The following is a 288,358-nucleotide window of genomic DNA, read 5'->3' as shown; positions in this document are numbered from 1 at the left end:
AAAAACCAAAAAACCCAAAAAACAACGTTGTTTAGGCGGATGGAGTCCCCCCTCTGCATGCTGGAGTGGAGGTTCAATCCAAATGGAAGAGGTTCCCCCAATGTCCACACCCCATGGCCAAGTTTCTCTTGTCTCTTCCAGAAAGCTGGAAGCTTTGCAGAATTCTGAAGGAAGAACTGTTTGAAATAGTTTTAAATCATTCCTTATTTTAATCAGGCTAAAAATACTCAAACACAGCCTTTCTGTATTCTGCCATTGGTCTCTGTCTCTTCTTGTCAGCACAAACACATCAACAATAAGGAAGAATTAATATTCCTCTAAATATCTGGCCTCTTACATATATATCATGGCTTGGATTTGGGCTCATTCCAGTTTTGGAAAAAGACCCAGATTAATGATTTAGTTACTTTGATCCAAACCAGATTTCTTTAGTTGAGATTTGATTCTTTTTTTTTTTTTTTTTTAAGATTTATATTTTGCCAGGGAGAACCCAGAGGCATTTTGTTTTTTATTCAAAGTTAAGAATTGAGGAACACAGTTCAGGAGATTATATAGCAGTAAAAAGAAATAAATAAAAGACTGTTATCAAATGTAATGATGTGATCTCAACCTAGTGTTGACTACCTGACTACTGTCAGATTCCTAAAGTACTCGGAAGCCCTTTGCTCACCAACTTTGGCATCTAAGTTAATCTGTACATTAGTAAAATAAGCAAGGTGTTAATGAAACCCAATTTATATTTTAAATCAGTGGGTGATTACCCTGAGGGTTTGTTTTGTTTAAGCAAGGCAGTTATTCTCAAGCCTAGGTACACATTAGAATTAGCTAGGTTTCTTTTTAAACGATACATGAGCTCCTCCCAATATATTTCCATATAATTAGTCTAGTGCAGTTGCTGATGTAGTGGACTGAGAAAGGGCTTAAGAGTTTGAGCTGGGTTCGAATGACAAATCTGCCTCTTACCAGATACTTCCTTAAGCAAGGTTTCCGACTCTTTTAGCACCATTTTCTTATGCAAACTGTACAATGACAACTTAATAATCCTTACTTTATAAGATTGCCATGGAAATATGTATGCCAAGATCTGAGAACAGTGTCAGGAACATCCAGGTCTCAATAACTATTTGTGAATGAATAAACATAAAATCTCAAAGCGCCTGACTATTCTTTGTGTTTATTTACTAAATCAGATACCGCTCAAATCCCACATCAGATCTCACCCTTGCCTGTTTCTTCTTCCAGCCATCAACAGAGCATCTTCCTTTTGGACACAGTTTTGAATCCACTTTGCACAACCTGATCTCACCCTCCTTGTTTCCTGCTGTGTGCCTGTCACCTTTCAGCCCAGGGCATCCCTGTCAAGAAACAGGAACACCTGCACAGAGGCCACACACATGTTCTCTAAAGAGTAGAAGGGCTAATATACTCCGAGGCAAAGCTCTGACTTTGGGGGGAGGTGGAGATGGTAGATAAATATTCTCCCCAGTGGACTGTCCTGAGGCAGCTGCTTGAATGATGACCCCCAGCATTGGTCATATTTGATACAGATCAACTTTAAGATGCATCATGTGCCCCCCCCCTCTGCCTCTCTTCCTCTATTCCTCCCACTCATGCAGCCAGGGATTGCACCTTTTAATGAAGTAAAAGCAAGTAACTTTGTTTCTAGTTCTGAGTTCTGATGAATTCAACTAAACAGTTGTCTTCTTGATAGAATTGCACGCCTCTGTCACATGAGGCTGAGCACTGATACATTTATTATCTGGCTGCCCCAGTGCTCATTTTTAAAACACTGCTTGAAGTTATAGTTAGTTATAGATATTGAAGCTGACAGTCACCTCCAAGGTGATCTGGTCCTACTCAGTCTGCTCATCTGCCTGTGAGATTGGTTGTTCAGAGGAAACTCCCAGGTGCTTTTCTCTTCTAACTCTGCTCATTAATCCACAGCACTCTCCTCTGCTCCTGAATTTACCCAGGTGTTGATGACTTTGTCTCCAGATTGGCTACGAGAGTCTTTATTTTATACAGATGACTCCAAGCCCCCAAAACAGTCAACACATTTTTTGACTTCTCACTGTTAAACTTACCTTCATGTCGGTTTGTCTGAACTCTCTTAAATTAATTATGACAATTTTCTTCCCAGTCTTGCTAGCCTTTGAGTTGTCCACACTGTTGTCAGGGTGTTCTGAAACTGAAAACTGATAAGATTAGTTCCCTAATTAGAGTCCCTGGGGGTTCTCGTTGCCTGTCTATAGGATAGAATCCAACTTTGTGGGTCACGTGAGTCTCTGCATGATCTAGCCCTTGACAAACTCTTCTACCTGGACTTGTGTGTCCACTAAACCATAGAAGTCATCCTTTATTCCCCTCTCCTTTCTTCATTCCCAACACTCAAGTTAATTTGGTCGACTCCAAGGAAAACAATATTTCATAACCTCCTTCAATTTCTCACCATCTCTACTAGTTTAAGTCACCATCATTTCTTACCTGGACTACTATGATGATATTGTCTTAATTTGTTCTGTTCTTGCCCTCTTCTCACCCAAGCCTTCTGATTTCTAGTTTTTCATTTGCACATGTGATCTTTTAGTCATCAAATCATCATAACTTCTTAATTCTCCATTGACTCTCTATACACTTGAGAATAAAACAAAACTCCTGATCTTGTTTAGAAGACCCTATGTGATATGGCCCCTGAATAACTTTATGGCTTCAGTTCTGTCTAAACATACCCTAGCTCAGTGTGTTCCTGCTACAATGTATCTACACGTGCTGATTTTACTCTGCCTGAAACTCTTCCTGGATCATTCTTGCCTTCTAGATCTTTCTTCAAAAGTTGCACTCTCAGGGCTGGGAATGTGGCTCAGGCCGTAGCGCGCTCGTCTGGCATGCGTGTGGCCCGGGTTCGATCCCCAGCACCACATACCAACAAAGATGTTGTGTCCGCCGAGAACTAAGAAATAAATATTAAAAAAATTTATCTCTCTCTCTCTCTCTCTCTCTCTCTCTCTCTCCCCTCTCTCACTCTCTCTTTAAAAAAAAAAAAAAGTTGCACTCTCATAGAGAGCCTCTAAGAGTACTCAATCTAAAAGAGTTGTCACTTTTATCTGCGTTACATATTATCTCACTTGGCTTTTCTAATAGCATTATTATTTGGAATCTTATATAGCATAAAATGATGCTTTTTAAACTTACTTTATTATCTCTCACTCTCACTAGTTTGTAGACTCTGAGGGCAGAGACATTGTTGTGCTTATTGCTGTATTGCAATGTCTAGAACATTATTAATTAATATTAATAATATGTCTAAACTAATAATCAACTCACTAATAACAAACTGTCACTAAGTTTGTTGAATAAATGGCTAAAGACTGAATTTTTTAAGACCTTGATAAGTGCTATTTCCTCTGCCCTATGCCAGAAATATAGCACTTACCTTTCTTGTTTGCCTGAACAATGGCACTCATTGTTCAAAGCCCAGCTCAAGAGCTGATGAATCTGCTCCAACCTCTCAGCCAGGAAGAGTTGATATCCCAGTTTCCTATGTCACCACTCTTCTTGTTCATACCTCTAGACCAATACCCAGTAGCCTACAGGACACTGTCCTTCCTACTGAACAGTAATAATAAAGCATCCTATTCTATACAGGTGGATGTAAAGAGTCAGTAAAATTGGGGGATTTGTTCAAAATTTTAAGACCAAAATTTTAGTGCTCTGTGCATTTTAGTATGTACATCCTGAAGGCAGTGGTATAAAATGACCCTCATCTAAACCTACCTGAGTACTTCTAGAGATTTCTTGGTTTCTGCCCAAATTTTCCTGCTCTGTTAAAGTAGGGATGCTTAGAGACCACCAAAAGTTTTCTCACTGGATCCTTCTGGTAGTATATATAGTGCTTGGTACATTGTGGACACTCCATATGAATAGGTACATTCATGCATTATTGCCTGATCTAATTTTTCTGTTTTCATATTGCTGAAACTTGAGCTCTCCATCATCACCTACTTTTTGTCTTTGAGTTCCATCTACACTTTTTCCTCTTGCATCCCCTTCAAAGAGGAGGGGCTGCTCTGACAGTAATCATTGCCAGGAAAAGCTCTAGACAGGGAGTAGCCATTTTTCAGAATTTGATATGCTAATATGGATGATGTGCTTTAAGATGAGAGATGTCTTATATCCAAAGCTTCCAGATGGCCTGAAAAGTTGAAAAGTTGGAAACCATGCAATAATCTATTCTGGGCATTTAAAAAAAAATGAACAAATAACAGGAAAGGGGGGTCTATATTAGGTAATGGAGTTCGTGAGAAATATACTTATCCAATAGAGCCATTTTAACATCCCATTATGTTCTCCTCATTATCTGCCCTTGTTCTGAGGCACATGGCTGGATGTGCATGGAAATTGACTCCTTCCCCTGCAGAAATCATGGAAAGGGTGTTTTTGCAAAGACAAGAGCAAGCTTTGCCCCATGTGATTCTTGACTGGAATGTTCCATGCCTGATAGCCTTCTGACCCTCTTTCTCTTTGACCTTAGAAGCTGAGGCACCCCTGAGACTTATTTCCTGGGTGTTGAGCTTCTGTCTTATCTCACTCTGATGCCCTCACATTCTGACTGCCGACTTCTGTTAGGGATCCACAGCTATCTAAAGGATCTGCTTCTGCAGATTTCAGGCTCTCACTTCCTGCCTGGTCTGTGGCTCCCTATTATCCAAAGTTCACAATTATATCAACAACAACAATGAAAAGAGAGTTGCATCAAACTACCTGGGAGTAGTCAGAGAGCTCAGAAGTCAGAGACTTCACTGGGAAAGCCTAAGTGGGTGCTTTCTTTTGGAGAGAAGAGAAAACCACCTTTGCTGTTATTTTTATTTGTATGGTACTTTCTCTGAAATGATCATCCTCAGGTGGTTCTCTGCTGAGTTCTCCGTAAATGTTTTCTTTTACCCATTTCCAAGTTATCCAGTCTCTGAGAAAATGATGACCATAAAACAAGACATCAGAAAATTCAAGGGATTTTTTCCAATCCATTCATTTGAACTGCCACTGATTTGAGAGGATTTTTGAGGCCCTCACAGCATTATTGTATACCTAGCGTAAGAATCCCAAAGAGATTAATAAGAATGGATAACACAGTCTCAAAGCAGAGTTAAGGCTATTGAGACTGGAGAACAAGAGACTATTGGCAGGTAGAGCCCTGTTCCTGAAGAAAACAGGAAGGCTTCCCATTTATGGTGCAATCTGCTCCCAGAAATTGCACCACTCCAGACCGAAAAATTACAAACTAAACCTGTCAACCATAACCCTTGAAAATGCTTAACATCTTTAGTAAAAAAAATAATTGAATGAGTAGATTACCACCTTTAGAAACTAAGTATAGATGTTTTTCAGGCTATGTTGATTAAGTCAAGAGGCAGACATTGAAGTGGTAATAAGTTAATAAACAAATAAGGATGGCCATGGTGACCTGGTATCACAGCATATATTTTTTTCTTCTTCTAATAACAGTACAGCTTGCATTCATATCTTGATTATATCACAGTCATAATTTTTGTGCTTGCCCTGATCTCTGTCAAGCTCATCTGGTCTCAGACAAATGATCTGCCTTCTTCAAAGAAAAAAAGTTGACATGGGATATTTCCTGAACAGAAATCCAGAGCAGCATCACAAATATATGTGTGTGTTAAATGTATACATATATAAACAAGCTTGTCATTTTTGAAGAGGAGTAGTTGCTTGGAAGCAGGCAGGTTGGTTCTGAATTTTGCCGTTTTGCTTCCAGGACCTGATGAGTCATTTCTAAAGCACTCAAATACTCTGTGGACTGAACTTGAATTCCCCAGATCACATTATAAAAACACATGTTCTAAGGTGCAGGGCTAGAATGTTCTATGCTGTACAGTATCCAGGATGCAGTTAGCACCTATCCCAAAGAGTCTGTGTAAATGCATCCAGGAGGCTTCTTTGGGGAACAGGGTCTTGCAAATCCCAGGTTTTTGGTTTTTTTTTTTCACAATTTGTGTTCTTTTGACCCTGTGAACTAAAAGCTCAGCAGCTATGCATGCCCCTTGCTGGCACTGGTCCATTCCTCACTTGGGAAGAACTCTATGTCAATCACATCAATTGCTTGTAGAAGAATTGCATGCTCTTTTTAAAAACGAAAATGAGGCCACTGTTTTCCTTGAGCTTGTGTCCTTCCAGGGAGTCTGAGGAACACAGATGCCCTGACACCAGCCTAAGGATGATACAGATGTTACCACCTCTCCCTCTCCCTCGTGTCATGTCTGCTTGATTCTAAGGTAGAGTGCTGTGATCTAAACGGAAAGTGCATCCATTGGAGATCATTCACTATGGTCCCTCTCCAAATCCTGCAGCCACCAGGCTTCAATAAACATGTCTAGAGAATCATTTTCTAATAGAGAATCTTCAGCTTGCATGCAGCAGCAGCTAATTCTCATTCAAATTGAACAATGAGAATGAGTCTGTTGGCAGCTTTGTTAGAAGTAGAATCACTCAGGCATAGTATTCAGCTCAGATCCAAAATGAGCTGTCTCAAACCGAGTGGCTCACTTTAGCACGATAAACAATGACTACCTGCTATTCTCTCAAATGCATCCAGAGGATAAGGAGTACTTTATTATTTTAACTAGAATGCAACCTCTGGAGGCTACCTCCTAGACATCAATCACCAAATTTACAGCTCGTAATGATATCTGAGAGGATATGAGAATGCAATATCTTTAAGAGTCCCTTTCACAAAATATGAAATCAAATTGAACTTTAATCTTTAGAGCAAAGAAAATACATCCTTTTCCCTGGGGAATTAAAAAATGTGAGCAAATCGTAAGTGACTTTTAAAGTATACAATAAGACTGCCAGCCCTATTCATGGGGAAAAATAATTGGCACTTTATGTCAGTATTTTCCATGAATTATTTGAAAAACAGATAAAATGTGTCATTTATATGGAACCACATCCCACTGTTCTTCAAAGCTCCTTTCTACTGAATAAGTAATCACCTTTTACTGGTGATTGGCACATGTATATAACTCCAGCTTGGGCAAAATATGTCAGAAAAGCCATGGATTGGTTTTATGTGTAATATATCCAGAGTCCTTTGGGGGGAATAAAGGAATTGGAAAAAGAAAAGAAGATGCTAAATGCTGTCACCCTAGGGTGACACATGGAGGTGTCTATTCTTCCTCTGGGCACTAAATCCCAGGGCCTGGAAGAGAATTCTGTGCAAATAAAGACCCCATGCCCGCAGGAGTTACAAACTGCATTTCTTGTCTATGTTTGGAAGTTCAGCTTCTTAATTCGAATATAGTGAAATACTTCTATGACTTTCACGCTTAAATTCAATGAAAAAAAAAATAGTCTCAGGACAAGCTAATTTGTTGGAAAATGGTGTGTGTTCCTGGTGTTTCTCATCTCTGTGGGAAAAGCTGAAAACCTAAGCAAAAAGATTACCATTCTCCATGGAGAAGAAGGGGGTACTGCCTAACGCTTGCCAAGGCAATGTGTTGTGGATTGTGTATGGAAGAGAGGTTAACTATCTCAGAGACAAATATTTTGTTATTTCTTGGCAGAAGTATCAGAAGTGGGCGTTTGAAGTTAATGCCCTGAGTCCTGCTTCTAAATGTTTCCATGTCCTTCTTCTGGCAGCCACGTGACATTATAATCTTGAGCAAATTAAGCAAATGAGTAAAACATGTACCACAATGAGATGTAGACAGGCTTAATGTATTATTCCTTCTATGCATGAAAATATCACGAGGTGATGTATATGAGCAAGTCTTGAATTTTTTTTCCTGGGATCTTTCTTTAGAAATCTTTATAAACCCTAAGACTACAAACATCAAAAGTCCTAGCTTAGAAGATATTTTCCCATTGTGTTAATTCATTTTCAGGGAACATGCATTTTTCACACATCACTACTTGGATTAGACATTATGTATTACTGGAGCTTAAGAGTTTCCTCTTTTTGTGGACCAACTCCCCCTATTCAAAAGAGCCAAGAGGGATACCTTTGCTAAGTAGGAGACATTGAAACGTCCCTTCCCAGCAAATATCATTCAATGCAAGTGAGATGTTCTAAAGAATCCTTTGATTCTCCTTTGGCAGAGAACACATCCTCAGGACTGTTACTGCAGGCTGCACTAGTGCCCACTCTTAGAAAGCAGTCCTGCCTGAACTGATTGAAAGGTTAGAAATGCCTGCCAGTAACTCGTGGGACCTACTGTCCCTACAGTCCTGCTGCTCCTTTTTGCTGACTCTGGAGCTCCATCAGGTCAAAATCTGGGCTTCTGTTTTGTTCAACCCCTATTTATTTCAAGGCCTATTTCCTGATTTTCAGTTCTTATAAGATTGGGCCCTGTTATCCTCCCACCTACAGGATCTGGAGCTCAGATTCTACCTTAACTGGAAGGTGGGACCCAGGAACCTGCTGCCAAAGTTCTCTGTTCTGATGGCCTTTCCTTCTGCCTGTGTCAGTTCTTGTGGATTTCCAGATGGTAGAATCAGTGCCTTTACTACACTGACTATAAGGAGTCATGGTTCTCAGAACCATGCTCAGATGCCCAGCTTGGTTATTTATATTTTCTACAGCTAAGTTGACCTCCAAGTTTCTGCCTCATCCTCATGTGGCATGTGAATGTCCATTTATAGCACATTATGTTAGTAGTTTTCAGACAGCCAAGTGACCTGATCAGTTCTTTGTCTCTGGGAATTGATAACCAATTATAGACAGCTGTGTGTCTACTCTACAGCCCCAGACCTGTCCCTTCTCCCTACACTAACATCCCTTCCCATTGTAATTGACGGGCTCCACCTGAACTGGACCAAATCTTTCCCCATGGAATTCAAAAGTTGTGTGTGTGTGTGTGTGTGTGTGTGTGTGTGTGTGTTTAGAAAGTGAGTGTGAAACAGAAATTTGCTGACCACCATATCAGTACTACTTTCATTCTTAGACCCAGCCACAGTGCTTCTCCTCTGGGTCTGAGGCAATGTTGCTAACATCATAATCATTATTTTGCTGAATCTCATTCTTGCTCAGATGGAATTTTGCAACCAAAAGAGTTCTAACTCATGTAGTTCTCCAGAGACCTAAGTACCAGATAACTCCCTACAGAGGAACAGTGGATGAGCTGGAAACTAGGGACAGGGGGGATATTCTGTGCCCCCTCTGCTTTCAACCAAATATCTCCATTTTCTCTATGTTTTATAGATTGGTATTTCATACATTATTTTACTCATTATGCATTCTGTTGATTTTTTTATTGCTAGCAAATTAAAACTCTTCCTATGGGCCTGTAGGGCCCCTCATGTAAGTTCCTTATGCATTTCCATGGCTGGGGTAATTGGATTCCTTGGTTTTAAGCTCTACCTCATCTCTGACTAGAAGAACTTGTCTGGTCTAGATAACTCCTAAGGTCATGTCAAATATTAAGATGCTGTATTGACTGCATCCAAATCCAAATGTTCTCATTATTAGTCCACCCCCCTTTTTTTTTTCTGTCTCAGACCTGTAGTAAACCTCTGGCATTTCAAGAGTCCAACTGTTAGGTATTGAATAGCAAATACAATGCTTCTTTCTAATTGCTCATTCTTCCTAAAACAAATATTACATGACTACCATTACCATTTGTTTATAATTCTGTGTGGTTAGACAAGCACAGCAATAAAAGGCACACTTGATAAATTCTCTTATAGTAACCTATAAAGACTCATTAGAATTATTTTTGTAATATTATTTTAGCACATGAGATTAAAGAACAAAGAAACAAACTACTGCCTGTTTTAGAAAGTAATTTTTTATATAAAAAATTCCTTTTATATAAAGATTTAATGGAAGTTGTTGCTCAAATGTTAATGGGCATGTAAGAAATAACCTCAAAATGTTCTGGAAGATGAGAAAGATGTCCTGATTTTGTTTACCTGATATTATCCTTGCAAAGGTCTGGAACTAAATTGACATTCACTGAGTGCTGCCGAAATCTAGCCATCTCATTTTTATGGTATTTGAAGCTTACCCATTAGCCTTGGAATTTGGAAAAAGTTCATTATAATTGGGGTTGGAGGGTTAGTTCATGCACTTCATTAACTCCTGTGCCAAAAATCTCTTCACATTAATGATATCTCCACCCAAGTTATTACATTTTTCTCTGAAAATTATTGGGCAATAAATGTTTGAACATAACTCACGTGATACAATAATGGAATTAATGTAAGTAGAGACACGTAATGGCTGCTTTGATTAATGGATTCTTGGACAACATAGTCGACTGAGAATATAATACCTTTTAATTAGAAGCAAGTATAATTTTTTCTTTCAAATATTGGTACTGCTTACATGGTTTATACCCAATCACAGGTGAGAATTATTTATAGTATAAATCAAAGTCATAATCTACTAAGCTGAAAGCTGCATTTTGATCCATTCCTCTTATCTATGGCTTAATTTATTAGTTTGTTCTTATCTCATTAATAAAAAAAAAACCTTCTTCACCCACCTACCCCCACCTCATCCCCAAGTCCTTGGCTCTTGGTACTAAACAGAACAATCTCTATATCTTACCTCTTAGTTGCCCACCCTCCTCCTTTTAATTTTGTCTTAACATTTTAACCCTCACTAGAATCATAGATTTTATCCTGACAGATTGTATTTATAGAAACTCCTCATGGAATTTGGCTAATTCTTGACTCGCCAATTTCCTTTCCTATATTTAAAAATAGATATTTGTAAATACTTTCAGATTCTTATCTCTTATTTTCCAGACCATTTCATTGAAGGAAATTGGCATTTTGATCTCAGTTTTGTAGGTGAGGAATCAGAGAAACTTGGAAGTAATCATTTTATCCAAGGAACACAGAACTCATTTGCAAAGAATTAATTAAAAGTGTCATGTCCTCTCTTGAGTTAGTCAGCTGTGAACGTGTTTACTGACCTGGTATCTGCCATTGACCACAGTCCTGGAAGTGTTAAGAGAACAGGAATATTCTCACTATGTCAAAGTGTTTAGGGAGACAAGAGCACTGTGCTATGTTGCAATGGATATAATGTGACCAGAATTAGGAACTGTTCAAGTTCCCCTGCATGAGATTTGTTAGTAGGCAAGAAGTGCTTGTGAAGTTCAAAGTCTGACTATGCAGCGCAGTTCATTGAACTCTGCAGGGGAAGAGGACAACACTCCAGTTGTATTCGTGGCTCTTTTCCTTAACCACCAGGACACACCGAGGTAGGGACACAGTGTCAAGACACTGACATCTGCAGGTGGCAGATCTCCGACCTCCAGCAAGCTTTTTTACTCCAGAAGATGTTACAACTGATATAGGGCGTATCCTCCAATCATACATAAGCAAGCAGGTTACCTAACATTTAGAAATATTATCTTATGATCAATGTAACCGCACTATGAGGAAGCTCTAGATACTGCTACTTAGTGGAAGGCCTGCAGAAGGATCATTGTCCCTATGAAAAGGGGGCCTTATGAGTTGGGGGAATCATTCCCTGTGGCCCTTGTCTCTCGGTTCCCTGGCAACACTGACATCAATCACTGAGGAGGTGGTTTTGCTGAAACAGCTCACTAAAGCAGAGTGTCCCATCCTGCGGGTGTGCCTGTCAGGCCTGTATGAGCGTAGGCTGTCCTTGCACTCTGAGCTACTAGCTGCTAGCTGAAAGCCGAAAGTTACTCCCACACCGGGTCACAAACTCAATAGCCAAGGCACACACACTGATGATTGTGGACATTCTGGGCTCATGCTATCCTTCCAGGTATAGTATTGATGTGGTCTGATCACCCCTACGTACTCCCTAGTCCCTTTCCTCTGCTCTAGGACAGAAGACCTGTCATGCTGTACCCAAAAGTATCCAGAATCTCCCACAGGATAGTCTAAATTCTAATGGCTTTGTGGGGTGATCCTATGTTTCCACTAGTTACCCTGGAGTTAAAATTTCATAGCTCTTAGTGATAATCATGGTACTAATCATTGCAGATTCTCCTCTTGCTATAGCCTTTGATAATTTAATTGCCATTGTTGGTGGAGCATCTTAAGAAAGGTACCACACTTCAAGGAAGATGACTTCTTGACATTGAGTCATTTCTAAGGACAGTGGCCTTTGACTATTCCATCTTTTAGGTAAGTTGGGAAAATTTGGTATTCAAATCAAAGCCAACTGAAAATATAAAAGCCATTAAGTCGAGGTGCCTTAATGGACATATGAAAAAATTACAAAAGCAGGAATAGGAAGATAATGAGTATCAAACTTAAATACACTGGAATATGAGAGCTCAGTTTCATTCTGCTTTTCATTTTTCTCTGAACCAGGTCACCTCTTCCTAATTATGACTGAAAACTACTCAAGCATGGAATTATCGGAGCATTTAAAGACTGCTGTGTTCAGGGGCTGCCATTGTCCTATAAAATCTGCATGTAGAATTGATCTCTAAGCCAAGGATATTTGACCTTTGCTGTACCAAGGGCTCCATTTGCAACTTCCCAGAAGCCCAGTGGCTGTGCCTGATTTGCATGAATATTTACATAAATCTACATATGCACAGTTTGCAAGTTTGGACCATGAGTTGATTGTGTTTTCTTGTTTGCTCTGAAAGTTTAGAATTAAAAGTAAGGGTGAAGGTTAGAGACTTTCAAAGGAGAAAACATCTATTTGTCTCAGAAATTTCCTTTAATGACTTTTTTTAAATGAGGATATAATTAAAACAAATCCTTTTGGAACTGAAAAGCCTTTTAACAGTAACTGTGGTCAGTCCTCTGCCTTCTATTTTCATGGGGCCATCATGAAATTTCTCATATGTTTAGATAAGTAGTATTATTATACACTGAGTTCTTATTCTCAAGGTGAGAATGCACAAGTAGACCACATACCACACACTAAAAAATTAGAGAAAAATATAAAAGAAAGCTATTGTTTCTGGGACATCTCAATTACTCAAAATTCAAGGCTAGGTTCCATTCCAATGGAAATCACGCCTCTGAATTATGTATTAACCCCACCTATTGCATCCAAGCTCTGCCATCAGTTTGAAGTCTCCTACCTAAGGGAGACCTAGATGAGATTTGTTTTTGGTTTTTTTGGTTTTTTTTAAATACAAGAGCATTCCTCAACCTTTGTGTCATTTTGGAGAAGAAAGAGTGTACATGATTAAAAATATAAGCTTTGAAATCACAGAAGTGTGGGCTTGAATTCGGACTCTGCCACTCTGCCCTGGGTGATTCTTGCTTGATACATTTTAAATTCTTTATGCCTTGGTTTCCTGCTCTGTAAAATGGATGAATGATATTTCCCTCACATAGTAGTTAGAAGGATGAAATGAGATAAATTAAACATTGCTAATCCATAAACAGAACTCAATTAGTGATGAATATTATATTATTACCTTTATTATTATGACTGTCTTTTAGGCAGTTCAGAAACTTTTGCAAAATTAGGCAATTCTATCCCAATTCTGAGAAGAGCAGTTCCTACTACTCTCTGTATCTCTTAGAAATTTCTATCTTGTCAACAATTGCAACAATTTTCTTGACTAATGAGAAATAATTTTTACTCGTTTTTATGTTAGAAATAGTTGTTAAAGGACTTAGACTAAATTTTCACAGACAAGACTATTGTAATTTCTGACATGATCCTATTTTTCCTGTGCTAACATTCATTGCCATTTTTCCATGATACAAAGTAGAACCTTTTGCCATTGGCTTTCTTGGGATCAGAACTGGGATCCTTCATTCTGTCATTTTGATTGAGTTTTTGGACTCATTGTTGTATACTGACCCTAAGTTTCCCAGAAGCTCTTGTTTTAATTTAATTCATTTCTCATTGGCTCAAGTGATACTACATATAAAAGAAAGAACCAACATCCTGCTATGATAATCCAGAATTCTTAAGGTGTAGCACTCAAATTTGACTCTCTGTGATACAGACTTTCCAGAGATATACACTGATACATTTCAGATTTGAAATTCATGTTTAGAAGTTTCTGTTTTCAAAAAGATTATGTAGACAACAACAAATCTTCATTAATCTAAAGGCGCTTAATAGTGAGTTCATTTCCCTCACTGGTAAATGATTTTCTTCTGTACATCAGGTTTCTAAATCATACCCAAAGAAAGCAAAAAGAATTGGAATCACTTGCAAACACTGGAAAGTAGAGATGGTGTATCTATGAATTCTGAAGTTCCACTTTATGGCAGAGGAGTTCAAAATAGATAAAAAATTTTTGAGTTTCAATAAGATGTGAACTCTGCTTTGAAATAGGGCAGGAAATGACAACAGAAGGAAAAGGAAAAAGTTGAACGGGGCAGTAGAGCCAAGGAGACTGAGAAGAAAATGACTGGGATAGGCAATAGTGCTGAAATAGGTCCCAGAGGGAGTGAGAATTAACTTTTTAAAGCCCTGATTTTGTGTAAGACATTCTACTATTCAACAATTGTTTTACTCCCTACAAGTTTCAGCCATAACAAAACTCATTCTCATAACAAAGTTTAAATTCCCTTCTCTTTTGTGTTCATGCAAGAGCTAATCAGAAAATTCCCCCAGTTAGTGAGAAGACATTCAGCCACGCAACCTGGTTGCAATTGGTCATCGACATCTACATGAAGTGTGTATTTGTTGATGGCCACCTGATGCTCTTTCAATCCCTGTCCTCCAGAATCACCATCTCATTCTCTCTTCATCTTTTTCCTACGTTTTATTTTCTACTTCTTAACTTACTAGATTCCTTACTGAACTGCATGAACAGTACAATTTCAGATGGCTAGAAATAATATGTTAAAAATATACTCCTTCTCAGGGATGAAAGATTTATTTGTGTGTGTGTGTGTGTGTGTGTGTGTGTGTGTGTGTGACATATATGCTGCTTTAAAACATTTTTTTTGGCAAATAAACATTTGTTCCACTTTCCTTGCCAGGAAAATTCATTCCTCTGCTAAGTGGAACAACATGAAAGAAGGAAAGAAGGAAAGGCTACAACAACTTACTGACACTTGTTAGATGACCAGACATTGGAAGCTCAAAGGGTGGAGGATGAGCTGGATCTGGAGGTTCCAGGCTGAACCTGGCAGTTCTAGGATCAAGATCCATTCTCCTCACCATTAAATTGAGATGAAAATTCCCGCTCTCTTTTCACGAAGATCATGTCTGTGTCTGGTGAAATGAAATAGTACAAACTTGTCCACTTATGAGTTCCAGAGAGTTCAGACATTTGCTGCCCATCCCTAATTTTCTTGAATCATCCCAAATTAAACAATATCGTTCCTTTGTCGATGTAAATCCAGGAACATTTCCTGGAAATCCTAACATCTTGATGTTCATGTTATATTCCTATACTGCCAAACATGCACAAAAATCCTTTCTCTGGCTGTACTTTCTAGATTTTTGGTGTCAAAAATATGTTAAATTTGAGTTGGGAATGTGGCTCAGTGGTAGAGTGCTTTTCCAGCATTCCTGGAGCCCTGGATTCAATCCTCAGCATGTCAAAACACACACACACACACACACACACACACACACACACACGTTAAATCTATATACAGTACAATATTGGGAGAGAGCAAGGTAGGTAGCGGTGAAATATTTTATTTCTTGTACATTTTTTCCTCAAACCTCTCTATTCTTTCTTTGCTTGAACAAGTCCCCCCTTCCTACTCTGTCCCTCACCCCTCAAGTGTCTTCATTTCTCTCACATGATTTTCTTCATTTTTCTTTTCAATTCAGGAGCTTACATAACAATCTTATAGTCTAACTAGGCCTGATTTGAGAATAAAGGAACTTCGGTACCTAACTACATGAGATAGGATTACACAATGCTTTTGTCCAGAATTCTTACCTCTGAGACTGAAGAACTGTGTCAGGACAGAGCTGATAAGAGAATATACATGCCAATCAAATGCAGAAGTAGAGATTTCTAATAATATTACTTCTTGGCATTTTGGTATTTTAATCTTTTTTTTTTTTTTTTGCTTGCTTGAACTGCTGAAAAAGCCTTCTGATCATCTCCTATCTTCCTTTCTTTCCCCCATAAAATAAGCACAGTGATCTTTTAAAGTATAAATCAGATTACATCACTCCCTGTCAAAGTCTTCAATGCCTTTACACTTACATAACATTAAAACTTCACCTGGCTTAGAAGGGCCTACATGGGGACCCAGTCCCCTCTCTGCACCCATCTCTGCCACCGCCACCTACCTTGCTCTCTCCCATTCTGGGACTGTTGAGCATCTTCAGGTCTCATGCCACAATAGGGCTTCCATCTCTGATGCTTCTTTTTGTGTCATTCAGGTCTCCACTCAGGTTGACCTCGCCAATAAAGGCACTTTCTTACCCTCTGTTTTACCCTGTTTTTCTTTTGATCAAAACATCACCTAAATCATTGTTAATTTATATATTTTTTGAATGCCTTTATTTTGTGAACAAGGACTCTTTTTGGTCTTGTTCACCACTATATCCTCCACAACTAAAACTGCCTGGCACATAATTACTTCTTAATAAACAGATAAATTAATTCTTACACTCTCAATAGGTTCCTTTGCCATTCATTATCATTCTTCAGAGAGCAAATCATTCCTCAAGAGTAAACATCTTTCTCATTTTTATCAATGAATTCTTTCTGGAAGATAATATAATTATGAGTCACCAATTTATATGACAGTTAATTCACTTTGCAGGAAGACTGTCTATGTGGGGGATTTTTGTAATCCCAAGTGAGGCTGAGGATTTCGAGGCCTGTTTGTAATGTTCATCCACTCATCCAGCAACTCTTTCGTACCATTTGGCACAAGAAAGAAAAATTGAGACTTAGATGAGGAAGACTGAGGTCTTGAGGATGAAGGAACAACGGGGAAAGAACAAGGACAGTAGCAGCAAATAGATAGATCACCTTTGCCCCTCCTCCATCTGACTCTTGAAGAAAGGTCTAGTTGCTGACATCAGGACTAAACATTTAAGCCAGAATTGCCATAGCTATGACTGTTTATTGTAGAGGGGAAAAAGTGGTAGCCTTCCCAGATGCCATGTTTATTTCTTGCATGGTGGATTTGATCCTAATAGCAACTTTCATTCTTGAAGAGTTTATTGGGAGATATTGGGAGAAAAACCCAAACCTGGATGTCCTAAAAAATGATTAGGAGACCAGGGGAGAAGGGAGTGTTCTTCAGCTACAATAAATTATTTTAATAAGAACCAAAGGGGGGCGGAAATGCCATCTTCATTTTCGGTGAACCTAACAGAACAATTGTCTCTAGGCATTGTCTCATAGGCATTTGATGATAATTTCCTATACCAGAAATTCACAAAATTCCAGGCCCAGCTAGACTCATCTGAAGTGGTAAAGAAAGTGTGCAAAGGATGTTCTTGGATTCTTTATGGATTTAAAATTCTTTAGTAGGGTTTTTCTAGGGAGCCAACCTCTGAATGGAACTAACTCAAGTTCAACTCAACATTTTACAAGGAATCAAGATAAATTACTGACATTTCAAGCTTTGTGCATTTACATGTGGCAAGTTGTATGTGTTCCTAAGTCCCTCCGTGGTTGATGGTCACTTGGCTAGCTGTGGTAGGGGGTAGAGATGTGGAATCAGACACAGACTCCGGGAGCTGGTGAGAGAACTGGCTAGAGACCCACCTCAGGTCGTCATCCAGTAGCTCAGTTTATTTTTGGAATGCACACAACTGTTATAGGGTTTGAGTGGGGCGTGCCTGTCAATCATACATAAGCAAGGCAATATCCATAAGCCAATCATCTTCTGCCTAACGTAACTGCACTGTGAGGAACTCTAAATATTGCTGTCGTGGCGGAAAGCAATCTGGAAGGGTCTTTGGCCCTTACTGAGTCAGGGCTTGCATTCCCTGAAGCCCCTGACTCTTGGTTTCCTGGCCTGGTAGTTTGGCAAGGCTAACCACAAGTGCTGAGGATGTGGTTTCACTCCATCCTGCAGGCCCTCCTGTCAGGCCTGAAGGAAGGTGGATATTTCAAGCATTTCCAAGCTGCGCGTAGCTGCTAGCTGCAACTGAAAGTTATTCCAACAACAAGTAACCCAAATTCTTTATTCTCTCTTTAATTCATTAACTCAGTAACCTTATTCAATAAACATTTAGTGAGCATTTACCAGTATCAGGAACCATACCAGGTGCAGAAGATCCAAAGACATTTGCTTTTTCTCATGTGGTTTAGAATCTAGTTTATTTTGACATTTCTTATCCTGTGGCAGAAAATCTATCTTGGGAAAAAATAGGAATTTTCCTCAAGGAGAGAAAACAATACATTTAGAGCTTTTTGTGAAAATCAAGTTGAAAATGGCAAGTAGAAAATGGCAGGAAAGGCACAGACATAATTTTGATCTCAAAGTGCAGTATGGATTTAACAAGGCTAAAACATGAACCCAACCATTAAGTTAATCATTTAGTTTGTCTTCCAAAGTTTTGTACTACATCTCTAAATTCGGGACAGCATTTTTCCAAATGTTTGCACACTTAGGATGTAGGAGATATACAACTAGGAAGAGATCTCAAATATTGCTTTGCTGTTAGAAAATAAGATACACGCACAACACACACACACACAAAAAAAAAAAAAAACACAAGAAACCTAATCTTTAATTAGGCAAATTGTTAATGTCACAAAACCATAAGTGCTTAGCTACACATATGTACACTTCTTGAGTTCCGCCCTTACTTGGGGTAGAAAATTACATTTGCTTCTTTCTATTGCAAGATAAGAAGGTTCCTAGAGTCAGTAGCAGACAGAGTTTGAAGTTGCTACAAGAAATAGCCCAGGCATCCAAAGGTCCAGAATTTATGACTTGTAAACTTCTGAGCATAATTTCTAACTCTCAGAGGTGAATGTTGTGTATGTATGGATTTTTGTCACTTTTTAGAGCAAAGTTGAAGAATCATTGCAATGCACACTGCTTGGATGTTTTTACATAATTACATAATTTATTAGTGTAATTTCCACTAGTGAGTCTATTTCCTATGTAGGCACATTCTTTAATGACTGAGCCTCCAGAGAAAGACTGTCTATGTCATCAGAAGATGTGTATATTGCTTTCTGAAATACACCCATCCACAGTCAGTTTTTCCTTACTAATGGGATTCTATTTTCTCATCCTAGAATCTCTGAACTAGAAGAATCTTTACAAGAAACTATTTCACTGAATGCTCTAAATGTACAAAGCCACACAATGAATTGGCATCAGATCTGAGACAAGTACACAGAGCTATTGGGTTCCAAACCATTGCCTCCCTTGGGATGAGGCCTAGAAAAGATACTCCCTGAGTCTCCCAAACTAGCCATTGAACAGCCAAACACCATGGGACCTAAGGAATTCACATACGGTCTTTATTTTCTGAAGCTCATCTGAGGCCCTGGAGAAAGGTTTTCATTACCTTGAGTTGTGGTGGAATCTAATACTTTAATTTGCTTAAGCCCCATGAAGTTCAAAGGTTATAAGTAGAAGAAGAGAGGAAGGGTTAAGAGGGCTCTTTCCCCAATCCTCTTAAGTAGATAAAGTTTATATAAAGTTTACATAAGAGCAGATACACAGTGATCTGCAATGGTACCAGGCTGCCACTTGCCAGCTCTGACACTTTATTAGGAGTCTTTGTGCTCAGGAAAAACCAAAAAGAAATATTTGGAACCCAGAGTGAATAGACTATTGGGAATTGCTCCCAGTCAAATGAATGAGGAAGAAGCAAGTCTGGAAGCCCCTTTTCTCCCACACTCCTAATCTACCTACTCTTTCACCCATGTTTTTTCACTCCTGCCTCAGGAATTGCTATCTATTCTTTTTTTTTTTTCCAAGGCCAAATCACTATCCTGGAAATCTTGACTTGACCCTTTCTATGAAATCCAGTTCTGTTAATCAATCCTCTTTTCCTATCACTATTTCTCCACAGATCCCTTTCTTCTTCCTACATTCACATTGAAGTTTGATTCGAAAGACGCCAGGGGTTTATAGATCTGGAACTGAGTCCATTCTGTCATTTGACCTCCATGTCCTTGAACAAGTATACTTGTTACTAACCTCTCTGAGTCGTGGTTTCCTTTTGTAAAATGAGAACAATAGTAAGTTCTATGTTTTAATGCTTATATTTTGGTTTTTTTTAATTGTTTGCTTGGATGTGTATGTGTGTGTGTGGGTGCATGTGTGTGTGCATGTGTGGAAATAGAACCTGGAACCCCATACATTCTTTACCACTGAACTCTTTCCTTAATTCCATGGATATTTCTTTAAAAATATGAATAATAGTGGATATGTAGTACCTGAAATATTGTAGGTACTTAATAAATAGCAATCATTGTTGTTGTTACTTTTTGTTCTTATTATATAATATATATTATTATTATTACTACTGTAGTAGCAATTATATATCATCTCCTGCTAGAAACAGGCTTCTATTATGGTTTGAAATGTCCCCCAAGGTATCATATGTTGAAGGCTTTGTCTACAATGCTGGAGTGCTCAGACGTGGGGGAGTAGGGAAGTCCTTGGATTATAAGCGCTCTGATTTGTGGTTTAATTCATTGATGAATTCATAACCTGAATAGATTATTGGGAAGCATTGGAAACTGTAGGAGGTGTAGCCTAGTTGGAAGGAGCAGATTCTTGAAGGCATGCCCTGAGGAATGATATTTTGTCCTGGCCCCTTCTTCTCTCTCAGCTTTCTTCTGCAGTTTGGCCACAAAAGGGCATGCAAAATTGAGGCCGAGGAAGTTGGGGTTGCTGAAGAGAGTAGTACCATTAAAGCAAAAACAAGTGCATTACACAAAGACAATAGGAAAGATATTTTGAAGGCATCTCAGGAGTCAGCAAGACGGTACCATCATAGGCTCAAGAGTGTAAAAGTGAAAATTTGTTTAAAAGACTTTGATTTTGGAAGAGAACATAATATGGAACTGCCTAGGAAGTTGTTTCCCAGTATTTGTTTCACTGTGCTCAGTCACCCTGGTACTCAGGAGCCACTACAGCCACAGTTTAAACAGGCCCAGCTAATGCTTCTGTTCATGGCAGACTTTAGCATCATTCATGTGGGGCTGGTTTTGCAGAATTACAGAATGCAAGTGTTTCAGGATCATGCAGGTTTCCACCAAGATTTCAAAGGATGGCCTGAGATTCCAGACAGTCTGTATAAGGATCAGAATCACTGAAGGAAGCTCCTGGGTGGGAATGTGTGAAATTATAAGAGTGAAGCCAGAGTTGTAGTGGAGACCCCAGGTATGTGGACCATCTTCCAAGGAAACAGCAAGCAACAAGCAGAAGCAGCTCAAGAGAAAGGCAATGCTAGCTGCAAATAGGAAAGCCGTAGAAGTGAGGCTGCCCCAACCCTTTGGAGCTCATGCATTGCTATCACATGCTCTGAATACCAGATGTGGAACTATAGGACTTCATGTTTGCCCTGCTTGGCTTTGTTCCCATCTCTCCTTTCTTTCTTTTTTTTTTTTTAAAAAAAATTTAGTTATTTTTTTTAAAAAAATGTTATATATGACAACAGAACTTAATACAATTCATATTACACATATAGAGCACAATTTTTCATATCTCTGGTTGTACACAATATAGAGTCAGTCACATTCTTCATGTCTTCATACATGTACTTAGGGTAATGATGACCACCGCCCTTCTCAACCCTATGCCTCCTTCCCTCCTCTTCCTCCCCTCTTCCCCTCTGCCCTATCTAGAGTTCATTTCATCCTCCCATTTTCCCCACCCCACAGCATATTATAAATCAGCATCCTTAAATCATAGAAATCATTTGGCATTTGTTTTTTGGGGATTGGCTAATTTTACTTAGCAGTATATTCTCCAGCTCCATCCATTTACCTGCAAATGCCATGATTTTATTCTCTTTTAATGCTGAGTAATATTCCACTGTGTATATACACCATATTTTCTTTATTCATTCATCTACTGAAGGGCATTTAGGTTGGTTCCACAGTTTAGCTACTGTGAGTTATGTTGCCTCTTCCCACCAGCAGACCACAGCAGGAGCTCAAGCCCATCTCTCCTTTCTATGCTCCCATTCCTCTTTTTTAGAATGAGAGGAATGAATGTTTACCCTGTGCCTTTGAATGGGAAGTTTTACCCTATGCCTGTCCTACTATTATATATTGGAAGTATGTAACTTACTTTTTAAAAAATTTTATAGGGACTGTCAACTAAGATCTTCCTTGAGTCTCAAAGGAGACTTTGGTTTTGTACTTTTGAGAAAAGCCAGAACTGTCCGTTGGAAATAGACTAAATGAATTTTGCATTATGAAATGGAGATGAAGCTTTGGGGGCCAAGAGCATCATATTATCATTTAGATCTGGAATATTCCCCCAAAGGATCATATGTTGAAGACTTTTGTCCCCAATGCAGCAAGTTCATAGTTCATAGTTGGTGCTTTGGGGAAGTCCTTGGATCATGAGTTCATTAGCCTTATTCCTGGATTAATTAAATTGATGAATTCATAATCTCAATGGACTATTGGGAAGTGATGGAAACTGTAGGGATTGGAGTCTAGTTGGAGGGAATGGATTCTGGGAGTATACCTGGGAACCTGTATCTTATTCTTGGACCCTTCTTCTTTCTGAAGTGAACATCTTTCTTCTGACACACTCTTCTGCCATTATGTTCTCCCTCACCTCAGACCAACTGACTATGGACTGAAACCTCTGAAAATGTGAACCAAAATAAATCTTTCCTTGACAGGAACATGTTCTCCAAAGGAACGTGAGTTGACGGTTTAGTCCACAATGAAGCAATGTTCAGAAGTAGGGTTGGACTTTTAGGAAGTGATTGGATCATGAGGACCCTAGTCTCATTTCTAACTCATTCATTAATTCATATTCTGAATGGACTGGTGGGAGATGGTCGAAACCATAGAAGTGTCAGGTATTTTGGTCCCAGTGATGAATAGCTGACAAATACAGATTCTTTAATATTTCTTCTTCATTACTTCAGAGTGTATGTCATACTGTTGTGATACAACACATCTACCCATTGTTAAGGAAATGTGCCCACTGATTTGTAACCATTATTTAAGACTTATGAAAGTTTGGTTTGAATATCCAAGTCATTTGTCTTTTTTTGTGCTTTTTGTGATGCTCATAGTAGTAGTTTTGTAGTATCACAGAAGTTTCAGTAACTTCTGATCCTTACTATGTGTATGAAATTATGACTTTTGTTGGTCATGGAAATTAAAAAGGTAGGAATAATAAGATATTATTAGGAAGAATAACCAGAGTTTAATGCATATAGAGGATTCTAATTTTTGTTCTCAAAAGAATGAGATGCAATTTTTCATTGTGTTGCCTTAAGCTATATAAAACAACAAAATGTAGGCTCCATAGTACCCCATAGATCATTTAGCTTCATTTCTCAAAATGTGTGCTGAATCTGTTAATTATTGTCACATAAATAAAACAGAGGAAGAGTTCTGTGGCCAAATCAGTTTGGGAAATTTTGGCATAAACAAAGATAAGCAAGTTCCTTTACTGCAGGATTCTCATTATCAATCTACCAATGAGCATCTTAAATATCCCATAGGGGATGCAATATATAATGACTTCCAAATTCATTTGACTAAGGCACATGTTTTTATGGAGCACGTCTCAGGATAGTTGTCAAGAGTGATCTAATTCTAACCTATTTTACAGATACAGAAATCAAGTCCCTGGAAACTAAAGTCATTTGCTAAAGACTGCATAGTGGTAGATATGCCCTTATCCTTATCTAAAATTGGTCTTTCTGTTTCTTTTTGCTTTCTTGGAGAGAGAATAAAATTCACATAATAATGATATCACTTTTTCTATATTTTCCAAGCAAGCTTACATGAAAAATATCACAACTAACTTCTGAGAATTAAAAACATTAATAATAATGAAATGATTTGCCCATAAAATTGGGATTACAATTATTTCCCAAGTTCTATTAGGAAAAACTGTTATCTCTTTTTTTTCTAACTAAAATTCCCCAAACAAATTTCTTTGATATTTTACTTATTATTTCTATAATTAGACATAAAATGATTCATATTCTATCCATAATTTAATAGATCCTTGTGGTTATTTCCAAATAAGATTAGTATTTCTGCACATTATAGATAAGCAGTCAGTCATATGTGACATAAAGCACTTCTTAAAGATAATTAGGTTTGTAACATGATATACAGAATTTCTTAAACTATTTGATAGAAAAGAATAATAAAAAATTCATAAGAAATTTAAAAATCTGTTTTCAATAGGATGAAACTAAAGAAGTGTGAAAGTGAAATTGTAGTGTCTCAGTCACTGAAAGACTCTGTCTAGCTTGGAGATTTTCAAACTGTCAGACAAGAGTGGTCAATGTCTATCTATTCCTTTCTCATGACGTTAAAAATATTAAAAACAAAACAAAAACAAACATATGGAAAACCAAAAAAACTGTGCTCTGAGTCCAAGATTACCATTTTTCTAAATAACTGTAAGTTATTATTGTAAAGGTTCTAAATGCATTGACCACAGGCTACTAGAGCAGATGTTAAGTACTTTAGATTGTATAGACTTCTCCATGCATAACAAATAGTGACTCAAAAGCTGCATATAAGCTGAATAGTCAAGTGATAAAGGGTACTAGGCCATTTGTTATTGCAACAGGAAGTGCACTGTTTTCTGTTTTTATTATAGGAGACAATTTCTATACATTTGGCATAAAAGCATAATCTGCCTTTCCAAGCAGTTTGATGTCATGACTGTGACAGAGAGGGACAAGGAAATACCCTCTGACAGTGACTAAGAATAGGGAAACTCAGATACTCTTGGAAGTCCTTGAAAATTGTACTATTAATGGATAAATGAAGAATAACTAGCAAAGTAAGCTAAAGATCTCTTAAGATTTAAAACAATCATTTGATAGTAAGGTGCCATTGGATAGGAAAAAGTATTTAGACATTGTTAGGTTACCAAGGGTGTTTGGAACAGATATTTGTTCAGAGACTTTTTAAAGCAAATGTGTCAGCAAATGTCTCTAAAACCAGAACTTTGAAACGTGAGAAGATTATGAGTTTTGTAATTCAACGTACTAGTCACTGACTTCAGCAATTTACTTCATCCATATTTAAGGTCATTTTCCAAAAGTGCAATCCAGTGGACCATTGGAATATTTTCACATAATTTCCTTGTTTGGGTTACTAAATTTCCAAATGAACTGAAAGCAGATGCCCAACCTAGGTCTTACAGCCCTCATCATACTCTGGTATCAGGTGTGGCAATAAATGCTTATGAAATGAGTGAACAATAAGCTTCTGACCTCACACTTCGTCCTCAATAGCTAAGCTCTCTTAATATTCTGAACTCTTTCTAAACTCTTTCATTCTTCATATTTAACAGCCATCTGATGTCCCTACAAGCTACTCTGTTATTTCAGATACTGTCTTAACAAAAATTCTAAGTGCCAAAGAGTCTTTTTTTTTCTTAATAACTTAGAAAGGAGATTGAAAATCATAAGTATGCTGCCAGCCTTGGAACGTCTGACTAGTGACCTAATTTCATGGGAATTTGCCAAGCCTGCATTGTGGAAGAAATCCAGGCCTATTCCTTCAGTCCCCATGGGTTATTTAGCTGATACTATACACAATCAGGTTCCTCACATTGTTGTGACCTTCAGGAAACTCTCTCCTTAATACTACTCTATTCTATCTTTACTATTCAAAATAAATGGTAAGAAATGAAGGTGCAATCATTTACATGGCTATACAAATTCATACAATGCAAAGATCTTATCTCAAATGATATTTCTTACTCTGAATTATGACATGCACACGTTTCTCAGTATTCTAGACTTCTGTCACATGCATTTGGAATGATGTTTAAAAGCTTATGAGAGTGATTTATCTGATATGCTATCAAGACCTGTTTCATGAAAGACAAGTTACTTAGGGTTCAACATGGATCTTCATAGAACTTATTTTCTCTCTTTATTAACTAGCTCTTTCTAATGTCAAATCTACAGTTATTTTAAACGTCATAGTCAATTTGACATGGTGGTGTATTGATCTGACATTCTCTTCAGAAAACCAACACCACAATATCGTGTGTTGGTAGAGTCAGAATTGTACTTTAATTTTTGTTCTGTCTATAAGCTTATAACCTTTTCTGAAGAACATTCTGTACCATTTTACCCCATCTGGAAGTACTACAATGGCTCTTGGCCAAAAGCAATGAAATTGTGACTTTCTAACTCTTACATAGCCTGCTCAGGGACATTGATGAAAGAAAAGGAAACCTATGCTATTATCTCAGATGGCTTTTTAAATAATTAGAGAATTTTAATCATAGTGCCTGGTTGATGCTCTCAGGTTCCTCACAGACATCCCAGAAGTTTCAAGGTGAGGAAAATAGCACTGATAGAGTAGAACCTATTCTTACCACAGATGACCTTTAATTCATGCAAATGCTGAAAATATTACTGGACATGCCATGACTGAAATGGATTGTTTGGCATTGATGCCTAGAGTTTTGGAATTAGAGACCATTGTGTGGAGGCACCATTAAGAACAAAAGTGAATCCAATTTTTAAAGCAGTAGTTTTTGTTTTTGTTTTTTACAAAATTAGATTTTTGAATTTGAAGCTGACTCCAAATTCATGGAGAAACCTCTAGTTTCTCTTCTATATTGAAAGTGTTAAAAAAAAATTTATACCAAGACCCTAGAGTCCTTCAGAGGATTAAAAAGATGATATTAATGTGAAATGAATTTGTATCAAAAGCCTTAAAGTGCAAAAACATATCTCATAAGTCTACTACTACAAATTTATTCTCATTAAATATATTCAATAATGCATACCCATATGTTAGTATAAGGACAATCATCACAATGTTCTTCATAAGGACTGAAATTTGGCAACATATCCAGAAATAGGGAAATGATAAACAATAGAAAAAATACAATGTAAATATAAAAATTTTTTTGAGTATTTTATTAAAATTTTACAATATTTTGCTTGAAATGAAAACAGTTCTATAATACAATTCTATTTTTATAATTTTGTATTAACACATACTAATTATACATATTATTAATGACATACAACATGAGATGTGCATATGGCATGCACTGATCTAATCTAACCTTCCTTTAACCTCTTTCCACCACACACATTCTTCTAATCTTCTATTAATCACCATTCTACACACAGGTAGACTTTTATCTTTTATATATATATTCCACATATGAGAGAGAACATGTAGTACTTGCCTGTGTTTGGCTTATTTCACTTAACACAATGTCCTCCCATTCTATTTATCCGATGCAAATGAGAGGATTTCGTTTTCCTTTATACATTCCATTGTGTATATGCCACATTTTCTTTAACCATTTGTTGATGAACACCTAGGCTGATTCTATATCTCGACTATTGTGATTAGTGACACAAAAAACAGGTATCTTGTTGGTAGGCTGACCTCATTTCCTTAGCATATGTGTACCCATATGTGCATTAGTTGGATTATATATATGGTAGCTCTAGTTTTAGTTCTCTGAGGAACCTCCATGTTGTTCTCCACAATAACTATACTAATTTATATCCCACCAACATTTATAGGAGTTCTTTTTTTTCTCCACATCCTCAGGAGCATATGTTTTGGCTTTGAAAATAGACAATCTGATGGAGTGAAATGATATCTCATTGTAGTTTTGATTTCCATTTTCCTTATGCTAATGATATTCAAAAAAGTGGCATAATTACCATGGTTAATGTAGTGGTATTTTAAAATTTTAATCCATATTTTCTAATGCTTTCATAGGAAGTCTGTAGTATTTTTACAATGAAAATATAAAGGAAAAAAGAAGCCTTAAAATTTGTGTTCAAATATTTTTTTCCTCTTTCAAGAATAGAGTAAATCTATTACAAGGATGAATAAGAATATCCTGATGGGACCCTTTTGTCCCAACATGAGAAGATAGGGAAAGAAGAGCTTCTTTGGGAAGAAGAAAGAGGCAAGTGAACAGTCACCTGAAGTTCACAGGCAGAGGTGCAGTACCTCTGCATGTTTGTTCAATCGGAGCCCTATGGAGGCAGAATGATGTCTACATGGGAAGAAATGGCAAAGAACCAAGAAGTTCTGAATACCATCACTAGAGCCAATTTTCAAGACACTGGATTCCAGAAGGTTTCCAGAAGAAATATCACTGGCTCACAATCTCAAGAAAACACATCCATTCAAACACACACACAGGTGCCCACCTCTGAACTCCTACTCATAGAACAATGAGCTTGATTCTTCACCTATTCTTTTGCTCTTCTGTCCTATACAGAGAGAATTGTCTCCCCTTTTTGAAGTCTAGTCCCTTCCCCTCTACTCTCTCCCTAATTCTCTCTTACCACTCCAGGAACCTTTTTCTTTAGACTATTAAGCAAAAAACAGTGAACTGCCTGGAACTTGTGAACTCTTCAAGGAACTACCAACAGTTTCTCAATCCAGGAAAAAAAAAGGAAAGAAAATTTTTGAATTCCAAATATAAATAATGAAAGTCAAATGTAGTAAATAATAGAACATATATAATGTAATATTATTTCAGCATTGTAAATTTAGCATTCATAAACAATTCAGTACATTTGAAAACAATTTGTGAGTTGGATGTTCTTAATTTCCTCAAATTCCTGAGTATGGACATTGATTGCTGATAAATCATACTAAATTATAAATTAAGTGAGTAACCCACAGCCAACTAATTTTGAAAGAAACTTGTAGAAATCCTCTTTTTTTCCCCCATTGTAAACAATGCAGTTAATGTGAGCTGGGGGTACATTTGAATATGTTTAATCAGAGGTCAGGAGGGACTCTAAATTTAAGCATGCAATCAAGTATTACGAGTCCTGCTTGCTCCATAAACTATGTGCTGCCCATCTGATCTTTTCCTCTCACTCTCTCCGGGTTCCTTCTCTAAGTATTTGAACATGCTCAATTCTTTAAGATTATAAATTTAAGATTATAAATTTGCCATCTATCCCCTCACTGTTTAGCTATTACTCTCTCTCTTCTCAATTTCTCAAAAGTGTTCCATACATGTTTTCTTCACTTTCTACCTCTGTATCTCAGAGATATATGGTTTCTATTATAACTTCTATTATAACCACTCCAATAAAATGGAATGGGCTCATCAAACACATCAACAACCATATTCCTGAATTTAATGTAAATGTTGATTTACTTACTCATTTTCTCTTCTAGAAGTATACTTGTCTTGGCTTCTGTGATTTTTTTCTTTTTTTTTTTTTTTGTGTGTGTAGCTTTCTTTGTACATCTTTTGGTATTCTTCAGTCTGCCTTTAAAAAAATCCTCTTTATCCCTTGGATGATGATGATGTTCTTCAAAGTTTTCTTTGAGGTTTACTCTACACACTCTCCTTGGGCAATTCCCCCTGTTCATCTACCATTTATCTGTTAATGATTTTCAAACCTATATCCCCAGTCTATATTCCTCTCCTAGAGTTCAGACAAATATATCCAGCCTTCTACTGGTCACCTCCAAAAAAAGGCAGTTTAAAATTAAGCTACTAATTTCAAGTTCCATTTCTCATTTTCATTCCTCATTTCTATCTACTCTTCCTTGCATTCCTATTATTAAAGAAAAAAAAATGGCGCCAACATCAACCCAGCTGGCGACTGATACCCAGCTTTGTTTCTTCAACCTCCTTTATATATATTCAACAATTTGGATGTCTTAACTCTTGTTTCTTATATAAATTCATCCCTTTTTCTCCATCCTCACTGCTGCTTCCCAATGTTGGCCACCATCATTATATACCTGGATTACCACAGCAGCCTCCAAAGCAGCCTCTGTTTGGCCCCCATCCATCATTTCTCCACTCTACTTTTCAAGGGATATATTTCTTAAAAATCATAACAAATTATGATATGCCATCTTAAATCCTCTTGTATTTCCCCCATTACTCTCAGGAGTCCTTAACATGGCCTACCCAACCAGCAAAAAAAAAAAAAAAAAAAAAAAAAAACCTGATTTCTGTATATCCACATCCTCATCTCCTGCTTCCTCTTCCTACGTTGGTCCTGTTAGAGTGAAATTCTTTCATATATCGAATCACTCCACATTCTCCCTTGATTCTGGGCTCTCATGCTTGCTGTTCCTTTGGCCTGCAGCACTCTTCTCCCTGCTTCTACATCTGGCTCCCTAGCCCCTATCCACCTTTCCAATGTCAGCTTAGAAGTCAGTTATTATTTCATGCCCTCCTGATGTCTCAAATTGGAATTCAGCAACTTTCCTAAGTATTGTAATGTTCTTGATTCTCCTCAGGTTTTTTATATCATTTGGAATTGCTTGGTTAGTTAGTTATCTCCCATTCTCACTAGGCTGTAAACTCTAGGAAGGCAGGGGTTATGTCTGTTCTGACCTGCATAATAAATATTTGTTGCATATGCAAATGAACAAGTATAAGGCACATACCTGATCAGCTGCTAATTAGTCTGTCCTCAGTAGATTTGCTGAGTCAGTTCTCCCATCTAACAACTTCATTCTTTACCCTCGTGCTGATGACTTTCCATTGAGAAAGTTCTCTAATGTTTACAAAGCACTTTGAATAGTGGGATAAATGCTAGCAGGGAAGGTGGCCTATTTTAAGTAAGAACTGGGTCTGGCTGCACAGCACAAAATGGACTGCCTCACTGCATCAGTGCTATTAAAGGTCATTTGTTACCAGCATTGAAATTTACAGCTAGTGGGAAAGGAAGCCACCAAGTACATTCAAGGCCAAATTCAGATAAATGCTCACTGCTGATTGCATGAATCAGGGGTTGCCTCTGTTCCACAGCCTTTATTCTTAATAACCTTGGGTACAATTGTTGCCACATTTGTAAAAGTAAGCAAATTAATACAAGAGGTTACTGGATTTCCTTCCTAGTTATAATATAAGCTTATGATTGACCTGGTTAGCAAATACTATTTGTTGATAATGAAGAGGTTTTATTTATGAACTTTTACACAGGGGCAGTAGCAATATTAGCTTTTCACTTGTGATTGCCAGGTTAATTCATAAAGGAGGCAGCCAAAGTGAAGAATATTCCAAGTTATTAGAGTGAGTTAATTTGGAGACAGGAAAATATTAAATTCTGGCTTAACAAATAAAGGGACCTTTGGAAGAGTTTAATCAAGTACTCACATAGCCCCTATTTCTCATTGTACAAATTATCTGCGTCTAAAGGGATGAGGAAGGCCTACAACGAGGCATCTGGAAGCACAATTATTTTTATACATCTTTTCCCTGACATACTTATGGCCTGTGCATATGATTCTTGTTTTAGCACAAATATTAGAAGCCTCTTTAAAATATGAGGTTAACACTATCTAAGTATGATTCAAAATCTGGAAGTTAATTTTTTAAACAGAAAGGGATATTCAGGGCAAAGCGCAATAACTTATAAAAAGAAATTCTAGCACTTTAAAGAACCTCATTACTATTGTTCATTCTTTACAAAAGAAAATAAGTTCATGATTCTGGGAAAATCCTCCAGTAGAAGAATGTCACCCAAGCCCATGTGAACATCACAGATTCTGGGTTTGATTCCCACAGTTTCTTGCTTTAATGTAATGAGCTATAAACTTCTCTTTTGTTCTTTGCTCCTCATTTCTAAGATGGGACAGGAATATTTGCTTGAGGTGCCCCAGAGGAGGTTCTGGGGGCTAATTTGTTACTGCAATATTTACCAAGTACTTTGAAGATGAAAGCATCTGTATTAAGTACAAAAGTATGACTGTTATTATCACAAAGCTCGGATGAGCTCAGATATTTAGGGGTGATGTTTCAAAAGCATTATGGTGAAATTACTAATGAAAACAGACAAATCAATTCTTGCAATGATTCAGACTCTAAGGATTTGTGGGATTCAGCATGACTGTATCCCAAGTCATACATGGCAATAGAAATTAGACTGCACTCATACTAATCATTTAGAAAACAATTGATAAAGGAATCCCACGGAGATTTACGCCTATGTTGCCTGAAAGGCCAAATCCCAAGACAGTTGGTCTCTTGAGAGACAACAATCAGTCAGCCTAGTTAAGAAAGGTGACAATAAAAATAAAATGGATGCAGACTGGCAGCAGGAACTGTCAACTACACCAGATAAAGCATTTCACAAATCACTATGTGAGGAACTAAACAGTGTAGCAGAGACGAAACCAAATAAAAAAATGACCTCAGCTCTACTTCCTCAAAGATCCTGGGCACCATTGCTCACATTGATCTTGTTAATATTCTAAACACTTATTGAAAAAAGATATTCCCTACAGGTTTCTAATAAATGCCCTTGATTATGTTGAGGAAATTCCTTCTATTCCTAGAAAGTTTGCTTTTCTTTTAAACAGGGATGGCTGCTGAATTTTTTTCAAGTGTTTTTTTCTGTGCCTGCTGAGATGGTTATATGCCTCATCTTCTGTAGTTTATTAACATGATAAGTCATCTTGATAGATTTATTTAATGTCGAATCAACTAAAACTTCCTGAAAGAAAGTACACTTGTCATAACATATTATACTTTTATATATTGTAATGTTCAATTTGCTAAAAATTCCATTTAGGATTTTGCATGTATGTTCTTTAGAGATATTACATTGTACTAACCTTTTCTTGTAATATTTCCTTTTAGTATTAGAGTAATGCTGTCTTCATAAGGTTAGTTGAGAGGTATTTTCTCCTTTTTCTAAAAGACTCTGTGAAGAATCAGTATTATTTTTTCTTTTAATATTTGATAGAATTCAAAAATGAAATGATCTGAGTCTGGAGCTTCCTTTCTGGTAAAATTTTTAACAATAGTTAATTTACTTACTAGATATCTTTAGTTTCTAATAATATGATTTTTATAAACATCTGTTGTTATTGGTTTCTAATTTTAGTACATTCAGAAAATATTTATTTAATATTACTTGAATTATTTTTGTGTATTGAGACTTTTTATGCCATAGGATATAATTTACTTTGGTAAATGTTTTGTATATGATTGAAAAGATTGTTTAATTTACATAGGTGGCTGGAGTGTTCTACAGACGTCAATTAGACCAGCGCGATTATGATGCTGCTAAAATTTTCTAAATTGTAATTTATATTCTGTCTTTTTCTACCAATAATTCAGAGAGAAGTAGCAAATTTCTGACTATAATTGTACACTTATCTTTTTTTCTTTGCAGCTCTATCAGTTTTTCCTTTGTGTATTGTAAGCTCTTTTATTGCATGCAGAAATGTTTAGGATTATTATATCCTCTATTAATTTGCCTCTTTTTAAAATCCCTGTGAATATCCATTACTAGTTTAATCACTTCAGTTTTTAAAAAAATATCAGTTTTAGCAAAACATATTTTTACCAGTTTTCTTTCAGCTATTTGTGCCCTTGAATTTAAAGTATTTGTTGTATTTGGCATGTGGTTGGATTTTGCTATTTTTTGGTTTTGGTTCAATCTGATGATCTTTGTCATTTAATTGGGATATTTAAACTATTTACATTTAATATAATTATCAACATGGATGAGTACAATCTATTATCTTCCTATATATTTTCTATTGTCCTATGTTCTATAATCCCTTTCCCCTTCTTGTTTTTTTTTGGGAGGGATACTGGGAATTGAACTCAGAGGTACTCGACCACTGAGCCACATCCCCAGCTCTATTTTGTATTTTATTTAGAGACAGAGACTCACTGAGTTGCTTAGTGCCTCATTTTTGCTGAAGCTGGCTTTGAACTCATGATCCTCCTGCCTCAGCCTCCCTAGCCTCAGGGATTATAGGCTTGTGCCACGGCGACCAGTTTATTTCTTATTTTTGATCAACTGAAAAATTTTATAATCTGATTCATAGCTTGTAATCTTTTCTGATGTTTTCTCCTGGTTCCAGGTAGTTTCCACACATGCATGAACTGTATAACTTCAAAGTTTGTTCTCTCCCTCTCTCTCACAGCTCCCTTTTCTCTATTATGTTCTCTTGTAGACTCTAGCTATTTTGGTCTCTGGACACTAAACTCCATCTCTCAACTCAGTGAGATTTCAAGCCTATGCCTTTGTTCCTCTTCCCTGAACACAGATTATAAATAAACTAGGTTTGTAGCTGGAAGAATCAGAAGCCCTCTCTCATTTGTTTACCACCTTTCAGGATCACTGTTCTTCATCATCTGATGTCCAGTTGTTATTTCATGTTTCACCCATTTGTTTTGAGATTTGATTGTGCTGTTATGAGTATGTCCCCTTCCCATTCATATATTGAATCCTAACACCTAAGATGACACTATTAGGAGTAGAGACTTTTAGGAGGTGATTTGGTCATTAGAGAAAAGCCCTCATGGATAAGATTAATGGCCCTTTTAAGAAAGGTCTAGCTGGGTGTGGTGACACATACTTATAATCCCAGAGGCTCAGGAGGCTGAGACAGGAAGATCACAAGTCAGACTCTGCAACTTGGCAAGGCCCTAAGCAACTTCACAAGACAAATAAAAAAATAAAACAAACAATCAAAAAAAAGAGCTGGGGATGTTGCTGAGTGGTTAAGCACCCCTATCTTAAATACCCAATACCACCTAATAATAATAATTATATAGTCATTATAAAAATCATTATAATAATAAATTTTTAAAAGCCTGAAGGTACTTGTTTACCCTTTCTGCCTTATAAGGATACATACAAAATACTAATCTATGAGGTTTTGAGGAATGGACCCTCATCAGACACCAAATCTGCAGGCACCTTGACCTTGGACTAAGCAGCCTCCAAAAATGTGAAAAATAATGTTTAAAAAAATACTCAGTTGGCTACTTTCTTACAGCAGCCTGAGTGGACTAAAGCAGATTGTTTCAGGAAGGAGGGCAAGTCCAACTTCTTTTACTGTTTTAGCCAGGAGTGATTCCAAGTGGAATTATAAGTTATTCTGATGAAAGCTTGACATGTTTTAAAGCATGAATTTGAACATTATCTGAAACTATTCATAGAATGTCCTAAAATATTTAAGGAAACTGGGTTGGAATCTTTTTGTATGTTAATTAACTTCAAAATGTATAATGTCATTAAAATATTAAAGCAAAGTAAACTAGTTGATTCCTGCTCTAGTTTAACAGTCTCTAAATAGTGTCACCTCTTTTTCAAGGGTTTCGTTAAAAGGAATGCGTGTTAGAATTAATTTATTTTCAAGAAAGAAAGGTCGTTGGGTTAACAATTAGTCAACTCTCTCTTTGATTTAATCTTAATCTGTAAACACAGATCTACATTTTGAAGACTATTATGTTGAATAAAGCAAACTTATTATTGATATTAGTGGCTAAATGTTTACCCCAGTGCCTGGAAGATGTAGGTACAAAGCTAACTTGCCTCCAAGCGCTATTATGTGAAAATGTATGTCTTCTATGTAGTGTGGTCTAAAAAATAGTCCCTTATACTCTGAAACTAAGGATTTTTGAAGAAAGCCATGTCAATACTCATACATTTTCTATATGTCATTTTTAAAGGGCAGTTTTTCCTTCTTTATATGTTTCTCTCATTCTGTGAAATATTTATCATGTATCAGCTATTTTACCTTCCTCTATTTCCCAAACCCTTCATTTTTCAAGAGCATCTGGACATAATGCCCGTGCCCCATATTTTTGTGTTAATGGCTTTCTCTGAGAAAATTGTTTAATGACCATCCAGCTCATTTTATTTTCCTGGATAGTTCTTGCTTTTGAATTGTTTCATTTTCCTTTCGAAATTTCTTACAGACACACAAACATATGTACATATGTGTATATTTCTTGATTTTCAGAAGAGAAGAAATAATTTCCTTAAGTTTGGAGGAACAACGAACCTTCCTTACTTCCTAGGAACAAGGGAAACACATAGATTTGTTAGATGTTGGACTTTGTGTGTGTGTGTTTCCTCCCTTGGAAGCCAAAAGAAGCACCTTGGAAATGATGAAGAAGAGGTCTTTCATAAATCACTGTCTCCAGCCTGTTCTTTCTGCAAACCTTAATAGAATATACTCCCTCAAATTAGTCTTTTCTGCTTCAATTTACAATCCCTTCCTGACCCCAGGAATCCCACAGTGCCTCTCTGGTTCTGTTGCATTCTCAGGTCTGGCTATCCTCAGTCTCTGAACTTAGCTCCCCTAGAGATTTGTAGCCCTGTACCCACACTTGGCTTGGCAGGCTCTGTGCTTCGGAGGGCAGACATCAGCTGCTGCCTTGATTTTCACTTTGACCTTTCTCTATGTGTTGACATTGGGAGGGGTAAATCACCATCATGACAATTTGTTCCTCCATTTCCTGAATTCCTCTGCCTAATTTATTTTCAATTTCCCATTTCCTATTCATACTGAGGGGCACTGCTACACAAAGTTATGCCCATTTTTCTTCTACCTATCACCACCACACTTTGGGAATAGCTGAATAAGAAGATGTCATGAAATGGCTGAAGAAGAAAGGAAAAAAAAGAAAAATTGAAACACATTCATAACATTCAAATAGAAGCTGCCTTCTCAGGAGTCTATGTTGTCTTTACTGCAACCTATTGCAAATAAATAGGATGAAAGAGGCATGTGAGAATAGGGAAAACTATGCAATTGAATTAGGGTAGGAATTATGAGAAGTCAAAGAATAGATTATAAACATTTTGCAGAGACATGATAAAAAAAATTGAAAAGTTGAGTCAATTGAAAGAGAGGAGATTGGGGAATTGGTGAAGAATGAAAAAAAAGAGTATAAAGAAAGCTGCCACAGGATTTTTCATATATAAAAATTATATTTTACTGGGACCAGATTTTGTCCATGTTGGGAATATTGTGGCACTGAGTAAAATGTCTGGCAGTACTTTTTTTACATTCTTTTTCCGTACAAGTGTTTCTGTAGACATGTAGGTTTGCAGTCAACAGATTTTACCATGCAAACATTTCCTACATAACTTTCCAAGGTACCCACCACATTTCAAAATTCTGTGTATGGAAAAACAGTAAACATGGGGACATTGTTAGAAGATATTTTAATTGGGCAGAGAAGAGAAAGCAAAGACAGGGGCTGGAAGTCAAGCACAGGCATTGCACCCATTTTATATAAAGCAGAGTCTAAAAGTAATGCCTTTCACAGAGTGCTATGTGCCAACTAAAGGAAGATTCATATGCTGATTATTATAAGAAAACACGCCTTCAAGACTGATCTTGCACTTCATATGTATGCAAAACACCCATCAAAATGATGGGAGTTTTGCTACTGTAGACATGGCAATATTGTGCAAAATTGATATTTATTTGCTTCCATAGCTGCCTCATAAATAGAAGGCATTCTAGAATCAGCCATGGCTTCCTATAGCATTTTTCTGATTCCTATATTAAATCTTCTCTGATTGTCTCCCCTCATCCCTGCTTTGCCAATCCACTTACAAGAAAATGGGTAGGTTATGCTCATGCCACTAACTATACCCTTGTTATTTATTTATATTCTTTATTTTAGGAATCAGCTAAATCACAGTGATATTTATGGCTCACATAATTTGTCAATTTTAATTTCAGCTTGTTTCACGAGGAAAATATACATCCATTATTTAATTATTCCATGACAATAATGGAGCTACTTAGTTTTTTTTTCTCTCAAAAAATAACAAACTAGGAGCTGGGAGTAATGGCACACTTCTGTAAGTCCAGCTGTTAGGAAGATGAGGCAAGAGGACTGAGCATTCAAGAACAGCCTGAGTAACTTAGTAACACTCTATCTCAAAATAAAATTTAAAAGGGCTGGGGATGCAGCTCAGAGGTACAGCACTTGTCTAGCATGTGCAAGACTCTAGGTTCAATTACTAGTATTACAAAAATAAATGAACTGGAGCTCTTCTACCAGGATGAAGATGACATATCAGCAAGAGCAGAACTCAGTGGCCCTTAGCAAGGGCACATGTCAGTTAAGACATTAAAGAAAGTTCCATACCTGTAATTTGACCATCTCTATGTTGCAAGGAAACAAAGTTAAACATAGTTAAAGCCAACTGCATGACTCAGCATCTAAAATATTTCTTTTACTGTCATCCACCATCATTGACAGAGCTGACATCAGGTGCAAAGGAGATTAAGGCTCAGAAGCCAAAGGACAGAATGGGATAGGAATCAGGAAAGTCAACTAAGCCTTTCCGGTTTAGAAGGTCAGGCTGAGGATGAGGAGTGACTATCTTAGCTACACTAGTTGATTGCAGTTTTTAAGCATCCTTTAAGATTTCCAAATCATTCCCTTTACACACACACACACACACACACACACACACACATTTCTCAAGTATTTCAAAGAAAAGATAAATATTTTCTATATCTTTCACAGAATGTCTAAAACTACTTTTTTGGGGGGCAGGGAGGGGTATCAGGGATTGAATATCACCCACTGAGCCACATCCCCAGCCCTATTTTGTGTTTTTTATTTAGAGACAGGGTCTTACTTCGTTGCTTAGTACTTCGCTTTTGTTGAGGCTGGCTTTGAACTCACGATCCTCCTGTCTCAGCTTCCCGAGCCACTGGGATTACAGGCAAGCTGAAACTATTTTTTTAAAAAGTTTGGAATTTTTTTCTTTTTCTAAATCTGGTCCAACTAATTAGAATAGGGTATTAGGAACTTAACTCTTAATCTCATATGTGGTTAAAATTTCTTGGTCACTCTTGATGGAGTGTGTGCTCAGATGCACAGATATACACCTTCCCCACTGGCAGGATGATGAAATAAAATAACATTTGAACGATTGCCCAGAAACATGAACCCAAAGCTTGACTTTGATCAATCAGCAGGTGGTCTTGGCCCACTTCTTCAGACCTTTGTTTCCTGAGCTATTAAATACTGGTAGAGAGAAGGACTGAGGCTGGAAAGGGGCAATTAGTAACTCTGGATCATCTAAGACCCTTCCCTTCAAGGTCCTTTATGGAAAACTTGCTTATAAATCCTGCCTATGTACCCCCCACACACTTGAAGCATTTCATGGGAGAAAGTAACCATCTCAGAAGGAATATTATTTGGTTTTTATTTGTATTGATCATGCCAGGAAATCCCTTGTTCAGGTCCCAAATATAACTTTTTCTAATTGGACTTGAAAAAAGGAATATCCATATATATTTTGCCCTAAAATTTACAATACTATATTTGCTTTCTGGAAAATGAGAACTGGGAACAAAATAGTTAACTTTCAAAACATTCTTTTCTGAGATATTTTTCTCTCAAATGAGAAATACACATTTTCAGAATCTGAAAATCTACAGGAAGAGCTCAAGTATATTTAGTTTTATTTTGTCTTGGTCTTGTTACTTTTGTTTTGAATCTCAATGAAAATTAATTTGCAAAGAAATTTGGAGCATAAAATTGATATATTACTGTCATCACTATTATTATATTGTGGTTCTGGGCATCGAACCCAGGCCCTTGCATATGCTAAGCACATGTTCTACCAATGAGCTAAATCCCCAGCCCCCACACATTTTTTTTAAAACTCTACTCAGGGAATATGGTTTCTTACCTGAAATGTTGTTGCTGATATATTATCTCTCATTTTTCTCCTTCCATAGGAGCAGTATCTTCAGTAGAGTCTGTATTTATCTCTCCATGAAGCTAGATTTCACTTTACTTTCTCTTTATGGTCTTATCACATCGTTTACAAACACTTTATCTCTGTTACGGAAAATAAATGAAATTCCAGGCTTTCGATGAAATGTCATGCTGAAATGGATGGTCCAAAAATCTATATTTAGATGACTGACTCCTGTTTGAGGAAGACATGATAAATGTTTTGTGCATATAAACTGAAGGATGATGGATTTAATGATCATACCCTAACTGGGGAATGCTATTTTGGAATAATTAAATGTTCCATCATTTGCAAGTCTAAATAGTCCATTGTTAGCTCCTGTTTTTGACTGTCAATAGATCCTTCCATTTTCTAAAGGAAATTTATCATTGAAACAATTGAGCTGATAGCAACATACCACTGGAGTTTGTTAGCAATGGCACATTTCATGGAACTCTAATTCGTAGCTACAGTTCAGGAAAACTTAATTTATGTATGAATCTACTTCATAAATGACAAACATGACAAGCATTGTTTAAAAGCTACTGGTAGATATTTATCTTCAGGTATTAAAGAAGTCTGCTTCAAGAAGTGGTTAAGCCTCTTGTCAGAGGAAAAATTTTGTGGGTTGAAAGCATTCAAAAAGTATTTATGATTAAGTAATAATTTCATAATTTATTTTCTTGTTGATCCTTTTATTTTACAGGTTTTTACATACTGAGTTCCTTTTAAAGGCTTTATCACGTTTAAGGTATTATAGTATCCAAATACTTTATATATTTTAATATGTCCTCCTTCTAGGTCTTGGTCTTTAAGATTGTAATACAGTCGTGGTGAGAATGAGTGGAACTGCTTGTGGCTCAGTAATAGAATGCTTGCCTAGCATGTGTGAGGAGGCACTGGGTTCAATTCTCTGCACCACATTAAGTAAATAAATAAAGATATTGTAAATGATGGTGGAATGTGATAAGCATGTGTATGAAGACATGAGTTGGTGTGAATCTACTTTGTATACAACCAGAGATATAAAAATTTTGTGCTCTCTATGTATAATCTGAATTGTAATACATTCTGCTGTCATATATAAATAAAAAATTAATAAAAATATTGTGTCCAACTACAACTAAAAATGTCTTTAAAAAAAGAAAGACACTGTCTCAAAATAAAAATATATTTATATAAAAAAAGAGGACTGGGGATTTAATTCAGTGGTAGAGCACCCCTGATTTCAATTCCCAGTAATGAAAAAGAGAATGAATGGAACTGAGGATTATTCCCTTAATCATATATATATATATATATATATATATATATATATATATACACACACACATATATATATTGGTTTTGAATAGCCTAAAGCAGTTTCCCATATTGAACAAGGTCATTTGAAAATGGTAAATTTCTGCATATAAAATGTAATAAAACATGACAATACAAACCCATAAAATCTGACATATATATATATATATATACACACACACACATATATGCATATATAGATAAGTTTAACCTCTTTCTTATGAAGAAATATGTTCTATAATTTTTCTGATTTATAGAACAAAGATATAGAAAATTTTCCCTAGATATTTGTCCTCATATTAAAGATTTTTATATACCACTCTGTATATTTACATAGATAATGAAAATTCATTGTAAGAATGGCATTATGATCACATATGAGCAAATCATTCATTTGTTGAATTAATGGCTTCTCACCCTATTATTGGCACAGATTATGTTTTTTTTTAATTTGTTTTTTAGTTGTAGATGGACATGATACTCTGTTTTATTTACTTATTTTTATGGGATGCTGAGGATTGAACCCAGCGTCTCACATATGCTAGGCAAGCGCTCTAACACTGAGCTACAACCCCAACCCACAAATTATGTTTTGATGAACCATTCCACATAGTTGTGTTGTGTGACTATTTTTGAAAACTTAAAATTTCACTCTTTCTGTGCCTGGATCCCAGAAATCAAAATATTAGGCCAATTATCAGGAAAACCTGGTCACATTATGGATCAAAAGGAATCATTGAATTACTGATTCAGATGCTACCCAATTAATTAATTATTAAGGAGGCTGAAAATTATCAGCCAGATCATCCCACGACTAACAGATTTTGATTGCCTTGCATGTGCTGTGTGGTCCATATGTGGAACATTTGCTGATAGGGAGGACTGGCTGAGCATGATGAAAATCATGGGAGGCCATTCACAACTTACTGTGTGTCAGCGAAGTGACAGTGACATGTTGGTGAAGCTGTGACTAAATTGCTTCTGACTTGATTCAAGTAGCAGTAACAATGGAACAAGTAATTCATTAGAAGTGAGAGTCTGCTTTTGAGAACTCTGTATCAAAGATTTTCAAACCATTTGGATAGGGCTTTCTTGGACTCCTTGTTGAATGTTTCAATTAACTCAAGTATAACCAATCATCTTATTGGTTTTGAATGGCCTAAAGCAGTTTCCCACTTTAAACAAGGCCATTTGAAAATGGTAAATTTCTGCATATAAAATGTAATAAAACATGGCAATCCAAACCCATAAAATCTGACCTGGTCAATTTGATATTTTCAGACTCTCTAAGGACCAAATGTACTGAAGTTCTCAAATTTATTATTTGGAATCTTAAACTCAATTCACATGTGATTTCTATCATTAAAGATATATTGAAGCTAAATCATCTGCAATTTAGGAGATTTTATGAAGAGAAGTATCAATAATTTAACCATCTGCCTTCAAAAAGAAAAGGTCGTATGCTAAAAATAAGCTTGTATTAGTGGATATAGATGGATTTTTATGAGTTTTGTTGAAAGAGAAAATATATTAAGGACTATTTTAGTAAAAATCTTTAGTAATAATTTCAATTAAGAGAAAAGGAAGTGTTTAGGCATTAGAAATTAGGATAAGGCATCAAACAACTTATCAATTGTTGATTTGCCATGAGCTTATATGTTAAGTATTTTTCAAAATATTTTATCATCCAAAGTGGTAGCATAAACACTAAAAATTGGAGGAGGCATAAATATCTAAAGTATGTCATGACTAAAAATTTTATAAAGAAAAAAAGTCAATCCCATAGTATCATCAGTGACTCACATGGATTTACTGCAGTGCATGTCTGATTAGCCAGAAGTTAGTTATTAAAGAAATAAGGAAAGCAAAATGTACTCTCAAAAGTTTTGATTTAGTGAATCAACATAGACATGACTTTATCAGAGATGAATTGCACTTTAATCATAATCCTAACCATAAATGAGCAATAAACTGTAATTCAAAATTATGGGATGTTCACAGAGAAAGTTGATTTAAGGAGGACTAGAGAGACATGGCTGTCTTCATACAGCAATGCTTTGTTTGGATTGCAGGAAATACTGTGAACACCAATGTAAACTCCTTAGAGGAGAGAGGGCATGTCTCATTTGTTTATTTATTCTTTCACAGTAACTTCTTCTATGCCTTCTAATATAATTAATGATTCTTAGACATTTATTTAACTGTTGAAATGTTACACAGAAAAGAAAGGAAAGGAAAAACCACAAGATGATTATTTTTAAAACTGAGTTTTATTGCTGACTCTCTCTTCCTTGTCTGTTGTTAAATCACTTAACTTCTTAATCCCATATAAAATTAAAACTAGATCTTTCTATCTGCTTCATAAGGTTGTTGAAATGATAAAACAAACAAAATACATATACAAATACTTTGACTATGACAAGATCCTAAAAAATGAACTAATGGTTTTGCTATCTCTATCTGTAATTAGACAAGTTTGATTGGATATCAGAAAGTTTTGTTAATAGATCACATACTCGTGTTATATAAACTAAATATTTTTCTTATCTACCCTGCCCCATGCTTTTACTCTATTGTTCAGAATTTATAACATCATTTGTTTTTGTAGTCATGGAATATTTTTGCTATTAAAAATGGAGAAATTAAAGATAAGAAATGAGGGGAGAAAGAAGAAAAACAATTCCAATCTACCACTCAGAACCAATCTTTTTTTTTTCTTTCTTTCTTTTTTCAGTTGTACATGGACACAATACCTTTATTTTATGTGGTGCTAAGGATCAAATATGGTGCTTTACACATGGTAGGCAAGTGCTCTACTGCTAAGCTGCAACCTCAGCCCCAGAAACAAGCTTTTTATTGCCATTCTAGATGTGCATGCATACAAATAGATGGATGATCAATAGATAAGCTTATATACACATATATACTAAAATAAAAGGGGTAGTTATAAAAACAACTACTAAAGTTGACCAACATTTCATAGAAGAAGAGTGAACTGAAATAAAATGGAAGGAATTGGTGGATTTATGGTCATATTTCTTCATCAAGAGAGTTACTAGTTCTTAAATATTCCACATAGAGTTACATTAAAATAAAAAGATTTTTAAAAGATTAAAAGTCAGGTGTAACACTTACTGTTTGATTTCTTCCTTATAACATTCAGAAACTAACTTATACTCCTCCTTAGTGGCATGCTATCACAACATTTATGTTGTGATCCATCTATATCTATAGCTCTCATAGTAGATCAGATGTAGTTCTATACACATAAATTTTTCTCCATAAATGTCTGTATTTTTGTGAGGACAACTCTACTCATCCTTGCCAGTAAATTAATCTCACATAATGCTATAGTTTTACATTTACCAAATATGCAATTTTCCTTATAATAATTGTTTACTTAATTGATAATAAACACCTAAGGTTATTTGGGGATTTTTTTTGTTTTTATTTAATTTTTCTACTATAGTTTCTTTATTCTCCAATTGCCTATTGGCACATCTCTTTCTTGACTACTGTCCATCTTTCCAGATTTTTCTAGAAGAGCTCCTGCAAGGTGTATTCCATAAATCCTTACATTCTCAAAGATGTATCTTTCTTGCCTTTATGCTAGAAGGACAACTGTTCTGGGTATAAAATTATTTACTCAGAATCATGGGAGACTTCAACACACCTCTCTCACCACTGGACAGATCTTCCAAACAAAAGTTGAATAAGGAAACTATAGAACTCAATAATACAATTAACAACCTAGACTTAATTGACATATATAGAATATACCACCCAACATCAAGCAGCTACACTTTTTTCTCAGCAGCACATGGATCCTTCTCAAAAATAGATCATATATTATGTCACAGGGCAACTCTTAGACAATATAAAGGAGTAGAGATAATACCATGCATCTTATCTGATCATAATGGAATGAAACTGAAAATCAACGATAAAAGAAGGAAGGAAAAATCATGCATCACTTGGAGAATGAACAATAGGTTACTGAATGAGCAATGGGTTTTAGAAGACATCAAGGAGGAAATTAAAAAATTCTTAGAGTTAAATGAAAACACAGACACAACATATCGGAATCTATGGGACACATTGAAAGCAGTTCTAAGAGGAAAATTCATTGCTTGGAGTGCATTCCTTAAAAAAAGAAAAAACCAACAAATAAATGATCTCATACTTCATCTCAAAATCCTAGAAAAAGAAGAGCAAAACAACAGCAAAAGAAGTAGAAGGCAAGAAATAATTAAAATCAGAGCTGAAATTAATGAAATCGAAACAAAAGAAACAATTGAAAAAATTGACAAAACTAAAAGTTGGTTCTTTGAAAAAATAAATAAAATTGACAGACCCTTAGCCATGCTAACGAAGAGAAGAAGAGAGAGAACTCAAATTACTAGCATACGGGATGAAAGAGGCAATATCACAACAGACACTTCAGAAATACAGGAGATAATCAGAAATTATTTTGAATCCTTATACTCCAATAAAATAGAAGATAGTGAAGGCATCGATAAATTTCTTAAGTCATATAATCTGCCCAGATTGAGTCAGGAGGATATAGACAACCTAAACAGACCAATATCAATTGAGGAAATAGAAGAAACCATCAAAAGACTACCAACTAAGAAAAGCCCAGGACAGGATGGGTATACAGCAGAGTTTTACAAAACCTTTAAAGAGGAACTAATACCAATACTTTTCAAGCTATTTCAGGAAATAGAAAAAGAGGGAGAACTACCAAATTCATTCTACGAGGCTAACATCACCCTGATTCCGAAACCAGACAAAGACACGTCAAAGAAAGAAAACTACAGACCAATATCTCTAATGAACCTAGATGCAAAAATCCTCAATAAAATTCTGGCGAATCGGATACAAAAACATATCAAAAAAATTGTGCACCATGATCAAGTAGGATTCATCCCTCGTATGCAAGGCTGGTTCAATATACAGAAATCAATAAATGTTATTCACCACATCAATAGACTTAAAAATAAGAACCATATGATCATCTCGATAGATGCGGAAAAAGCATTTGACAAAGTACAGCATCCCTTTATGTTCAAAACTCTCGAAAAACTAGGGATAACAGGAACATACCTCAACATTGTAAAAGCAATTTATGCTAAGCCTCAGGCTAGCATCATTCTGAATGGAGAAAAATTGAAGGCATTCCCTCTAAGATCTGGAACAAGACAGGGATGCCCTCTTTCACCACTTCTGTTCAACATAGTTCTCGAAACACTGGCCAGAGCAATTAGACAGACGAAAGAAATTAAAGGCATAAAAATAGGAAAAGAAGAACTTAAATTATCACTATTTGCAGATGACATGATTCTATACCTAGCAGACCCAAAAGGGTCTACAAAGAAACTATTAGAGCTAATAAATGAATTCAGCAAAGTGGCAGGTTATAAAATCAACACGCATAAATCAAAGGCATTCCTGTATATCAGCGACAAATCCTCTGAAATGGAAATGAGGACAACCACTCCGTTCACAATATCCTCAAAAAGAATAAAATACTTGGGAATCAACCTAACAAAAGAGGTGAAAGACTTATACAATGAAAACTACAGAACCCTAAAAAGAGAAATTGAAGGAGACCTTAGAAGATGGAAAAATATACCCTGTTCATGGATAGGTAGAACTAACATCATCAAAATGGCGATATTACCAAAAGTTCTCTATAGGTTTAATGCAATGCCAATCAAAATCCCAGCAGCATTTCTTGTAGAAATAGAGAAAGCAATCATGAAATTCATATGGAAGAATAAAAGACCCAGGATAGCAAAAACAATACTAAGCAGGAAGTGTGAATCAGATGGTATAGCGATTCCAGATTTCAAACTATACTACAGAGCAATAGTAACAAAAATAGCATGGTACTGGTACCAAAACAGGCGGGTGGACCAATGGTACAGAATAGAGGACACAGAAACCAACCCACAAAACTACAACTTTCTTATATTTGATAAAGGGGCTAAAAGCATGCAATGGAGGAAGGATAGCATCTTCAACAAATGGTGCTGGGAAAACTGGAAATCCATATGCAACAAAATGAATCTGAATCCCTTTCTCTCGCCAAGCACAAAAGTTAACTCAAAATGGATCAAGGAGCTTGATATCAAATCAGAGACAAGGCATCTGATAGAAGAAAAAGTTGGCTACGACCTACATGCTGTGGGGTCGGGCTCCAAATTCCTCAATAGGACACCCATAGCACAAGAGTTAACATCTAGAATCAACAAATGGGACTTACTCAAACTAAAAAGCTTTTTCTCAGCAAAAGAAACAATAAGAGAGGTAAATAGGGAGCCTACATCATGGGAACAAATCTTTACTCCTCACACTTCAGATAGAGCCCTAATATCCAGAATATATAAAGAGCTCAGAAAATTAGACAATAAGATAACAAATAACCCAATCAACAAATGGGCCAAGGACTTGAATAGACACTTCTCAGAGGAGGACATACAATCAATCAACAAGTACATGAAAAAAATGCTCACCATCTCTAGCAGTCAGAGAAATGCAAATCAAAACCACCCTAAGATACCACCTCACTCCAGTAAGATTGGCAGCCATTATGAAGTCAAACAACAATAAGTGCTGGCAAGGTTGTGGGGAAAAGGGTACACTTGTACATTGTTGGTGGGACTGCAAATTGGTGCAGCCAATTTGGACAGCAGTATGGAGATTTCTTGGAAAGCTGGGAATGGAACCACCATTTGACCCAGCTATTCCCCTTCTCGGTCTATTCCCCAAAGACCTAAAAAGAGCATGCTACAGGGACACTGCTACATGGATGTTCATAGCAGCACAATTCACAATAGCAAGACTGTGGAACCAACCTAGATGCCCTTCAATAGACGAATGGATAAAAAAAAAATGTGGCATTTATACACAATGGAGTATTACTCTGCATTAAAAAATGACAAAATCATAGAATTTGGTGGGAAATGGATGGCATTAGAGCAGATTATGCTAAGCGAAGCTAGCCAAGCCCTAAAAAACAAATGCCAAATGTCTTCTTTGATATAAGGAGAGTAACTAAGAACAGACTAGGGAAGAAGAGCACGAGAAGAAGACCAACATTAAACAAGGATGAGAGGTGGGAGGGAAAGGGAGAGAGAAGGGAAATTGCATGGAAATGGAAGGAGACCCTCAGGGTTATACAAAATTACATACAAGAGGAAGTGAGGGGAAAGGGAAAAATAATACAAGGGGGAGGAATGAATTACAGTAGTGGGGGTAGAGAGAGAGGAGGGGAGGGGAGGGGAGGGGAGGGGGGATAGTAGAGGATAGGAAAGGCAGCAGAATACAACAGACATGAGTATATCAATATGTAAATCAATGGAAGTGTAACTGATGTGTTTCTGCAATCTGTATACGGGGTAAAATGGGAGTTCATAACCCACTTGAATCAAAATGTGAAATATGATATATCAAGAACTATGTAATGTTTTGAACAACCAACAATAAAAAAAAATTATTTACTCAGATCACTTTTTTTTTCAAATATTTCTCTGATATTTTCTCCTTTGTTACCATGGTTAAGTGTAATCCAAATTATTTCCTGCCTTATGTATATAACCTGTTTCTTACTCTGATTCTATGCCTTCCCCCTAAAATGTACTCTACTCAAAGGCTCAAATGATCTTTTGAAGACAGATCAGATCATGTCATTCCCTGCTTAAAATTTCGATACTATTTCCTATCTTATTTAAAATTTCAAATCCCTCCCAGTGGTTTTCAATGCCACTTATGCTTCCATGTGGCCTCCTTGTTTCATCTTACTCACTAATCCCTCAAGACCCATTTTCCAACCACAAGCCACTCAAACTTGCTTTTCTGTCCCTCATGTTTCAGCATACCTAACTGTTCCTGTCCTGGGACCTCAGCCATCTATACAGAATTCATTTCCTCGATATCTTTGCCTGGCTGATGTGAATCCTATCATCATTCACATTTCATGCTTGCCATGTCCTCAGAGAGGTCCTGATCACCTCATCTCTCCTAAACTTCCTGCCCTACACTCATATTGTCTCATCACCCAGTTTCCTTTGCTTTACTCTGCATCCTGCATCCTGTCAATGCCTAACTTGGGACTGAAGATACATACAATTTATCATGAATTAGTGATCATTTACCATCAGTAATTTACACATAGGTTTTCTTTTATTTTATTGTATATTTGTCTCCCTCCTCATCCTTAATTTCTTCATAGAAGATATTGAGATTTTTCTAACTTTACGCTTTTGAAATTTATCCATGGAGATACATGTAGATGTGGTTTATTCCTGTTGACCCTATGTAGGAGTCTATCATTCATAGGTCTCACAGATTTCTCCATTCTCTTATTCATAATAATCAAAATTTTCTTCTAAATCTATTATGTTAAACAATACTGCAATGAACACCTATGTGAATGCTTCTTTGTGAATTTCTCTGAGGTCTTTATGGAGATAGACACATAAGAGTAGAATTTCTTGGTTAGTAACAATTCCCTGATGCTCTTAAATTTATAAAACATTTTGAAATTGCTCTCCAAAGTGATGCACCAGTTTGTATCTTACCCAGCAACTGAGCAAATGCTCATCTCTATCTTATTTATCTTCTCTGTAACACTTTATATTGTCCATCTTATACAATTTTATCAATTTAAGATTTACTGTGTGGATCTTTACTTCATAATAAGGCTGAGTATCTGATTAGCCATTAAGTTTTCTCCTTCTATTTGGTTAAATTATTTTTGTTTTTGACTTAAGAAATTTCATGAATACATTAAATTTTTAGCAATAATCAGCTGGAAACATCTTCTTTCAGTCTGTCTCCTGTTCATTACATTGCTTGAATAGAGGCCTTTTATATTTATTTATGATTTGTGCATGTCATTAAAGAAATTATGCCCAGAACAATGTCCCAAGAATAGTCCCTACATTGTTTTATAACAGATATACATGTTTTGCTTTTCATTATTAAAACTGAACCCATCTGGAATTTATTTTAGTATATGGTGTGAGATAGGGAACAAATTTGACTTAAATACATATGGTGAAATAATTTACCTAGGGAAATTTAATTAAAAAATTGATGTTTCCCACTGTTTATAATCTTTTTACTGTTGTATATCAGTTTTCCACATATATGGATTTGATTCTGACCCATTGTTCACATTGTATGATCATTTCCCAGCACTAAATTAATATTATGGATTTTTAATGTGCCAATATATGACAGAATGTGATCCCCAAGAATACCTCATTTTAAGAGTATTCTTAGTTATTTATGGGCCTTCCTTTGTTTACATAAATTTTAAATATTTGCTTTAATTCTATCAAAACTCTAACTATGGTACTAATGGGAATTATATTGAATACATCCATTAATTTCAAGGAAATTAACATTTTTAAAATGTTAAGTCTTCAAACTTGTTAGATTTATTTATTTATTTAGGTATTATTCAATATCCTTCAAGATCACATAAATTTTTCTCCATAAATGTCTGTATTTTTGTGAGGACAACTCACATCCTTGCCAGTAAATTGATCTCACTTAATGCAAGAGTTTTAAATTTACCAAATATGCAATTTTCTTTATAATAATTGTTTACTTAATCAATAATAAACTTGAAAATCTTGTGCATGCCTAGTTGTCAGCATCTCACTCTCTTCTCCTTGATTCATTTCTCTACTTTCTGGCTTAAGCATTTTTCCTAAGTTCTACCAGAATGGATCTTTATATGAAAAACATTTTGAGTTATAGAATATCTAAATATTTCCTTATGTCATACTTACATTTAAATAAAAGTTCAGCAATCTTATAATATTTTTCAGTTTGAATTATTTTCCTTTACACTCTGAAACATGGCTCTATTTTCCTCTAATATGGCTGTTGAGATTCTGATGTTAATATGATTCTTGCTGATTTCTAGATAATCCTCTATTTATTTTGAAAACTTAGTTGCTTTCTTTGGATTGAGTTTTCTTAAATTATCGTTCATATTTTTTTAAGCTTATAACTTTTCTCTCATTTGTCTTTTTCCTCTCATTTTTTTATTTAATTGATTTTATTTTTTTAAATACATGACAGCGGAATGCATTATAATTCTTATTACACATATACAGTACAATTTTTCATATCTTTGTATATAAAATGTGTTCACACCAATTCATGTCTTTATACATGTACTTTGGGTTTTTTTGCATTACAATTCTTATTACACATATATACCACAATTTTTCATATCTCTGTATATAAAATAGGTTGACACCCAATTTGTGTCTTCATACATGTACTTTGGATAATGATGTCCATCACATTCCACCATCCTTGCTAATTCTCTGCCTCCTCTCTTCCCTCCCACCCCTCTTCCCTATCTATAATTCATCTATTCCTCCCAAGCTCCCCTTACCTACCCCACTATGAGTCAGCCTCCTTATATCAGAGAAAACATTTGGCATTTATATTTTGGGGCTTGGCTAACTTCACTTACCATTATCTTCTCCAATGCCATCCATTTACCTACAAACGACATGATTTTATTCTCTTTTATTGCTGAGTAAAATTCCATTGTGTATATATGCCACATTTTCTTTATGACCTTTTAAAGAGTTTTTATATTTTTCTTTAAATCTGAGAATTCTTAGTAATTATTTATTTAAAAATCACTAAATTTTTAGGGATACCTCACTTGCAGTCCCATGTGGGCATAACCTGAGTCCCCTTGGCTCCAGGTGGATGGTTACCATGAAGTTCAGCCCTGTTTTTACCTTAGTTCACAGCAAACACTTAAATGTCACTTCAAAACCCCCCTCACACATGCAGAGGAAAACCCAGTGGTCCAATTCTCCAGGGAGTTGTGGCAGCAGCACAATGTCTGCTCCATGCCCATCAGCAAGGACCATAAGGACCAGTAGGTTGGAGGACACTATAAAGGTCACCAAATAGGCAAATTCATCCATGTGTACAGAAAGCAATATGTCATCCACATGGTGCAGGTACAGTGCAAGGTAGTTATCACCAGAGTAAAATGGTACAAAGATTAGGAAAAAATTCTTGAAGGCAAAGCCAAAGTTGGAAAAAAGAAAGGCCCATATAAGAAAGAATTTACAAAGAAATTGTAGGAATGAATGTAATCAGTTGCACAAACACATTTAACTGTAGATTTCTAGCCTGGTATGAGCTTCTCTGGAAGTTCTGCAGATGTCTGTAGTACAACCCATTGCCCCCCTCCCTCCTGTTTTGTTATTGATGTATGGCTCTGTAAATCTACTTTTGCAATTTTGATTAATGATTTTCTGAATAGAACTGGAATTGTTTCCCAGATCTGAGTGCTATTTGTAACATTTAATAAATAAAATCCATCTTATCAAATAAATTACCAGACTGTTGATTAATTTCATTTACCATTTTTCAAAAAACTGAACTCCTTACTTATCTTGAAAGTGTTGTGTAACCCCTTTTCTTAACTTGGCACTGAAATCTGCTGCTGTTGGTGATATCTGTCTATGGTATCCTGGGTTTATAATACTCAATTTGAGTTTGAAGAACAACTAGGATATGCCCTCCTCTTCTGCATAATATAAAATGTATCCTATTCATTTATTTGTTTGCTTATTTATTTTATGCTCTCTGTATTAGAATGCAAGCCCCATCAGAAAGAGGACTCTGTCCCCAATTATACGTAATCTTCCAAAAATAAGTTCTGATACATATTACAAGCCCAAGAAACATGCATTTTATGAATGAATATATAAATGACTACCTATACAAGTTTAAGCAATTTAGGTTACAGTGTAGAAATTTAAAAAAAAAATCCCAAAATCTTAGTAGATTATCTATGCACAGGTGAAACATGCCTGTAATTCCAGCGGCTTGGGAGGCTGAGGCAGGAGAATTGCGAGTTCAAAGTAAGCCCCAGCAAAAGCAAGGTACTAAGCAACTCAGTGAGACCCTGTCTCTAAATAAAATACAAAATAGGGCAAGAGATAGAGTGGTAGAGTGCCCCTAATTCAATCCCCAGTATCCACCTACCCCCCTCCTCCCCAAAAAACTTAGTAGGTTAAATTGTGTCCTTCATGGGGCACTTAGGAGATTTGCCCCATTCCATTCTCACTCATAAACATGGACGAATGCAGCCCTTGTCACAGGAGTTGTTTACACAGAGTTAAGTAACGGGGTCCAAGATGAGTTTAGAAAGGTATACCATGAAGAATCAAAAGATCTTCAAAAATCAAGGCAGACTTTGAAACCTATTTTCAATGTGAGAGAATCCAATGGAGAATTTTAGAGAGTCAGACGAATTTTGCTTATGCTGCTTTCGACAAGAAGAGCATCAGGGCAGCCACTAAAATGACTCCAGCAGCATTTCAGGTGAGAGACAATGATGGCTGGAAGACAAATACAATGACAGACAGAAAGAAGGAGACATGATTGGGATATATGCCCAAAGTAGAGCTGACAGAACTTGTGATGGATGGAAAACAGGGGGTGAGGGAATAGAATGAGTCAAGGGTGATTCTTGGGTTTTGGCTTGAGCAACAGGGTAGATTCTAGAATATTTTGCTGACGAGGGGCCAAGTGGGATCAAGTTTATGGGAAGATACCAAGAATTCTGTTTTGAACACCAAGTTCCAAGCCTACGAGTCATTTAAATGTAGAAATCAAACCACTAGTGGAGGTCGGGACAGAAATAATAGATTTGGGATTCATTATTATGTAGATGGTACTTACAGCAAGGGGATTTGATAAGATGACCTGAGGAAGAAGCTAAGGTAGAGCTGGGAAGAAACCTAGGGTTGTGATTTGGATATTGCACAGAGGAAAAGGAGTGAGGAAAAGAGAAAAGGAAGAAGTACCTCTCCAAGTAACAGCACGAGTAAGGAAACTCAGAGCAGACAGTGTTTTACAAAGTAGTGAGTGTTCAAGTGTTTTGAAAATTACCAAGTCAGGAAAGAAAAGGAAAACTAAATGACCACTGGTACTTTGAAAAGAGCAATTTCAGAGGATGATGGGGATAGGAGGTTGATTGGAGAGGGTTGAGTGCTGAAATGAGGTGAGGACAAGAGATCCACTATAGAAAATTCTTTTAAGAAGTGTTACTGTGAAGAGGAGTGGAGAAATTAGGCTGAAATGCTGAATACACTCTGCTTTCTCCTTTTGTGGTGGAGGAAATCAAGAGTTTGGTTCAAGGGAAAGAATGAGAAAGAGAAAAAAGAAATCAATACAAAGTACAATTTTCACAAAATCAGATAAAAGTGACAAAAATAGTTGGTCTTCTTGGAGAGAAATTTTTAGGTATTACTTAATAGTTTATTTGGGGAGCAAATGTTGATCTCTGTTTTCCCTAAGAATTGCATAACCTATAAGGTCTGATCATTCATTTATCATTTTATATCACTACAAGAATGTTATAGGTAATCTCTAATTATGTATGTAACAAAGTACTGAGATGACTATATTCTTGTAACTTGAAAATTATCACATGCCAATAAAACTATTAAATTATAATTTGAGGTCATGAAAATGAATAATTTAAAGCTATGAGGAAAGCTCTCAGTTTAATAAGTTCATAAGGTATCAGACTTTGCAATTTATTACAGATTCTCTACCTAATTTGCTTTAATTAATTTGAATGAAAAATATTTCATTGCCTAAATATCATGTTTATGTATTCCTTCCTAATGATGAAACAAAAGGATTAATTTGTTAAAGATGTTCTTTAATTGATTCCAAAGGGAATACTTAGGATATAATTTGCTGACTGGCTTTGTGCAATTTTTTGATTCCTACCACTCAATGACACCCATAATTTTATAACGACAAAACATTATAATCATAAAGTAATGTGATTCCCAAGCACCCAAGTTTCTAGTTTATTTTCCCTATTAATTGTGTGGCTTAAAAGAAAGAACCCTGAAATTAAGGGATGCATAGTCTAGGCCTTCCTCAGCTTTTACCAAGTTGTGCAAGCCTGATTGTTTTGTATGGCTAAAAACAATTTAAAAAAATATATATTGGGATGAAAACAGGTTTTTCTGGCAAAGTAGAAGCTCCTACCAGGAACAGACCTGGGAGGAAGGAATATATAACAAAGGCTGCCTTTGTTCACCCTTTCTGCATATTTACTGCAAGAGGCGTTGTCATTTACTGCCAAACATTTCACCAGTTGAGAAGAAGGTCACTTGATTAAAGGACTAGTAAGGCTCCCAGTTCTCTTCATGCAGTAGCAAAAATGATTTGTACTACTAAACATTTAGAGGACAGGATTCATCACCTATGGGGCCTCAGAGAATGGTTGGGTTTGTCTGCTCAGGGGAAGACAGCAATTCTGTCAGAAGCCTTCTCTTATGGTAGCCAAGCAGCATTTTGTGTATAGACCATTGCTGGCTGGGATGCACGCATGCACACACACACACACACACACACACACACACACTAACAAATATTTCACAGATTCTCAGTCATACCCTTATATTCAAATATAGCAGCCATAGCTGTATTTAAGCTAATATAGTACAATAAAATTACATTTTTCTGATTAGTTCTTTCAATAACTTAGGGAAGAATTTGGAGTTAAAGCATTTGTTTGAAGAGACAGATCCCATGGGGTTTGTTTAGTTTAGATTAGATTTATAGGAGTTTTTTTTTTCATTTACAATTTACTTTTGTAAATAAATTACCATATCTAAGTCTTAGTTTGCTCAGTGTAAAAGGATAATAGAAGAAGGAACTGCCTGACATTCCCTGGCAGGATGTTTGCAAGACCATCAAAGATAATGCCTATGAAGGTTCTTGGTAAGTTCTTTCTACTTAACCAACAGAAGGCAGCTTTAAGTCTGCTTTGTTTTTTAGCATTTAGAATTTAAATTCTAATCACACTGAATATTTGTTCCAATACAAGCCCTTTGGAGGGTAATAACTCCTAAATTCTGTGATGCAAAGAGAAGTTTAGTGAACTGTTCATAGAACCACGACTTCTTTGTAACTCTGGAAGTCAGGACAGGCAGTATAAATGTGGGCCCAGAACATGATACTTAGCAAACATCATGGGATGTCATGTGCGTGGAATACAAAATGTGAAAGCCAAGTCATTTTTTAACCCTACCTGTCATATGTGAGGCCCTTTATTAATGTGCTCTGCTGAGATGTGGTCTTTACTAGTAAAAATACATAGAAATTTTGGACTAGGTCCAGAGGAGTACATGACAATTATTAATGATTCAGAGAAAGGACTGAGGAAGAAAGTTCAAAGAAATTCAGAATTTTTCAGAGAAGACTTCAGTATTATCATAATTTTAAAGTGGATAATTAATCTAAAATCATGAACACACAATCAAGATGAGAGTACAATGGCTGTTAAAGTTGTCAAATATTAGAAGATTCCAAGGGACAATGTCTTATCTAGACGTGACTAAGAGTCTGATGGTCTTTTGCTTAGATGGTTTCAATCTTATGTTATCTCAAGTTGTGGGATTAACCTTGGAGACTTCTGAAGGTCATTTATAAACAAGGTGGACAGGCTTATCCAAAGGGAGATGTTTATTCTCCATATCAGATTAGCAAAAAAACACAGACTGTGAGATTGTACTTTTTTGTTCTAGGAACCCCTTAATATACTTGATATGAGTTGTTTAAATAAAAATCCACTCAGTACAAATAAAAATAACTTGTATATTCAATCTTGGTCTCAAAAAGAGACCCCATTTGATGCTTAGCACACACTAATGGAACACACCCTGAGTTCACCTCATCTCCTCCCATCAGAACCATTTTTTAAGTCTCCTTTCCTCCTAGAGTGCCTTCCTCATCCTTTCCACTTGTTAAAATACTACTATTTACTATTCCTCAAGGCCAATTCAGTTGGCATTTTCCCCAAGTAAACTTTCTTAATTCTCCCTTTCCACTGTGTTGGAAGTAATATCTTCCCTATGCACACCTTGAAGTACAACTTCTATAGCAGTTTGTACCTTTATTTGGCTTCTACTTTTGAAAATAGATGTTCAATTATTTATTCGCCTTCTTACCTAGGGGATGAAGTTCCTTGAGGACCAGAGAAATTATTCATTTTTCTACTCCCCATAGTGCAATGCACTTAATAAAATCTCAGGAAATATTCTCTGCAATGATTGACATTTATTATAAGCCCTTGCACATCCTTTTCTTTAGAACTGAAATATGGTCTCTCATCCTGAGAAAAGTGATGTTTGTCTTTTGCAAAACTCTTCAGAGGACTTCAAGCCTCAATTATAATTTTCTGGGCTAATCCCATAGACACATTAGTTCACATTGTTGAGGAATATAGACTGAAACCTGTATTAGTTATATATGGCTGTATAACCAACTGACCTCAAAATTTAGTGGTTTAAAATTCTTATTCTCATACAGTTTTGTGGGCAGAAATCAGGCTTGGCCTAGTTGGTCTCTAAAATATTGCAATCAAGTTGTCAACCCAGGGTCCATTGCTTTACCTGAGAATTACCTGGGGACAGATCACCAATGTGATTATTGCCAGAATGCAGTCTTTTTGAGGGCTGTTGGCTTAGATCACAGTGCTTTGCTACAAGGGCTTCTCTAATATGGTAGCTTGCTTCATCAAAGCTGATAAATGGGAATTTCTAGAAACTGGAGGTTTTGCCATTCCATTCTGATCCTATTTAATGGTCCTTAAGCCATCTTGGATTACATAAACTTTCTGAGGCTAAGTAAAACCAATTACTTTTCCTCCAGAATTTCTTATTCTGTAATTTCAGTGCACAATTCATGTTTGACCAAAGATATTGATAAAAAGCAAGTAAGTTTGGGAAATGCATCTAACTATACAATGCTTGAGAAGATTCTCAAAATAAATAAATGTTTTAAATGCTCTTTAATGGTGTTTCCATGACAAGAAAAACTATTTTTCAGGGATTCTCCAATTTATTTGGTAAGAGACTCCTCTGATGGCCTGTGAAATAATGCTGTCCAGAATGCAGAATGCATTTACATAAATGTGTCATTATTAATTAATGTAAAGGTAGTAATGACTTCTAAGAATGTTTCTAAAATGGAGAGAAACTGAAAGTGCCTGAATGCCATCTTAATTCATGGAAGTTACTCAGGTGAATGTGACAGAAGGTTGGTACAGTCTGAAGCAGGCATCACTATGAAAATTCCATGAAGGAGTTGGATATGTAGTGGTTTGTGTGAGTTCAGTCCATAGTATGTATAGGCAGGTGAAATCCAGTCAAAAACAAAAATTATGGGTCTGATTAGTGTTACCTGCTTCAAATAGGTAAATTTATTAACATTCTCTTTCAAACCTGGGATATAATCCCATCTCACTCTTTTCTTTCCTGCCCTTTCTCTGCCATGTTTTCCTCCTTAAGAAGGTGGATGAGTATTTTTACAGGGATAGAAAAGAAGAAAAAGGGGTCAGACTGTAGTTAGAACACTGTTTCTTGATATGCCTCTGTCATATGTAGAGAGTCGAAAATCAGGACTGTGTTTCCTTGGTCTAAACAATATCTAGGTAGAAGGGAATGGGAATGAGGTGGGGGGAAATAGTGCCGTAGAGCATTTCTAGCACAGGATGGAAATGTGTTTCAGAGAGCTATGAAATCTGCTGAGCCATGACCAACTGCCCAACAACTGCTGATTTTATTCTCTAGTGAGACTTCATCCCTTATTCCTCCAAAGTACAGTATTAATAAATTGTTCTGGAAAACATCAAAGTTATTTGAAAAGGTCCATTATGGCATATTATTTCTTTATGCAAAATGGCTGTTTAACAAGATTGCCTCCTTGAACTTTTCACATGAATAAGAAAGCCAATCTCATTTGCTAATGGAGGCTTTACGGCATTTCCTTTCCCTGCCCTTGTCTCCCTTTACCATTATTTTATGGATAATAATTTACAATTTGTGTTAGCTGTGGGAAAAAAAAATACCCTCAGAGCTGCCATATGGTGTGAACATCCCAGAGGTACATTTTAAGGAAGTCAGTTCTGGTCATGTTGGCAACATGAAGGGAAAAAGGGAAGGTACCAGGGACACTCGCCACTGAGATACGACCAGGGCTGACTTCACAAGCTCCCAGCCCTTGCTCAAGAAAATCCCCTTATGAGACAGTTTGCATCAGTTATCCTTAAGAACTCAAGGAGTTCATAAGGAAGGAATTGCATCCCTCTTACCCATGATTTGAGCACAGCGAGGACAACGTGGGTAATTAAGCGGCTGCTGCTGCTATTGATTATTCAAGTGAGCAAGGGATCAGCAAGACAAGAGAATGAACGGCAGGAATATCTTAGCAAGAAAAAAAAAAAAAACCTCCTTGATAAGAGTTTACACAGCACTTAGACTTCACACACCCAAGTTTGGGTGCTGGGCAAGTTTGCTACACTTAGAAAACACTCTGTTGACATCATAGGAAACGTTTTATGTTTTGTGGGTTTCTTTATTTATATATGACAGCAGAATGCATTACAATTCTTATTACACATATAGAGCACAATTTTTCATATATATCTCTAGTTGTATATACAGTATATTCACACCAATTCGCATCTTCATACATGTACTTTGGATAACAATGATCATCACATTCTACTATCATTAATAACCCCATGCCCCCTCCCTTGCCCTCCAATCCCTCTGCCTTATCTAGAATTTGTTTATTCCTCCCATGCTCCCCTTCCCTATCCCATTATGAATCAGCCTCCTTATATCAGAGAAAACATTTGGCATTTGGTTTTTGGGGACTGGCTAACATTAGCAAATCCCAGAAATGTTTTATGTTTTCTATTTGGAGAATTCCTGTGTACTTTTACGTGAAATGGATGAATCCTTCTAGGCTGCAGGCAAAGATGCTTTCAATTGTTTTTCAGAGGGAGAAAGAGAGGAGACTGTTAGGAAGCAGTTCAGGTTCCCTGGATAAGAGAAAGAAAAACAAAAACACTGGCATAATAAAACAAAAAGACAACTAAGAAGAAGAGAGTTAAAATATGGAATTAAATTTTTCCAAAAATGATAATTGTTTAAATTATCTTGGACTTGATCTGGAAGAAGGCATATAACACAAAAACTAATTCATTGAGGTTTTATTTGGTTTGGTTTCTTCTAGGCATATGTACCAAGTAAGAGTATCTGCAAACAACATTTGAGAGGAAGAAAGAGTTGCAAATTTACTAATTTGTCAAGTTTTTAATTAGAGTGAAAAAGAGCAATTACTTCTGCAAAACTCACTTTCATTCATGGATGAGCACAAAGCCATTCAAAAGACAAAGTATGTTGACTCCAACTTTACCTACACTATAGCAATTGTTATTTAACCTTGCCAAAACCTCACCGGATGCCAGTTTCCTCAACTTTGTTGAATAGACAGTACTTTCCAACAGAGGCCACCCTGCAAGGAATTGTGGGATTTCTGAGACTATGAGTCTTTGGAAGGAGCCAAAAAGACAGATGTTTCTTTGCTACAATTTATTTTGGAGAATTTGATACTTCTTCCAGATTAGCATTATGTACAATGCCAAAATACAAAATCCAAAAGTAAAAAGTAAAAAGAGAACTTTCATTCTCAATCAGCCTTTATCCTGGATACAATTCCTTGATTTAGGAACTGAAATTGAAAATGGACAGTCTTGCAGAATCTTCAATGGCATATATGAGCATCTGTGTATAAATATGTGAGCTTAATCAAAAGGAACTTCTTAACTGATAGAAAAAGATGGAATTGGTAAATATACCCTTAGAGAACTTGTGATAAAGGAGACCTCATCCCCAATGGTGATTAAAACTTATAAGAACGCCTGTGTATAGTAGGTACCATCAGATGGGTGGTAAAGGTAATTGTCATCTGCATCAAAAAGGTCAAGCACAATGTGGTTAACCCAGTAGACTAACATTTACTGAGACTTAGCCAACTACAAAATTCCCATCATCACATTACTTTTGTTCATTTTTTTTGCATTAAGCACATCTATTATTATAATTTAAAAAGTACCAAATCACTCATCCCATTGGTTAGTGCAATAGTTCAAATTAACTCAGATATTTATTGAGCAACCACTGTGTTTTCTTAAAAATATAGGTGACTGAGCTCAGTGGCATATGTCCTATAATCCCAGTGGCTCAGGAGGTGGAGGCAGAAGGATTGCAAGTTCAAAGCCACCCTCAGCAACTTAGTGAGGCCCTAAGCAACTTAGTGAGACCTTGTCTCAAAATAAAAAATTTTAAAAAGGGCTGGAGATGTGGCTCAGTATTTAAGTTCCTCTGGGCTCACTCCCCAGTTTATATACATATATGTACATGTTGTAGAGCAGGTTGCTCAGAAAACACACCAAATCCCAGTTTTGTCTAATTAAAGAGTCTTTATTTAGCTGGCCAGCCAGCGACTGGTCCCTGCAGGACCCATAACTGTGTCTGCAAGGAACAGCCCCAAACCTGAGCATTTTAGGTTATTTAAAGGCAAAAACTACATCTGGGTTGACGTAGCTGTAAGCAAGCAGGTCCAGAGCTGGATTGGGCAGTTAGAGAGACAACGCAATGGGTACGTTGTTATTTCCTATAGGACTTTCCAGGTTGGCATAGCAGCAAGCAATCAGAAGGGAAGTGGGTCAAAATGACCCTAGTTGAGTACAAGTTACAGAATGGTTACTAATGTCTAGACAATCAATCTCTGACAAGGTACATTGCTCAGGAAAAATGGAAAGCAAAGACAACAATTTTACATTATATAAGAATTGCTATTTTGTGTTGCCAAGTATGTTATGCTAGGTAACTATTAATGGGTACAGAGGTGGTGCTTTCTCATGGGAGAAGCATTTCTTACATGAAATGGAGTCTCAGGGTAAAATGGAGTCTGTTTGGTCATTGCCCATATAGCCTGGTCCATAACACACACACACACACACACACACACACACACACACTCCCCCCACACACATAAGTACTATTTCTACTGGATAAGAACATCAAAGTCATTTTTTCATGGTGGGAGTACCTTGACTTACACAAGAAGGATAACCCTAAACAGTGTATATGTAAGTGTTCATAAACAGTTATCTTTTGAATGCTCAAAGAAAATTTTGCCTCTTTAAGAAAAATCAAACTGTCTCGTACAAGGCAAAGAAAGGAAGGGCAGAGAATGAAAAATAAGAAAAACTCTTGTTAGTTCTAGCTGTCTATGTGACTTGTAACTTCAATTTTATACGTCTTTAGAAGGCATCTGCTATCATTGAAATATCATTTTTTTAAACAAACAGCATAATATGTCCAACCTTTTTAAAAAAATGTGTAACATAAACATTGTCTTTTCACAAATGGCAAAAAATGTTCCCTTACAGTGTTTACCACAAAGATACCTCATGAAGAGTGAGAAAGTTCCTTTCATATGAAAGATAATTTGTAGTGCACGGTGTTGGAAAGAAAAATTCCACTACCCATTTAAAGAAAATGTCTTTTGTCCATTATGTTGAACACAACTTTTATCCTGTACTGGTTAAAAAAAAATAGGCATCAGAATATATTTACATTCTTATCTTATGAGAGGATATTTGTTTAATTTTTTTCCTTATACAATGAATGCTGAGACATTAAAATGTAATTTAAATTACCTTTCCTTGCAATAATATAATGTATTTCCTTGACATGATGTTAATTTATACCACTACAGGCTTTAAAACACACACACACACACACACACACACACACATAAAGAACATGAAAACATTTACTGGCTGAGGTTAATATATGTGTGTGAGTGTGTGTGTGTGCGTGTGTGTACGGGAGCTATACAGATGCAAAGGCTCTTGTAAAAGTTGTGATGTGAAAAAATATTAGAATGTTTTTCTTTCACTTATTCTGATGGGCTGTGAAGGTCAAATAGAGATCAATCCACAGAGGCCAGTAAAGTTAGGAGTAATTTAATTAGGGTTGTCTAGGTCTGAAATATCATCTAATCCACTTATTGCTGGTGGGGAAATATGTGTATCTGTATCTGTCAGAAGTGATTATGTACTTTTATAACCTGCAAAGAATTATACCACAAATTTTATAAAGAAGTCAGCCCTATAGAAAAAAATTAAACTGGCAATATTTAATGTCATGCTCAACTTTTTTTTTAAAGAATGCTGGTATCTTTTTATTTTTATATGAAAACTATGCATCATAACACTCATGAAAAGACATTTAAGAAGAGTTTATGCACAGTTCCTTGCTATCTTAAAGAAACCAACTTGTCACATTCATCCAGATGTCATGGTATGGTCTTTGGGTCCATATCAGCAGGTTGCACTTCAATAACAGGTTGCTTGATGGTGTCATAGGACTCACTATCTTGGTCACCATGAACCACACAACTGATCACCCTGCTCAAGGCAACTCACAAGACAGGATTTTCATATCAGATGAAATTGACAGGCAGTTAGACTGTATGGTGAACCTGGAGCTCCCAATAAGCTTGGAGCAGTTACATAAAACAAAGCTCTCATTTTCTGTTTCCATAGGACCACATTTGAGTGGCAGCTCTAAAGGACTGTTTAATCCACCTGGGTGTCCCACGCCTGAGGTGCTATACAAATATGGTGGACAAAATGCATCTGCTTTGTCATTCCATCTGAGATTCCCAAATGCTACTGCTATCAGGGCACTGTTAAGTGGCACACCGTCTGCTTCTCAGAGTCCTTATAATTTTTTTTTCCCCAAGTCTTTCTTTGTAGACACCAAATCCACAGAGAAGTAGATAAGAGAAATTATAATTAACAATTAATAAATAAGACTCTCAAGCAAGATAAGCTCCTTATTCCCAAAGGCTTCTAGATGCATTTAGTGACTAATTGCTTAAGCAGTTCTGTCACCTGTGACCTTGCATTGAGACCTCTCATTATAAAGAAAGCTTCACAAAGTTGGTCAATTTGTTCCAGGAAAAAAATGGAGTTTACATAAAATCTCATTTCTGCCTGTAAGAATTTTCAAAATACAGGTACATAGTGCTTGCATTCAGCTGTAATGAGGTTGAAGGTCTTTATTAAATTGTTCCTATTTCATCCAGTATTTTCCTATGTTCTGCAAACTACTAAGTGAATATATCATCAAGCCCCTCCCTGACATTTTTATAAGACAGGCTTGTGTATGGCAGAGAGGGAAAGGGGGGTGGAGGACAAGGTTTGGAATTAGGAATCAATTGTTATGTTTTGGATCTGGATGTCCCCCAAAGCCTCATGTGTTGAAGGCTCAGTCTCCAATGCCTCATGATTGGATCATGAGGGCTCTGAACTGATCTGTGGATTAATCCATTGAGGGATTCACAGCTAAATGGACTTTTAGGAGGTGGTGGAAACTATAGGATATGGGTCCTAGTTGAAGAGAGCATCCTTGGGGGTGTGCCCTTGGGTATTATATCTTGTCCCTGGCCCTCTTCCCTGTGCCACACCTCTCTGTGCTTCACACCTGCCATGAGGTAAGCAGCTTTCCTCTGCCACATCCTTCTGCTATGATCTTCTGCCTCACCTCAGCCCCAAAGCAACAAGGTCAGCCTTGAACTAAAACCATGAGCCAAAATAGATCCTTCCTCCTTAAAGTTGACTTTCTCAGGTATTTTGTCACAGTAACAAAAACAAAAACAAAAAAAAACAGACTAACACAACAACTTTCTGAATGGCTCTTACCATAGAGACTTTTCATCTGTGACAGGGTGGCAGGTGATCTAACTTCTTCAGATCTATATTTTCTTTGCTGTCCGAATACCTACATGACCAAGGTTTGTCAATGTTTAGAAAGTTTGTAAAAGTTTACAACTTTTTTTTTCTTTTAATGAGCCATGAGGCATCATTTAAATGGTGACAAAGAAGGGAAGCTGAAAAACATTTCCCATGATTGGCTTCAAATGGAGAAACCCAGATCTCAGCAGAACTTGGGGCTTTCATATTGAGTTCCAGATTGCCATATGGGTTCAGATGAAAGTTAAAGTCAATGCATTGGCTACTTTTCAAATCAGATACATGACAATTTGGTAGGAACACAGGGGTGGGTTTAAAAAATATACTTTAATTAAAGATCACCGCATGGTTTCCACAGCTTTTCTGTGTTTGGGATTGGCAAGCCTTGGATGAGTCCACACTAATGACCATGGACAGAAAGAAAAATACTTGTTTCTCATGTTTTTATAACACTATTTATAGACTTCTCTTATGGTGCTTATAATTTTATGGTACAAAACAATCTTGATATTTGGCATCAAATAGATCTAGTTTTGAATACCAGGCCTCTGTCAGAGAGTGGCCAAGTTGATCGACATCTAAGTTTCCTTAGTGTTTCAGCTATCTATTGCTGCATAATAAAACAACCCAAAACTTAGAGATACAACTGTCATTTTGTAACACTTATGGATTAAGATTAGGAATTCAGTTAGGCCATGATGGAGATGATTTTATTTTTGCTTCATAATACTGGCAGCCTCAGCTGCGAAGATGGCAACTATAAGCTGTTGCAATCCTCTCACTTGTCTGACACCTGGATTGGGATGCATCCAACTGAAGTGAGCTCTGTCACCTGGAGCACCTCAATGTGCCCTGGGCTTCCTCACAGCAGGCCATCCTCAAATAATCCAACCTCTTCCATGATGGCTCACAGCTCCATCAGCAAAAGTTCCTAGAGCAAATATTCAAGGGAGAGATGCATGGCCTTCTAAGATGCCTGAGAGAGTCATATAGTGACATTTATGCCCTACTCTACTAGTCACAACTGTCACAATCTTACCCAGATTCAGGGAGAGAGGAAATAGGCCTCACCTTTCAAAAGGAGTACCCAAGAATTTGTGATAAGTTTTTAAAGCCACCAATATGTCCATACAGGAACGTTGTAAGGATTAAATGAGAATATATTCAAAAAGCTATCATAGTGCCAAGAAGCATGGGAGACACATTTAGCAGAACATTTACTGGCCCATGATCAGTTCCAGGTCTTGGATGAAAAATTGATGTCATTTTTAGAATTTTGTAGGGGGCAATAATCCCTAAGGTAGTTTATTAGGGAGCAATGTTATGCCCCAAAGCACTTAAAGAGGTATTTTGGAATCATTGACACATTATACTTTGGACATTGATATTGATAAACATGCCAGAGGAATGATTTAATTTCATGAGTATATAACTGCATGATTCTCTTTTTAAACCCTGGGCCCCCTATTGTCACTTAACACTGTCATTTACTTAGAATCTTAGGAGCACAACTTTTCTTTAAGTTTGTTTTTTGGGGTTTTTTTTAATTGTTGTTTTGTTAAACCCACACTGCCCGAGATTGTGCAAACCAATGAAAAGAGAGGTTAGACAGAAGAACTGTGCAGGCCAAAATGAGTTTGCACAGCTGTGAGCAATAAAACACAGCAGCCATGGCAACCCTCTCCAGCGTCCCGATAACACATCTGAAATGAGGTTATTAGAATTATTAATTCACATTAGTGGCTATTAAAATTACTACCTGCAGATTTGCCGCCTGAAAACCTTTTTTGTGTGTGTCAGAGGAAGGCCATGTTTCCAAAGCGATCCGAACACTTAAATGGATGCCATCTATTGTCTGTGAGGCTTTGGAGGAAGACTAGCAGATAATAAAGCTCCCAGTGAGACTGGGATTGTGCCTTGTGAGGCAAGGAGAACAGATGTAATGCTTTGTTCTTCTGATGATGGCAAAGGACCAGCCGGGTTCTGATGGCTGGGATAACTGGACGCTGGGCTCCTGAATTCCCAGGAAAGTGTTACTTAAAATCCAACGCAGTGTGGGCTGTTTCATGAAATTCCAAGTGGTGTATAAAATATTCTACCTTGGTGAGGCATAAACAAAATCAAAAGAAATCAGCTGAAGATGTGAGCTATTTGTAAGGGAGTAAAGGGGGAATTCTCAGAAAGCCCACAGAGACTTGACTAACTCCCTTCCATCCCCCATTAACTCAACTCAAAAAACAGATGCCTGCTGTTTTAAGCAAAAGAAGAAACACCATTCCAGAGAGGCCATGGTAGGAATTAATCAGAGGAAGCAACCATAGAGCTGAGAAAGAACATTTTATTTATGGAAATGAGCCGAAAACACACACACACACACACACACACACACACACAGGAAAGAAAACATACAGGTATAAAAAAAACTGACGATGCTGCAAGACCCAAGCTATTCTAGCTCAGGAGTTGTCCTTTGGTGTGTGAAGAACCTCGGGAGCATCCTCCTGGCGACAATAGTACCCCCATTTGATTTGAGCAGGAAGGAACACTGTGAGTCATACACAGGGTGAGAGAAATGGGAGACACAAATAAGAAAACCTGGCTCCATTTTGGATTTTTTGGAGTGAGAGTGTAAGAGGAGACTACTCTGGTCTATTTGAACCAACTCCTAAGTTCTTTGGCTGCTCAAAGGCAGTCTGACATAGTGATCACCAGCCAGAAGCAGCTACCTTGTTGCATACTACCAAAACAGGGACACTTATAATTTCTGACCGAAGCACCCATGTCAATTGCAAGGGCCCTATCTAACCCTGGTCTGAGTTCAGAGGAAGCCTGTGTGGGAGCTTGGCTGACTAGCCAAGTGTCAATCCAGCCACCACATTCTCCAACCAGAACTTCAAACACCCAATCCCAGAGGACTGGGATGTTGTTTCAAAATTCTCAGAGCAATCTGAGTCACTGTACATAAGTCAAAAATGCTGAACTTGCTGGACATTCCAATGGTTTGTGGGAGGACTGGATATTATATTTGAAATTGAGTGGGATCCAGAAAACCAGAAGGTATGTGCCCAAAGATGTCACACACAGAGACCTTCCTGAACAGGCTTTTGTTGGGGAGATAATCCTCAAATAATGGTTAATTTCTACCCAAAGAAAGGAGCTGCCTTGAGCTTTTTTAGTAGTACCAAATCTTTCTTCTGTGTAGGGGATGTACCTATACAGTATAACTCCATTCACAATCTACTCTACCCAGCCGGTCTCTGCTGAGTATTTTCTTTGTTTCAGAACTATGCTGCCTATGATGGAGGGGAAAATTTAAATGGCAACAATTCTTAGTGTTTTGAAATAACAATGCCTTAAGTTTCTTACCTCCTTGGCAAAAATGCCACATTTCTTATGGAATTACATTTTTTAAAAACAGATTTTTAAAAAAGGATAAGCTGCTTAAATATTTGGACATATTAAGGGAGCTTACCCTTTGTTTGGTTTAACTTTCAAAGTTAGCTGGCTTTCTTAAAGACTTTAAAATGAAAGAGGTTTTTTTTTTCCTAATTACAAAGTCATTAAAATTTTAAATAATGTAAAATCATGAAAGTAGAAAATGAATACTATTTAAGAAATCACCATCTGCAAGTAGCCACCTTCAAGCCTCTCTCTCTCTCTCTCTCTCTCTCTCTCTCTCTCTCTCTCTCACTTTTACTCTCGCTCTCTCTGTGTGTGTGTGTGTGTGTGTGTGTGTGTGTGTGTGTAAGAAAGGGAAGTTGATAGAGGTAAGAAGATTTGTATACCTTGGTGATCTTCAAATCTTGCTTCTCTGTTTCTGGATAAGTATCCACAGCATCTGTTGAGATTCCAGATTCTCCAAGGCCTCACCATGCATGGTTCTCTCCTTGAATCACAAAAATCCTGGATACAGCTTCAACTGTTGCTTTGTATACTTTGACTTCTTAAACGAATATATTGTGTTTACCATTAGATTACTGATCCCTTACTTATCAATTTCCACTTTGTTTGAACCTTTAACCCTAGTATACAAACCAAAGTTGTTTTTTTTTTTAAAAATCCCTTCTTTTGTGGATTTCTTGTCTGCTGATTCTGTTTTTAGCTGTTCAGAGGTATAGGCTGAAGGTTACTATTGGTTCTCTTGGAAACAGACAGGTGGCCCTGGCCTTTTGGATGTCATTTACTCAATACATTTGCTTCATTTTTTAAAAGACATTTCCCCCAATTTCTTCCAGAGCATTTGTCCATCTCTTCTCAGGCTTTTTTTCCTCTGCCACACTGCTCTCCCCACTTCTTCTGTCCTTTCAAAGTCACTCTTTGTGTCTGTCTTGTCAAAATCTCATCTACCCTGCATTCTACTCTTCTACTAGTTAAAGTTTTCTTCAATTTGGTACATGAAAATTCTGACATTTGTTCTTTATTTTGTTCATAATCTCCTTTTTTTCTCCTCATCCTCTTCTTGCCCTAATCACCAAAGATTCATTCTTTTGGTTTACAAAAAAAAAAAAAAAGCAGATTCTACAAGTCTCCTCAGTCGGCCAAATGCATCAAAAGGTACACAGATGTCCATCCACAGAAAATAAAATCTAGATGACTAGATGACGTAGCGTATACTCTCAGGCAAGTGTGTATCCTGTTCTTGGTGTTTTCCCTCCTGTCAAACTTGGCCCTTAAGACATTTACTCTACGTTTGTGGAGTAAACAGAGTCATCCCCTGGGGGTTGCTATCCCCTTTGCTTTCTACTTCCTATACACATCCTCCCTCAAGTCTTCTTTTAAATGTTTCTCCTCGTACATCAAATAACCAACCTAAAAATGAACCCTGTTTGTTTCCTTTTCAGGACACCCTCTGTCCCTTCTTGGCTGTCAATAACACCTCCCGCCTCCCAAACTCAGGAGCTTGCAATCATCTATTATTCCTCCATTTCCTTCTCCAGCCACATTCATTCCCATGGGACCCTCACTCCACTTCCTGAACAGAATTCAGACAAATTGAACGTTTTCTTTCTCACTTCCACTCTTGTCTCTCGTTTAGGCTGAAATAATTTCCTGCTGAACTCACACAGAATCCCACCTTTCTCCTCCTAACTCTCCTGCTTGTCTCTTTTCATTCCTAGGACTCTAAAAATTTACTACCAAAATATTTTATTTTCTCAGTTTCCTCACGATCCCTATCCCCAGATGTAGTCCACATTCATGTTCTTTTATTCTTTCCGATTTCCAGATTGATCTTTGTTTCTCAATATAAAGGTGATCACTTCACAAAATTTGTGTGACTCCCTTTTTATCCAAAATTCAACATTTCATAATATATGTATGACCTTCCTCTTAATCTCATCTTCTGCACTCAGTAGCTCCCAAGCCCACCCTGCCACTGGTATTTGGCTGTTATAGACAGCCAAAATATAGCATTCTTTGAATTTGGAGATTCATTTTCATTCTAACATTTGACTTAAAGTTTAAGCTCCGTGTTATACTTCTCTTATGTATCATGTCCCCTTCCAGAACAGTATGGTTACAAATAAGAAATGAATTTACTACACAGTAAATGATTTCTAAGCACTTTTTATTTTGAGTCATAACAAGCTGTGTCACAAGGCATGATTGTTGCTATTTCTTTAAGAATACTTCCCGAACTTGGACAGGAAATGGGAAGTGGGACTGCCTTAGAATAGCCTTGAGGAAATGTTGTGTTGTAGAAACTGCTAGAGGACATCTCCTAAGACCCAGGTAAAAGCAGAAACAAGAGAAAAAAATCTGTCTCAGCTGCTTCCTGGGGAATTTTCATGCACTGAAAACTGTGAAAGTGTCTCTATGCTCACTTAACAGAGAAGGCATTTGAAACCTTGGCACTGATTTGTTTGAGGTTGACGGAGTTGGGTTGGTGCCCAATATAAGCACAGGAAAGTGGACTTTGTAACCTACTTTCTAAATTTCTTTGCCTGGTCCTGGATATCTCCTCTGTGGTCTTTGCAGTAACATTGCAGCTGGAAGATAGTTTTGGATACTATTGAAACCCATGTTTCTTCCAATGTAACTTAAACCTGCTTGTAAATATGATGCTATTAGTCAACTTTCTGTTTCTGTCACACATACCTGAAATAACCAACTCAAAAATAGAAAAGGTTTATTTGACTCACGGTTTTGTAGGTTTCAGCCCTCTGTAGCTCTATTGCTTTTGGTCTGTAACAAGTCAATATGTCATGGCAGGGGAGGCCTGGTTGAGCAAAGCAGCTCACCCCATGACCAGGAAGTGAGAGAGTGGAGAGAAAAGGACTGAGATCCCATTATTTGTTTCAAGGAGACACCCTCAATAACAGGATGACCTCCCACTAGGCTCCACCTCTTAAAATTTCCACTACCTCCCTATTGCACCAAACTGGAGACTTAGCCTTTAATACATGGGCCTTTGGGGACATCCCAGATCCAAACTATAACAGACGCACTGACTTTCTCTCTAACTCTTAGGCGTCACTCAGAACCCTTCAGTTCAAAGGTGCATTGGAATGGCTGATGCTGTGCACTGGCCCAATTCCACACTTGTTCTAAATGCTACTTGCTAGCATGGTTCTCTATTGTTCTCAGGCTGCCCCAAGCTGGTCTCCCTCAGACCACTCCTGGGAACTCTGTCACAGTTGCTTGCGCTGTTTCACCTCTTAGATTTTAATACATATTAGAAAAAATCTAAATGAGATTTTTCATTGAGGTAATTTCAATTTCTTCTCAAAGTTAGGCAGGGAAAAGCAGCAGGATGCTTTGCCAGCTGCAGCTTTAGCACTTTGATGGAAAGATGCAAGCTTACACTTTATCTCTTTATGGATCACAAAGGCCTGAACTAATTAGTACTTATTAGAAAGCCAATTAGAAATACATTTTATTTCTCCATGTGGTGTAAATGGAGTATACCGAGGTGGATTGTGGACAGAGAGATGCTCTCCAGCACTATTGCAGACACAGGGTCTGGAGAGCACTGAACATAAAGTAGAGAGAACTTTGCCTATAAGTCTGAGAGCATGAAATTCTCTTTCCTGGATGCTAACAGGGCTCAAGGCTCTGAAAACACTGGTATCTATATGCTTAGGGTAATCATTACCCTTTCCTAATTTAGATCTAATTTTCCTAGCATTCCAATGGGTTCCTCTCCAATAACATTTTCTTTTTATTCTCATTTTATTCCTTCTCAAACTTGCATTTTTGAATTTTGATAAATTCGGGTTAGACACCAACATTTTAATCATCTGTTTTTGAGAACTCTCTATCCTCTTCTCGGACTCTCCTCCTATTCAGTGGAACACAATCAAGGTGGATATCTCTCACCCACCCCTCCATACATTATGTACCATATGTACCATTATGTACCATTGTGTTCCTGATTTTTCCCTAAGAGGTCTGTTGCCAATTAACATAACTAGTGAATGCAAAGTATACAATTCCGTATTCTTTGGCAAATTTCCCATTCACTCAGTTGAGATTAGAAGGCTAATGACTATTAAACATAAAATTAATTCTATATTATATAAATAAAGTGAGATAGATATATTTCCATGCATCCATCTGTCCACTGACCCATCCATTCATTCATTCATCCACTATTTTATCTGATGAACAATCTTTAATAACAATCCACATGCTTACATGACTTGGCAGGTTAGAAGGAAGACACCTCTTCCAGTCCTATGCTTTCTTCTGATTCAGGCTCAATAAGTCAGTCATTTCTGGCCCTTCACTCACACCCCAAATCTGCATGCATTTATGTTATGGGTCACCTCGCCTCTCATTTGACTAAATGCTCCTTACTAGCCGGCATTATGTTCATTTTGAAATGAGTATCATAAGCTCTGTAATCTCCATGTGGACAAAAGATATTTGCTAATTATCAGAAGTCCTTACTCAGGAACTCAATTCTGTCCCACTCTTAACTGCTGAGCTGACTAAGCCATCTGCTAGCCTGCTTTCTTATACAGTACAGTTTGGGGCCTCTCGTGTGTCATTCTGAAAGCTGCCATTGCTTCTCCCTGAACTGCTTTCCACAGCTTATATTCTTTATTGCCACTGCTTATTTTTAGAATCTAACATTGTTCTTACCCTTCACTTGCTTCTGAGCTTAGACAAAATTGACCTCATTGTATGGGTCACCCTTTAAGCTTATTCAAAATTAAATGATATATTTAACACAGAAAATTCTAATAAAGACATTTGCTTATTTTATCCTGTAGCATTGCTACTTTTTGTGTTGATATGGTAGGGACACAATTTCAAGGTTTGTGACTCGAAACAAAAATGACCAAGAAGTTCCATTACCCATAAAGTACAAAATAAATAGATGTCCAGAGAAAGGGCACATCCCTGACGCTCCTAATATTGCCTTCAATGCACTGGCTACTTGAATGACATTTACACTGGTATTTTCTTCTAGTTTTTCCACGAGATTTGCTTCATCCCCCCCTCCTTTTTTTAATAAGCATCTTCCCAGTATCAATTTACTATAAGTAAAATTCATCACTTGCTTTTTCTTACATAAGGTGCCAAATAACATCATTTGTCCTTAAAACTAACTCTTCCTTTCTATCCCAGGACATTACAATGTGCTTTAAAAAAAAAATCTTCAAATAGCTAACTTTTGGTCAATCAAGTTAATTGTCCAAATTCTGGGTTGATTTTTATGAAAAAAAAAAATCTGGAACTAGATTTTTGAGTCCTTCCTAACCCAGGGATGCTTCTAGCAGTGTATTCTCAAAACCTTATTGATCATAAAGAAGGTTCCAATAGAATCTGTGTTTGTTTGACACAACTAAAAGTGGGATTCTTTCTGTTTTCAAAGAACTTTAGATCTGTGAGTATTAGGATGCTCAACAATCAGATCTCCAAACTTACAACGTATTTCACATCATGCTTTAGTATTGCTACTAATTCATTCTTCATAAAGATTCTTGGCCAAGTTCTCTGTCATTACACAGTTTGCTGATGCTATGCTTTTCATTTATATTTCTCTATTTTTCCATCATCAACTTTAGTCTGGTAGGTTAAATTCCTGCCTTCCTCCTTGAGTCCCCTTTAGTCGCTTTTGCGCATACACAATTGACCATTTTTCTTGTTCCAGAGGCTTCCAGAAAGATCTTCGAATGCTGGTCCTCTTCCCCACTTTCCTCTATTGGGTGATTGGAAGGGTGTTACAAGATTCTTTTTTTGTTTTTACCAGCTCCCATGAATCCTGCCTGGACCAAAGAGGTTTAAGCTGCTTGTGCTGTTGGGATCAGAGTTAGATCCTGAGATAAACATGGCTCTTGCACAACTTATCTAGAGGCAGGGGGACAGATTGTCAGAGACTTGAACAGCTCTCCTGGGAACTCTAACTTCTGGCCCGCTATCATTGTCTGAGTAACTGATAATGCATTTCTGTTACTTATCGGATAACAGGACATAATTTAAAATCCCTCAGTTATAGTTTTGATACCTAGAAATTCTGAATATATATTAATACATTTTAATAGTCACTCGTGGATACACACTTTTTAGAATTTGATAATCCTGAGGACACACACTCATTTCCCAGAAAGATCCCTTTTAGTTGGTCCTCCTGTCTCCGGTTTCTTCCTCACATTCTTGTCTTCTGACTGTTCAACAGAAGTGAAGACAGCTTTCTGCATGGGCATCACATTGGAAACTTGTGAATCTGAGGAAATTAATAATAAGATGTGACTTAAAATGCTCGTGGCTCTCAATGTGCAGTTAGGCAACCTATCTGCAGATATTTCCCTCAACATCATTTCAGAATAAAGACCTATTCCAGCTTTCCTTTGTCATTCACATTCCCAGTTTCACCCCCCACATCTGTTCAGTAATATACAACAAAACCTTCCTCCTGTCCATCCAACTGTGTCCCCTCCAGCCAAGGTGATTACTCATCGGCAAGCTAACGGCTTTCCTCCTTGGCCTACGTATCAGGAATGTTGCCAAGTCAACCCTCATCTGAGGATCAGAGTAAGCCAGAAACTGCTCCATTTCTAATGCTTACCCTCTACTCTCTCAACTGTGGAATCTGAATCACAACTGAAATGTTTGTGAGTCACAGCCAGAGTTTAAATATCGAAAGTTCCCACAACTGATGTGCCAATGTGGGCAGTCACTGACTTCGTTGAACCTCGTCCTGATGATGAATCAGCCTTCAGCTGCCGCGTGACTTGCCCTCTTCCTTCCTCTTGATCCCTCACAGATCTGTCCTTCCTTCCCTCAGACAGTCAGTTTCTCCTTGGAGGAATTAACTCGTCAATTCTCCTCACACGGGATGCTTCAGACTTTTAACATTTTCTCATCCTTGTTCACTCTTCTTTCTCCATCTTTTAACTTCAAGCAGTAGTTGCCCTTTCTGACACATCTTTTTTTTTTTTTTCCTGGCATTGATGTGCTTTTAGCATCCCCCATTCTGTTAGTTTGTGCACTCCTCTAGAACATTCTTTATAATCCCTGACTTCCTCTGTGACTTTTACAGTCTTCTCTTACCCAGTCCAACATTACTCTGTAATTATTTATTACTATTTCTTATAGAGAGTACCCATCCAGGCTTACCCCTTGCATTTCTCAGGTTTGCAGGTGTTTATCCAGAAGTATAAATCCCAATGTCATGACAACTTTTGGGGAACAATATTCACCTCCCAAACAAAAGCATCACTTTCTAGAATGGGCAGAGAAACTAAAAAGTAGCAAATATGGGTAACAAAAATATTTAGGACAATATACACAAGAAATCCTATAGTTATGACTACAATGTCAGAGAAGAGTATAAGTGCACTGAAAGCTATCAACCATCTCTTCCAGATAGATGGATGTGCAAGGGCTTGAGCTACCCTCTTATCTTCTCCTGCACAGATGCTAGAATGTTCTGAGAAGAAGGCATGAGCCATGGAAATCCTGCTCTTTGTTTCCTGACCAGTTTTTGCACTGCTATTTATTTAAATAAGGGTGGATAAGAATTTCTGCCTCTGTAAAACCCTAGAAGGACACCCTAGAGATAGGAGAAGGACGCAGAGCAACAAATTTCTAAGGTGTGCATCACAGAAACACATCACCATGAACAATAATCTCATGGATATTACCTTTCCCACAACAGATGGATGATAATCTCATGGATATCACCAAAACTCGATAAATCAAAAGCTCAGTGTATTCACTTCCCCTAAAACCAGCTCACACTTTTTAAACATCCTGTCCCCAGAGGTACCACCATCCTTTGGTTTACTGAGAACTTTGAATTGATATGCCTTCTTCTTTATCCATGATATCCAGCCTGTCAATGATTTTTTTATTCCCTCCTCATTTTTTTTAATTATTTTGCCTCTTGCCACCTTAGACTGGGGTCTCATCAACTTACTCCTAAATTGTCATACCTTGTAGAGGTAGTTTTCCCCATGCCTGCCTATATTACCTAGGTCATCATGTTAATTGTCCCTAAAACTTGCTCCTAATACATCCTGTCTTTTCTCTATTATTCTAAAAGTAAACTGCTCTTTCTAAATTCCAAGGTGAACCACTATTTCTTTTGCTTTTCCAGGTTGTTTTGTTAAATGTGTATAGGTGCACTTGGCTCTAACTCTTATTCTTTTTTAGTATTGTGCAAAGTCCTATTTTACACTTATTGTTTCTACCTGAAGTTCTAATTTGTATGATCACATGACCAAACTAAACATTTTTGAGTGACTTGTTTATGATGTATTTTTTTTACTTCTTTTTGTCTTTAATACCTCAGTCTACATTTATATTGCCTCTTTTAAATAACTATACTCAGATTTTTATATTATTTTGCAATTAAATGATCTCTCCCTTTCAATAGATGAGTTTAATTAATTACATTAAGGTTAACGTTATATGGGGACTAATTTCTACCATCTTGGTTATCATTCTCATTGACTTTTGTTATACCTTTGCCTTTTGCTGTAGTGAAATGTTTCTACATTCTTATTCGTGTGTTTGTCTTACTCTGCTGCTTTGGTAATTATAGATTTTTCTTACATTTTAAAAAAGTTTTTAAATATATGCTTTATCTTTTAAATTTATATTAAAATTTTATATTAAATTGTCCTCTTGACCATGACAACCATATCAACATGGTTTAGAAACCCACTGAAGAATGACCCCCCCCCATCAACTTATGACTTTTGTTGAGAGTTTGTTTCATGCTTTTCACTGTAATTTTTTTTTAAGGAGGCGGGGGAAAGAGAGAGAGAATTTTTTAATATTTTATTTTTTAGTTTTCGGTGGACACAACATCTTTATTTTATTTTTATGTGGTGCTGAGGATCGAACCCAGCACCCCACGCATGCCAGGCGAGCGTGCTACTGCTTGAGCCACATCCCGAGCCCCACAGTAAATTTTATCAAGAAGAATCAAATTTACTATCTTTTCATCAAATTCTGTATTATAATGACTTTTAACTTACCTGTTATATTTATCCCTTCCGTACTGGCTTAATCATTTATTGTTTTTCTTAGTTTTTAATGTATTTTTAAATGTCTTTATCTTGCTCTGACTCTTGAATGATAGTTTGGTTGATTTTTAAAAATCACATTGACAACTATTGTCCTTCAGCTATTTGTTTAGCTGCTATTCTATTCCAGATAACCTATCTTTTATGGGTTCTGGGATTTAAAATTGATTCTTTATCTTTGACATTGTGAAGTCAATAGATCTGGCTTTGTTTTTATGTCCTTTCCTAGACATCCAGAATGCAGTCCACCGCAGTACTAATGTAGTTCCTTCTTCTTGCTCCTCTCATGGGACTCTAGTTAGATGTGGGTTGGAACTCTCAAAACTGTCTTCCACATCTCTTAATTGCTCTTACATATATATATTTTTAATCTCTGATATCTCTATTTTAATTGTAAGGTTTATTTTGACAACATCATACAGTTTTTAGTTCTGCACATATATAGCTTTAAGTTTTGAATGTGATGATTGCACTTTTTATTATATTTTACTGAATTTTAAAAAGAAAAATAAATGCATTTCATAAGAAATGAAAATCAGCCTGTCACTGACTTTCAATTTTCAAATTTGGGAGATTTAAGATGATATGGAGATATCATTTTAAAAGATTAAGAATCTAGTTATACATTCAGTACTCATAGCTTAGCTCTTGATTTTACTTAAGAGTTTTATTCATAGTTTTGATCCTTCCAGATGGATTCCTTGGTAGCACTAATGTCCTACAGGGTTGAGAAGACAGAAACCTTGTACAATTCACCCACACAAATCCAGGATCTCAGCAAGGTGTGGCATACAGAAAAAAATAAATGTTTTCTTTGTTTGTGTTGCTCTAGTATTCACGTAATTTATTTTTATTTTCTTCAATCTTATTTATAGCAGATAATGTACAATTGGACAACAAATAACTGTTATCTGAAGATGATTATGTTCAATTGCGTACATAAACTAAAAGCAAGATGATATTGTGAACCACTATTATTTGGATTGCTGCAACGAGCTTTCAGGAACAGAATCTCTACTTATTTTCTGCATCTCACTTAGTGGCTAATACAGTAATACAAAACTACTTAGACATTCGACAAATCCTTGTTGCATGGATGCCTCTTTCAGAGACTCCCATATGGTGAATTTGAGACCTTAAATAACACCCTGAAACGGAATTGGGGGACCTAGCATCAGGAGAAGGCGATACTCCATTATCAGGTATTAGACTTAAGACCTATCACTTTTTGCCAGTTGGATTGGCAGTGTGTCAAGTCCCATTTCCAGTGCTAATATTAAATTTTCTGTGTCTATGTGTCTCTCCTCCCCCAGATCCCCTAGGTCCAAAGCCTTGACAGTTTGGGATAATATAAAACAATGGTGGTGTTGGGTCTTTGTCTGATTTGTGATTAGTTTTTCTTGGTTATTCTTGTACTTTAGCATTTCGTCTGCCTACTGGGACTTTGATACTGGGCACATATTTTATTTATCTGAATTTCAAAATGCTACCATCCTTTGTGAGAACAGATAAGTTAGAGCGCATTTTTTTTTTTGTTTCCTCTGTGGAGCTGTTCTGTGTTTTATCAGTAATCCATGTGCTAAAAAATAACTTTAATGGGGTCTATTGGAGTGACTGAAGGACAAATGTAGATTGGAATTCATTCTTTTAAAGGATTTGCCTGAATCTGGGAAGATTTCACCATGCTAGATACATCCATGCTTTAGCCTTTTTATCAATAGTAGGATGAATCCAAAGTTCCTAGTAAACCTAATGCAAAGACAAAAGTCCTTAAAAGAGGGAGGCAGAGAGAGATTTAATTACAGGAGAGGAAAAGGTGGTGTGATGAAGGATGCAGAGATCAGAGTAATACAGTCTGAAGATGGCATCAGGGATCACAAGACAAGGAATGCAGGTGCCCATGAGAAGGAGGAAGGATGAGGTCACAGTCTTGCATCAGAGCCTCCAGAAGAAGCCAGCTCTGCTGACACCTTGATTTACCCCAGTGAAAGTGGGCCTCTGACTTCCAGAAACGTAAAGAATAAATTGTGTTGTAAGTTACTAGCAATGTGTTATGATCACAACAGGAAACCAAAACGCATGCCATATATTGTAAGAACTCAATTTACTTATAAAATGACATAGATCTTAGAAGTTATCCTTTAAACAGAGCCTTGAAGGCCATGTAATCCTACATCCTAAGTGATATGTGAATTTCATTGCCATCTCCATGGAACTGATCAGCAGATGAAGAGGGAATTACCTACTCAGCATGTGGTCCATTTTACCTCAGATAGCTCTACTGGGGGATGGGAGGTGTTTTACAAAATAGTTCTTCCCCAGATATCCTTGATAAAGTGAATCCAGACAGATTTCAATACTGAATGCACCCGAGGACCCTCATCTACACAATTAAGGTAAAAATATGCACCTTACAGAGCTGTTGAAAGAATTAGAGATCCCAGTATAATACAGTGACATGTATTAGTCACTCACCAAAGGATAGTAGGCCCAATAGTTTTTATGGTGAACCAAGTCAATTTTTCATATAGGTTTTTACAACTGGACAATTTATACTTTATGACCATATAGAAAAAGTAAAATCCCTTCTCTTACATATAAAACCCTTCAAATATTTTAAAACAGCAGTGTCACCTGTGAAACTTTATCCATCCCAGCTAAATCTTCCCAGATTTTTCAGCCTTCATTCATATATCATAGTTTAAAGCTCTTTCATTATTTTCTGCAGTCTCTGTTAGTACAGTGGGGAATATCCCCAACTGTCACTATTTTACAGTCTCAGACTATATCCCACCCTTAGCATAGAAATAAGAGACGTGAATGCAAACAGGATTCATTCAAGGAGTCCACAGCATCTGTGAATGGGAAGGACAAATATCAGCACCCATATTTCTCTATCTAGCAGCCATGCCCCAGGTTTAGGACATGGACCTATAGGAAGTAATGTGCCCAGTGATAACCTCTGTCCAATGACATTTAAAGGACATTCTCTTTATAGCTCTATACTCAAAAAAAAAAAAAAAAGGCTGGGCTCAAGAGAAGCAATACACAAACACACACACACACACACACACACACACACACACACGCATGCACCAATGACCTCCCCTGATTTCGCTTTCTTGGGATTGCAAGTAAATGGTCTCAGCATGCAACAAAACTTCTGTAATTCTGCCTGTATCATCATGTCACTATCCTGCATCAAATCCTTAAATAACTGTCTTTATTTGGCTCTGCCCACCTGTGCAGCCTTCACCTCCTGCCTCTTTCTAGACATCCCCAACTACTTCCTCCACAGCCAACTACTAGCAATCTTCAAAGTGCTGCTTACACACTCACACCTTTACCTGCCTGACACAGCCTGTCCCCTCTATATATCTGCTGAGCAAATTTTTATTTCACCTTCATGATGTATCTAAATATTCACCTAATTCAGGATCTTTTCCTTTACTCCTCCTACCCTATTACCATCATTGCAATGAATCAGACCTCCTCTGCACTTGAGTAATACCATACACTTTCTGCCACAATAATTCTTATTTACATCCATTGTATTCAATGATCTTTTTTTCTCCCATGTGAGTTTGTGAACTATTTGAAAGCAGGTATTTTTCATTTCTGTATTGCAGTACTTGGCACAGAGCTAGACTATGGAAGGAGCTCAATGAGTATATACTATGGAGATCTCTGGTACTGAATGTGCCTTCCCCAGCCTCTCACAGCCTGAGTATCTTCATCATGCCACCAACAAGGCTTGTTACACATGCTCATCAGCATTCAACAATGGCTGTTAGAATACCAACCTGTTCCAGGTGTTTGGATTCATTCCAGGATGACTTTTCCTGTTAGCAAATGATTTACCTAGAAAAAAAAAACAACCAAGAACAATCCTTTGAGCTCTTTAAACCAGTTTGCACCTCACAAGCTAAAAATTCAGTCTCTGATTGATGTTGGGTGATTGAATTACTTAACCCTGTCTGCCCTTTAATCAATTAATCATTTACAAAAAAGGTGAAATAATATAAATGATTATTTATTTATTGCTTTTGTTATTTTCTTGAAGCATTCTCTAAAGTAGTCCATATTTCAGTGCATGTCAGTTCTCCTCAATCATTTGTTCTTGACACAAACGGATTTCTGAATTTGATATTTATTGCCACCTATTTAACGTATTGTTTTATGGGGCCGTTTTTTCTGACAGCATTTAAAAATATGTTTTTATTCTTCCACAATAAGAATACTAGCCTTATGATGTATATTTATTTGATTGTTTAAGTTTCAAAACAGTAAGTTGCAGTCTTACAGAATTTTTTTAAAATATTTATTTTTTAGTTTTAGGTGGACCACAATATCTCTTTTTTATTTTTATGTGGTGCTGAGGATCAAACTCAGTGCCTCATGTGTGCTAAAGGAACACTCTACCACTGAGCCACAACCCCAACCCCTTACAGAATTCTTTTGAAAATATTCTATTCAGGAAAAAAAGAATCCACACAAAAGGATATTATTTTAAGTTGACATAGAGAAAATGGGGAATTTCTAGCATGAGTCTTAGTAATTACCCCTGCTCCCCTAAATTAACTAATTACTAAGGCTTGATTGTGTTGATGTAGGACAGATGAGGTTGGATATCCAGGGAATTCTCAGGAAGCAGGTTTATTTAACCTGCAGCAGTCCAGAGGAGCTAATGCCTAAAAATCTTTGGACCCTGGGTCTGAAAATTCTTTGAGATTTATACCCAGTGTGTGTGGAGGCGGGGAGTTACATAACAGTGGGTGGTAACATGGCAGGTACTCTTTGTCCTACTCTTAGGCTAGACAGAGGTTCCACAAGTTTTTACTGAAGAGTCTGTCATGTCATTGGTTTGCAAACCTGGCATTTACAGGAAAGAGGAAGCTTCAAACCATGTCGAACTCTCTGAGGAAATCCTTTGAAATCCTGATCACACTCTTTGTAAAAATCTTTCTGACAAGAAGAGAAGCTTAATTATGGTAGGGGTTCTTGAAGAAGCATAATTATGGTAGGGTCTCTTTAACTGGGGGAGGGATAGTACCTGGTGGCTGCATCAGTATTGCTCAACACTTTGTATAAATGTTGATTCAGCTGTTATGATTTACTAAGGAGATAAAACTAATGTCTGTTTCTTGAACTCATTAGATAAAAAACACAAGTTATAATTCTAAGACACATTTAACTATAAACACCAGAGGAGATGAAGAGAATCAAAAGCTGAAATTTGCTTTTTTCTAAGTGAGGAGATTTTTCCAGTTACAAATCCAACACAAATAACTGTACCATTATTGTATTTTGGCCCTTACCTGCCTGCCACCTAAGTGCCTGGCCAACAGTTTCCTTTAGAGATGCATGAATAACAAGCTTTAGTTGGGCCTAAGACCAAACTTGTTTGCTTAAGTACAAGTGCAGTTACAAGTGCCAGCTTAAGCAAATAGTTATTCTTCAGCACCTGTATGCTGCACAAGAGACTAGCAACAATCAGTAGCTTTAAGGAAAAAATAATGGGCAGGGCCAGTTCTATTTACTTATATGAAAAAAGATTTTATCATGCATGGTCTGCGTAATTTCTCTGAATAAAATGTATTGGAAATTTAATGACTTCATTCTCTTATGTGGAAAATTCTCTTTAGAGATTTTTATAAGATATTTTATAGATAAGTTTGAAAAAATGCTAGAACATAATCAAATTAGAAAATGGTCAAAAGACATAAGCACACTTTACTGAAGAGGATATACAGATGGCAAATAAGCATGCAAAAAGATATTTCATTTTTTCTAAGCCACTGGGGACATGCAAATTAAAACTATGTTAGACAAACTGCATACTAGTTAGAAGGGCTGAAATAAAAATATTAAATGCTGACAAGAATGCTGAGAAATTGGATTTCTCCTCCAGTGCTGATGGAAATACGAAATGATACAGCTATTCTGAAAAATTGTACCCCTGGACCTTTGTTTCAGGTAAACCAAAAGCTATATTCACACAAAAACTGAACATGGATGTTTGTTGCAGCTTTACTTCTAATCACTAAAACCTGGGAATAGTCACGATGCCCTTCAGTGGAGGAATGTTTAAACAAACTGTGATACATCTATGCTATAGATTACTACTCAGCAATAAAAAGAAATTTTAAGCTATTGACACATATAACAACTTTGATGGAACTCAAGGGAATTATTTAAAATAAAAAAATCTGATATTAACTGGTCACATGCTACATGAATCCATTTAAAAGACATTATTGAAATAACCAGATTATGGAATTAAAGAACATATTGTAAAAATAACAGGGATCCTGGGGATGCAGCTCAGTGGTAGAGAACTTGCTGGTATTCTCAAAGTCCTAGGCTCTATCCCATGCACACACAAAAAAATAAAAATGTCTTATTAATTGCCAGAATCTAGGAAGCAGGAAAAAGAAGGAAGTAGCTGTGACTATAGATTGTAGCCCAACATGTCTTTGCAATAGAACCATTCTATGTCTTGACTATGATGGTGGGCACATAAATACATCCTGAATATACTGGTGAATTTGTAATATTGGTTAGTACTTGTTGGCTTACATGTCAGTTTTCTTTTTTTAGACTATAAACTCCATAGAGAAAGTTTCCATGTCTTTCCACTGCATTTCTCGGGATCACATGCAGTGCTTAGCAAATAGTAGGTACTTAATAACAGTTTGCTGAGTTAAATTAGGAAAAAAAAATTGGAAATCCAATAGTCATTGAATTGGCTGTGGCTATTTGGTGTCAGTAATTTAAATACAGCTACAATTGATTGCACTGATCGTTCTGGTTAAGGACTTCCCTTTACAATATAAATTTGTAGCTCCTCCCATCGAGAGGGGAATCTATTCCCCACCACTTGATTCTGGGATGGCCTGCAATTTGCTTTGGCAAACTGTCAGTGAGTCAGTTCTAAGCCTAAGCCTTGGAGAGGACTCATGTGCTTATTCTTCCTCTCCTGGAACCCTGCCCAGCCACTGTGAGAAAGAGCTAGGCTAGTCTGCTGAAGGACAGAGACCGCATGAAGGAGAGCCCAGTTGTCCTGAGAGGCCATGCCAGATAATCAAATGGTGAGCCAATGCCTAAAAGACACCAACAAAACTGTTTGACACATAGTGGATAGCAGCTACGCATATGATTCAGTCACAACCAGACCTGAAGACCCACGAATAAAACTGGTTATTTTTGCATACCACTGAAGTTTGGTTGTTTTTTATATAACATGATTTTGGTAATAAATAATGATGTGGAAATTGGTACCAGAAGTGGAATGATCATCTAACCCAAATCTAAAATATGCAGCACTGATTTTAGTGTGGAAGATGGAAAACCAAAAGTATACTATTAACAAAGTCTATAGAAATGGTGGGGAAGTTGTACTCAAAACTAGTAAAAAAGGCAACTGTTGTTATGTAACAGCAAAACTCTTAACAAAACTATTGCCTCTGCAGTTTACAACAAATGAAAGAACTCTGTTCCAGAAGGACACATATATGTACAATTATAGCTCCATTTATAAGAAAAGACCAGAATAGGCCAATCCAAAGAAAAAGAAATTAGATTAATGCCTACCAGAAACTGGAAGAAGGGAACAATGTTCATTAACTGATAGTGAGTGCAAGGTATTTGAGGAGACACAAAAATGTTCTAAAATTAGAGAGTGGTAGTTGTTGGACAACCACAAAATTACACAATTTATAAAGAGTGAACTTTATAGTATGTGAATTTTTTCTCAATAGTGTTGTTACGTTTTTAAACTCTCATCTGCAGCAAGATGAATAGGTAGTAGGAAGGTAGGTAGATAAATAGATACATACATACATACATATGTACATAATACATAGAAAAGAAGATTAAAATGTATCTAAAACTGTTTGGATTTGAATCCAACCTCAGTCCAAATAATGAAGGTGTTGGCTAGCTACTTCTATATGACAAGGGACATTAAGAGAGAGATGAGATAAAGAAAGAACTGGCCAGTTTATAAGAAAAATGATTTGCTGGATTATAAAATATAACAATCACTCATTTCCATTCTCTTCTACCAGCAAACAGTTTGCAAAATTAAATGCAGACTGAGGGCATAGATTAAATCAAGGGTGTAGTTGCATGACCTCTTGTCAAACCTCTGAAATGATCACAGTAGACCATTTTTGTCTGGACAAAAGAATTCAGGAATATTGTCTTAATCTCACAGAAACCTATTTCCAAACTAGTAGTAAGTAAATCTGTGTTTAGAAAATAATGGTGATGTTGACATCTATCTAATTAGGTGGATAATATAATCAAATAAGTAAAAACCCACTACATTTTTAAGAGATTACACCGGCAAAGTGTTGACAGCCCAAACTAAAAGAACTGAAAGTATTCAAAATGTGCAAAGGGTTTTGAGTCATTTACTATGTATAAGTAAAAGTAGTCTAAGAAAGTCATTTATACCTTATTATCTTATATTATTTATATTATATTGGCCAATATGAGCTATTTCTTTAAACACTGCCAAAGAGAGTAATATGAAAAGAAATATATCTCAGGGGGTAGAGCACAGACAACCAGAGAATAGAATAAGAACTTCATAGAAAAATGGACCAGGGAACTACACATAAGGACAAAAACCAAGTTCTAATCAGGATCCCACCTCCAGAGTTGGGGGGACATGGCAACATTTAACCAGTAAGCTTTCAGAATTGCTATGGACCAGTTCCCATTAGTATCTCCCCTTCTCTCTTTTTCAATAGGAGTATTTATGGCAGTTGCCATGCCCTTTGCATCATTATTATATATTGATTCTATAGGGATAAGTAACTCAGATGTATTTCATATGCTTCCAGATTAAGAAAAGCTATACCCAAAGAGTTATGTGCAGAACTCAATAATATTGAGTTTGATGCCATGATTATGCACATTATTCCTGAGATCTTGAGAGGTCTTATGAGGATGTGAACATATTTTGCATATAGGAGGTCTATGAGTAAGTGGGACCAGAGGACAGAATGCAACAAATTGATTGCATGGAGAGCTCTAATTAGTGGCTTCCCTCTATCCACAACTTTTCATCGTCATTTTGTTACTCCTATAGAGAAATAGAGGTTGGTTAGCCACCTCTTAGATTTGATTGAACTGATATTTGCTTTGACCAACAGAATATGGTAGAGTGATTCTGTGCTAGCTTAATGCCTAATCCCCAGAAATAGAGCTATCCAATCAACCTGTAACTGCATAAGATGAACCACACAGTAAAGTCCCATCTAAACCCCCAAACTGAAGAATTATGAACTAAGTAAATGTTGGTTGCTTTAATCTGCCAGGTTTGGAGTGGTTCATCATGCGTTGATAGTTAACTGATACAATAGCTAACATAAATTGAACTCAGTTCTCACAGCTCTGTGAAGTATTTTATCCCTACTTATACATGAGCATAGGTACATTATTGTTTAGGATACAAGTGTAGTTAGAGTAACAAAATGAACCGAAATATCAATGACTTAAACAATAAAGAAATTTATTTCTCTTGTATTTTACAATCCAAACCACAAGCTATTTAGGGGAAGTTGGAAGATCAGGAAGTAACAGATTCAGGCAATTTCTGTCTTTTTGCTACATTATCCTCAAACTTCATCTTTTACTTGCTGTGCAGCCCAATGTAGCTGAATCAGTTGCAACCATCACATCTGGATTCCAGCCATTAAGAAGGGGAAAGATAAACGGTAAATAGAACTTGTCCATACACCTTTTTTTTCCTATATCCTGTAAGCCAGAACTTGGTCATATGCCCATGCCTACCAGCAAGGGAGGCAGGGAATTACAATCTTAAGCACAGCAGCTGTGTTCCCAGTTTAAACTTTTTGTGTATATGATGTGGGAGCCATAAAGTAAGTATCAGGGCCCACTTGTAGTCTGTATCACCTGTAGGTCACAGAGAGTGACAGAATGGAGATTTTAATCAGTACTAGCCTGATTGTGATGCTAAGCTTGGTCACTGTGCTATGGGGCTACCCTTTCCTTTCTTGCTCCCTTAACAAGTTGTTTATGCTTCTATCAGAACACTGTACTGTCCTATGTTACAGTCACTCAAGTCTGCATATTTATCACAATCACCAAACTGCAGGGCTTCCTGGGAGCACAAAGATGCTTTACTTACCATTCTTGCTCCCAACCCTCAGTACCCTGTTGAAAACTACAGTATATTCACTCCTTGCATTCACCAAATCCTCACATGGATAATATCTTATTGATATGTTCATTTCAGAAGCCAAGAAACTGGAAGTTAGAGATATCAGGTAACTTTCTTACATAATTAAGGAATTATGTGACGTCCTTAATTATGCAACTAGAAAGTGTCCAAAAGATTTGAATCTTGATTCTTTGCCTCCAAAGCCTCTCATTATGTTGTCCATCCCACACTGACCTCAGCCAAAGTCACAATGTGCATTCAGCCCTCCATTCACTCAGTAAGGCATTTAATCATGCCACTGAAACTAGACCTTTGGAGATTATGATTAGTAATTAGTTTCTTGTACTCATTCTCCAGGATTCTCTGGGTTCTTAGGCTGCATGGACCTGCTAACAGTTCTCTCCTCTCTTAGCCTCAAGCTGGCTCCTCTCTGCTGACCTTGCTCTCTCCCTGGGAACCTCTTTCTTGTTGTCCTTTAAAGGCAGGTACAAGGTGAGCCCATTGTCTGCTCTGGGTCTGCCCCTCACGGTTCTTCTCTCTGAGTTGATTCTGGAGGAGTCTCTATCTCAGCCCTTTTTCTCCCAAGCTGTCTGCTGTGCGTCCCCCTGCCTGTGGGATACCTCCCAGTAGGAATTGTGCTCTCAACCTAAACTTGGCTTGTATAAAATGGAATTACCTTGGCCCCTCCTCCAATTCTACCCCTAAGACCAAAATTAAAACTTACATAAATTGACTGCTGCTTTTCATGTCAGAGCATCATTGTTTGCCCTATGACCCCAGTTCTAAACTCAATTGTTGGCTCCAACTTACCATTGTCCTTAGTTCCCTCCTCTGCCTTATAAGGTTTCCCCTTCTTCTTCACCTTATATGGTTCCTTCCTCTCCCATACTATTGTTAACCCTAAGTAAAACCAGGCCATTGACAAGGCCTTGACCCCTCACAGGACCAACTGGGGTCTCCATGTACAGCCAGTTAAGCCACACATGATGTCAGACAGAAGCATCTGTGTTTAACTCTGTGTGGTACCTATCTGGGAATTCCTAGTCGTGTTACTTCTACCCAGTTTTGTGACTGAAGTCTAATGAGACAGCAAGGCACTGGCTGGAACTTAGAGCCTCAGTTCACATGCAGTCCTTCCTCCCTGCAGCTTTCAGTCTCCCCCATGGTTTCCCAGGCACCCTGTTCCCTGGCTCCCTGGATCCCATTAGCCTCTTTCTCCTTACTCCTGCCCAGGGATTGATGATGCCCTCCACTCCAGGCAGGGGCAAGGTATAACTCTGAGAAGGACAGGTCTATGTACATGCACCCTGTAGAGTCTCAGGCTGAATGGTGACAAGCAGCCTTCCTGACACAGGTTGGCATCCAGCACCATAGTGCATGGGATGGACAGATCAGCAGAGGCAAGCCTCTAACCCGCCCAGATCCAGGTACCTAACTCAACCAGGTGCAATGTTCTTGAGGTCACATCTCTGCTATGGTTGGGGCATTGGGCCGTGAGGAGGGAGGAGGGCTGGCTCAACTTTCCCAATGCCAGTAAGAAAAAGCACATTGGCTTAAAGGCTAGCATTGTGAGCTAGAATCCCCAGGCTCTTGTGGAAGAATGAACTTTCCCTGTAAGTATCCAAACCCAAGGAAGCTGGTATTAGTAGCAACAATGAAACAATAAAAACAACAAAAAGATAGAAGGAGAGAAAGTGAGGGAGAAAGAGAGAGAAAGAGATTACAAATACCAAAAAAAAATAGCTTTCTAATTTTGAAATTTAATGGAATTTTCTTCCCTGCTTTTTGAACAACAGATTCCACTTTCCATTTTGCACTATGCTCTGAGAATCCGATTAGCCTCTTTCTCCTTACTCCTGCCCAGGGATTGATGACACCCCTGCATTCTAATAGCTCCTCTCTAGTGGTCACTCAAAACAGCCCAGCAAAATGTAAAAGTGTTAGTGCTTTGCCCAGAAAAAAGCTGCTCCCTGCTCAGACCATCAGAGCCTCTCTGACATCACCTCTCCCTGGTCTCTTTCCTTGGCTCTACTTGCCTGCCAGTGTCAAGGTATGAAAACAGCACCCACACCACCAACCCATCCTATCCTGCCTACCTGAATCCTGCTTGCCCCTTAGGGCCAACTTAAATCTCACCTCCATGAAGTCTCAGTGGTTTCCAGGGTGATGATCTCCTTCCTCCAAATTCCCAAATCACTATCATGCATTTGGTGATTTTTATTTATCCGTTTTATTTTTATACTATATTTTCTTATAATTTTAAGGAGATTTTAAACTCCTAGAGAGAAGTGCCCGGGTCTTAAAGATCTTTGAATTCTAAATTCAAGCAGTGAGGCTGCAGAGCATCAGAGTGTAGTGCATAGCTGTTAATTGTTGGGGTTATGTGCAAAGGTCTCAGGACAGGTAACCTGGGGGTCCAGGGAGGGGCAAAGACATGGAGGTGGGATTGGGCATGAAGGAGAAAAGGATCACAGAAGCCCAAAGAGGTGACTTCTTGATGACAGTTGAGGTTTCTGAAGTGGCAGCATTAAAAAAAAAAAAAATCACATTTCACTGCTAAAAACCATGTCCAAATGCTTCTTGAATCCTCAGCACAATTTTGCATTCCCACTCCAGGAGACCCAGGTGCTGTTTTCATACATTGATCTCTCTAATTGTATCTTCTTGCTTGTTTGAAAATATGATTTGCAAATCCAGCCCATCGTTTCAGAGCCCTAATCTGGATGACCTCCTGTTAGAAAACCAACCCGCCACCACCACAAGGAGCCACTCCTTCCCCCACCTTGCTGATAGTCGTCAAGAACTGTCCCTTGAAAAGGGTCTTTGTGCCACTGGTTTACAATAATATTTTGCATGTAGTCTTCAGTTTCCTCTTTGTGATTCCAATCAGACAGAGAGGATTGGACCCCCTTGTGTGAGAAAGAGCAGAGTATCTGTAATCTTCCTTAAAACCGTTCTTGGCCAGAACCCTCGTCTAATTTGTATGATGCATTGCTCCACGATGTTACGAAACACTGCGCTGGCCTACAAAGCTAATTTATGGAAATTACAAGCATACGTGGATTGGATTTCTTTTTAACATTATAAAGTGGTTTGATGGTTTGAATTTTTGGTGTCTTTTTAAGTCTCTGAGGGATGAGTGAACCCAGAAACTTCCTCACATTCCTATATGTTAGAATCTTGCTAATCTTTTGGTGGTCTGTGATTCAAAGGCAGCAAAGCCTTTGAAAAATGCCTCCTGCATCCTGTTCCACATGCCATTTCATAGTTGCTTTTTGACAATTTTATGTTGGTGAGAACTTCAGAATAGTTTTTTGGAGTTGACCACTTTGTTCACCTTGCTTGGTATTTCACTAACACCCCAACTGGTAGTACATTCAGTCCAAAGTATACTGATCTTTTACGTCAATGAAATCCTTAATAAAGGTACATTGAAATCAGCCTTTCTGGTCTAACTTAAATCATTTGAAACACATTTACACAGTAACAAAAAATTGATTGAAAGGGTTTTTTTTTTTTTCCAAAAATACATGCTGTCAACTGATCCTGTGGTCTAAATATACTCAACTCTGTTAGACCCAAGGTTATGTTTTTAACAAAGCAAATGTCTACTGATTTTTTTTTTTTAGATTCTATGATAAATTCCATTTTGTCTAGGTGTAACATAAACTACTCAGGATTTGTCTAGAAGAAATAAGGATGCTACAGTGGGTTTGTATTGATTTGATATACAATTGCCATTTGAGATAATCTTTAAATGAGTCTGAGATATTCTTTTATTCCAAGAACAGTAGACTATCATCATTTTTTGTCTAAATCAAGATGATTATTAAATAATATAATTAAAATATAATGTTTTCCTTTTTACTAAATCCTTTTTCCCATATTAGAGACTACACAAAGCAAGAAACAAAAGTACAACTGTTTCCTAAAATTGCCTATTACTCAGTCATCGTCTTCTTAAAAACTTTAATCAATTCCTTTTCTGAAATCTTCCTATAATTAAGGTGTGGAATATCTTCTGTTTATTCATTAATTCACACAACAGTCACTTTCTCTACGAATTTTTATTTCTCCATTCCAATTTGGGCTTTGCAAGCAAGCCTGCTATTTATTTCTGGGACTGATCAATGTCTCTCAGTTTAATCCTCAAATAATTATATTCAAACATCTAAAGAACACAAAATGTAGCAGCCTAACTATTTAACTCAAATTCTAAATCACTAGTTATTCATGCTAATGGTTATAATGAGTTTTTAAAGCATATATTATCATTATTTAACGTGTCAGAAATGGAGTTCAAGCATTGCCTTTCCTTGCTAAATTTCAAAAATAGGATTAAAATCATATCAGACCCTTTTGGTTGGCCTGTAAGTATTACAAAGAAACTGCCCTCTCTTTTTATACCTTTTTGTCTCCTTTCTCCTTTAAAGCAAGACAGGATTGAATGAAAAGTGTCTTCTCCATTTTTTCATCTATTGCTCACATACTTATGTAAGTTTCACTGGCAAGAATAAGGATGGTTGTTTTCTGAGAAAAAAGCGTGTGACAGCATGGATATTTACTCTCTGTGCCTTTTCCGCACACACACACACAGGTACAGTTTCCACTTCCTAGTCTCACACCCTATTTAAGTTGCTCCAGGTGTTTATTCTGGAAAAACTGAGGATACCTATGAGGTTTTGCTATAGCAAAGCAGCTCATTCAGATAACAGACATGTGCCTCCCACAAAAGAATGCAAACAGTAGCCCTGTCACCAGATTTTGCACCCTCCTAATACCTCTCCCACTAATCCTGCCTTATTCAGGTCACTGTCAAACCCAAGAAAGCAGAAAATGAAGTAGAGAAGCCACCAACCCTGGGACATTGGTTCAAACCAAGCAGGACTTGTCTCACCTACTGCTTCCCCAAATTTTGTCAATTCTTTCCCAGAAGGAAATATAATGGGTTATTAGATATAATATAATCTGTTATCTACATCAGCCTCCTGTCCTAGATCGATAGTTTGTAGGGTGGTAACCATACCTGGGATTCTTGAAATAACCTCCTTGTTTGGTGTACCCTCATTAACTCTCAGTGGTAGACAATAGTAGTAGAAGGCTGTTTGATAAAGGAGTCTTTGCAAGGATTATCTGGCTGTGACAACTAGCCACATGGATGTACCCTTCTGTCTGACTCTAGTGAGACTGAGGGACAACCTGAACAAATCCTCTAGCTTCTCTTAGCTTTTAGTTACTTGTTTATAGTTGACTTTAAATATCACTAATTTTGGAGGTCACATAGCTGAGCAAAATATTATTAATCTCTCACTAGCTTTGTTTTGGAAAACACCCCTGATATGTGGGTTATGACAGTCATGTTTTTCTCAGAGACTTGAAGACCATTTTGATTGAAAACACAAACTCTTCACATGGGCCTGATGAGTACATATCTTAAGGGTGACTTTTAGGAAGGCCAAAAACTACCCTGATAGTACGCTGTCACCGCCATTTTCTGAACATGTGCAAGAAGATCCATTACGCATGTGCAGATCACTGATTGCCTCAGGTCCAATCATTTTTACCCCGTGCCTTAAATCACCCCACTTCTTTATCTCATGAATATCCCCAACCCCTAACTTCAGGGAGATAGATGTTGGGTCTACAACCTCCACACTTGGATACCTTGTAAATAAACCTTTTTTCTCTGCAAAATTGATTGTTTTGATGATTGGTGTACTGTACAGAAGACAAAAAAAATAGATTCAGTAACAATAGCACGACATTTAAAGTAAGTCAAAAAGAGCAATCTTTTTAATCAAAACTCTGGCCATATCAGGCTTTTCCTTTGACTTTGGTTGTCTTCTAAAACACATTACCTAAGCTGAACACCATCAATGACATTTTTATTTATTCAGAATAAGGAAGGTGCCCTGCCGGCCTGGTCACCAATGATTCAGTCAGAAGTTTTCTCCATCAATGCCAAAAGGTCTTTGGGTTGTTCTTTGGCTGTTTCCAATGTCACTCCAAAAAGCTTTCCTCCAGCTCTGTAATAGAGGCCAGATTTGGTATTCAACAGTACAGACTTCCCTTCCTTCCTGCCAACTGGAGAAATCTCCAAAGTTGCAAAGGACAAGAAGATTAAGTAACTGCCAAGTTACTTAATCCATCCCCAAAATCTATCATAAAAAAATATGAGGGAAATAGAAGGCCAAGATTAGCCACTGCAAAAACAATGGTCACTTTTTATGTTACAAAAGGAAAAAAAAAAACAAATTTGTAGAGACCTTAGGCCCAAAGAAATTAGTCTGGAATTTAGAATGAAAGTGTGGCAAATATGTTTAAAATTTTTTAAACAAAAATTGGCATTTTCATCTAAAGCACAAGTCTTGAATTTCATAAAACTTCTTTTTAGAAGATCATAAAATACTCCATTATGAATACAGTGGAAACTTGATGAACTATTGTTTTTGGCTTGTTTGCAAGAAAGCAATAATGTTGCCTTTTCTTGGCTGTTATCTAGATTCTTGTCATTATCCATGACATTGCATGCACCTATATTATCTTTAATTTTGTTTTTGCAAAGTGATAGTCCTAAGAAAATCTCTTTTCCACTTAAAGAATTACTTTATTTTCAGTCTCTCCTTTGGTATGATCTCAGCTCCTAGGGAAAGTAAGTTGAAAAACTCATAAATTGACAAGGACAAGTGGTCACAGTCAGCAGAGAGGCACAATAAAGTCTAATAAATCTATAACAGTTATTTTTTTCAAATGTCTTAAGCACTATTATCATTCACAATCTGACCCAAGATAAATGCTAGTAATGAAGGAATTCCAAATTGCTGGACAGTTTTGTGGGAATTCTCCTTCCTCTGGTCACTCAGCCCTGCAGGGCGGCCATGCCTAGGAAGCTGAATTACCCACAAAATAAACTATTGTAGCTGATGGGTGTGTGATGGCTAGTCTGTCATGTGGAAGGAAGGGCTCAGGCCAATGTGGCTATATAGGTTCACATTAATAGAGCACCATTAGGCTAGAGTTGTGGCAAAGAGCTAACCTAGCATGCATAAGGCCCTGGATTCAATCCTGAGCATCATACACACATACAAAAATATAAAATACCAATTATGAAACAAACCCTGGGGTGTTATCACATTTGCCTGGCATTCCTAAGCCCAATCACTCAGAGTCTTGCCACTCAGTGATATACCTGTGAAGGGTATATCATTCACAGAACAAAGTAAAGGTTCAAGATAGCAATAAAAGGAGGGGAAAAAAATTGAGAATTCCAACCCCTTGCAAGCTCAGATGATAGCTGCAGAGCAGGCAAAAGGAGCATGTTTCCATGTCTGTGTGCAAAAGTTTTCTCATGGAGGAGAAACCAGAAATCTTAACAAACTGAGGCAAAAAAAAAAAAAAGACCAGAAATACTGGTGCTGCCAATCAAGAAAAGACACAGAAAAAAAGAATGAGGGGGAGGGGGCTATTGCCAACATGGAGAGAGAGTGGCCTAGGTGTTCAAGGTCCTTCCAGGTTAAAGGATAACTTTCCTCCCATCAGTTGGGAACCTCTTGCTTAAAATTCACTTAGTTAAAACTTAAAAGCATCTAGGATAAAACCCAGAGACCCATCATGAAAACCATCCACATGCAAACAAGATTCAATCCCTTCCTGCCAAGGACATGAGTGATAGGACCTGAGAAAGTAGAACTGCTCTTCTGAGAAGTTGGGGTATCTCAGAAATCATGCAATTTGTTTCTAATTTTACAAATTAGAAATGAAGGAGATTTATTCAAAATGGCACAGTTACCCGTAGACGCCAAGTCTTCTGATTCCTTCCATTATGTAGCCCTACCTCTCCAGGACTCGAATTTCTAAGGAATAATGAGGCTAATGGAATTAGGTAAGTTGTAACCCAATTTCTCATTTCTCAATGAGATCAGGAAAGGAAATATGAAGTCAGGATGTGCGTGACAAAAAGATAGGGCAGCTCAGAGGAGACCAAGTGTAGACAGGGTTTGCACTGATATCCATCAGGGAGGCGACTTTTGTCCCCAGTCTGGGAAGACTGCAGAGGTGCAGAAAAAGCTGAGAATTGGAGGCAGGTGTGCCAGGGACGATACTAAGGTCAATAATAGCAGGTGGGACCAATCTTTTCAGAAATGGTGCTAATGGGTGCATTATTTACTCATCCTAAGGCTCCTCATCACCCCAGTTTCACATTGTTCCTGCTATGAAGAAACTCAAAACTGTTCTAACTTGGAGTTTATCCCAGGGGAAGGCAGTGCCTCACAGGTGCTGATAAATGCTACCCAACAACAATTGGGTATAGGTTTCTATGAATGGGAATTGGAAAAATCTATAGATTTTGTCTAAAAAAAACAATTAAACTATGTTTAATTATTGAGAAGAATATATATTCATATTCACTGGGCCTCTGGACACAAGTAACAAAACTAATTAGAGCTACTTTTCATCCAAAAAAAGGAGGAAAAAGGAAATTTATTATCTGTATACAAGCTGCCCTATGGAATTCAAGGTTAGGAAATCCTCAGAAGAACCAGGAATTGCCACAACTCTCTACTTGCCACATCGCCTCTGCTCTGTAGATGGCTTTGTTCCCCTCCCTCCCTCCCTCCCTCCCTCCCTCCCTCCCTCTCTCTCTCTCTCTCTCTCTCTCTCTCTCTCTCTCTCTCTCTCTCTCTGCATTCTGATGGCCTCTCTCTAGCTGTCCACACTGGGCAGGGGGCAGTCAACCCATGGTTCCCAAGTCCACAGGTTATGATCCAACCATAAGCAGATTATAATTGTCAGGTCCTCAAGCCTAACACCAAATACCTGGAAGAAGCAATGTGCTCATTCCAGCTAGATTCCAGAATCCACCTCTGGCCTAAATGGCTAGGGTACAGGGAAAGTTGCAATGTCAGATGGAATTGAGGGCTGAGCAGACAGTTCCCAGGAAAGAGGTGATGTGAGAGCCCTGGGGCATCTAATATATCTTCGTTTATGGAATTTAAGGCTGAGGACCTTGGACAGCTTCCAGACCAAACCAACCATATTGCAAATAAAGAATTTGAGGCTCCAAGATGAAGAATGCTGGTCCAAGCTTAACAATCTTATAAATTTCGAAAACAGAATTAATTGAAGTCTTCCTGTTTCATCACTTATTTATTAAATTCATGTGAACCTACTATCTCTTAGCTTGCCACTTATCAGGTTCCTGGAAAGAGGCCAAGAATATGGCAGCATTCAGTCCGGACATGAGTTCCACCCTTTGGGAGTGAATAGACGTTTGTCAGAAAAGTGACACAAAGAAGCATAAAGTTTTAACTCTGATCAGAACTAAGAAAGCTAAATGGTGCCGATTCCTTTTGGCCGTTTGGTGTCATTGACCTACTCAAAAGAGTAGTTCCCAGCGTTGGGCACTAAGAACAAAGAGGGATGTTTTGCATCCAAAACATACGTTGACACTTTATAATTCCATTAATAAACATAGCTTGTGTGGACACAGTATGCCCTTTTTAGGGTCCTGAGAAATGGTTTGGAAGCACCCATAACTCTGGCACAGCCCTCAAACTGTGTGAGGTTCACCAACTTACAGCATTTTATTACTCGATCTTTATTGTTTAATTGGCAATGGCTGCACATTTGAAAACAAAGCAGTTACTTTTTCAACTCCAAATACACTGTCTTTTTCAAAGACTCTCACAGTACAACCATCCTAGATATTTCTTTTTCAGACATTTGTGACTCCTCAACTAAGATGCTGTCATCAAAAATGTAAAAGCCTATGAAAAATTAAAATGACTTTGGTTTGGCTGAGGCCCTCAGCTGGAATAATATCATCACATGTCTTCACTTTTCTTGTATGTATGGAATTGTACTTCAGGGATTTTATTCTTTTTCCTTTTCTTTTCTTCTTTTTGCTAAAATCATGTCAATTTCAAAGTATCCAGCTGACTTTCTTCTTAAGGAAGTACTCTTGATTCTCGTGTGTCATTATTCTCTCCTATTATAATGCAGCTCTTTCTCTAAACAAGCAGCATTCCAAATCTTTTCTTATATTCCATGAAACACAAACTGAATTGGAAAAAAAAAAACAACCACCAAAATAGCATCCTTCTATTTTTGCCATTTTGTATGATTATAACATGCTAGAAATGTCACTATAATTATAGCAACAAATTATTTCAACAATCCTCACAAGTGATGCTATTTATAGACCATCGAGAAAGTATAGAAAGAATGAATCTACCCTGGCAGAAAACCTACTAATGCCTGTGCTTGAACCGAGGTCTGGGACTTCCTGGCACTGCATGATTCAATGTGAAGATGAAGGGTACCATGGGTCTTTATTCAAAAACAGAACACGAGAAATGGAATAAGCAAAAGAAAACATTTAAATGATTATAGCTTGGCATTTACTCTGCATTCCCAGTATGTTAGGGACTATATACAAAAAAATTGTGATCACTGTGTACTTCTCCCTTTAAGACTTAACACTGATGGTCCCATCAAAGAGACTTGCAGGTTTGGAAGACATAAGTGACAGGAATGCAATGTTTAGGTCAGGGGGAAAAAATAGCCATTTTCTGTGATCATGTATAGTCTATTGAAGCTGAGAAAATACAGTCAGTTATCATGTGCTGTGCTTACTTCCTTCATTTCATCTTGAGCAGGGGAAGAGAGTTGGCTGCAATTGCTTGTTCGTTATTGGTTTTCCCTCTTTTTATTTTTAGCCTCTTTAGTTTTATGGGTTTTATATCATTTTGCTTAACAAAGTTGTAAATTCAGGGGTGAAATAAATTTCACAGTGGCTCTTTAACCTCCACTGTATAGATGCATTTGTAGAAACTTCAATGGCTCAGAGAATTCTGCTCAGGATGGGGTTCAGAAAGGATTTTAAAAAGCATTTAACCAAAAGAAATCCCTCAGTAAATCATAATTGGCTCAAAATTATCTGTGTCTTTTGCATATTGGTTAATGTAGCTCTTTCCCTGGGTCACTGCGGAGAGCTGATGGTGCTGTCATTCTGAGGGTATGGGTAAGTAGCTTACCATCGCTGCCCAGGAACCTGACCATGACGATCTGGGATGCCTCCCAGGGAAGTATGAACACCAGCTGCAGTTGCTGATAATGACAACCCTGTGCTGACTCTTTTTAGCAAACAAAAAATATGTCCCTAATTTTCCTAACCTCTTCATGGGTTTCTGCCTTTGTGTCATTAAATGTTCACCTGGCATATTTCAGATTCCATCAAAGATTGCTTTATTCCCCATCAGTATTTTTTCTGGTGTGCATTATTGCCTTGAGTCTCTAAGGGTAAATTTGCCATTAGTTGGCTGTCATTATGTACTGGGAGCATACATAACGGAGTGAAGCTTAATGCAGGGCACAAAGCAGAACTTCCAATGACTATCGCCTGGCATCCAGACAGCCATCTGAGAACTCACCTCACGGGTAAATGGCAAGAGCAGAGCAGTGTCTTAAAGACAGAGGACAAAGATCTCAGGAGTTAATTGAGGGTTGCTTTCTCTGATCCATGTGAAGAACCAACCTAGAGAAGAAAAATAATAACAAGGAAACAACCACACTAACATGTGTGCAGCAAGGACTGCAGCCACAGCTCCTTTTGGAATGAATAAACATGTGTTAATCATTAGAGTTTGAAACTGATCCCAGAGAATGTTGCATTAAAACTACAGACGTGAAAAATGAATCATTGCACAGACAATAGCTATGCATGCTTAGATGGCGATAAAGCCACCCCTTGTAGTGCAGAGCTCAGGATGGGCTGGGGAGGACAATGTGATGTCATGGGTCATATTCAAGGAAAAAGGAGATGGATTTTCTTCGGAGGCAGCAAGATGTTCTCTGGCACACAACCTACCAGCTTTGTAAGAGAGCTCCAGATGGATGCTGAGAATAAGATACTAAACACAGCAACAACATGCTAGTTGGACAGCTACCTGACAGCATTGGGTGACGCCTGCAAAAAGGGTCCCTTCATTAAGCTAATAATACACCGGCTTATGTGGTTAACTGAAGCCAAGGGCTGGGGATAATTTCACAAAAAGGAAAAAATTTAGCTGCCATGGTAACCTGGACAACGACAGATCTTCTGGATGTGACAAGATTCCAGGCTGAATTACACAAAGTCACCATAAGCCCAGAAAGCAAAGTGGATTTAATTAGTTGGTTAAGTCTGCAGCACAGGAAGGATGGCAACATTTGTCCTTTATTCTCTTTCCAAACTAACAACGCGTCACTAGCCTGAGCGTTCCTAGAAAAGGAACATTTTTAGCTGAGCACATGATTGCAAAATGATGCTGCACATGGGAAATCCCCAAATTTAAATTCCGTCAAAATTCCACGTCCAAATTAGCCGTGACTACTTGAAGGATGCACCGAGAACAGGCTCCATTATATGTCATTTCTAAACATTGAGTCTTCAAATGTTTCTCCCAATAGTCACAGATGCCAAGATTAGCACCTTCTAATTTTAACAGTCTATTAAGATAACTTTAGCACAGGAACCTTCTTCATCTTATTAATCAAAATATATTTGGTGAGTACATATGGCATTCTATTGAGTATTAAAAAAAGCAAATTTCAACAGAGCAGATTCCCATGGACCAGGATTTTACTATCCAAGATAACATCCATGTTATCCTAGACAGATCTAGGGAGGCATATTAAGGACACGGAAAAATTTTCTAAAATGGAAGGATTGGTAAGACTGTTGCATATGTGTCCTGCCTTTCTGTATGTCTCATTTACATGTTGCCTTGGCTGTATTTTAGACTATTATTAATTTCTTTTTTAAAAAAACTTTTTAGGCTGGGAGTGCAGCTCAATCGTAGGGTGTTTCCTTAGCATGCCCAGTCACTGGTTTGATCCTACTGCAAACAAAAAAAAAGGAAAAAAAAGTAAAAAAAAAAAATTCACCACCTCTGTCTTGGACCACTTATGGTCTCATTCTTGGCTTTTCTTCATTGAATCCTCTCTTTTTTTTCCCTAACATTATTGCAGGCACCTGCGATCATCATTCTGCAACATACCATTTCGTGTTTACATTTCCCAGTCTTCTCACTTATCTTTTCCTCTTTTTTTTTTCATTTTCCTGGTATCATTATTATTTCAGAACTTGCTAGCTTGGAACTCCAGATTTAGTTATTTTTATGTCTCATATCTAATCAGTCACCAACTCTTGTCAATTATTCCTTCAGACTTTTCCTCCACCCTATCCACCTATTTTATACTTATCAATAGCAAATAAATTATAGCTCTGTAAACAGACCAGAGTCTCTCAGGTCTGTATGCCTTGGAATAGATGCTTTATTCAAACATCATTAGGTAATAAGCAGTAGAGACTCAGAGTAGTTCATAATAGAGGGATATTGATTGTCAAGGTTCAGAGAAGCCTCCACACACCTCCAGGTAAGAAGCAAAGTTCAGCTCATAGAATTAAAACCGAGAACAGAAAAGTGGCAAGCAAGGTGGTATCTCTCTCTTTACCCAGAAGAGGCTTTGTTCCTTCACTCTTCTTAAGATCAACTTCTGTATTTATTCATCATTATGCAACTGGTCATCAGGCATCAAGTCCTACCAGATCCACTGTCTGGGACCACCTGGCAACATGCAGGGTCTCTTGGATGAGGCTCTCAAGGGGGACAATAAACTGGCTAACTCACCTGTTTATTTCAGACTGCACATGTGGGTGGTTGCTGGGCCATCGACTGGAGTTTTCTTTGTGTCAGGTAACAGGTGTTCAAACTTACAAAACCATCCATGTCTCAGGAAACAGGTAGGTAAACAATGCTATTGTTTTAAGAGAGTGTAGGTGGAGATGGCCTTCAGCTGTGTCCCTGGGGAGGACAGAGGATGCAACAATTCTTGTCAAAAGTGCTGTTTCCTAGAATACTCTTTCCTCATCCAGCCACTCAAAATATTCCTCCTATTCATTCTTCGAAACCCTGAAAAGGTCATTGTTTTGTTCTACGTTTCACTAATCTTGCTCACCACCGCAGCAGAAACCATCAACCCCTGCTCTATACTGGAACTCTTGCCTAAGCTCGTATCTATTATTGCACATAAATCACTAAATTATAATTATTAATTTGCATGATTGGGTCTACCATTGGTCTGGGAGACTCTTATGGTTGTATTTTGAACCTTACTTAATTCAGTATTCCCAGCATTAAACATGTCTGGTAGTAAGTGCCCAACAAATGTTTTGTTGACTCAGTTGCTTTTAATATGGTAATTGCTTAATTAATATTTATAAATGATGTCTCCCAAGCCTGTCCCTTGCTTTACAGAATTAATTGTATAAAATTGAAAGGGCAGAAGTTGGAGTTAGAAGCAATGAAATTAGAATCATCCACAGAAATATGGATGAGTCTTTAAGAAAATACAGTCTTTAGAGAAAAAAAGTAAGAAGATTCATAATTAATATCTTTTCCATAAATTAAAAATATATGCACACAAAATAACAATAATTTTTCAAAACACATAAAAAATAAATGTACTTCAAACACACTGAAATTGTTGCCTATAGAAAGATGGTAATGGGAACAAGGCATAGAGATTTTTTTAAAGGTATCCTTTAATAAATAAATATAAAATAAGAAAAGGGTTTTGCACAGATTAAAGAGAATAATGTATTTTGAACTGAGGAGAATGATTAACTCAACCATATGCCTTTGGCTTAAAAATAAAGAATTAAAAAAGTGATAAGCTTTAATATTACAAAGATTTAGGTTTATATTCTAGCTATTACTCATGAGTAAATTGATAGTAGGAAATATATTTAAATCTTACTGTACCTTAGTTTCCATGTTTATAAAATTGTGATAGTAGTATCAATTTCATGGAGTTGTCTTAAAAGTAAATTAAAAAATACATAGAGAATACATTTCAAAAAGTAACTAAAGCAATGTCCCAACATAGACTCCTACCCCTACTGCTTGCACTTGTCTGTGGATTATTCTAGATCAAATACATCCGGCAATAATTCTATCTTCGAGGATATCATATTCCTTCTCAAAATCTACCTCCTATATTATCTATTTCTCAGTTTATTGGGAGTAGTATAGACAGTGGTGGCAAGAAACAGGAGTTACAATTGATGTCTTGAGCATTGTTTAATCAGAAAGTTCCATATGGTTGGGGAAGAGATGACTGATGTAGCTGGCATGAGAGGACAGAGAAAGATTGTCCCTGGACCACAACTCTGAATCATGGAGTTGGCTACTAGATCACCTTTCCCTCTTCAATCATATGAGTGGCCTTGACTGTCAACCTGATGATCCATTAGTTCATGCTTACTGATTCAAGGCCTCATGCACTTTCTTTTCATAAACCTTTTGCTCTAGGTAAGCTGATTTTGCTATCATTCATTCTGCAGGATCCATGAGATTTCCTAGGGCTATGGCTTTACAGAAGATATTCCACATTTGGAATATCTTGTTTTCTTGCCTCCTTTTTCAATTTTATCAATTCTTTGGGAACCAGGAAAAAAAAAACTCCAACTTTTGTATAAAACTTTCCTGTATCGCCCCAAACTTTTGAGTAATTTCTGAGTGCAAGATGACCACACTTGTTTGACGTTATCTATGGCCTTCTCATAAATTTGAGTCACTTATTCAATTTGAATTAGGTCTGTATTGAGTAGAGAGAGAGTTTTATCTTGATGGTATCTCTGTGCTCAGATATTGAATTATATGTAGCACATCTTTTAAAATATTCTGTAATAAATAAGCTCCTTCAGTAGTTTACAAAAACGCCATGTTCAGGTAAGTTAACTAAGGATTAAATCTCAATGTATTCAGTCAGGAGAGAGTAGGCAGAGGAAATCTACCATATCTGTGAGTCAATGAACCTGTGAGTCAACTTTTTTTGCTTTGAACTTTTAGTTTCCCTCCCCATGTTTTTTTTCCAACCTGTAAAGGTTTATAGGTTTATTACTTTAGGATAAGTCACACCATGGCCCTCAGTTTTGCCATTTATAAAATGAAAGTGTTCAACTAGATCTTTCTTTGATTGAAATCCTAACATGGAAACCCAACCTATAATACAAAAAAAAAAAAAGAAAGAAAGAAAATGTAGCTCTGGTGATTGAAGTTGAGGGTGGCACTGAAACCCCCATCTTCTTGTCCGGGCTATATTCCCTGATCTCTTTAAAGCTCAGTTTGAAAACCCAGGGTGAAATACTCTGCAAAAGCTCTCAGATACCTCTCAGTTGCTGACTCTGTGAAAGCAGGCAACTGAACACCCTCTTGCTTCTTCTGTATCACCTTTCCATTAGGCTGGCTTTCAGGGTACTACAAATTATAGAGTAGGCTCTCAGAGGTAGGTGCCTCACTATTCTCCCAAGAGTCTCTGAAGATCACTTTGACAGAGGTCAAAGTATTTGCCAACAGTAAATCTTAGCAGAAAGGCATAATGTCATTATTCATATCATTGTTGTGTTTACTCTTTTTATTACTACTTGGCCATACTATATAGAGATAGTTATCCTTGTTTTACTGAAAGATGAGAAAATGAGGGTCTCAAAGAAGCTAAATACGTCAAATCAAGCAAAATAAAAAGTAATAAAGCACTGATTCTAGTTGCAGAATTATTTTTTACTCCCAAGTCCATGATATTTTCAAAACACCATACTGACTCAAGCTGACTTAAGAAAGGATACCAGAAATAAAAGATGACTTTTGAAAACAATATGTTAAAGGAACACAACTTATATGTTCTACCAGATCCCTGACTGATATCTCTGACGAGTTTAGAGAAAGCTCTGTTTGGATCTCAGAACAATGCTGAGACAAAGGCAATGGCATAAGGGCCTCCTATGATCTGGATGAGGGACCCCAAAATGGTCATAAGGGCTGGTCCCCAGAGTGGCGCTATTAAGAGGTGGTGGAACATTTAGGATGTGGGGCCTAGTGAGAGATCCTTACGTCATGAAGGGTGTGCTTTTTAAAATAATTGAGGAACCATACTGGTGATCTCAGTCTCTCTTTGCTTTCTGGCTCATCCTGTAAGCACTTAGTCCTACCATGTGCTCCCACCATGATGTTCTACACTTACCAAAGACCCCAAATCACAGGGCTGCCTGATCTTTGGAAACTCCGGAACCATGGGTCAAAATAAACCTTTTTTATAAGCTAATTATCACAGGTACTTAGTAATAGTAATGTGAAGCTGTGACAGAGTGTCTTCATGAGCTTGGTTACAATAAAATATACTACAGGCCATCAAAGATCTACCTGTAAAATTCAATCAGCATGGGTATATTCTATTACTGGCTCTTTCTCTGGGTCCTGATCTTTATCTCATGTTCTTGTCAACAACTTGACATATTTTCATGTTTGGTTTCTAGTCATTCCTTTCGTTTAAATCTCAGACTAATATCTCTCAGGGTACAGACTTGCACACAGCATACATTTCTGTGTGCTGTATTTTCCACTTTGGGGTATCAACCCTATGCACTTGATTTTATTTTGCCAGCTCAGGGCCCATCAGCAATGACAGGTGGGGCAGAGATGCCACCTCCATTACTGAGATGAAGCAACTCATCCAAGATCATGCAGATATGACAAACTGAGAAGCCAAACCCCAAATCCACTGCAGAGCTTGTGGATGGAACATTAAAAACTGGCCTGTCTGTATAACCATCTGATGCCATTAGGGACATAAGTTATGTGAAATTCAGCATTTTTTTCTCCTCAGGAAGCCATTTAATTCTCACATAATCAAACACTAAAAATGTTATGTTTCATATACTTGGAATCAATATGTACTATGATAGAAATATAGCATGATTTTTTTTTCCTGTTCTAAGAAATGTCTATATGAGGAGTGAGAGGGAGCAGCTGCTAGCTTCTATTCGTTTGCTGGACCCCCTCCCATTTGCTTTCTTTTTAAGTGCTTTTTAAATTATTAATAATGCCCAACAAATGATCCTTTCTTTTCTCTTGATTTATTTTCCCTCTTTCCATTGCCCAAAAGATTTTCATTCAAAGAAGAGAAGCCCAGAGTCATAGAGGGGTATAGGTTTCAGGAAGGCCTTCAGTACATGCATGCCTTCTCATAGGGAACTGAAAAGTTCACTACCCTTGTGCCATAAGTTGGATTTTAAATATCTCCTAAAAACCCACATGTTAAAATCTTGGTCACTAACCTATGGTACTATTGGGAGGTGGTGTAACCTTTAGGAGGTGAGACCTAGTGAAAAAAAAAATTAAATCATTAGGGGTATACCTTGAAGGGGATTTGGGGGTTCCTACCCCTCTCCCTCTCCACCATCACCTCTCTCTCTCTCTCTTTTCTTTCTGGTGCCCTGAGGAGATCAGGCCTGCTCTGCCATTCACTCCTGCCATGATGCATTATGCTGCCACAAACCCAAAGGCACAGGGCCGGGTGACCACTGTCTGAAACCTTTCCTCTTTATAAACTGTTTATCTCAAGTATTGTTTACAATGATGCAAAGTGAAGTGTGATTTCAGGAAATGCTGGGACTGGAATTCAAACCCAGGACAGAAAGCAGAAGCCTCCACTTACCACCTCTGCTCTGCTTCTGGTAAGTCTAGGTCCTCCATCTAAGTTTCATTCTCAGACTTAATACTTACACTTTCAAAGAAGTATGTATCTTAATAGAATTCATAAAAGCCAATTACCTTTGGTAAATTGTTACTAAAACCTAAATAACTAAACTTTGGTTCAACAACATTTGAACCCAATATCACTAAATGCTTTCCATTTAGAATGTATTTTCATTACCCTGATTAAGGATCAAACTAACACCAAATGTAACTACAGCTCATCAAATTAAATCTTGCATTTTAATTTTGTAGGAGAAACGGGGATTAAAGAATGAAATAAAATAATTACAGTTCCAAACCTCTAAAAATATCCAGTCCTAGTTTGTTTTGTTTGAAAAAAAAAATCTTGATTTTTCAGTTCATTCAAATCAGTGTAGGCACTGCAAATAAAATTTTAGAATGTAGACAGAAGGTCTGTGAAGCATAAATTATAGGTGTTTTCCCAAATGGTTTGTATGAAGGACTTGCTAGATCATAAAAGTTTAATTCACTAAGACTCAGTTCTTCTGCACAGTAGAACTTAACTTGAAGAATCATGTTCATTCATTTAAGGAACATATACTGGGTGCCTAGGAGGTGTCAAACATTGTGATTGGCACCATGAAAGACACACAAAACAAACAAAAAATAAACCAAAAAAAAACACAGATCTCTAACATGAGAAGGTATAAGGCTTATAAAGTTGGTTTCAATTATTTGAAGTAAAGGAAAAGGACAGAATGATACCATCCACTACATTCGAAATATTGGAAAATCCAGTTTTTGTAAAGAGTGATTACATGTTGAATTCCCTTGTGCTGTCTTGGTTGTGTGTACTCTATTTACAAAAGAATAGCTCTCCAGTGCTTACGCACAAGTGAAGATAAAATGATGGATAACCCATAATCACTACCCTCAAAGAGTTTACAGTTTTTAATCATGTGATGTCCGTCCAGGAAAAACGAAAGTTCTCCTGTCCTCCCAGTGAAAGAATAGACAGTTCTGCCTACAGGGACTGGGGAGATGAAGGCACAAGACAAAATCTGAGCTGGAGTTTGTAGAAAGGGAGTGATGTTTAAGAGGATGAAAAATGACTTTTGAGAGTGAAACTTAGCACAAAAGAAAAAATAAACTTCAGGAAGCCAATTCAAATTCTTGGGCCAAGAACTGACTGTGGTTTGGAGAGATGATCGAGACCAAAAGGAATCTGTAAGAATGGCCTGTATTGATAACAATGCTGGAATCTTGTCTATACTGTGTACCTGCATGTTCCTATTAACAACGAATTGGTACCTATGTCTAACTATAATAAGAGATGCAAGATTGGGTCTCAGAAGCAAGAACTGCAGGATACACACCCTTTTCACCTGCTTCCCCCCTTGAGCTAAGCAGCATTAGTGCCTCTCTTAGCAGAGAAAGCAGTAAAGCTAGGTCATTGGAAGGACTACATCATTCTCAACAGTAACTGAAACAACCAATTTAGACCCTTATGACTGTCATTCTGCCCTTTTTCACTATGCAGAATATAGATGAAATAACAAGTACATCACAGATGAGGTAAGTGAGAAACTGACATCATAAACTTGGACATTAACATTATATCTTAGTGCAACTTTTAAACTTTAGTATTAGACATTGTCTTTCTATCCATAAGATAACACTAAGTAAGATACAAGGAAATCTTTTTAAGTTTTGGAACGAAAATATTTCATATGAAGTAACATTGACGGAATTGAAATAGAATCTGTGACAAAGTTCGATCCCTAAAACCCTTGAAATACTTAAGAATCCTATACAACTATAGGAACTGAAATTTGAAAGAACTTGGGAAGTAACATCTGTAATTGATTAATGGATTCTCTTGAGAATTCTCTATTTGGAAGTGCCCAGGATATTGGTGATTCTGTACTTGAAGCTAAAGGTTACTCATCCTTTGATATTCTCCCATTATTCTTGATAAATCTGCCGATGTAAAAACTGTACTACTCATATTTTTTAAACTGATTTCCAAAAGGGATTATCTGCTTTCCTCCAAAAGGTAGGACAATGTAACTTTCACAAAACCAAAGTAAAACAAATTTGAATTTGAATGAAGAAACACATGAAGAAATCTTGCTATTCAAAGCCATAAAAGGAATGTTGGAAAAGAAGATTTCTCTTTTCTTCGTTTTTCTCAGAAACTTGAACTTCTGGAATGACTTTGTTCTTTTTTTTCACTTCTCATCCCCCATATTCTGTTTCCAACTATTATCTTTTTCTTAATGTCCTTCTCTCCTTATTTAGATCCAAATATGGAATTATTTATAAGATGTATTTTAACAGAGAAAATTTGGAGGGTATATACAACAATAAATCCAACATATTATAAATTATAAAAGTGGGGCATAAGAAATTTAGTGACTTAATTAAGATCAGATAGTGAATTTATATTTAAAAAATAGGGTTCCAACTTCTAGGGAGATCATGGTCAGATATATGTGGACGCTGGGGACAGAATAATAATGAAGTAATGCTTACAATGCACTTCCTCCAAACACAGCATATAGCAAATGCCTAATAAAGATCATTATCACAAGTTTCTCTCTTCAACAACTTTGAGGGTGCTAAGTGCAATGGGAAAAAGATGGAGGGTGGGGAGAAGGCTGAGCACAGAAGCACTGGTAGTTTCATTTGGGGAATCTCATCCATGTATCCACAATAACCTGTCTCCTGCTACCTTAACAAGGTGCCTTTTTATCATGGCTCTTTGATGTAAGTTCATTTGGGCTCTTATTTCTTTTGCTTTCTCTGAAAGCTCAACTTTGAGTGTCCCTTAACATAAAAATATCAGCTGTGCAGTCAATAACATGGAGTTCAATGATGTCGATACAAAAACTTCTTCGGCAGACTTCCTAGAATAGAAGTTCATTGGATTAGACAAAGGGAAATGGAGGGGGTGGTAATACAAAAGACAGTAGAATAAATCAGACATAACTTTCCTATGTTCATATATGACTACACAAAGAGTGAAACTCCACATTGTGTTCAATCTCAAGAATGGAATCCTAACTGGAATGGGTTGTACTCCTAGAACATATAAAATTTCAAAGTACACTCTACTCTACTGTCATATATATCTAAAAACAACAAATAATATATATATATACATATGTGTGTGTATGTATATATATATATATGCACATATATATATAAATAAATAAATAAGCTTAATTTTTGTCAGTGCAAAGCCATGTTTTCAAGTTTCAAAAAGACAACCAAAATATGCTAAACAGCCTAATTTTGTTGAAGGTTCCATCCCAGATCTTCATTTTATTGGGGGCTGAGTTTCAGAATGACAAAATCCTCTCAAAGACACAGAGGTCCCTACAGCTCTATTTTCACGGAAGCTCTTCCTCCTCCAAGCCCCTATGCCAATTCCTTCCTCTCCTTTCTTGCTTTCTTAAGTGTTTATTGGATATGATCCTCTATAGGCTAAAACAAAAAAGAATTAAAGTCAAAGTATCAAAATAACCTACTAAGAAATCCTTAAGTATATGGCAACTGCTAATTTCCTCTGTAGGATAAAACTAAAGTGATTCATGGGCATCTACTATCTCCAGACCTCTGCTTTCTTTTTGAAATAACAGCTCATTTTTTATAATCTCTCTTTCAAACTACTCTTCTGTGAAAAGAGAATAGATGTACAATACTTTTCAATTCTCAGTCAGGAGAATAATGGTGGAATCAAACCTTTAAAGGGGACTTTAATACCATTCAGGAAGCAATTTCATCAAAATAAAATGGCAGCATGAAGTACTGAGAACATCTTTGCCCTGAGACATTGGAGGAAAAAAAACAAACAAGCCACGGTTTCTAGAACCAAATCTGCTGAAATTTCAATTTCCTGTATGGTCTTTTTTTAAAAAGAAATTCCTTCATGTTTCCAGGTCCCAAGTTACCTCATCAATAAAATGATGAAGTTACATCTGCTGCTTCTAAGTTCAGCTTTAGCATTCTGTGAGACAAGGTGGTTGATTTTATTTCCAAAATATTTTCTCTTCATTGCTTTCTTCCCTAACCCAACCAATGTCATCTATCTCATAATGGAAACATAACTCACTCAGGCAGTCAAACCAATAACCAAGAAGGCATTCATCTTGCCTTTCTTTCTCTCACAACCTACATTCAATCCATTACCAGTCCCCTCCCTGGTTTCAAAATACCCCAAGTTTGACTCTCTCCACCTACACTGTTATTGTATTCCAAACCACCTCACTTTCTCTTTCTTCTTATTTTCTGGCTCCCACTTCTGCTCTTACAAGGTTTACTTTCTACACAGCAGCCAAAATGATCCTTTAAAACATCAATCAAATCCTGTCCCTTCCCAGAACAAAGTCATCTTAGAACACTTGTGAAATCCTCACTGCGGTCTGCAGGGGCCTACATGGTTTATCTCACCAACCACATCAACACGCTTCTATTGTTTATCATCCGCCAGCCACCACACTGACCCCTTTTTCCCACTCAGGACCTTTGCGTGTACTTCTCTCTGGCTGGAACACGCTCTCTGGATACCCACGTGGCCCCTTTCCCTACTTCATAGCTCTCTGTTCCAATATCATCTTTTTTCAGAGAGCCTTGTCCAGACCTCTTTATCTGAAATAACTACCCATTACTGCCCATTATCCACTCCCTCATTCTTCCTTTTTAAAGTACCTCCCACCACCAATATGCTATGTTGTTTCCTTTGATCCCCAATGAATCATGCCTTCTCTCATCCATCCCTGTACAGAGTTCCCTCACTCCTTGTCTCTAGGCATTGTTGTGACTTTGTCTAATCCGTGGGGCATCAGCAAACATGATGCACACAGAAACTCAACAAGAACTTGCTCATTTGTCCTTGTTCCCATGGAACCTTAAGACCACCCAGAGAAAAAGACCATGTGGACACAGGAACCCAGCCCTCCCATCTCTCCCAGCTGAGCCATGCCAACAGGTTGACCTTCTAGTTCAAAGAAACGGCAGGTGTGATCCCTGATGGGGTAGCAGAAAGTCGTTCAACTCATCCACAAAACTGTGAAACTTGTTTTAAGACACTCGGTTTGGAGTGGTTTTTTATCTACCAAAATATGAGCAATTCAGTTCCTGTGGCATATCATTATTTTTTAAAAATCATTTCCTCATTGGAATGTAAACTCCATGAGGATAGGGTTTTTGTCATGCTATAATCCCACCATTTGGATCCTTGCATTGGGTATACACTCAATGGTGTGGAATAGATTCTTAGTGAAAACTTATCAAAGTGAATGACTGTATAAATGAATGAACAATTTCATATTTTGGAGAAATATGCTGCTCAGCCCAAGCAAACTTTGTGGAACATTTTGTTTTAAAAAATACCTTATTACAACAAGAAGAACAAAGATGACGTTTCAGAGAATTTTTTCTCTCATTACTAAACCTTTTTGAAAATGGAAGTTCACTTCTTGGAACCACTTGTAACTGGGGTTTAAAAAATCGGATTTCAGTCAAACATTTTGCACTACGCACTGCTGTCTGTCAGGGACTCCTCCAGTGGATTTACAGCTTCAAAGTGTTAGCTGCCCTTATATGGCTAATACACCACCGCAACAAGCTAGAAAACTCTTCGCCATATTCTGTAAGTGACGGAGTGAGCTACTCTGGACAAGCGCCTGTGGGAGCAGGAAAGGTACCTGCAAAAGTAAACCAGACCAGAATGAGTGCAGGGCATCTGGAAAGTCACACAGTAAGTACCTATCATCCAAACCATTACGGTGTCCATCTGTCTTCCTGGTGAATCCAAATCATTGGGAGCTTGGGACTCATGAGCTGAATGTTTAGCTCACTGCACTATTGATTTCTAACCATACCATCTCTAGACCAGTGTACAAAGAACAAGTAGCAGTTATTTTCTGTAGGGCATAATTGTAGTTGTAGACCTGCCATTGTTCCCACCACATTAGAAAAATGCCTTCCCTCTGCACTAGCAGCCTCGGGCCCTGATGAATGAAGAAGGCTCGATATGCATAAGAGCTCAATAAATTCTATAGATGACAGATTGAGAGGCCAGATCTAACATCCTGTCCCCTTCACAGTAGGCTGGCTCTGCTTCCTCCCAATTAGACCAAGACTGAAGAAACCAAACAGAATATAATGTGAAACTTTAAGTAGAACTTCAGTTGAGCTGAGAAGTGAGTTGAATCTATGTAGACAGTAGATAGAAGAAGTCATGTGTCCTGGTGTTCGGGGGTCATGCCCCTTCAGGACAACCTGGTGTCCTAGAAGGCAGACCTGTGAACTCAGTGCCACCTGCTTATAGGCTGCTCTTGGGGCTGTCCCATTGATTGAGTGGCTTGGATAAAAGTTTATTCAACTCCCGGAGTTGCAGTGATTTTTGCTTATTTGCCTGGTTTGTTTTAGTTTTTTTTTTTTTTTTTTTTTTTTTAGGGGAGGGTATAAGGCATAGTTTTTGTTTTTGTTTGTCTGTTTTTGTTTTGTCTGAAAGAGGAAAAATTTTTACTATATGAGCCTCAGGCTCTTTTAAACTTAGAATCTTATGGGCTTAAATCAGTGAAGCCCAAAACATGCCATCTTATCCCACTGCAAGAGGCAAACGGTAAAAATCAATATTTTTACCAATTGTTAAGCACAAAGGACTAGTTCTATGAAACAACAGAAACTTTTTCAAATGAAACTGCTTCCTAGATGTTGTGTTGTATTTGTCTCTAAAACAAACATCATGCATTGATTTATTCTGCAAATACACCTTGAATACTACTGCTCATAGGAATGTGGACCACACACTGGGACTAGCCTAGATGTCAAAACTCAGGTCCCAGAAGCTCATAGAAGGCTGTGGCCATGTTATAAAGGCTGTTGTATTTCAAGCCAAGGAGTTTGAATTTGAGTTCATAGAGCATAGGCCTCTAAATTCTTTTAAGTAGGAATTCCTTGTCCATGTGGTTCAAAGGATGATCATTTTGGCAACAGGGTCCCTGGACAAGGAAGAAGTAAGTGGCAGTGAGGTCATCAAGAAAGCTGCTACAATAGTGGAAATGGAAAATGGGAAAATCCCTCTGCATTTTCTGCTGCAAGCTAGCTGTTGTTACCAACAGACCAAATATATCAAAACTCAACACAGGGGGTTTTGCTCCAGGTAGGCAGTCAGGACTGTGGGGACCTGTCCTTCAACACAAGCTCTGCCATTAGCTGCTCCATTACTCCACAGGCACCATCACTAGGAACATTCAGCCAGCAGAAGATGTGAGAGCTTGGAAGACAAAGTGGTAGGTTGTTAGGGGCCAGGCATGGACAGGACATATGCCATTCCTACTCTCATTCCATTGACATGGCCAGGTTGATATTGCAAAGCTTGGAAATGATGCAATCCTTGAGATGCCCAGAAAGTCAAGAAAAACAGACTTTGGAGAACTTTTGAAAGTTTCTGCTATGTGACATGAACTAAGAGAAATAGACTAAGAGGATGAAGATGGCAGGGTAGAATTAGGAGACCATTTCTGTGACATAATTACAGAATAAGGTGACAGTTTGAAAGAAAGCTGGGAAACGAAAGGGATAGCTTTGGTGATGACCCATAAGTTTCTAGAAAACTGAAGTGAAAAGTACTGCAAGTATTATAACCTTTTCAAGGGCAAGATGATTTTTTTTCTATCAAAAATTTTAATGGAGCATACCTTTCACACAAACATTCCACTTTAGGAATTTATCTTTTGGAAAAATTGATATAATATGTATGCCAAAACATTACTTGCATTAGCCAAAATAGAAAAACTATATAAGTATCCATAAAGAGGATGAGTTATAATAAATTATAACATGGCCACATAAGTGTGCAGCCATTAAAAATAGCAGGAGTGATCTATATGTATTGACATCAAAAGATATGTGAATTATACTGTCACATTTAAGAAGCAAGTTGCAAAATGATATATATGACTGTGTTTGGGGATAAAAATATATGTATGTATATTCATTTAAGAAAAGCTCTAAAAAAGAGTATACCAAAATCATTAGTGGCTATTTTGAGAGTTATATATTCCTTAAATTTCCTAAAGTTTCTATCTTCACTGGGGTAGCCAGGAAAATGTATAATTTTGCTTTTTGCTTTTTTAAAAAATAAACAAGGTCATGCATGTTTACGCTTAGGAAAAGGAGCAGAATTTGAGTTTCTAATACTATATATGTGTGTTATTTCTGTTGTTCCTCCAAAGCTCTTTGTAATGTCTCAGTTTTCCCATTTTAGAAGAGAGAAAATAGGCTCAGAGAAGCTAATATCTTCCCCAAGATCACAAATATCTAAAGGCTTCATGTACAATATGAATAAGCCTCAATTGGCCTTCTGCTCAGCAGAGGTCCCTTCAAGCAGACAGGCTGGTGGGTGGGGTGGGGGCAGGAGGAGAAAGTCAATGAGCAAAATAAAGAAAGCTGCATGTTCTTCCCAGTGCACACTGGGAATGTCAACTAAAACTACTTCTACTTTCACTTTGCCCAATCCTGTCTTCCTTCTCCTTTGACTTTCCTACTTTTCATTTCTTCTGGCTCCTAACCAAAGAAATAAGAACAAAGACAGATACTGAAGAGAGGAGATGTGAAAAATCAACAGATCTTTCCACTGTTTTCCATATTTTGCAAATATACCCATAGGATTTTGTTGGGTTTTTTTTTTTTTGCATTTGTTTTATTTTTGTCTCTAATCATAATCCCCTTGGGAGACAGAGGCAATGTAATTCAGAGTAGTTAATACTCTGCTTCCGATTGAGACATATTCACGGCTATAAAGTTCTTATTATTAAGCTCTGAATCACAGGTGCCATTTGAGAAATAACTAGCAATTGTTGATTTTTTTAAATTATATATCAATGTTAGCAATGAATCATTTTTTCTTTTTGTTTCAATTCAGTCATCTTTCTCAAATGTGTCTAAATAAAATAAATAACAAGGGTACCTATGGTTTAAAAGTCTTTTTGTCTTGATTTTGACATACAAGTGAATTCATATTAAAGAATATTCTATATGTAAAATATTTCATTAAGAGTAAACCTAAAATGCCATACATATTTGTATGTGCTCACAGAGGCTTATTTCCCTATAAGAAGACATTCTATTAGCTATACATGAAATCTGATTTTTACCTTTATAGTCACGACATACTTACAAAAAGGGGTGGGGAGGAGAAACAAGGAAAGGGAGACACAGAGAAGAACTTGGCTTAGTATATATCACTAACTAACCAGCATCATTACAACTTCATCCCTATTGTTTTATTTGCACAAATAAATTTAACCATATATTTAAGTAAAAATGGATGTTTTTACATTTAATGTAAAAATAAGTTCGTTATAAATATAATCATTAGAATAAAGATGATGATGTTTCATTTTTAAATAAAGTCAGCAATAATTACTGAAAAATGGCTCATTAGGTTCTTTTTTTAATAAATGGAAATAATAACCTTCATCATGCAGGTTTTACTTGAGTATAATAATGGAAGACTACTTCAAAGTTATTGAAGAGCATTTCAGATGAGAAAAAAAATAGGTACATTGTTTTAATTTGTAATAAAAAGCCATGTAATATGCTTTTCAAAAAACATTATTACATGTGAATATTCTTCTTAGACATTGTCTTCAGCTTTCTCTGCCCAAAAGAAAATCAAATAAATTAGACCAGACCAAGCATTAATTGGTTGCCAAGATTCATTTTTGTAAAAATCATTTTGGAGTTGTAGATGTTCACAAAAAGACTAATTGCAAAGTGTTTTAAATTATAATTGTTGTGATTTAATTGTTCAAAACAATTTCCCCTTAGGATTATTTTTTCCAAGTCATTTATTTCACTTTACCAAATGACCTTTTAAGAAATTTCATAATAGGCATACTCTGTCAAGTCAAAATAGAAAATATGCAGATACACAGATATATGGGCACTGTAAGCTCTCCTTCCTCCTCCTTCTCTTCCTTCTCCTCCTCCATCTTCATCCTGATTTTTGTCTTCTTACTCTTCTTTCTCTTCTGCCTCTTCCTCTTCTTCCCTTTCACCTTATTAATCTTTTCTTCCTCTTCCTCTCTTCCTCCTCACTCCCCCGCCACAAAACCATGCAAAACCATGTATCATTTTAAATAATTTTAATAAAAAAGACACATAAAAAGTAAATAGCAGAAGTGCCACCTAAATTCCATCATGTTACCTTAGCTTCATATGAAAAAAAAATAGTGTATCTTAAAATAGTATCCTCAGTATTTAATATGCAAAAAAAAAATTAGTGTATTTTAAAATTGTATCCTCAGTACTTAATATGCAAAAAAGTCAAGGGATTTAAACATATATCATATATAATACTAAAATGTAATTTTAAATGCAATATATATATATATATATATATATATATGAATAATATATCTTTATGTTTCTTTTGCATAAATCTTTATTTTCCATTAGGCAGATCATTTTGTTTTTAAATTTTTAAATTTTTATTTTTTAGGTGTAGATGGACCAACACAATGCCTTTATTTTTATGTGGTGCTGAGGATCAAACCTGGGTCCTGCCCATGCTAGGCGAGCACTCTACAGCTGAGCCACAATCCCATCCCTTTTTTTAAATTTTTATTTTCAGTTAAGGATAGGATTTTGTCTTTAATCTCCCTTATTAGGAATCTTTAAAATCCCTGGAAGTTTTTTCTTTCCTTAAAGTACAACTTGGTAAAGTTCCTTTGTGTACAGACTGGTACCAAAGTCTATCAATAATCAAAATAAATATAGAGAAAAGAGAATTTAATCTAATATATTTACATATGTCTCATGTAAAAAGTTATGTTATTGATGTCTGAGTCCCTAAAATAGAGATGAGACTTGAAGACTTAGACTGGTTTGTTGCTTTATCTCCATATTCCAACAAGGGTCCACAGTTTTAACACAAAAATATGGACTATCTGGCTTTCCAATCTTAAATAAGCATTTTAAAAAAGTAACAATCATCACATTCCCCCATCCTTGCCAATATATGTATGAAGATTTGAATTTAGTGTCAACATACCTTGTGTACAAAACAGAGATATGAAAAACTGTGTATATATGTGTATTAAGAATTGTAATGCAAAAAAATAAAAGGAGTACATGTATAATGGCAAAAAAAAGTAATGATATTATCTGGAAAACAAATAATCTAAAACTGAGCTCATTAAACATTCTTTAATGGCCAGAAACTGGATTATTTAAACATAATTTACTCTCAATAATATTTGTTTTGTCTATATAATAGAAACAAAGTCTTATCTTTTAAATCAAGTCTTGTCTTGCTCTCTGGCCTTCAGGTGGTATAAGAGGGTGGTGACCAATACACAAAAGGACTCTTCTACCGAAGAAATAGAAATAAAGCATAGTAGCTGGTCATGGTGGTACACAACTGTAATTCCAGAAAGTTAGAAGGCTAAGGCAGGAGGACCACAAGTTTCTCGGCAACTTAGCAAGACCCTGTCTCAAAATAAAAAATAAAAAGGCCTGGGGATATAGCTAGGTGGTAAGTACACTGAGTTTATTCCCTGGTACCACAAAAAAAGAAAAGAAGAGATGGTAAACAGGTTAGCATGCTACTGTGGACTGAATGTTTGAACTCAATGCCACAGGCCCCGATGCCACAGTTCATTTGTTAAAGCCGTAGTCCCCAATATGATTTGAGCACTGCCATCATATTATAATGGAAAATTCCAAACCTGACTTCATGTGACAGGTCACAGTCAAAATACAAGTGCGCTAAAAATATGAAATAACCTTTGGAGTATGTGTATAAGATACATATGAAAGAAATGAATTTTGTCTTTAGACTTGAGTCCCATCCCCAAATTGAGTCCCATCCCCAAAATATCTCATTACATATATGCAAATGTTCCTAAATCAGAAAAAATCTGAAATTCAAAACACTTGGCTGGTCTTGAGCATTTCAGAGAAAGGGGATTCAACCTTCTCTGTATTTGGAGATGAAGCCTTTGAGAGGTAATTAAGTCAAGAGAGGGGAGTCCTCTTGATGGAATTCATAACCTCAGACAAAGAGAGAGGAGAGAACTTGCTTCCTCTCTGCCCTCAGTCATGTAAGAATATGAGAAGATGTCTGTTTATAAACCAGAAGGAAGGACTTCAATAAGAACCAATCATTCTGGCACTCTGATCTCAGAACCCCAGCATCCTAAACTATGAAAAATAAATATTTGTTGTTTGAGGTACCCAGTCCATGGCATTTGTTAGAGCAGTCCAAACTACAATGTATGCATTAGCTACTTTTCCAAAATATGTGGCCATTATGAGAATATGGAGGAAAGGTGAAAACACATGAGATGGAAGGGTTTTGTTATGGATTCAATTGTACCTCCCCCATTCATATGTTGAAGTTCTAACCCCTCAATGTGACTGTATTTGGCAATAGGGAGGAAATGACGGTTAAATGAGAACCTAAGAACACATTTCTAGTCTGATAAGGCTGCTTTTTTCATAAGAAGTAGAATAGATACCAGAGATGCCTCATGCTATGCATGGAGGAAAGGCCACAAGAAGACACAGTGAGAAAATGCCAGTCTACAAGCCAGGAGGAGAGTCCCCACCAGAGACCAATTTTGACATACTTTGATCTTGGATTTTTTGCCTGGAGGACTGTGAGAAAATTAATTTCTCTTGTGTGAAGCCACCCAGCCTGTGGTATTTTGTTAAGGCAGCATGAGCAAATAAATCAGGCTTAAAAAGTGTCTTCATCCACATGCTTGTGGAAGGTAAATGGGAAAAAAAAATAGATGAAACACATAGAGGGGAACAATAACTCACGAACAAGGTCCTAGAGGAGATGAGAGGTGATGGAGTCCGTACAAAAGTGGCTTCCACGAAATACACCTATCATTCTCGCATCCTTGAGACAGGGACTCAGAGGGCTTCATGAGCATTCTGACTTTTTGTATGCACAGTGTTTAAAAGACATTCCAAAACTGTACCTTTCCCCTTTTTTCAAAAGAAGAAAAGATTCATCTTCTAAAACTAAGCCTTCCACTTGTGCTCACAGTTTCAAAACTTCCAACAGGTTATACATCAGAACAATCACTATAGAGAGCGTTATGGAGGTTCCTCAAAAACACTAAAAATAGATCCACCATATGATCCAACTATCCCATGTCTGGGTATATATCCAAAGGAGATGAATCAGCATACTGAGGAGATATCTGTTGTCCCATGTTTATTGTGGCACTATTCACAGTTTCTAAGATAGGGGATCAACCTATCATCCATCAGTGGGTGAATGGACAAGAAAACTGTGGTAGATATAAACAGTGGAATATTCTTCAGCCAGGGGGAAAGAAGGACATCTTATCATCTGCAATAAAATGATGGATGCAAAAGATATAATGTTAAGTGGAATAAGTAAGGCACATAGTGGCAAATACCCCATATTCTTTCTCCTATGGGAATATAGCCTGAATGTAGAATAGTGATAACTAAGATTGGGAGGGAGGGTGGATAAAGAAAGGTTGGATCATGTGCCAAAACACAATTAGATAAAAGAAGTAAGTTCTGGTATTCTGGAGCACAGTGGGATGACTGTAGTTCACAATAACTCATTCTATATTTTATGAAGATCTAGAAGAAAGGAGTTTGAAACCCCCAAATATAAATGATAAGAAGATGGAAATACTAACTTTTGGTTCAATCCATGTTGTCCACGTGTTGGAATATTACACTGAACCCCATTGACATGTATGATTAATAAATGTTAATTAAAAGTGTGCTTTAATATACTTTCCATAACCCAAAGATTTCTCGCTCTTATCATTACCTTTCCAATCAGACTCCTCTCTATTTCCCCCCCAGCACCCAGTTCCAAAGACCCTAGTTTCAAGTCCAGCATTTTCCAGCCTCTGGTGACTTTCTATTATCATATCTTGCAAACAATTTCCCCTAGGATTTTTCATGGCATGAAAAAAATTAATTTAAACTAAGAAGGTTTTTTTTAAAAGTTTAGATCAACATATTATGAAAGATCATATTATAAAATTTATTGAATATAATCTTCCATAATATGTATTCTATGTATTAAAAGGTTTAGCTTTTTTCCATTTATTATGTGACACATACTGTTTGATTTACTTTAATTATGTAAGAAAAGGGATGGTTTAGTAATAAATTTCAAAATGATACTGTATGTGATTTGGGAGCTGATGTATATTAAAATGTAGATTAAAATTTAATTGCATGTGACATCATAAAGACTTGGCAACTTGAGTAGCTGATGTTTAGAATTCCTGTGTTTTGAAGTTTTAAAAAAAATCAACTGATTCATTTTTATACTTATTAAGTCTAATGATGATATGAAAGGGTTTTTTAGGCTGTTATTTTGCAAGCACTTTCCAAACAACATATTTTTATTAGATGAAAGCCAAATAAGATAAGATTAGTACTATATTTTTGTTCTTTTTTCCTGCTTATTTTTTAAGCATTTAAGACATCCTGATGAGCTTTATAAGAATTTTGATATCTGAGTTGTGGAGCTGATGAAAATGATCTTGAACTAAATTTCTAGAAATTTAAATACCATTTACTTAATACTTTATAATATCAGTATCCCTTACATTCTGTGTTAAAATAAAGTCCCTCTTTTTAGCCCCAATATGTGGCTGGGGAAAAAAAATTCACTAAAGGCTATATAAAGGTGGCAGCCAGTAACATTTGTCCAAGTAATTCTGATGTCCACAACTGTTGCACCTGCCCATTGGGGATGGGGTGTGAGACTCATGAATTGTTCTATCATTGCTCCCCTGGGACACCTTTTTCAATGATGGGTGTTTACAGATCACTGGTGAGAACACAGTGTCCTGGAGCAATGGACTTAAGCCAGCATTGAAGTCAACTGAAGGGATTGTTGAGACACAAGTCACTGGGCCACACCTCCTGAATTCTCTGATTCAGTGGATCTGGGGAAGGGCCCAACAATTGCATCTCTAATACTTCTCAGGAGCTTCTGATATTCCTGGTCTCAGAACCACACTCAGAGAACAGTACCACTCTCCTAGACTGTATTCCCCATTCATTTTCCAAGCTCCATGACTTCAATTTTTCTTTCTTTTTAGCACTCCTCACTCCATACTCCGAGTTCTACCTATTGAAATCCTACCTGTCCTTTAAGGCAAAATTCAATACCACTTCACCTGCCTAGCTCTTTATTCTCTCTAGAACTCCCCATCCTCTCTGCTGCAAGATGGCTAGTTTGCTGATTGCTTAGTGTGCATACTTGGAACTCAAGCTATAAGATAAACTCCAGGGAAAATGCTCAGAGAACAGAATGTACAAAATGCAGATCTTCTCTTTAAAGAGATTAATTTGCATATTTCACTCTTATTTGCTGACTTGGAAACTCCTTGATTGTAAAAACTATATTTTATTAATTTCTAAATCCCCCCAAAGAGCCCAGAGCATATCTATATATTTAATAGAGTTGCCTCTAGTTTTAATTGACTCACGAAAAATATTATTTACATATTCAACAAATACTTATTGGATGTGCTATGATGAAGGCAGACCTAATCTCAGCCCTCATAACACTACTGACAATCATGATGATTTATTGAGTATTTATTGTGTGCCAGGTGCTATACTAAGTGTTTTATATTGGCTTACTCATTTAAACCTTAAACAATTCTATATGGCAGGTATCATAATTACCATAATTTTGTATTGAGAAAGTCTAAATCATCATTCCAATTCACATACCTAGGGAAGAAAAGAAACCAGGATTTGAAGCCAAGGAAATCTGGTCCCAGAGTCATTTACCATGATGTTATAGCTGCAGAAATACAGTCTAGAAAGGGAGATGGCATTGAAGATAAATGAATTAAACATAATACCAATATGTACTGTGTATGAGAAGCACAGGATGCTGTGAACACTGTGTCATAGAAGGGGCAAATCCAGTTTGGGTGCAAAGTTTGGAAGAGCAGGATAGAGTATCAGAAAAAAATATTTTTAAAAATGATTTCTAAGCTAAAACATAAAGGATAGGCAGGAGTTCAAGTAGAGGAAAGAGTAAATTCAGAAAAAAGCACATTTAGTTGAAAAATGTTGTGAAATGTTTAAGGAATTCAATGATCACTTAAGTGCAGCAAAAGAGAAACACTAGGGCCACATCACTGAGGGACTTGGAGATGCCGTTAACAATTCTGAAATTCATCCTAAAAGCAATGAGAAGCTACTAAAGTTACCGGAGTAAGACAGTTGTTTTATTGGAAGGGTACAGATTAGAAAGAAACAAATATAAATGTGGGAGGTGGCTGATAGGCTACTACTCTAGCCCAAGCAAAAGTGGAAAGTCTCTCCTGTTAGGATTATGGCAGTGTAAACAGAGAGGAAATGAATGGACTTCAGTCAGATTCAAGAAAAAAACAAAACTCACTTTTAACTGCATATGAATGAAGTCTAAGCACCAACAAGGATGTAAATTTCTGTCTCACAGAGGGATGTGATGCAGAATGAATGAAAGAGTGGTTTTTAAATTGAAAACTGAAAGATGAAAAAGAATCAGCCCTGTAGGAATCTAAGAGAGAAATTCATAGGCAAAGTTAAGCAGCACATTCCAAAGCCCTGCTGTGGCAATGAGCTTGAGGAATGTAAAGAAGAGGTATCAGGCAGAATGGCTTGGGGATCGCCAGAGAGAGTGTGGAGGATGGCAGGAATGGGAGTCAGAGAGACAGGGCCTGGATTACCAGAGTCTCCGTAAACCAAGGCAAAGGGCAGAATTATTGTACGTGCAATGGGGATGTGTTCACTGCCCATTGCTGTAACTAAGTGCCTGAGAAAACCAACTTAAAGGAGGATGGATGTATTGGGGCTCATGGTTTCAGTTCATTTCAGCTGGCTCTATTGATTCTGGGTCTACAGTGAGCAAGCACACCACGATGGAGAGGCATGGCAGAGCAAAGCTGCTCACCTTATGGCTATAGATCTTTGGGGATCCAGATAAGAGCAATATCAGTGGTATGGTGGTGACTTCGATGAGGAGAGAATGTGGAGGAAGAGATGTTGACACGTTCTGTCCTAAAATGTGTGTGGTGAAAGCAAAAGAAGGAGCTTGAGAGTTGGAAAGGATATGGGAAATACAATGGCATGTTTTGGTGCCAGAGGAAATGGATGATGTAGGTTGGGCAGAGAGACAGCATAACTATAGGACTGAAGCCCTTGAGAAGGCCAGGAGGGGTGACAGAATTAGAGGGAATGGCTTTAGACAGGAGCAAGGGTAGTCCAACTGAGATTGGAAGTACACCACACATGGTTACAGATGCCATTGGGTTGTTCAGATTTTATGGATGGAAGATGAATTAATCATTTTTACTTCCTATTTTTATTTTTACAGTGAAGTATGAATTGAATAATCTGAGCAAGACGGGTACCTGAATATAGACAAGACAGAGAGTAAGAAGATTCACCATAGTCATATAAATTTGAAAACAACAACAATAACAACAACAGAGAAGTAAAATAGTAAAGCATAACAATGTCCAGTAAAGACTGTGGTTATTAATTTAAGCGAAACCAGCCGGCACAATTATGTGATGTTTCTCAAAACATCTTCAGCAGTTTGGGTGACAGCATGGGATAGACAGAGAATTGGTTGAAATGGGAATGGAGATACGCCAGGCAAGTGAAAAGAAGAGAGGAGGGGCAAAAAAATGATGGAAGTGAAATTGATGATGAGCTATGGAAATTAAGGAGTGTTTTGTTAGCTCTTTCATCACTGTGACCAAAATATCTAACAAGAGTCACAGTAGAGGAAGAAAAGTTTATTTGGGGCTCAATTTCAGAGGTTCAGTTCACAGATGGCTGACTCCAGTGCTTTGAACCCAAGGTGAGGCAGCATCATGGGTGAAGGGCCCAGAACTGCTCAGCTCGTGGGGAGGTCAGGAAGCAGAGATAAAGACAAGGGGCAAGGGGACACAGGGAAGATGCACCTTCAGGGCATGCCCCTAGTGACCCTACCTCCTTCAACCACTTATCTGCAGTTACCACCCAGTTAGTCCACTCAAACTAGGATTGACTAATTTATAGATCTCAGAATCTAACCATTTCACCTCTGAATAGTCCTGCACTAAGAGGAGCTTTTGGGGGACACCTCATATCCAAACCATAGCAGAGATGATGAGGAAAGAAGGAAGGGAATTAATAGATTTAAAATCCTGATAACATTTAAAAATTGCTGGTGTAGGGCCAGGCACAGTAGGTGCATGCCTGTAATCCCAGCGGCTTGCAAGGCTGAGGCAGGAGGATCATGAATTCAAAACCAGCCTCAGCAAAAGCAAAGCGCTAAGCAACTCAGTGAGACCCTGTCTCTTAAATAAAATACAAAAAAAACCCCCAAAAATTGGGCTGGTAATGTGGCTCAGTGGTTGAGTGCCCCTGAGTTCAATCTCTGATACCTGACCCCCATTCTGGCCCCCACTAAAAACAAAGAATTGCTGGCCTGGGATTCTAGAGTTAGATCACTTATCCTGCATTTTAGGACAGAAGCAGTTTTCAAAGTTTATGTGGCCAAATGTATTCACTAGTCAGAATTTTTTACATTTCACAAAATAAATATGGTGCCTATGCCTTTTGTTACATAACACTCTGGTGAGGTTCAGGGTACTTCCTTCTAATCAAATTAGTATTCCTATAGCAACATCATGCATTTGCACACTGAGTAGGATAAATAAAGACTAGTAATAGACTCACAATAAAATCAGGTCAGTTGCTGTGCCAAACATGTTCAGATATGGTCAGGCTTAGCTTCTGAATGACTGGCCCATAAATATATAAACAAATGAATAAATAAATACACGTGTCAGAGAGCTTTGAATGTAGCGAGTGTAGACAGGTCATGAATATGACAACTCTCTTTACCCTGACTCATTTTATTTTCATTTTTAAATTTCCCCTTCTTTTCTCTTTTTCTCCTTCAAGAGATTTCACACACTCCCTAAGGAAGAGACCCATAATGTTCAAACAATAGGCATAATTTTAATGTGCTTTTTCTCTGAATGTCACACGTTTATTGTGGCTCATCCAGAGGAATCAAAACCCACTTCCAAGTTTTACACACAACTTGTGAAAGACTTAACCTTCTGGAAAATATGTGAACAAATGTAGATTCACTGAGGTGGGAAGGAATGGAGGACATTCTCCCAGAGAATGGCAGCACTGGACTGGTCCTGAGGTCAGCCCCAATCCTCTGGTTTATATTTTTAGGGAGCATCCACCCAACAGCTGTGCCTCAATCATCTTAGAGATGCTCTCTCCCACTCACTGCCCTAAGTTAGTGAATCATAATAAAAAATTAGAGTTGAATGTGCTAGGAAATGTACATTATACTCCATTGTGCAGCTCTGTGATTATTGTACTGTGTATGCCGGTCCACAGATTGACTGAAAACTAGGTTAAACAGAGTTGTGGCTAATCCTGGACTCCATCCAGCATGCAGATGAATGGGATGAGCCTGATATTTTGGCAAAACCAGGGCTATCACTAACTACACTGGGCAAGTGAACTGAGGGGTAAGTAGAAGAATCAGTTGAGTGAAACTTTAGCAAGTTAATGAATGTGGCAAGATTGTTTGGAACAGTTGCTTAGGATGGGCTATTTAAAAAGAAAGAAAGAACACCAGAAAACTAACTCTCTACATCCTTAAGTTTTAGCAATGTTTCCAAGGAACTGATGAAAGTGTTATCTTTCTTTTTAATTTACTGAAGTGAATATATTTTTCTTTGAGAATTATTTTAGCTTAAGATTCTGCCATAAAGATGAAGCTCAATGGTACAACATCTGCCTAGTATGTGTGAGTATCTGGTTCAAGTCCCAGCACTGCAAAATAATAATAATAATAATAATAACAATAACAACAACAACAATAACAAAACTCTTGAGCCACCAGAGAACCAGTCTTTGCAATGATGGTCCAGTTAGAGTTTAATTTTTCACAAATATGGCATAATAAATTCCATTATATGTAATTATAATTCACCAATTAAAATAATTCAAAAGAAAGAAAATATAAAACAACAAAAAATTAATTTTCCAGGTTGGGGCATATCTCAGTTGTAGAGTAAATATTTATCATGTGTGAGTTCTTGGGTTAAATCCCCAGCACCAAAACAAAACAAACAACTGTATTTCAAAAATTTTATAATTTACCAGGCACGGTAGTGCAGCAGCTTGGGAGGGTAAGGCAGGAGGATCAAAAATTCAAAGCCAGCCTCAGCAACTTGTGTGAGATCCTCAGCAACATAGTGAGATTATACATCTAAATAAAAAATTAAAAAGGGCTGAGCATGTGGCTCACTGGTGAAGCACCCCTAAGTTCAATCTCTGATACAAAAAATAATAATAATTTTTTGAAAAGCTTAAGGAAACCATACACTTAATTATGATAAGCCTAAGTAGTTAGTTAGCAGTGCAATTATATTCCTGACAAAGTACCTCCCCGATGGGAGAGAGTAAACAAAGATAGAAAGACAGAAGACAGGGACATCCAGAGTGAAGTGCAACTGGACACAACATTTAGGTAGAAGTAATGGGAGGAAAGAACAGAAATGCCTAGCACTGCCCAGTTTTGAGGCTCTTATATGCAAGCCTGAGGAATTAGAATTTAGCTGGTTTGCAAAAGCAATGCTATTGAACAGGTTTTGACTAGGAAAATGGCATTACATATTTACATAGCTTTTCCATAAAACTCAAACCACTTCACATTCTTTTCTCATTAAATATGTCTATGGCTGTAGGGTAACATCAAGTTAATTTGAGTGTTTGTCCTAGTGTTCATTGAATTCCACGACCTGGAATCTATAAATTAGTGTGCCGGTGACTCAAATTCTCTGAACTTCATTTATGAGTAATATGTAAGTGGGGATAATAATGTTAATCTTATAAAGTCCCTGCAAGGATCAAATGAGAGAATATATAAACCACATTTAGTAGTAGATGGCACAAAGTAGATGCTTATTATAAATCAGCTCTCCTCCCAGGCCTTCCATTAATTAGGATGATACTATCAGAAATGAAATATCCTCCTTTTTTATTTCTTTTTTTTTTCTACTGAGGATTGAACACAGGGTCTCACACTTACTAGGCAAGTACTTTAAAAGCACCTTCTTTTATTTTAAGACAGGATCTTGCTAAGTTGCCCAGGCTGAATTCAAATTTGTGATCCTCTGCCCCAATCTCCCAAGTATCTGATATTACAGGCAAGCACCACCATACCCAACCCTTTCCCTTATTTCTTTTATTCAAGGTAACAAATTTATACATAGCACTTGGCTAGGGTCTAGGATGCAGAGACAGGAAGATTAGGCCTATTTTCTAAAAAATTCTGCAATGTCATAAAGGAAGCAGAAATCATATCAATCATCAGAACACCAATTAAGAAGGAGAATTAACAAAATACTGGAGAGCAGAGAGTTGGGGGACTAAGCCCAGCCAGTGGGTCTGGGAAGATTTGGCAGGAGAGCTGATAGTGTAGTTGGTCTTTAAAGAATGAAGAGTCTCAACTTGTGAACACATAACAAAGGCATGTTCCTAAAAGAAGAGGAGGCTCTGGGTGAGCTAGCACTGGATGGTTCTCGAAAGAACAGAAGACCAGGCTGTTCAAGAATGCATTTGTCCCACAGTGGGTGTGAAGTTTATCCTGTACCCAGGGAGAAACCACTAAAGATGTTCCAGGAGATTTGTGAAACAAAAGTAGGAGAAGAGGGGAGACAGTGAAGAAAACAGGGACATCCACAGACATTTCCACATTTTCAGTTTTGATTACAATTTTAATGAAAATTATAATCAACATGAAGATATCAAGGATAAAAGTTAGGACAAGTGGATTGAAGAATGAGGGGAGATTATTTGGATTTGAATAGACTGTGGCCCATTGAAATAAAAATATGAAATGGGAGTTCAGTTGAAAGATCATGATGAATTGAGGAATCAGAGAGAGTAGGTGGGAGTTGAAGCCCAGGAAATGACCAAGTTCAACCAGGAGAGTTTAGAGGGGTAAGAAAAGAGGGCTAAGGGTGGAATTACAGAGATCACTGTGAAACAAAATGAAAATGAGAGATAGAGGGAGAGAGAGAGAGAAATGGAGAGAAAGACATGATATCAATAATACAGTTGGAAAAAGAACTAGGAAAAAGAATGTCTGGGAAGCCAGAAAAGACCAGCTGTGCTTTAAGCAGAAAGAAGGTCAAAACATATTTAGGGGAAAAAATAAAACTCACTATATTCCTTTTATAGTCACTTAAAAAACAAGACAAAATGTCTTTTTGAATTTTTTCTTTATGTCTTATTATGTATTGGTTCCAAATAGAAAAACAATTCCTGAAGAGAATATTAGCCTCCCTCACTCTTAGTTCTAAAGGCACCAGCTAGTCTTTCTGTGTCTCCTGTTTTATAACATAATCAATCTCATTTAATGACATAAGATACATTTTCCTCAAACTCTAAAGAACCCTAGGTTACTCCTTGTTGCTTATAGGACAAAGTATAAACTTTTTTGGCATCAATGATCATTCTTATGCAAGTTACAATCTCATATTCTCTTCTAGAAATATTTCTATTGTCTACTCACTGTCACCAAACAAACCCTAAGCATCTATGCCTAAAATAGTTTACTGACATTTGACATAATTCCCTCTAGCCTACAAATGGAAGCAAACCAACTCTGCCATGTCAATTCCCACACATCCCAGAAGCCTCTTTCCTACTAACAGTATACTCTGCTTTTCTAGGCCCATCCATGGCTTCTAGCCTGATAGTAACTCCTAAATAACCTTTGGAAACATTTCTAGACCTCAGTTTTCTCATCAGCAAGTTGAGATAATTTTTACAGTTCTCAGATGCCAACATCATTTTATCTTATATGCTACAGTACATTCATAGCTGAAGAGATAGGACTTTCTAAAGCAGAACAGAACCATGGTATTGTGTTTCTACATGGATGTGCATGCACACACCCACACTGACACAGCATTCCAGTAAGGAATGAAACTGAATATGTTCCAAAGAACTTGATGTGCTAACACTAGGAATTCACCAATGACCATGGATTTGTGAAAGAGCACACATGCGGGGGCGGAATGATGGTTACAGTTGTGGGTCAACTGAAGAGTTTCACAAAATTAGAAGCCAAATTTCAGAACAAACTTGAACTTTGGAAAAACACTACCAATAAAATGACCACCTATTATCTGACATAGGTGACCTCTTGAGACTCAAGTCATGTTGCTCCCTCTCTTGTGCACTTCCCCATCCTGAGGTACAGTATCTTCTCAAGTGTTTCTGAGTGTGTCCACTACAGTTTCTGTTTCACCCCCTGAATTCTCTCTTTTTCTGGGGGATCATTATCCTTTCTGTTGCTTTTCTTTCAACAGCAGGTTTCTCTCAAATGTGTGGCAATCCACATTTTCCCCTTCACACTTAGTAAATAAGAAAGTTGTTTATGTGTCTGTCTTTCATATAACAAAATCTTTGAGGGGTAGGGCAGTTTTTTATTTGCCTTTTTTTTTTTTTTGACTGAAACATCTCACAAACTTGGGAATATTTAGAACATAATAATCGAGTCACTTTTTCAATTTGGAGTAAAGGTAACATTAAAAAATGAGGAGGACTGAGTCAGTTATGAAATCCTATTTTGTGACCAATAGTTGAACAGTTCTATCATTAATCACGCAAATGGAAAGGTTTCACCTGAAAAAGAGCAAGCAGAAGGAAGGAGGGGAATGGAGACTTTAAATGTAAAAGTCAAATAGTGATTGACTGTTGCAAATACCATTAACATGAGATGTACTTGTTCCATATCAAGCACCATTCTGAAAATTCAACATGTAATTCACCCAACCCAAAAGGTAGATAACAATTTTGTTTTGCCATTTTACACACATGAAATTAAAAGTAAAAAACATTTAAGTAACTTGCTTGAGACCACACTGTTGTAATTGGTAAAGCCAAATGTGTTATCCAGACTACTTCTAAAATAGTCATTTAGCCCCTGCAGACCTAACAATTATGCATTAGAGACTTTAGAATTTAGAACTGGGAGGAATTTATTAGCAATTAGAATTTTCCTATGATGACTTATAAGATTAAATGGCAAGAATGTCAGGAATGCATATTTTCAATGGTCAAGAAGTTACTCCATCAAGATCTCCAAATTCAGGAATGTTTGACAGTGGCTTTGAATTCATTTGTGTATCTGTTCTTTTCAAAAGAAATGTAAAATTCTTGGAGGTATTGAGAAAGCCATAGAGTTTTTCATGTTCTTTCCATATTGTTCCATGTACATAAGTAGGCAAAATATTTGTTGGTTAATTTTGAAATACTTTCCACTGGCAAGCCTTTTAGAACAGGGTCGATTATCTCTCCTCTGTGATGTTGAGCATGAAGGCAACGGAACAGATTGATGACTTCTAAAGCTCCCTTCTAGGGCTGTGATTTGGTAGGGAACAAAAATAGACAGGAAAAAGCACCAACATCCTTATGTCCTTCTGTGGCACAGTTGGAAAGTGCTATGCCAGGATTTCTGATTTTAAAGGTTGTTTAAAAAAAAAAAAGAAAGAGAGAAAGATAAAATGAAGTTCTGAGCAATTCTCAAAATGGCTTATTGATCATGTCATCCAGGTCTTCTAAACTCCATCCTGGACATAAGAAATATCAAGTTGGTGTTTGGCAAAGGAGCTGGCCTTTCTGATGGCCTCAAGGAAGGATATAAAAGTCATAACAGCAAGCTGTCTAAATATTTCTAAACTATAGCATTCAAAGATAAGACAAGAGAAGCAATCATAAAGATTTCACCAAACAGTTGTCAGTAATAACACAACTGAAAAATTAAAGCAGGATTGGGGGTAATAGTTTCCAAATATCTGCTAGAGTGTTGAGAATACTTTGAAATGATGATTTTTGCCTCCAAATAATGGTGATTTGATATTACAAACAGCACAATATAATAATTTTCAAGCAAAAACTATATGGGTCACTTAGCAATTGACTTTATACTTGAATGCATTATTGTTCTATTTTTTAAGGCTAAGTGAAATATTTCTGAGTCATGAAAGGAAGCATATAGGATAATGATAATAGCCCTCCAAATCTATGCTTGACAATTTAAAAAGAGTTTGTTGTACATAACCATTTTCATCCAGAAGCAAAAACACGAAAACATGATTTGAAGAAAAGAGATATATGTGCCCTTATTTTTAGGGGAAAATGATGAGAGTACATCAAGTCTTTGAAAGCATCAAATGATCCAATAATATGAAATGTGGTTGATTTAAAAGTCATAATTTGGACCTCATTGAATAAGACAGGCCCTAACTTCTAAATAAGCCATGTATAAATTAGAATCAATTGCTCCTTAACAACTGCCCTCCCTAGTCCCCAAAACCTTTTCACACCCATCACAGATACCCAGTGCCTATAACCCTCTTCAAATCAATGAGCTCAGTTGTTAGGGCCGCTCCCGTCAGGAGTTATGCACACTGTTGGCCCCCTATCTAGCTATCACTTTATAGACCAACTATTGAGGACATTCCTCCTTGCAATCCCATGAGAGCAAGCCAGTTGACAAAGAAAAAATTTCAAAACCTACCCCCATCAGTACCCAGTTGACTTGCTTCCTTACCCCTCTTTAAAAAAAAAAATAACTAGGGTCAAGGTCATAAGAGATCTGACAGCTCAGAGCTGCCAATAATTAAAGGTCAGCTATGTGTGAGTCTAAAATATCTTAATAAACTGTCCTATTTGGCCTATCCTTTGTGATGTCATTGCTGTGGGAAACCATATACAGTTCTAACCAACTGATTTTGGAACAGATACCTAAATTCCTAGGCCAGGGACCAGGCATAATAATCATCTACCAAAATAAGCAGCAGAAGCTTAAATTATGGAATTGAAAATATTCCACTGGGAAAGAAGAAAAACTAAAATATTGAGAGTGTATATTTAATAGTTGTAGTTATAGAAGGAGAAAACCCATGGGCCAAAGAAAAAAGAAAAAGAAATTAAGAAGGCTTTTAGGTGAAACTAGTAGCAAATAATGATGTCCTGAGAACACCTATAACATAATTATATTTCAGTCAGTTGATCCCAGAATCCTCGAGGCTTCAGAAATCAAGTTATTGAGAGTATAGTATCTTTTGTATTGAGAATGTCCTCTTTGTTTTAGGCTAAAACTATTGTCAACACAGCATGTTGACAACAAACAAAAAGAAAAGAAAAGCAAGCAAGCAAACAAACAAATACCTCTCTTAGTCCATCCTTTAAAAGAAAAATGCTGGGGGTGGGGATTGAGGGGGTGGGGAATAACAAGGCCTAGTCTCAATACTGATCTGGCTGGAATTGAAAAGGACATAATAAAGGTCACAATTGTATAGAACATGTGAACTCAACACTAAAGGATTTGGAAGCTGTGTGACTTTAACTTAATACTGTAAAATGTTTGTGCTTAATTATGAAAGCCTTTGGGGGCTCTTCCTGTTCCCCCTTCAAATGCAGGGAGTCATTGGTAATAAAAATTACCTGGTCGTGATTAAGAAAGACATGCGTTAGAGGCCAACCAAGGTCCAACATGGTTCTAACAAATTACAACTGAGCCTCTATTTTAGGGCAGCAGGATATCACTCTGGGGGATTTTTCCATCAGCCAAAGTACACCTACCTGAACCTTTGTAGATGTGACCTTCAATTAAGGCAACGATTTCCTCATTACCCATTTTCTACAGGTTTATTTTATAGAGATACTCCCAGGGAGCATGAAATGGGAAAACTCAGAAAGAATAAGAAAAGGGATCTTAAACGCAGAATAGTCATTACAGCCTCAGGAGGAAGAGGTGGAATGTTTGAGAGTCTTTATAAAACTTTATTTTATTTATGCTGTTTTCCAAGGACAACTTCTACTAACTGATGTGGTTGTCAAAATTACAGCTAATATATCTTTTGTCAGATAGATGAAGAAGCTCCACTCTGGCTCTCCTCTTGTGTGTTAGAACAGCATGTGGCTGAGGAATATTTTTATGTTAGCAACAAGATCCACCTGCTGGATTTCATAATATTGAGAATGTTTGCTATGGCCACAGCTTAATCAGTATGAGCCCATCCAATATCTGTGTGAAGAATCAAAAATTGCCCCAAAGCCTTCTTTATCAAAAGCAGGGTACTCTCTATGTAGAGCTTCCAACCTCACGAGCAAGTTGGCTATTAAGTCTAAGATTGGTCTGAAAAATACTCTGAAAAAAATAATATACCTCTGCTACCAAAGCTAGAGATAATATAAAATGAGGGCCACCACCAAAACGTGTTATTCTTTGTCTGCTGTTTAATCTAACACCAACAGTGCTTTGTTCCTGGTCTTCTGATCAAACTTGGGAGTGAAGAAGCAGAAACCTAGATCATGGCACATTCTATTTTCATTAACAGTATTCACAGAGGCATGATGCTCCCAGTAACACAACACATGATCAGAGAAACAAAGAGCAATGTCTGTGGTTTGACCCATATCTTTTCAATAAATCTTTTTCTTAAAAGTTTCAATTTAGTTAATTTCCAAAGATTCTTCATGAAATAAATGCTCCTATTTCTCTGTTGAATAGTAATACTTACCGACTTACCTTATACTTAAAAGTACTCAGGCCGGGAAGAGTTCTGGTGAGGGTTTCTGCATGTTCTCTGTAGATTCTTTGTTTCTTTTATGGTCTTGGTCATTTTCTGTCACTCCTCTAATAGTGCTTTATTTTGTTATCATATTTTTTGACATACTGTCAACTCTCAGTATATTGGACACGGTCTCCATGGTTCACTTCAGAACTTCATGGTCTGTGTTAGAAACACATACAATTCAGAAAGAAAATATACTTAGAAGATTTCAAATATCAGAGAGAGTCAGTGTCGGTGAGAGCTACCCCATGTACATCCTGGTATTGTACTCCACATATTCAGGGACTCCACAATATTGGATTTTTTTTAACTGCTCACCAAACAGTGGAATTATTCAATTTTACATCTGAAAAGGTTCTGAAAGATCATTTAATTCAACACCTGTATTTTATAGATGAAAACACTGGAAAAAAAACCACTGGAAGCCCAACAGAATGAAGTAAATTGCAAATCTATAGTTTTATGTTGCTTCAACATCCACTTGGAATGTAAGTTGGATTTCTCATACCAGAAGCAGGGCTTAGTCACTTTGACTTAATTTCCAGCTCTCTGCTTACTCCTTGTTCTTCAAGGTGATTGATCCAGAGATCTACCTTATGCATCCACCTCCTAGTGACCACCTTTCCATAGAATAGTTAAATGCAACCTATGATATTACCCTACAGATTCTCTCATCCCAAATAGACTGCACATATATGCTACAGTGACCTCCTCTCAATCACTGTGGGCCTACACAGAACTCGTGCCTGCCCACTCTACACCTGACAGTTGAAATACCTTGCGGGAAACCTGATGGAGTAATGCCCTGGACTTCAATAAAGGCTGTGGCATGCAGGCCTCTCCTCTTTCTCTTGTTCTCTGCCTACTGGTAGAGCATGCATTTGTATCCTTGACATTTTTCTCCTTCCCAATTGTCTTATGAGTCATGCTGCCCTCTTCCCTCTGGGACCTGTGAGTAATAAAACGCTTCTGTTATTTCATGTGTTTTGTTGAGTCGTCCTCTCTGTGTCTCATCTGACTGTCACTCCTGAACCTAACATTCTCTCTAATCAGGGTCCTTCCAGAAAAATGGTTATTCTTGGAAGGAATAAACTGAACATAGAACAAATAATAGCCATGGGAACATCTACCAGGATAAACCAGTTTTCTATGAGAGAGAAGAATGCTTAAAGGTCAGATATTTAGACATTAGGCTGTCTACCAGATAACGAAATATCTTGTGAAAACCACATATAAATATTCAGAAGCACCACCCCTGGAACCCTACCAAGGGCAGGCCTGCTCCAGGAGATTCTGCAAGACCAAATTAGAGGAAATACAACAAAACAACATGATCAGAATTGCATGGTCAGAGTTGCAGGAGGGCAGGAAGTGGACTCCCAGCACAGTGCTCTGAAAGTAGGTTGTGCTTTCTGCTCTCCACTTTCATAGATGCGATTCCTTGATAATGTTCCCATCCCCATTGAAGCACGAATTTTAAAATTTCAAAAAAGGTCACATTTGCAAAAGAATAAACTACACCACAGATGTGTGTGGGCCTATTTCAAATATATCTCAATATAGTCAAGTAATTCTTTTGTTTCAATAGTTAACATATCTCAAGAAAACATATCTCATTGGCTGAAAAACAGGTCATTCGAAGTCTTTACTTTTACAATTTTATTTCTGCTATTTGGTGAACTTCACTGGGAGTCCACCAATTGTGGTCCATTCAAAACACTTGTTGAAGAAAATTTACCTATTTTATAAATGATTATTAAGCCATAACTGCGTGGAAATCTCCCCAATCTTCATTTTTTCCTTCAAAGATAGTTTAAAATTTCAGAGTTCAATGGTATGCTCCAACATGAGTATTTATAATTGTAATCTAGTATCCTTATAAAAATTTTCTAGAAATCTCCTTGCCTCTAAAAATGGGTTACGTATTGCACTTTCCAGCGATAAATTTCTTCAAAGGCCTTTGTGAGGAGACAGAGAGGAGAATAATAATGAAGACTATACACCAAAAAGAAAATGAAATTTTAAAAATTCACTGCTGTCTGCTTTATAATTTTACTGACAATTGATCCTGAATGAAGTACTAGCTTCAAATATCATAGGTTCATACTATTTGGATTTTTTTTATTTTAAAAAACACTAAAAACAAAGCAAAATCAAACTCAGCCTATGAATGCTAACCATAATAAAAACTAAGAACCAAAAGTTTTATATATTCTCACTTGAAAAAAAAAAACAACTAATGATAATAAAGAGAGCGGCCGATGAATTGTGGACTGTTGTGTCTATTGACAGTCTGGCATCCCTTCCCATTTCTTCTGGTAACAAAATTCAAATTTTAATTTTTTCTTAGATGCCTCTCTGCAGTCTGTCTACCATGCATTCTCATGGCCACATCCAGGTGGGCTGATCAGAGTAACCCCCATCTATCTGAACAACTGACTGGTCCAGGAACAGACACATAATCCATAACTCAAGTGGAGTAAGTCAGAATTTTATTAAAGGTAATTACATATTCTGGGGAAGAAACCATCTTGTCCCCCTAATCCTTTCTTTATGATCATGGCTTTGAAGGACCACTTAAGCATGGAGCTGTCCTTAATCCTTTGACATGGTCCCGGAGAGCACTTCCTTGAGATGGAAACCAACTCAGAAGAAAACACGAATGATGTTGTGCTAACTGGCATCAGTTGAACCTTTGGCTCCAGCTATGCATGAAGCCAGTCTATTCCTTGGTTTCCCAGTCATGACCATCAAACCACTTCACTGTTTAAGCTAATCCAGGTTATGCCTCCTGCTGTGCAGCCAACAAACCCTGACACTACTCAATCATGTATCCTGGAATTTTTAACACACTCCCTCTGAAATGTGAAAGTTGCTCCACATATTTGCATAATAATAGGAATTCACTTGACATAATCAGAACAAATATCAAATACAGAAAATCAGATTTGATGAACCTAAGATGAATAACTGTTTTGAAACTCAAAGTGGATATTCTCAAACGAAGGTCCTAAGAGTCTTAGAAATCAATGAGACAGGAGTTTGTTGTGGCAGACAACATTAAATTGGAGTATGTTTGAGTAAATTTGAGTTTGAGTTAAATTTGAGTATGTTTGGCTACATCTAGTCCATGCCTCAACATAATTACTAAACTTGTGAAATCACAAAGGGGTTTATATTTGCAGGAAAAAAAAAAAGAGCTACATTGGAGAACGTGATTTTGTACAACAGGCTAGACAAAATAGCACCGTATGAATTTAAGGATGCCATCTGACCTCATAAAGTACAAACTAATGGAAATTCCTGTAAATTTTCAAGAAGATAAACCAATTGTGTTATTTAGCTTTATTTTATCATAGTTTTAACGTCACCTACAGACCCAAATTCAAAACATTCATTTCTCATAATTTATTCCATCACAGAATTGCTGCATTGGAACTCTCCATAAGCCTCAGTTCAGTTCTCCCACTTGTGGCATGAGGGGAAGAAACAATGACTTCAGAGGATGGTAAACCCCAGGTCTGTTTCGAACTCTGTGAATGAAAATTAAAATTCAAAAGTCCCAATATGTGCTTGCTTTTTTTTTTTGCTGTGCATTTAAAAATGCAAACTGATATATTTTGCTTTATCACTTGTCACATTACAACTTTACTATCTCAACTTTTACATTTCTGTTCTTTTCAGTAGCTGCAAGTAATATTTATACTGGAAAAATCAAGAAAAAAAATGTTCATGAGTATTTTTTTTTTACCAAACATTTTTCCTTGCTGTCTGCATTACGATGTATCATCCCTGCTGGACTGTTTATATCATCATTTAAGAAAGAGGAAAATGTGCCTGCCAAAAAGTAACCTACTGTATTAACAGGCTGAAGGCTTCTAAAATATAAAAGCTCCAAAAAGAAACTTCTTGAAATATAAAATTCCTGTTCTGTTATGCATGACTTCCTTGGTATAATCTGAATATGAGGTATCCACCCCCAAAGTTCCTGTATTACAGAACTGTTCAGAGGTGAAAAGATTAGATTATGAGAATTTTAACCTAATCAGTGGATTAATCTGTGTGATGGATTAATAATTTGAAAAGTCTACTGTAGTCAGCAGTAACTGTAGGCAGGCGGGTTGTAGCTAGAGGAAGTGGATCACTGGGGGTGTGCCCTGGAGATTATCTTCCTTGTTCCCCTAGTTCCTCTCCTCACCCTCTGCTTCCTGGCCACCATGAACAGAGCACCGTTTCTCTGTCATCTCTTCTGCCACCATGTTCTGCCTTACCTTGGGCCTGCAGCAACCAAGTAGGTGAACTAAGAACTGGATCTCTGAACCTGTTAGCCAAAATACACTTTCCTTCTCTACATTGTTCTTTTCAGGTCTTTTGGTCACAGAGATAAAAAGGCTGATTAAAATAGGGGCTACATAGAAATTAGTACCAAGAAGTGAGATTGTTGCTGTGACTAACCTGACCATGTGTTTCAGAAGCTTTTGGAACTAGTTTGTGGGAGGAGTTTGGAAAAGTTTGGATATATAGGCCTGAGAAGTCTTAGAATGTTGCAAGCAGAGCTTAATAGATAATTCTGGTGGGAGTTCAGAAGACTAAAATGCCAATAGGAATGTAGATAGTAAAGACAGTCCTCATGAAGGTTCAGATGGGAAAGGACTGCATTGGGAATTGGACTAGAGGCCATTTATGTTATATTCTGGCAAAATTTATCTTTTGTGTATAGTAATTAATCTGGCAGAGGAAATTTCAAAGCAGCACAACATTTAGTCAGTGGCATGGATATTGTCATCAACTTTCAGCCAGATTTACTGTGATAACCAGAAGCAAAGAGCAAATGAGAAGGATTTTTAAAACTTGCTGCTTGGCAAAAAAAAAAAAAAGCAAGTAAATTGGGAACAAAGAAGGTATGGTTGTTAAAGTGATCACAGCCACTAAAGAGATGACAAGTACTTTTCACAGAGATAATATGAAAGACTGAAGGGATCTCAAGAACTGGTAAGACCAAAACCTTGCAGTCTCAATGGGTAAAAGTAAAATTTCTTTCAGAAAAGACTATGGGGGCACCCTACTCCCATGGGTGGGAGTGTCCTAGGAAGTTGTTTCACTGTGCTCAGCCACCAAAACATTCAGAGGCCATTGCTACCATACTCCCAGGGAACCCAGCTGCTGCTCAAGCTGGTGACAGAAATTGGCTTCATCCACATGGTACTGGTTCTGCAGGAATGCAAGATGTTGGAACTGGGTCATGGAGCCTTCCACCAAGATTTAAAAGGAAGGTTTGGGAAGCCAGACAAAGAATAACAGGATCAGCATCCCTGCAGACTGCCCCTGAGAGTGTGATGCATGAATTTGTAAAGGTGAAAGAGAAGCTAGAATGGAAGCCCCAAGAATTAAGAGATGCCAGTAATGTGCACTATCTGTTGAGGAAAGCTGTGGGCTCTGAAGAAAGCCCAGCTAAGAGAGAGGCCATGTGTGCTACAATGGCAAGGCTAAAGTATGGACTGACTGTGGAGATGACATCTTACCACTGTGTGTTCCAGGAGCTATAAGATGGATTAATAATTTGAAAGGACAATTATATTAGCTAGTAACTCTAAACCGATGGGTGAGGCTAGAAGAGGTTGGTCACTGGGCACGTTTCCTTGGGGATTTATCTTGTTTGCCCAGCTGGTTTTCAGTCTCGTTTTAGTATCATCCTTTCTTCTATACCCCTGTTTCTCACTTTTGGAATGGAAATGTTTACTCTGTGCTATTTATATTTGGATATATGTAAATAACTTTTGATTTTTACAGAGTCTCATAGCCAAGAGTTTACGTTGAGTCTCACATGAGACTTTGGACCTGGACTTTGGGGCAATGATGGAACAGTTAAGACTATGTGAATTCTTGGAGATGGCCTAAATGCATTTTGCATTGTGAGATTAGACATGAGCTTTTTGAAGCTGGGTGGAATGTTATGTTTTAGATATGAGGTGCCCCTCCTCAAAGCTCCTGTATTAATACAGAAACATTCTGAGGTGAGGTGATTAGATTATAAGATCTGTGACCTAATCAATGGCTTAGTCCATTTGATGGATTAATAATTTGAAAGGACAATTATATTGGGTAGTAACTCTAGGTACATGGGTGAGGCTAGAAGAGGTTGGTCACTGCGGGTATTTCCTTGGGATTTTATCTTGTGTCCCTTGCTGCCCTCTCCCCACCCCACTTCCTGGCCACAATGCGTGCAGCAGCACTCCTCTACCATTCTTCACCATGATTGGACCCAGAGCAATGGAGCAAGGCTGATCATGATGTAATCCCCCAAAACTGTGAGCCAAACTAAACTTCTCCTCCTCTAAGTTGTTCTTGTGAGGTGTTTGGGTTACAGCAAGTCCATTGAAACAATGTATTGTGTGGATGAAAATCAACCAACGTTAATTTATCACCTCTTACATAGGAGGAAAGCACTGTGAAAATCTGATGGTTTAACATAATTAATTGAAGGGAAAAAAGCTTTATTGAAAAGAATGCCCACTGAAAACCTAACCAAATCCTTAGACTGAATCATCAGGGCCAGAAATCATATAACAATTTTTAAAAAGTCATATGTACCCATGAAAATGTGTGCAATAATGATGCTGAATCTACCACTGGAGAAGTACTTTAGTTCTATTTTGCATCAATTGTACAAATAAAATTAATATATGGATGTCTGGTATAGGTTATAGAGAAAAAAAACTTTAATTCTCCCTTGGATATTTCTGGGCAGATAAAGAACAAGGAAAAGAATGGGGAGAGAAAGACATTTTTATTGCAAAGAGTTATTTGGGGGACACGTTCCCTGTACATCAATTGATATGTTCATTAATTTGTTGTAAATAATTGTTAGAGAAATTCCTTGTCTAAAAAATACATTTCCTGAAACTCTAATTTGAAGCCTTAAAGCTGAAATAATACCATTAATATTATTATTCCTGCTTCATTATGAGTTAAGCAGATGTTTGTGAATTGCATGAAAAACTAGTCAACTTTTCTAGGAAGATATGTTCTACCCAAAATGTGCCACAAACTCAACTTTAAACTTAGAAAATTATCAAAACAACATTGACTGGACTGGACAGTTTCTACTCAGTTGGTAGAGTGCTTGCCTCACATGCACAAGGTCTGGGGTTCAATCCCCAGCATCACCAAAAAAAAAAAAAAAAAATTGACAATGGCTTCTGTGGCGAGCTTGGTCTTTCCTGTCAATATTCACTGCCCACTGGAGACCTTCAGCACCTTTCCTCTATCCTTCCTTTCATACATGATGTACTTCACTGGGAAAATGGAAGAGTATAGAGAAATTGCCCTCAACTAAAATAAGAAACCTACTTAGAATTATACCCATCAGTTCTCCTTTCCTATTGCTGCAACAGAGAGATGCTTGTATCTTTTTGCATTCATTCATCTGGGCTTCAGATTGCATACACTCTTGCCTTCTCAGGCTATTTACACCCTGATTATCTTTACTGTGCTTTAATCTCAACATTTCCCTAAACTGGACTCTACCTATCAATGTTTAAGAATGTTCAAAAGGACCCCATCTTAAAAACAAGCAAAAAATTAACCTCCCTTCACATTTATTCTTCCCAAAACTATTGTCTATTTCCTCCGTAGAAACTTCCAGAGCAAATTTTCTCCGTGCATTGTCTTTATTTCTTTGCTTTCCACTGATTCCTTAGTGCGTTCTAATCTGGCCTCTAATCCTGCTCCTCCTTCACTCTGCTGAAATGACTCTTGGTAAAATCAGCTCTCAGTAACCATCACACCATTAAGTACAATTGCATTTTAGTCCTCATCCAGCCAGAACTCTCAATGTTATTTGCTATGATTTAGATCCAAAATATCCTCCACAGGCCCATTTGCTAAAGGCTTGGTCACCAGCTGTGGCACTACTAGCAGGTAGTAGAACCTTGGAGGTGAGGTCCAGTAGGAGGAAGTTAGATGTGCCCTAAAGAAGATATTGGGACTCCAGCCCCTTCCTGTCTCTCTTTTTGCTACCGTGTACCATGAGGTGAAAGGTCTCCTCCCTCATCCACCCATGATATACTGTGCCACCAAAGCAATGCAGCCAAGTGACCATGGACTTAAACTATCAGCTTAAATAAAACTTTACTCCCTTTAAGTTGACTGATTCAGGTATTTTTATCACAAGGATGGAAAGCTGATCAGCACAGTACTCAATTTTTGTCCAGTACTTCCTTTTGGAAATTCCCCTTCCAAAACCTTCTTCCACTGTACCTTGTCTATGTGAAAGTTATCACTACACATCCAGTTACAAAAACTTGAATCTTAAGGGTCATCTTTGACAACCCCCTTTCATTGGCATGTTCACCTTTATCCTATTACTTCTATTTCCTAAATGCACATAGAATGCACCCTTTTCTAATCTGCACTGCCATAGTCCTTGTTCAAGCTCTTATTTAGATTCTACTGTTGCTACTTCATAATTAGTCTCCTCACTTCTTCCCTTGATCCACTCATAACCCATTCTCTACACAATAGCCAGACTCATCTAATAAAAATACAACAAAATTAAATTATTTTAGGATAAATTAAAGAGTTCTTAACTGTGCTTTTGAAGACTTCGTTTGATATATATATTCCTAATTTTCAATTCCCTGGAGCTCCTGGGCTCTGAAACAAGCAAATATATATATATATATATATATATATATATATATATATATATATATATGTGTGTGTGTGTGTGTGTGTGTGTGTGTGTGTGTGTGTGTATTGGTGCTGGGGATTGAACCCAGGGCCTTTTGTATGGGAGGCAAGCACTCTACCAACTTAGCTACATCCCCAGCCCCTTCATTTGATATTTTTAAAATTATTTTATTAACTTCTTTCAAGACTCCTTAAAATCTAGTTCTCAATTTACATAAAACTATGGTTAAATTTTAAGAGAGTAGCCACTTCCCTTTTTTAATTGCTCAGCTTACATTTAAAGATCATTCTACAAAAAGATAATTCTTTAGAAAATCAGAATATGTTGTTTCTAATGATATTTTTAACCTTGCTGTTTCTGTTACTATTATTTTAGCTTTCCTAATTTAAAGGTCAATGAAAGCAGAATAATCTAAGATAATTCTTCCAAATAGTATACTGTTTAAAAACCTAGCCTTAACTTCTGCCACCAACATTTTGAACCCACCAACATGATACAAAATTTAGCATTATCTCCCTTCCTTCCTCTTGTTTGTTATTGAATACACTGTATTACAAAAACTTCACATTTGTTTTAAAATTTTAGATGGTAGTTTTTTGTTCAGTATTTGAAAACTTTTGAAGATAAGTTTTAAAAGTCTAAAAATGAAGAATCAGAAATGAAAGATTCATGTTTATTTTCTTCCTTCTCTGCTAATACAAATTAAGGAGATAGCTGTGAGACCCCAAAAGACACCTTTTGCATTATAAAGGAAGACAGAAGGGCTAGTTTTTTACCTTTTCCTTGTTTCACTTCTCCTATTCCTTCATTTCAAATGTTGGTTAGCTCCTCCTAAAAATATGTTACTGTACTGTTTTTTTGAAATGCCTGAGCTTCGTTTTCAAAGCAGACAAACAAAAAATTTGACTATACTTGATTCACTTTTGAGCTACCAACATGAATCTCCATATTGCATCAATCTAAAGTACTTTGAGGAAGTTAGTGGCTCAAGTGGCCTTCTGGGAGCAATGGATCTCATCTTATTTCTGACAAATCAATGAGAACTTGATGATAGAAAGGGAGCATTTACCATTCAGCCCATTCTTATAAAGGGCCACGGTTCCAGCCCTCCTCAGATCTGCCTTACTTCTGTAGCAGTCCCTGAACTGGAGGCAATAAGGCTGGGTATTCACCACTAAGGACCTCTGCTGGGCACTGTGGGGGAGAGGGGTAGATCAATCTTCCCTTCAGTGAAACTAGGTCCTATCTAATATGAGGAACCGTGATATTAAAAGGAAGTGATGTTTTCCGGAGACCAAAATAAATTCAATTTGGGTGTACTGCCAAATTCTTCCTTTGTCTATCACTTATTCTTATGTAAAGTCGGCCTGTCTCCCTTGCTGGGGAATTGCAGAAATCTAAAACTGACCCTTTTCACCAGTTACTGGAATCCAAAAGCAAAAGAAAGATGTTAGCAAGGACAATTTGCTCTGTACCAACGCAACAAGCCAGCAATTATCAATCAGTGCTGTAGGGTTTCATTACTGTGTGTGGAAACCAAAGCGTCCAGGAAAGCCGCAGATAACTTAAGACCAGACAATCAGAGGAAGAATTTAAATATACCTCTCGGAAAGTACATAGTGTATGTCTTATTAGTTGGTTGCAGAAGGACTGGCGAAAGTGTTCAGCTGGGGAGTCGGAAAGACAGACGTTTTCTGAGAGTTAACCCGCTGGAGCAGCCGGCCCTTCCTTACAGCGAACCGCGGGAGGAAGCCAGAGGGGCGAGGTCAGAGGATGTTGGGGCTGGGGATCTGTCCCTCCCGGGGTGCGCGATCCGTGGATGTATTTGTTGGCCTGGCAGGTCTAGGCTGGGAAATGCACACTCAGCAGGGAAAAGGGAAGAGAGATCGGAGGCAGTTTTCTAAAAACAACGCAGCTCAAGTCTCCCGCTTGTGCCCCCTTGCTCACCCCATGCAGTCACAGACCTGAGGAAACACTCTCCCCGGAGCGAGCGCGCCGGGCGCGAGCGCGTACCAGCGGTAAGATAGAGACTATCTGTGACTCCCAGACGCCCTGGCCGCTGCTCCCGCCCGGCGCCCCTTCACTGTCAACCTGCCAGGTCCAGAGAGGCGCCTGTTCCTCCGAGCCCAGGACTTAGGTCGCTCGGGTCACCCGAAATGTGATGATGCCCCTCGACCCGCACAGCTGGAACTGGCGGGGCTGCGCCAGGTTAAGGAGGACAGCCGGAGGGCTGCTACGCGTGCGGGTCGTAACCAGGCGCCCGGGCTTTACTCCGCCGCGCTGGCTCCCCTGGGTCTGTGCTGGGCGCGGCTGGCGTCCCCGCCTTGCTTCCAATTAGCCCTCCAGCTCCAGCCCAGGACTGCCAGGGACCCCGCTACGATCCCTTCCGCTCGCCCGGGGCATTTGACCCCCAGCCTTTCTGTGAGCCCTTCCCACCCGCGCCTCTCCCGAGTGAAAGCTCTTGAGGAGGAAAGTGCTGAGGGAAAGGAGGCGCTCGGGGACTAGACAGGCTCGTGGCGCCCAGAGGGCTGAGTCTCCAGCTTTGCAGGTTGGCAGCAGGGTATCAGGGACTCAGGCGTTAGAGAAAGAAGGCTCCACCCGCAGCAGAAGAGCAGCGAGTGCGGACGCCAAGAGTGCAACTCGGCACCGCCCGGAACCCTCCTGCACCCTGAAGGGCACGCGTCGCCACGCCCAGCCGCGATAGGACAGTGCCTGGCCAGAGGCCTGCGCGCCTTGGGCGTCCTTTCTCCCTGCATGACCCTAGTTCTTTCCGCCAAAACCTTTGACCAGTCTCCTTGCCAACATTCCTAAATCTCCTTTGCCAGCTCTTTGCACCAGGTAGGATGCAGGGTCTGCTTTAGGGGTGTGTACATAAACGCCATTTCCCAGAAGACGTATGACCTTTTCACCTCCCCAAAACTCCTTCAGAGGGGGGTCCGTGGGCATTTAGCCCTGTTAGTGCCTGATCAGTGCCCACAACCTGTTTGTTCCCTGAATTATCCTTGCTATTCATATCTGCATACACCTCCAGCAGCAGTTCCCGGAAAGCCCTCGGGGATGGAACTGGGGGGCGTCCAGCAGTAACGGAGGACTCACGGCAGTGGGAGGTGGGGGTGGGCCAGGACTTTGAGGCCAGTAATTGCCTGTGGCAGGGAGAAGGCACTGTGAGGACCCTGTAAAGATCACCTCTCTGTGTCACTCTTCTCCCTCCCTTGGGATGCACAGAAAAGCTCCACCGGATTCCTAATTTCCAATTCCCTGGAACTCCTGGGCTCTGAAACAAGCAAGGCTGGACAGTGCCTGGCGGCGGCTGCCCCCTAGTTAAAAAGTCCAACACCTCCCACCCTCTCGAGTTCCCTCTAACACTGAGAGAAGAGCACGAGATCTCGGGGAACAATGAAGTCCGCAGCATGCGGAGGGCACCCGGGCGCTATTGACACCCAGCCGGGAGCTCGTTTTCGGGCAGAGAGGCAGAGGAGGCTGAAGCTGGGCTTCGCCTGGCGGGGCGGTCTGACACGGCTTTACGTGGCAGAGACACTGCCTCCGCTCGTTCAACTCAGTGGTGCGTCTCTCGGTCTAACCAGGTTTCTCCTTTTGGCCCTGTAATCCCGACCTGAGGTGGCCAGGGGCGCGGGCTGCTTTCTACCACAAGTCTCAGGTTGGCACGGTGGGGAGTGACAGGGGTTTGGCACCACTGTCCTCACCGCCCGGCCACCGGCCCGGATTTAGAGTTTCAAGAAGCAGCCGCCACCTCCCGGGCACTCCTCTCTTCACGGCCGCAAGATCCTCGCCTCCCAGAGCTGCCCAGCTCTCCCTCGCGGGTTCCAGAGCAAGTACGCCAAGGTAGGCCAGCCTGAGGCTGGCATCGATCTCGACACCCCTTACTGAAACACACACCTCCTCACGCCCTGGGCGCAGACTCCTAGAGCCTTTCTTCCCGTGGAGATCCCTGCAGGGCCTCCAGAGAGACAGACAGACGGACAGGGAAAGCACACCGAGAGAAACTTGTTCCTCCTAGTCTCCTGTCAGGCAATTACTGGCGAGCCAGTGCGGGGAGAGGGGAGGGAGGAAGCGAGGGAAGGGCTCCAGAAGGGGAGGGGGAGGACGGAGGAGTGGGGGAGGCGGGGGTGCAGTTGGTGAAACTCCTCTGTCTCCCGCTCATCTTTTCATTGCTTGCTCCTCTCCTTCCCGCAGACAACCCGGACCTCCCCTGGGCGCCAGCTCCTCGGCTCCAACCGGTCCAGAAACAAACCGGATTTTTTTTTTCCTTCTGGAAATTGGCTTTGGTGTACGTCGCCCTACCTCCCTCCTTCCTCCCCCTCCCAGCTCCTTTTTTTTTTTTTTTTTTTTTTTTGAGACATGGCCCGGGCAGTGGCTCCTGGAAGAGGAACAAGTGTGGGAAAAGGGAGAGGAAACCGGAGCTAAATGACAGGATGCAGGCGACTTGAGACACAAAAAGAGACGCGTTTCTCTGGAATCAAGGCATTGCCTCGCTGCTTTCCTTTCCCCAGGACGGACTGAGGATTTTACGGCTCTAGGAGGAGTTGGAGCGCTTCGGATTGTTTAGATTCCCCTCTTTGCTGTGTATTTCCCCTGCACGTTCTCGTTCTCCCGCGTTTGCCTGGGGATCCGGCGAAGGGAGGATGGAGAGGGGGCTGCCGCTCCTCTGCGCAGCGCTTGCCCTCGCCCTCGCCCTGACCAGCGCTTTTCGCAACGGTAAGTGACAGGCGGAGGCGCGTGTGACAGCGCGGTGCCCCGGGCTTCCCAGCTGCCCGCGTCCTGCCTGGATTCGGCTTCCCGCCTCAGCTACGCGACTCTCGCAGAGCTGCTGCGAGCGTCCAGGAATAACCACCTCCCGGGCGTAGGAAACTTTTATCTGGGCGGAGAAATAAAGAAATAAGATCAGTCGGTTTAGGGCAGGAGGATTTCAAGTCCTCTGGCTTCCTCCTGAACTTGGTTGTTTGGCTGTGGGGGTTTTCCTGCAGAGCTGGAGGTAGGCAGAGCTGCCTACCTTCCCAGATCAGCACACCAATTATCTTAATAATGTTTCCTCCCAAAGGCAATTAAATGAGACTCCTTTAAAAAATCTGATAGCTGTTGAAAGTTAATGAACACTTTTCCCGGAGAACTTCCTGGTTCTCTTTCAGTTTCCTTATACTGTTTCCTCTGGTGGGCGACTGCAGGAGATAGCGGTTTGTCTTGTCTGTTGCTGGAACTCCCCCGCCTTTGTAAATCGTCCCTGGTCGGTCTGGAGTATGAATGAAAGTTACATAGTGTCAATAAAGGAATCTGATATATACCGTGTAAGTCACCAGCATATCTGAAAATCCCCAACCTAGTTGCAGCTTTCACTTCGCTTTTAAAACCACTCATTGTTAAGTAAATGAAAGACTAGGGTATAAGCAGTACCATGTAACCTAAATAATGTGTTTTAAAATATGATCTGGTTGTAAGCATGTTCGATTTACACTGTAAAGTAGGTGAGAGAGCATGAAATGTCTTTACAGTAAATCTTCAGCAATTATTATTAACTAATGATCAAATATTTACTTTTGTCTGGCTTAGATTTCAATCAAAGTAATTAGAAGCAAAAAACATCCACTACTTACTATGGTATATTGTTTTAATAAGAGACTGCAAGTGGAGAGGCTCATAGCAAGAGGAATTTAAATCACGCCTTTATGATGGAAGTTAATCTCTGTAATGTGCTTTTTCCTTGAGGTTTTGTGATTTAAGCAATAGATTCCCCCCTGCACCCAGAGGTAACAAGCAGTGTTCTGATAGATAAGCAAAAAAAAAAAAAAAAAAAAAATGTGAAAGGGATGGAGCTCAATTTATTAATGAACCTAAGTTGGAGGCATCTTTGTGTAATCTGGCAGGGAAGCAAACACTCAAAAAATTGTGAATGTGGAGTTCAATTTATTAATGAACCTGAGTTTGGCATCTTTGTATAATGTGGAGGGAAGAAAATAACATTCCCTTCCAACTGAACGAACTCAATGGTTAAACTTTTAAAATTATAGCAATCTACCCTATATCCTTCACAATTCCTGATATTACATTTATAGTGGGGGTGGTTCACAAGATGGATTTGAAAGCTTGTTCAAAGAGATTTTACATTCTGAACTCCACAAATATACACACACACACACACACACACACACACACACACACACACATTTCTTAATTTCCTTAGCAGAAATCTGGGGAATGCTGAGAATCTGGGCTTCAGTCAGTAAGCTTGACTAGCTAAAACCATATTGCTCTGCTTGAAGTGACCAGAGCCAGTAAATGCCTCAGTAAGTTAGCAGTCCTCCTAAAGCCATGTCCACCTCCTCCGAGTACCAGTGACTGCTAAATTAATTCATTAACCTTATTTAGGACTAATGGTCTACAGTCATTAGAAATTGCTCTTTCTTAATCAACTGTTAGAGAGATTTAACAGAGCCAGGGAGTCTAGCAGTCCACATTATCTTATTACACTGTCACTTTCTCAGAAGTCACAGATTAAAGAGCTCTGGTGTGGTACCAAGTCCACCTAAATGTCTTCTGAAGTGACTCTGTCGAGTGACTAGAAGCAGTGCTGTTTTATGTCACTCTTCTAACAGATGCCAGACACTGCCATGATGTTTGTACAGAGCTGGAGGAGACTTAATGAGACAGGTTCACTTTCCAAGTTTTCTGCACATTTAAAATAATGCACGAGTCTCAGTAGAATCATGTAACAGAGTCCAGTATGATCATTAGCTGAGATTCTGAATGCCAGTTGCAACATCATTTCTTCTTGGCAAACCTAAAGCTTTTAAAAGCCAATGCAAAGGAAACCAGTATAAGACTATCTCTAATCTAAGAAAGTCAGAAACATCTAGCAAATGAAGAAAACAATATAATTTATATTGTCTTCTTTTTAATTTATGGGAAATGACTTCTGTAATGCATGTAGCTTTATGCATTTTTGATGTGCACTTCATCTTTCATTTCCATTTGACCTGGTTTTCCTGTAATAAAATTCTGTAGATTTATAAATTCATGCTGAGAGCAAAGAATGCCATTCTCTTTCCACAGGGAATCTATTAGATGCAATATTAAAATCTATATATACCATTACTGAATATTTGTGATTGATAGGCTTATATATTTCACTGCTTTCATACCTGTTCCTCTTACATAGTTTATGCACCAAATTTTTATTGCTTAAAATTAAGCATCAATAAATGTGGCAGCATTCCAGGCCGAGGCTCTCCAGTATGAAATTCATCATAAAAAGTGACAATAGGGATCTATGATGAACAATAAACCAACCCAGAGACTGGTTTATTTGACTTTCAGTGAATCACTTCAGCATTTTTTTAAAAATGAGGGCTCAAAACTAGTTAGCTCACCTTTTCCAGAAATGAGAATGTGGCTCACTCTATGTGAGCCACAGACATCAGTGTGGTGGGGATTTTTTTCCCCCTCCAACATTTAGATAATTAGAATTAATGCTTTGTGGCTATTTATTTTTCTTTCTGCCCCATTGCTTTGATCTGGCCTCCAAGCCTGAGCAACTTGGAGAAGTAAAGCAGAATTATTTCTGCTTCACCAACTATACTTTGTTCTCTGTTGATTTGGATCTCAGGAGGAGAGATAACTCAAAATCATTCAGATTTATGGGCAGATAAAACAACAACAAAAAGGGGTTTGGCTTTAAGCCAATCAAAGTCTTGGAGGACAATCCTCACTGATCAATGACATAGACCAGGCTTATCATCAAAAAGCAACACAAGGGGTCGAACAGCTTCTTTTAGTCACCTTCCACTTAGAACTTGCTACTTAATGTGATTACACTTCTTGGGGGATAATTAGGTCTAGCAGAAGCTCCCAGGGGACCATGTTAACATCAATTGAGGGGATTTAATGTTTTTAATGCTAGAAGACCTTTTTCTTGGGCAGAAACTTTGGGGGTGGAGAGAGTCTTCTCAAATCTCAATTTGCTTCTGCCGGAGCCAACCTCCCAGAGATCAAAGAGTGTTCCTTAGTGGAGTGTTGCTCTCAGGGCCACCTGAGGACTTGTGGGGACCTCTTGGAGTTCCCTTGAAAAAGTTATGGAATGTTTATTAACTGTTAATGTATATATAAAACTAAAATACCTAACTGATTGTCAGGGAGAGCTCTACTAAAATGTTATATTTATTACAGATAAATGTGGCGGTACTATAAAAATTGAAAGCCCGGGCTACCTTACATCTCCCGGTTATCCTCATTCTTATCACCCGAGTGAAAAATGTGAATGGCTGATTCAGGCACCGGACCAATACCAGAGAATTATGATCAACTTCAATCCTCACTTCGATTTGGAGGACAGAGACTGCAAGTGAGTGAAACCATATTTGAACAGGGCACCGCAGCACCATCTAGTGGTCATGCATGTCCACGGGGGGAATCCTGTGCAGTAAACTGTAGGATATAAATGGATCCAGAAGGGATTCCAATCTAGGGCAGATCATTTGTCTATGGTATAGAAACTAAATTACATTTCTGAGTTCCGAAAACTAGGAAGATGATGTTTAAACGTCTAATCGCTCATACTATTTCCTGTTAACAGTTTTGTTTTTAGAAATCTTATAAGAAATGTGTATGTGTGGATCTCTTCTTTCTGGAAAGGACTTGGAGAACTAGAAAGCCAAACTTCTGCTCACATTTATATTAAACATCATGGGTCACCAGGACACATTATCCATAGATGGTGGGGTTGCATATTTTTAAAACAAATTTGTGACACTTGATACAATGTAAGAACTGTATTATCTTATTGAATTTGACATGGAAAAAAGCAAATTGTCATTGAATCAAAGTCAAAGTGTATAGGATCAGTAAAATGAGGGTTTTTTTTTTTAAATGGTAGATTAATGACCGAAAGACTTCATGAAATGCTAGAAAATAATTAAGGTACAGTGAATATAATGAGAACCCAAATATACCTATTTTTCATCTATTATCCTCTCTCCTTCTATTGTTAAATTACTAAGCATCACTTTGTCATATTTTGCTATTACAAATACACTTTTCTATAGAGAAGCCCAAATTATATTTTTTCACTTTACTTGAAAATACTAGTGTGTTGATGTTGCTTTCCACAGTATGGAAATTATGTTTTCACATTGCATGTGTAAGTCCACTCAGATCCATTTTTGCCAGTCTCTCTTGTTGTTCAGTACACCAGCTGTCCATCTTGTCCACGTAAATCCATTCTGCTACACTAAACATGGTGTAGTACCCAGAAACTTGAACCTGAAGTTTATATGTGTATATATGAGCAGTATTATCAAAGGAAAATAATTTCTTTAAATCTCAATTCTAAAATATTCCTCAGGGACTTGTTTTTGCAAGTTTTAAAATGGGTCACTTTGGTTTAATCATATAACAGTGTCTATAAGCTACTACTTCCATTGAATACAAACATTATCATGGAGACATATTCATTATTAAAAGTATTCTCTCTGCACATACTTCATTTTAGGAAAGAATAGAATAATGTGAAAATATTCCCACCTGTAGGAAGTATCCAACAACCTGTTGAGTTAGTAGAGTAAACTACCTCTTTATGGTCAAGTAAATTAGATCATCTGGTTAATTCAACATTTTGGTGTCTGGAGAATTAGTATACAAGCATAGACTGATAATCGGTTTCTAAATAATCAGCATATATTACAATGCAATAAAATTATGCTGATTCCAATTTAATCTTTATTTTGTGATTCAAAAATGCTTCAGGGCCTAGTGTTGATTTTTTCATTTTGTGTGGAAATTGCCATTAATAGAGTGTTCCAGTGACTACTAGGAAACAAGGGGTCTGTCATATTTTCTTTTTATTTTCACAAATTCTCTGTTTGTGTGTGTGTGTGTGTATGTGTATTGCTTGAGATTGAACCCAGAGCCTCACACATGTTAGGAAAGCACTCTACTACTGAGTTATACCCCTTTGCCAACCACATATACAACCTGGAGACTTGTCTTCTATTTTAATTAATTAATTTTTGCTTTTTGACTACGCTTTAACTGCTACAGGAGATACTTTTAAGAAACTCTGATAAAACATATTTTTTAGAAGACTTGGGTAAAACCAAAAAAAATGAGGTCCTACTAGATTTCAATAAACTTATGTTTACTAATTCCGGGTCAAGAAATTATGGCCATGTATATGTGTAATATAATAAAGAATTTTAAATAATCACTAGTTATAAGCAGTGGTGTGCTGGTCAATGTTTAGCACCTGGCTGTTGGAAGGAGTTGACTCAAATTCTAAGTTATAACATTTGCTTCTTTCCAAGGTCTAAATTCCCACCATGTGAACTCCCCTTGTATTGTCATCATGCACACACTTGAAAAGAAACATTCACAACTGGTTCTCGTGACCTAGTGCAAACCAGGTCCAGCACATAGAAGGAGAAGCCAGTTGCATGAGTTAATTATGTAAAGTGCTTACAACAGTGTCTGGTGCACAGTAAACCATAAATCATGATTTGTCATAGAATGGTATGGGACAGGGGAGGGTGGGATTGGAGGATCATTGTTTTCATTTTAAAGATAACATAAAGGATGATGGTAATTTATAGAAAGACAATTTTAATGATATCAACAAGGTATTAGAGAATGTAGCATAACTAAGAAGATTGTTTCTATAACAATCGAACGATGGTGAGGTTTGCTTTGTGTGTTTTTTTTTTTGTTTGTTTGTTTGTTTTTCCCGAGGTTTTATTTGTTTGCTTGCTGTGGAGTAAAGTGGTTTCTTAATTGTCCTAACTGAGGCTGTGTTCTCTGTGAAGCTGCCATCTCCTGGCCAGGGGTGAAAGATGGATAACGTTTAGTCTGATGAAGTCAATAGAGATGATGCTCAAGGAAAATGTTTTGTGTCATATTTTGAAGTATAACTACCTGATCTTTTTAATCAAGAAAAATTCCAAGAGGATATAGGAAGACCGACTTTAGGCATTACCTCCACTGTCTTTCCAGGCGGATCCACATGACTCCTGGTCATTGTTGAGGTTGCAGTTGAGATTCTTCAAATGTGGCCCCCTACTTACCTCCTTTTGTAAGGCTGTGAGAGAAGTATCACAGCTTTCAAACCTACAGGTGATTAAAATTCCATAGAAAAATGGAAAAATAACAGAACCTCTTTAAGTGACAAGTTTATAGAGTCCAATGTTTACTTTAGATGCCACAAAACATATTTTTTGTTTTCCCCTACTATTTTATTGGGATGTTTGTTGTTTTTGATTTGGAATTTGTTTGTAGTGTGAATTAGGTGATTTACAAAAATAAATGGCAGTGACACAAAACTTGACTCAGTATATCACATTTAGAGAGCCACATTGAGAGAGCTGGTAAGCGTTTAGTGACCACTCCTATTACGAAGAAGCTGTTTATCTTATTTGAGACATTTTATAGATTTGCCCTGTTGCAGCTACAGTGTATGTCTAACAGTAGCAGAGAGTACTTGCCGTACTGATGTCCCTAGGTTACAGGTAGGATAAAAGGAAGTAACAGATACAAAAGTCCTTTGAAAAGTGAAAATCCGTCCACCAAATAAGTTTTCATCATCACTCTGATGTCTTTAACAACTTGGTTATTGTTAGAACATTTGAAAATGTGAAACTAAGCATATGTCAAGCTGAATATATTGATCCATTAATGGGATGATTGCCATAGAATACACTCTTCATTTTCTCTTGAAATTGTCAGTATTTGTTCAGTCAACTTTCACTGTGAGAAAGCTCAAGAAATCAATTTCTTAGCACATTTGCTTATTGAGAAACATCCTTGAGATACAAATAAGTGATTTTCTTTTCCAGGGTGTAGAATGGCTAACATTATTAATTAGACTAGCTGAATAATTCTGGAAGAAGAATATTTTTATTTAAAATTTTATTGTTTTGGTAATAATTATGAAAAGAAATCTTTTCGTGACTTCAACAGTATAGTGTATAGTTAGAGTTTTTCATGTGAATAGTGTTAAGACCAACCCAGTTCATAGGTAAACTATAAGCCCTACTTTACAAAATGAGTGTTAAATTTTCATGGTTGCTACGAAGGTGGGACATTTCCTCAGGGAAAGTAAATGTGTAAGTTATGTAGGATAGTTTGAAAATACAATAATTGGTGTTGATGTCACCACTTAATCAGGCTCATCCTAAATAAACATCAAAACCATGATAATGTGACCCCTTCAGTTTTTTTTAATTGAACAAGGTGTGCTGTTAGTCAATCAATCAGTAGAACAACAGAGCATCTGTCCTTAAGGCCAAACTAGGGCCGAGGATTTCTATAGATATTGTTTTGTTGACTAGAAGAAAACACTGGGGAATGTTCAGGGAGGACAAGGTGTTGAAGAAATGGATGATTTCTGTTTTTTGTATCAGCAAAATCCTGCATGCTCGTGAAGTACCATGATAAGTCCAAAAGAAAGAAAAATGCGAAACAACTGAGTATTTCTCAGAAAGAAATATCCATTGTACACTGTAGATGGTTTCCAGTATTTACATGGAACTCGTTAGCTCTTACTTCACTAAAGTTTTCTTCAGTGGTGAGGCAGACATCTTGATTCTCATAAAACTTTATATCTGTATAATAAACAAGAATGTCATTGATACAGTAGTTAGAATTTATGAAACTTTTCCGGTTTCCCAGCCATGCAAACTATCAGCATGATAATTTATAATGGTTTGTGACAAATACTGCTGAGCAAAGAGGTGTGTGGTTACATTCAGATCATATGTCGTCATCTGGGGAGCAATAAAAATTTCACAGACATTGGGTTAAAAACATTAAGAAAATAAATGTGAAGCTCCAAAATTTTTTAAAAAAAAAGTCAAAAAAGGTAAGTAAAAAAAAACCTAATAATGTTTTTTTTAAATAATCTAAAAATAACCATTATCAGGGTTTTTTTTTCCTATTGACAAGACTCTGACTTCAATGTGATTTGACAGTGTTAGTTAATAACATAGTGGAGGTGCTTTTCTTTCCATAATTTAAGATTTATAATCTCATCTTTGTGTAGACCAATAATAGGTGTGTTTTTCTTAATTCAGCGTATTCAAAGGAAGATTTCACTCTTGTAACTTCAAATGAAGTCTAATCACAGAGAAATTATAATTAAATAGAGATGATAGTCAAGTTTGGGAATTTTATTGAAATAAATCACACATTGTCTCTTAATGCTATTTTTCAAATTGCCTAAATTATCACAAACATTAAAATACTACTAATCTTCTTCATTTTTGTGGAATAGAAAGTCACTGAATGAAAATTAATCTGCCATTCGTTTCTCAAATCTGATTATTCCTGCAAGTTTCTTTTTATAATGGTCACATAGTTATTTAATTGGTCATTTTGAGGCTCTGCATTCCTTTTTGTTATTGTTTCTTTGAGTAATATTTTCTAATTTGACCCTTTTTCCCCTTCTTTTGTTCAGCATGAAGGTTTTTGTACTACTTATTTTTTAAATGTTGCATTAAAATACTGTTTATCTTGATTTTTGAAGTTTTTGGATTTTGTGTTGAAGGCAAGCGTCTCACTTTAGTCTTATATTTTAGAGCATCACTTAGAATTTTTCTAAAAAAAACTCTTTGTTTCATGGCAAACATTGGGTAGTTTAAGACAAAATATTTCTTCATTTTCTATATAAAATATAGAAGTGCATGTACTTATGATTAAAGTATAATATATTTAGAAAAATATATATAAAAAAATATACAACCTAAATGTACAAGTTGATATAAAGTTGAAAGGTAGCAAATGCACATAACCAATACAGAAACAGACTTTTCCATCTTCCAAAAAACCCCTGGAGTCTACTTTAGTCACTAACCTTTACCCTTCGGGGCAAGCCTAACTTGTGTAATTGCATTTGTATGAATTTCAAAATTGAACAAAACTCAACCATAGTCTTAGGAGTCTGTGTGTGCTATTCTCTGAATAGAGACTGTGACATATTTTTTTGGAGTAGAGAAAGAAAAATATATACTGTTCCCCTTCTGACAAAAGAGCAGAGTCCTACTGACGCATTTTCTAATTCATTTCAGTGGCTTCTGTAGGAATTCCTTGTGTTTGTTTCGTATACCACCGTTATGTTTAAATAGACAAAATGTTTTACCTGCTTTATATGCAAGGCAAATCCAGAAAACTCTTTCCTTATATTTTCCTCATCTTTTCATTCCTAGTTTTGATATTGGAAGACTTTGCTCTGTGGGCAAGCTAGGGGTACTATCACCAAGCTCAATTCAATTGAACAAAGTATTGCGTGGGTAACAATAAACCCTTCTAGAATAACTGCTGGCCAATGTCGTTACCACTTGCAGCATCCTTGGTTATTACTCAAGCAGATTATTATCTACTTTCTTCCTTTGGATTTTTTTTTCATTAACACTGATTTAATTTGAACAGAATCCTATGTGTTTAATAAAATTATTTTTTTATTATTCTTTAGTCCAAGTAGTCACATTTGATCATGATAAATTTTGAGTATGACAAGGTCACTTTGTCTTAGGCACTTCTGTCATTTAAATGAAGCAACCTTTATGAGAAGCTAAAAGGAGAAGGTTATTTGATATTTTATCAAATTGAATCAACATGTGTATGACATTTCAAACCAGACTTCTTTTGGGGGTGCAAGTACTTAAGAATTGATCCAAGTGAGACATATGCCTTCAGCTGACATGCATATTCTCAGCTCCTTTCTTTCCAGCATAAAACTTAATATTCATGTGCATGATAACATGCTTCAGCAAGAAGCACACACACCAACTCATATGTGCATGTAGAGGAGGCTAAAAAATAAACTTAACTAATTGCACTTGTAGTATCCATCAAGCCTGATAAGTAAGCACCCGCACCCCCCAAAAAAAGACAAAATCAGTGTTCAGATCAGGTTCCAAATGTCCCTTAATTGGATGTTTGTAATCAATTCTGATTGTAAGAATCAGTGATTTGGCAGTGTATAGCACTTCAAAGAAAGGTTTGTCCTACTATTCTGTGTTTGATTAGCATGTGTCTAATATCTAGGTCAATAACTATTGTCTTATGATTGAAATAATCCAGAGTCTTTGCAGATAGTTTAAAAAATGGAGTGCATTTGTTCAGAGCTCTACTAAATTCTAGGATGAGCAGATGGAAAAACCAACCAACTTCTGGCTTCTGTCCACTTAGTTGCTTAAAGAGGTTCAAGTTCATTGGGGAGAACTTTTGCCTTACAACATGTTTTTCCTCCTTTTCAAGCCTAAGTCTGTATCGCTGTATCTTATTTGGTCATTGTGGTTTTATTCCCCTTTAATTTAAATAATTATAGAATGTTTGGAAAGGAATGATGTTGAAGGGTTCTTACCACTGGGTCCTCAATATGTCCCCGCCATGGTGCTAAGCACAGGGGCACATGATGTCACTTGACCTTCCTGTCATACCTATTTTAGTGATGACAGCTCTGAGGTTTGAAAAACTTAAATTAAATGCCCAAATTCTCAGCTTCTGAACCTTTCCACCTTTGTGGCCAAAGACATACTTGGAATGTGCCTTTTGAATGAGAGAATTTTCATGAAACATTGCTGGCTTAATTTTTTATTCAAATAGCCATCTTCTTCCATGAACTACCTCACATGAAAATTTAAACACAAACCAGCCACTTCCGAGGCAGAACTTAATTATTCAACTTTTGGTTCAGATTAAGTAAGTACTTGTGTAAACGGTGCACAAAAATTTCCAACCAATTGGTGGTGATTTTCCACTCAATCAAAATTTGCATTAACTTAGAAATGGAAATCCCAGGTGAGAAATATCTAAATTCTGTTCCCTCTGGTTGATGGAGCTTGAAAACACAAAGCACATATAAATACACTATTTATTTAAAACCTGACAACCAAGCAGCACATGGGTTGAATTTATACAATTGGTTAAAAGGACATATGAGATGCCAGCTGCATCCAGCACCTAGTTCCAGACCCAGAAGTAAGGTGTATTCCCTTCCAAGTGCTGCTCATTTTCTTAATCTCAGGAAAGTATGGCTTCCCTATTCCCCAAATTTTGATGCTGGTACTCTCTGCTGTGGTTCTGTAAGGGTTAAGAGGGAATGTTCGCTCAGGCACTGGGTTCCTATGAGAAGCAGAGGAGTGTTTTTTGAGAAAAAACAGATGCTGCGAAGTATTTTGTTTTTATCTGGGTAGATACTTTGTACAAGCAGCCAGGCCAGGTTGGAGGTGATTACTTGTAGCTTCTGTGATGGACTGGCATGTCACCAAGACAGCTTCCAGTCCCGGCCTGAAAGAGGATGCTAAATGTCTCATTATTCAAGTTCTTGAATTTCTTTAGAATAGCCTGTGATGGCAAAGGCCAATCTAGTCACAATTCCAAGTCCTTGTCTGATTCTCCAACCAGTGGATACTATGTGCAAGGCAACTATTATGCAGGATACAAGCTAACTGGGAAATAATGTGGGAAAAAAAAATAAAATGTGAGCAAATATTTTAGTCTGAGGAAAATAAATGTAAACATTTTTAAAGCATGAAACTCCCCCAAATAAAGAAAGAATATACTTTTAATGCTAAGATAAAAGGCCCCCACATCCTCCACAAGCTTGGTAGCATTTAAGCTCACTTTGTCTTGTAAGGAGTTGTGTTGGTTTTAGCTGGATAAATTAGATTGATATTTTACCTTTTTTTTAAAAAAAGATCTTTCAGTACTAGGAATTGAACACAGGATCTCACTCAGTCAAGGCAAGTGCTCTACCATGGAGCTATGTTCCCAGTCATTTTTAAGATTTTATTTTGAGAAAGGGTATAAATTGCCCAGATTTATATCAAACTTACAATCCTCCTGCCTCAGCCTCCTGATAGCTGGGGTTGCAGGAAACTGCTGTTACTCTTTTCTCTTTATTTTACTCTTTTCTCTTTTATTATCTTAGTTCATACTTGTCTATCCATTCTTGAATAAATTAAGAAGTATACACTTAGTTGTTAAATGTTGTTATAGAAAAGATAATTAAAATAAAAGAAAATTAAAATTTCCGGATGATCCACTCTTTTGGAAAAATGGCAGCCAGTAAAAATGACAAATACCAATTAATTTGATAGTCTGACATCCCCCTCCCCCATAGCACTGCATTTGCACATCTGGACTAACACCCATCTCCAGAGGTTCTCCATTCTAACTGTACCCAGTAAGCATTTGTTTCCTCATTGGTAGAACTCCACAAAGATAGTAGCTATGTCTTCCGTATGTTTCCACCCTTCACAATCCCAACAGAATGCTTTGCATACGCTAGGCACCAGTGTAATTCAACCAAACTACTGGCACTTTTACTGACATGGAAACCTGGTATATGAAGAGTAGAAGTGAACAAAAAGACCCCACATATTTCACTGAGAAGAGTCTGTGGTTCACAGTAGGCAATATGGAAAAGAGATCAGCAAAGTTCCACAGAGAGGGTTAAAGGGGAAATTTTGGTAACTGCTCAAGGGTTGAGTGACAATCTTTCAAGTAGGACTAATGGAGGCTACTCCCTGGACCTAAAGGCAGTAGCTGCATTTCTGCATCCAGAAAAATATGGTCACATCCATCCCTAGCAGCTTCTTTCCTTCCAAAGTAGGTAGCTCAGAATTGTATTTTTCACTAAGGGGTTCACTAAGTAGGCTGAGAGAAGGTTGAGGGTTTTGTTGTTTTGTTTTGTTAATCACTGATTAAAATTCCACCCCACCACCCGCAGGAAAAGTTTTGCATTTTCCTTACCCTTTATTCCAATGCCAATTTCTTTGTCCATGAGGCTGGGAACACTGCTGATTAATAATTAGGATGTATTGGTTCAGTCCTCCACGGCACACCTGCCTTTCCTACTGTCCTAGCATCATATCTGATGTGTATGCTAGGTCATTAACACGAGCTGGGAATTCCTGATTATCAGGGGACTGTGTTTCCAGCTCCCTAGGAAAACGTGTTCTGGTGAAAATTAGGGACAAGGGTTATAATTGCACCTCTGCCATTCATTCCCATCTGTGAGACAGGAGATAGGTCATATGGACTAGGTCACAATTATATGAATGGCATAATTATGGCATAGTTAATGCTGCCACTCTGAGAAAGTCAACAAGTGCAGCCTGGCAAGGTGACACAAAGACCAGGCTGCCTACCTCAAAATCTGGCAGAGAAACACTACCTGCATGCAGCTTTTATTTCACCTTTTCTCCTTCTTTGTTTCTGAAGCAGTGCTGCTTTTCTGGTCCTGTCTACCTCAGTAATTCAGTGTTGCTGAGATGCTATAGGTGGAAGTGTCTTATGAATACAAGACAAATATGTGAAACAAAGCCTAGGTATCACAGGAAGTGCATCCGCAGGGTTTGTTCCTTAAAATAAATTTAGACTGTAAACAATAACATCTGCATCCTCAGGAGTAGACACAAATATTTCAAAAGCACCATACATGCCCACAGTAAAGATAGCATCTAATGCTCAGCATGTGTTCAACCAACAAGAATTTCTGAAGGTCCTTGCAATAAGTTGACTGTGTTATAATCACCATCTTCTAAAAATCTGGATGGGTGGAGTTTCTGGGAAATCTCATGGAAGATACTATCTCAGTGTCACAAACTTGATGATAATAGCATGAATGACTTTTTAAAAAATCATTCTTTTCCCATGTACTTGTAAATATGCTCAGCACACGCCGAAAGTGAACCACCCTGTGCTTGAACAGCAAAGCAGTAGCCAATAGCATGGTGGTTACTCCAGAGGAAGATCAGTCTAAGTCGTATAACCAAATAACAGCATTATGTCTGTTTCCAAGAAAGAGGAAACACATGGATTTTTGTAGCATCCATTCATTGGGAAAGGCAACTGGGAAATAAGTATTTTTAAACTGATGGCACATAACATTCTATCCCTTTCCCTCTTCTTTTTGTATCCCCAGGTCTTCTAGCCTTTTTATCTCTTTCTCCCATTTCTGGGTATGACAGACTCGACAACAGTGGTGGGGGGAATTCCCAGTGGTGACGAACACGTTTTCAGGAAGGACCTTGGAATTATAACAGAGAAGAGATTACTATTTTAGTCCCTTCTCCCTGTTTCACCCTCATGAATAACCTTTGATGACATCAATGATATCTGCAGCCCTTCAAAAGTACTCTGAGCTCTGTTTTCATTTGATGGCTACAGGTGTGCCTGGGATATCCAGCAAAAGGGATTTGCTTTCCTTTTGGGGGAACCATTGTGAGCCTCCATGGGTCAAATGGATTCTGTAGGTCTTTCCTGTTCATGAGGAAAAGAATTCCTCCTTTGGCATTGTTAACCCTGCAATAAGTATTTCATCTCTCTCTCTCTCTTTCCTCTCACTGCCAAGAGTAACCTTATGGTGCTCCAAACCATTGGCCATAACTTGGCCCTCATTTCTTCAGCATTTGTGCAACTCTGGGCATAGCTGACTGTTTGCCATGTATCAGAACTGCTGCTCTCCTACATCTCACAGCACTGCACTTTCCCCCATCTCTCTGACTGCTTTTGTTTTGCCTGGGCTTCTCTTCCAACACCAAAATACAGGCTTTTCCCAAGGTTTTGCCTTTGCCCTGAATTTCTCCTCCTTGAATAACCTTTTTGATCTTAGTCTCTTGGCTCAGATAACACCTGAAATTTCTGGCCAGCCCCATATCTGACCTAATGGTTGGACTCAAATTTCCAAATACTTTCTGGATGATGTGGACTACCTAAATGATCGACCCCATCTACAACTGAAAACAGTCACACTTTGCAGCTGCCCTTGCAAATGTTTTCTCTTTTGCTTTTTCTCTTATTGATTCTTTCATTTCCTACTTATCTGAATTTGAGACTCTGGAACGTCTCCTGGTTCCTGTTTGTCCCCACAGTGTAGTCAGTTTAAAGGCCTTTAAATTACATATCGGCAATCTTTCTCCTGCCTATTCTGTTCCATTTCTGCTGTAACCATCTGAATTCGAATGCGTCTTAATCTATCTCTGGTGCTATTGCATCAGCTTCCTCAAAGGGCTTTTTTCTTTCTTGTCCTCTGCTTAGAAACATCCAGGGCCCCACACTTTGTCTTACTTTAGCCTTCGCTTCTCAGTCTTCCCCAATGTAGCTCCCACCTGTCTCTCGGACCTTATTTCCTAGGGTTTCCCTGGGTTCCCTTTACACTCTAGCCCAAACAGTCATCCTGTAGCTTTTCACACTCACCTATGCTTTTCCAAGGCTTAGACTGTTTTCTTCACAGGTATTTAAAGGCTATATGCCCTTTTTCAATAGAATAGAATGGAACTAGGATGGTGCATAGTGTTTTGGCAGGGAGACACAGGTGTGTAGCAACGTTTTGAGGGGGAGACACAGGTGTATAAAGGACCACACACCTTTGTTTCCCTGTCAATGTCGCACAACGTCCTAGTTTCATCTGAAATAATGCTTTCTTCCTAAAGCCATTTTTTTAAAAAATAATGTTGAAACTAGTCTCTAGATCTTTTAAAATATTTATTTAGTTGTAGATGAACACACAGTATCTATATTTATTTTTATGTGATGCTGAGTATTGAACCCAGTGCCTCACACACGAGAGTTAAGGGCTTTACCACTGAGCTACAGCCCAGTCCCTCATAAAGCCATTTTTGATGACCACCTGCAGATTAAATGTTCCATCTCTTTCTCTCTCTTCCTACAACCTTTAAGAATTGCACTTATGTGAGATTTTTCCCTTGATTTTCTGTTTTGTGTTATAATCACTGATATTCTTCTAATGTTCACTCAATTATATTAGATGATACAAACAGGGATGGATATTGCTTTCTACCACTCTCAGGGCATATCATAGTGCTTTACTATAGTAACTGCTCACTTAATATTTGCCGAATTGAATGACCAGCTGATGTTCCCCGAGTCTTTTCCAGCTTGTTCATGTAGCACAGGATGATCAAGTCACACCTCTTTGTACAAGGTTTAACTTAGAATATAAATATGCATAGAATAGTTCTCATTGATATGGTAAGCCCTTAATTTTCTTGGGTAGGAAAGTCAGATTTTTATTTTGTCTTTAAAAACCTCTGTTTCTGAAAGCCTGAATTTCTATCTATGAGTAACTAGTTAAATTTCCAAAATTTTCCCTGCAAAGGTAGTGCTTAACTGAGAGCTTTTCTTTCTCTCACAGTTATCTCCATAATCTGTTTTGGAGTTAGAGAGATAAAATGTATTGACATTGTAAGCACATACCTTGATTGCTGAGTATTTTTTGACATCCCCACAACTCTTAGAACTTTGTGTCACAATCCTATAAACTTAGTCTATTGTATATTCATATCTGGGCTCACATCCAAACCACCTTTACATAAATTTAACACAAATAAAATTGAGAGCCTTCTTCCGTTCCAGCTGGCAACCTCAGTCAATGCACATGTGAACTTTGGAGCAGGCTTGCCAGAGAAGATGTACAAAGTGACCTTCTCTGTTAGAAAAGGTAGCCTGGACTGTATTTCTTGCAAAAAGGTGTAAATATGTCAATTCATACCACCAGGAAAATACCAAGACCCATGTCCCGGGGAAAGATTCTTCCCAGAGAGGTGGTGACTTAGCTTGCCCCGGGTGGCTGCAGTGGGGTGTCTGAAGTGGACAGCAGTGGGGTTCACCTGCCCACCTGGCTCACACCCTTCCCACCACAGCATGTCCTAAGGCCATGAGATCCTACAGGTGATGTCAGCCCAGGAGGAAGATGTGAAGCATTGGCACATGCACCACCACGCCTACAAGAGCGAGTAATCTTGTCACTATAGTATTTTTATCTCTCTCACTGGCTCCCCCAGGTCTTTCTCTCACACGTAGTTTTCTGGAATATTTCCAGATGTTTCTGTTAGACTCAAACAACAACAAAAAGGAAGAGTGCTGCCTCATTCTCTTGGCCCTTGTAGGTCTGCAACCCCAGAACAGAATGACTTAAGGATAAACTTTTCTGTTTCTATGGAGATAAAAGATTAGCCCGGGCAGCAGCAGACACATGGCCTAAACAGACCCTTAGCTTATTCTGCTCTGGACCATTTCTCGGTTGACCATGTTCATAGTTCTCTTGTGCGGTTAATGGTGTAGCCTATGGTGATGCTGCAGATAGTCACTGTGACCCTGAGTTCTGGAACTCGTTCAGCCTCTGTGGGCTGTGTGGCTCGTTCATGTGTTTCCTCTTTTCTGGCCTCTGTATTTTTATCTGTGAAATAAGAGAAATGGGCTCTGTTCTGTTAACTCTTTTTGGCTCTTACGAAGGAGAATCCTGTTGCCATAAAGCAATCTTCCAAAGGTGTCTTCATGGCAGTTAAGCCTGGGTTGTCTTTGGCTTTTGTTAAGCTCTGTCTCACCACCACCACACAACCACGCACACACACACTGAGTTCTCTTTCTTCTTCTCTGGATCTACTACTACTTTATCCCTGCCTTTTCTACCTCATCCTCTACTCTTTCCTATTCTCTTCTGTTTTCTTAAACTCTTTCATTTTAAATTTATACACTAAAAACAAAAGACTTGCACATATTAATGGGGTACCATGTGATGTTTTGATACATGGATATATTGTATAATCTTCAAATCATGGCAAACATATCTTTCTTTTCAAATATTTACCATTTCCTTGTGTGAAAACATTTCAGAATTCTTTCTTCTAGCTTTTTGAAATATAGGATGCCTAATTGTGGAATTGAAGACTTACCCTCCTGTTCAGTAGTGCACCAGGACTTCTTACCCCCCATCTAGCTATAACTTAGTAGCCATCCACCAACTTTTCTCCATTCCTCCCACCCCCTTCCTATTATTTCACCTGGACACTTTTTTCCCCCCACTAGAGATTGAAATCAGAGGTACTTTACCACTGAGCTACATCCCCAGGCCTTAGTTTTTATATTGAGACAGTGTCTTACAAAGTTACATAGGGCCTTGCAAGTTGCTGAGACTGTCGTTGAACTTGCAATCCTCTGGCCTCAGCCTCCTAAGTCCTTGGGATTGCAGATGTGCAATCATTTATGCAATCCGTTTATGTCAGTTTTCTACTCCTGAATTGTATCAGTTATTGTACACTGTATTTTGTCAAGATCTATTTGAAGGCATCATCCACTCTTTCACTTAGAACTTAATCTTATACATGAACAGATACATTGTACCTAATCAGTTATTCAGAAGAACAGAGAATGTGGCTCTTAGACATCCTTGTTCTGCTGTTGTGGAATATGACATTTTCAGTCTGGAGAGTCTATGTAGGAATGAGGGGTTTAGTCTTGAAACATGATAAGCTGCGAGCCAAATTTTAGGTGTAATTTAATACAATATGCAGTTGATAACCTGAGTATTAACCTAAACTCAGATTTGATCACTAACACAAAAGTAGCTTTTACTGTATCTTTTTGTGCAACAAAACATTAAAATTAGATTGTAAAGAACAGAAATTACATTGGAAAAAAATATAAAGGTATGACAACAGGGATTTTGTTAATGAATCCCACCTCACTCTTTATGTCTCCAAGGCAGCGTACACCATGTAATAAGCTGTGAATCTATTTGTAAAACAGCCTCAAATTAAGGAGCTTATTCAGATGCCATTGTAAAAATAATTTTCCGAAATTGTGGTCTATCAACAGGAGATAAGATGGCACTTTGTTGTCGCCTGCCGAGGCCCATTATGAATATTGCATTTCAGAAGCAAATCACACTGTAAATACAATGTTCAGATTCATTTATTCCCACAATAGCATTTTTGCAAAGGTGCAATTTCATAATTTGACTTAGCATTGATAGCACATCATCATTTCAAAGCTCTTTATAACCACTGGTTAATTCACACTTCCTTGGGAAATTGTTTATTTGTTCCAAACCCATTTCTAAGTGAAATATCTAAAATGCATAAAGATAAAGCAACTTTCTAAAGGCTAACCAAGGACAGAGAAGTGTTTAAAACTTGACATCTTTCTAAGCTGATCCTGATCTGACTGGGCACTCCTAAACAATTGAACATAGATGTGTTACCAATCAAGATTAAAAAGGCCTATTAATCATTCAATTACAGATACATGCAGATAGATGCAAAAATAAAAAGACTGTGAAATGAGTAAACATATTAATTGTACTTCCCTCTCTTTGGTTCTCCTGAGCCATGTTTTCATTAAAGCAAATGATCAACCATGGACTAACAGCTAAAGTTATTTGGGTTATTCCCAGCATTAATTGGAAAATGTCTAGTATTTCCAAACACCAGGATAAGAAAAAAAAGAATTTGAACTGTCAACCCACATTATTCTTGTTATTACATCATTCCTGAGACTAACCTTGAGATTTAAACTATTCATGTTTCTTATCAATGTTGTTTTAGGGATTGCTTTATGTACTGAATATTATACAAACCCTGAGATTGATGGATGGTGAACATGAGTTCACTGTTAAACATTCATCACAGAATATACTTAGAAAAAAAAATATATGCAGTAATAAATTCAGAACTCATGAACTTGGAACTTGGAGGAGACTTCAGGAATTCTCCCAAATGTTTTTGCTTGGGTCACCAAAACTTTTTCTCTGAAAATTTCAGCAGCTGCCTCCTATCTCATTCATTCATTCAACAAGTATTTATTGACCACCAACGTTGTACTAATCACTATATTCATGATAGAGCAGTGAACAAAACAGACATTATTCCTTGCCCTCCTGGTCTTTCTGTTCTAGAAAGAGAGTGATAAACAAAATAAATCTATTATTCAGGGTCTCTTCTCTGGGCTTCTCCCATGCCCTTCCAGCTTGCCGATCCTCATTATCTTCACCTGCAGGTGCCGAGTCAGGCCCTCTTGGGACCTGGATCTTGGTCTAAACAAGATGTATAAAGAATGTCTGGCTGAGGCAATTGCAGGCTAGGCATCCAGTTGGCTCCTGGTTGCTGGTGCTCTCTGTGTAATCCTTTACTGGGGTTCTACCCCTTGGCCAGGCTATTTCTGTTTCCCAAGTTCATTTTATCCCCAAACCCTGAATACTGGACTAGCATATGCTTATTCCCCACATCTGACACTCACTGAAGAGGTCTAACCTCAGTTCATGTCTTCTTCGCCTCTAATTGCAAGTCCCAGTTAACTCTCTTTCACCTTCCCACCACTTACTGTGTGCTCAGCCCTCATCTCTCAGTGGGGAACTGAACGGCCAGCTGTCACTTTTCAGCATTGGTTTGTAGTCTTGGCGGCCATGTTATTGACTTTTAAGTGGCATAAATCATACTGAAAGGTTAAAAGGAACCATGGAAATATTTTCTTCCTCATATCCCCAGCCAGGGTCCAAGAATAATAATTATTCAATAAATATTAATAACTAAAGGAAGGAGTAGGATGCTTTATTTTTATCAATCCATCTTCATCTGCTCCCACTGAAGACCCCCAGCCACTCTCTAATGGTTCCTGAATCTACCATGGTGGTTTCACTCAGATCTTGGGGCAATATGTGCTAACATAAAGCAGCAGTAGGACCAAAAAGAAAGAAACATCTCAAGGAGACATGGAAGAACTGACCCAACGATAGCATTTGAGAAGAGACATGGAGACAAGGATGTTAATGACTATATGGTGTCTCATCTTTGAGTCAGAAAGAACAGTTTTACCAGTCACATAGACAGCAAAAAAAGCAAGACAAGCAGGTCTGATTTCAGACATTTTGAGATGCTTTGGGGCATTTTAGAAATGTCCAAAAAGAGCCGGGTGCAGGTGGCACACACCTGTAATCCCAGCAGCTCAGGAAGCTGAGGCAGGAGGATCTCGAGTTCAAAATCAGCTTCAGCAATGGCGAGGTGCTAAGCCACTCAGTGAGACCCTGTCTCTAAATAAAATACAAAATAGGGCTGGGGATGTGGCTCAGTGGTCGAGTGCCCCTGAGTTCAATACCCAGTACCAAAAAAAAAAAAAAAAAGAAAAAAAAAAAGAAGGAAGAAGAAGGAGGAGGAGGAGGAGGAGGAGAATATCCAAAAAGAAACTTGCGCAATGGAAAACTGGACACAGTTGACTGTATAGATTTGGGGCCCGTATATTTAAAAGTTGAAAAAAATGGATAGCATTTCTTAGAATGGCAAGAGCAGAAAAATAAAAGAAATAAGGGCCTTGAGAAAAAGTTACCCTCCTGAGATGGGTGTTCAAAGAAGAATGGTAGGGAGTTAAGAGAAAGGTGTCAGAGTCAGAATAGTGACTGGCTAAAATGAGCATTTCAAAAACGGAGACATACTTTACCATATCAGACTGTAAAAATAAATTGTAGACATGGTAGATTCAGGAACTGGACTCATGGGACTCTTGAGAAGGTGGTTTCACTCAGCTCTTGGGGCAATATTGCTAACACAAAGCATCAGGTATTGAATGCATGTGAAAAAAACACAGACCATGACAGTAAACCCTTCTTTTTTACTTTGTATTTGGAAGAAATACACTTCACAAAACATTTTACTGTTTTCAAAGCAAGCTTATCAAGTTCAAATATGTTTCACAGAGCTGGGCATAGTGGTATACACTTGTAATCCCCGCTACTTAGGAGGCTAAGATAGGAGGATCACAATTTAGAGGTCAGCCTCAGCAATTTAATAAGACCCTGTCTCAAAATAAAAAATAAAAAAGGGCTGAGATGCATGCAGCTCAATGGTAAAATACTTGCCTAGTGTGTGCAAGGCCATAAGTTCAATCTCAGTACCACAAAGAAAAAATACTGTATACGGTTAACCCTTTATTTTTGAGAGAAGGAGGAAAACTAGAATCGATTTACATATCTAGGTTTGGTACCACAAATATGTCTGCTATCACATGGTACCCTTGATTTCTTAGCAGTAGCCATTTGTAGTACCTTTGAGAGAATTGCTCAGAAAGGAGGTTCATAATGGATTGCAATGCCTGCTATGAACCTGAGGGGAAAATCATAGCATAAGCATCTCAAATCTACCATCTCTAATTCATATGCAGAAGTGACCTCTTTTGGAAATAGGCACATCACAGAATGGTAAGGAAGATGTTTATTTGGAATAAATATATTTGTAAATTAAATAAAAACGCATCTCTTTTTTCTAGAGCATGGAGTCATCAGACATAAATTTTAAAATAGATTGTTATCTAAGTCCAATGACAATTGTTTCCTTGTTTTAAAACAAAGTCTGAAGTACATATTCTGTCCCATCACTTTTTAAACATTTAAAAAGTTACTATTTTTTTAAGTTCTAAATAAAAATCTTCCCTGTGCTTTTGCAAATTCCTTAGTTTGCACCATAACCATTTTATAGAGACATATACACACACCAAGATTGCATATGTGCAATGGAACTATGCTGCATTTGTTCCCTTACATAAATATTTGAAAACTATAAGAAAATAAATTACCCACAACCCTACCACTCAAAGACAACTATGTATATTTTGTACAACAGTTTGTTTTCTTTGCATTTGGGAATAAGCATATATTTAAAAGACTGAGATAATTCCCTTACTAGATAGACAGCTTTTACCCTACCATTGTCTCTTAAAATGACATATTAAGCATTATATTAGACTCATAAATATTTTTCAAACTTGTCTTTTATAAATCACAAAACAGTTATTTTTATTCAAGCTTCTTAGGGTCATTAGAATGTTTTCAATTATTTAAAAAGTACAAACATGTCAATGATGGGATGAACATCTGTATGCATCAGTCTTTATGTATTTTGGAATTTCTTCAGAAGAATGTTCTAGAAGAATAGTGAGGGCCAAAGAATAGGACAGATGCAAATCACTCACTTGCTTTAGACGGCAACTCCTGGGGGTAGGAGAGGTTCGTAAAGTATATGTTAAAACTACATTTATGTTTTCAAAATAATCATAAAATTTTAGTGGTATAAACTAATATTTTAAATCAGGAATTAGCACACTTTGTGAAATAAGCTAGGCTCTACATATTTTAGGCTTTGCTGGCAAGACGATCTCTACCTCAGGTGTTCAATGCCACCATTAAAGGATGAGAATACCCATAAACAAGAGGCACATAGATGAACACAGTTATGTTCCAGTAAACCTTTATTTACACATAAAATCAGTCAGGTTTGGTCCTCTGGTTTTCATTTGCTGACCTCTATCTTGATTGAAATTTCTGCTGTTTTGTAAAAACATCTGAATTTGTGGGTGTTGAGAATTGGGAACCAGGTTTACAGTGTTCCCTTTATAAAGATTTGAGCTTGTGGAAGTCTGAATGCCAGTTATAATGTAGGGAAGGGAGGAAACCTGCTTTTGTTACAAAGTGATTTGGAAACTGAGCAAGGAAGCTATGAATCAGCCTGTTGTTTCAACATATGTAGAGTACAGAGAAGTCTATAAAGTCAGGCTTCTGTCTGCCTCTGGCAGGCAGCTGCAGCTCTGCCCCAGTCTTCTTGTGCTTTGAGAAATTCACTCCAACTCCCACAAAATTGGCTGCATCCATGTATGCAAACTAATCTTATCTAATATTGATTCAGTCAAAGCCTCAGTCACTCATTAATCCCAGAATCTCCACACAATTCCTAGGAACACAAAGCTACTCTGAGAAAGAACTTTGTTCTCATGTAACCTTCCCAACAGGAACTATTTTTCCCAGATGTTAAGCATACAATTGCTTTTCCTCAGGTGACCCTTTATAGAACAGCTAAAACTCATCATTGACTACCTTTAGCAAACATGTGAAACACAAAGGAAATAAAAAAAAGTTATACTTTTCTAAACAATGCCCACCAAATTGTCAATAATTGGCAATTATCTCTCAAGGATATGTGTAACCTAACCATGGGCATAAAACATGTTTTACCATATGAATTTAGTGGTTGCTTGCCCCCCCCCCATCCTTGTTCTGTTGTTGCTTCCAAAAGAACATGGAATTCACACTCTTTATATCAAAATAGAGGGTGAGGAAAATTGTTTCCAATGACTACAAGTTGAATGGACACACACACAGGCACACACACAAACACCCTTCTGAACCCAGAATACAAAGGCAGCTGCCTTAGTAAATACTATATTTGAGTTCAGCAGTGATTTTTATGCTTACTGTTCTAGCTTGATTTATTTATGTTGGATAAACAATGTGAACTGGAGGTAGACAGCTCTCTGCCAATAATAGAAGTGTGTTGGTGGACTAGCCCAAGCAAGCAACAAAGAGTTGGGAAAAGATGAATTTAACCTTTGCAAATTAATACAAACAACAATTTTCCTTCACACACACACACACAAACACACACACACACACACTGCTGGAGTTAAAATTTTGGTTAGAAATATGTTGTTACTAAAAGATCTAAAATTATGTTCCCATCATCATAAGCTTTTAGCCATGATGTACATTTTTTAAATGTATAGAATTTTATAAACACACATACTCTTTGGTAGTAGCTAGCAGAGAAAATAGCTCCAGATTTGTACTCTAATCTCTGCATTTGGAGGATCCAGAAGCAAGTTTGGGCAGTGAGGGACTTATCCAGTGAGTGGATCTATAGTGAGAACTTTATTCTCAGGGTTCCCAGGACCCTGATCTCCTCCTCAAATCACACTTCCTCTTCAACCACGCTCCTCTTCCTGCTTGTTTTTTTTCCCCGGTAGTGCATATTCATGATTTGGAATTTTGGGATGCATGCACCTTTTTTGTTAACTAGTCCTCCAGAGGGTTTATAACTTATTCTGTATCATCCTTAGGGTACAGAAAGGGACCAAAGGGTAGAAATTATAGTTCTAATATATCATGACAAACCTTCTAACTTTCATAAAATATTATTTCCCTGGTATGTTCAGGTTCAATGTCAAGGTATTTCCACTTGAGAGGGACCGAAATTTCTTAAAAATGTTTTCAGTAGATGATAAATGTTTGTGCAGATGCAGTTCAGCTCATTATAGTACTTGTTATCCACCTAAAAACATGAGAGCAAACCTTCAAAACTGAGTTACAGCAGATCACCCTGCCTGTGGACTCACACTGCCCTTCCTGCGTGTTATGGATTGGTCCACTGTAACAGCACAGGATGCTCTTATGTAGCCAGAGCACACAGTCACAGAGCACATCATTCTGTAGAAAATCATTCTTCAAAAAGAACTGATTTGACTGTTTATGTTACTTTAGGTCAATCTGGTTGTACACATGCTTTTGCTTTTGGGGTTTCATTGCATACACTTAAGGCATGTGGTTTTCTACTCAATTTCTACCCTGTCAATAGACTGCCTCAAAAAGCATTGCGCTCCCTTCTCTCAGAAGCTTTCAAGCGGTGGCCAGATGCCATCTAAGCAGAGTACCATGCATTGCTGTGAAGACTTAGACCTAGATGGAATTGGATCCATAAATAAATGGGAACAAGTAGATTATTGAGTGCCAACCACATGGCCATTGGTCTAGACGGAATAATTTTCATTACATTCCCCAGGGTACCTAATGAAAGACACAGCTTATCTCAAGGCTAAGTTTGAATTGGGTAATATTATAGGGATAGCTGCGAGGGGACCATCATTGTGCCCTGGGTTTCTGGTACCCCTGGGTACTAAAGACAAAAGGGTCCATGAGGTAATAACTAGTAGCCAATCAAGCAAGTGCACCTCCCAGCCTGTAGGGTCTTGTAGAGCAGGGCACAGATGGCTGACAGAGGACCCATAGAAGGCAAATGTGTCCCAGATTCTCTTCTGGTGTTCGTTTTCTTCCCGGCTGTCTCCTTAGCTTTATCCATTTTTTTTTCTTTTTGCAATGATGATATGTTATTTCTAGGGTTGGGAGTTGCATTCAAAGAAAGAAAAGTAAATCAGAACAAGAAGAGGGAACTGAGACCAAAAATAGGAAGAATTTTAATGAGAACATATCTTGGGTCAACTCCTAAACTAATTACTATAATGTGTTTCAGTTATTTTCAAATGCTTGGCTTTGTTTATGTGTTAATCAAATTACATATAGTTATTTCCCAAGAACAGCTAAGTACCTCACAGGAAATACTTGCTCCCTCATGTGATCCCTCATGAATCCCCCATTTGGATCTTGAAGGAAACACAGACGCTCAAGATTTAGAAAAATTAGAATCTGCATTTTTTTCTTTCTAATCATCATGCCAGTATTATTGAACATTATTCAGAAAACCATTTTTGGATTTATATCATATGCCAGTGCCATGGTGGGTGCTGGGCATAGAAAGAAGGACAATGCCTTGTTTGTTGTCCCCGAGGGGGTTTCAGTCAATGAGGAGACAGACTAGTGAACGGATCCTTCACTGCTTATGGTGGTAATTACTACAATGGAAATATAAATAAAGTGTTTTATAAATGGTACCCAGTTTGGTTGTGTGTGCCAAACACATCTTAACATTTATTTTGTTCTCATTAATCACCAATTTGTGACTTGGAAACACTAAAAGTAAACATCCATTCACACCATCAAGAGTTGACCTCATTATTTCATTTTTCTTTTATGATGAATTAAGACCCCTATCACTGTCAACTGGAAATGAACTAAGGTAGAGTTTAACCATGAAACTCACAGGGATCTGTTAGTACTTATGGAGTGTGGAAGGGAAAAGACAAAGAACTCTACTGTAATTTGTGGAATTTTAAAATATAGTGTTTTTTTAAAAGGTGGAGTTCATTCCAATAATACGCGAGCCAATGAAAAAAGCCAGTCTTTTAAGTGCCTGCTGATTGGTGCCCCAAATCTTGAGTGAGATATGAATTTGGGACTGGGGATAAAGTTCAGTGGTAGAGTGCCTACCTAGTATGCACAATGCTCTGGTTCAATTCCCAGCATTCAATTACAAAGAAAAAAAAATTCAAAGTACCCCTTTTTCTTGTCAGGTAATTAAAAAAAAAAAAAAAAAGGATGAATTCCCAAGGGAAAGATATCTATACAGGAAATTTCCTTTTAAAATTTGTTTGTTTGTTTTGCGGTACTTTGATCTATTTGCATAGTTTAGAAAGAAGATAAAGGATAAGCTTTGATGGCTCTTGCTTGTTTCACTCTTCCAAGCTCAGGTTCTCAGACAGGTGTGACTAATTAGAAAAGAATGACAGATTTTCCCTGAATTTGATAGTGCTAATGAAATCTCATGAAGAATATTAGCTGCCTTGGACAAATAAGCACCCAACTTTAAAAGTATGAGCTATAACTATATCATAAAAAAATCAACCTTGAAACAGACATACCCAGTACTTTTAATGGAATGATGTCTTCAACTAAGGAATCATTGACTATGCTCCCTTTTCTCAAAACAGGCTACTCACTAATCATGGGGAGAAAACCAGTTGAGGGTCATTAATCTTATTTTCAAACCCTGGTGTCCTCCAAGTGGCCAGAGAACCTCATGCAGTTCTCCTATACCCCTCTCAGACTCTGAACTGAAGTCTGATCTACTTACCTTCCCTGACTGTGAACAAGGAGGGGACCTCAGCCTGGGCCATGGCTCAGAGGCAATCTTCAGACCTACCTCCTCATTAACAAAGCTCCAACTTATTCCTACAACTTCTGTGTGGCCCTCAGACTCCTGGCAAGATGTCGAGCACCTCTGCCATAGATACCTGGTGATGTGCCCTCCAAGAGAGAATCTGACCTGGAAAGTCTAGTGGCTGACAACTGGGGGAAGTCCTTATCCGAGAGCCATCTTTTGATCAAGGAGGGGCCCACAACCTCAGAGGAAATCTTTCCTGTTTACAGACTTCTGGCTTTGAAAAGCCCTGGCAGGCTGGGGGCCAGGCTCCTTAGCTTTTATGCAAAGAGGCCAAACAGGATGGAACCAGGATGGAAACTGCATATCATAGGAACCCAGAAGGACAGGAAGTAACCATGTTAGAAGGAATTCTTGATTAAAAGTATAATTGGAAGGTTTGTGTTGGGTGGGGAGAAGAAAATGACATTAAAATATGACTCCTTTTTGTACATGTTGCTATAATAAAGCCGTGAGTCCACCTTTTCTCCTTCAGTTAAGTTCCCCATATCACATTATTCTCCAGTTTGAAAAACCTAGAATATTTTTTTTTCGGTATAGAGATTTGTCCTAGATCTGTTTGGAAGAAAAAAACAATCAAAACTTCCTTCTTCTTCACAGGAAATAAAACCTGGGGAAAAACCTTGTTATCCTTTGTAGAATTAACTGTTCTAGAACTAGTAATTAGAAAATTGAAAATAAGAGAAAGGGGTAAAGAATAAAGTTGCTCTTTAGTATGCCTTTTCTACACTTAGTCCCCAAGAATGACACAGATGTTTGTGAATCTTTTTTTTAAAAAAATGATCAAAAATTAGGCATTGCTATGAAAAGAACAATTTTTCTTACTTCAAAAACTTTTGGATGTGTATGTGCATGTGTGTGTGTGTGTGTGTGTGTGTGTGTGTGTGTGTGTGTGTGTGTTTGTGTGTGGTGCCTGCTTTTCATATCTCACTTGTGGAATGGGGATTTCCATAAAACACCCTCTCTTTTATTTTATTTTTGGTGCTAGGGGTTGAACCCAGAGGGTCATGCTTGCCAAACATGTGTTCTACCACTGAATCACATCCTCAGCGCCATCCTCTTAATCCCTCTCCTGACCTCACCCAGGCTTATGTAAATGGCTGAGCCTCACCCACCAGCTCTACATCCACATTACAGTGTGAGCTCTGCTCATCTGTTTCCAGACAGAAGTCAGTAGTGGCATGCTTTATAATTGTAGCCCTGTGCCAACTAGAGGATAAATTGTCATTACCAGATGGTTCAGTGTTGCAGAAAACCTGTTAGTACAGAATTCCACATCAGCCTCCTTGACTTCCACCCAGCAGGTGATATTTATGGACTGTTTACAAGTTGCTCACATATGGCATTCTAAGAGGTTTGTAACTTTTATATGCAGTCATCCAGTTTATTTATTTTATGAAAATCCCACTTGAAAGGTCAGCCTCATTCTACCTACCTCCTAAACATAAGACCGAAGGGAAAATCCTGAATGAAATCTTAGGTCAGAGGAGCTAAACAAAAATGCTCCAAACTCTCCAAACGTAGTGCTCCCCATGCACATATCCCTGACAACCTTGCTTGTTCCAGCTGCAGGCGTTAACTCAAATAAGAATGGTGTGGAGCCTCTTCTCTATGCCAATAATGCAACATTCATGTTCTTTCTTGTCCAATGCCTCCTGCATTGGACTCTCTGCTCAGCTCACGTAAGGGAGAGAATGACAAGGTGTGTAAGGCCACACAGTTCATACACAAAAGCTGGCTGTCGTATCCTCCTGTTGGATGTGTGCGTTAGCTTTCTATTACTGTAACAAACACCTGAGATAATCAGCTTGTGAAGAGAATGGGTTTTTTTTTTTTTAGGCTCTCAGTTGGTCACGTGACTTTTGCCTGATGAGAGGCAGAGCATCATAGAGGAAGCTGAACTGCTACTCATTTTGTGGCCAGAGAGACAAAAAGAAGGGAAGAGGTTAGGGTCCCCTAATAACCTCCAAGGACACTTCAGTGACCTGAAGACTTCCCACTACTCCAGCTCTTAAAGGTTCCACCATCTCGTTTATTTTCTTCGGATACCTTGGACTAAAATCCTGGGATGGTGCTCAGGCAAGGATCGGAGGCAATTCTGGTGAGCAGAACAGATTGAGACAGGTGTCTGATTCCATTGGCTAGTGTGTTGCACCATGTCTGCAGGGCTGATGGACCTCCGCTTGACAGCTGGGGGTTCTGAAGGGTTGATGGAGACTACTTTGTGGAGGGAGGTGGGACAGGCTTGACATATTCTCTAGAAAAAGAATAATAAGGTTTTCAGAGTCCTAGCTTTGGGGTAGACAAGACCCATGGTCAGCCACTTGTTCTGTGACCTTGGCCAATGTAACTTCATTTCTCTCAACTATAAAGTGGATCTAAAAATAGTGCCCAATTTATGGGGTTATTGAAATGTAAAAATGAGATTTTGCAGCAGAAATGCCTAGTAAACTTTCTGGCACAAATAAGTGCTCAATGAACAGCCGGTAGTAGTAGTACTAGTTGTGGTAGGGGGAGTATTTTGATTAGTGGGAAGAAAATGGAATTTACATTCTGTCAGATTTCCAGCGAAGACCTAGAAAAAATAATAGCTACAATTTGTGTAGTGTGTACAGTGTGTCTAGTGGAATGTTTATAAATATAATCTTTAATACTCATAAGCTCACTGCAAGATTTGATCATCTTATTTTGCAAGAGAGGAAGCAAAGAATGAAAAGATTAAAGATCTGCCTAAGAATGCAGAACTTGATATGGCAGAAAAAGAGCTTGAAAACAGGTCCTTGTGATACCAAAACCATCCTACTTCAGAATGGTGTCCAGCCAGCAAAATGAAAATTATGGCCCCTGTCTACATAACTGAAACTATTGTGATTCTTTTCAGAGAGTAAGTGAACAGCACCTGGAAATCTGGGGAATTCAGGCATTATATACAGTTAGGACATTACACGGGCCTTTCAACTTCAAGGCTGAAAATTCATGAGGCGTTTCTCCTGGCAGAATAACTGTGAAGAATGAAACAGGCTACATGGAGGGGTGGGACCCACATCCATGAGACTTTCTTCAGCCTAGGCACTAAGTCCCTGTGAAGCAGAGACTATATAGGTCCACTTGCGTCTCTGATTGCCCCCAGAGTGTTCAGTCACTGGAGGTGGATATAAGTTTAATGTGACTTTCACACACTGTTCCCGGGACCAGTGCCGAAAAATATCATGCTCTCTTATAAATTCCCTTTTACCAACTGGTAAAATATTCCCAGATCTTGAAAAGCTTCTTGGTTTCATACAAGTGGATGTTCATGCTTGCCAAAATGAGCAAAATTAACAGGATAACTGAATTTCAACTGTGATGTGTAGCTGATAGAGTGTATTATCAACAGAAAACATGGCACTTGTTTTCAAGGGATAACATAATTCCAAGGAATTTTTTTTTCTTAGAATAGCACCTCAGAGTTTGACTTCCTAGGGTTGTGAGGACATATCCCATTTGACTGTGGGATCTCAGCAAATCTCCAAGGTGGGTGGCAGTAATCCTACCTTTTAGCCCCAAAGGGTTTAAAGGAAAAGCAGTTTCCTTGGAAGTAGGTGTGCTGTGACCGCAGAACACATACAGTGGGGACTAAAATTTGCAGAGGCCCCAGCAAGGTTCTGGGATCCTTTATTTGAGCTAAGTCCAAAGAAAGGACTGGGGTTGTAGCTCAGTGGTAGAGTACTTGCCTAGCATGTATGAGGCACTGGTTTGGTTCTCAGCACCGCATGTAAATAAATAAAGTCCATTGACAACTAAAAATAAATAAATAAATCTAAAGAAACTGAGAAATTCCTAGTAAATGACTTCTTGGAACATCCTTGGAGAAAACCACTTGACTCATAGGTTATGAATTAAATATACCCCCTCAGAAATGTGCTGCTGCTTATAGTCAAGCACGTGGTCCGTGGCCTTACTGAATTTGCCATAAATTATTTGGCATCAAGAAGAGAAATGAGTGTTTTGTATTTGGTTTGTTTTAGAGCTTGTGTTGGCTTCCAACTTGTGATTTATAATCAGTTTGTAATTATTAAGTACTAAATGAAATATTTTTTGTTTAAATTGGATTATTAAGATGAAAATGCTAATCCTGTCTGGGTTTGGTGGCCCAGTGAATTCACTGAATCTCTTAAGCCAACCTCTGTGTGAAGCTCTTAGCACATAGCTGTCAATTATCTGTTTCCTTCCCACCCTTCAAATTCACAGTTCTTACTCAGGATCCACCCTTCCAAGTGCTCTGTCTGCACCCAGACCTCCTGTGAGGACCCAGAAACATCTTGTCCTTTTTTTCATCAAAGAACAAGTCTATTCTGAGGATTCTAGATGACTATAGGCTGCCTTGGGTGTAAGGAGCAGGATTAAGATGAAAGGGCCATTTTTCATAAATCCACTTAAAGTAACTCAAAGCAAAGGAGACCAGGGAGTTCCAGAACAATCAAACTTGTTAGCAAGGTCAGTGGACCAGGAGGCAACTCAGCTTCAAACAGACTCTTCCTATCTTGCTGCTGGTTTTTTCCTCACTGATGGGCCTGAGGATAGAACCAAAAGAAAAGAAAATGCTTCTTAGATTTAAGGACTGTACAGTGCTCTTTGAAAGGAAAACATTTCCAAGGATCTGTAATGTTGAAAATCATTTTTTTTTACAATCTTATTTATTACATGTCCACAAAGAAATTCTCAAATTCACTTATGCCTTATTTTAGTATTCCCATAAAACAAATAAAGCAAAGCATATTTGCATGTTGAAACCAACATAAATACCAATCCAAAATAGATAACACCAATTTGATAGGCTGAATGATGGCATTTTGTACACACAAAATTCCTGTTGCTTTATTTCCTTGAGTTTTAGCAGAATTGGCAACCCTTTTAGCAATTATCATTGTCTTTGCTGTTTTTTTAGTTTATTATTGTCATTTTAGCCATTGATGGGTCAATCTAATGGTATATTTCCAAAATATAATATTGGAAAAAAATTATTTTCATGAAAACTTCTTCACTGCCTACTTCTGCCTAAAGTTACTATTAATGAATTGCTGCTTATCAGTTTCCCCAAATACTTGAACATGGTAACAATAGCCAGGATGCTGATTCTTCTGAGTGTAGTTTTCTATTACTCCTGTGTTCCCAGGTGACGACTCATCTTCTCCCACCACTTTTTTTCCATTTCAACAACTGGGAAACCTTTCTTCATCAGATTCATGCATTCCTATAACCTTCACTTGGCACTTATTGAATCCTAAACACAAATCCACTTGTGGCTATAAAAGTCACTGCAGTGTTCTGTGTATCTAGGGAGTCCACAATGTATTTACATTGTTGTGTCTTGAAGAGAATCATCAAGATGAAAAGCTAAAATATTTTAATGCTTTTATCACCACTGATCACTTGAAGAATACCTGGCTTGAGTTCTACTGCCCAAAGTATCAGAGCTTGTCAAAAACTCTGGGCTAGGAGGAGCAGCCATGATGAGATCAAAGCTCAATGTGACTTTTTGAATCATGATGTGTTCTTAATGGAAAGGACCTCAGAGATCTTCTAGGACAATCCTCTCAGGTGGCAGATGAGGAAACAAAGGCCCAGAGAGGTAGGGTGATGCCAGCATTATCCACCTGTTACAGTGGTAGAGTCTGATTTAGATCTCTGCTCTCCTGATTTCTTAGTCACGGTTACATATCATATCACAGTCATATGCTTCCGCTGGGCAGTGAACCCTGCAGCTTTGCAGATTGGTAGCAATGGCTCTAAGGAAATGGTACTTGTTTAATGCTATTGTTGCTGTTCAGATACAAAATGAAGATCATGAAGATCAATTATCTCCCAGGTTCATTTATGCAGGGTGAGCCCTTCAGGATTTCACAAAAATGACATATTCGTTCTTTTCTTCCTCATTAACATTCAAATACTTACTCTTCTGGCCCCTCTGTATCTCTCAGTACAGTGATTAGACATAGGCTTTGCTGAGCATTATTCTGTAAAAATACCAAGTCCCTGATGAGGAACCATGAAAGTTAGTAGGAAGCCAAATGTCACACTAGACTTGCCACATTCTTACATTGTAAAGGCTCATCCCAGCTCCAACACTCTCCAAAGAATTTGAGGTCTATGGAAACTTCCACTGAATAAAACTGTGTGTACACATAAAAATCAATAAGGGATCACTGTTTTAGTTTGAAGAAAATGCATTGATTTTAACTAAGATTGCAAACCCCTACGTTCTACTTAGGTGAATTTGCTCTCACATGGCATTGTTTGGTGGTAACATGAAATCAAGAACATATTTAATTGCTGTCAGTGACTTCCTTGGGTTCTTCTACAGTGAATTTTGAAGGAAGAAGATTATTAAAACTATGATTGACCAAAACAAAGTGGGGAGTGCGGGGCGGGGGAGGGGGGAGGAGAGCATGCACATTAGGAATGGAAAAGTAAAATCCATTTATTCACATGGCCATGCAAAAGTTATAAGTCCACAGTGTGGTAATAGTGCCACATCTTTCATTTGTTTAATTAATTATTAATTAATTCATTTGAATTTATTTTTAACTGATACACAGAAACATAAAATTTTACGTATCAATGGGGTGATGTTATCAAAAGTATGTAATATTTTGATACTCGTATACACTGTGTGGTATTTAAATCAGGTAAAGTATATATCTATGTTCTCAAACATTTAATCATTTCTTTATGGTGAAAACTTTCAAAACTCTTTCTTCCAGTTTTATAAAATGTACAGAAATTATTATCTATAGTCACTCTACTATGCAATAGCACACCAGAACTTCTTACTCCTGTTTAACTATATCTTAGTACCCACTGACCAGCCTCAAATGCAAGTGCTTTACCACTGAGCTACTCCCCCAGCCCCGAGATCAACATTTTTGGATTTCACGTGAGTAAGATCACAAGATACTTGTCTCTCGTGCCAGAATGCCACATCTTTATTATGCAGATAAGCTAAGAGCGTTATGGGTTATGAGCATGTGAGTGTGCCCCTATAGATGCAAGCATTCTTCCCTCAGTGATAACATGTTTTCCGTTTTCTCCTCTTTTTGCTGATTATTGAGTGAACATGTTTTAATTTAAACTCAGGATTCAGAACAGAGATTCCCGAAGTCTGTACTGACTTTGCTGCAGACTGCTGGTTGTCCACAGAACTCACCAGGGGTTCTGCTTCTTTATTGGTAACATTTAAGCATCAGAGAAGATGCCTTTCAAATTCCCCTCCGTAATTCTAGTTCATGATAGTTTTGTTTTTTCTACTACTATGGAATTAATTGTATGCTTTGAATTCTTGAAAAGAAAGCCCTGGACTGTTCCTATTTTAAAGACGTAATAGTGCAAATAGTAGGATCCTCAGGAAGCATCCTGTTTCTGTTTTCCTCTGCCTTGGATGCCAAGATATGTCTTAAAGACATTACCAATTATGTCTGTTGGACCTAAAACATTTCAGGGAAGAAAAGGCCTGGAAAGAGTCCCTGCTGGATTATTGTGTTGAAGTTAATATGCAATAAACATCTCTTACTTTGTCTGAGAGAAATAGGTAATCTAAATATTCTGGGGCAAAAATAGATGATGCTGTGTTAGTATACATGTATACATGCCTTTTGACAAATGGAAAGAAACAGGAAATGGTCTCAAATTGAAACAAGACACAGATTGGAACTGTCTTCTAAAATCTTCTTAAGAGGTAGGGGTTCGGAATATAGGAATGTTACCAAAGAGGCTCTGGAATTTCTTTCTTTGGCAGGTTTTAGAAACAAAACAGACACAGTCTGCTCATCTGCCCGAACTGGATTAGGATGTACAAGTGAACTCTCAAGGACCTTTGGGGCCTGCTGATGCCATGATTCCTCCCCAAATGCTCAGGATCCTCTCTTTTGCCTGTCAGTGTCCAGTGTCAAGGTCAGCTCAAGGGCTCCCACACACACACACACACAAAACTTACTTTCTTCAGTACCTTTACTTGAGCCAAATCCATCAGAACCTCCTGATGAGTGTGTTTATCGAAGATTTTAAAAATCACTTTGTTTAGCGTTCATAATAGATCAGAAAGACAAGAAGACCCAACAATCAAGAGTTTGACATTGTTGAATTCTGATTTTCAATTAAAACTAAAAAGTAAGTAAATTAGCATAGAGGTATTGCATTTTTAACTCATACATATGGGAAAACATGTTTTGGGAAGTCCATGGAAAAGTATTAGGTTAGGGAAGTTAGAAGATCTGGACCTTTTGACATTAAAACTAATTCTTGGGCCACTTGACCTCTCTAAGCCTCAGATTCCATATTTAAAAATAAGCATATTGAACGTTAGTGCATTTCAAGGCACATGCCTCTTCTAAATTTTCCCTCATTTAAATGATTCTCTGCTTCCAGGAAATGCTTAATCTTTGCTTTAAATGTTTATTATAAATAAGTTTACCATCTCTTGAGTTTGTGTGTTTTATTTGTGATAATTGTGTATTTGTATCCACTTTATGGGTGCCTACTTATTTATTAACTGCAGTCTAGATTTCCACAACACATTTCTGGTTCAGTATGGAACTTGGTTACTGTATATGTAGTTGTCTGGAAAAGTCTTGTCTCCAAATATAGTGGCTTTCTTTTTCTTGCCTTAAGGCAACAAATGATGAGAGAAATATGTGTTTGTTTCTATTCTTCAGAGTCAGAGCTGCCTCAGGCATAAAATTCTTGACCCTCTGGATTAATCCAAATGCAGTGAGTCACAAAGTAAATATGAACCATGGCTGAATTGCATGGAGATTGTGCAGGTTAAATTAATTGTTAGGACCAGATTTGTACTAGTTAAACCTGGGATCCTAATTCGTGCTGACAAAAATGTCAAATCAGCCTACCAAGGTGCCTGAGACTTACTGCCCAGATAATAGCAGAAAATTTGAACTTGGTAGTTTTATGGATTGGTTTGCATCTAAAATGCAGGCAGCTTTTAAAAGCCCCAAATAAAGGTTGCTTTCTGTGGATACCTACGGCGGGACAATTTATAAAAGTACCCAGTCATTTTCCCCTCCTACAAGTGCTATTGGCACAATGAGGCTTAGTATTTAATCCATAACCCGCTATGCACTGCACCCTACGGTGGTAAAGAACATACAGAGCCAAAAGAAAGAAATCAAGAAAGCATTAAAAATGTCAGGCCACAAGACCATGTTTAAATTATTAGGTGAGATGCTGTCTTGCATTTAACAATGGCCCAGTACACCTCGAGGCCAACTTCCTCTCCACTTGGATGTTTTGACGGGTTATTGCAATCTGTTCTAAAATTGAATTTCGGTTTGTTTCAATAGCATTTTCCAGTAAATAGGAGTGACTCTGGTATCTTGTTTGTGAATCTTGATGTGATAATCAGAGGTAATTGAAGCATGCACAAGCCACAGAGACTTATGACATGTTTTTAAACAAGTATTGACTGATATGAAACTAATTTAACAAAAACTGGAAATTGGACTCCTCTGAGAAGCTGAGCACAGAATACAGAATCCGTCACAAGTGCACAGAGTTTGGCTTTAAAAATGGTGCATACAAGTTTCTTTACCATTCCTGAAAGCATTTAGGTGCAAGTTACTGACAAGCAGGGTTGTGACCAGATGACTACAGCTAATGATCTGATGGCTGGAATTAATCACTTATCCGTCCTGTGGTTTGGATTAACCAAGGTTGGTCATTGCCTTGTGCCTTGATGGCCTGTAGGGATCAGAAAATCTCTTAGAAATAAAGGCACACAAAATGAACTCCAAATAGCAAAATTTTATGCAAACGAGCACATTTTGGAATTTTTGTATATTGTAAATTAACCTTCTTTTGACAGAAAAGATTGTAATATTCTGCATTAATGTGCAGGTATGCATAAATATTTATAGAGAGAGACATAGCCCCACATAGGTATTATATATCCTCAGGTTGCAATGTTACTGCTGGATTTATATCCCATTTAATGGAAGCTAAATACTAAAAAAAGAGGAATGAAAGAGTGAAACCTGTAATTCACATCTCTAAACTATGCAAAAGACAAAGATTAGTAGAGCAGTATGCACAATTTTCCATAAGCTTTGGATTTTCCAAAGAAGTAAAAATCATTCATGGAAAAGAATTTGAAATTTAAATGATGGAACAAGTAGTCAGTCTAAAATGTTGGCCTCTGTAGATACTGACCTTAAGTACAAATAGTGGTTTATTTTTATTTTCATGCACTCAGGAAAAGAATGAATTGTATGTAGCACGCTCAGAAGATGAGGGATAAAGATAAAGCAAAGGAAACCGTCTGATGCTTTTTGCCTAATTGGAGGAAGTAGAGGAGAGTGATAATGCAGACAGCACACATTAAGGGGAAAATAATTAACAGCTTCATTAGGCAAAATTTACCATTTGTATGTGTTTCTAGCACACACTAATGTCGGTTAGATTGAGACTCCAACATGGACCAAATTTCTATAAGAGATAATGAATTGCAGTTCTTCAACATACAATTATGTATAAATGTCGCCTGTATCTATAATCCTGCCAGAAATGAACAGAAAAGTTGAGATCTAAACATTTTATTTTCTAAGCAGAAATCTTGAGGACATGGACCTCATTAGAACTATCATTCCACCTGTGGAAACTGAAACAGATAGCATTGACATAAGCATCTAGGGATTTATAGACGTAATACTTATTATCACTAATAGGCTTTCAGTACCTAAATCCCAGGACATCTAGCTGAGACTATGCCCCTAAGTATTTGGCGTGCTCTTCTGACGAGATGTTGTTGTCATGATGGCTATTTTAATAAGTTTAATGTAATTGGAACAAAAGCAGCACACACAGTGTGCCTTGAGTTTTCCCAAAAGTGATTTACATGATTTCTAGAAAAAAAAAAATTCTGAAGGTACAAAGGGTTGTCTTCCATAACTACTTACTAAACAATTTAGAAAATTTGGTTTAAATGTTTTTAAAAATATGAATATAAAATAGTTTGACTCCCCAGGTTATGAGATATCTGTTCCAGTTTTTTCTTGTGGATTCATTTTTTTTTCCCATAAGTATAAATGCATCTCCAGGGAAACAGTATTGGTTTTGATTCTCAGAAAAATACAAGGTAAATGTAGAGAGATATATTCTATCAACTAGAAAAATAAATTTTGTCAGGAAAATAAGTAAGTTATGGCAGTACCTAAAAGTTAATTCCAGTGCAATATTTGGCAAACGTAAACAGTCCTGAGCTGCCTAATGCCCACACATGTTCTGCGAAATACATCGTTAGGTGATTTCATCTTGGTGTGAGCACCACAGAGTGTACTCTCACCAAACTAAGGTACTACGGTGTCATCAGGCAGTAGAGTCTTTTGGATCTGCCATCATACATGAATGTTGTTGTCTGAAACATTGCTACGTGGTGCATGACTGTAATTGTTCCATTTGTACTGACTGAGAGCTTCACAAGTTCAAGAGGAGGTGCATTTAGAAGGGATTAAGTACAAGAGAAACTTCACAGAACAAATGAATCTTGAGTTGAGCTTTGAAAGAACAGGATTGGAATCAGCAGGAAAAAAAAAGAAAAGAAAAGAAAGAAACTTCTAGGAAAGAGATGCCAGAAAAAAAAAAAAATCTGTGCAGTTACCCTTAGTTGAGGGACATAAAGACAGTTGCCTCTGTCCCTCAGAAGTACTAATTCTATCCTAAGGATGGTAAGATGCTAACTGGTCAAGGACTTGGCACAAAACACGTGACTTCCCAGAGGATGGCTTCTTATTTGTGCTTTAAAATTAAAATCCGTTAGCTAACACCTAGACATACGTTTGACTCTAAACTGCTCTTTCTAATTTTCTTTACTCTTTCATGTACACACTAGGAACCATATTTTATCTTTTTTTTTTTAACACTGTCCATCAAAGTTCGTTTCAAATTTAAAATTCCATTTTGTTAAAGTCTGAGCTAAAATAAGAAAGAAATTCTCTGTGTTGTAAGCAACCCAGAAAAGCTTAGCTTACACCCACATTGAAACAGTTCTGCAGTTGTGAATGAGCAGAGGATGCTCAGTAGACCACAGGCAGACATGTTGCTAGAGAAATGTCCTAAATTCATCTTCAGATGGCACAACTTCTACTTTTTTTACCTTCTTTGTTGCATCCCTGCTGTTGACTCACTTCCTAGACACTGACAGGGACATCCAGACCCAAAGATGAGGAGTCAGCTCTATTATTGCTCAGGCCATTCATTCCAGTCCAGGCACCTGTAGGAGACTCTGGGTGAGAAATTCAGGAATTAGTTTAGTCCTGTATAGAAGTGCCTGTGGAACCAGTGGTTTTACAAAATTGACTAGCCATTCCAGTAGCAGTGTGGACACAGCTACAATAAAGATATTGTCAATGAAACAGGATACTACCTGTCTGCCCTCTTCAAGCATGAAGCTCTCCCAGCTTTTCAGAAGAGACAGCTGCATAAATATAATTTATTAACTCTTTTTTTTCCACAGAAAAGTATACATATAATCCAACACATGCTAGGAATATTTTCCTTCTTAATTGAAAACCATAATGGGAGCAAAAAAATCAAAGCTTTTGCTAATGATCTTCTTCCATTTGTCCAGAGAATTTCCACAGAAGAGATCAATATTATTACTGTTCCAACATTTGCACTGCCTGTGTTTAACATGTCTGTCACACATTAAGGAGAAAGTAGTTTTTTGAAGATATTGGATGTTAAAGAAGAAAAATTAGAAAAACATCAAGTTGAGGTTATTATTTTTAATGACTGCCAAATCCAACATTACTTCTGCTTCAGTAGTATTTAAACTATTAATCTGTTTCTGAGTGTATATTCATCCATAAATAATTAGGGGGATTCTTTAGCAAGTAATTGATATGAAGGCCATATGACTTCTAAATTTACAAAAGCCTATTTTAAGATTTTAAAAATTATGAAGGTTATGTGTGCATTTAATTAGTGAAAATGGGTATTTTGCCTGTGTCTGGGAAGGAGGATTATTATAATCTGAGTCATTTAAAAAGATATCCTGAGTCAATGACATTTTTACAGTGCAGCAATAATCTTACTATATTACACAGAGAAAGAAATGTTAAAGGGACTATAGGATTTGGCATGAGATTTTATAGTAGCATGAGGAGGGAGACAGCAAGAGAAAATTCAACATACAAATTAAAGTTACAAAAATAAAAATGTTCATCCATATTTTGAAGTTCTTGGCTACCATGCCTATTTTGTAAAAGAAGTCAGCAGAATAAGTTAAATTCTTTCTTTGGCATCAGAAGGACAAACCTCACAATAGACATGGAAAACGTTTATGTTAAAATTGTCACCCAGGCATTTCTTTGGCCCTCTGCCTCCTGGGCCCATCTATGGAAGACATGGACACAAACCTTTGCTTCTACCCTGTGTCTCTCTCCATTTCTTGGGTCCTTGCTCCAAAGAGTGAGGAGAATTGATTGCTTGTATATAGATTTACTAGTTCAAAAATAACAAGAAGGGCAGAGACTGGAGGGTATAGGAATGGAGGGAGAAGGAAGGTCCAGAAGTGTTTAGAACACAAAGCAGAACAGGATTCCAACTATTTAGCTGCTCTTCATGGCAAATTCTCAACACAGATTAAAGAGCATTTAGAAATACTTACACTCTTTTTAAATGTGCCCTCCATCCCTGTCTTGGTAAAATAATGATACCTCAGCAATCTTTGAGCAAACTAGAGGAACAATTCCTTTACTGATCCATGTTTGTGCCTGTTTTTTTAGGTGTCATTCTAATAAATTCACGATTTAGTTTTTTTCTTTTTTCACAATACCAAAAAAGAGACTTACCGGGCTGGGGATGTGGCTCAAGTGGTAAAGTGCTAGTCTGGCAGGCGTGGGGCGCTGGGTTCGATCCTCAGCACCACATACAAATAAAATAACGATGTTGTGTCCACGGAAAACTAAACAATAAATTTTTTTAAAAAAGAGACTTACCAAGGGGAAGTAAAAAATGTAGATGCAGTTAACAGAAGGGCTGTCAGATGGAAGAGGAATTACAAGTGGTCCTAGGATTGATGATTGGAAGTTTCACTAAACACTGAAGAAATATTTACTGAAGGAACAAACTCGAGGCAAATAAAGAAGACTTGGAATTATGACCAGGGCATCAAAGGGAATGATTCCCTGTCTGGATTCAGGACCATTTCCATTTCTTGTAGGTTTCTGAACAAGGCTGAGCAACCCCTTGGTAGTAATCTCAAATTAGAAGTGAATCCCAATGACAACAAAGATTCTCCATACTGTCTTCTAAAAATGAGCTGTAATGGTTGATCTTTCATGTGAGCAGTGGATAGTGCTGGTTTTTCTAGTAACTGGATTTGAAATATTGTTTCAGTCCCTTAAAGTGTTTTAGGCTTCCGTTTTCTCAGCTATAAAACACAATGTGGGTCTATTATATCTTCCCAGTGTGAAATGTTGCTTAGTTCTCTTCACAGTGGTCGCCTTGACTCTAAGTGGTATAACCAAGGCATTCTTTAATTCCTGCCCTGAAAGAGACAAATGAGAGGAAGCTTGCAAACTGCATTTGTCAGCCGTGATTGAACCATTTGACCAAGTATATAGGCAGTCTTAGGTATCAGCATCATGTTTGTTTAGTCAGAAACAGTTGCTTTTTAAAACAGTTTCTAAAAGCACTGATTGAAATTAAATTCCTAACATTTAAGGCCAAATAGGAGAAGAAAGTAGGTTCCTAAATTTATCTCTATTTTCCGAAATTTATGTCATCATTTGCTAAATTGATTCCCTCCTTAAATTATTTTTTAATGCTTCTCATCTTTGCTAGTGAAAAATAAGTGACTTTTCAAAAGAGCACATAGAAAGTCCCCTATGATGCACACTAATTCCATGAGTATTATGTAATAAAATGGCCTTTGATCAATGGGATTGACATATGTTGAGTTAAACCAAGTTGAACAGAGATATCATAGCTGTGAGACTTTTTAGAGTCTTTAATATGCTGATATAAATTGTGATTATTCATGAAAAGAACATTATATGCAGAATTTCTCAAATTATTTTGCAAAATAAATAAATTTTCCTTGAAGCGTTTTATAAGATTGGTATTCTGGGGAACACATTTTAGGAAATCTAGTTCTGCATTATTTCTACTTCCTACTTAAAAAAGAAGGGAGGGGCCGGAGTTGTGGCTCAGGGGTAGACTGCTTGCCTACCATGTATGAGGCATTGGGTTTAATCCCTGGCACCATATAAAAATAAAAATAAAATAAAGGTATTATGTCCATCTACATCTAAAAAAAACTTAAAAAAAAGAAGGGAATAAACTCAACTGATTAGGAAGTGTCTAAAATGATAATAATATGATCTACATTATTTTCCATAACTAGATGAAAAGAGAATCAAAGTTAATGAAAAATCTGAAATAGGGGCCATTTTTAAAATTAATATGACAATTCCAAGAACCTAAATTGTTTTAATAATTTTCCACTGAAGGGATTCCCAAAAGATCTGGTTTCCTGTATAACTGTAAGTGCTCATTTGTCCCTAAATAATTCAAGAACTAAAATGCCAAAAAGCCAGCTTATTCTTATTTCTCCCTGTGATTTTTTATCAACCCTATCAATTTTTTTTATTCAGAGATGAAATACAATCACCTATAGCCCTCCACATTAAAAGAGTTCAAAGAAATCAATTCACTAAGTAGAGGGAAAGGTTAAATCATTTTATATATTCTGTTTTAGTAAAATAAAACAACAACAAAAATAAAAGAAAGTTTCCCCTTTCATTATGGAACAATTGGTCAAAGCACAGTGTTCCCTCTCCTTTTAGCCTGTGTTGCTTTTATAGCGGGGCCTTCAGTATGATGGAGGGAGATTTTTATACTTTCTTCTAACTTACATTGTGCTTCCTAGAAGAGTGCATTTGGAAAAACTCATATTTTAGCTGAATTGACCATATTTTCTTCTCCCTTGTTTATTTATTTGTATTTATTTATTTATTTGAGGCACTGGAGATTGAACCAGGAGTGCACTACTACTGAGCTACCTCCCCAACCCTTTTTGTTTGTTTGTTTTGTTTTGAGACAGGTTCTCACCAAGTTGCCAAAGCTGGCCTCTAACTTGTGATCCTTCTGCCTCAGCGACTATGCCTGGCTTCCTTTTTTTTTTTTTTTTTTTTTTCTAGTAATCTTGCCATAAAGATCTTGGGACTGATGAGTGCTTTAGATAGTAGGATAAGGGGTCTGTGTTCTCATCCTTGAGTTGAATCCATGCTCTGATCACAGAGCTGACCTAGCATGTAGTCATATGGTTAAGCTTAGCTAGGAAGGTGCCCCCATTTGGAGGCTCCCCAGTAAGGTTTATGGCCACTGCTTGCCTTTCTTCTAAACACACAATTACTCCTTAAGTTCCATATAAATCATGAGGCCACCTAGGTCATTAAAATTCTTTCTTCTCTAGCTTGTTCCTTAGACAAGAGAGAGTTAAAGGTTTGCTGTACACCAATGAAGTACTCAGTCTGAAGTCAGTGAAAAGAAAAACATCACATAAACTAGTGGTTAAAGGATAACCCATGATTCTCTATTTTTGTCTTCAACTAGTTTTATTCTATTATATGGGGGAAAAAGACATTTCTGACATTTGAAATATATCTGTCCACAGAGATACTTCTCATATAAATTATTCACCACATTATGAATTGACTTAGAGCATGGATGATCTGGAGCATATGAAAAATGTTTGCCTGGGTGGTAATTAGACTAATAGTGGACCCTTTGTCTATCAGATACACCCACCTTCTGACTACAGAGAATTTCAAATAAGGTTAAAATGAAAAAGAAAAAAGATACTGTAAGCATGAATGCATGAAACTCTAAAGATGATTTACAGCAAACGGTATGCTGCTTTCAATAAACATTAGGGATTAAAGAAAAAGAAAATCTCTCTATGACATGATCTATTTTGCTCATGTGCATTTCATTCTAGCATCATAAATACATTAGGCCCATATCTAAAAGATCCCTGTTCCTTGGCTGTGGTTCGCTCAGTGGCTTTTACTTTAAGTAAACCTGAAGGATCTGCTGAACAGAAAGACACAGTTTTGGCTTGACTCAGTGCTCCCTGCCCACACCTAAAATTCAGCTTAACCTTTTCTATTTATTTGTTTTCTAATCCTGGTGTCACTGAAAGGAAGAGGCCTCTAAGCTATGTCAGTAGACCTATTTTTCTTCAGCAGTTTCTGCCTTCCACTTTTTCAGGAAAGATGGCTGGTATTTCAAGGTAAGGAACTCCTCCCCCCAAATCCCCCCCCAACCCCAGCAGAATGAATAATCTCACCTACTTGGCTCTGAAAAGGTTCTGCGGTAATTACAGGGGGTGGGGGAGGGGAGGGGAAACCCTAAGAAAACAAGTATTTGCCAACTTTAGTTCCTGAAGCTCTGATTAGCAAACTACCTAGATCCCCACTGAATAATTACTAATTAATCAGAAGGATTTTTTTTTAAGCTCTTAAAATTAGCACATTAGCTCCTATAGTCTGGAACAGAATTATAGCTTTATTTCTTCTTTCCAAAGAATTAGAAAGAAAATTTGAGGATTATGATTTCGTGATGCTGTAAGCCAGAGTCCCTGCCTCTCCAGAACTGGAAGTTGCACCCTGGTGTTTCCACCCATACCAATTAAGGGGCTTTGTGAGCAAATTCAGCCCTGCACTCTAATAGCACTAGTGCAACTGCAGATCATTAAATCAGTCGGGTTCATGAATGGAAACACTTAACGGATTTAGTGATTTTTTTTTTAATTTAAAAACCAACATACTGTGGTATACATAAATTGCTTTCTTTAACTCCATTACTGATGATGGCTGTAATTGATTTCTGGCAGTAGTATTGAGGCAAGACCACTATCATATTCCAAGTGATATTTTTCAGAATACCAAGTTAAGGTCATCTTCTAAGAGTTAGTCATCTAGAATTGACAGATGTCCATCCATGGGAGATAACAACAGCTAAATATCCTGGACTAACTAAAGTGTTAGTATAGTACACATTTTGGAAAACAGGGTAGTATAGTACACATTTTGGAAAACAAACATCTGCTCCATTTAGTTTTCTGTGTATTTATCTCTCCTTCTTTCCATATTCCAACCTTACTTGGAAAGGGAATTTCAAATCCCGACAAAGGTTATTGCATATATTATTTGATTTTCCCTATGATTCTGAAAGTTAATTATCATTTTGCCCATTTTACAGATTAGCAACCTAGAGTTAAGTAACTTGGTCAGGGTTCCCTAAGATTCAGTGGCAGAGTGTGAGGAAGAATTGACTCACATCATAGTCGTCCAGTTTCACCTAAATTGACCACCTGATGCCAGGCAAGTGTCATTTTCTTGCCTCATTGTCCCCTTTGACATGTTGTGGGACGTTAGAGATGATGACAGTTAATCAGTTTTCTGTAACTGTAACAAATACCTAAGATAATAAACTTAAAAGAAAAAAAAGGCTTATTTTGTCTCATGGTTGTAAAGATTTTAGTCCATGATCTATTGGGCCTGTTGCTTTGGGCCAATTGAGAGGCAGCGCATCATGGTGAGAAGGTATGATAAAGCAAAACCATTCACCTCATAGTAGGAAATGAAAAAAAAAAAAGTATCCAGGGCTCCACTATGCCCTTCAAGGATATACCACCAATAACCTAAAGACCTCCCACTAGGCCACACCTCTTAAAGGTTCTATCTCCCAATAGCACCAGGCTGGGGACCAAGCTTTTACACATAGTCATCTGGGGGAAATTCCAGATCCAAACTATAGCAGTGACAATTCTTGATAGAGAAAACTCCTTTTTAATCAAAGGTGCAGGAATGGCTCCCAAACTTCAGAAAAGGAAGCAGAATTCAGTTCATACTGCCTCATCTGCCCCTTCAATGGACCATGTTAAAAGCAGCTCAGTTTTCTTAAAAGAAAAATCACTTTGGAAGGCTGCACAGAAAGTAGCAGACAGAAGAGAATATTCTTCATAGAAAAAAAAAAAAGGCAAGACTTAAAGTAAATAAGAAGTAAAAGTGTCCAAAATGCCCCCACTGTCCTTTCTTGATGGCTTTTTAACCAGTATATAAACCCAACTTGAGGCAACCTATGAAAACTTTTTTTCTTTTTTTCCTGGAGAACAGTGGAAAATTGGCAAGAAGTAAAAATTCTCTATGAAACAGGGAGGTGAACAAGTTGTAAATGATGTTAATATCTTCCAGATGGTACAGTTTTCCTTGGGAACTGAATTTATTGTAATTAAAGGCATGTGAATTTTCTATAAATACTGAACCTTGTACAGTGGACACTGGAAGACTCCATCACTTCTAGAGCACAGTTGTTTTAAGGGAAATGTTCTTTCCCTTCCATTTAAAATGTATCTTTGGGTTTTGTAATCTAAATTGGATCAGAGGAATAGTTTCCCATGTGAAGGGCTTTTTTGTTTTGTATTTTAACTTTTAGCTGTGGTTGGACACAATACCTTATTTTATTTATTTTTATGTGGTACTGGGGATGGAACCCAGTACCTCGCCCATGCCAGGCAAGCACTCTACCACTGAGCCCCAGCCCCAGCCCCAATGTGAAGGGGTTTTTTTTGAACCTTTCTTGTCAATAAGATGTAATTATGAATTGAAATTCCTCAGAAACAATAAATCAAAACTCCAAATATTCCCTATTAAAATTATATAGTTTGATTATTATTTTTCACCACGTGCTTTGAATTCTTATGTACCTGTTTTTGAATTGTTATTATTACTTTTTAGTTTCTAGATATGTATCTTGGACAGATTTTGGAATTTCTGCTTTTACTTCAATTCTCAGAAAGTCTGAGTCAACAAGGAATCTGCTTTCCCTTTTACTTTGAGTGACTCCTGTGGGCTCGGAGGTCCCCAAACCCACAGCCTGTATGACACAAGAACATCGAATGGCCTCCACCATCACTCCCCTTCCGACTTCTGCACTTGGCCTTACCCTAGATCCTACTGTCTCTGCTCTGTCAGGATGATCCCTCCTGCCTCGGGCACCAATTGCAATGTCCTATCCTACTAGAGCTTGTCCTATTTGGTAGGCAAAATTCTAAGTAAGATCCACAGCCCCTGATCCCCTTTCCCTGATGTGCACACACCTTCTCCCAGTTACTCAGATTAGTCAGATTCTAATCTCGGTGCACGGCTTTAAAGGGATCTTATAGGTTTAATTAAGGAACCAACTGAGTGGACTTAAAGAGTAGGAAATTGTCCTGGGTGAACAGGACTTAATCAGGTAACCATGAAAAGGGACTAAGCTTTTCCTGAAAATGTTTGAAATGAGATGGGAAGAATTTAACGTGAGTGTCTCTGTCACTGGCTTTGAATATGATGAGCCCACATGTAAGGATCACAGGTGGTTCCTAGGATCAGAGAGCAGTCCCCATTGGCAGCCAGCAAGGAAATGGGGACCGAAGTCCTACAACTGCCAAAAAATGAATTCTGTCCCAACAGGGAGAGTTCTAATAAGGACACCATGCTCCAATGAGATGCAGCCATATGACACCCTGAGCAGAGATAGAGTTGTGCCATACCAGACTTCTGACCCATAGAACTGTGAGCTCATAATTGTGGGTTGCTTCAAGTCACTAAGTTGGTGATAGTTTGTCCCTCCACAGTAGAAAATAATAGTCTATTACCTGCTAGATGTTTATTGTCTCAATTTCTTTCCCTCTTGACAGGTTACGACCCATGGTAGCCCTCGTAGTCCCTCACACAACCAATATTATCTCTTTTAATTTTATTCTAGTCAAACTCTTTTCTTTCACATTTTCTTTCTTCAATTTTGTAAGAGCTTATTTCCTGGGACTGTAAACTCATGTACCTGATGTGTTCCTATCTAAACTATTAATCACCAAAGTCTTCTATAGCTGCAATGAAATTATAGATAGTCATTATGACCCTGAGGCATTACAGAGCTTAAAGATTAAATTTTTAGTGTGTGAAATTACCTTTGTGAGCTTCACTGTGTTTTGATTATTAGAGAACTAGTCATTTGAGTATGAAACATGTGGAAATCTTTCCTAAGCTTCCTCAGAGGGCCTATATTGTAAGAACAACATCAGGTGGACTATATGGTATTAGAATTTCTTGGAGGAAAATTATCTGGAAGCTTTCGGACAAACTCAAGAATAACACTGTGAGGTCTTTTAATAAGGACAATGACATTACAAAATGACATTAAATGTTTCTACAAACTTTTTTTTTTTTAATGTTCCAAGACAAGTGAGGGATTAGCCTCCCTATTACAATCAGTGAAGCTGGTTGGAGGTGAGAAGATTTGGCTTAGGTGTATCTAGCAGCCTCTGATGAATGCAGAGTTCCCTGATCTGTTTAGCACTGTGTGCTTCACAGCTCAGCCAGTCCAGAAGATCATCCCTGAGCTAAGAATTGGTGCTCGTTCTGGAGTTATGCAAATAACACAAACCTTAGACCCTCAGGCTACTCATGGATGGAACCTGAGTTTGGTTGATAAGAGTGCTAGGAGTTTAGTGATAAAGAAGTGAAAAATGCTACTGAAATAACCATTGTCTACTCAAATGAATGAGGTTATCAATGTGTGATAATTAGTTACCCCAACAGAAAAAAAATACATAGACATCAAATTACTTAGTATAAATATGCATAAACACATAACAGGTGTAGAGATAATAATGCAATGGTTGAAAATTTAGATTTGGGGCATGTATTGAAAGTACCACTAGAAAAGAAATAAGAAAAAGTGTCATAAGTAAAAATGATCTGCAAATTAGAGATTAATGTCCCACAATTCAGATTATAACACACAGAGCGTATATAGAAACATACGAGTTTAAGAAATAGAAATGAATAAAACACACGAGGAAACACCCAACTTTAAAGGAGAAAAATGCTTTCTAAATATAGAAACAAGCTATAAAGGGGACTATGACAATATGATAAATGAGACTAGATTCTGTAATTAACATGAAGTTCAAATTTTGTACAGATTTAGAATGGTTTTCATAGAAATGTGGCCACAGGCTAAAAGCTGAGAAAACAGCAGCCAGGTCACACCCCAGCCTCTGTTTTGCTGAAGAAGGTTCAGGAAATTACAGTCAGGGCTCCCAGGTGCCGCTCCCCTTTGTGCTCCAAATCTGGGGCATTGCTACCCTGGCTGGCTTCTGACCTGTTGGTGGGCAGAGGGTCCAGCCTTTCCCACTTAGTTAATTATTGTGGATGGAGCATTGGTCTGTGTGGTCCAGGCTCACCTCTGCTCTGCTTGTGCTGGGGATTAGGCAGCTGGAAGCAGGAAGAAAACTCAATTGTATCTGCCATTCAGTTCTCCTCTGGCACCTACCCTGGTTTCATCTCTATTGCTCAGGTATCATGTGGTCCCTGAATATCCAGCCTGAGCAAGAGGACCAGGACAGCTGGAACCCCATTCAATGACTACCATCAGTTCCACTGAAACTTTCAGTCAGGAGTCTCCCTGAAGGGCAAGAGGTCTCTGTCTCTCCCTCTTTTTTTCCCTCTCATACACACGTGCATATCCACCTTTGTACACACCAAGATTGCTATAATCCACATCTTGTGTGTGTCCCAGACACCTATTTGATAAAAGGCTTGCTCTGCAGGATGGTGCTGTTGGGAGGGAGCACAACTTTTAAAAGGTGGGGCACAGTGAGAGGTCTTGTTGTTGTGCCCCAATGTGGGATAGTGGCAGGACTTTTGCCCTTTCCTCTTCCTCTCTTTTGCATCCTGTCTTTGAGGGGAGCAACTTTGTTGTACCATACACTCCTGCCATGGTGTGCTGCCTCGCCACGGTCCCAAAAGCAAAGGGGCCAATCCACCATGTGGTGACACCTCTAAAACTGTGAACCAAGATAAACATTTTCTCTTTATAAGTTGATTGTCTCAGGTATTTGTTATAGTACTGAAAAGCTCACACAAAGAGGTTTTCTTAGAAAATTCTAAGAGTCATGAAAAAAACAGTGAACTATTATTTAATGGGGGTACTCTCCTAGCAACAATAACCAACCGCACAAAAGACAACAAATTAGTCATTGTTCATGACTACTATTTTTAAAAGCCATCCCACAAGACATGCAAGAAAGGTAATAACAAGAGTGCCTATTGGATGGAGCTGGAGAATATCATGATAAGTGAAATAAGCTAATCCCCAAAAACCAAAGGATGAATGTTTTCTCTGATTTGTGGGTGGTAATTCACAATAATGGAGGAGGTGGCCTAGGGAAGAATAGAGGTATTTCGGATTAGGCAGAGGGGAGTGAAGGGAGGGGGGAATATGGGGGCAGGAAGGACAATGGGAAGAATTGGACATTAATACCCTGTGTGAAAGGAAGGGAAGGCAGGGGATGTGGGAATAAGAAAAATAGTAGAATAAAACAGACATTATTACTGTATGTATGTATGTGACTGTATGTATGACCAATGTGATTCTACAATATGTATACTCAGAAAAATGAGAAATTATATCCCATCTATGTATGAAACATCAAAGTAAAAAAAATACCCTATGTGCATATATGATTACCTGCCCATGTAATTCTCCATCATGTACAACCAGAAGAATGAGAAGTTATACTCCATTTGTGATGTGTCAAAATGCATTCTACTGTCATGTGTCACTAATTAGAACAAATGAAAAAAAAAAAAAGAGTGCATATTGGAGTCAGGTTTGCTCCAAAGTAAGCAATATGGAGAGGATACAAACTCCCTCTTCTATGTGTCTCCCTCAGGTCAGCTCCCCAGCTCTGGGCTCCTTCTGAAATGATATACCTGCCTTCCTGGGATCCCTGTCAAGACTAAATTAGATAATATATATGAGAAAATTTTGTAACATGGAAAATACTGTATAATGTCAATTATTTTTTTTTAAAGAGAGAGAGAGAGAGAGAATTTTTTAATGTTTATTTTTTTAGTTTTCGGTGGACACAACGTCTTTATTTTATTTTTATGTGGTGCTGAGGATCGAACCCAGCGCCCCATGCATGCCAGGCGAGTGCGCTACCGCTTGAGCCACATCCCCAGCCCCAATGTCAATTATTATTGCCAGCCTTTCAGAAAGTATGTGATCAAATCCAATTCATTTTAATTTTCTGGAACATAAGAAAAATATATTACATAGAGAGTCTCATTGATTCAGTGGTTTTAAAAAAAGGCAAAGTCTTTGATTTACTTTCATATAAAACATCATAAAGATAGTGCTTTCTGATCAAGAAATACAAAATTGTTAGCAAGGCAAACAGATATTGATTTGCCACTTCATATGCTGGTAGTTAGTGCTTTTCAAAATAACTTTTATCTGATTATAAAAAAAAAAACATTTGTCCATTGTAAAAGTTTTTGAAAAATACAGAAATAAAATAGGAACATAACGTCACTACCCCAGAGATCACCATTTGTAACAGCTTGGCATATTCCAGTTCTTTTTATTTTTTCAGGTTATACTGTATATAGGGGCTTATATTCTGATGTTTTACTTATAATATAAACATTTTTCCTATGTTATAAAGAAAACCTTTTGTTGAACATCCTTTTTAATGGCTACATATTATTCTATGTTGTGATTGTATACAAAGATTTAATATTATTGATTATTTACTTAGAATCGATTTCTAAAAAATGTTTTTACTAAGTAAACCACTGTTAGCTTTTTCATATATCTTGATTAGAGGAATTGCAAGCAAGCCAGAACTGTTAGGGGATAAATCTCATATAAAACTGCTCAAAGCACACATGCAGACAAATTGATTCTTCCTACATCCATCATTATGTATTTTTATTTTCAAATCCTCTTTCTAATACTTTGGGAAAGATCTAAGACAATTCTTAGCAGCACAGCAATTGTTTACAGGCATTTAGTTGGGATCACTATTAAATGCCTTGTGCAGAATAAACCAAAGAAATACTTTTTTGCAGGTGATAATTATGTCAGTCAATATCATTTCTTACTCTGGGGTATGATGTCAGGTATCAAATTTCTCCATTATGAATGTTCATGTGTCGATGGGGGTGTATCCCCTTGGAAGGAGATTAAAAAGACAGCATCACCTAAAAACCCCCTTCCTAATAATTTGAGAATGTCCAGAAGCCTTGGAGGGGCTTGGTACGGTAGCTCAATGTCTCAGACAACACCCTGTAGAGGATTAGCTTTCTTAACATTTCATCCTCTCCACCAAGAGAGTCAGGGGTCATTCGTACTCACAAGAGAAACCTAACTTAAGTAAAGTATGCTATTCATCTATTCAGCACCACATACCTATAAAGTGTCCAAAATGGCTCTTTAGTGACTAAATACATTTCCATTTTCCCATCACTTTTTCCCCCTACTTGGCCATTTTCCTAAAACCATAACTCAAACTTTCCAAAAGGAAAAAAAAATAATCATCTCTGGGTAATCCTTTCAAGAATTCTTAGAAGAAAACTTTTATTCTTTGATGACTCTTATGGGAATCCTAACTTGTGATTATTATTAGGATTTAAAATGTTTCAGCACCAACATCCACCTAGGTACGGTGGGGGCGGAGAAGCAATGTGAGCAAAAGACCACCTGTTTTGCCATCCCTGCTGCACAATGAAAAAACTTGAACGCAGAAGACTTAAGAAATGGGAGGATGTCTAAGGGAGGAGGGTTGGTTACCTCCCGAATATTTTAACTACCCACATTCTATTTACTTCCCAGGATAAGTGGGGAGCATCTTTCCATCTGTACTACGAGTAGGGACAGGAAGAGGCCCAGCTTCTAGGCCCCTGCCTAGAAGGGTGACGATGCTCTTTGGACCCAGGCAGGCACCTTTGTCACCCAGAGCATTCTTTTTCCAGAGCAGGATCCAAAATGGAAGGAGAACTCCTCAATTTTATAAGCCCTCCTACTGTATCTCTTATGAATTAGATTCCTTGAATGCAGTTCCTGAGTCTCCTCTAGCAACTGGAGCAGGACTGTTTCCAGTGAGTCAGACAGGTGCCTTCACTTTCACCTTTGCAGGCCTCTGTTGTCGCCTCTGGGGATCTTCACATTGCAAGCAAGGCGGTGTTTGCCACACTGGCAGCAGCAACAGAGCAATGTGCAGCAGGCTGGGGGATCGAAATTTGCAAACTCAGTATCCTGGGCCTCAGGCCAATGCAGGCTGGGTGCGTTGCTGTGGTGACACGTTTAGTCTCTGGGGAGGGATGCTGGCACACCAGCTGCATTCTTGGCACTGTGTTTGCCAGTGAGAAACTTGTGGAGTGGAACTGGTATCAACTCCAGAGGGAGATGCAAGCTGCTTCCTTAACTTCTTTGGCAATACTATCCTTTGCAACTTGTGTGTAGTACACCCTCCTGAATATTTACAAGAACTACTATTCGTGATACTCTTTGGGGTCTGGTTGGATGATACTTTGAAGGCAAGTGCTAAAATGATAGCAGACTTCCAGTTTACAAATGTAACTATAGCATCCCTGAATAATTCAATTTCCTAAAATTGGCACCCAACTATGCAATGAATTATCTTTTGCTGGGAAGGGATTCTAATCCCCCTCTCACTTTTTAAAAATAGCTTTTTACTGTTGCCAAGAGGAGAGCCTAGTATTTACTATCAGAGGAGGATATGTGAATTAAAATACTCGCTTTTTTTTCCCTCTTACATTTCATTGGCATTACATTCGCCGAGCTTGCTAATACCTGAGAGAAAGAAATGCCCTTAGTTCTTCAGAATGCCTGACCCACCTCTCTTATTTGTGCCTGCAAGGGAACATGCACTAAGATTTGGCCACTTAGTATTCAGACCATGTCAAGATTCAAGTAAAAAGCCTATATTGCAAAGCTGGATGCACAGTTGCCAGACCAAACACAGTCAACAGTTCAAATCACAGTTAGATTATAAGAAAGCGTGGGGCAAGGCATGCAGACCTGTCTTGTCAATGAAGCAGTAGAGATAAAAGGAATTACTCTATAAATGCCAACTTGGGAGGCTTTAATGAATACAGAGATGGTGTTCTTTCCAGCTGCCCCCAGTTGACTGTAAAAGCTGGTTAAGATTTTGACCATAAAGCTTTCTTCTTCTTCTTCTCCTCCTCCTCTTCCTCCCTCTCTTTCTTTGTCTTCTTTTAAATGCAAAACATCTAAGTATTGAGAAAGGAACAATTCCTCTGTGTATTCCCATAGTTTTGCAAATGGACAGCCATGTTAGCAGGCCAAGTGATTACTACTGGAAATATCAGATGTAATAGAGGAAATGCAGTTTAGACAATAATTCACATATGTTAATGCTTAGTTCCATCAATGTCAGCTCTATTTTCTTCTTGATATACACAAAGCTGGCACACAATTTTAACTGATGAGGTAATGTCATTTTTAATTTAGAAAGCCTTAAGCTGTCCACTCAAACCAGTGATATCATCTTTGCAGTTGTCTCCTGAGACTTTATGTAAATGTAAGTAATGTGTCCTGGGCAGTTTGAAAGAGATTGTTAAGGATGACATCGGTCATCATAAAGATTTCTCCCCACTTTGATTTCTTTTAAATTGCTAGATAAAGTTGATATGACTGCCATATTTTAGCCATATCTGAAATTAATATATACCAGGATTTTTGAACCAAGGGAAACATAGAAATAAAATAAAGGTTTGAAGTGAATGGATTGTAATGTGTTCATGTTAGTTCTAGGGGAAAAAAATGGAAACAAATCAGATCCTCTAGCTCCTATGTGACTTGGCAAATAAAAAGAAAGAAAACAGCAAGATACTAAGAAACAAATAACACCAAATAAACAAAAATCTCTTTATTTCCCTCAAGAACACTAGTGATGGTTTCTACCTTTTAAAGATAAATAAGTTGCAAGCATATCAGTTATCTCAGTGTAATCTTTAGAATAATATTTTATTGCTGCTCTATCATGTGTCTCTTCAATGTATCATTATTAAACCAGATTTTTTAAAATCATATCACTTTGGTGATTTCAAGTGTGTCATATTTCCTTTTCAAATGCTATTTCTTGAATCCTTCAGCCTGGTGAGTATAGACAAGGTTATTTTCCAGTTTTGAATAAATTTATTTTCTGTGAATAAATTATATTCTATGATCCACACGTGGAGTGGGGAAGATAATCTGTGTTTGAACCATTGAATGTGGCCACTGAGAGAATTTTTTTCTAAGAAGTTTGGAGTTTGACAGAACTGAGTCAAATAGTAAAGAATCTGTTTATTATTCCGCGGCCATATGTTTAGAGGGTCGCTCACAGAAATCAAAGTATTGTTCATGGAGAGCTCCAGCTAAGGAGACATTTTGAATTCATAAAAGAACTTCACAGTTTGAAAAGAATGCATAGCATTATGTATTGACACCCCACCACCATAGACAAAGGAATACAATTTAATAATAGAGAATTGTGCTCATGAGATTTTTCTTTTTCTTGTTAATTGGTTACTTTAACTGACATTGTCTGCAAGTATAATGGACACCATTATTCTTAATAGTTCTGCATTGCCAGATGATGTATACAGACATGATGTAGTCCATTTTAATTATTTCATTTTGCTAGATATTTTTTTCCTCCATGAAAAATAGTAGTGAACGCAGAAAACACTTTTTCCCTTGACAGACTGTGCTGCATAATGTTACTTTCTGAATTATTGAAATTAAAAGGGCATTTCTCGCCAACCTAATGTTTCCTTCCCTGTTGTTTTTTTTTTTTTTTTTTTGGTGCCAGGTATGACTATGTGGAAGTCATTGATGGAGAAAATGAAAATGGACGTCCATGGGGAAAGTTTTGTGGAAAGATTGCCCCTTCTCCTGTGGTGTCTTCAGGGCCGTTTCTTTTTATCAAATTTGTCTCTGACTATGAGACGCACGGTGCAGGATTCTCCATACGTTATGAAATTTTCAAGAGAGGTGAGTGAGTAACTGACAGAACAAGTATGACTAAAAGATGATTTAACATTGATTTTACAAAAGGCAAAGTCAAAAGAAAGACGGGGGCGATGCTGTTATTCTTTCCTAAAGAATACATTTGCTCCTTACAACATGTTGAAAAATGCATTAAATAAAACTACCCATTGTGCAGAGGAAGTTTGTTTAAAATTGAACAGAAGCATTTTAAGAATCAAAATTGCATTATTCTGATGTATTCACCAGTGTGTATAAGGAATACACTCCATAAAATTCTTTAAAGAGTATTCTTTTTACTCTTAGAGTTTGATTTTTTTAATGTGTGAAAAAAATGTATTATTCTCTCTTAAAGCCATCTACTTCCTGTTCCCTTTATTTTATTACAAAATTCAAAACTGATAGTTCTCAGGAAAAACAAAACTGCCCACCAGCCTCATAGTTTCCATCACTACTTGGGGAGGGGATATAGGAAGAGGCTTTCTACTCATGGGAGGTTAGTTGGGTGAGGAACCTATTATAGAAAACAAAAGAACAATGCGTTCAGTGGCATTCCCCCAGGAATGAAATCTCAGTTACCCTCTCTATTACAAGCATTTACTTATCTTCTGTTGCAGTGGTGTATATTGGATTTTTGGGGGGATAGAATCTGACTATTCATAAGCTCCCAGACTTGAGGTATTGTTAGTTAGCCTTCTGTTACTGTAACAAAATACCTGAAATAAATAAACTTAAAAAGAGATTTTATTTGGCTTACAGTTTTCGAGGTTTTAGTCCATGGTCAAGTGACCCCATTGCTTTTGGGCCTGGGATGAGGCAGCACATCCTGATGGCACAGCGCACAACAGAATCAACTGTTCACCTATTGGCTGGGACATGAAAAAGAGAGAGGAAGGGTTGGGGTCCCATAATCCCCTAATGACTGGAAGACCTCTCATTAGGCCCCATTTCTTAATGTTTCCACACCTTCAATAGTGCCAAACTGAGGACTAAACGTTTGTCATATGGACTTTTGGAGGACACTCCAAATCCAAACTCTAGCAAGACAAGGTAACTTTATTTGAAAGTCACTGTAGATTCTTCTTCTGTATTAAGTTCAGCCTTTTCTATTACATGCATTTTAAAGTTAGTGTTAATGTGTTGGCAATCCAGGGATAGATGCCCAGGTTTTGAATATATTATCCTGAAGTAGAATAGGAAGTGCCAAAGTATAACTGAAAGTTGGTTTAATAGAAAAAATTCAGCCATACCAGTTTGAACATCTCAGGTCCTTTGGGTCAGTGTCAACGGAAAATAATGAAAAGTCGAGTCATTGGGAGTTTGGGGGAATACTGGTACCACTTTGTTAAATTTCTGATATCTGTTTTTGCCCCCATAGAGATAGAACTTTCTTCAGAAATTTCCTTAGAACAAATTCCATTAGTACAAATGATAGTATACATATAACATCAGTATAAGCATATGTTTATATATGTACATATTTTCTTGTGTTGAAAGCTGTTTGATTTATTACATGAATCATATTACACATATATGTATATGTATAAACACATGCATGTCTACATCCTCTTGCCTTCTTGCCTGGAGAACTACCAAAGACAAAAGATTTCAGAAAGTCTTCAGTTTTTCTCATGAAGATGCTCAAAAGAAAAAATTAAAAAAAAAAAAGAGAGAGAGAGAGAGAGATCTTTCAAAACCGATATCCCTGAAATTTGAAAAAAATACCACTATTTCCAGAAACTCCTAATGACTGTACTTTTCTTTATTCTGCTCCTCAAGAATTCTTCACTTATGCTCCAGATGAACTCAGTTTCTTACATTCTTTAGTCTCAGATGACCATAATTTCACTGTCGAGCTATCCAACAGCATCCTTGGGAATCAAAGCCTTCCTTTCTTTCTCTTCTGGACTCTCTACATCTAGCATGACTTTTAGTTCTTACTTTTTATCCAAATGTCTCAACAAATCACAGCTTCCTATATGTCCCACTGCCATTAACCAAATAGGCACAGATTGTGGTTCTCCCATGTTACTTAGTGCTGACACACAGGCATCAAGTGCAGTCCTCAGAACACCTATAATGGGTTTCCATCACCTGTTAGGTTAACACTCAGTTCCTGCTTGAGGCTGGTTGCCAACTACACCTGCACTTGGACTTGTCCACCTGTGACTCTTCCAGATCTGCAACCTATCTTCCTCCTTCAGGACAAGGCACTGGTTAGTCTCAGCAGAACAGAGTGTGAATTTGAATTTTGCTGCTGGCTATCTGTGTGAATGCACAGAGCCTTAGTTTCCTGATCTGAAAAAAAAAAAAAAAAGAAAACCAACAATAACAAAAAATGACAAACAAATGAAATATGGAGACTATACCCAGCACTGGCGTATTGTGAAAATCAGATGAGAACATGGAAAATATGTGGCCAATGCCTGCCACTGACAACATGTTTGCTAAGCAATACTGTTAACAGTGATTATGGATAAAGATAGTGCCTTCAAAACACAGAACCCTTGTTCTCGTCCAGTATAATCATTCTCTTCTTAGGAATTTGACTCCCGTGTTTTTTTCCTCAGGAAATCTCTTTGTTGTTAATCTGATTTTTAAAAAAAATATATGCACTCAAGTTGTCATCTGTGTTGTATTCTATATACTATATACAGTATGTGGAATATTTTTGTATGTGTACAAGCATAGAATACACACACACACTCCACTGGCTAATATTTTCAAATTATTTCATATCATGTATGTTTTACTTCCCAACTAAATGAATACTACTTGAAAAATGCAAATAACACATATTTTTATGCACTGCATACATGTAATTATACACTCCATAGAAATTATTAATATAGTACATTTTTGTATGTGTGTATATATATATATATATATATATATATATATATATATATATCATGAATGTTTTATGCCCAGAAACTATTTAGTAATATTGCAGAATCTGTAAATCTCTGTTCTTTTGAAAATATGCCTCTTCTTTCAGGGTGCCGCCATTTCAAGTTTCCTCAAAACACACAAGTTATGCTAATCACAGTTTAATGCAACCAGGAAATTGATCTTTTACCTGATGACCTTGAATTTTTCAAAAGAATACAGTTCGAGATTTAGACCATTTCTGAATCCCTAGGGCTACCTGTCTAGAGGCCCATCTTTCCCTGACAGTCAGCAAGGCCAGTCCCCATCTCTTAAACCATTCCTCCTGAGTCATCCTAAACCACCCTAATTCTTCCCCAAAAGCCTTATAATTATCCTCATTCACCTAATGAAATTTCTCCAGGAAACCTAAGCCTCCCTACCTATCACTCTATCCCTGTCCTTCTCTTTGGACTGGGTCATCCAGTCTGTGATGCTGGAAGAGGCTGAGCAGTTTTGGTGGGTCTCAGAGTGCAGGATGAGTGTCATTTGTTGAAAGCAGGATTGGCCACTTGATAACACATTATACAATTAAGAGTCTATGTATTTAAGCTGGGTGCGATGGTGCATGCCTATAATCCCAGAAACTTGGGAGGCTGAGGCAGGAGGATCACAAGTCTGAGGCCAGCATCAGCAATTCAGCAAGGCTCTAAGCAACTTGATGAGAACCTATCTCAAAATAAAAATAAAAAGGTCTGAGGATGTGGCTCAGTGCTTAAGTGCTTCTGGGTTGAATCCCTGATAACAACAACAACAACAACAACAAAAACCCAAGAGTCTGTATATTTAATAATAATTTCAAACTATTATTATTATCTGACCTCATCATCATTAACAACTTGTGGCTATATAAGTACTCTTGATCTTATAAATAACATCAAAAGCATGTTGTCTGTCACTGGCTCCAGATGTGCACACAAGCAACCCTCACATCTGCAGCTTATCTGCTCCTGCTGCACACAAGGCTGCTGGCCTCACTCTTGGGTACTCACTGCAGAATTCCGGAACCCTCCCTGTCCTTTTTAGAGGAAGCACTTGTTCATCTGTGGCAGCAACTAAGATAAATATCAATATGGAAACAAAATTTGAAGAAAATATGAAACTACAGAATCTTTAGGTTAGAAGAGATTTTTTTTTTTTTCCAAATCCGAAACCCAACTCTTACGTTATACACAGAATCTGAGAACCAGAAAGATTAAGAGGCCACCTGAGGCTGCATAGCATGTTAGTGGTAAAGGCAAGGCTGGAACTCAGATCTCCTGACATTCAACCTGGTTCTCCTCCATTATCCCAAGAAATGTCCCCACACTGTGTCAAGATAACTAGGAAACCTGGGATAGCTTTCAAAGGTATGTGATGTGACAAGGACCCAGTGGAAATGTTGGAATTCACTTCGTTTTGAAAGTATGCTGGTAGTTCCTGTCCCTTTTTTTCTTTTATTAAGTCTTCATCCCATGTGGATGAGTTTATCTTTTTGAGAAGGAGGGAATTTTCTTTTTTTAAACCTTAAAAAATACTTTTATTCTCTAAACAGAAATGAAACTGTTCTGCTGTCCCCATGTATTATTTCTTACTTCTAAAGTGTAACACAGAAGAAAGCCTTTCTGAATAGTGGCTTTTGTCCATCACATGTTTGGAGAGGCTGAAGAAGTCATTGATACGTCATTATACCAGAAACACATTTTGCATTAATTGTGACTTATAGTTCCCAGCATTTGTTCTACAAATTGCATTAGAAGGTAAGGGAGACCATGGTAGGGTTCAGGATGTGGAATAAGAGATAGCTTCAAAACATTTAACTACTAACACCCTGACTAGGTATTCAACATTTAGAAACTAAAAAGATTCTCAAATGTTTTTTTTTCATTATTATTAAAGCTGTGTAGATACCTTTGACAAATACTATATTGGCAATATGGATGAGAAGGAGGGAATATTAATACCTGCATTAGGGGCTGGGATTGTGGCTCAGTGGTAGAGCACTCACCTAGCATGCATGAGGCCCTGGGTTTGAACTACAGCACCACATAAATGTAAAATAGAGATATTGTGTACACCTAAAACTAAAAAATAAATATTAAAAAAAATAATAAAACCTTGCTGTTTGCTTTGCCTTACAAGGCCAAGCCAGCACATTTCCCTCAGAGAGAAGGATAGAGGTGTCCAGGGTCACTGTTACTATATTTTGAAAGTTAAATTCTAAGGTGCTCCCAATATCCTATAGACAGAGAGATAAATAGATACATATATGTATGGGATGGATGGTTGGATGAATGGACTGATGGACAGATATTCTTTGTGAATTAATGGTAAGAACAGTGACTCAAACTGGCAAAGTCACTGTTATCTCAGGAGTCCTAGAGTAACTTAGAAATGGATTTTTAAACCTTTACCTAGACCTGGCCTGGTAAAATGCAATACATTAATAACTTTTTAACAACCAGAATCAAACAGATAAGCATTTGAGGCCATCATGGTGAAGTATGGGCCAACAAGGTTTGGGAGTTATTTTGAACCAGTCAGACTTCTGCAGGACAGGATTACTGCACCCATACAGTAAATACCATTCTTCTGCTCTCCAGTGCCATGCGTTGCTCATATGAGTGCAAGGAGAGAGGCACTGTTTTGTTTTCTCAGTACACTGTCAAATGGAGATGGAGATTCAGTTTACTGACCTAGCCACTAAAATCAGAGATCTGCGAGTTAAATTTAATCTGCCTTGATGCCTGGTAATTTACCACTGGTTGCTAGTCACATAGAGAGGAGGATATTTACTTAAGAGCAATCTCTAAAACCACCTGACTTGGAGTTCAATCCTTGCATGCTATTGCAGGAGGCCCATCACTTCCAACTATGAGCCATAGTGAGAGAATGATGTAGGAAAAAAAAATTGTTGAATCAAATACCCCCAGGCTTGATCCTGAGATTCCAAAGGGTCAAGTCATCTTTTGAGTCACAGTCTTCAGTGTAGCCATTTGAAAATCATGGCAATGGTGGTGGTAATAGAAGGCAGAATGGATAGGTTCATGTTACTATAGGTAGGAGGTGGGTTTTTTGGTGGTGTGGTCAATTCCACCCTACTCAGTGCTAGATACCATGAATTGAAATTGGGCTCATTCATACAGTCATAAGGTTAACCTGTGCTATGTATGAATGCCCTGGATCATTTTCAATTACAAATCACCATAATTGGTAAAGTCTTCATAATATTGAAAGGTCATTAAAATTACATATTATAAATATGTACATACACACATTATATGTATAAGTACACACACATTATACACACACATCCATTAACCTGCAATTTTAGAATGGTATACTGTACTGGAGCTGATACTTTGGGGAAGGTTAGGATGTCGACGTTGATATCAGGTGACTGACTTCCAGCATCGTGGCCTGTAATCACAGTTTATCGTGCCCTCACTAACAGCCACACGTTACCAGCACACCTGTGTCAACACCACTCAGAATGAGTCACTCGCCCTGGGTACATGTACGAATTACCTTTCACATTTAGTTTGTCAAAGAGGCATAGGTCACATCTGGCAGAGTTACTGAGTCACTGGTGTAGGAATCTGAAACCCAAACTCCCTCTGCAGAATTCTCTCCCTTGCCTTTGTAAATGTTCTATTTCACCAATAAAGGGCTGTCAGCCTCAAGATTTAAAGATTTAAGCTTGAAGGGGCTATAATTATTTCTCTAGGGCTCTGTCGAGATTTCTGCAGCTTACTCATTCATTGTTCCCACATGATTTTATATTTGTCATTTTTTTTCCTCCTGCAACAGCAGAAGGCTTTAAATTGCTTCACATAAATGGAAAACTAAGGAGAGCACAATAAATCTGAATTTGACTTGCCATACCTATCACTAATATGAAAAGGCTGAGTAATGCATGATTAGGAGAGTGATTATAATGGTGGGCTTTCATTAGAAAAATATTGTCTTTGCCCAGGTTATTTCTCAGTGAAGTTATTTAAGTGGGATTTTCACTCTCCTCCTTTTTTTTTTTTCTCGTTTATTCATAGGTCCTGAATGTTCCCAGAACTACACAACATCTAGTGGAGTGATAAAGTCCCCTGGATTCCCTGAAAAATATCCAAACGGCCTTGAATGCACTTATATTATCTTTGCACCAAAGATGTCCGAGATAATCCTGGAATTTGAAAGCTTTGACCTAGAGCCTGACTCAAATCCTCCAGGGGGGATGTTCTGTCGCTATGACCGACTAGAAATCTGGGATGGATTCCCTGATGGTAAGAGCTAAGATCAGTATGAAGCATTCCCCAAAGAGGAAAGACCTGGGGGGCAGGGTACGGGGATTCTTTTACAAGTGTCATGATACATGCATCTTTTTTTTTTTTTTTCATAATAGCTCAAAAGGGCAAGGGAAAACAAAGCAAAATGGCAGCTCTCCACTGAACCAGAGATGAAGTATTTTATCTCAGAAAGACCTTAGTAATTATCTGTGCAAATCCTTCATTTTAGAGATAAGGAAGCTGAGGCCATGAAGGATTATTCAAGGTCTTTAGAACAGAGACCAACACATACATTTCCTGACTAAATCATTTTCCTCATTTCACTGTCCTGCCTACTGGTCATTAATTCATAAACTGTCAGAGGATGGGATCTTCAGAGAGCACTGAAATAAAACCACTTGTTTTTACAAAAAAAAAAAAATACAGACTAAGAATCAGAGAAGTTAAATACTTATTTTTAGACATTTAGGAAAGAGAATGAGATTATTTGGGCATTCCTCATTCCACACTTGCTATTTAAGGAATTTTCATCTTTGGCAATTTGAGTCACTACAATATATCATTTATATTCTTTGCTCCTATTAACTGAATTAATTCCTACATCTAAAAAATATTTATTAAACACCTACTCTGTATCAGGCCCACGGTTCTAACCACTTGATAAGCAAAACAATTAAAGATGGCTGCCCTTTCGGAGTTCATATTCCTCCAGAGGGAGTCAGACAATAAACAGTGCACAGTACAAATAAAGTGATATGTGCCTGGGATGTTAGAAGAGGACAAGTGGTATCACAAACCAAGAAGGAGAGGGGGGGGAGGGGTAGGAGGGAGATGTCACTGTCAAAAACCACCGCAGGAAGGAAGGCCAGTGGAAAGGAGAGAGATACAGGGATCTTTTTTTCATAGTAGCTCAAAAGGACAAAGGAAGAACAGAGCGGAATGAAAGGATGAGAAATTAGAGGAGGAGGAAGTAAAGGTTAAAACTTTAAATAGAGTGGTCAGATTAAGCCATATCAAGAAAGTAACATTTGAGCAAATATTTGAAGGACATAGGGGAAACTATCCATGTGGACATCGAATGAAAGTTTTTTTTTTCCATTCAATCCTAGTGAATTCGAAGACTGAATGGCAAAAATACATACCCAAATTCTGAATGGAGGGAGATAGCATCAAATAATGTGTTGCAGCTGCATTGCTTCTCTTGTGATTAGTCTGCTTTAATATTAAGATTTCTCCAGTGCACACACACTACACAGATCAGAAAGGACAACTTGGAAGTCCTTAGTGGTCATTCAGCTAGAGAAGTATAACCATCTATGAAACAGAATTGGAGTTTATTCTCAAGTAGGAGGAAAAATTGTTAGAATAAGTTGTCAATAAAGAACAAATAGAGGGACTGGAGTTGTGGCTCAGTGGTAGAGCACTTGCCTAGCATGTGTGAGGTACTTGGTTCAATTCTCAGCTCCACATATAAATAAATAAATAAATAAATAAATAAATATAAAGGTCCATCAACAACTAAAAATATATATTAAAAATTAAAAAAAAATAGAACAAGTAGAATGAGAACGAGATTGCCTAGGTCTTTGAAATAACATTACAATTATAAGTAATTTTATCTGTAAATTGTATTAGAGAAAAACTGATTTTAGAGATGCCTTACATTCATTGGTGTAAATGCACCCATTTACTAAGTTAACCTTAGTTTAATATCTTCTTTGGTCTTTTACCTATAAATAGGTTTATGATGATCTTAGCAATTACTTCATTAAGTAATGAGATTTTTTCCTAAACACAGTACTGACTGATTTCCAAGTATTCAATATGATAATTAGGAAAACAATATTATAATAGTGTTGTAACAATAGTTGGGACACTTAATAATGGGTTTATTTGTTCATAACCCAAGTTTGCAGCCTTCCTTTCTAGAACTTTCATTTAAATTGACATCTGAAGAGAAGGTCCAATCAACCAACTTATTTAGAGTATTTTCAGAAAGAAGCACATTGTTATTAGTGTCAAGGGTTTTCCAAAGTAGTAATTTTCTGGCTCTAGAAAATCACTGAGTTGAAGCAAAGAACAATGAACAATAAGAATCATCAGCCTTGCAATTCACCCATGTTTTGAACTATGGTGTGTTTCTCACTTATTCCTGGGGAAACTGGCTTTGGACTATGAAAAAATGTTTGTATCTTTGTTACTGTTTACCTGGCCTTATCTAGCTACACCTGCATAACAGCTCTTTTTTAGGCAAAATGAGAAATTGTCCTCCTGTGGTTTTTGTGTCACTAGAAACATTTTGTCATAGTAGTTCAACACACATACTTCCTCTGCCAACAAAATTACTGTTAGTCTTTGATATCTTTTCCAAAAACAACAAGCAGAAGGCGCTGAAGGCTTTTAACCATCAAGTGATTTTATGTTGCACTTTATCATAAACATTGAATTAAATGACTAAGTAATTGAAAGCTATCCATTGATTCAAATTGGCTTTGAAGAAAAACAGTTTACTCCAAAACTCAAAATTCAAGCCATGCATGTTGTCAATCACACATCTCCATCTATCTCTCTCTTTGAAACTCTATGGATTCTCAAGTAACTATTCTGGAGGCATTGGTGGAGGTTTACATATGGTTTGAGCCACAGTAGACATGCTGCCTTGGTGGACATTGCAGGAGCCTGTGCTGAAGGTTGGAGCAAAAAAAATGCTTAGTTCACAGGACTAATGTTAGCTCACAGCACTTGGGGGCAGATACAGTCAACCCTCCACCTAAGCTGACATCGCTATGGACAGAACTGCCATTGTTACCCACCTCCCCAAATAATCAACCATCTCAGAAATAAGTCTCATAATAGGAAGAAGGGAAGTTTTGTTTCTTATTTACTTTTACCTTTAAATTAACCTTCTAAACCACAGTGATAAACATGAATATACTATTGGGTGTAATTCCAAAATTTATTGTTAGTACTCTAGATATTTTCCATCAAATGATTTCTTAGTTTAAGTAAGTTAGAGATGGCCTATCTTGTGCCTTCAAAATGATTCCCTTTTTTATTTATTCAAAATATTTCATTTCAAAGGATGATATCACAGTCAATCTTTGCTCCCCCCATCCCTCATTAGAAAGCAGTAGAAAGCCAAATTATCTTGGTTCTAAGATAGAGTTGCAATTATTGCAGAAATTATTGGGAAAAAATACAAACAAAAACAAACAGATAAACAAAAACAGTGTGCTATTGCCACCCACTGTTGCCAGTGGATCTTTTAATCATCACCAATACTCTATTTTATACCTTCTAGTTCTGTTCTCCCTCAAATGATAGCTTGGTGCATCTTGCCTGCCTACATTCTTCTATAATTCAATTTTTGAATTATCCTCGTGGTTTTTTGTGAGAGTTTTCATTCATCTCCTTGGCCTTTAGGTCCCTGGTAACAAAGAGGAAATCCAATAGCTGCGTTCATGTAAATACACAAATGAGCACACACACGAGCCGGATAAGAGTACTTCACCCACTCTGGTTCAGATCAATATTGCATTAGCTTGCTAGGCTAAGGTCTCGCTGTTGTTCAGGAAAATTCAATACCTCTTTGTATTATCGTGGCAAAAGCCTTTCACTCTCTTATCTTGAGGGCTCCTAAAGAGAGTTGCATGCTGCTGTCCGGGGGCAATGTTCTAAAGGACAGAAGGCAGATTTACCCAGCATGTCTTAAACATTATAAACCAGTGAGTCATGGAGACTCTCTAAATTATGAGTCTGCATTAGACAAGTTCTCTTCTGTTTCCTCTTTCAAAGAGACTCCCCCTTCCACCCTCCCCAAAGGAATGGGGTGATAGTGGAGGGGGAGGATCGGCCGCCAGAGCTTCCTTGGGATGTTCACCACCTCCCTTGCCATATTCTTGAGAAGGTCAGTGGCTGTGGTGATCAGAAAACGACCCCGAGGATTAGGGCTTTAAAAGTTTGCCCACAAACTAAAGAAAAAGATTATGAAACCACACTAATGGAATTTAAATGAGGGAAAAATGTGAGGGAGGATGAATGGACTCTAAGCTCCCATTTATAATTACAGACAAGAAGTGGGATTCTTGTTTGAGGGAAGGAAAGACCTGAGTTTGTGGCTGTAGCAGGATATTTTCCTGGATATGTTATGGGCAACATGGAAGTCTTCAGGGAAAGAAAAATATATTGAGTTCATGGTAGGACCACATCCAGAATGAATCAAATCTAGCAAAAATTAGCATTTATAGAAGAATTTGAGGCCGAGGTTTACCTGAAAAGAAGCCAAAGACAGTAAGTTTTATCTCTTGGAGATACTTTATTCTGAGAACTGGGAAGCCTGATTTAACAAAATTCTCTTCCCATAATGCAAAGTGATAGTCCAAGACAAAGTGATGCTCCTTACATATTCTGTTATCAGTCCCCTTCATTGGGTGACCCTCCTTGTTTTTGTTTTTTGTTTTTTTTTTTTCATGGTAAAGCATTCTGTATACACAAGACATTTGGTTATATCAGAGAGGATTTCAGTAGAAAGAACAGTCTTTGAATTCAGACATATTAATTACTTTGAATGCATAGAAACATTTTCAGGAATTCAATATAACTATTTTGCAGGAACTCAAAGATATGAACCACTTCAGATTAGTTTAGTTTTTTTTTTCTTTTGTTGGGGGTAGGGAGGCTGCTTATTTTAAGAGAATTGGTCGGGCTGCAAAAATATCAGCAAAAGATCTACACATTCCAAAAAGGAAGGTGTTCAGATTAGCTGCCCATTAAGAACTCAGTTGGTACTCTGGACCCCAAGAAGATGGGTTCTTGTGGGGTTTGCTTTTGCAATCACACTTGAAACATCTCCCAGGTCTTATCAGCTGTCCTGTGCATCCGAGTTGCACACACAGGCCTTGGATCACCATGCCCCCTTGAAGGCCTGTTCCCCCAGGGAAATATCCACCTACTGTGCATTCTTAAATGAAGCAATAATTCTTAGTTGAAATGCACAGAACCATGTATTTCTGGGAGGGGAAAACAGTCCATACCAGATTGTCCTTCTAAGTCCAAACCATCTGGTGTGTTTTTTTTACCATATGTGCAATGAAAAAAAACCTAGAGAGAAAGGATTTTTTTTTTTTTTGTCTTGCTACTGAACTGGGCAGGGAAATGGAAATATTCTCTAAGTACAAGGGTCTTCTGCATTATTCATGAGGAAACTTATAATCACTCATTGCCAAGGTTTGTCTAAAGCACTTTAACAAAGGTGTGACCAGCTTAAGCCAAATAACAGTTTGACTTTAATACACATTTGTCAATGTTTTAGACTGTCCATTGCCTCGGGTACACTTTTTCTCCTGTTTTGCATGGGCAAATGGCTGCTTTGGGCCATTTCTTGGCCACCAGACAGTATAATGTAGTCACTTCTCTTAGGCTTGGAAGAGAAAATAAAACAAGCTAGAATGACCCAATTTCCATTCAGTTTGCTTATAACTTACTATTATGTATAAATCGTTAGCATCTAAAGTTTTAAAATTTTTAAATCATGGCAATTATTTTTTGGTCTTCAAATGCAGTCCTGAGTAGAACATGATCCTTTGTCTTTCACCTAAGTCTGTGATGTGGATCATATTTAGACTCCAGGGCTGAAAGATGGAATGAGGAAGGAAATTGGGCTTTCACAGTCCTAGAGTAGACCCCCTGTACAGCTCTGCTTTTCAGGACATAGGTCTTTCAGAGGATCTCCTCCAAGGATGGAGAAGTGAGGACAGGCAAATCCAAGAGAACGCAGTGAGCACAGTCTAGCTGGAGTCTCTCAGTGCTGGGCTGTGCATACAACTTGGCCCTGGAGATGAATGCCAAGGTGCCACTTGACAGGCCAAATCTCATTCTTTGCAATTGAAGCAAGCATTTCGATTCTGTTCCTGAAAATGATCCTGCTCACTGGGGAATGTGGTTATGCCTGTTACTGCCCTTTTGAGTACACTTTAAAATCCTCTCTGCAAACCTGATCCAATATGTTCGCTGCAAACCAATTAACTAGAGAAGACTTGCTTTGGGTTAGAATAGACTTCTGGATTCTGCTGGGACCCATGTTTGTAAATGGTTATTTTTACATCTGCTGTAGAAGAAAAGACACTTTGACATTCTCTATATTTCTGCCTTTCCAGTTGGCCCTCACATTGGGCGTTACTGTGGACAGAAAACACCAGGTCGGATTCGTTCCTCATCGGGCATTCTATCCATGGTTTTTTATACCGACAGTGCAATAGCAAAAGAAGGCTTCTCAGCAAACTACAGTGTCTTGCAGAGCAGTGTCTCAGAAGGTCAGTATTATTCATCTTGCAAAGCCCTGTGGTAAATATTCCCTGTTATTCGTCTCTACACACCTGCGGCCACATGCAACGCTAAAGCTATGTTTTGTGAACTGGGGTTCTAAGTGTTTGTTTTTCTCTTTAAAAATTTTTTGTATGTGTGTTTTTATGAATATCAACAGGAAAAACTATTTGGTGTGCTCTCTCCATAAAATTGTGGATGAGCCTCTGAAATTATGGTAAGAAGTGGGAAATGGCAAAAGAGTGCCTCAAAACAATGAAATATGACCAGACCACCTCCCTGTCACCCTCAAATGAATAATAGACTAAGAATCATAAAAGGAGAGGATTGGATCCCAGATGATAAGGACAAATGGGAGGTAGTTGATGAGCGGAACAGTCACAGAGTGAATAGTGTATGGCGGTTGGTTGTGAAGGACCCTGAGGGAAGCCATTCTATTTTCTTTCTTACCCGAGTAAAAGGAGATATTCATGTAAAAGCAGCACATTTTAAATTTTGTTAATGCCTTGCTTTCAAAGCAAGAAAGTAACATATTTTTTTATCCTATTAAAGTACTCAACTAACTCAATCCTTTCTCAAAGTTCAGGTGGTTTCCACCCCTTTTCAGAGTCTGAGAACAAAATAGGAAGAACAAAGTTACATTTTCATATTTCATCAGTTCTGACCAACAAGTCATTTACTGAGAGGACATGGGGTATTTGGAGACCTATTCCAGAGATGCTAGTATCTTCTCGACAAGATCTTACTAGAAAATAAAACAACCAATAACATTTGAAAATCTTATTTGTACTTAATTTGACTAATTAATTGACCTATTATGTGCCAATAAATACTGTTTATATTACAAATAGTGAACCTAACTTTAATGTGTGAAACCAGTGGGAAAAATTTTTTTTATGTCATAAAACCTTATCTATTAGGTTAGAAAATTCAGATAACACAAAACCTTGATATGTTACTCAACCTTAGTATGTTAGTCTACTTTTCCTTAGGGTCACACATACCTGAGATATAATACATGAGATATAAAGAGACCAAAATTATAAATAGATTGTAAAGAGTTTTAGAGGTTCCCATCCATACTTGTTGACTACGTTGCTTTGGGGCCTGTAGTGAGATAGTACATTATGGTACATCATGGCAGGAGTGCGTGGTAGAGCATAGCCACTCACCTCATGCTCAGAAAGCAAGAGAGTAGAAAAGAGATCAGGGTCCTATAATCCTCTTTGAGGGCACATCCCAAATGACCTAAAGACCTCTCACCAGGCTCCACCTCTTAAAGGTTCTACCACTTCCCCATAGCGCCTCCCTGGGAACCAAGCCTTTCATACATCAACCTTACGGGATTTAAAATTCAAACTAGGAAACTGGAATTTTCTGGATGGTTGAGAAACTTCCATTTAAATCATAAAGCTTTGTGTATTTTCCACTTTTGAATTGGAATTTTTCAAAAATTGATTACTTCCTTCCCAATATCACTAAATATACTAGGCCTAATGGAATATACATTTTGATGATTTGTGGTCATTGATGTGAGCATTATTATTTTATGTTATAAAACTGTGATGTTCTTTGGGCCATATGATGCTGTAGTTTAGCCCTAATGGACACTTTTATGTTTTAATAAAATAACTAAGAATGTTAATAATTATGACCATTCCAGGATCAAGGGGCATGAAACAAAAGGACTGAGGGAGAGGTGGCCGAGGTGCCAATTGCAAGGAGTTTGAAAGACAAGAGACTTCCAATCTACTGAATATGAATTGCAAATAGACATAGAGTCTTTTTCAGTTTTTCAAGATATTAGAGAAAATAATCCAAACTAAAATTTTTTTTAAATACAGTTTTTGATGTGTACTCATCTGACAGATGCACAGCACAATGCATGCATTCATTGTTGAAAATAAATCAGAATCTTCACCCTTTCCTAATGTCTTTCAAATATTATTTTTGTCAACCTAGACCTACATGAGAAAATCATTAATCACTGTGATGATAATCATGGCCTTATTTTTAAATGATGCCATGAAAATACATGTATCAATGCTATATTTTATTAAGTTCCTTGCTGCTATCTTTTTGAGAAACTCTGAGTGAATGAACTCTTTAGTTTGCCAGATTCAAAAGAAAATTGCACCTTTGATCCCTTATGTTTTGATGACTTTGGGTCACATTTTTTCCCTCTAGATTTCAAATGTATGGAAGCTCTAGGCATGGAATCAGGAGAGATCCATTCTGACCAAATCACAGCTTCTTCCCAGTATAGCACCAACTGGTCTGCAGAGCGCTCCCGCCTGAACTACCCTGAGAATGGGTGGACTCCTGGGGAAGATTCCTACAGAGAGTGGATACAGGTATGTAGCACAAGACCTGGCCTAGCTAGCTAGGGTAAAGGATGGATGGTTCCAGTTGCTTTGAAAAGCTGCTGAATAGAAGCAATATCAGGTAAAGTGTCTTCAGATGAGAAGAGATGGGAAAGGCCCTAGGCATAACTCTACAGAATAATCCCTCACTACACAGTCAGGAGGGCATGTTCAGAAACCCCCCCTGAGAATCCACTGACCTTCCCAGATCCTCATACATGGCTCTTCACACAATTTCAGTACAGATGGCTGATAACAACTAAAAGATCTGATCTTTTTCCAGCGACTATATACTTTCCTCACATTTCCTATTTTGACATATGCTGATTCCCTTGATGAAATATATACATTCTACTTGTAGCTGTGCATGAAATTACTGTTTCCAAGTTTAGGGTTTTCTGGTTGTTCAGAGTTGAAGAAGGGAATGTAGGGGTTGCATTGTATTTTTTACATAGGTCTATGGAGCACACACCCAAGAAGGGGTTTAATTGAGGGCTCAGATCTCTGTTAGTTATTATTCATGTATATGTATGAAATTATTAGTGACCTCGTTCATGATGTTGATTCTGCTTTTCTTACTTTGCTCTAACATGGTCTTCCCTGCCACAACTATATACCCCACTGATCCCTCCTCATCTTCCCCCTTCCCATTCATTGTCACCATTTTCTAGCAACCTAACCTACCCTATTCTCATCCCCAATACCATCCCCAATGCCTGATCTTGCCCAGATTTGACACCTGGATGTTCCTACCCAAGTTCTGATGTACACATTCTGGAGTTTTTCACCCACTGGCAAATGAAACATATGTACCTGGATCTTTAGGTTAAACTGCGAATTATACAAAAAGGTATTTGCTAAAGAATCCAGATTTCCTATCCAGGAGAGTATCCAGAGCCTGTCTTACATTCATGCCAGATATATTAAAATGACTAATTCTCAGAGAGAGTTTCTAAGCAAGAAAAAAAAACGATGATTTATCCTCTCCTTTCCACATCTATTGCTATTTCAGTCTTTTGAGCACAAATACCAGATTTTGTTTTACTTTGGAAAGGTCAATATTAGTTTAACATACACTTAAAATGAAATAGCCTATTATAGGAGACTGAACTCATGCTAACCTCTAAATGATAACACTGAGAAATGTGGAGAGGGTGAGAAAAGATGAGACTTTTACCTTGGGATTGCTGAATCGGGCTCTAGATTAAGCCGGAAACAAAATGAATTTGCCTCTGTCAAATAGCTCTTGGTAACTTGTTTTTCCACATCTCCAAACCAACAAGCAGTTCAGTATGATTGACAGATGTGCCTCTAGAGGAAAGCTTACATTTTGCAGTGCTAAGCATGTTTGCATGGTAATGTAGTCAGTCCTATTCTTGGTAATGCTGAGAGCACTCAATAATGTAGGGCCAGTGGTCTTGCAAGAGTTCTGAAATTGCAACTGTAGCAATTCTTCTGTGCAAGGCAATTCTATGTCTGTAGAAACATGGAGACCAAATGGGCTTTCACAAAGCATTTGTCAAGAGGACAGGATTTTACATCATTCTTCAGAGTTAGGCACAATTTAAGATTGCTACAGAAGAAAAAAAAAATCTCAATGCATCCAACTCTTTCTGTTCACAGAATAGCATGGTCAGGAGAAGTGAGGTAACCCAAGTTCCTCCAAAATGAAGTTTTACTTCTTGCTCATGCTATTCCAGCACTGGGCCAGCTGGAGCTCTGCTCCACATCTTCTCACCCTGGCACCCAGGCTGAGGGAGCTGCCATCTTCTGAAATGGTGCTGCCACCAAGGCCGGAGGAGAAAGAAGGTGTGGACCATCATGCTGGCTCTTGAGGTTCCCTCACAGAGCACTTCCACATATCATTGCCAAAGCACATTACTTAGCCATACTTAATCAAGGGGCAGCAGGAAGGCACAGCTTGACAAGTGCTGTAGGGAACAGAGAGGGGAATGCTTGTTGAACAGCTTGAATGGCAATTGTACCATTCACAGACCACTTACCATTTATTGACAGCTTATGTGGCCTGACATGTGCTATGTACTTGACCTATTTTTTATTTAATCCTCACCACAGTCCTGGGTAGGAAATGTAATTTTCCCCATCATAAAAACGAGGACACTGAGATTCAGAGAAATTAGTGAAAGTTCAAGGTCACAGATGATGACAGCATTTGGAAACAAGATTGGTTGGACTCCAATGCGTGTTTCTTTAAATGACATTGTGCAATATCTTTTTCATTCGTTACCACTCTTACAAATTCAAGTATATCTTTGGATATACTCTATGCTTTTCCTTAAGCTCGGAAGACTCACACTGAGAAGGGTTGGGTGCTGACTATTTCTAAATCTAGAAGGTAGGGATCTTCTCCTTGGTTGTTCTGAGGGGTGACTGTCACAAAAGCTTAGCTTCTAGTTCACCTTGTGTTAAAATTGTCTTCATTTCCCTTTGGGGCTGAGTGGCTTCATTGACATGCTTGTTGTGTCGGTGTACAGAGCAGGAACTGTTATCATCCACCGATCACCTAATTATGAATAATTTCATGTGTTTCCAGTTTTTCTGAAGCTCCTTGGAAGTGGCTGTCTGGTTGTTTGCATTGGATAGATGTTTTAGAAATTAACCAACAAGTACTACAGTATAATTTAGACTGAGGGCAAGAGGCACATACTTCTAATCACAGGAATGTTAGCACACATACATTTCTATTTTTATGCACAGAAGTATGCAGATGATATTTGTTTTCTTTTCCAGCCTTTTCCCATTTTGCATGAAATATACCCCACCAAATATTGTTGCTGTAGCAACAACAAGGACAAATACTTGCATGTGTTAAATTAATAAGGTAACATTGGAAGCTGACTTTCCTTCAAGACAGGAACAGTCTTTGGTTCCCATTGTTTTCTCTAGGAAATTACTGAGTGACATAAAAAAACAATGCCTCATTAGCTGTGGACCTGAATGTCCACATTGGTGCTTCCTGTGAGATCTGTTGTCTGCCAGGAGGCTTAAAAACAAGCTGAGGAGCCAGGCGTTCAGAATGAAGGGACTCGAAGGGAAGTCCCAATCTGAAGGTTTGCACATGGCCACATCCTGCTTAGCAGGCCACATTATGTCTTGAGTGATTACAAAACTCTTGTCAATGAACAGAGTTGATCACCCTGTAAAACTTGCTCATTTCTCCCCCAGAGTATTCCATCCTGTGTCCTAAAGCTGCTTATGTTATTAATTTATTTTTTTTCCTATTTCGTTGTTTCTAGTTAAACAATCGAGGACTCAGAATAAAGACTCAGTGTATCCATGGTACAATAAAAATTCTTCTTAAGTGCATTATTGGAGCCCATGCCATTAAACTCATTGAAACTTAGTTTTGTTTCCTATAAAATAAAGATAATGTAGCCTTCACTCCAAGTTCTAACAGTCTATGATACTATGAATCTCAGAAAAAAATGCAGTCTCAGTTCTTTCTTTTCTTCTCTAAAATCTAAATGCATAGCATAATCTAACTGTTCAGGAGACATATCCTCAGAGATCCTAAATGTAGCCATTCACATCCAAAGCAGAATTTAATTCATTAATTATTCCAATGTTTTATTGATGAGAGTGGTCGCCACACTTTAAACGGATTCATCCTTCCAGCTTTAATTAAAGCTCTTGGGAGTACTTTCCTCCAAATAACTGTGACTTTTCCCTGATTAAAATGCCAGGAGACTAAAAACAAAACAAAAACAAGAGACACAATGCCTGGGTGGGATGTGAACTTTTTGATCCAGAGAAATCAAAATGGCACCAGGGACTAATCGATTTCCACACCCTCCAGTGACTTTAGAAATAGATTTGACAAACCAACTCAGACTGCAAATCCACTGCTCTTCAAATTTGAGGGCATTGTCATTTGTGGAAAAAAAAAATTTGTACTAGATTATTTATGCCTCCACTTATTTCAGAGGAGCACAAAACAATTGGCTTCTCAACCATATCCTGTTTGGTTTGGTAAATCAGCCCTATTATGGATTATTCACACAGAAGAAGGAAACCTCCAGGAAAACAGTCTGCAACTGCAAGAATATATGCGCAGACCCCTGAAACAAAAGTATCTTCTCTTCGTTGCATTTTCTAGAATGGATATTCATTCTGAGATGTGAGGAAAAGGAAAATTCCAGAAGAGAGTAGCTAGTGCTTACCTTCTGAGGACACTAGTTTCTATGTTTTCCTATTGTCTGATATGTATTTCTCAGATAACATTCAAGTCTTCCACACTTGCTCTTTGAAGGCTCTTTGAGAGCAGACACAATTTCCAAATCCCCTAATGTAGTATGGAAGCAGATACATTAACAGGAATCACAACATACCACAGCAATGCACACACAATCATCTTCACTCCCTTGAAACAACACTGTCAAAAAAAGAAATGATGGTAGAATGAGTTAGACATCATTACCCTAAGTAGATGTATGAAGGTTATGAATGGTGTGAAAATACAATCAGTAACTTGAAAAATTGTGCTCTATATGTGTAATGTGAAATGAATTGCATTCCGCCATCATGTATAACAAATTAGAATATATAAATAATGTAATAAATAAAGTAGAAACTAGATTTTTGAAGGCAACCCAAGAAATGATCTATTTACTCCAAACTGGTCTCTTTTTTCAGATCTATTTACTAAGGTAGAAGACCATTTCTGAGGGTGCAAGGGATTAATTACTCTCAGAAATATTCATGTTTTTCTGTTTATGGTCCATAATAAGATACTGCCCTTTATAGTGATCAGATCCTATGGACCTTGATTTGAACTTTAATAGCAACTAAAATAAAATCAGCTCCACTAGGAGGGAAAAAAAAAGTAAGTGCCATCTTTATAGATGCATCATGTGAAGCTGGTCACATCCAAGTAGACTTTTGGGTGCCTTAGGGATTTTAAAATTGTGAAACATGTTCTAACAATAACAATCTAACATATCTACAGCACTTTCCTCTACAAAAGCACCTTTTCGTACGCATCCCATCTTAGCTTTAGAAGGTGAGATAAGGACAAATGATTCTTTTGTCCCTGTTCATGTGAAACAGCTGAAGTCCAGAGAAGTTACTATGGTTCACTGAAAATCCCAACTTCCCACCTTGTGGGAAATCTCAGTCTTACACAGTTGACGTGGACTTCCTTCCTCATGCTTGTGAAGCAAGTCAGTGGGCAGTGAATGAGAAGTCCAGACCACAGACAGCTGGTGAATCACCACTTGTGTTTGGATCTGACACAGACCCGGAGTGTGGCTGATGCTCACCTGGCTCTCTGGCCACTCTTAACAGGGTTTTTCACCTCAATGCTCTTGTGGCTGAGGTATGCTGGACTCATGATACCCTCATGCCAACTGTTCAGGGAAAAGTGACGAAGCCGAGTCAAGTCTTAAGGGCTCATGCATCACACAGGAGACTCTGACTCAAATAAGTTCCTGACCCTCATTTCCCAGGCTCCTTTCTGTGTCCCAGGACTCCATAGCTTTATGATCTAACAACTACCCCATCCCCATCCAGAGCCATGTATTATTGCTACCAGACACTTCCAAAGTAGCCCGGTCACAATTCAAAACTTGCCTCAGTTACAACTCGTTGAGATTGGAGGCCAAAGATAATTTAAAGCCTAGACCCGATTTCATGAGCTAAGATAGGTACCTGGTAGACCTCCTTTAGCCTCTAAAGAGAATAAATAACTCATAAATCTTTGGAAATAGTTCCTGTGACAAATAATATTATTATATTATAGCTTTTATCATATTTTAAGTGGGAAAGTAATGAATGCTTATTTGATTAGAAGAAGTTTTTTTGTTTTGTTTTGTTTTTACTTAAAACATTTGTTTTTAATCTTTACTTTCCCAAAAATTGAAAGTAGAAATGGAAGTAATTCATCTTAAAGGCATAAAATGTCATTTATTTTAAATTTCATGTAGTATTTTCTCTCCTCCTAGACTTTCTAGACAAAACTTTTGTTCTCTGATATTTAATGTGTTTAGTGTAGAGTAGGCATCTCCTATAAAATGACGTGTTCATGGTTTTTTTTTTTTCCATTTTCCACAAAATTTCCAGTTTCTAGTAGTTTATAATCTGTAATGCTATATTCAAAATCAGTTCCATCTGCTAAATTGACTAATCCAGAAAATATATAGAGCCAGGTTATCCTGATTGTAAACACTGTGTGTTTATAAACCAGACACTTTAGGGGATGCATTAACTCATTCAGATCATTAGTAAATTGCTGAAATTACAATAAAATGATACTTTATAAATCTGTAACTAGAGAACTGACAAAAATAGCTCCCTGGTTTACCCAAATGTGGAATGATGCATGTAAAACATAATGTTGGCAAATTTCAGAAAAATACAGCTGTTCAATTGAATGTGTTTCCAGGTGCGCTCTCTCTCTCTCTCTCTCTCTCTCTCTCTCTCTCTCTCTCTCTCTCTATGTCTGTGTATGTGTGTTTATGTTTATGGCAACTAATATTAACATGCTGTTTTAGTTAAGACACTCATCTGAAAGGTGTATAATTTGCTTTTAAAAAATTTCCCAACATGAGTCTAGTTATCTTACCCTAATTCTGCACTGACTTATACTTTTTTCCATAAAATAGATGCTTTACATCCTACTCCTAAGGACATTGCATCTCTGTTACCTATGTTTCCACCCAGGAAGTCTGTGTTCCCAAAGTTTTCACCTCCTGAGGCACTTTTCCTAATAATGCTGTCTCTGGGACATTGGCTTTTCACATTACAGAAATTCATTTAGAGGAAACATATAGGGACAGATTAAATTTAGAGTTCGGGGTTTGGGGTTTTTTTTCAATGTTTTTAAGGTGAATATGATTTGGGGAAATCAGAAGCACGTGTGACAAGTAATTACTTGGATATTTTTAAGCAATTGTTTTGTCATGTAGAAATTACTAAAATAATGTTAACCATTTGGGTCAAATAGATCACCCAATTCGGTTTTAAAAAGCAGCCAATGGTTTTACTAATTAAAATTTCATGTTAACACACCCTAAAGGAAATGTATAACATTTGAAAATAATATTGAATGAACCACAACTCTTTAGATAGAATTGCACTTAAAAATAAATTATCTTTGTAGCATGAACATTCGATTTTGCTTAGTTTTGGCTTCTCATTAGTTTATGCCAATGTCTATTTGTAATCAACATTCATAGTTATATACTAGAAGAGAATTGTTTTTCCCCTAGGAGATCTCAACTTCAACTGCAATACTAAAAGTGGATGCAAACATCTATGTCTAAATCCCTTAGTTTGCGTAGATTCAGAGGTTAAATGATTTGCAAGACCACATAGCAAATTAATGACAGAACCAGGGCTGAAATTTTAAAATTTTTGTTCTCACTCAATTGTTAACAAAATGTGGAAAATGGATTTGGGTTCCTTTTGAGGGTGGAATCCTGAAGACCAGTAAACAGGTTTAAATCCCAACCTCGCCTTACTTAGTTATTGAATGGCAGATGATGTCTATTAAATTGAACAGTTGTTGCAGAAGCTACCATTTAGTAAAATAGACTATATCTGAAGTAGTTTCTTGGTCTGGACAGTGTTCACCTTCTGGGTTGGGTAATTCTTAGCTGTAGGAACTGTCCTGGGTTTTGTAGGATGTTGGGGAGCATCCCTGGCTTCTCCCCAATAAAAGCCAGAAAAAAATACCCAAGCTCATGCACATCCTAGTTAGAACTACCAAAAATGTTTCCAGACATTTATATCATTCCCAGTTGAGGGGCTGGGGATGTGGCTCAAGCGGTAGCGAGCTCGCCTGGCATGCGTGTGGCCCGGGTTCGATCCTCAGCACCACAAACCAACAAAGATGTTGTGTCCGCCGATAACTAAAAAATAAATATTAAAAATTAAAAAAAAAAATATATCATTCCCAGTTGAAAACCACTACTGTAGAAGATGCCCTAATCAAGCCACTTTTATATAATCAGTCAATCTTTTAAATTAAAAAAGTAACTTGTTGTTTTTTTCTTTTCTTTTTTTTCCCCTTGGATATTTGTTGCTTTTTAGCCACTTGTAGCTATTATTTAAAGAGAAACATAGTTCTTTTGTTTTCCAAAAATACAGATGTATTTGTTTACCTTATGCAGGAAAATCACATCATAAACCTCCCTGCTGATTTATCTTAGGCTTCTCTATTTTTAGCTTTTAAAAATGAGCTATTTTTAGTTAAATAAATACAGATGTTATTTTAGACAACTTCGAAATCAGCAAAGATAAGGATAGGATTAAAAAAAAAGGAAACACAAGGATAAAATTGCAAGTCATCATTAAACAAGAAGGCAAAATAAGACTGAAATCAGCTCTTCGACATGTGATCGTTGAGAGTCACCAGCCTTTGTGGATCTATTTTAGTTTTGATGCAGTATGAAGTCAAAGGTGTATTATTGTTGTTTCTTAATTTCAAATGTAATCAAAAACAAAAACACTGTGGTTGAAAAGGCAGTCTATTGCTTATTAACTTATCTTTTTATGGGAAAAATAATATTAAGTTTCCATTTCTATAACCTAAAGAACAACACATTAAGAGCTATCAATTACCAGCCAGTTTCATATCTGTGGACCAATAAGAAAGCAAGGTTGACGGTTTCACATCTGTTTTGGGTGAAAGGCTATTCCTGTCTGTGGTATTTAAAATTTAAAGAACTTCTGTTATTATACAATTGGGAATCTTCAGGGAGTAAAATGTTAATGAAATCCATAACATGCACAGATTTTATGATAGCAGTTTTAAGAAATTCCTTTGGTGGGGTTTGTTGATTTCTGTCCCCGTGGTAATAATTGTACCTTTTACAGAGTGCATTAATGTTCACATTTAGGAGCAATGGCTACGTTTATGCTGCATGTAATGTAACACACCCACTCCTAAGCTTTAAATAACTTTCATATTGCAGTTTGAAAATCCCAGAGCAAAAAAAAAAAAATGTTCTTTAGAATTGGCAGAACCCATAGTTTGAAACTTCTAGATTACCCACAGCAACCTTTTCCAGCAGGGAGAAGTGTACACCTTGGAAATTCCAAAGCTTGGGAGTGGACAGAGAACCTGTGCCCTCTTATAACTGTCCTTTAATGCATGATTTGAAAGCTCTACATCAGAATGGCAATTTTGATCCACATCAAAATAGCAAGTTGGAATGCTGACTTGAAAATGAGACAGACAGACACACAAGTATATGTGCACACATACACACACGATTTCCTTTCTCCACCGTCTTCCCTCCCTGAACCATCTACTCTCATTCAATTCTCAGTTCAAATAAGGAGAGGAAAGTAGATTAACTTTAAAAATGTTCTATAAATCCCAACAGTAATAAAATGCATTATGCTTTTGCATTTCCAACTATTGAACAGAGTAAGCATTGGAGACTAATTGCACATGTTATGACTCAGAATAATCACATATATACTTGTGCAAGTGACTGGTGTATTTTCTTCTCAGCTATCTTTGCCTCAAGGGGTTAAAAATGCATTGATTGCATTCTCTTAATTGCCTCCCTTTAGGAGGATGAGGTCTTAATTCTACCACACTTTTATTTTTCCCACAATTCTAATGCTTGAAACTTCTAACTACATTTTATGGATTTAACCAAAATAATTTTTTTTTTGAAAAAAACAAACAACTATTTTATTCTTTTAGCAAGCCTGAGAGGGCTATCGATGAAATCCTTCAGGGGGTGGGTGATTGGATGAGACAGCTTCTCGGGTTCTTTCAAGCATTTTAAGATTCCCTGATTCTATTAAAAATAAATGTACTCTATCAGCTAGTGCCCTGAGCTTGCCTAAGATAAAATATAAATATATGGAGCATAGCTGAAATTCATTTTAAATACTATTGATAATCGTGTGTGGCAGCACATAGCAAATTTTTTTCCATTAAGAAGGTTTCTCTCTTTTTCCTTAGATCAAATAATTGTTTGGATTGGCTTTACCATGCATCTTATCTGAGGATTTTACATTGCAACTTCACTTAGTGGGGCCTGTTTTCCTTGGTTCTTTTGTGCTAGCTTGCAGGGAAGTGCAGTCCACTAAGGGAGATAAGAAAAGGTCCAGACAGTTCATCTTTCATGTCTCTCCAATCTTTGAAGGAAATATCCGTAAGGCAGGGACTTACCCACCATGACAAATGGTTCACACCTTAAAGTCCTGCCAATATCCAGACTTTTTTCCTTTCTTAAAATGACAAATATCACATTCAATTCTAAGGATTTTATAAACCGCAATACTACTCAGAAAAAGGAGCACCAGAGATCCAGCTGTCTGAAGAAAGTCATTACAGTTGTCTTAGGCTTCTAGACTTGGTATGTTTACTAAGGGCTAATGTTGATGCCTGTAGATCCCATCATAGAAGAGACAGAAAGACCAAGAGCCAGGTAGGTGCACAGGTTAATAGCTACAGGAGCAGGAAATTTGACAGAGCCTTAAGTTTGAAGATCTGGAAATGAAATATCAAATTTCCAGTGGGAAATACTCATGATAATGAAAAGAAGTTAGAAAATCATATGAAATCTGAAATCCTGATGGCATTTCTTAAAATATATATTTCAGGGGGCACACAGAACTTATGAAGAGAACAGAAAGTAATATGTTAAATTCCCAATCTTAACAAAATGAAGTTTTAGTGGGCCAAATTTTATTGAATATTTGAATACTGTTTTAAAAATCCAGACTAGTCATTGTTATTCTCAATCATCTTATAGCACACATATTCTATGATTTCTTTCGTTTTAACAGATGTTTCCAAATAGTACATATGCTTTTATAAGTATGTTGTTATTTACTTGGAAAGCTTCAATGCCAAGATGAAAGAAATAATTTATTTAACAAATATTTACCATAGGGAAAAAATCAGTCAACACTTTTGTGCCTTTAATATGATATGTCTTCTAAAATCAATCACTAATAATAGACAAATGTAATTTGCTGAGACAAACATGGAAATCATCTTACATGACCTCAATTTCGACTTTTCCTGAGTCTTCCAGGAAATAGAACAACAAGGAAAAGTAGGCAGGCAGAGGTGATTCGAGATTCCACCTGTACATGGAGAAATTCAGCTCCAATTATCAATAATACAATGATCCAGTTCCCTTCGTGGGTCAATGTTGTTGCTTTCAACAAGAGCGTGTAAGAACATCTGTTCATCTCCTTATTGTTCTTTAGAATGTCTAGTTTAGAATGTGTGTGTTTCTAAGATTCATCTCAATTAAAATCTTTTTATTAAAGGTAATTAGAACAGATTAAGAATCAGCCCATTCCATTTCTTTTTAAATCCTGGCATGCAAATTTCTGCACTTTAATTCTTAACTTTGCATCTCAAAGTACAATGGCAAGGTGGTAGAATTCTCACTGTTCTGAAAGCCTGCAAGTTTTATGGAAAGAACGTCTTTTTCAGGATTTTCCAATATGTGCCTTAGCTCTCTTTTTTCTGCCAAGATCCCTCCCAATCCACCTGATGACATATATACAACAGCATGGCCATGTTCCCCAACAGACTTTTCACCTCTTGTCACTGCCAAGTATGTGGTTGAATTAGATACATCCAGCCATGTGTTAAGGATGGTTCCAGTGGATAAATGCAAGTTACCGCTTCCACTGTGTGATGGGCTTCAGGCCGTGTGAGGGAAGCAATGAAAGGCTGTGCTGAGAGTGACATCTGCGCTTATGCTCTTGTGGTTTGAAAGTTGTCACATAGACACATTCTCCCATTGTGTGACCCAGGCTGCCATGCATGAAATTAGCAAAACGGACTTTTTTTTTTTTTTTTTAGAACATGTAAACAGTTTGCAATTCTGTCCACTGACTGATAATATTTGGATGGCAAAGAGTCTTCAAAGCACAGAGTGACATCATTCTGTGTCTCTCTCTGTCTTCCGGGTGGAATGAGAAAATCACAGGTCCTTGCTTATTGCTTCTCTCTCCCTTGTTTCCGTATTGCACCTCCATCCATGGAGCACCTAGCAGGATTGTCTTCCTCCTGCTTTATGCTGTCCTTAGCTCAGTTCAAAAGTATAGATCACCAGTCGTGAATTCTAATACTTTGAAAATGCATGTTCCCTCCCAAAGTTTTCCCCATCCCCTTTATAAATGATTTTTAGTAAAAGAATCAGTGTATTATACCAAAATGCATTGTAAGCTTCCAACAGGGAAAACACAGTTGACCAAACATTAAATTGTGAAGCTCATTTCATCTGTTCTCAGGAATGACTGGCATCCCTTTAGAATTACATGCAATTTCTGACAACCAGCTGTACCTAGACAGCCTGTTCTTTCTCTTCTTTTTCTCTCTGGGGTAGCATTCCTTATAACCTTAGGCGGGTGGCCGACTTTAATCTCAGTAATCCCATCAGCTTCTTGCAGGACTTTTAATGCCAAGTAAAGGAGTTTTCTTGGACACCTGCACTTCCAGATTCTCCATCAACACATGAAACTCTCATTATCATGAGAGGCCCACCTAGATTACCGAGAAATACATGGAAGATTGGTGTACAAGGATGCTGTCAAAGTTTATAGGTCAAGTGACTGATTTAGACCATCACCCCCATCTGCAAGTCTTTAGTTTCCAGAAATTCATCCTTGTGTTTATTTTTAAAACCAAGTTTTTAGGAAGAGGGAGAAGAATTAAAGGCATGACTTACTGAAAACAAATAATCAACAAGTCATTTGTCTGTACTAAAGCAGACAGATGGTATGTACAAATGTATGTTTATCTTGAGTCATTAAGGAATCATCCCAACAATGCAGACAAACTTTATGGATAGAGTAAAACAATAGCTTTTTTAAAAAATTATTTTTTAGTTCTAGTTGGAAGCAAGGCCTTTATTTTATTTATTTATTTTTGTGTGGTGCTGGGAATCAAACCCAGGGCCTCAAACGTCTTAGGTGAGTGTTCTACGGCCGAGCCACAATCCCAGCCCCATAGAACAATAGCTTTTGACGAAGAAATGTACCTTACCTATGCACACTATTTAATATTTTCTTGGTAAAATCTCTTTAAATTTCCAAGACACAGAAAGATGTCTGTATGATCATAACTGCACCTTAAAAAGGAGTTAACCTGTTTTGACAAACCTCAGAGCCATCTGTGCCTCTGCCAGGGGGCTTGCTTGTGGGCTGCTTCTCTGAGACCAGGAGACAAAGAAATACAAAGATCTTTTAGGGCCTGAAATCTGCACTCCTGTCTTAGCCACACAAATTTATAATTCCAACTCTTTATAAAGATTACATGTGACTCAAGTGAAGCCGTGGCGACCTATAATAATGCAATGAGATGATGCTGATGCTGTTTTTCTGGTGTTTTCTAAATATAGGAACACTTGCCTAGCATGCACCAGGCCCTAGGTTCAATCCCCATCACTGCCAAAAGCAAACTTAAATACAAGAAGGGTATGGAAGAAGCTTAAGATCCCAGATACATAAACATCTTGTACGTAAACATCCTGTGGACGTCATGCTTGCCACTAGCTTAGCTTTAAAGTAGGAAGGTGGAGAAGAAGTTAGACTGAGGTCTTGAGACTATGACAGATAAAGTGAAAAATTATTTAATATCTGCTGCCCTGTGGGGTAACTTCCAAGAAGTAGGACATTTACTGAGTTAATGAGAGGTCATTTGAAGAATAAATAAAAAAGAATACTTGACACAAGGTGGACCTGGCCAATGAAACTCAATGAGACTCCAGTTTTAAGTAGTGGCCCTTTCAAAAGAACTGGAAACTTTATGACTAGTTATAATATTTGCAGTAAGAAATACCAGGATAAGAATAATCACATTTTTGGTTTAAGAGTGCAAGTTAGTTGCTCAAACACTTTAATGTTGACTTTAATGACAGGCATTTGGCTTTTGTTTGGAAGAAAGGCGTTTTAGATCTTGCCAGCAGTGCTGGACTTAACACAGCAGTGAATTTAAATTCAACAAACATTTATGGAGCATCTGCTAAGGATTAAGAGTATGTGGGGATAGGTGAATTTAAAGTGCAGAAAACTCTGTCCCTTCTTCAAAAGAATAATAATCCAGGTATTTCGGGCAAAGCTTTCTCTGTGTGTATGCATGTGTGCAAGCACACATACACACACACACACACACACACACACACACATGCACATTCAACTCCAATTACCCAAATGACTGAAGGAAAAAAAATATTAAGTCACATTCTCATGGTTAATGCGTCATCATGATCTTTATAATAACCCTAACAAATAACCTGAATGGGCCAGACATTGGTTTTCTGTTGGAGAGAGGAAGAATCTGAAGCTTAAATTGGCTAATTAACTTGCTTAACACTATCCAGGTCACTCTTTAATGTCAAAGCTACAGAGCTACTTCTGGGGCCTGTACTTTTCAGCCACCACATGCTGTCTCTGTCACCCGAATTGTCTCCCTGCAGTACCAGAAAGCACCGAGTAGTTTTAACGCAATCCATCCCCTTTATATAGGGATTTATTTTTTATTTGACTATTTCCCTTCTTGACTAGAGGACAAGAAACTTGTAATCTTCTCTTCCTTTCACCCAAACGCCTAGCACTTATTTTGTTATAAATGAATAATTGCCAGTCACTATCTTCCCCCCACAATGGGATGGGTATTCAAAACACAAACATCTATCATTATAAACTTGTGTTCCCAACTCACACACCTCTTCTTGGATGTTTCAGGAGCCAACTGTGTGATTTTGATGGCAATGAGCATCCCTGAAGAAAACATCACACAGTTTTTATGCTATTTCATTGGACTCCTTTATTTTATTTTATTTTATTTTTACTTTTGTATTATATTTTTTGAGGTAGGCATGAACACAGGGTAGGACTGTGGAGTGCCATGAAGCTCAAGTGAGTAATCTCTCTGACTCATGCAGATTGACGTTAGTCTCATTCTCAGGAATGCCTGGATTCCCAGAGGCAGTAAAAGCACACATTTCAGGAGAATTATCTCAGCAGTGCAGTGTATGATCGTGAGTTTAATTACAATGCAGATTTGATTGTCTGTCACTAGCCTAACACTTCTTGATCTAGACTCCTGGATTGCATAAAGGCCCACACAGAGGGAGTGTGTGTGTGTGTGTGTGTGTGTGTGTGTGTGTGCGTGTGTGCATATGGTGGTGGGGAGGGGAGGGAAGGTCATTTATCCTTGTTCCCTAAAAGAATTTTGCCAAGACATATGAGATAGAAGTGAAATATTCATCATATCAAGTATTTTCAAATGTAGGCAATTGGGTGGGATTTTTTTCCCCATTCCTTCAGCCTTTAGCTCATCAGCCCTGGATACTTCCTCAGCCAAGTCTTACCCCATCCTATGAGGTCCAATCCAACTCGTTCAAATGAACTTTTTTCCATAAAGCCCTTTCTATCCCCTTTCCACAAGTAACTTTCCCTTCTGCTGGATCCCACAACACCTCATTGCTCACTAGCACTTTTTACTTTCAGTCTGATAGTATCATTATTGCTTTATAGGCCTATGTGTTCCCAAGGCCTGGCATTCATAAATGTGGATTGAATATAATAGATTAAATGATTTTATCTGGATACTTGATATCTTTCCGTTTAATTTTACACTTTAGTTTGAGCCCATATGATGTGTGAAGCACTATGAGGGGGCTTTAGGATACAGTTGTGCAAGCATGCACCTGACTACCTAGTTTATTAGTTGTCAAAATCTGAGCAAGGGTCATGCTTCCTCTGTGTCTCAGTCTCCTCATCTACAAAACTTGCCTTGTGTGACCCATATGAGAATTGAAGGAGATGACATATAGAAATTTAGCACTTAGTGTAACACCTGGCACAGAGTAGTAGTCCCAAATATGTTTTTAATAATAATGACAGCAACAATAATAATGATCACTATTTTAGCTATAATACTGTCCTACTGAAAAGATGTGTAGACAGAATGAATTCTACTGCAGAGTTATAAAATAGTTGTCATTCAAACCAGTCTTTCTCCATTCTTTTCTGTACACTTTTTGTTTTGGCAGGAACAAATATCAGGAGCTAGATACCTGTGTATACAATCTGCTTGGTCTTCCAGAATATCTAGAGCTGCCTCTTTATGGTCAACTACTACACCAATAGCTTTTGACCCATAACCTTGCTTATGCCTTCCTTCCAACCTAGTTCCTAACTTGTAGGTCTTCTGCTAAGGAGAAAACTTTCCTAGTTTTCATGAGAGTTGCATATGCACAAAAATAGTGTGGAACTGAGAATTAGGGCATTATGGGATTTATCAGCCATGACTTCCATGCAGTAGGTGCTCACTATCTCTTTACCATGTAAATACAGCCAGTAAGAGCACTTGCTATGACTCCCCTATGAGGCACTTGACTAGGGAATTTGCACGCCCCTTCTATAGATTTGAGGCTGGTTACAATTGTTTTCAATCCAGAACATACATGCTGCTAAAAAGTTTCAGCCAGCTGTGATGGTGCATGCCTATAATTCCAGTAGCTCAGGAAGCTGAGGCAGGAGGATAGCAAGTTCAAAGCCAGCCTCAGCAACTTAGTGAGGTCCTAAGGAACTTAGTGTGACCCTATCTCAGAGTAAAAACAAAATTTTATATATATATATATATGTATATATATATATATATATATTTTTTTTTTTTTAAAGGGCTAGGAATGTGGTTAAGCACCTCTGAGTTCAATCCCTAGAACCAAAAAAGAAACAATTTAGTTGATTGTTAAAATTTAGATGTGCATTTTTTAAGTTGATGTATAAAAATGTAAGAATTGTATGATCAGAGGAGTGATGTTTTGACACATATGTATATTGTGTAATATTTAGTTCAGGACTAAGTAACCTATCTCCTAAAAAAAAAAAAAAATTATCATTTGGGGAGTGAAAACATTCAAAATCCTTTCTTTTGGCTTTTTGAAGTATCACTACATTATCCTTGCATATAATCATCCTGCTATGCAATAGTGCACCAGAACTTTCTACTTCTACATAACTATGCAGTTAGGCCATTTTTATTATGAAGCTTTTAAGTTAAATTATTAGCTAATTTCTTAGGGATTACATTTGATCTGTTCTGAGTACTTGTCCTCCGTTCCACATCAAAGGATTAGACTCAGGTTTGAAATTAAATGTAACTTATAAATAAGCATTCAAAAAAATGTTCATTGGAAGTATTAAGTCTCTGAATCTTTTACTGTCCAGCCAGAGCTCTTTGAGAGTCTTAGTTGGAAGAGGGGACCATTTAAATGTCATCTTCTTGAACAAGCTGTTAAAGGTTTCTGAGGTACCATCTGCAAGTTAACGTGCCATTGAAACGAATTACTTCATTTAAAAGGAGAAAAGATTTGCAGAGTGGGTGTGAAACTGTTTAAAACAATCTTTTCTTCAGCATTGAGACTTAATCAGTCTTTCTTTTCAACTCTACCCAGGAGTTTCAAGTTGCCTTAAATGCTGATTACTTGTATCCCAGAGTCTATAAAAGCTATTTCATTTTCTCCTCCTTTGTTATCAGAATGTATTGTGCCCTTGTGTCCAGAGTTAACAGGTTTATCAAGTAAGAAAAAAATTTTAAATGGAATATTAGTCTAGCTTTTCTGAGTACAATTTTATCTGTATTGAAAAAAAATGGAAGAAAAAAACCTTAGGTTTTTGCAGAGAATATGTGAAGTCTCCCTTCCCATATTTATCTTCAATATATTTACAAAATAAGCATTTTCTGCTGGGTTGTCATGGTATATGCCTTGCTCTGAAAGGTCATTTGAAGCCTTAATTCTGCATCCATCACACTGAGGAAATATAGACCAGTGGTAGAGTCTCCACCCCAGAACAGCATTCTCCTCCACATTTGATCTTGAGCATTTCCATATTGGAGTGATTTGTGTATCTGGATTCTGGAAACATCTCCCTCCGGCTGAGATGCTAGAATATTAACCTGCTTCGTGGAGTCCCTCTTGTTTCCTTACAATTTTAACAACAACAGCGGCAGATTTCAGTATTCAAACAGAACCAGATGGAACTCCAGTTCAAAGAACATGTCAGAATTAAATATTTCTTTTTTAATTAGTTGCTTCTGATTTATGCAAAAGAAATTAACATGAAAATAGTAGAATGTGCCATGAATCCAGATGCTACCCGGAGCCCACAGGAGCATTATCTCCTTTTATCTGACAAAACAAGCAAAGGTCGTCCCTTGTTAGGGGACTTCATTTTTCTTGTCCCTTTTCTTATTGTTCTTTTTCTGTAAGGGCAGTGGCAATCAGAGAAGCCAGCCTTTCCCGCGCCTCTGGGCCATAACAGCCTTATCTAATGTTATTCTAACTGGCTGGTTCAAGTCTTCTGGTAGGAAAATTCATCTATCCTTTCACTTAAAACTGTTTTACTATCAGCAAAGGGTTTTCTAGCAACCAGTAGTCTGTTTCCACCTGGGTATAATACTTTCTTTTAATTTAACTGTGGAAAAAAGGATTAATTCAGACAATTAAGATGAGAAAAGAACATTGATGAGATTTTCCCAGTGTTGTACTTTTCTCATACTTGGGTATTTTCATTCTTTACTAGAATTTTTAAATGTTTCTTCATAGCTTTTGCTAAAAATGATCCATAACCATCATCTTTTTTTTTCAACCATATAATCATTTACAAAGTTGTACTTTCCAGTTCAAACTGAAAAACAAAGTAGTCACAAATGATTTCATACTTCCTACAATTGCACAAAACATTTAATTTCCAAAAGGAAGAGCCATTGGATTTCATGATTATTGGCTAAGAAATTCTAAATTGCCTTTCTAGTAATTATGGTTTTAAAATATGGACTGGGGGACACATGGGTGCAGTGGCTCACTGCACCAGGCCACTGGGTTGATCTGGGATATAAGTCCCAGCTCAGTCACTGATAAGTTATGTGTCTCTGGACAAGGTTCACATATCACTTTATTCCTCAGTTTATGTGTCCATAAAACCTGTCTTGCGTGATTGATATGAGAATCGAAAGGGAGAATGCTTATAAATTTAGCCTTTAACAAAATGCATAATATAAAGGTTTCCCTGTGCATTTTCTATTAATAGGAGCAATCTTAGTTATCAGCATTTTTGATGTAGCACAATAATGACAAACTACATAAAGAGAAAGAAAATTATGTTACTAGCTCTATAGTGATTATATTCTGATTCATAACTGTTAAGTCCAAGATCCTAAATTTTAGAAACACAAACATCAGGTGCTATGAATTCAGCCCACATAGACTAGAATAGCACTGATGCTTACATGCTCAGACTCTGTCAGAAAACATGTGTTTTATCTAAGGAAATGAGACAATTGCTAAAAAATATTTTCTTTAGCTTGTAGTGTCAAGTGATGAATTAAACAGCTCTTTGAGTCATCAAAGATGCTATAAAGAAAATTCAACATAGCCCTCCCCCCCAAAAAAAATATTTTCCTGTTTTTAATCAGAGCTCAGTTCTTTGTCCTTTATTTTTTCAGGTTCTTGTATCGACCTGCCCAGGGAGTGTTAAAAGCGGGTAAATGCTCCCTTGCCAATGCAACCTCAATGGGCAGTATTTTATTGAGCAAGACAGATTTTCATTTTCGAAATGAGGCTTCCCACATTATGACATTACCAATAGCTGGTTATGTATTATTATAGGAAGCAATGATATTCATTTCATGGCTCAAAGGCTGCATGCTGCTGTTTAACCAGCAGTTTGCAAAGATTTGTTGCATGATTTACTACACAATGCTAAAACCTGCTGCTTTGTCCCCAAGTGATTCTCAGTAAAATGTGTGCTCCTCCTCATTTCTCTTTATCTGGGGAATGTGTTTCCTGCCTTTACTTAGACAATGCCACAGCCATAAAGTGCGTGTGGACTGTTCCTGTAGACATCTTAGAACAAAGAGCAAGTCAGGGGCATGGTCAAGACCCAGAGGCATGAAGGATCCTAGGTGCACAGGACCTGCTATAGCACCACCTCCTGCCCCTGAAAGTAGACAAGGATAACTGTCTTCTACAAGGGTCCTTCTTCCCACCTACACGACGAGCTTGGGATATTCTCTTCTGTGTCTTTAGCAGTGCCCTTTCTTTGTGGGTAGAACACAGTGAAAGTGAGATTTGGGTGGACAGTCTACATCAGCTTAGGATTTTATATTGACATTCGAAACAAGGTGTCACATGGGTCATTTCTGCTGATGGTGCTGTTTAAGCTAACTCAGAAAGCTGCCACTGGAACTCCGAAGAAGTTTGATCAACTTCTCAAAGATAGTCTACATGCCATCAGATAAGTACCAGATGTTTATGTGAGTCACACACACACAGGGGGAGACGTTCAACGATTTGAGAGAATGCACTTGATGTTGGGTTCCACGTGTCCCCACTCCTGTCTCCACACCCCCTCACCACCACCCTTCATGTTAAACAGAAGTTATTGAACTCAGATATGAAATCACAGCCATCTTCTAATTAAAAATAAAACAGCTGGGAAATAATGATATTCTTTCAAAATCAGAAAATGGTGAGTGGAGAAGAGCTGATTGGGTTTAGAGAAAGCAGGTTACTTAATTATGGTTATTGTATGTCTGGATTTTTATGGAAAGAAAGGAACTATTGTTTAGTACCGTGAACGTGAACACTGCAAAACACAGAGTGGTGTCATTATGTAGAGCACTCTGGGGTCATATCTTTGTGTTCCCAGCTGCTTGCCTTAAGTCGCCAGTCACGTCTACCAGAATGTGAGGTTGGTGAGAACTCATCATAATTCAAAGAGCTAAACCACCAAGAGAATGGTCAGTGGTTGCTTTTGAAAGGTTTTCAGGACCGCTGATCATTTTGACCTCAAGACGACCACAGCATACGCTCTTTTAAGATCAATACTTTTTTTTGACACGTCTACTAGTCAGGGAAGCATGGTAGGTTGCTTAGTGTGCAGTATTTCATTTATTCATTTCCCCCTGCTTCCCTCTGCACTTCTCTTTTCCTCTAGAAGATTCTTTCTCTTTGTGTCCACTTGCAAACTCCTACTGTGCATCCTCCCGTACACCTCTTAGACATGAAAGTCCGCTCTGTAATGTCTCCAATTCCCTCTACCTCCAGTTCTCTGATGAATTGTTTAGTTCTTCTTCTGGGCCACTTTATGTGCACCATCCCATACTATAATCATGGGTTTGCTTCTCACACTATTACTCTTCTTTATATCCTAACAGTCCAATACAGAACTGAGCAGAGAAGCAGTTAATAAGTGTCCACTGAGTGAAAAGTCAAATCTAGTTGAGCAAAATTCAGTACCTTAGTAGACTAAGTAGACCATATTATGTCAGTTGTACAGTGGAATACTGTGACACCATTTAAAATAATAATGCAGAAAAATGTTGTTGGCATAGAAATATGTGCATGAAACTAAACAAAAGGGCAGGTTATCAAGCACAGAAGTCATTTGGCCCTCATTTTATAATCATAACATATACAAGTATTCACATATATTTTACATATGTACCCATGTATGTAATTCATAATTCAAAGAGGATGGCCAGTGGTTGATTTGGAACGTTTGTCATGACCAGTGATCATTTTGACTTCAAGAAGACCAGGGTAACATGCTCAGGTTGGAAGGTAGGTACTTGGGATCTCCTAATTAAAATGACAAAAGATAGATTAACCAGAGATAAAACATAAAAATTCTATTAATATTTTAATTTTATGTCAGCAGGGCTTGGTAGAAAAGAGGTAACCACCCCTATAAGTGGTTAGATTTGGGTGAATGTACAACATTTTAACAAAGGGGGATAAACTGTGAGAAATGACTTGATAAAAGACGTGGGATTGGGGCTTCCAGGTCTGCTAAACTGTGGGAAAGTGACTAGTGTATATATGAAGGGGACTAATGGAAAACGAAAGTTATTTGAGTAAGGTTTGTTCTTGCAAACTCTTCTCAGTTCTCTCAGTCTGCAGTGATAAGGGTCATGTTCCTCCTCCTGGTACAGGAGAGAGGGGAAATTCATGCCATCTTCACAAGGGGAAATGAATGCCCTGCTTTTAGGCAGAGAAAGGGCAGGGTAGAATACTTTTCTTGTATCTGTTCATTCTCAATTGCCTTCAGATCAAAATAATCTTTACACCGAAGTGGTACATTTTGGGGTGGACTACTCTGACACTCTTCTGATATAAACCTTCAGGCATTAAGTCCTTCTGGGTCCCCTAACAGAGAGCAGCAGTGTAAGCAGTGATGCTAATGAGGCCGGACAGGCTCTGTCCCCTCCCAAACTAGCTCAGGCACTTCAGAGTGGATGTGGGACGCCATTCCAGAGAATTCCCCAAAGGGACTTGGAAAGAGAGGAGTTGGGTTCACAAGGGAGAACCCACAGTGTCGTGTCGCGAGACTGGATCTTGTTAGAGTTTTGGGTACCATCCGATTTTAATTGCATTGGTTTTGGTCCCAGCCCTAATCATTTTATGAGGTTGTCATCCATCTTTCCTAAACCCAGTGGCAGTAATGTTAGGAAGAAAAATGAAATGAAATTTCAAGTGTCCCAGTGTGGCAAATAAGAGAATCTGCAGAGTTTTAAAGCACAGCAGGAAACTTCATGCAATTACAAGGAGATGTTACTAATGCATTTCATTGCTGTTGAGAAAAGAAAATATCTTCTCTTTTTTCAAATGATTCATGCACATGTTTGGGGGAGGCTTTGTAGCTGGAATATTGGGCATTTTCCTGAATTGAATACTAGTTAATTCCTGTCCATTGCTCCTTACTCTAAAGTTAGCTCTTTCTTAGGCTTAGGATTCTTCCAATTGACCACCAAATAGCTTCTTTCTTACCCACCAGCTAAATCGCACTCAATAATAACAATAATAATAATAATAATTAATAATAATAAAAGTAGGAAAAAGACAACCAGGGAATGAAGTTCTAGAGTTATTTCAAATCAACTCAAGCTGAGTTATGCACTCCTGGGAATTTAATCTTTTCCAAACTGAAGAGCCATCTGTAAGTTTGACAGGAAGGGTTTATTTAAATAGCTCTGCTTCATGCTCCCCTGAACTTCAAGATTTTAAGGACCCTTCAGCTTGAAAGTGGATGTGGCATTGGACATGACTCAATGGACAGTCAGTAAAGCACTAAGTGTTCTGAGAGCATTTGAAAACAGTTGAAATTGTTCAGCCCAGCCATGTCTAGAGTGCCCTTTACTTTCAGATTGTGGCATTTTGAAAATCAGTTTTTGCAGCAACTTGAGATTACCTATTTCTGGAATATAGTGAGATTAAGGTGGTCAGATAACATTCAGAGCACTAGTTACATCTGAATATGAAAGAACGAGTCAGTTATTAGTATAATTAATGTTTCAAATATTGCAAGGGCATAATTAAAATGTTTTTAAATCTGAAATTCAAATTTAACTCTGATATCTCTGTTTGCCAAGTGTGACAATCATTGATCATCTCTTCTTTTTGAAATTTGTACAAAACGGGGATGGGAAATTTTAAACACAAGGTTTACTACTGAAAAAAAAAAGGCAAATTTCAAATTTGAGTAAACAAGTATGTGCACTTGATAAAATTGTGTTGGGTAAATGTCTATTTGTTAAATTAAAATTTATATCATCTACCATTATCATCTTAAAATATCAGTTTCTAGTGAAATTGTGATTCATTTTCTCTTAAGCCTGGTAAAAGCATGTACAGCATAGAATTCACATCTCTAAAATCAAGGAAATGAAATAAAAGATTGTTTTGCGATGGATGTCATCCCCCTTCTTTCCAAAGGAAATCTACTATTGTATAATTGTGTAGCTTAAAATTTACTTCTATGTGCTGTTTTTCCTGAATGTAACTCATGGTTCACTTTGGAAATGAATTGGCAACTCCTTGATTTAACTATTCCAAGGGCCTTCAGGAAAAAAAGCAATTCATGAAAGACAATAGTCATTCTTCATGAGGCAGGCTGCGCATGATATGGAAATTCTTTAGGTGTTTGTTGCCTGTAGGCACTGGAGGGTTAATTGAAATATTGTTTTCTGGAAATTGGGTTGTCAAGTAGCAAGGAGAAAGCAAGATTCAGAAACTGGGGATGGGTTTGGAGGTTTTGTTTAGTTTTACTTTGTTTTTGTTGCCTTTTTCAAGGAAGATGGCATTCTGTTGATAAATGTAAATGTGCTATTGAAATATTTTATCAATGCTATTCAGTTGTACTATGTAATTACTTTCTATGCCCTTTAAAAAATACTTGCCATATAGTTGTATTTCATTTCTTTAAACACAGTTTGTTTCCTGTTCATATAATAGATGAAGGGAAACAATTTTTATAGGAACAATCACTGTGTTAATAAAAAGACATGAAAATATTTCTAATGTATAGAAACTAGTAGTAACTTTAATTTTAAGATTTTTATTTATGGGCTGGGGATGTGACTCAGTTGTATCATACTTGCCTAGCGTGCGTGAAGTCCTGCGTTCAATCCCCAGCACCACAAAAATTTTAAAAAGAGATTATATTTAGTTATTAATGATGGACATAAGGAAATGTAAAGAAAGAAAAACTATTTGACTTTACTGGAAAAATGTTAGACATACAAAAAAATGAATTATATGAAGTCAGACTTGAAAAGAATCTTCCATTTGTGTTAGTCAGCTTTCTGTTACTATAACAAATAAATGAGATAACTTATAAAGATAAAAGGTTTATTTTGGCTCACAGTTTTAGAAGTTTTATGATGGACTGGCCAGTTGGTTTGGGGCCTGTGGAAAGGTAGCACATCATGGTAATAGTATGTGCAGAGCAAAACTTGTCACTCCATCTAAATGGCCCACCCTGCAGGGTTATGAAGTAAGTCAGTGAGAGATGAAGGTGAGGCTCTTGTGTTGAGTGAGGAGCTTTCCCATTGGAAACTTACTGGTAGATGCTCACAAGCCCTGACAGTTGTTGAACAGAGATATTATTTCTTCTCAGATGATGCCTTGGGGTCTGCCTGCTTCTCAAGCTGAACTGAATGGAGCAAGACCACAGGAAGATATGGGGAAGGAAGGAATTTAAAGATGAAACAAAAATTCTTATTTTGCCTTTTTCCTCTCCACTCCATTCCAGATTCTAAGTCTGTGGTCTGTTTCTCAAACCAGAACATTCCTAGTGCTTTCAGATCAGTATTGTTTCAGCCTTCATTTTATTGGAAGGAGGTAGGATGCTACAAAAGGTTGAGAAATTTGATCCTATTAAATATAAATTCTAGTCCAGGCCTCTCCAATGGTCAATGTGGGTGTTTATCTTGTTGTCTTGATTTACTATTTGTAAAATGCCAATATTAATGTGCTATTTGGAAAGTATGCTTCATGTCTTCAAAACATATAATGACACAATATTAAACCCAGTTTTCTCCTTTGCCCCAAGCTATCTTGGTTGCAGAAGTAAGACAAGTTTCTTCTTTTTTTTTCTAACAATAGAAAACAGCCTAGGCAACTGCTGTCTTTGCCTTTCTGTTGAAGGAACGGAATGGGAACTTGGGGCCAGATGGAATAAAGCCCCGTTGGTCCCTGCTGTATCAAAACTGTAATGTGCAGCACCAGCAAGAGATGATCCAGGTGATGGTGATGCAGGCACGGCCCACTGACCACAGTTTGCAATTTTCTCGTAGGTAGACTTGGGGTTCCTGCGCTTTGTCACTGCTGTGGGCACACAAGGTGCCATTTCAAAGGAAACCAAGAAGAAATATTACGTCAAGACCTACAGAATAGACATTAGCTCCAACGGGGAAGACTGGATCACCATAAAAGAAGGAAACAAACCTGTTGTAAGTTTGGTGGGCCCCCCCCCCTCCAGCAATTCAGTCTCTTAAATGGATGATCAATTTTTACTTGTTTGTTGGGGGAGCTTTCTGTCTGGCCTGGTTTATTTTTGAATTGATTTAAAATGAAAAGTGCAATTAGAGGTTTAAATCTGACCAAGGGGGTCTCATGTTCCCAGATCCAGAAGCCAAGAGGAAATTATACAGATGTTTCCAAGAAAAGTCAATACCAGGCAAATTAAGTGACAGTCTCAAGAATCACTTGAACCCTCCCCCCGGGAACACAGACAATGCATAGGATCAACACTGTCCTCTTAGAATCTTAAGAGTTCTGTCTCTCTTCTTTCTTCCCTCTCTTTCATAGGTTAGATTCGTTCTTTCTGTAACAGGCACGTTTTAGAAACCACCTTTTTCATCTACATTAGTGGTTTACAAACTAATTTACAAGTGCCTTTGGCTGCATCTTGTAAGAAGGGATAGAACTAAAGGTATTCGCTGTGTTCCCTCAGATCACACAAATGACATGCTGCCCTCTTCCTGCTTTTAACTGAGGAGGTAGCTCAGACCACCCTGCGTCCCCCAGCTCTCGGCAGCCGTTCGTTTGCACCCATGGTCTGTCTTTCTCAGTCTGTCTGTTTATTTGAAGTGATACTTGCTCTGATTTACTAATCAAAAGATTTTTGAGAATTCATATTCACTGTTTCTCCCAAATTAAAAGCTTCCCCTGGAGGCTGAATAAAATACAAAAACAAAAATGAAAAAAAGAATTATATTAGAGATAGCAGCAAAGATTCAGGTAACTTGAGATGGTGGGCTTGGAAAGAGGCCAGTGAATACATCCTTGTCTCACTTTTGAGCATTCTTGGCCTGGAGTTTCTCCTTTTGGGTCTGGAACTGAGAAAAGCCTCTGGAGGTTGAAGTGAGCAAAGAACCATTAATTCCCTTGATTAGCAGCAAAATCTCCCACTCTTGGTTGGGAAGGCAAGATGGAAGCAGATATCAGTGGACAACTGCTCGTGGGAGGAAGTCTCTGTGGACAGACAAGGTCAAGGCCTGTCTGGCCCTGCGGGACGTGGAACCTGTTCTCCATCTGGGGAAGAAAACTCCTCACAGTCAACACATATGGAGATTAAGCAAGTCAATTATGTCCCTAAGTTTGAACTTCTTATTTTAGAGTAGATTTTTGAAGATGTGCATTAGTTAAAAATAAACAAAACCTCACGAATGCCAAGTATGCATTTACAAACAAAAGGAACCCAGAGAGAGGGGTTAAAAAAACCTTACACACACACACACACACACACACACACACACACACACACACACACACACATTTTTTTTTAAAGGGCTATTTCTCCCAGTTGTCCTCTTCAGCCACTGTCCACTGGTTGATCTTCTGTGGTTCAGAGGGGGCTGTCAGAGAGCCCACCCAGAGTCACAGGGGATGTCTCAAAGTGCACACGGCTCACACTAGGAACACCCTGGCACACGGCAGGGCTTCTAGGGTTGGAGGCAGAAAGAAATAAGGAAGGATTCGCAGAGATGTAGACTTGTCACCTGGCTGAGCAGTTTAATTGAATCTAAATGAAACAAAAACATCCAGCTGGAGTCAAATTATTGCTACCTTTCCTTTTTTTTTTTTTTCCTGTATTTTGGGAGTTTTCAGCCAAAGGCCTCTACAATCTTTCCTATTTTCTCAGGGAGCATTGGATGGACCTCATCAAGACCAGCCTTCACCGAGTAACAAGTCCAATAGGCCCCTCTCAGCAGGACAGTATGTGTGTGCTCATGGGGTTTGCCACAAGCCACGTGAAACTCCCTCAGTGTGAGCAAAATGTGAACCTCCTAGATGAGCACTCAGCACTCCCAAACAACTTCCGGTCTCTTTGGCAAGGGGGCTCGTGGACCTTCTAAGGAGAGCAACAACTTTTGGGGCTCTTCCCCTTCCGGCAACTACCCATTATTTCCTGCCACACAAAAAATGCTCCCACACATATTGTTTCCAGAGAGGGATGCTGCAATAGGACAGAAATCTAAAGGGCATCACAGGCTAGGATAAATTCTGATGTTAAATTGTCTCTTGAGAGGCTCATGCAGATAACCAGTTCTGTGATGCATTTGACTGCCTTCAGTTAGGCACGCCACTTAAACTAAAGTGAAGCAAAAACATTTTGCTTTTGCAAGCCCAACTTTTACAAGCCCTTTCTCTTGGGGAGAAGAGCACACCTTGGGAAACACCGGTTCTTCTTCATGTTCTTATCTGGGAAGCTGGAGAGAATCTGCACATCCCTGGTGGGCCCATGCTCTTAATGATGTCACCTAAGAGGTTGTACAGAGAGGTACAGTGCTACCTACTCAAAGCACAGGACTATCCTTGATCCAGAATTGACATTAAAATCTCAGGAATGGAGACTCTCACTTATACCCAAGTATAACTGCCAGAATGTTCCACAAGGCAAACAGTCTCATTCCTCAGAGATCTTTTGGAGAATGCTGCCACAGCCTCATGGCCAGGCAGAATGGCCCAAGGTTACTTGTGGGAAATTGGTTCTTGCCTGGCACTCTTTACATCTGCAATCCCGTGTCTCATCTTTCTTAGACTAAAATGACTTTTTTTTTTTCTTTTTGGTACCAGGGATTGAACCCACCGGCATTTAACCACTGAGCCACATCCCCAGCCCTTTTTATATTTTTATTTGAGACAGGGTCTTGTGAAGGTGCTTAGAGCTTTGCTAAGTTGCTGAGGCTGGCTTTGAACTTGAGATCCTCCTGCAGCAGCCTTCTGAGTCATGGGGACTAGAGGCATGAATTACTGTGCCCGGCTAAAATGAATCATTTTTAAAACTAGAAGCAGAAACCCTGAAAAGGCTGACTTAGTTAAAAAGCATGTGTAACTCCGTTTAGTTTTGGCCACTAAAACCTAATTTTACCAAGGAACCAAAAAAATTAGTCATTAATTCATGTCTGGGGTGAAATCTCTCATAAAAGAACAGAGTCAAAAAGGAAGCTAGTACCTGACTTATTATGATAGTGTGAGAACATAACCTACAACCTCAAAAAGCCATACACCACACTGAATTCAAAAAGCATTCTTTCTGAGGGTCCCTGGGAAAGGAAATGTCTTCAGTATTCTGCAGTCCTCTGAGAAAGCTAATAACTTCCCACTTTTTAAGATAAAAGCATGTGCCTTTTAATAAATGTCATCCTTGTAAGTGATTTTAGAGGCTGTAGCCTCTCAGAAAATTGAATAGATAATTAGGACAACATTCTATATTTGACATGATTCTTTCTGATTACCATCATTTGGAAAAATAACATGACAAGTTATTAACGCCACTTCAACTTGATAGACAATGCTGAAATTGTAAATAATTTTTACAAGCATTTGTGAAAATACATTTTTTATTTGTTTTAAATACAAATTTTCTGTGATTAAAGGACCCTTTCTTCTCCCATAAAGATCTTTCAGGGAAATACCAATCCCACCGACGTTGCTCTTGGAATTCTGCCCAAACCACTGATAACACGATTTGTTCGAATCAAACCCATGACTTGGGAAACTGGCATATCTATGAGATTTGAAGTATATGGCTGCAAGATAACAGGTAAGCTCCAGTTGAAGATTGCTTGGTTTTGATTGGTGCAAACCATCATAGGCAAGGAGAATAACTTGGTAATAATGTGATCACTTTTAGTTAGTAGTTAAGAGTATACACTTTGGATCCTTTACTACCCATTATTCTGCTTCTTTGGACAATATCCTTACATCTCAAAGCCTAAGTTATCTCACTTGGAAAATAGTTGTAGAACATGAACACCATGCAGGCTACTTGTGATATGGATATGAAGCATTTAAGCCCAGTCTGGCAGGTAGCAGAAATTTGTTTCCTGGTACCTTTTCCACTAGGTTGTATGCTCCATGAAGACAAGCTTCATGCCTTCCATCTCTGCTTCCTAGGTGTGCACTTCACTGATGGGTACTTGGTAGATTTATAGCAAATAACTGTTTCAGAAAATGTTCTCCACTGACTTTCTCTTTTTAATTTTGAAACACAGTGATCATGTCCTAGGAACTTAACCAATACGGATAAGCCTCAGTTAAGGAATTTAACTGATGAGAATTTCTCCTTGTAATCACTAACTATCCAGACTCTCCTATTTTTTGTTGAATGAGCACATTAAAATACTTAGATGGGAAATCAACTCATAAATGTTTGGGTTTTTATTTCAATTTGTTTCTTCAAACATCAATAGGACTTTAAAAGTCCCTGTTAAATGTGGAATATTCCCATTTGAGAGATGAAGAAAGTGAAATACAAGAGATCAAGTGATGGAAGAAGTAGGTTAGGTCAGGACAGAGTGGTGTGACTGGAATTCTTACTGTGTTTTCATGGTCATCAGCGCTGCAAGGGCTTGTCCATTGATCTCATTGTACAATTATTCTTTATTCTGATGTAGATAACAGTAATGTTGGAATTCCTTACTGCTTAAGTAAATACGTTGCAAAACTTTCATTAAAAAAGCAATGGCAATCCAAAAACCAATACAAATGTAATCTTTGTAGTAAGCTTCAAAGTTTAAAAACAGATCAGTAGACGATCCACTTAAAGGTAATTAAAATTGAATTAACTTCCAAACTTCTGTGAACCATCTTTCAGTATTCTATCAGTGTACATATTTAGGATATTTAACTTTTTAACTTCACTTTTATATTTATTCTCTTAGTATGATTCTTTTTAGAGAAAAAAATACTGACTTTTGAAGGGGGGGGGGAAAAGGAACCCCAGAATTTTCCATGAAAGTACAAGCAATTTGAAGATGAGCTAATGAAGGGAAAATACATTTGTTCACGGTAGAGTACATTTCGGAAAATAAAAACCACATCTGACTCCACACCAAATTTTTATTTATTTCCATCTCAGAGGCAGACTTGTTTATTGTCTTAGAATTTAAGAATTAGAAAGTTCAAGGACTTGGAGGCAGGAATTGTGTGGAGAGAGGTTTGGAAAAGAAGAAGAAAAAAAAGAACACTGAATATTAGACATAACCTTGGCTTTAGTTTTGATCAGCAGTTGAATGTCAGAAAGTTCTACATCATTTCAGAGCATTACAAATTTGAGAGACTACCCATAAATTTGTAGGATTAGGGCCACTTGAGGTCTGAGTAGAAATTTCTGGCCCATTTCTCCAACTTTATCTCATATCATTATATTTAATAAATGAAGTAAACTTCATAAAGACTCCAGATATGTTGGGCTGAACTCTGAATTTCCAACCTTTTAACGATTTATGTCACATTCTTTTACTTATTTAAAATATTTATTTGAACCCAAATTGTCCTTTTTAATTTTCATAAAGACATTCCCAAGAGGAAATTCTAGGAATGTGAGCAAAGAAGGCAAATAATTTATTGGATTTTAAAACTGGCTAAATGACTTAGTTATTTAGAAATAGATGTCTAAAAACCGTATTCTAATATTTTTAAACATAGTCTATTTTATAATTATGGTAAATAGCTAATTTTGTTTTTCAAATGAAGTACTGCCTGTACTTTTAAACATGACCCCTAGTGTAATTTAAATACTTTCTCTCTAGTAAGATAGCTAGAATCTCAAAATAACTGATCTGGGATGGTTTTATGAGAGGCCAGAATATAGTGATGGCCACATGAATAGAGGGTGTATAATCATATCCAGGTTTGACTCAGGACTGTCCACTTAGCGAATGTCTGACCATGGGCAAGACATCTTGTTTCTCTGATGTCCATTTCCTGATCTATAAGATTAACCTTAATGTAGCTGTAAGGGGAATTAAATGAAAGCATATTCACAATATACCTGGCTTTCAGTGAGTGCTCACTAAATGGTACCCAGTAATTTAAAGTAGGATGTGGTATTCCATAAATTGAAGCTAGAATAAGCCCTCGCATGGAGACCTTCTAATAAGACAGTATCAGTGTTTCCTCTTGGTTATGAGAGCAGAAAATTTCCTTCTTTTGAGGTCATGGTCCCCTTAGCATGGAGATTAATGAATGAGTAGAACTGAAGTATCCCCGCTGGACTAGAAAATTCATGAAAGCAAGGCCTCAGTTACCTTATTTTCCATTGTGTCCTTTATACCTGTAACACAGGTATACAGTAACACAATAAGCACTCTGCGGTTATTTTTGAACGAATATACAGTTCTATCCATGCCTTCTAACAAGGAAGTGACCTCAAATTTTTTACCCTATCCTGTTGAGTAGGCAGATCCTAACAGTCTAGATTTGAAAAACAAAAAACTACAAAATTAAAAATTACTCTGTGAACACATCACAATGACCATCTTAGATGCTGCAGCTAAGTCACTGAGGAAAGAGTAGCTTATTCTCATTTAGGGCCTCCCATCAAATGCAGTTATTATTTTCTCAGTCTTTGAAAACTGGTTAAATGGATATTTGATTTACCAAGATGTCTCAGTTTTTCCATTAAATCTAAGTATTACATGCATAAGTAGCATGGCTCAGGATGGTTTAATTTTTAGGCTATATTTTTTTAATATATATATATATATATATATATATATATATATATATATATATATATCAGTCCCCTACTATAAAATTTTTTCTCCCTCTCATCCAGGATTGAATGTTCACTTTCCCAACAGGTTGCTGGGTAAAATGCAGAATGTTCAGTGAAGATAAATAATGAATATTTTTTATATAAGTATATCCTCAATATTGCATGGTATATATTTTTTAAAGTATTCATTATTTTTTATGAAATTCTTATTTAACTGTGCATCCTATTTTTTTTTTCATTTGTTTGTTTGTTTGCTAAATCTGGCAACTATTTCCAAATGTTTTGTATAGTTAGGCTAAACTACATCTGAACCAACCTACCTATGGAAGAATGCAGTTTGAAACTAGCATCTCAGTCAATTGAATTAATTGCTAATATAATTTTTCTCCTAATTATTAAAAGTAAGTAACATAGTTATTGGTCAAAGGCAGATTAAGGTGGCCCTTCATGGTTGTTTTGGATGAAGTAGACATAAAGAAGGAATAGCAGGTCAACCTTGCACTATGAATATTACGTTAGCTGAATGGTGGCTCAGTGGCCCACAGTTTGTGGAGATATAAACTGTGCCTCAGCCAGCTCAGCATTAGAAAAAGGGCATTGATCTGGTGAAGGTTCTGTTCTCCTTACAATACTCAAGTTAATTATGTTTTTCTACAAATGGTAACATCTGGTCCCCATTACCAACTGAACATTGACTTTATAAGAGCTGGTCTTGAATCAGGCAGGTGTGACCACAGTGGCCAAAAAAATGTGACTTCTATTTTTAACACTATAGTTTCATACATAGTCCCTCAGTAACATACCTTTTGTAAATCTTTTTTTTAATCCCCATTGAGTTTTTTTTGGTTTCAGATCCCAGCCTGGAGCAAATACTGTGGCTGAATGACAGGAAAGGGTACTTGAGAAAATGACAGCTGTCTTTTATTGTATTAATAAGTTGATTCATTCAACAAATATTTGCTGAGGACAACAGTCAAAGAATGACAGAAAAAATAAACGATTTGGTTCATGCCCTCAACAAAATTAAAATCTGAGGAGGCAAAAAGCAGCAATTTAAAGAAGTGAAAATGTTGATAAATTATTGTGAAGAATCCCAGAAAAGGAAAACTATGTCTACTTGCAGAGATTCAAAATGTTGAAGAAATGATTTGGCATTTGAAAACGAGTCATTATTTTTATGCAGATCAGATAGTGGAAATGGCAAAATAATGGGGGAATTCTTAGTGGAGAGAATGAATGAGAGAAAGCTTTCCCTAAGGACAGGAAGTACTTCATCTCAATTGGCTCATGTAAAAGGGGTAGATGAGGAGAGGCCTTGTATGAATGTGAGGTAGAAGGTCTGGCATGCCTGATTGAAAACTACGTGCATAATTCCTAGACAAGCAGGCACTGAAGAATTGACATGATCGGAACTGTCCAACTCATGTGGAAAGTATCTGAGTAATTAATTCTTAAGGGTCAGCTGATAACATGAGTGTAGTTTAATTGCATTAGAAGCATGCCTCTTGCTCAGGATGGTTTTATTTTTAGGCTATATTTTTTTTTTTTTTACTATTAGCATGGGGAATTGAGTTGTTTCAATGAAAAGTAGATTATCATCCCTAGGCAGGTTCTTGATTGAGATGTATGATTTTAAAAGGAGAATAATTGAAGCATTGGACACTTTCTTATTAGGCCACCAATCACTTAATCAATAATTGATGCTCTATGCTCAAAAGCTACTTGAGTTGGTGTAGAAGATATGAAAAGGTCTATGATGTTGTTTATTGCCTTTGAGGATCTTAAAATCTTGCTGCAGATAAAAGATTAATAATCGTAAACCAATACAGTTCAGTGCTAGGCTCTGGGCTCCTTTCCATACCTGCCACCATATTTCTGGGGAGGAATGTCTCAAAATGAAGACGAGAGTATCTTGAGAAATTTCCATGGTAAGTCTAAGCTGGATTTTAAAGTCTGGGCAGAATATTCCTGTCAACATGAGGAGAGGAGGGGTGGCAGGAACACATTGAGCAAAGGCAGTGATGGGGTTATATCTAGGGTACATGAAAAGAGAACTAACTGGAATATGCTGTTAGTACTTAGATAAAAATAGATAAGTGAGCTAAAACCAAAATGAAAGTCTTGAAAACCCAGATAGAAATTTTTGATATTTTCCTAGAAATAATGGAAAGCCATGGTATATATTTTAAAGATCTCTCTTTTTTATTATATGGTAAAGTATATGACATACAATTTACCACTTTAACCAATTTTAAATGTACAACTCAGTTGTAGTAAGAACAGTTGCATTGTTGTACAACTACATTACCCATTGTCAGAACTCTTTAATCATCCTAAATTAAAACTCTACCCATTAAACACTGATTCCCATTTTCTCTCCTCAGCCCAGTCCATCCAATGGTCATTCTACTGGCTGTCTCTATGAATATGACTATTCTAGGAACCTCATATTAGTTGGGATTATGCAGAACTTGTCCTTTTATGTCTGTCTTATTCTATTTGGTAGTGGGAGCTTTTTGAGCATGAGAATGACATGGAAAAATCAACATTTCATGAAAATTTATGTCTAGCTGTTAGTGTAGTCTAGATGGAGAACCTGGGTGTAGGAAGCCAATTACACTATCATTTAGCCCCCTACCTATGGCTACTCAGATCATGATGATGCCCAAAGAAACAGAAAGTGCAAGAGGCAACCTCAAGCTTGTTTTTTTTTTTTTTAAATGAAATCATGACAGTATTTGATAGCAAAACAGAAGTGCAAAATAAGAAAAGACAAGATGACCAGGCAGAAACTAGGTAATTGGTGATGCCACCAATTAAAATTCAGAGTTCAGTAAAGGGATTCAGTGTCAATGGAAAGAACTAGTTTAGTCTGCACATGGCACATTTGAGATGACAGAAAGATATTCAGGTGGAAAGTTCCTAATTCAATTGAAAAGAAGGATGAGGAGGGGGAAGATGATTACTGTTCTTCAACACTCAACCCAAATGTCACCTCCCAGAACTCCCTTCTTCTCTCTCCAAGCTCAATCAAGCTCTGTGTTTTCACCTCCTTATCATCTTCTTTTTATCTTTGTTTTAGCAACTCTCTCAATATGGGTTTTGCTTTTTTATATATCTCCAACTGATGGTTAATTCTGAATTTCTTTTGGGCAGCACCTATCCTTGATCTGGGAATAACTTCTGAATACTAATGGGACTGAACCCTCCAGAGTTGGACATTAAATGCAGCAGAACTAAAAATAAGCAGGGAGAGGGAGTGTGTGTCTTGCTAAAAATTTTCTTTACTGGGATATGAATGAAGAAAGGGGAAATTCTGTAAAAGTAGGAGAAAGGTTTAAGGGAGGGAAGGCTCTGGTGTAATATAAAATAATCCAAAGACTGAAAACATATGAATGGATAGAAGACACTGTCTTTATTCAAATGATTGCATTTTCTTTCTAGAAACTATTTTCCCATAAAATAATTTTGCATTATCTGTTTCTTTCCACCTCCTAGATTATCCTTGCTCTGGAATGCTGGGCATGGTGTCTGGACTCATCTCCGACTCCCAGATTGCCGCATCCAACCAAGGGGAGAGAAACTGGATGCCTGAAAACATCCGCCTGGTAACCAGTCGCTCTGGCTGGGCACTGCCGCCTGCACCCCACCCCTACGTCAATGAGTGGCTCCAGGTGGACCTAGGAGAGGAGAAGATTGTGAGGGGCATCATCATTCAGGGTGGGAAGCACCGAGAGAACAAGGTGTTCATGAGGAAGTTCAAGATAGGGTACAGCAACAATGGCTCCGACTGGAAAATGATCATGGACGACAGCAAGCGCAAGCCCAAGGTGAGGTCCAGCTAAGAGGTTCCCGTCGAAGTTCTTCCTCAATCCCGATTTAAGTCAAGGACTTCCAGCATTTTCTTGAGGAATGGCTCATTCTTATTTTGTCAATAGGACCCCAACTCTAAGGAAAAACGAGAGTATAGGAATGAAAGTGATGTCTGAGGTCAACATGGAAAAGAATTGCCATTTCCCTCTTTAGAGGGAAAAGTCTCAGCTCAACATTCAGATGGGAGGTAGATAAGAGTGAGGTTCGGAGCTGGGGCTGACTACAGACTCTACTTTGTCTGTTTGGTGTCTTTTCCTCTTCTCTCATTCACCGCTGAATTAAGAGTTCAATTTTTAAATTATTTATGTAGTTTTACAGTGCTGGGATCTAACTCAGGGCATTGGGCGTACTAGGCAAGCATTCTACCACTAAGCTGCAAGCCCAGTCCCTTTTTTAAATTTTTAGTTGTGATAAAATACACATAATTTAAAATTTATCATCTTAATCTTTTTAAGTGTGCAGTTCAACAATGTCAAATAAATTCATATTCTTGTGTAGCTAATTTCTAGGACTTTCACATCTTGCAAAACTGAAATTCTGCACCGATTACATAACAACTCTGTTTCCCCCTCTTTCTGTGGCAAGCACCATCCTATTTTCTGTCTCTATGAATTTGACTACTCTAGGAGGCTAGAGTATCATACAATACTAGAGTAATACAGTATTTGTCCCTTTGTGACTAGCTTATTACACTTAGCATTCTGTCCCCAAACTTCTACCCTTACTGCAGCGTGTGTCAGAATTTCATTCCTTTTGAAAGCTGAATAACATTCCATTGCATGTATACACCAAATTGGTTTGTCCATTCATCCATGGATGAACACTTGGGTTGCTCCCATCTTTGAGCTACTGTGAATAATGCTTAAGTATATTTTTGATGTATTTGGAACCTTTTAAAATGCAGTTGGCTCTTAATAATCCAGTAAAAACAGAAGGGAATCTCAAGATAAAAATATTCCAATATTCATAAAAACATGTGGCATAGTTCTTTAACTGAACAGATATGCTTACATAATCAACTTTTACTTAGGCTGATGGTTACATTTGCATTTCCTGAGTACACAACACCAATTGGAAAGATTCCCCAGGAGTCTGCAGGGTGGCCCAGAAGTGGGTTTAGGATTAAAACAAGGATCAACCCACAGGCAATCATCAGCTTAGTTTCTTAGTTTCAATATGAGAATTGTATTCAGCTGATGATACTTCTCACACCAACACAATTGGCCTTTTGGCCTTAGCCTTTCCGTCTCTGCTTTGCCCAGGACCTTTGCAAAAAAAGAAAATTTAGCTTATTGGAGGGAATATTGTTCTTGCTTTATCCTTGCTCCCACTCTACCAAGTGTAGTATAGTGACTCAGGCCACAGGCATCTCAGGCAGGAAATATAACCCTGGCTAGTGCTGCCAGCTCCCACTCCCTCCAGATGTGGGGCTCTGAGAAGACCTCCCTGTCCTCTATGGACTGCAGGTCAGCATCAGAACAACTGGCCACCGACAGAGCTGGTACTCTCAGAAGAGTAAGAAATTCTCCACCATCTCTCCCTGTTTTAATTTGTGGGTTCTAAAAATTTTCAGTGCTATATTTACCTTTGTGTAGCTACTTTCTTTTCTGTGTCCATTTCCCTTTCCCCTTTTATGTCTACCTCTCTCATCCTGGTGACTAAGAAAGGAAAATAAACATCAGAACTGGAGATTCTTATAAGTTGGTCTTTTCTGAGGAGCAGGGAGCATTATGATTTCATCAGAGTGTGAATATGCTACAGATCAGCAAGTTCCAGGGGCTGCTGTCAATGGCAGAGTGTGCTGTTGTGACACATTCTTCAACACTAGAGTTCTGAGAGAGACAGAAAACAAATCACCATATGCTTTTGATAGGATGCATCATATGCTTGCCTTCTTTGTTATCTAATCCACGCGTCTGCAATCGAGCCTAAAGCTATCATTCTATTGTAGTAAACCGAGTACAGAATTCCACAAGAAATCCATGCATGTGTTTTAACTTTAACAAAATGCTCAACTCAAGATTGGTTGAATGTGTTGGGTTTTATTCCTAAAATATCCATCATTATCATCTTCCTATGATATTTAAAACCATGAAAGCTTGTAAATTGTTTATGTAGAGACTAATCTATGATTCCTAACATGCCCTTCAAATAAAACCTCTAAAGATGAAAAAGGAAACTGATAAAACCTTCAATTTTAGAGCAGCACATAGTTTTAATTATATAAAGATGTTTAAAACATATTTTTATCGTACATCCTACCTGCTTAGGATGCCAAGTACCTTTTAAATAAAAGTAAAATGAGTACTCTGTCTCATAAAATAAAACAGTGCTTTGATAGGTATAAAATCCTCTTGCCCTCCCCTTCCTTCCCACAAACAGTGCATGATGGAGAAGGTATTGACCCTTTAAATTAACTAGACTTTTCAGGAACTGATAGAGCCAAACAAAGCCCTTGTCTTCTAAAATATAATTAGTTGCAGAACACCATGGTAATTCATAAGCAGGTTTCTGCTATCAAAATTAGTCCAGGTCCATATGGGTTTGAGTTGTGAGTATTCTGCCCAGCTCACTACTGACAGCTTTTATAATATATTTACAGTGTGTCAATTCTATGCTCAAGTTAAAATTAAGAGAGGAGCCTGGGATTCCATAGATACCAATGCTTTTCTCCTGTGATCTTTGGAGTTATCTTCACAGACAGACTTTGCACGTGTGCAATGGTATTTTCATTATAATTAGCATCTTACTGACAACAACTTAATTGGGCCTAACAATAATATATGTCAGATTCTCAATTACTGGCGGCAATTGCAGTTATATCAAGAGTGCAGGACCCTGATAGTGATTCACTCTTTAAAATAATAAAAATAGAAAAAAACTAATTGTGAGAAGTAGCTTTATGTTAGCATTTTCAGATTCCTGGTAAGTTTTCTGTTGGAAAAGACCAATCGATTTACTTCTATAACTCAGAAACCCCCTGGTCATATTACAGCCTGTCCAATGTGTCACCACGTATGTGCTTCCACTCTCTTGTCATAGCATTTACATCTCTAAAAGATCACATCCTTTGCAGCTCTGTGATGTCTTGACCAACTATTGGGTCTGGTTCCCATTCATGACTGGCACAGCCTTAGGGGCCAAGCAGTCCATCTGAGCTACCAGTTCTAGTAGCCAGTTGTCACCAGCTAAATACAAATTAATGAAACTATATTTCCTTAGGCGTGGGCTTTTTTTGGACTTCAGTGTTCTCACCTATTAAAATGTAGGCCAATTGTGGTGACCTGTGCCTATAATCCCAGGTATATGGGAGTCTGAGCTGAGAATCACGTGAACCCATGAGTTCAAGACCAACCTGGGCAACAGAGCAAGATACTCTCCTTCAAAAATAGATAGATAGATAGATAGATAGATAGATAGATAGATAGATAGATAGATAGATGAACAAATAAAATAAGGAGTCTAGACTATGTGATTTCTAAGAGCAGAGATGTCTTAATCCCAGTTAAGACTGGCTGGGTGCTAATCCTAGCTCTGCTCCTTACTGTTTACATGGCTGAGGCAAAGTCCTTGAGCACTCTGCTGTCAGTTTACTCATCTGTGAAAGATGAAGAATAATAGAATTTACCTCCTGGAGTTGTTTTGAGGAATAAATAGGTTAATATATTTTAAGCACTTAGTGTGTTACACTAATGAACACCACAATAGAAAATTTATTTTTCTAATCTTCCTCCCCTTCTTCCATTCTCAACAGATTCAAGAGTGATTTTTGGAGAAGAGGGTTTTTTTTTTTTTTTTGAGGTTTATTCATTTCTTGAAAAACAAATGAGGCCTAATCTTCACTCCAGTTTCTTTTGATTCCACCCAGTGATTTTTACCCTCCTGTTGATGTAACAAGGGAAATAAATTCACCCAGCAATAGTGCTGGCAATAGGGGCCTATCTCCTAAAAAGGGTCACAGTGCCTTCAAACGAGGCATGCATGCATTTCAAAAGGGGTGCCAATGCATACTACAATTCAACCAGGAATCAGAGTATTCCTGGGTAGTCAGGACCCTGGTTACTTTCCTGAGATGAGGTCTTTTATCTACACAAGTGGTAGATAAAAGACCTCCAACAAGTGGTACTTAAGAATTTCAGTGAGGGGCTGGGGATGTGGCTCAAGCGGTAGTGCACTCGCCTGGCATGCGTGTGGCCCGGGTTCAATCCTCAGCACCACATACAAACAAAGATGTTGTGTCCGCCGAGAACTAAAAAATAAATATTAAAAAAAAAATTCTCTCTCTTTCTCCTCTCTCATTCTCTCTTTAAAAAAAAAAGAATTTCAGTGAGTTGGAATAAACCACATTCTTCATAAGCAGCCTTTGCACTCCATTAAATTGACTGCCTCTAGACTGGGGGTGTAGCTCAGTTGGTAGAGAGAGTACCTGGCATACACAAGGCCTTGGGTTCTATCCCCAACACTCAAAAAAAATTACTATCCTCTACTTCAGGAATTTAATTTCTTCTCTTCCAGAGAACCAAGTTTTACCAAAATTACGACCCTCTCATTTAAGTGAATGTAATTGTAGTATTCATCGAAAATGTGGTTATCTATTATAGACTCTGGAAACGACTAGTTTTCTTCCTGAGTTATCTTCCTCCACCTCACCTATCAGGGTAGTGATAAAAGTGTTACTTCTCCAAGGTATGTCAGTATATCATTCAGAAATATGTCTCATTAAATGCTCAGTTTCTGGCATAGCCTCAGTGCTTCAGTGTGTACTATGGGGCTCCTGTGAAATGACATCTGTCACCTCTTAGAGAGGGTTTGTTTTTTTCTTTCTCATTTATGAAAGAAATGTTCACCATTTTCAAAGTGGTAGAATGAGGCCTATTTCTCTACTCTCTGAGGAGTCCTAAAGGAGGTGAAAGAGTTCAGGAAGTACCATCCCCAAATCTGCCCCTCTGGACTTCAAACTCTAGGGCGCTTGGGGCACAGGATGTGCAAGGAAGGAATTTCTCTGGACTTCCTTATCTGCCTAAAGAGGTATCCTCCAAAGGAACTCAGCTGCTATGAATCCTGTCCCAGGAATCTCATCCACTAAGGAAGAATAAGATCAATTACAGAAAAAGAGAACAGCGGTCAATACCTCACCCAGACAGACATGTTATCAGCTATTCTTCCAAGAAACCATTCATCTTTTCGAAGTCATTTACTAAGTTTCCTACATTGCCCCCCCACACACCTAGGAAGAGGATATGTGAACTTCTAGATCTTGCTGAGTACTCAGTCAGTTATCTAGCATGTTTTACCTCTATACATATGTAAGAAACTTGTGCACCTTTTAATCTATCTACTGTTAGTTTATTTCATAGACTCAATTATAGAACCCTTAAACATAGAGGAAAAGTTTTTATTCTGCAGAGGGTAGAAAAACAACAAAAAAGGAGGTTTCTTTTTAAATACCTTGTGTTGTTTATGCTTCACAGTCTTTTGAGGGCAACAACAACTACGACACACCTGAGCTACGGACTTTTCCACCTCTTTCCACACGATTCATCAGAATCTACCCCGAGAGAGCCACTCATGGCGGACTAGGGCTAAGAATGGAGCTGCTGGGCTGTGAAGTAGAAGGTAATTACAATTTCCAGAGTCCCTTCTAGTTTCCTCCTTTTTTATTTCCCTTTTCATGCATTTCTGCCTCTGATGGTGCTTTTGCAAAATTGCCACCTTTTCACCCAGGTGACCCCTCCATCTCCTTGCCTGTCAATCAGTGAGGCTCAACATTCTAGCATATACCATGAAGCAGCACCTTCAGAATCTTCCTTTTATGTTAGTTGTTTGCATAACTCTCCTCAGATTCTATAGAATTGTAGCTCTTGACTTTTTAATCATAATTGTTTGAGGTGAAATTTGCATAACACAAAATTCACCATTTTAAAATAAACAACCCCAGGACACTTACTACCTTCATAATTTTGTTGTAAAACCACCATGTCTTTCAAGTTCCAAAACATTTCTCTTACTGCAAAGTAAAACTTCTTACCCATTAAACAGTTTCTCTTCTATTACTCCTTTCCTTAACCTACCAAGTCCTTTGACTTTTTAATATTGTTTAGAATTCTGTATCAGATCTAAGTTTCTGTCTGTGATATTGACTACTGTCACCTACTAGCAGGAAGCAGCATTTGACAAGTAAGACATCAAGACTTATCTTGGATGAATTTCTTAGTCTGCTGCAAATTTCTTAGAAACAAAGCTTTACATGAGATCATGTGTATGAAAGTATGGTTGGATCTGTTTAAAAATATGACTATATACATTTAGATGGTTATATGAAGGTCATAACAAGGACAAATCCAGTACACACACTGACCTCAGGTCTGCACTCTCTTTTAACATATAATGATTGAGATGGATGTTTTGAGTTGGTTATTGTACCATTTACTGCTTTTGTGCATTAGAATTCCCATCTGCCTTAGATTTGGGCATAAATGAGTAACCTTACACCGGCTTTCCTATACCATAGAGATTTTTTTTTTTCCTCCAGGTTAGCTTGAAGAATGGCTATTGTTGGTACCCAGATGTTAATCAATTGAGCATATGCTCATAGTTGTTTCAAAGAATGCTTTTTAATATCACCTTGTTTGGGTTTCAAAATTATTTGTGTTTTGAGCTAACCAAAGGTAATTACATTCCTAAGCACATTATATACCTTGAAATTTTTCCTCTGCACTACAGGATCTTAAGTTTTCTATCAATCACTATGCTAGTGAATAATTCATGGCTACTTTTCTATGTGTTTATTTAAATACCTTACATTATCTCCCACTCTTTTACTGGGTGGTTGTTTCCTTGTCTGTAGCCATGCCCCAGACCTCTGAATTAGCCAATCGTTAGGAGCACAAACCAAGAATGACCATGTGACAAGGCTTTGGCAAAGATGCCAAGAGAAAGAAGGGATGGACAAATAGACCCTACTTACAGACACATTTATTCTTTGCATGAGAAATGTGGTCATCTAGAAAAGGGAGGCTTGGTGCTACCAGGTGGGTGTTTAACCTAGATTCTGGAAGGCAGCAATGATTTAGGAGGTGGAATGAATAGACAGTTGAAAACACTGAGCCTTGTGGCAGTTTGCCAGTGTCAACTCAGTAGTGAGTGAGCTAGAAATCGTTGGTGAAGGGATTTGACTGCAGATGTTTCCAGGCACTCAAGAAAACGAGGAAGTCACCCCGAGTCATAAGAGAAACCAAAATCTGAGGAGAGTAGTGGCAAAGTATTTTTTAACACAATTGGTGAAAGGGACTGTTATTCTTTCCCCTTAAATTGATCGACAAGACTTATTAAATATCTGCTTTGCCTCTTGTTCTATGGGAAACACCTAAAGGGACACAGAGAAGATGAGGTACACGATCCAGGCTTCCATGAGTGTCTTTCCTATTTTGAGGGAGCACTTAGATATCGAAGAAACAGAGAACCACAGAAGATAAAATATTTTCAAGTAGGGAAACTGGGGCACAAAAATCATTCACTTTGTACATTTTGCTATTGAACCTAGGCACTGTCCTGGATTACTTTCAGTATGGAACTTCTCTCTTTTAAAAAAAAATATTTATTTCTTAGTTGTAGTTGGACACAATACCTTTATTTTATCTATTTTTTTGTGGTGCTGAGGATAGAACCCAGGGTCTCACTCGTGCTAGGCAAACACTTTACTGCTGAGCCACAACCCAGGCCAGACTTCTCGTTTCTAAACAGCATTAGGAATGCAGAAAAATCAGTAAAATGAGTAAATAGTTTAAGATTGTAAAAGCAACATATTATCAAGGACAGCTTAGGGAAGACAACTACATGGATTTCCAGAAAGGGTTCTGCTGATTCAGTGGTGGCAGTAGAGCCAGGAGACATGTCTGTGCAGTTTACAAAGTCTCCATTGCATATCTAAATGGCGTGTATGTTATCTGGTTTCTGAGTTACTGAGTTATCTTTAGTGTATGTATTTGGAAAGTTGAAGAAATTGAACTTAGCTATATGTTTGCATTAGTCATAACTCTGCTCGGTACTTAAGCACAATAACAAACAGGATCAAGTTTTTACTGAGAAAGCTGCAGTTACTGGTACATTCCTACTGGCCAGAAGCTGTAAGAGAAGAGGCCCCCAACTCTCAGCATCTTGTATGGTTCTCAAACATCAAGGGAACTGTACCTTATCTCAAGTCTCATAAAGTGAAATGCAATCCTGAAAACTGTAAAATATTAAACAGATTGCAAAAATGAGTAACAGCCTGAAAAACAAAAAAGTAGACTGAACTAAATTTAAAGGACTTCAAAAGCAGTCTTTGATTAATGTTGGCTACCTTTCAACTACAAATTCAAAGATATGGGAATACCTGCCAACTCTGGAATGCAGTCCCATGGGAGTCCAGGTAACATGACCTCAGGATATATGAGACAACTCCTCTCACACACCTGCTCTGGCAAGAGGGCTCACAGGTTGAGAAGCTACATAGAAATGGAATAACTCTTTTAAAAAAGAACAATGTGGTTCTATGTGTGAATATTGATGCTCCCTTTTGGGGAAAAAAATCATAAACCTAACAAATTTGGTCAGTACTAAGTATACAAAAGAATTCATGACAAGTGAATTCTCTAGCACCTTGAAAATGAAATGAAAAATAGTTCAAGCAAAATCTCTATCATCAAAGTTCTCAACTCCAGGCCAGTGAGAATTCAAGAGCTTTACGGAAAGAGGATGTTTATGTAGAAAACAATACATAAAATGCTAAGGTAGCCAGCTCCACTCAGCAGATACAGAGCAAATACCAAAGCAACTCTGGTGCATTCTGCAAAATCCAAGTGTATTTAGCCCCTGAAAGAGAGGCAAAGCATGCCTCTGGCCTTCTTACTACAGATTGGAGTTTTCTGCAAAAGCTTTAGCAGATTCGACAGCCCAAGCCTTGAGAATACATTTCAGAGGTGTGAGACAGTAATCCTTGGATCTCGTTTTCAGCACCTACAGCTGGACCAACCACTCCCAATGGGAACCCAGTGGATGAATGTGATGACGACCAGGCCAACTGCCACAGCGGAACAGGTGATGACTTCCAGCTCACAGGTGCAGAAACCATCTTCATCCCATTGCTGTTCCATTTCAGTTCATGTTGTGGTTGAGCCCAGCTAATGTCTGTGTGTGTTCTAACACCTCACGGTGGTAGGCATGAGTGTAATGGCAAAGCTTCACTAGGAATAGAGGCAGCCTGACCACATCATCTTCATTTCCACACATCTCCAAGTCACCATTTGAAAGAATGGGTTGTGTCCTTTTCAGAGCCAAAGGTTAGGATTCTCTTAATTAAATAAGAATTTCTCCAAGACTGAATGTGCTAAACAAATACTCATCTTCAGACCCTCCCTCCTGCCATAACATGGTGCACCACCCATTCATAGCTACACTCTTCAAAATGTTCATCTTCTTTTCCTAATGAGGACAATAATTTTTTTGAGTGGAGCTTTATCTAACTAATTGATTCAATTAGGCTTATATTTGAAATGTAACTTTTAAGTAAGGATTCTGTAAATCATTTTACATGAAAATTTACAAAGGTAGAATTAGTTGTTATTACACATCACCACCCACCAGCAAATATCTCAGAGATGGTGTGTGCTGAATGCCTCATAATTAATCCAGTATTACCCCCAAATCTCCTACAATGGTAAAAGCTAGAAAGTGACCTTATCTTTTACTTGAAATGGCAGAGGAAAATATTAGGCAAGTGGGGAAACAGGATTTGGAAATTGATAAGGGAGCTTGAATTTGCACTTGATTGTTACGAAAGGTATCATGGGACCATAACTGCTACCTGGGTCAAAAATGCAGTTTCGTAGAGCATGTGACTGTCCTGTTAGATTAAGCTTGAACCTTTCAGTGCAAGTCTGTATTTTTGCCAAAAATGGACTCAGATAGCCCACATAATTAATTTCCATGGTCAAAACTGAAGTTGTTACCATGTAACTTTATGAAAGAGCCAGGCTATTGGCTAATATGTTCATTTAAAATTCAGGGAATGTCCCATCATTTCCAATTACTTCAGAAGCTCTTCTCTCAGGAGTCAGAGAACTCTGCACTCTAAAATGAAATAAAGGGTTAAAAAAAAATCTGCCCAGAAATTCAGTGTCCTATGAACTGGGTTTACATTTTAATCTCACCTCCTAAAGCCATTGCTCCCCAGATTTCAAGCATTATCACTGCCATTCACATAACCAATAAGCATTACATTGTTATGAGCTTTTGAATGTAAATATTACATATAAGTAACCACAAGCCATGAAAATTAACTAATGCAGAGGTATTTTTCTATGTCAGATGTCAAGTTCAAGTTGAAAACCCTGATGTAAAAAACTACCATTCCATGAGCAGGTCCTGTGGAACCTTCCCAGGATTGCCTGTGAACACTCTTTCACAAACCTCAGGATTATGTGGACCTTGTCACACATCTGTAGTGAAATTCCTCATAAAAAGGAATGATCCCAGAACCACAATATACCCTTTTCAATTGCCCTCTTTTGGAGGGGTTCTTTTCTTTATAAACCCTAAAGTGGTCAGTTAATATTGATTAGAAACAAAGCCTCAGATTTAGTCCGTATATCAGAACAAACAACCTTCTCATTTTTTGCATTAGTTCATGACTGAATCAATTGAAACTGAAGCCTTTGAATGAAATAGGGCAAGTATGTTAGCCTGGAGCAAACTGTGTATGGCGGGGAGTCACAAACCACAGAAAATGGGTCATTTATAGTGGAAACACTGACAACCCTTTAAAAGTACAAGGTTTTGCTTTACCTACAATGTTTAAGATTGTTTCTTGATCGAGAGAGAAAATTTTAATTCTATTATTTTTTTTACATATTACCACTGGGGGGAAGTTTTCTCATGCCAGTATATTTGTTTCAACAACTATTCTATGAATATATGCATACATTAAGAACCTCTGATGGTGTTGATAATGCTCACCCCACATCCTCATTAAGAAGTAATTTTAAAAGATATTCTCAAGTTTCATAGTCATTTCTTACATCAAGGTCAGTTTTTCCTTTTGTAAAAGCATATTTTGCTTTATGAAGCTATGTGCTATTCTTTTTCAAAAAAAAAAAAAAAGGTTGTGCTCCTATGAATTGTTTTCAAGGAGTAAAACCCTCACCTAATCCAAGCACCTTTGTACATCTAAAAACTGCACCTCTGTGCTCACATGCTATTCCACATCCTTTTTGCTAATTATCTCAGGCTTTTCTGTCAGGGCTGTAAACTTTGGATGTTCCGTGTAATAAAACCAAATCAAGAGCATTCTCACTTTAACCCTGATAGGTGGGAATGTGGAAATTGGGACCAAAGCTCTCTTTGGTGGTGTTCAGTTACTTAACACAGATGGTGTCTATTTAATTTCTCCTCCTGGGGTAACCTATTTGTGTAGAGACGGAGAAATACTCTAGAAAAAATGCTTATTACTTATTAACAACACCAAATTTGGGGTGAGCTGTACCCAGTATGTAGAAATGAGGAGAGTGTTTGCTTTACCATGCTTGCTCACTAAGGTGAAAATTTACCCCTGAAGTTACTCATTTGCAAATGCCTTTGAAGTCATTAGATAATACAATTGGCTTCAAAGGCATGAGGAGGCCAAATTTCACATTGGAGCTGTGTGTACCCAACAGTGGAATTTGGCTCCTAACCTATAACAAAACTGATAATGCATATCGGATATAAAAGTGAATTTTCACCTTGAATCTTTCTCCTCTAAGACCACTGGGAACAGAATGCTAATGTATTCTGGCCTCCCTCCAATTCTACCATTATAGACTCACCTTCTTAACCCATAATATATATAACTCTTTTTTCCTAGTGCCTGCCTTACTGAGGCCATGCACACGTGTGACCATTCATGCAGCATCTTTACTGGGAGAACTGGGGTAAACGTGACTTGGTGCTATAATTGATTAACTTAGAAATCTTAGACCATTCCAAGAGCACAATTTTATATCTCTCTGATTCATGGTATCAGCATATAACATGATTTCTGATCTGTGGGATCTGCAGGATAAGCTTGGCCTAAATAAATCCTTATTGAATAATACTGTTGGAAGTTGCATAATTATAACACCTTGTAACTATCTCTGAAATTTCCCGTAAGTCGTTGGCTCACCCCCATGCCCTTACCCTGAATTGGCCCAGTACTTTATCTTTTAGAATAAAAGATTTCCTCCAACCATAGTCTGCATGGCAGATACACTTAAGTAAAAACAACCTTCTTAAGCACCTAAGTGATAAAAAGTAAACCACCATTTCCTAAATTTGATGGATTATTAGACTCATCTGAGAATCATTGAAATAGACAAACTTCAAGGGCTTACCCCTAGAGAGTCTGGTTCCTAGTTATGTCTGGAAAGGATGGGTGGAGAGGAAACTGCAATTGCAACAAACAGTCAAGGTCATTCTTAAGGTTGGGCAAGTTTAAGAACATTATAACAGAAGTTTGATGGTGTGTAGAAAATGGAAAAGCTGAAATGTGGGAAAGGGGGAGGTAAAGTTAAGTCTCCTTAAGGTGGTTGCCTATCCCCTGACCAGGAATTCCAAAGAAATCCAAACTCATTGAGAGCTTACAATGCTGTGGGTACTATTTGTTCAAGCTTCTAGTTCCTTGGGATGTGAAGAAACATTTATCCCTTTCCCCTTTTTGTGGTGCTTCCTGCCGCTTCTCCAAACCACATACTGGGTGGAATATTTGTCCTTGAGAAAAATAAACAGCTATAGCAGCAAAGGAAAAGAAAGGGAGAGAGAAAGGGGTGGGAGAAGAGAAACAACTACCATCTACTCCACATTAAGCCTCGGATTTCTAAATAGATTGTGGAGACTAGCCTTGCAATGCCCCTAAAGGCATACATCTGAAACCTTGGAAACTGTTTGAAGCTTAGAGGTCTAGGTCAAGTTTAATTCTCAAGTCATCCAGGACATTCAGAGGCTCTTGTCTTTCACTGTTGCAACTGTTTGTTGCACTTAGCCTGTGAGTCAGTGCATGCCATTGGGACAAAGTCTCAAACTCCTCATGCTTTACAAAGAAACGTATTAGGATATATTCAATACTTGAAACTTGCTAAGATAATGGATTTTATGTGTTCTCACCTCAAAAAAAAAATAGGCATGTGAGGTAATGCATATGTTAATTAGCTTGATTTACAATGTGTGTGTGTGTGTGTGTGGTGTGTGTGTGTATGTATTGAAACATCATGTTGTACATCATAAATCTAGATATATGTTTGCTGATTTAGTGAAATATTTTAAAACACAGTGTCTTAGATGAAAAGTAATGATATTTGCATTTGAAATTATGGTGGGCAAAATTTCAGTGAAACAATTGTTACAGCTGGAATTAAAGGAAGGATTTTCTGTAGCAAATGTTTGCCTCTGATTGATGTAAACATACGTAGCTGCACATTTTCTTGCATTTTCTTATTTTTTGTATGTTATTGCTTTTGTTTTCCAGGTGGTACCACTGTGTTGACCACAGAAAAGCCGACAGTATTAGACAGCACGATACAATCAGGTACCAAACAAATGATAAAATGTGGTAGATTCCATTTGCCTCCTCCAGTGTCCCCCCCCCCAAAAAAAAAAAAATAATGCATCGCTGTGCTCTGTGCTTTCAGTTTCCCTGAAAGTCCTAGAAGGAGAGATGCCATGCAGCATCTGGTCTCCAAGCATGAGCCATAAATATTGCTTTCCTTTCATCCACATGTATATGCAGCAGGGAGTGAGATTTCCTTCTCCATCAGTAATTGCCAAATGGTGACAATCCCAGCTCTCCACCGAAGGAACTGAGTAACATACTTTGTTTAAACGCAGCACATCTAGGACATGGACTGTGTTTGCAAACTTACAGGAAAAGGAACTCTCACAAGCAGCAGCCTGACTATTTATTTTCATCACAATTCTGCAAAACCGAGACACGCAAAGTTTGTCAGTTCTGCTGGCCACGGAGTTGGCAGTTGTACAACAGCGTTTGCAGTGGGCGTGCCACGCAACAGGGCTCAGGAAACCAAGAGGAGCGCCCTCAGGAACAGCCCCCTCATCCTTTTATTAATAGAAAAGGCTAATGACTTTTAAAGCCCTCGCAGTGCTGTTTATCAGAGGCCAGCACCAGTACCACAGTGACTCAGTGGCTTCCCTTTCGGTCTCTTTTTTTTTTTTTTTTGTTAGTATTCTGTGACATTCTTCCCCACAGGCACTCACGAAGGGAAACAGTCAGTATAAGCAATCAGAGGTTTTAAATACTTTAAAGTTAATCATTAGAGTAAGGTGAACAGGTCAGTTTTCCAGCTTCTTCCATTTCCTTTATTGAAGCTCAGTCAGCCTTGGCCTCCACAGTCATTTATTAATGGGGCGTGTGGTGTGTATTAATGTTTCCTCAACAGTACGACACTCCCCAGCGAGGCAGAAAGTAGAAAGGGCCGCTCTAATTAGTATGCTTCCTTAAAGGACGCTGTCACTCTTGGCCTGATTCAACTACAAAACCAACTTCTTTTTTTTCCATTGAACTTAATCCCAGATTTCCCTTGGTATGCTCAGGTTGACAAAATTCCTGCTGCCACACGGCTGGCTCACACATCCCCAGATACCAAAAGGTTTAGCAGAAGAATAAGCACCTAAATTCTGAAAGTTCTTAGCCTTGCCCAGGTTCTTTTCAAATTATAAAATGTGGTCTTTGGGGCTTGTGCAGCCACCCCTGATAAAGGAAGTGGAGGGAAGTGCTGCTTCTTCCCCGGCTTCCTACCTTTCCTGAGAGTTCTCTGCCCTCAGCATGGTTCTCTGAGGAGAAGTGATAGTGACTGCCAGGTGGCTCTTTTTGTATGACTCTCTGCAATCAGGAAGAGGATCGAGGTGAATAAATGGAGTTCTGATAATGTCACCCGCATTTTAACTGTTGTTTTAGTTTCTTCTCTTCCCAGAGAAGTAATTAAAGCCACTGTGAAGTTGCCAACTCATGTGTTTTATCTCATCTCTCTTCTTGCCTATTAAAAATGGTAGGGATCGTTTTTTTTTTTTTTTTTTTTTTTTTAAATGAAAGTGAACCACAGCTGTGGATAAAATGGAAAATGACATCAAATTCTGAGACTGGAAATCCTCTCTAAATGTGGAAGGTCCCTATTATCAGAGCAGGAATGATTTGGGTAACCCAGTTGATTTGTGCATGAGCTCAAGGTCACTTGTGGGATGGCTTCACCAAGGGGGCCAGGCAGACTCCTTATCTAGGGTCTGCTGTGGTTAGAGGGCAGGTGTACACAGCACAAACCAGCAAGACCCATTACTACCACCATTGGAAAGACATCAGTTCAAACCATGCCACTTGCTGATAGGGGTGGTCAGATATTGTTGGAATTTCACAGTTGGCCCACAGCCCTTTATAAATGGACTTGGTTTCCTGTTTTTCCATTGTCTGTGTTATGAATCTCATCTCCAAGCCTTCCTTGGTGGTTAATGGCCTGTTGAACCCTTTTTGAAAGTGTTCTGTGCCTTGTCACCCTCTGGCTAAGTCCATTCTCAGAAAGCTTCATGAGGACCTAAGCAGGCTTTGCGTCGGGGTCCCCTCTGCTGCTAACTTTGGGGTATTCACCCAGTGACTGGACTCATCTAATCAATACCTTGATTCATGCTGTTCTGCAGACTTCAGATTCTTCTGACATCTTCACAAGCAGCAGCAGATCAGACCCCTAAACTTTCATTATAATTCAATTTTGCGGGAGCCATTATAGATTCAGGCAAAGTTATTATGATTTCATTTCGAGGATTCTTACCATTAAAATAAACTCAGTGAGCACACGATATTCATATACTGTCTGGGTTCTGGTCAGATGCATAAAAGCCTATTAATATTCCTCCTGAAAATGATGAGATCCCTGCATTTTTTAATCCGGCTCTCTCTGGGGAGGGCTCTTCTTCTCAGAGTTCTTTAGACCCCTGCAGCCCACAGCGTGTTCTTAACCCATGATTACATGGGCCTTGGCACCTATACTTGTTTGGGCTGAAAAACCAGTCTATGGGCAAGTAGTGAACATACTCAATAGAAGCTTTGAATACCAGATTTAAAAAATTAAATCCTTGTGCATATATGGTGCTAATGATTCATCTTTGGGCAAGATAGGTTCAACAAGCGCAGCTGGTGCTTACAGGGGCTATAAATTTGTTTTAAGTTCAGAATATTGTTTCCTGCTATTTTTAAGAGTCAAGAAGGGATTTAGCCAGATTATTCCCATTGAATTTAATGAGAATTGTGTGCAGCTACAGGGGCCTAGTAATATTTTGGAAATTTAAAGGTCAATAGTCCTATATATTTATTCCCTTTGTCCATTTGCCTTTTATTTTTGTCCTTTCTCTGCCCTTTTCTTCTCTCCTTCTAGGCTTGTCTCTTTCTCCGTTTTTGGCTTTCTTTTTTCCTACCTATAAATGTTTGCGGGTATTTTGTGTATTTAATTATTTTTCTATTCTGGCCTGAATTGTCAACATTGAGCTACGTGCTCCACCGCCCTCCCCAACAAAATGCATTGATTTAATAATATTTCTTTTAAATAAACAAGATGGCCCTCAATTATATGAGCAAGGCAAGAAGACATAAGATCAGTAAAGTAGGAAAAAAAAAAAAACAGAGCAGTTCTGCTAGTTAAATTCACAGGATTGGAAAGGCCTTTGGAAGATAAAAATGCCCTTCACTGCAGCAATAAGAAATGCTAGAACTATCTTTCCAGGCAAAGCTGTTCCCTTCTCTGGTCATTACAAGAATATCCAAGTTCATATACTTCATGTAATTAGAATGTTAATAGTCAAAATAATGGACGATGTGGTTTTCTGCACTGTCGTGTAAATTTAATGTATTAACAAGGCAGATAGAATCAGAAATGTGTGTACTGTAATGGCTTTCTGCCCTCCTGTATGTATGTGTCTCATAAAGTACATTTCAGGAGAAAAATCAAAACGGTACTTACAGTAACATTTTCCAATATTAACATTCTCTAACATGAGATTATGCAACAGTACATTCCAGGGCCAGGGACATTAACATCCGAAGTTGCTCAACCATTCTTTCACTGTTTAGTGGACTATTTCTTCTGCACAATTCATTTTGTTGCACCAGAGTGTGGTCAGTTTGGAGGAGAGTTTCTCATCCCTTAAGGAGCCCTGTTTCATGGTTATGATAGACTAGACATGAAATACACCTCTCCAATGACACTATAGCTGCAAAACACAGCCCTTCTGTACTCACTGACCATGCTCACATTAAATACACCTCAAGGCTTACTTCATTTTTCCAAAGTGGCCCTGTCCACCTTTTGGGAAGTCACATTAATATTGGGGAATCCATCCTGCTCAGTTTTAACTATCCATAGAGCGGGTTCCTTCCAAAATTTGACATTAGCCTTGAAAAAGCTTCCTTGGAAACCAGAACTGTGGAGTAGATCATCCTTATCTATTTAATAAATCTTTCCATTAAAATTCCTCTGGCCATTGTTAAAGTGGGGGAAGGGGCAGTGGAGACCCAGACACAGAGGGGAAAGCAAGAAAATCTGTGTTAAACACTTGGGCAAGTTAAAGAAAAGCTCAAAATGAGATCTGGTCTCAGCCTGACCCTAAGGCAGCACTATCCAGACTTCCATTATTGTTCATAGCAGTTCTTTTGAGGCTTAAGTTCAATTGGCTAGACTCCCTCATCTTTCTATTCATTTCAATGCTGCCATCTTGTGGCTTGCCTGAACTCAAGGAGACGCACAGGCCCTCCTTCACTGGAGAAAATAGCCCTTTTGTATGCCTCTCTTCGTTTAGGGGGAGGTAAGTGTGGGACAGACAGAGCATGAGAATTTCATCTTTAGAATTATCCTTATTGCTAGCTTATTTTTTACCAAAACAAATTCCTAGTATCAATGATTTCCTGTTTTCCATTCTTAAAATGTCTAGCTCCTTTCAAAAAAGAGGAATAAAAGAATAAAGCTATGAGTTTTAGCACACAACCATCGTCAGCACCTTGTAAAACCCATGAGTTGAATCATTCCTGTGAATCTATTCATGCTTTCTTTTCAGCTTCCAAAGGAAGCATTCTGAAGATTAAAAAAATTAAAATGGGTGCCTATTTTAATGTGCTTTGGCTTTTCATGACCTTGCACTGGGGTTTTAAGTGGAGCGAACAATTTATATGCAAATTTAGAAATTCACTAAAAAAGCAGAAACTTATTCTTAAATTAATTGACCTGATGGAAATTCGGGGGAAAAAATAGTCTTAAGAAAATACTGCAAAGATTTCTACCCTGACTGGCATTAAAGACCTGAAACATCAGCTGGTGGGGTGCAAACAGACAGCTTCCAGGATGAGGCATTCAACCAACCCTCATCTCTAGGTTTTTGAGATTTTGGGGTCTATCACTAATAACATTCTTTTCATTGATGGATATCAATTTATATGGCTCATCCTCAAGAACAGACTATCTTTCATGTTAAATACTGTGGAAATAAGAAAAATGCTGCAAATGTAATATACGTGCCTTGGAAAGTAGCCTTCCTGGAAGTTTTATGTAAACCCAATTTGACAGGCAGACCATAATCTTTTTAAAACTGGATACAAAATAATAGTAATACTAAATGGGATTTTGCAAACATTTTGACATCTCCATACATCAATTGATTTCTTGGTAATCCTGGATTTTGTGGCTTTCCCAGAATTTTTGAACGGATGTGAAGTTATAAAAATCATGCTGTTCGTGATCGTATAAAAGGCCTTTCTGACCCTGAATGATTAAATTTGTCTTTCTCTGCTTGTCTCTGTTTTTCCTTTCCACCCACTGAAGAGTTTCCAACATATGGTTTTAACTGTGAGTTTGGCTGGGGCTCACACAAGACATTCTGTCACTGGGAACATGACAATCACGTACAGCTCAAGTGGAGTGTCCTCACCAGCAAAACAGGACCCATTCAGGATCATACAGGTAAAGAGGAGGGCACTGTGGTCTAAGGGCATTGCAAATCCTTTTTGGTAAAAGAAGGTACTACTGGGGGTTGGGGGTGTCTGGTACTTGTGAATTTAGGGGCCTTAGATAATACTATAATCAGTTGCTGATTTTCTGAATAAACAAAGTCTCATTCCCAGATAGAGAAGAGCTTAGGGCAAATAATGGGAATATGATTGAATTGAGCCACTGACTAGCCTCCTTTAAGAGCAGCAAACTGGGAAAGAACGGGTGAATTGATTCTCATCTTACACTTTTTTCCTGAACTTTTTACTGAAACAATTTTAAGCATATTCAACAGCAGAAAACGAAATAGTGAGCCCTATTTGAGCATACCTCTCCTTCAACAATAATCACATCATAAGAATCTTATTTCTTCTCTATCATCCCTGACTCCGCATTATTTATCTCTGTCATTCCCAACTCTGGATTACTTTATATCAAGGCATTGTGTGTTTTCACTGATTTTACAACTATGGAAGCAAGAGGCCAGTCCGATGCTTACAAAATGGGTAAGATTCTTATTCACTGGGGCAAGCCTTTTAAATCTTTTCCTCCTGCCATGTAGGAACCTTACCACACCCCAGCTCACAACCCATCCCCCCCTCCTCTCTTGTTTTTCTCCTAAGATTAATGGGTGAGGAAGGAAGGAATTAGAAAACAAAGAGAGCTGACATTGGCTCCAGTGAACTCTTTTTCCACCTCCATCCTGTTCCCCTCCTAATCATTTTATCACCCAACTTCGAGGTACCATATAAATAAACAGTAGGGTCCTGCCAAGAACTCTCTCTCTCTCTCTCTCTCTCTCTCTCTCTCTCTCTCTCTCTCTCTCACACACACACACACACACACACACACACACACAAACTACACTTAAATAAACACACTTACAACAAAACCCAAACTCCTACTCCACTCAGTGATACAGAAGACTAAGCACTCAAATAATGGCTTCCCATAAGGTACCCCAGAGGGGCATTTGGAGATGCTGAAAAATCTGATTAAGTTCTCTCTGGACTGGTAAAGTGGATGACTGGGTCTGTGGGCTGACGGCTGGGCACGGGGCTCTTCATGCATTTCCCATTTTGTTGTTCACTTTTTTCCTCAGTGAACATAACCATTAAGTAGGTTGAATAGGCCTCCTTCCACCATGGCTACCTCCTTGCCTAATGAGAATGACAAGGAAATTGGATAAAATTGGACTTCTTCAATTCTGAGACACTTTCCATTGAATCTTAAGACAAGCAGTTTTAGAAAACTTAAAATACTTTGACTGTAAATGGCACTGTACATATAAATGGCATCAAATTAACTAAATGCAATTAGCTGAAATGAAGGCAGTAATGGTGGAAAAATTGATGCAAAGTGAAGCAAAATGGCTCAGTAGGATCTGACATTCAAAGGAGGTTAAAAGCTATGTTAGCCAGAGACAAAAGCTAAAAGGCTTGCAGAAGTAAAGTGCTAATTGAGAAAATGAAGACAGAGTTCCTGACCCAGAACTGTGATAAAACCCCTGAAAGGGAAAATATCAGCGCTTTATGTGTTGGAGTATCAGAGAAGGAGAGCTCGTCTTAGATTAACAGCTGAGAAATGTGATTCAGAAGGATTTGGCTCCTTTGTTCTCCCAGCCACCCAGATTTACTTGGCTGTGGTACCAGGTCTGCTCTGACTAGAAAGAGCCTCCCACAGCATGAGAAATACAATCGTCTGAGAGAGATGGGTGAGTCTGATGTCTTAAAGGCAGGAACTTGTTAACAAGAAAAAAAATCCAGATAAAAAGAGCTATACAAATAGCTCACATACACTCACAGATGGACATTGGATAGTATATAGCATTTTTAAACAATACTATTTGGAACTTTGCAAATCAGACATTGAGGTATTATTATTATTACTACTATTTAGTGAAAATGCCCAATTTTGAATTGAAAGGAATCCCACTTGGTTTGATCTACGTTTGATCTCATAAGAATTAAAACTATGTACTTCCTTATAGAAGATGCCTAAAGTTCAGCCTCTTTGCCTCATTCATTGGACAAATGCTTTGGGGGTAACTCTTTTATATGGCAGAAGCTGTGTTGGACATTGTGTAGGGTATATGCAAATACAGTCATAGATCCCTTTATATTCACATGGGATTGGTTCCAGGACCCCCACAGATATCAAAACCTATAGATGCTCAAGTCCTGTGTATAAAATGACATGGTATTTGCATAGAACCTACCAACATCCTCCTGTGTACTTTAAATCATCTCCAGGTTTCTTATAATACCTACCATAAAGTAAATTCTATGTCACTAATTCTTAGCCCATATTGTTTAGGAAACAATGACAAGGGGAAAACAGTCTGTACCTGTTCGACTATGATGCAGTTTTCTTTTCAAATATTTTCCATCAGAGATTAATTAAATCTATGAATGTGAAACTCATGGATGCAGAAGGCAGATTGCACTGCACCATTTTGTACAAGGGACTTGCGTATGGACTTTGTTTCCATGGGGTCCTGTAAGCACCCTGTTGCAGATATTGAAGGACTGTTGTACACAGAAGGACATTCTTGCACTTGAGGAGCTCACAGTCTGGTTGTGTGAGAGAAACCATTACAGTGCCACTGAGTGAGGGCATCCAGTGGCAGAGATGAGCCATGATTTTAAAAGAACATGGAAGGGGTCAGAGGAAGAGGTCCTGTCTTAGAAACTGGCTAAGCTAGGCTTATTTTAATGAGTTACAAGTTGGAGTGGTTGGACAGATGCTTCATGTACAGTAGTTAGATTTATGGCAGGCAAGTGCTGTGAAGAAATCCGGATGGGCAGAATGCAGGAGAGAGCAACTGAGGAATTTTAAGCAGAGGAATGATATGAGTGAATTTTTAAAAGACTACAATGGCAGCAGGGCAGAGCTGTGAGGCACTTCTCAGGCAGCCTTCCTCTCTCCACCAATGACCAACTCTTTCCTTCTTTCTACCACCTGTTCTCCAACCAGCCTAACTAAACACCAAAAAATAAGCTCATAAATAGGCTCCATTAATGCATTTCCTCTCTGCAGCATTGCCAACTTCAGTCTTTTTCCAGAAGGTTGGAGGAGCTGAGGCAGGGTGGGTGTATTTTTTCCCTGCCCATCTCAGTGGACCAATCAGTCATAGCACTATCATGCAGGCAGGTGACCATGGCTTGGTGGGACAAAACAAATCCCAGGAGTAAATGAATCTGCTTGAACACAAGGGAACCTCCACAAGGGCAGAGTGAGAGAGATATACTGCAGTATCATACATCCTGCTAGAGTTTTGGCTTATTTACACCCTTCTTTCATTTACTTGGTTTTAAAGAGAGTGTTGGGGGTTGGAGACAGGGATCTTATGTAGGCAGTCAGGTAAGGAAAGAAAGCTGCCCACTATCACCCACTTCCACCCAGACACTGTTGATACAGGTGATCAGACACAAGGACGTGCCCACATATGCACAGTGAAAAAGGCCTTTGCAAACACATAAGCCTCCTGGGCAGCAAACAAAACATCCTGCTGTCCACCGAGGCTGAGCATCACATTCACACTTACATCAGGTGAGGCATAAGAGTCAGTGATTTCTATTTGCAGAGCAAACAGTGAAACATGAGTTGTGTGTTTAGACCAGGTGGTGGCAGGAGGAAATGTTCCCACTGGGGGTAATTAAAAGCAAAGCCAAGAGTCAATCCTCACCACTCCGCAAGTGTCGACATTGCCAGAGTGGCACATTCTAATGAGCCTCAAAAAATGCAACCTTGCTTCTCCTTGAACCAGAAGTACATCAAATAGAAGCTGGACTCACAGTTGACAATCAGGCTCTTGGGCTATATTTAAGGAATTCATAGAAACATTAACATAAATGTGTTTAAGGAATTCATAGAAACATTAACATAAACTAAGATAATCAAATTTAAAAAGAATGAGCAAAAAGAATTGCTAGATTTTTTTGCAAAAACCACAGCTTTATTATCGTCAAGTGACCAAAGCACCATAACCAACCAGAAGTCCTGCTGCTCAGATGATGAATATGAAGACATCAAAACTATTCCATTCGATGTTTGTGTTTACCTAGTTACTACTGAAATGATCTTAAAGTCACATTAAAATAAATTTTCTTAGACAGTGAGACCACTTTCTATGCAATCTGGGTACAAATGTGCTTCCAATCTACCTATCAAAGGTACCAAGGTCAACTTGCATCATAGCTTTGTCTATTTGACAATGCATTCCAGACATCTACTATTCAAATCAGTATGGCTTGGCAGTCTTCCCCCAATCAAATGTTAACTTGCAGAAGTTGAGAATAGGAACTCTGTGCCTTTCCTGGGCATTTTCCTTCCGTGGGATATCTGAGTTCTTCATGCTCAGCTTAGAAAAGAAATGTTGATTGATGGATCTTGAAAGGAAAGAAACAAAGGAGCACGTACTTTGGCCACACTCCCTAACGCAGTTCTTTGTCACATCAGGAGACGGCAACTTCATCTATTCCCAAGCTGATGAAAATCAGAAGGGCAAAGTGGCCCGCCTGGTGAGCCCTGTGGTCTATTCCCAGAACTCTGCCCACTGCATGACCTTCTGGTATCACATGTCTGGTTCCCACGTGGGCACCCTGCGGGTCAAACTGCGCTACCAGAAGCCAGAGGAGTATGATCAGCTAGTCTGGATGGCCATTGGACACCAAGGAGACCACTGGAAGGAAGGGCGTGTCTTGCTCCACAAGTCTCTGAAACTCTATCAGGTATGACCCCCTTTCCTAGGTTGGAGAGGAAAATAGGTTCAGGAAGCTGGGATAATATTTGGAAGGTTATGCAAATGAGATGCAGGAATTCTTCCAAAAAATGATTTTAGGTATTTCCCAAACCTGAGCTATTGCTGCAGGGATAATTATCTCCATAGTATATTTCACAGTCTCCTAGTTTATAAGAAGAGAAACAATTTGCCTAGAAAAGGGAAAGGCTTCTTGGTTATCTATTTCGGAGCTGTCACAAGATATTATTGCTGGTTTTCCCCCATTTTAAAGTTTGTGTTATAGAAAGAGAATGTAAGGAGAAGTTCTCTGCCATCACCAGGCAGTTGATATGGATTGATGAGCAGAGTGTGTGCTTATGCGATATCTCATGAATTTAATTTATGTGTCATTGCTTTGGCTGAACAAGCACTTGTAAACACTGATATTTGGGATGAGCATTCAAATACTGTGAAAATGATCTCATTCTGTTAGGTGATTTTTGAGGGCGAAATCGGAAAAGGAAATCTCGGCGGGATTGCCGTGGATGACATTAGCATTAATAACCACATTTCACAAGAGGACTGTGCAAGTAAGTACAAGTTTGATGTAGAAACAATAGAGCACTTGCCATTAATAGTCATTGACTTGCTCATTTAGAACAAAATTTCAGCATAAACTGTAGGCACATTCACATGAAATGCATATTCTGGTGCAATGGGTTTAAAATTGAGCCAGTCTTCCATACCCTACCCTCTGACCTAACCTAGTTCATTTAGACTGTCTGATTGGTGCCTCCAAAATTTGGTCAACAATGTGGATTCCAAAGATTTTATCAAAGCAGAAAGACTCAGCTTACAAACTACATATGGCATACCCAAACATTTTGATAAAAAGTGGAAAGCTCAGACATCTGGATAATTCCAAATATCTGAGTATATAAACAAAACAGCAGGCTTTTGAAAATTTTGATCACAGTGAACTTAATAAGATTATATTGTTAATGAATCACATAAACCAACATTCTTTTTGTAAATAAGTTGATGTTTCTGACTCTAAAGAAAGCCGAAATGACTTGAAGGATAAATGAATTCAGAGACTGCCTACTGTTTCGGAGTTGATCTGTATGGGTCTGGTACTATATGCATAAAAAATATGACATAGAAAACCAATTCATATTCCCTAGTTCTTGATATATAATTACAAATAGCATCACTAATGGCAATGTAATAGCACAGTAATTAGTCTTAAGCTCCATTTGCTACACTTAAACTTTTGTTATATATCATTATATAATAGGACGTTAATTATTCTGAGAATGGAATAAGCCTATTGGGCAAATTTAAGACAAAGGAGGCCTGTTGGCTTTAATAGATTTTTTGGTCATTTCATCAACTACAAAGCTTTTATTATACAATATATTGAATGTGTATAATTCCTAAAGTAGCAATAATTTGATAGGGTCAATTGAAGAAATTGTGTGGGGGGGAATTCAGATCTGTTTTTCATTGTATGTAAGGAAATCTATTTAATGCCATAAGCCCTAGCAGATCTTCACACAAATGATACAGTGTAGTATTTCAGTTGCAGCAGTTTTACAAATCACCCATGTCCAAGTCTACTGCAATTAAAATGTGTATTTCATATAGTTACACAGTGCATGTAATATCATTGCTTTCCCATTCCAAGTTGAGAATAATGTTGGTGATATTTTAGGGATGTGAGCACAAGCTAAAACAAAGAAATAAAATTAAATTCAGCTCAACAAGCTTTAACTGATCATACACTATGTGCCAAGTGCCACTGTGAGTGTAGATTAAGACAATTCTGTGAGCCTTTTGCTTTTTGTGATTCGTCTACTTAGCTGTAGGTGCTAGCAGCTATTATCCTCAGAAAATAATAACCAGAGTTCCATTTGAGTACTTTATTTACATGTCAAAGATAATTACATAATTATTCTTCAAATACATATTCGTGAACATCTAGCCACGGGTGATATTACAGTATAAACTAATTATTAATTATTCATTCATTCATACAACAAAAATTTATTAAAGCCCCTATTATGTGCTAGACATTATTTTAAATTCTAGACAGTATTCTATAGCAATGAACAAAAAGCTCAAAACTCTCCCCTCCCCTATACTCAGTACTATGAAAGATATTGGGACTTTACTTCTTCCAGAGAATTCTATTTTATTTTATTTATTTTTGATAATACACATGATACAGTCTCTTGCCTCAAGAGTTACCTTGCGGGGCTGGGACTTTAGCTCAGTGGCAGAACACTTGCCTAGCACATGTGAGACACTGGGTTCGATCCTTAGCACCACATAAAAATAAAGAAATAAAATAAAGCATGCTGTCCGTCTACAATAACAAAAAAAAATTTAAAAAAAATAAAAGAGTTACCTTGCTATTTGGGAAGCCAAACTCATATGCACCAAACTTAGGAAACAGTCATCTATAAACTATAGCCTGGTAACCATAGGTACAACCCCACTTCTCTTCCCTAGAGCCAGATTTTCCCACATTCCAAATGCCCAAACTAGGTCTCTCCACCCTTCTCTTCTAAAAAAACACACACTAATGATAGCCATGCTACCAGGATTTCCATGTGGCCCCTCAAAGGGAGTGATGCACCTGATGCCACCAACTTTACAGTCATTTCACATGGACTCTGTATTGCTCAACAGTGTCATTTGGTGGATTTGGATTGTACTAAAAACTTCGTAAGGGGGTCTGGGGTTGTGGCTCAGCAGTAGTGCACTCATCTGGCATATGTGAAGCACTAGATTTGATCCTCAGCACCACATTAAAATAAATAAATAAATAAAATAAAGGTATGTGTCCATCTACAATTAAAAAAATAAATTTAAACTCTATAGGAAGCCCAGCTGAGGTGTATGCCCATGTGCATATGTGTGTATCTATGCTGTGTGTATTCTATTTTGTTGGCAGTTCAAATATCTTTTCAATTTTGTTTGACTTATCAGAACCAGCAGACCCGGATAAAAAGAACACAGAAATTAAAATTGATGAAACAGGTAAATATGTTTTGTGGACAAATTATTTTTAAACTTCTTGTGCCTTTCATTATGTATGTCTGTGAAGAAACTTCTCTGGAACTCTAATACACTGACATATCAAAGCAGTTTGAATAAAATAAACATGTATGCCTGAGGCACTGAGTTAGTGGATTGGATTGCAGTCACAGAATACCCTTTCCTAAGCTGCCCATAGGACTTTTGGAGCCTCAATGACAGCTTGGTTTATTATATAAGTGCGGCTCACCCTGGCCTTTACCTGCCTGAGCTTTATTGCTGAGGGATAGTCAAGTGAAATGCTGTTATTTTATAATTATGAAGATAGAAAACTAGTGAAGACTATTTTCATACAATAATTTGACGCCAACTCAATTTTTTGCGTTTCGTTGATATGCAGGTAAAATCCTTAAGAGTCTAGAGCCCTGGCTGTGTGCAGTGGCACATGTCTATAATCCTGGCAGCTCAGCAGGCTGAGACTGAGGTAGCTAAACTTATAAGAGGATTGCAAGTTCAATGGCAGCCTCAGTAATTTAGCAAGGGCCCTAGCAACTTAGTGAGACCCTGTCTCAAAATAAAACATTAAAAAAGTATTGGGGGTGTGGCTTAGTGGTTAAGTGCACCTGGGTTTAATCTCTGGTACCAAAATAAAAATTAAAAAAAATTAAAAATAGAATCTACAGCCCAATTTCTAGAATGATCTGTAGCATTTGATCCATCTTTTCCCATCTTCCTCTACTGGAACCCTGGTTTGGTGATGATGATGGCAGTGTTGATAGGGATTTACTGAGGAACCACTATGTTCCAAGCATTTCATATACATTACCCCATTTAAACCTCACAGCAGCTCCATTGGGTATGTTTATCTGCATTTTATAGATGAGACTAAAACTTAAGTGATGCAGCTAATTAGATGGTAGCCTTGGACTTTAGTTTGATTAAGTCTAAAATGTGTTTCATTTAACACTGCTTTGGATCAAATGCAAGACATTTGGTCAGAGTTAGGCTTTGCCTGGTGTTATTTTATTCCCAGAAGTTCCTCCTGGCTGGCTCTGGGGGTTGTTGGACACTTGCCCCAACATTACTCATAGCTGCTGCAGGCAGCACTGCACCCAGAACATCAGTGTTCATCACCAACTGTTGCCATTAGAAACGTGGTCCTAGATAGCCAGACCTGGGCTTGAGACAAATAAACATGGCACTATGCTGTTGAAAATATTAACACATTTCCAAGTCCACACAGCGATGTAAACTTTATTAGACGCTGTTTCAAAACAATATTTCATCAAGGGAGATAATATTAATATGCCCCTAAGGCTTGTTTTCCCCTGGTTAGGGACTTGCATCTCATATTTTTAGTTTTCGTTGACTGGAATCTTTGTTGATGAGAACATCATTAAGTAAACACCACGCATGTTGCACATTAGCATTTTAGTCCTGTTCTAGTAGCAGGTAATTAGGCTCAAAGCTCCCATGTTAATAATTTCTCCTGTTCCACTCTAAAGAAAACATGTCCCCAGTGACTCAGCTGCAGAGCAGTGTAACCGTCTCTAGTGAAACTACCAGCGTTGTGGAGACGCTGATTATTAAATGTCTTCAATTCAGCATGACACAGACACGGTTTCTTGATTTGAGCCACAAAACCTTTTATACCAGCATTCTTGTTCTGAAAGATCTGTCCTTCTTTAGGGAAACTGCTGTAGACTTGGGAAAACCTTGTTTAACTTGCCAGTTTCCCAGGTGGGAGAATAAACACATAGGTAAACTGAGCCGGACTCAGGGAATGGTTCTTGGAAGCTCAGCACTGAAAGTATCCCTGGGCCTTGGATTGTAGTCAGAGACATGCACAGGGAACATTTAATACACCCCTCCCCAAACTACCCCCCCCACACACACACACACACAAACTAGGCAAATGATGACTATTTTGCAAAGTGTAATGAGCGTGTATCTGGCCCAAGATGATAAACATAGATTAAAATCTAGTGCAAACAGAGACTGCATGAAATCTGAATTAGATTAGAACATAAACCTCACTGTTGATGCAGAATCCTCTTTTTCCATGTGCTAAGCTCTCTGCCTCAATCCCAGCCCCCTCACCTCCCACACCTCACTCCCAGCAACCAGTCAAAGGTGACAGGCAAAAACTGGAGCCTGGAACTTACTCTAATTTCTTTTCTCTTTCTGGATTTTTCTGTCTGCTCTCATCTGGTCCATCCGTGGTGCTCATGGAGTCAATTTTGTCTCATTCCCAGGCAGCACCCCAGGATACGAAGGCGAGGGAGAAAGCGACAAGAACATCTCTAGGAAGCCGGGCAATGTGCTGAAGACCTTGGATCCCATCCTTATCACCATCATAGCTATGAGTGCCCTGGGGGTCCTCTTGGGTGCTGTCTGTGGGGTCGTGCTGTATTGTGCTTGTTGGCACAACGGGATGTCAGAAAGAAACTTGTCAGCCCTGGAGAACTATAACTTTGAACTCGTGGACGGTGTGAAGTTGAAAAAAGACAAACTGAATACACAGAGTACATATTCAGAGGCATGAAGGCGGACGGAGGTGAAAAGACAAGTTGGAGAATCCAAGTGGAAGGACTTAACTTTGAGCGTGCTGGGGAACTGTTGATCTGCTTTCACTGTACAGGCTGGGAAGTGCGTTGATGACACTGAGCCAGGCTTTTCTCAGGAGCTTCAATGAGTATGGCCGACAGACATGAACAAGTGAGCTGTGTTAACAATCGGAATCATGTACAGTCAGCTTTCTTCTGTTGGTTTAATTTGAATAATCCGATGCTGGTGTTGAGACCAAGTATGATTGACTTAATGATTCATTTCCACTCCCCCCCTTCTCCTTTCTCTCTCTCTCTCTCTCTCTCTCTCTCTCTCTCTCTCTCTCTCTCTCTCTCTCTCTCTTTCTTCTTCCTTTGATGGATTCTTTTCAGAAACTGTGCAAAATCCAAGATGCTGGCACCAAGTGTATTCAGTGGGGCCCTTTTGATGGACATGCTACCTGTACCCCAGTGTCCAGAATATATTAGCATAACTGCATTTCGGTGGACTCCTGAAGTTGTTCTTGTGTATAATTGCTCACGTCGTGCATAGGCAAAGAAGGATTAGGATGTTTTCTTTTGCAAGTACTGTAGCCTCAGTACCGATATCGTGTGTCAGCTCTGTTTACGAAGCAATACCGTCAAATTTTCTTGATGTTTTCCAGTGTTGTACTAAAGTCTCGTGCTCGTGAACTCCATACAGGAAACCGTGCCATCACCAAACACTGCTGGCAACTGGGTGTACTGCTGACAACCGCGACAAAAATCCTTGGCACTGGCTAGTCGATGTCCTCTCAAGTGCCTTTCTGTTTGTACTGGTTCATTGTGTTACATTAACGACCCACTCTGTTTCTCACTGGTGAAAGCCCTACTCTTTAATCAAACCTGGTGGCCCACTGACCAAGAAGAAAGTATATTTTAGTGTGAGACGTCAGCCCCCCCGGGAAGGCAAGGGCTCTGAAGATTTGGCAACGTGGCTTAATTGTTCTGCTTTGTCTGTAGTTCAATTCCATGTCTCTTGACCCTTTTGTATAAAGCTGCAATATTCTCTCTTATTGTTCTTTCATATGGAATGTATTTTCAAATGTAAACTCTTTGCTCTTTCTCTCCTCTTGTCTTTTTTTCTCTCCTAGAATTTAAGCATTTGCCATTGTCCAGAAAAGAAACTTGCAGCTTTAACCTGCTGGTAATGGCAAACAATTTTACTAGACTTTATGTTTAAAAATAAATAAATAAGGGAAATTCCTAACTTTGCCCTCCAAAGTCTAACTTTGGTTTTCTCGTTAACTGGTTAAAGTGACAGTATCTTTTTTCCTTAAGCCATTTGTCTGTCTAAGTTCTGATCAGAATGAGGTTTGATAGAAATGTTTGTGTTTAATGGAAGATAGTGATAAGTTGAGGGAGGAAATAATACTAATTGGCTTTCAAATGAGACCTAAAGGAAGGACTGAAATAAAATCTTCCAAATATCTAAAAAAAAAAAAAAACATAAAAATTTTACATCCAAATATGCAAAAATGATCCATGTGAACCTTCTTGTTTTGATATTGAGTCAGACAAGGGAAGTGGAAAAGAGAACAGTTAATTTAAGAAAGAAACTATAAATCTTGTTGCCTGGGGGCAGAGTATTTTAAGATAAGGGGGTGGGGGTGGGGGGACCTAAAGTCAAAACAAATGTTTGACAAAAACCAATCCGCAGCAACTCTAAAAAAAATCGACTTGAATGAATGCTTCTAGAAACTTCCAGTGGCTCATAAAGAAAAAGCCTGCCTAGAGCTGGCAAGACCTAAGCCCCTAACAACACAAAGAAATAAATATCTCACAGGCAGCATGTTAATGAACCAAAAGACAATTTGGTTGTTTTGGTGTGTTTTTTGTCACACCATGTGTGGATAAGAATTTTTAGACCTTTCTCCTTTCCTGCATTACTGCAGGGCTCATTCAGATACATTTGTTGGGAGTCACATTTGCATCGTGGACGCCACAGTCCCATTCATCTTGTTTTAATGGGATTGAGAATGCCTTTTGGTTCCAGGAAAGTATCGATCACCGGGAAAGAAGAATAGTTTTTTTGTTCCCAGAGGCATTCATTCAGTTGTTATAATCATACCAGGAGAAAAGCATTAAGTAAGACTTGATTTTGTTTTTAAGGCAACAGACTTCAAAGTTGTCCTCAGCCAAGGAAAAATGATACTGCAACTTTAAATTTTAAAGTATCTTGCACTGATAAATATATTTAAAAATTATATGTTTATAAAGTTATTAATTTGTAAAGGCAGTGTTACAAAATGTTCAGTTTATATTGTTTTAGATTGTTTCGTAATTTTTAAAGGTGTAAAATAACATATTTTTTCTTTATTGAGATCTATAAAACTTTCTGTAGTAAAATGTTTTCATTTTACTGGTATATTATTGCTTCATGTTTTGTACCATCATAAAACTTTGTGCAAATTTTTTTTACAGAAATTTTTATTTTCTATGACAATATGACACTTGTAAATTGTTGTTTCAAAATGAACAGCAAAGCCTTAACTTTAAATGACATTTGTATTCTAAGACTCTGAGTAGCATAAAAACCACATAAAACTGAACTGTAACTTAAATTCCAAACTATGACTACTACATTCCAAAGAAACAGTTGAATTAAACATTTTCATAAAATATCCCAAACCTGATGGCTTTTATTATATTAGCTCTGTTCTTGTTAAAGAAGTTGGTGTCACCCCGCCATCCAATAACTTTGAAAAACTTCTTAAGTTCCATTTTTAAAATATCCTCATAATGAGCAAAGATTAACAAGACATTTCCTGAAAGTAGAATAAGAGACCAACTTGGACACTATCAAGACAAAGGATTCAGAATTTGGCTTTACATGTGGAAATTTTCAATCCCACAATGTTCTATATTCCACTTGGTAACATTTGTTTTATGACATTCCCAAATAACTGCTGGTAAGTTTTGGTCATATAGAAAATAAATGATAAATATTTTTATGCATACACCTATGCTGAATTTAGAGAAGGGAAAAATTGAGAATAGCATTACAACCAGCTGTTTGGTAATTCTTGGGAAAATGCCTAATCCGTCTGGGACCAAAATAACTGGAAAAAATATATAACAAAAACAAAGACAACAGAAATGTTGAGCCAGAGCAGGTGGAGTAGAGTCCTTTAGGAAGTTTATTATAGCAAAATTGGCTCGACCAAACCCCACTGTCCATAGATCAATAATTCTTTCTCTACCCTCCTCTGATTGCAGAAAAACTTAGTCCAGAAAAACACAGGGACTCCTTGTGCAATGTACTGCTCTGGATCACTCTTCCCAATGAATCAGTATTTCCTCCACTTCCTGCTTTTCTCTGGACACTTCAGGCATCTCCCAAGATTTAACCAAGAATGGAAAATATTCCCTTTTGAAAGGATTTTTAGGTCTCTCTGCTTTGAGAAGAGTCAAAGATAGAGAT

The 288,358-nt window shown here is 37.9% G+C and overlaps 1 protein-coding gene and 1 long non-coding RNA gene across 3 annotated transcripts; one reads left to right on the top strand and one right to left on the bottom strand.

Annotated features, from left to right (window-relative positions):
• Positions 1–100,881: 100,881 nt before the first annotated feature.
• Positions 100,882–143,973, bottom strand: LOC113194190 (uncharacterized). Its single transcript, XR_003302243.2, has 3 exons — positions 143,756–143,973; positions 133,416–133,620; positions 100,882–101,047 (listed from the first exon to the last, which is right to left on the bottom strand). It is a non-coding gene; the product is annotated as an uncharacterized LOC113194190 (long non-coding RNA).
• Positions 143,974–145,851: 1,878 nt separating this feature from the next.
• Positions 145,852–287,558, top strand: Nrp1 (neuropilin 1). Of its 2 annotated transcripts, none has more exons than XM_026405168.2 (18): positions 145,852–145,996; positions 146,348–146,869; positions 150,332–150,506; positions 203,330–203,511; positions 210,462–210,689; positions 216,848–217,003; positions 219,201–219,367; positions 244,971–245,126; positions 248,581–248,725; positions 255,182–255,513; positions 261,028–261,172; positions 264,551–264,634; positions 269,076–269,135; positions 274,420–274,557; positions 279,046–279,317; positions 279,801–279,897; positions 282,302–282,352; positions 284,605–287,558. In XM_026405168.2, exons 2-18 carry the CDS (start codon positions 146,797–146,799, stop codon positions 284,892–284,894), a joined length of 2,751 nt encoding a protein of 916 aa, XP_026260953.1. In that variant the 5' UTR covers positions 145,852–145,996; positions 146,348–146,796; the 3' UTR covers positions 284,895–287,558. The 2 variants fall into 2 exon arrangements, with proteins under 2 accessions (XP_026260953.1, XP_026260952.1); XM_026405167.2 differs by having other exon boundaries at positions 145,853–145,996; positions 264,551–264,655.
• Positions 287,559–288,358: the final 800 nt, after the last annotated feature.

The sequence above is a fragment of the Urocitellus parryii genome, chromosome 9, assembly GCF_045843805.1.
Source record: "Urocitellus parryii isolate mUroPar1 chromosome 9, mUroPar1.hap1, whole genome shotgun sequence".
In the NCBI taxonomy this organism is placed as follows: Eukaryota; Metazoa; Chordata; class Mammalia; order Rodentia; family Sciuridae; genus Urocitellus; species Urocitellus parryii.
The sequence above is the reverse complement of the archived record's forward strand: the minus strand, read 5'-3'. Positions and strand labels throughout refer to the sequence as shown.

What these genes read in the sequence shown, in the direction of transcription:
- Nrp1 (XM_026405167.2), top strand. Translation starts at nt 146,797, where the DNA reads ATGGAGAGGGGGCTGCCGCTCCTCTGCGCAGCGCTTGCCCTCGCCCTC. An exon ending in ACAGCAAGCGCAAGCCCAAG is followed by an intron (nt 255,514 to 261,027) that starts GTGAGGTCCAGC and finishes TATGCTTCACAG; the next exon opens with TCTTTTGAGGGCAACAACAA. An exon ending in AGTCTCTGAAACTCTATCAG is followed by an intron (nt 279,318 to 279,800) that starts GTATGACCCCCT and finishes TCATTCTGTTAG; the next exon opens with GTGATTTTTGAGGGCGAAAT.